General features: G+C 41.2%; 4 protein-coding genes across 8 annotated transcripts; 3 read left to right on the top strand and 1 right to left on the bottom strand.

Annotated features, from left to right (window-relative positions):
- The first annotated feature begins 314 nt into the window (after window positions 1-314).
- Window positions 315-21,545, top strand: NPL (N-acetylneuraminate pyruvate lyase). 3 transcript variants are annotated; one of them, XM_032227037.1, is made up of 13 exons: window positions 323-399; window positions 2,098-2,221; window positions 3,891-3,987; window positions 7,679-7,752; window positions 9,074-9,161; window positions 10,114-10,171; window positions 11,251-11,326; window positions 12,248-12,340; window positions 13,652-13,800; window positions 15,917-15,963; window positions 17,694-17,778; window positions 20,200-20,239; window positions 21,081-21,545. In XM_032227037.1, the coding sequence occupies exons 3-13, from the start codon at window positions 3,923-3,925 to the stop codon at window positions 21,230-21,232; spliced, it is 927 nt and encodes a 308-aa protein (XP_032082928.1). In that variant the 5' UTR covers window positions 323-399; window positions 2,098-2,221; window positions 3,891-3,922; the 3' UTR covers window positions 21,233-21,545. The 3 variants fall into 3 exon arrangements, with proteins under 3 accessions (XP_032082927.1, XP_032082930.1, XP_032082928.1); XM_032227036.1 differs by lacking the exon at window positions 2,098-2,221 and having other exon boundaries at window positions 315-399; XM_032227039.1 differs by lacking the exons at window positions 2,098-2,221; window positions 20,200-20,239 and having other exon boundaries at window positions 315-399; window positions 21,081-21,185.
- Window positions 21,546-26,149: 4,604 nt separating this feature from the next.
- DHX9 (DExH-box helicase 9) lies at window positions 26,150-63,359 on the top strand. 3 transcript variants are annotated; one of them, XM_032227033.1, is made up of 28 exons: window positions 26,150-26,250; window positions 29,052-29,190; window positions 29,990-30,130; window positions 30,742-30,856; window positions 34,020-34,141; window positions 34,834-34,982; window positions 41,958-42,004; window positions 42,555-42,691; window positions 44,942-45,031; window positions 45,123-45,284; window positions 45,444-45,521; window positions 46,854-47,045; window positions 47,581-47,722; window positions 48,314-48,396; window positions 51,250-51,406; window positions 51,867-51,967; window positions 52,489-52,702; window positions 52,952-53,046; window positions 53,580-53,653; window positions 55,650-55,802; window positions 56,151-56,311; window positions 57,672-57,783; window positions 57,993-58,154; window positions 58,264-58,391; window positions 59,546-59,775; window positions 61,061-61,176; window positions 61,578-61,781; window positions 62,307-63,359. In XM_032227033.1, exons 2-28 carry the CDS (start codon window positions 29,080-29,082, stop codon window positions 62,620-62,622), a joined length of 3,792 nt encoding a protein of 1,263 aa, XP_032082924.1. In that variant the 5' UTR covers window positions 26,150-26,250; window positions 29,052-29,079; the 3' UTR covers window positions 62,623-63,359. The 3 variants fall into 3 exon arrangements, with proteins under 3 accessions (XP_032082924.1, XP_032082925.1, XP_032082926.1); XM_032227034.1 differs by lacking the exon at window positions 26,150-26,250 and adding an exon at window positions 26,472-26,697; XM_032227035.1 differs by lacking the exons at window positions 26,150-26,250; window positions 29,052-29,190; window positions 29,990-30,130; ... (1 more) ...; window positions 34,020-34,141; window positions 34,834-34,982 and adding an exon at window positions 37,807-37,904.
- A 3,589-nt stretch (window positions 63,360-66,948) lies between these two features.
- SHCBP1L (SHC binding and spindle associated 1 like) lies at window positions 66,949-85,294 on the bottom strand. The gene is made up of 10 exons (XM_032226962.1): window positions 85,002-85,294; window positions 82,583-82,732; window positions 81,461-81,675; window positions 78,385-78,471; window positions 77,314-77,532; window positions 75,524-75,629; window positions 74,304-74,457; window positions 72,966-73,216; window positions 68,838-68,960; window positions 66,949-67,398 (listed from the first exon to the last, which is right to left on the bottom strand). Exons 1-10 carry the CDS (start codon window positions 85,281-85,283, stop codon window positions 67,165-67,167), a joined length of 1,821 nt encoding a protein of 606 aa, XP_032082853.1. The 5' UTR covers window positions 85,284-85,294; the 3' UTR covers window positions 66,949-67,164.
- A 16,253-nt stretch (window positions 85,295-101,547) lies between these two features.
- LAMC1 (laminin subunit gamma 1) lies at window positions 101,548-281,530 on the top strand. Its single transcript, XM_032226394.1, is given in 33 exon segments — window positions 101,548-102,110; window positions 194,224-194,528; window positions 205,309-205,439; window positions 206,254-206,420; window positions 213,726-213,918; window positions 214,978-215,094; window positions 215,648-215,746; window positions 217,371-217,507; window positions 223,949-224,071; window positions 224,181-224,198; window positions 224,201-224,369; window positions 227,073-227,185; window positions 232,473-232,518; window positions 232,520-232,591; window positions 232,593-232,648; window positions 232,651-232,689; window positions 233,669-233,833; window positions 233,836-233,856; window positions 238,569-238,814; window positions 241,233-241,386; window positions 246,517-246,659; window positions 250,645-250,823; window positions 252,001-252,157; window positions 253,565-253,770; window positions 256,084-256,163; window positions 258,872-259,009; window positions 264,748-264,892; window positions 266,527-266,676; window positions 269,178-269,292; window positions 270,860-271,059; window positions 272,411-272,569; window positions 273,712-273,811; window positions 277,942-281,530. Coding segments are annotated over 33 exon segments (4,791 nt in total). The 5' UTR covers window positions 101,548-101,719; the 3' UTR covers window positions 278,199-281,530.
- The last annotated feature ends 6,828 nt before the right edge of the window (window positions 281,531-288,358 follow it).

Below are 288,358 nucleotides of genomic sequence, written 5' to 3'. Positions count from 1 at the left end.
CGTATGTGTTGTTTTGTTTAAAAAGAATAAAAATATAGATTTTTAAAAAAACATAACTATAGCTTAAACAAGGAGGAGACGAACTTCCTCTCCACCACAAAGCCCTTCGCAGGTTCTGTAGGATATACACGCGTTTGGATTTTACTCCGCTATGAGTCCCTTGATTGATTGACATTTCTACGTTTTGGTTTTTTTGACACTTCCCAGCCTGCAACCTTCCACACTGCGAAGAGTTAATTTTAAGGCAGCGGACTTAAGCATTGCTCCCGCGCATGCTCAGTATTTCCAAAAAGTGGGAGGGGGAAGAGAGAGAGGGGAAGGGGGGGGGGGCGTCTCTTCTGCTTATTATTGTGAGTTTGAAACCGGCGTTGCACCGCATTGATCCCGAATAGCGGAGTGGTAAGTTGATTGTGCATTGCATCTTTGGGGAAGCCTTGGCTTAACTTGGATTGGAAAGGGAGAGTATGAGGATAGAGCCCTCTTTAGGGTGCAAAAGGATCTCAAAACACCCGCAAACACAACATTAAAAACAAGGGGGGAAAATCATGACAAATCAAGACTAGTCACTGGCTAAACATCTACGCTGCAGCTGATATTTTTTTTCTTTTTAAATAGCTTTCTTAAATTTCAAAATTAAATCAAAATACAAACTTAACACAAAAGGAAAACCGGGACAATTTAAAAGTAACATGGAAAAGAAAACATAGCTTTATTAAATTTCAAAATTAAATCAAAATACAAACTTAACACAGAAGGAAAACCGGGACAAGTTAAAAGTAACACGGGGAAAAAACAAACACATCAAACAGCTACATAGTAGTGACTTCCTCCGACTTTTGTTCGATCCTGAGACATAACAATGATGTAAATAAATAATTTATTTTAAATATGTTATTTAAATAATTCAAAGAGCTATTTAAATTAAACGAGTTAAAATTTTGCTATTAAAGTACTTAAAATTATCAGTAATAATGTAAATAATAATAATAAGAGTTTTTAATAATAAATTTTAATAAAGCTTTATGATAAATAATTAAAGTTTTTAATAATAAAATTAAATAAGAGCTATTTAAATTAAATAAATTAAAATTTTGCTATTAAAGTACTTAAAATGATTAATAATGTAAATAATAATAAGAGTTTTTAATAATAAATTTTAATAAAGTTTTATAATAAATAAATAAATAATAAAGTTTTTAATAATTAAATTAAATAAGAGCTATTTAAATTAAATAAATTAAAATTTTGCTATTAAAGTACTTAAAATTATTAGTAATAATGTAAATAATAATAAGTTTTTAATAATAAATTTTAATAAAGTTTTATAATAAATAAATAAATAAATAATAAAGTTTTAATAATAAAATTAAATAAGAGCTATTTAAATTAAATGAAATTAAAAATTTGCTATTAAAGTATTTAAAATTATTAATAATAATGTAAATAATAATAAGAGTTTTTAATAATAAATTTTAATAAAGTTTTATAATAAATAAATAAATAATAAAGTTTTATCATAAATAAATAAATAATAAAGTTTTCAATAATAAAATTAAGAGCTATTTAAATTAAATAAATTAAAAAATTGCTATTAAAGTATTTAAAATTATTAATAATAATGTAAATAATAAGAGTTTTTAATAACGTTTTATAATAAATAAATAAATAATAAAGTTTTTAATAATAAAATTAAATAAGAGCTATTTAAATTAAATAAATTAAAATTCTGCTATTAAAGCATTTAAAAATTAATAATAATAATGTAAATCATAATCATTTAAACTCTTAAGATTAAATACTGGCTTATCTATTTTTTAATGCCCCTTTACAAGAAGCGCGGGAGGCTGAGCCATATGCAAAAGCATTCGTGTTCAGGGAAGGTAGCAGTGGTCTGAAAGTTAGGTTTTGACAAGAGCTTAGAGAAATTTAGGAACTTTTTTTGTGTGTTTTTGCATAAAATGAAGAAGTTTGGCCTCTGCCAAGGAAACTGAGTGTATTTGTGCCCATGTGAAAGATTAATTGGTCCAGTGCCTTTATTTGGATGAAACTTACAAAATATTGGAGTTTGTAATAAGTTTTTTCAAAATCCTTTCTCAGATTGTATGAGATAAAGCTGTGCTGGAATTTCCACCTATCATGTTGTTGCCTGTTCTGAGAAAAGCCTGATTAAATTAGTTTTCTGTAGATAGAAAGCAATGATTCTACTCTGTCTGAAAACAAAGTAAGATTACATTTTGCATTACCTTTGTTCTTTACAATTAACAGGAACACGTAATTCTAGCACTCCTTTGCACAAATATAGTATCTCTATAGTATTAACCAAAATAAATTAGGCAATGAGTCGATGGAAGACAAATGCCAAATCTGATAGTAATATTGGGTAAATGCCCAAAAGAAAACTCTCTGGGCTCTTCATGTGATGGGAGAGGGAAACAAATCTTGCTTTTTAAACTGGAGAAAAAGCGTTGGATATGTTTTGGATTAAGACAAATTAAAGTGTATCAACACCTAACAAAATCCATTGACCTGTTGCACTGAAATTTAGCAGATTTCACATCCCCTTAATGAAGTTGATATTCCTGAAATATATCGGTTTTTAAAATTATTATTAATTCCAATGCTAGTCAGCGAAAGAAATAATTGTGATCTAGGTTGAATTGATGGGCATCTGGACCAGCCCAAAATGAATAAATCTGTTTTCCAAATCCAAATTAAACTAGTATCCAAACTAAAACCTCTGTTTATCGGTAGTAAGACTCTTGAATATCTTCCATTCATCTTAATTTAACAACCCCATAATCCCTTGAGGGGTGGAGTCTGGGCAATTGAATGGAGCTGGTTTCAAGGGCCGGATGCCCTTCCTGTCAGCAATGCGGAGTTTTGTTCAGCAGATAAATTCTCAATATGCCCAGAGAGAGAAAAATATCTGCCTCTACCTAGGATCGAGCTCACATCCTCCTGATTGTGAGACGAGAACTCTACCTCTAGGCCACTGCACCACCCCTCTTGAATATCTTCCATTGCTCTAAGTCAGATCTAGTCAATGTATAACCTCAACATATTGTATTGTTGATGGACTCAACGTATTGCATTCTCCACTAAGCTGTTTGAGTCTAATGTTACTACAGGATTTGTGGCCAGAGCCCTATACCAGAAATAGTAATTTGGCAATTTAATAAATTTATATGCCGCCCAATCCCGTAGGACTCTGGGCGGCTTACAGAAACAAAAATAAAAGTTAAAGTTAAAATAAAGAAGAGATACAATTAAAAAAAACACACACACACCAAACATTCCGTTTAAGTGGGGCTGGACCTTGATCAACAGCCCCAGGCCTGCTGGAACAGCCAGGTTTTTGTGGCTTTTCAGAAGGCCGAGAGAGTGGGAAGGGTCCGGATCTCTACGGGTAGATCATTCCACAGGGCCGGAGCAGCTACAGAGAAGGCTCTCCCCCAGGGGGCTGCCAGGCGGCATTGTCCGGTCGACGGCACCCGGAGAAGGCCCAACCCGTGAGATCTTATGGTCTTTGGGAGGTATGTGGCAGGAGGCGGTCTCTCAGATATCCAGGTCCTAAGCCATGTAGGGCTTTAAAAGTAATGACTAGCACCTTGAAGCGCGTTTGGAGACCAATAGGAAGCCGGTGCAGCTCGCGGAGGATGGGTGTAACATGGGTGTATCTAGGTACACCCGATATCACTCACGCGGCTGCATTCTGGACCAACTGTAGTCTCCGAACACTTTTCAGGGGCAGCCCCACGTAGAGCGCATTACAGTAAGCAATGTTCTTGAAAGATGTTCACATATTTTTGGTCCTGAACTTTGCCTTAAAGTTTTATTATTAACAGAAATCACCCATTGCTCAGTACTAATTTTCTTTCTGCTTATTCCAGTCATTTCGTCTTTATCTGACTCAACTTGTTTCATGGCACTCCAGAAGAAACTACAGGGGCTGGTTGCAGCCACCATCACCCCAATGACTGAGGATGGGTAAGTGTTTTATAAATGCTAAAAGCAATATTAGATCAGTTTGATGGGCTTAGAAATTAATTTAAATGTACCATATTAGAACATCTTCAAATATAGGTGTAGCAGCAGGTTGAGGTTTTATTGATCAATCTACTTACGAAAGACCAGGACTCGAGACCACGAAGCTGCGAGAGAAACAGGTTTATTGATGCATCGAGTTCAGCGTGTTCGCACACCAAAATCTGAACTGCCTTGGCTACGCCCAGGGCAGTGATTTTATACCTTTAATCAAACTTCGTCATTCAGAAGGCGTTACAAGAGGCGTATTCATACAAAACGCCAAAGCCCCCGCCTAGGACAGGGAAGTACATTTTGGAAAAATACAAAAGCAGAAATGGATACAAAAAGCCTTAAAAACAGGAAAGAAAAATGCTGATTTAATGCCCACATTATTCTGTAATTTTGCTATTCTGAGTATCTTACACCCATGTTGATTTCATGTGCCATCCTTCTGCAGTAGCTTGCAACATGTTCCAGTAATATTTGTAATACTTATGAGGAAGTTCGAAGTAAAGTGCACTAAAGCTAAATGTCAATCTAATATGAAGTTATACTTTTCAGCATATTAAAGGCTTCTCAACCTGGCAGACCCCTGGTGGGTTTACCTGTGTACCCCCTCCTGCCTCATAGGGGCAATGGCCTTCCAGATAGCAATAATTAACTAGTGCCTTGAGTCTTAACTATATTTGTTTTTGTGTGTCTTGGAAGTATTTAACATGCTTGAATTGCTTGAAATACCTTTTTCAACTACACAAACGGAATGTATACTTTGCAATTTTCCCTTCCTGGATGTTTGCTAAAATCCATTTTTTCCTCTGCACTTTGCTTTTATCTTCCCTGTATTTAATATTTACTTTGGGAAAGGTTATTGGGGATTACATTGTGCATGTATATGAATCTCTGTGTGTGACACCTATCAATATAGCTGGTTTTCCTGCGAGACCGCCTACTGCCACACTCCTCCCAGCAGCCGGTAAGATCCCACAGGGTTGGCCTCCTTCAGATGCTGTCAGCCAGACAATGTCGACTGGCGGCTCCCCGGAGGAGGGCCTTCTCTGTGGCTGCCCCGACCCTCTGGAACGAAGGGTCCAGAAGTCCGGATCTCACCCACTCTCATGGCCTTCAGAAAAGCTGTCGAGACCTGGCTATTCCGGCAGGCCTGGGGCTGTTGACCTCATCGTGGAGGTCCAGCCCCGACTGGAATGAATGTATCTGTGTTTTTTTTAACTTGTTATTTTATTTTTATTTTTTTATTTTCCTTCTTTCCCCTCTTTGTAGGCCGCCCGGAGTCCTCCGGGATTGGGCGGCCTATAAATAAAATTAAACTTGAAACTTGAGACTTTTCAAATCCTCAGGTGTGCCTGAAGTAGTGGTGGGATTCAAACTTTTTTACTACCCGTTCTGTGGGCATGGCTTGGTGAGCATGGTGTGGCTTGGTGGGCGTGGCTTGGTGGGTGTGGCATGGGAAGGATACTGCAAAATCCCCGTTCCCTCCCAATCAGCTGGGACTCAGGAAGCAGAGAATAGATGGGGGCAGGGCAGAGGTGGTATTTACTCCGAACTACTCCAAAGTTCCGCTACCGGTTCTCCAGAACTGGTCAGAACCTGCTGAATTCCACCTGTCGTCTGAAGTCGTTTTTCAGTTTCTAGTCTATATAGGATCTCTCATTGGATGCGGAAGTTCCCAATGCAGAGTCATGCCACTGCAATGTAGAATAAACCAAGAGCTTTTAGGAAAAAAAATAGCAATAGCAGTTAGACTTATATACCGCTTCATAGGGCTTTCAGCCCTCTCTAAGCAGTTTACAGAGTCAGCATATTGCCCCCAACAACAATCCGGTTCCTCATTTTACCCACCTCGGAAGGATGGAAGGCTGAGTCAACCTTGAGCCGGTGAGATTTGAACAGCCAAACTGCAGGACTGCAGTCAGCTGAAGTAGCCTGCAGTGCTGCATTTAACCACTGCGCCACCTCGGCTCTCAGTATCAGTATCATACTATCAGTATCATTTGGCACTAGTCAATTTGTAGGAAGAAAATGCTGTAACAGACTTGTCTTTTGTTAATATTTTGGAGACATTGTAGGCACATCCAGCTCCCATGCAAAGTCCATAGTACTGGGGAAGGTGGAATGAAACAGAGGAGAATGATCAGCAGCAGACATGATTGCAGTAGCAATGGGTACACACCATTGGATGAGTTGAAGGGCTGGGTTAGGCATTGATTATCCTGGAGAGAAATTCTATGTGGTTGCTGAAAGTTGACATTGACTCGGTGGTACATCAATTTTTTTTTCTATAACAAATAACACCTGTCAGAGACTTTATCCAACTTTATCCATAACTGTTTAATGATGTAGATCACTCAGGAATCTTGTTTGGTAAACTTAAGAGAAGTTAGTGAACTATGAAGCTGCTTCATAGTTCCATGCAAGGATGGAGACACCCAAAATTAGCTTGACTTCCTCAGGCTATTGAAGATAATGTGACGTCAGCTTTGTATATGTGAAGAAGAGTTTTGAGCAAAGCATAGTATTTATTTATTTATTTATTTATTTATTTATTTAATTTGTATGCCGCCCACTCTCAAAGAGACTCAGGGCGGCTTACAAGTAAAAAGGGGGAAGGGAAGGACATACAAAAACAAGACAACATTAAAAGGTCACTACATTCACAATTTAGGATGGGGCTGGACAAATTCAACAGCCCCAGGCCTGCCGGAACAGCCAGGTCTTGGTCGCTTTGCGGAAGGCCGGAAGGGTAGTAAGGGTCTGGATCTCCACGGAGAGATCGTTCCAGAGGGCCGGAGCAGCAACAGAGAAGGCCCTCCCCCGGGGGGTCGCCAGCCAACATTGACCGGCAGATGGAATCCGGAGGAGGCCTAATATGTGCGATCTTATAGGCCTCAGGGAGGTAATTGGCAGGAGGCGGTCTCTCAAGTACCCAGGTCTGATACCATGTAGGGCTTTAAAAGTAACGACTAGCACTTTGAAGCGTGTCCGGAGACCAATGGGAAGCCAGTGCAGCTCGCGGAGGATAGGTGTGATTACCTAATAAATCACCTAGGTACACCCACAATCGCTCGCACGGCTGCATTCTGGACTAACTGGAGTCTTCGAACACTCTTCAAGGGCAGCCCCATGTAGAGCGTGTTACAGTAATCCAGTCTTGAGGTAAATTTGGAATGAGAAAGAATAGCACAGGGAGCAATGCCTTTTGTTACTTTCATATTTCTGGGACAAAATCGGTCTCTAGCTGGGAATATTTGAGTCCTTTTTGTTCTCCATTGATCCTACCTGGATTTTAATAGGAAAGGTGATGATAGAAATGCCTTTCTGCGTGGTCTAAAGTTTGTTCCAAAGCAAACTTTTGAAAATCAAATAAAAATTCAACTCTTAACAGATTCCGTTTTGAACCACTTCCTGCTTCCTTTTATAAACTATTTTTCCCCTTCATAAAATGTACTTTGGGGGAAGTAGTAGAAGCTGCTTATTCAATGTTATTCACTATTTTGTACCAATGACAGAAGAGGGGAGAAAAATCTGAAGCTCCAACTCTTTAAAAACTTTAGTTTGGAAGATGTTACTCGTAAAATATTTTTATAACTGGCTCCATCTTCTCTGTTATGTTCCTTTTATTTCTTTTTCTTTTTAGAAACATCAATCTCTCTCTGATCCGCCAGTATGTGGATTACCTAATAAATCAGCAAGGCGTCAAGAATGTATTTGGTAAGACATAGATTAAACTCGGGCTGAATATTAAGAGCCCTGATGGCAGAGATGCTAAACAGTCCGCCAAGAACAATGATAAACTTTTATCACTGGGTAACTTTCAAATGTACTAAATGTGCAGCAGACTCCTGAACCAGATGATTTCTTCTACCTCATATCTTCCATCATTCCAACTATATATGCTGATTATAAACATTGGATTGTTTAAATGTAATAAGCTGTAATCTTAGTTTCAGATTTCATCTCGGGGGCCCTTTCCCAGCTCATTTACTAAGTGTTACAAAAGTGTTGATCCCTGGCCTGTGCTCACACGTTCTCTGTACTCATACCCAAGTACTGTTGTGGGAAAACCCTGTATAGAAAAGTGTTCTGACCCCCTCCTCCGTCCAGTAACGAATGCCGAGACAAGCTTAACTGGAATGTACTTTATTAGCAAGAGACCAAAACCTCGGTGGCTGAAAGCCAAGCATAACAAACAGATAAGGACCTTGGCAGCAACTCAGACAAGCCTCGGCAGCAATCCAGCCTGCTAAGCTAGTACAAAAGTTCTCCAACTTTTAGTCAATGCGTTGACTTCTGCAAGAGGGGTGTGTGCACAAGCAGTCTTTTTATAGTCTGGAGAGGAGCCTAATGACCACCAGCTGAGTGCAATTACCTCCTGTAACTGCACAACTGTTCCTGACGCCTAGTAGCTCTTCGGTGCTGTGCATCCAGGAACAACTCACTGCCGGCGTCCGGATCACTCTCTCTTGTCTCCTCCCCACCGGTCCAAGGCTCAGGCGCCTCCTGGTGGCCAACGAGCCTCTCTGCGCCCTGTTCGGAGTCGGAACCCTGTCCAGGGTCCTCCACATCCTCCAGAGCCGACTCATAGGGCCCCTCGCTGTCGGAGTCTGGTGGCAGCTCCAACGGCTCCTGCTGGGCCACAACAGAAAAGTGTTTGTTTGTTGTAGGTATTTGGAAAGCTGCTCACTTAAAAGAATGGATTAGCTTTTAGAAATAAATAATTGACTTTAAAGTGTTAAACTGATAAATTGAAATATTTCTCTTTATCTTAGATGGATGATCTCTACTGCCCTTCAAATGTATTGATACTTAAATTCTGAGATGTACCAATAGAGAATATTTATAGCTCAGGGTTGAAATGAAGGGTCTTTCTATGCTTGCTTGTTTTCTTACAGATGTTTCATTACCCTAACTAGGCAGCACCATCAGTGCTAGTAAGGAGGGAATGAAATGTAACACTTCTTTTAACTTTTTTTGGTTAAACACTTTATGTTCTATTTTTTAAATATGTCAAATGTATATATTTTAACAATAGTGAATGGAACAACAGGAGAAGGTCTATCCCTAAGTGTTCAGGAGAGAAAACAGCTGGCAGAGGAATGGGTGACTCAAGGCAAGGATAAGTAAGTAATTTTTGTGGCAAAGGTTGCAGTGCTTTCTGTGAAATTATTGCAAAACCAAGCAAAAAAACACTACATTGTGAAATCTGCGTTCTCTGATTGCTGCTGTTGCTTTGAGATGTGCGTGTTTAAATACCGGTGAGTGAGATTGTTTTCCCAGAATATTTCAGAAGTGGTCATTGATAACAAGTTAATCCTTACTTGCAAATTCTCTGCTTCTTCCTGTTGTTGAATAAAGAGGAAAAATAGGAAGTTATTACTGTGAATCCTCAACCCGATTCATTTCAAAGCTGCTGGATTTTACTGTTTATGGTTCCTGATGGTTTGCTACTCAACTCAATTAAGTTCAACACATCTGGAAGATACCAGATTGGACACATTGAATTAGTTATATCTGCCTTATTTTGTCTCAAGCAGAAGATGGGTAGATACACTGGTTTAACCATCTGTTAGAACCAGTGACGTGTGGTGAGCTTAATGGCTGGTGAGGCGCAATCCCCCCCGTCCCCTCCCTCCGTCCGATCCACATACCTTTCCCAGCTGTGGATTTCAACTCTCCTCTTGTCCGCCCGCCATGATGAAAATGTAAAAAATGTTGATGAAGCTTCTAAGAAGGAAATAAAGGATATCCTCATCCAGTATGATAGGACCTTGTTAGTTGTTGATCCTCGACGTTGTGAGTCCAAGAAGTTTGGGGGACCCGGTGCTCGTGCACGTTACCAAAAATCCTGTTGTTAAAGGAAACTTTTGTCTATTTGAAATAAAGGATAAAATTTAGTTTAAAAAAAATGTGAGCTTATCATGATAGACATTCAGGGTCATATATCACATAAAGCAAGGTAATATTGTGAAATAAGTAATTGTCAGTTTAATTATCACCACCACCATTACTTGGATAATCTCGGCCTGTCATCCAAAAAAAATTTTTTAAGAAAAAAAATTCCTTTCCCTGCAGGCTGGATCATGTAATAATTCATGTTGGATCAATGAGCTTACCTGAATCCAAGGATCTGGTGAGTGTGTCTTTGCACTGTTCTCTTTGTGTCTATCTGTGTTGCTTTTTGCACAGCAGAATACTGAGGGCAAGGAGAAAAAATTTCTAAACAAGGGGTGTTATTCCCAAATATAGCAATAGCAGTTAGACTTATATACCGCTTCATAGGGCTTTCAGCCCTCTCTAAGCAGTTTACAGAGTCAGCATATCGCCCCTACAGTCTGGGTCCTCATTTCACCCACCTCGGAAGGATGGAAGGCTGAGTCAACCTTGAGCCGGTGAGATTTGAACCGCCGAACTGCAGATAACAGTCAGCTGAAGTGGCCTGCAGTGCTGCACTCTACCCACTGCGCCACCTCGGCTCAAATATGGTCTGAGAGATCCAAAAGGGAGCCAATTTCATTATCGCCGTAGTTGTTGGCCTTTCCATGTAAAACGAGATAGGAAACCTGATTAGATGAACTAGTTCTACTTAAGGCTTCATTAATGGAATTTTGCAAGTTTAAAGGCACAATGCTCCCCCATCAGTGGTGGGTTTCAAGTTCTCTGTCCTAATGACCAGGTGTGTAGGTGGGGCTCAGTAGTCATGTGACTGGGTGGGTGTGGCCAACTCAACATCACTCACGTTGATGGGCGCTTTGCTTTAGCTGTTACAATGGTAATAAGGGTTAACCAGAGAGGCAGTTTCTGTAAGCAGGGCAATAAAAATTAAGCTAGAAACAACACCAGAATGTTTCCTTCCTGCCTTCCTTACAGGATTAGCCCTGTAAAGCAGAAAAAAACCAAAAGAAGATTTCTTCCAACAACCAATTCTCTGAAGCTCTTAGAAAGTTAAGAACCGGTTCTCCCGAATAGGTGCGAACTGGCTGAATCCCACCACTGTCCCCCACCATTTTTAACTATGTCATCAATCAGGGTGGGTTCTTCCTACATTATTTCTTCTTGTGACTGTTAAGCCACTGGGGAGATTATCCTGTCTGATATCAGCAGGTCCTGTTGTCATACTAACTGTTTAGCATTTCTCATTTTCAGCATTATTTATTTGACAATAGCCATATCAATATCTCCCTTCAGTTCATTTCCTTTCTTCATTTCCAGGCCAAGCACGCAGCCCAGATAGGAGCGGATGGCATATCTGTCATTTCCCCTTTTTTCTTCAAACAGGTGACTAAAGGTGAATAGTTCGTTACATTTAACCAAATTGTTTTCCCCGCTTGTCGGGGGAAACCTGTCAGCCGGGTTTCATAAATGCATAAGCGTGTAAATTAAAGTAAAGATGGGCAATCTTTTGGTTAGAGGTTTGGGCTCATATTAAAAGATTCTGCAAATGTTTTGAATTGAAAACAGCACCATTATTCCGGTGAAGCTCCAAGCTCTGCAGAGAAAGCTGTTTGGGGAGTCCATAAGCTGCTCACAGCTGTGATAAAATATCGGAAATGGTAGTCGTTTTTACAAAACCAGCTCTTCAGCTGGCTGCTGTTTCCAACCTATAATTTTCCCTCCAGGTTCCTCAAAATGCACACAAGCAGAGCTGTGTGTGTGGGTTTTTTTCGGTGAGTGTGTAGAGAAAAAAAAGATGAATATAGCATTGCATTCAGATGGTATATGAACAGCCCATATCTTGTGAAATCTCAGCCGCCAGATGAGGTTTGCAGAAAAGAAGAAATAGATCTTTGGAGTTCCTTGATGACAAAAGGCAAGATGGGCATGCTGAGTTTCTGCAAATTAAGAGTGATTTGCACAGAAAAGTCCAGCTTTTATCATTCTATCCCTTTCATGTCAAACGGGCTAAAGAAGATTCTATGAGAATCTTTGCTTGGGAAAGAATTACTTTTTTGTTTGAGGCATCTACTAAAGAGCCTGCCAGGATATGAACATTCAAGGAGAAGCTTAAACGTTTTCCGTTCTTATTCATCCTAGACACAGGCCTGAATATTTACAAGCAGTAAAGAGACGTATGGTTTAATTGATAAGTTGAAGGACGCTGTCCTTGATGAAAGCCCAAAGTAATGCTTTTCCTTTTGCTCTCCCCTGTTTTCAGCTGTATATTTACAATTATTCTATGCTCCACATTGATTCCCTTGTCCTTCTTTAGATGAATTGGTTGCCTTCTTCCGGGATGTCGCATCTCAAGCTCCTAATATCCCATTCTATTATTATCACATTCCTCCAATCACTGGCATGAAATGTAAGTGCTACAAATGCAGAAATCCGAGTTTATTTCAAAATAACCTGGGTTATAAGCAGTTCTGTTTTATTTATTCAGTTTACATTTTACATTTCCATAACTCCATTTTCACTGTCTTGAATTTTTAAACCACGTCTAAAAGTAATGTTCCTTTAAGACTGCTATTCTATGCTTCTTTTGTTCCAAAGAAACTTTCTTGGAACATACTAGAATTGATTTATTGGTAAAGGTAGAGAATAAGACACTTCAAAATAATGTACTACAGGTCATCCTTGACTTACAACAGTTCATTTAAGGACTGTTCAAGGTTATAAAGGCACTGAAAAAAAGGGACTTAAGACTGTTTTTCACACTTATGGCTGTTGCGTGATCCCCATAGTAACATGATCAAAATTCAGACGCTTAACAACTGACTCATATTTATGACCGTTGCAGTGTCCCGGGGTCATGTGATCACATTTTGTGACCTTCTGACAAGCAGTTGGGGAAGCAAGATCCGCTCCGGCCCTATGGAATGAGCTGCCCCCAGAGATCCGGGCCCTGCCCACTCTCATGGCCTTTCGCAAAGCCATTAAAACCTGGCTTTTCCGGCAGGCCTGGGGCTGTTGACCCCTTGACTGAGGTCCAGCCCCCTCCTGATTGGGTGTTTGCTGTGTTCCTTTTTTAACTTTGTTGTGTCCCATTCTCTTTTTTTTAAATTCTTTTTAATCTTTCTTTCATTTCTGTAAGCCTCCCGGAGTCCTTCGGGGTTGGGTGGCATAGAAATTCAATAAATGAAATGAAATGAAATGACTTAACAGCCATGTTACTAGCCTAACAACTGCAGAGATTCAGTTGTGGCAAGAAAGATGGTAAAATCGAACAAAACTCTCTTAACAAACGTCTCACTTAACGACAGAACTTTTGGGTTCAATTGAGGACCACCGGTAGTCGAGTCAGGCCCAAATATCTTAACTGGGAGTGGTTTTTTTAAAAAAAATATTGGGAAGATGCCACGTTGCAAAAAGCTGCTCTAGGAAAAGCTTCCCACTTTTAATAACCACTCTTGGCTTTATTGAGTAGAATTGCAACACAGGACACATGTTTGATAAATAAGTTTATTTTTAGTTTATTACAGCAATGATGCAACAGTAATAATGACTCTCACTTGATCAGATGTGAAGTAAGTAAGTTTGTAAGTTTAATTTTATTTATAGGCCGCCCAGTCCCCAAGGACTCCGGGCGGCTTACAGAAGAAAGAAAATAAAAGAAAGTAAAAATAAAATAAGACAAGTTAAACACTTTGTTTACTGCAAATCTCTTTTTGTGCAGTTTGTGCCGAAGAATTAGTAGATTGTATGAAAGAGCAGATCCCCACCTTTAAGGGGGTGAAGTTCAGTGACAGAGACCTTCTGGATTTGAGGCAGTGCCTACAAAAAAGCGAACAAGATAATTTTGTGTTTATGTATGGTGTGGATGAGGTAAGAGTTTTATATATAGAAAGTTGTTGATTTTAGTAGACACCAAGTGGCCTCCTCTGAGAATACAACTAAATAGAGTTGTATTCTGAATATTCCTAGTGCTTTCCTTGAGCAAAATATGATATATTTTAATGAAAATGCATGCTCTACAAAGCGGGAGCCCTCGTGACCCGTCAAAACCGCGGTAGAATAAAGCGCGCCCGACGAAAGCGCGTACGTGACGTCATCAGCAGCGCGACGAAAAAAATTAAAAATAAATTAAAATTAAAATAAAATTAAAGCAAGCCGATTCATATAAAGGTAAGGGTTAGGTTTAGGGTTAGGGTTAGGGTTAGGTTAAGGGTTAGGGTTAGGGTTACGTTAAGCATTAGGATTAGGTTTAGGGTTAGGTTCAGGGTTAGCGTTAGGTTTAGCGTTAGGTTAAGGGTTAGGTTTAGGGTTAGGTTAAGGGTTAGGGTTAGGTTTGGGGGGGTTAGGGTAAGGTTTTCGCTTTGATTTTAAATTTACTGCTCACAGCGCGATGTTTTCGTCGCGCTGTGATGACATCACGTACGCGCTTTCGTCAAGCGCGCTTTATTCCACCGCGGTTTTGTGGTGGAACCGGGAGCCCTTGTCTTTGACTGGTTTGGGTGTAAAAGCTGAAACTGTTGAGTAGAACAATCCCAAGAGAGAATGGAAAATCAATAGAAGGAGGGAATGAATAGCTGCATGGGCTATCCGGGGAAATAGGTGGGGATGGGAAATGATTGCCATCTTGCCAGAGGACCTCTGCATGTCAAAAACAACATGACTATATTATTATTGAGTGTTGTAGGACTATGTCCATTACAACTGGTTTGACTGGAACAAACTAACCCCAAATGAAGATGAAATAATAAGAAAAATTATGGACTGTGCCGGAATGGATAAATTAACGAAAGAAATACAGGGAAAGGAAGAATCAGAATTTTATCGGATATGGGATAATTGGTATAGTTGGATGGAGCAAAGGAGTAAAAAAAAAAGAGCAATGAAAAAAATAGAATAACACTCAAAAATAATAATTATGAGTAAAACAAGGGGGCCAAGATTTGTGAATTCAAATCAGGACGATAGCTGGAAAATAGACTGTAGAATCCTAAAGAAAAAAAGGAAAGGATATGAAACAAAGTTGGGTGTGTGGAATATACCATCCCCAAGAAAACATGAACTGGGATCTGAAAGAGACACCTATAACAATAGAAAAAGGAAGGAAGGGAAGAAGGAAGGAAAGGAGAGGAGGAAGGAAGTAGAGAATGGAGGGACGAAGGAAAGGAAAGGAGTGGAGGGTAGAAGAGAGAGGAAGAGAAGGAGAGATAGTAGGAGAGGAAGAAGAAGTCTGGAGGAGAGGTAAGGGAAGAAGAAAGAGGTAAGGGAAGGTGGGTGGAAGGGAGAGAAAAAGAAGAAGAGGAGGGAGGAAGAGAAAGAAAGAGAAGGAGAGAAGGTAGGAAGGAGAAGAAAAAGGGTAGGAGTAGGGAAGAGGTAAAGGAAGGAAGAAGGGGATGGAGACGAGGAAGGAAGGAAGTAGAGAAGGAAGGGAGGGAGAAAAGAAAGAAAACAAGGTGGTGTCTTAGCAGGTGCGAAGGATGGTAAACAAAGCATTTCAAACTATACCTTATAACCTTTCAAATGGAATAACAATAATATAAGAATGGCAAAGAAAAAGAATAGTTATGTGAATGTATACCTATAACTGTATGTAAGAGAATAAATGACAGTAAAAATATAAAGCATAATATAGGTAAATAATATTTGGTCATAAGTAGCTAAGTTTAAATAAATAAAGAAATGTACATAAAAATGGATAACGAATAAGGAGATTATGAATGAAAGATAGAAGTGTATAGTAGGGAAAACACTAACTGCAAAGAAACCGATTCGGAACTGCGGTATGATATACGATGGAACTTATTGTTCCTATGTTGTTTTTAAGTTATGTGTTTGTTTTTGTTGATGTGCTTACGAGTTTAAAATAAAATAAAAAATTATCAACAACCCCCCCCCCCCAAAAAAAACTGGTTTTACTGGAACCCTTCTGGTGGCTAGAGTGATGCAGTGCAGTAAATAAAACCTACCATTTTTCTTTCTTACTAAGTAGCAACTCCTGAGCGCACTGGTGATAGGAGTAAATGGGGCAGTTGGAAGGTAAGTTGTCTTTTGTACATGACTGAAGGGCCTTTATGAATCGGGTGCTGTAACTTCTGTAGAGGGTCTCCGCAGGCAACTTGTTGAGTCCGACTCTCTGCGGGACAGGAGTTACACTAATATCAAAGAAATGGTGCAACAGAATCATTGAAGAAAGGATGCAAAAGGAGGGACAGAATGAAATGTGAATGGCAAACGTTAAAATATTTTTTTAAATTTATTTTAAATAATTAAATAGAATTTTTAAATGGTCTCACAGCGAGTTAGCCATGGCAAGTTGGCTGTGGCTAGATGTCCCATTCCCTTATGTAGAACAATCGTTCCGAAATGAATGTGTATTAAGGTGGGTTCACCGACAAAAGGGCGAACGACAAAAGCACGCCCGACTAAACCGCGGTGACAAAACGGCGAGTTCTAAAGCGCGCCGACGAATGAGCTCTGAAGCGCAGCGACAACAGCGCAGCGACAGAAGCACACTGTAAACCTAACCCTAAACTTAACCCTAACCCTAAACCTAACCCTAAACCTAACCCTAAACTTAACCCTAAACCTAAACCTAACCCTAAACCTAACTTACCTTAACTTAAATCGTGCTTCTGTCGGCGCACTGTTGTCGCCGTGTTGATGACGTGGTGTTGATGATGTCGCGGTTTTAGCGCCGCGCTTTGTCTGCGCGCTTTTGTCGTGCACGCATTTGTTGGGTCACGATTAAGGTGTGCTTGAACTTTTAACTACTTAAAACTTCCTATCCAAATTTATTCTAATTATCAGCCAGCGTTTTCCCCCAGATCTTTTGAGACATTAACTAAAAGCACCCATCTTGAGAACTGTATTCTCAGAATTGTTTAGCCCTTAAGAATTAAATAGTAAGAAAAGTCCTTCTGAGTCCTATTAGACAAACCCCAAGTCATTGCCATTCTGATACATTTAAGAGCCAATAAATACAACTGATGGTGAATAATATTGCATTGGTGTAATGGTTTGGATCAGGGTATATCCTCACCAGAGGTGGGTTGCTACCAGTTCGCACCTATTCGGTAGAACCGGTTCGTCAAATCTACCGAACCGGTTAGAAGAGGTTCCACCAGTGGACCCGGAAAGCAGGCCACACCTACAGAAGAGGTTCCAAATTTTTTTGAAACCCACCACTGGTCCTTGGATATGATTATTCTACACTATCATGCTCATATTTATAAAACTCAGTGCCTCTGTGAAAGGTAAGGATGACTACTGCGTTTGGGGTGCAATCAGAACATTGCGTGTGTTGAAGTTGTTTTAACGCAAACCAAAGATGCCTTTTAAAAAACAAGTTTACATCCTATTCTTATGCATGCCAGTGCAGTGTGTGAGGTAATTTAAGGTGGTTCTGACAAGTGTCGTCGGCATCTTCATATCCGGTCACATGGGCAGCAAGCCACTCCCATCCAGTCACATGGGTGGCAAGCCACTCCCACAAAGGAGGCCACACCCACAGAGTAGGTTCGAACAATTTTTGGAACCCACCACTGATCCTCACCTAATAGTTAATGGGATTTGGTTAACAACAGTAATGGAGTGCTGAGATTGTGGTCACTAAGCAGTGCAGTCACGTCATGTTGCATTTTATGAGCATAATGCTTAGCAGTGGAAATTCTGGTCTCAAAATACTGTTGTTAACCAACGATTGCCTGGTTGTGTAGACAAGACTTGAATGCTTTAATTTATTTTTATCTCTCTTTTTTTTTTAACAGTACATATAACTACCTGGGTAGAATTCATAACGTAATACTGGAAGCTTTTGCCTCTGGAGATTTGAATACAGCACAAAAATATGAGGTATGACGTTTCTGGCTGAAAAGTAAAGTCTCAAGGTCAAACTTAACCTGATGAATTACATGGACCCATTCATGTTAGTTTTATTTACTAATATGAAAGTGGTTTGCCATTTCTCCCTTCTGGATTTTGGTTGTTGTTACTTTTCACTTTAGCTTAGAACTGGGATCTCCCATTCATGTTCTACCAAAGTAGTAAACTTAACAGATCACATACTTAGATCCCAGTGTGTGTGTGTGTGTGTGTGTGTGTGTGTGTGTGTGTCAGTGGTGGGTTGCTCATCCTGTTCCAACCAGTACGGTTGGAACGGGGCCGGTGGCATCCTTGTGCATGCGTGCAATTGGGCGGGCGGGTGGGTGGGCCCTTCGGCGTTCCCGGAAGTTACTTACATCCGGGTTCACCGACCAACCGGTCCACGCGGATCGCCGCAGACCGGTTGAAACCCACCCCGGGGTGTGTGTGTGTGTGTGTTTCCACGACTAAAGCCAGTTGCAAGTTGCTTGTTGTTTGCTATAATTACCACTGGGAGTCAGGGTTCATGTAAATTTAATAAATGAAACTAAATTAAAAATTAAACCACAGCATGCATTACAGTCCTATGAAAGTATTATGAAATTGAAAGAGTGGGGTTGATTCAGAAATATTATACAGATTACAAGAGAGTGGAACAATGTTTGGATGAATTAATAGAAAGAGATAGACAATAGCAACAGACTTAAACAATTCCTTAAGTTAGATTACTGCTGATGGGAACATATCAGGTTGTGATCCATGAGAAGTCAGAATCTGAAAAGAATAATCTCTCAATGTCCCCCCTTTCTCATTGATAGAAATTAGTGTGAAATGGCATAATGGAATGTAATTCCTTCAGCCCCATTAGTCCTCTGGGATCTAATATATCAATACAGATCTTGGATAATTTTTGCCTGAAGTGAAGATTTAAAAAATTGGAATGTCATCTGTGTAATGATATCTTGCTTAGTATGCTCAAGTAATACTGCTATTACTTTCTGAAATAACATATCCAAACAGGAATTAAAGTGCAATATAATGATTATATGTTCATTATCCTCCTCAGAAGGCTTTTATGACTAATAGCCTCAAAAGCAACTGAAAACTCAAGAATTAACAGTCATATTTGCTCTTGATAAGGTCTTCTAGGAGTGATCCAATCAGTGTCCCTTTCAAAACTGTACCTGTTCTGTCCCCACTTCTCCGCTCGTTAACAAACGGCAGGCAAACAAACTTAAAAGGAACTTTCGTTATCAGTTCTCGGCTCAGACTGGCTTCGAGCCCAAAAATAACATAAATACAGTCTCTGACCAGATAACAGAATACAAAACAAATCTCTCTTATGGCAACACAACTTGAACAAAACGAAAGCAAAGCACTTCTTCCAAAGTCTCTACGAATCAGGGTTACAGAAATCAAAGCACTTCTCCAAGTGTATCTTCTTGAATCAGGGTTACAGAAAACAAAGCACTTTTCCAAGTGTATCTTACATAAACCACGACTGATGATCAATCAATGTTGAACGAACCAAGGAACATTGACTCCTGCAACTAGGGCGTGGCACCATTCATCCTTTTATCCCCAAAACCCCACTAACGAGCCCCAGCTGCATCGTTAATCTTGCATTCTGAAAAGACTCACAGAAGACTGCTGCTGAGTCACAACATGTACCTAAGACCAGATTAAAATAGAATCAGGTAATTACTCTCCTAAAAGAAAATATGAAATATTACCACAGTTCTGTGTAATGAATCATATAAATGTTAGCCTATAAAGGGCTTTTGAATCACAGAATTGTTCTTATATTTTTATCATTCATAGTGGCAACAAAGAAATACGGTACTTTCCCTCTTATGCCCCCCCATTAACACCTTATTCCCCATGAATTATTTTAAAGTAATTTTGACAACTTCCAAGTTGACAGCTATTACTATGATAAGAAAAGTCATAGTAATGACTATAGACTTCAAGTGTACGTTGTGTGAAGAATTTATGTAGCAACTACTCAGTCCAACTGCCTTGTTACAAAAGAATATATGTAAGTAATCTTCAGCTATTACAATAGTTTAGTGGTAGGTTTCGGCGGTTTTGTCGGCGCGCATTTGTCGGGTCACGACCGGTATGGGGATGTGGCCACGCCTCCATGGAACCGGTCCGCAAAAGTACATCAAATTTCTAGAACTGATACGCCCGAAGAGGTGCGAACTGGCAGGAACCCACCACTGCAAGAGTTGCTTCAGAAAACTTTTTTGGGTTGTTTCCATCAAGACAATTGGCACAGACCCACAGCTGTCTATTGGATTTGAATATAATACTGACTGCATTAGATTAATAATAATAATAATAATAATAATAATAATAACAACAACAACAACAACAATAATAATAATAATAATAATTTGTTTCTCTTAGTTTTGTATTCAGGAGTTCTTCGGCTTTCTCTTTTCACTAGGTAAGTACTTCAGTAATTTAACTCATTTGCTAAATAGCTCGCTAACATTGACAGAATGCTTCTCAGTTGTCCCTAAATAGTTTCCATCTCCCAGAAGTTCAGTTCTGTAGAATTCCATTCAAGCATGTTTCATTCATTTCTTTTATAAATTGCCCTTCGTATTTTCTTCTACTGGTGGTCTTCTCTTAATGGTAATTGGGCCTGGCAGCTCCATTGTTAAGTAATGCAGTCTTTAAAGTACAATATCACATAACAGTGCTGCTTAGCAACAATTCCAGCAGTCCCCAATTATTGTTGTAAAGCAAACATTGTTAAGCAAGGACTTCATGTGTCCACATCTTTTGACTTCCTGCTGGCTTCCCCATTGACTTTGCTTGAGAGGTGCTGATAGGGAAGTTCACAAATCGCAATCGCATGACTGGGGGGTGGGCATTGTAAAGGTTAGAAATCTGGGCTGGTTGCTGAGTGCCCAGATCAGGCGTGACCCGACAAATGAGCGCACAACAAAACCGCGGCGACAAAATCATGGGCAGCCCCAAGTAGAGCGCATTACAGTAATCCAGTCTTGAGGTAACGAGGGCGTGAGTGACTGTTTGAAGTGCCTCCCGGTCTAAATAGGGCCGCAACTGGTGCACCAGGCGAACCTGGGCAAAGTCCCCCCTGGTCACAGCCGACAGGTGATGTTCCAAAGTCAGCTGCGGATCCAGGAGGACCCCCAAGTTGCGGACATTAACACATCATTAACACATGTGACATTAGTGAGATTAACAGATCACTAAAAAAAACTTATCAATTGATATGCTATAGTACGTTAACTGAATTATTTTTGCATTTTGGGCAGGCTTTGGTGTGCCACAAATCAAAGCGGTCATGACATTAATTTCCGGGATCCCGATGGGCCCACCGCGACTTCCACTTTCACCTGCCTCTGATGACTTCATTGTGAAAGTAAAAACCAAACTAGAATGGCTGAATAACTGTCTCTCTAGTTAAAACTCACGGTGGTCTTAAAACAACATCCATCTAATTTGATAAACCGGTAACTTGAAATGTAGTATTTGAAATACTTGAGGGTTGCATCATTTTCATGAGGTTTCATGAATCTGGCTTGGACTGCTTCGTATCCAGAATGATCTGGCCTTCTTTGTGCAGAAGGTGATACCTGCTTCTAGTCTGCCAGTGGTGTGAAGTTTTCCAGGAGAAAGAGACTTAACATTGAAAAAAGGAAGATCTTGTTTCCAACAAATAAAAGGAGTCTTATCTCCTGAAATTCTTCTGCAACCTTAAAGAGCAGGGCACAATTTAAGCAACTGATTTATTTCTTATTACTTTCATAATCCTGAAGCGATGAACAATAATGCAGTGTTCAAAGCTCTACATTTATAGAACCCAAACTCTAGAAGTCTTTTACATTTACTCTTGAAATTTGCACACTGTTGAAAACTTGAAATAGGAATATGTCCAATTGGGATAACAAACTGTAATTAACAAGTACCCTGTTTCCCTGAAAATAAGACCTCCCAGATAATAAGCCCAATTGTGCTTTTGAGCGCATGCGCTAAAATAAGCCCTCCCCTGAAAATAAGCTCTCCCCAAAGATATTGCAACATGGCAGCATCAATGAGGTGACCACGCTCGCCACCTCTGCACCTCAAAAATAATAAGACCTCCCCGAAAATAAGGCCAAGTGCTTATTTTGGGGGTCAAAATAAAATAAGACCCTGTCTTATTTTCGGGAAAACACGGTATTTTCTAGATTTTTTTTTTAAAAAAAACAAGCACTATTTTTTTAAATATTGAAAGAGTAACAAAAAAGGGAAAAAAGCTAACTATACACTCCTTGCGTAGAAGGCTGAACAACAAAATATTATTTAAAAAAGAAATAACCTGGGATTTCATTCAATTTATCTAGGATACATGCATTCATCTTTACAAAGAAGTAAATCATGAAATGGAATTTATTCTCACCATGATGTTTTGAGCCTTATGTTTTTGTTCACTACCAAGTTTTCAACCACAGGCAGCCTATGAGATAAGGGTTTGCCAGTGACGTGGAGGCAGGGGAGGCAGAGCCTCACCACTGTCATCATGAAAAGAGAAAAAAATGTAAAAGGAAAAAGGCTGAGCTAGTTGCTGCCAGAGTCACAGTGGATGACTCTGCTTAGTGCTTAACTGTTTAAAAAAGCCTCTAAAAACAGTGCCCTCTACAGGAGGAGGCAGGAGAACCACGTGCCTCATTTAGTCTGACTTTATGATCACTCGAGCAGAGTTAAGCAAGGGTTAAAAGCCGAAAAATTCCTTATGTAGATGAGGCACCTGGTTCTCTTGCCTCCTCCTGTAGAGGGCGTTTTTTGAAGAGGCTTTTTTAAACAGTTAAGCAGAGTCATCCATTGGGGACTCTGGCAGCAGCTAACCCAGCCTGACCTCAGCAGCTCTTGCCTTTTTCCTTTTACATTTTTACATTTTCATCAGGGCAGGCAAGAGCAGAGTTGAAATCTTCTGTGATTGTGAAAGAGCTGGAAAAGGTATGTGAGTCGGAAGGAGGGGAAGGAATTCAAAATTAATGTAAATTGTAAGTAATTGTAAGTAATTTGCGTGTGTGTGTGTGTGTTTTTCTTCACTCAGAGGGAGAGGCAGGGAGGGCAGCCCACCAGCTTTCTTTCTTTGTGTCAGGAAGCCCGCCAGGAGAGGCGGGTCTTTTACCCACCTCTGCTGGCAGGCTGGCACTTTCTTTCTTTCTAGAAAGCGGCTTTTGGCCGCCCCAGCGCTATGTCCGACATAGAGGCAGGATGCCTCTATGTCGGACACAGCCGCAGGGCAGCCAAAAGACGCTTTCTTTTTGCCTCACCAGCCATAAACCTCACCGCACGTCACTGGTGTTTGCCTCAAAGTATATTATAATATTGCAGGAAAAATGAAAGCTCTTTACAAATAATGGTTATGTGTCAAATACATCCTGACTCTTGTATGTTTAGCATACAGGTAATCCTTGGATTATGACAGCAATTGGGATTAAGATTTTATACCCCCGAAAATGTATCTTGAAATGTGTTGAACCTCTTGCCGGTTGCATTAGAAGATGGGAAAGATAATTCTTCATGAGAAATTGTTCAGCTCTTTGTTTCTAAATGAAGACTACCTTTTAAAATTCTTTCTATTATAATCCATTAGTTTTTGGTCTTGTAGAAAACGAGGAGCTTCAAAATCCAATCATATTCTTTATTTATATCTTAGTTATAATGTGCTTTTCAGGTAGGGCTTTAATGAATAATTGCCCACCCATTGTTTATACTTGCTGTTTTTTCTATAACTACCATTAATTTTCTTGCTCCCCAAATTCTGTCAGTGAGAAAAATATACAAGGGCTTCATGATGCCTTTTGATAGTTACAGGTAGGAGTCCTCTGCCTAAAAATACTATTACTACTTGAGTTGGTCGAGTAGGTGCACTTTCAAAGCTAATATAAAATGAATTTCTGCTTCTGTTAATAAATATCGAAATACGTTAAATGTTGACAGAACAGAGGAAAACAAAGAAGAAACCACTGATTGTTTCACGCAGCCGGTTCCCTGCTGATGCCTGATTGCTAACTACTGCTAATTGTTTCCCTAAATGCTATTGATTGAGTAAAGATTGTTTCCCAAGTGACTCTGCAATGTGTCCAATTGGAGTATTGCTTTTGATTACCCTTTTGAGGCAAATGGGAAGTAATTGTTCCATTTTACTCTGCCCTGGTTAGATCCATTTGTAGTACCCTAATTTTAGAACAGGTTGAGAGAGGGTTACTGAAGTGGTAAATGATGTGGAAACCAAATCCTTTGAGGGATAGTTCAATGATTAGAGCAGTGTTTCTCAACCTTGGCAACTTGAAGATGTCCGGAATTCAACTCCCAGAATTCCCCAGCCAGCATTCGCTGGCTGGGGAATTCTGGGAGTTGAATTCCGGACATCTTCAAGTTGCCAAGGTTGAGAAACACTGGATTAGAGTATAGGAAAGTGAAAGTGAAAGGAACATATAGTAGTGTTTTCAAATACTTGAAAAGGGTGGGTTGCAGTGATGGGTTTCAAATTTTTTTAGAGCCTCTTCTGTAAGTGTGGCCTGCTTTGTGGGAGTGGCTTGCTGGCCACGTGACTGGGTGGGTGTGGCTTGCCAGCCATGTGACTGGATGGGCATGGCCAACTTGTAAAATGTGGTGAAATTCACTTAATAACACTCTTGCTTAGCAACCAAAATGTTGGCTCAGAAACTCTGGCATTTGAAGCACGCAAGTCTTAAAGCTGTCAAGTTACAAGACCCTTGCACCCCTAACCCTTTAGGGGGGAAAAAACCCCAGGGGTGTTCAAAGTTGACAGCTTTAAGACTTGTGGACTTCAACTCCCAGAATTCCTCCTCTCGCTCTTCATCTTGATAATGTGCGGACGGGCAGGGGGAGGGAGGGAGCTGGAACCGGTTCTAAACAGCAGTGTAGATTTGTGGAATCTCTTCTAGAGAAGAGGTTAGAACTGGCAGGAACCCACCCCTGGTGGGTTGCCTTATTTTTTATTGACCCAGGGGGCAGAACAGATCCAATGACAGAGGAATTTCCTGACTGTATAAGCTATAAGTCAGCAGAGCCGGCTGCTTTATGAAGGAGTTCTCCTACCACTGACTTCTATGAACAGAACCTGGATGATCACCTGCCAGAAATGCGTTAATGCAGTGACCTCCAACCTTTTGGATACCCAGGACCAGTTCTGTGGAGAGAGGTTTTTTTTCACGGACTGGTGGGAGTGTGATATTCCTGTGCTGCCTGCCTCTGCCCCACATACTTTGCCTCCCACATACACCATGAGCAACATGGCCAAGGAATCCAATATATAGCTGAATTAGACAAATAATTACATCTGGACTTGGGAAAAAGTTAATAGTATTCTATACCCTTGAAGGAGTTAATTTACCAACAGGAGGATTTTATGTTGCCACGTGAAATAATCACTACTCTGCTTTTATATACTGTATGTGCAAGCTAATACACTAAGTCTGCACCCTCAGTTTTCATTATAATTTAAGCTCTCTCTATGGTTCCTATTCCCCAATCGTGTATGAAGCAATTATTTCATGAACCTGTGAAATAGTCTTTGACCCATAAGGCACTATGGGAGTGCAGAGGTGGCGCAGTGGTTAGGGTGCAGTACTGCAGGCCACTTCAGCTGACTGTTATCTGCAGTTCCGCGGTTCAAATCTCACCGGCTCAAGGTTGACTCAGCCTTCCGTCCTTCCGAGGTGGGTGAAATGAGGACCCGGATTGTTGTTGGGGGCGATATGCTGACTCTGTAAACCGCTTAGAGAGGGCTGAAAGCCCTATGAAGCGGTATATAAGTCTAACTGCTATTGCTATTACTACTGTTATTCTTTTAAGGTGCCCCGAGTATTGTGTTTGCTAAATCAAATAAGTTCCCCTCCCGAGATCCCCACTTAAAAGAGTACTGTATTATCAATAGGTTTCTATGATGTCCTCTTAATATATTATCTATCATCTGTTTATTACCCCAAGGACAAGTTCTATGAGCTTTTTCTCATCCTTTTTTTATGTGCTTTCCAAGAACCAACACATTACACCAGTGGTCTCCCAACCTTGCCATCTTTAAGACCTGTGGACTTCAACTCCCAGAGTTCCTCAGCCAGCTGGCTGAGGAACTCTGGGAGTTGAAGTCCACAAGTCTTAAAAGTTGCCAAGCTCGGAGACCACTGCATATTACACAATTCCCATTCAGAAAGCCTGTACGCGCCATTCCCTTATATACCTTGCAATTCTATGCCTTCCCGCGGGAGGCGCTGTACTCATCGCGCTCCCAAAGAGACGTTCTTCGAAACGAAGCCGTTGGTCGCGCAGGTTAGGTCTGCGCAAGCGTAAAGCCGCCGCCATCTTGAGAATGTGCTGAGGACGGGAGTCTGCGAGAGGGGCCTGAGCGGAGCGGACTGCCTTCCGCGTTGCCTCGCCTTCCTCTAGACAAAAAGTTTTCCAGACCAGGTTAGGTTGCGTCTATTTTTTTTTTCTAAAAAAAAAAAAAACATGCGTATGTATTTTTTTGCGCAATGGGCCCGCCGTGCGTTTCCGAATGTAAAACAGACCATATAACATTTAGGGAAGAACTGCGCAGACGCGACGCGCACGCGCGCGCGGGCAGAACCCGCATGCGCGGAGGGAAGCGCGAGAGGGCTAACTGGCGAAGAGCATGCGCAGTATAAAGCTGCTTGGTTGTGAGGGAAACGCAGCCCTTTTTCCCCCTCAGAGGTGGGAATAACGGCAGTTGCCTCAGGCTACAATTTGCGTCGAATTGTGGTGCTGTCAAACCGCTTTTGGGTGGTTCAGCATCTCTGAAATTGGGTGGGAAGAGTCCATTTAATCCATTTTGAGGTTTAACAACCCCCGCTTGCGGCGTTGAAAGAAGAATTAAGAAGGGCTTTCACCACAAAGGTGCGCATCTCCTTTCGGATTGAGCGCAAGATCCGAGTTAAGCAAAGAAGGGGAATAAGGAGGGAGCATTTTCACTCGAATAGGGAAATACTGGTTTTCCTGAGATTGCAAGGACCCCTTTCCTAGCATCTTAAAATAGCAGCTAAACTTGGGTGAGAAATGTAAAATTTATGCAAGCTCAAAACTTCAGAGAGAATTTTTATAAGACGTTTTTTATAGATGGTATTTAGACCCTTGCACCCCTAACCCTTTAGGGGGAAAAAAAAAAACCCCAGGGGTGTTCAAAGTTGACAGCTTTAAGACTTGTGGACTTCAACTCCCAGAATTCCTCCTCTCCCTGTAAAATTTATGCAAGCTCAAAACTTGAGAGAGAATTTTTATAAGACGTTTTTTATAGATGGTATTTAGACCCTTGCAGCCCTAACCCTTTAGGGAAAAAAAAAAAAACCCCAGGGGTGTTCAAAGTTGACAGCTTTAAGACTTGTGGACTTCAACTCCCAGAATTCCTCCTCTCCCTGTAAAATTTATGCAAGCTCAAAACTTGAGAGAGAATTTTTATAAGACGTTTTTTATAGATGGTATTTAGACCCTTGCAGCCCTAACCCTTTAGGGAAAAAAAAAAACCCCCAGGGGTGTTCAAAGTTGACAGCTTTAAGACTTGTGGACTTCAACTCCCAGAATTCCTCCTCTCCCTGTAAAATTTATGCAAGCTCAAAACTTGAGAGAGAATTTTTATAAGACGTTTTTTATAGATGGTATTTAGACCCTTGCAGCCCTAACCCTTTAGGGGAAAAAAAACCCCCCAGGGGTGTTCAAAGTTGACAGCTTTAAGACTTGTGGACTTCAACTCCCAGAATTCCTCCTCTCCCTGTAAAATTTATGCAAGCTCAAAACTTGAGAGAGAATTTTTATAAGACGTTTTTTATAGATGGTATTTAGACCCTTGCAGCCCTAACCCTTTAGGGAAAAAAAAAACCCCCAGGGGTGTTCAAAGTTGACAGCTTTAAGACTTGTGGACTTCAACTCCCAGAATTCCTCCTCTCCCTGTAAAATTTATGCAAGCTCAAAACTTGAGAGAGAATTTTTATAAGACGTTTTTTATAGATGGTATTTAGACCCTTGCAGCCCTAACCCTTTAGGGAAAAAAAAAAAAAACCCCAGGGGTGTTCAAAGTTGACAGCTTTAAGACTTGTGGACTTCAACTCCCAGAATTCCTCCTCTCCCTGTAAAATTTATGCAACCTCAAAACTTGAGAGAGAATTTTTATAAGACGTTTTTATAGATGGTATTTAGATCCTAAAAATTGTATGTTATCCGAATTTACATTCCAAATGTTGGATATGTGATTGTGTTGATGCTACGTATTATCATGTATGGTGGATTTGTAAAAAAAAAAGTTAAAGCATTTTGGCTAAACAATATGGTGGATTATTCAAAACATTCTTTAAAAGAGGATAAAGTTTACTCCTCAGTTGTTTTTGCTAGGCATAATTACAGACTGTACAGTTATAGAGACTAATTTGATTCTGAATTTAATAACGGCAGCAAGATTGCTGGAAGAAGGAAGAATTGCCTATTATTCAAGAATGGGCGTTAAAAGTAGTAAACTTAGCAGTGATGGCTAAAATCTCAGCATATTGGAAAGATTATTCAGATGAGAAATAGAAGTTGGAATGGAGAAGATGGATTGGCTACATTCAAAATAAATACCGGACTAAGAAATTTCAATTAGCTTATGAATGAATGAACAAAGAATGTTACAATTTATCTAAAGTTAGCTTAATAAAAAGGGAATTAAAGTACAAGAAGGAGGTAGAATGTTATAGTTAGTTAGCTTATGTTAGTGTATGATTGTTAAATGTTTATACCCTGTATTTTGCTCTGGAAAGTTGGGGGGGAGGGAGGGGTGCCGGGGTTGGGGGGGAGGGAGGGAAGGAGAAATATTTGTAAAACTTATTAAAACTTTTCAATTAAAAAAATAGCAGCTAACAAAAACAGTGGGAAATGGGCTTGTCTGGTGGGTAATATGTCCTACGGGTAAGGCTTTTTTATTGTTCCATTCCAAAATTATTTCTGATATAAAAGTGAGTTATAAAGTGGTAGAGATATTTGTTGGTAACAGGAAAATATATGATTAATAAATAATACATATAAGAACCAGAAGGCTGATTTCCTATATTTCCTTTTACTTGGAATTGAATGTGTGTGCATGTGAGAGAACGCACAACAAACTATTTTTAAGTACAACTCCTGAATTTGTCCTGTGACCAGATAATTGTTTATTCCATTTGTGCAGAGGCTTGTCTCTGTACAAATACATTGGCAATCTAACACTTTATACTTTGACTCCATAGGTGCTGCCTACCTCAGGCTGCTTCTGCCATGGGGGATGTGAAGAATTTCCTATATGCTTGGTGTGGCAAGCGAAAAATCACCATCGCTTATGAGATCCGTGCTGTGGGCAACAAGAACAGGCAGAAATTTGTGTGTGAGGTGAGCATTGAATGACTGCCAAAAATAATTATTCACCAGCTCCCTTCACAAAGATTTTTCTAAATTTATATTACAGAGAGAACTGCAATATATGGCTTAGCTAAAAATAAAGAGAGCAAGACTTACAGAGTATATTTATTTAGATACAAGCCAGTCCAGGTTAAACCTTTACTTGATTCCTATTTCTCAGGGAGACCTAAGCATGTATTTAACTTCTTAGTTAAATTAATAATGCTAAAAATGATTTACCCACATAAATTTTGCCCTTATTTCTTATTTCAAATCCCATTGCTCCTCAAGGTTGGACCTTCAGGTGGCTTGCAAAATGAAACAAAAATATCTAAAGTATAATAAATCAACTAAAACATTTAAATGATATACCATCTGCTACTTAGAAAAATCTAATTTAGAGGGAAGTTTTATTTTCTATATTTGCATTATGACTGGAACTTGCTGGAAAGAAAGCAGAGGTAGAGACTTGGGTCATAAGGTTTTGATTGAAAAACAATCAAAACCTGTATTGATCATGTGACTAATCCAAACAAAACTGATGATAGAGTGAATTGGGCAAGCATGCAATCATTTCAGGGTAAGAGCAACAGTACATATTGCTGCTACTCTCATTTGAATTGCACTTTCCATGTCAAACAAACAGTGGGAGCTGCAAATACAAATCCTGCTGTAGGATTTGCTATTTGACCAAGGTTGCTTTAAGAAGATTTGCAAAGCTATGTTAACTTTATACAACAGGCATCTATGTTGCTGAAGTTATTTAGCAATATATTTATATTTATAATAGGTTCGTGTGACAGGTTTCAACTATATTGGTATGGGCAATTCCACCAACAAGAAGGATGCTCAGACCAATGCTGCAAGAGACTTCCTTAATTATCTTGTTCGAGTGAATGAAATCAAAAGTGAAGAAATTCCAGCTTTTGGAGTAAGTGATAACTATCACCTGCAGAATATGTTATTTTTTTGCACACTATTTTGTTGTCTGGGGAAGAGAAGCAGTATTTTTTATTAATAACATTACTTGAAACTTTTTTTCAAAATTTGTTTTACGAGAAACCATATTTGGAAGTCACAATTTTTCCCTTTTTGCATCAGTCTATAGAACTTGCTTTATATCCTTCATTTCAGATTCTGAATATTTTGATTTATACAAAATTTATTTTGAAAAGGAAAAGAGAAGACACCATTGGGAGGGAGGGAGGCATTTATTCAGAAATGTTTTTTGTCCAAAATTCTGTGGAATTTATTCATTATATGTGCATTCAGGATTAGAGGGCGAGATTTCTTAAAGCACGTTTTAAACATTTAAAAATGTCAACCTTTTAAAACTCAAGTTAAAGGGTACATTCTATCTTGGGGGGGGGCAATATATTTGTAACACAGTCATGCAGAGAAATGCAGTTATATATGCACCTTTGTTTTGTAGCAGTAAACCTGACTGTTATATAGTAGTTCTACTTGAGGTGCATCTGGCTTGAAAATATACTCTTAGTAGAGTACGAGTTGCAATTTTACAGATTTTTTGATTATGCTTAGGCGGGAGCAGTGGGTGCTCCTACTGAAGGTGCCTCTGGAGCAGATATTGGAGATGGACCTGATGCTCCTTTGGGAGGGCCTATTCCCCCTCATTTGGCTCTCAAATCAGAAATTGGTAAGTCAGTCAACCTCTGCATGCTCAATACATTGTATATTACCAAACAAATTAAAACCGTGCTTATTAGGCAATGGAAGTTCAGTCCCATCTGACAATGATCCAACATAATTAACTGACTTATTTGATTTTTTTTTTATTCTTAATCTGGATTCACCTCAGAATTCCTGACAAAATATTTTTCAGTATTTGTAAAACCTGTGTTTTTCTTCAATAATAACCTGTCAAATATTCTGCGTTTTTTCTTTTTGTTTATTAAATTTATTCGCTATCCATTTCATTGTCACAACTCTGAGCATCTTATAATACATAAAACTAGTATAAAAGATTAAAACAATGAGACAAATAGTTTAAAATTAACAAGAACTGTTGATGGTTTTAGTTTAATTTTATATTATGTTTCTATGGTTTATTCATTTTATTTTTAAGTTGTTTATACCCTGCTTTACATCTCTCAAAATATCAGGAAGTATGGTAAACAAAATTTGTAGAAAAAGCCCCCCAATTTTTTTCATTTTTTTCCTAATCTAAATTCCTAAAATATCTGTTCTTGGAATTAGGAAAAAGCTAGAATTTAAAATTAGAAAATAATCAAAATAAACATCTATTTATACTTAGCATTTATTCTTTCACACTTAAAGCAAGTAATTTCAAAAGTTAGACTTTAATTACATTGGAAATTGAGGCGATGAACCCTCTTTTTCCTTTCCCCAGACCTAAGCTACAATTCCTGTTTGTTCTTGTTTATTAGGAGTCATTAAGATAAACAAAGATTTTTGAGTAATCACTGTCCCCACATCTGTTTTGAATTTGATGTTATAATCAATCTTGAAAGCTGTTCAGAAAGTGAATGTACATTACTTTGTTCACTGATAAGGGTGTGTATTGTCAGTTTCAAATGAAGCTTATTCGGGCAGGACAGAGGCAGTATTTGTGAGGTTCAGACATTTACCGTATTTATCGGCGTATAACACGCAGTTTTAAAACTAAAATTGCAAGCTTAAACCCTGCCTGCGTGTTATACGCCGATACTGCGTGTTATACGCCGGGTCCCAAACTGCCTGCTCCAGCTGATTCACCGGCGCCCATGATACTCATAGAAGTGCAGCATCCATTTCATGGCAGCGTCGGCGGCTCTCCAGCTACCCTGCCTGATATAACCCCTACCTTGCAGCAGTGGCGGCAGCTCTCCAGCCACCTGCTGTTCGCTTTAACCCCATCATTGAACAAGCGGCGGCTGGAGAGCCGCCCGCTGCCTGATTTAACCCCATCCTAGCAGCAGCGGCTCGCAGCGGCCAGAGAGCCGCCCGCTGCCTGTATTTTTTCTCCATCATTGCGGGTGCTTACCTTCCCGCCCGCCTGCTCTCTGGTCCCAAGTGTACGCGCCGGCATTCTCCCAATCAGCTGTGAGTCCGCAGCCGCCCGCGCTGCTGTTACTTCTGCCGTAATTCTGACGAGTGACGTCCCTGACGTTACGCTGAGGACGTTACTCGTCAGCGCAATTAAAGGGGGAAATGAACCGCATGTCTGACGGTAACTTTTATTGTTTAAACAGCCATAGGTAAAATACTGTATATCCCTGATGGGATCAAGACAGAAGCGTTCAGCATATACAGCTGCTTTCAAGTTAAAAGTTGTAGAATATGCCAAGCAACATGGGAATAGGGCTGCAGCAAGGCATTTTGGAGAGCCACCAACAGAATGCACAATACGAGAGTGGCGAAAAAATGTCGAAAAAATCAAGATGTTACCAAAATCAAAATGTGCTTTGCGCAGTGGCATAACGAAATGGCCACAACTAGAAAGTAAAGTGAAGGAATTCGTCCTGAACCAAAGAAAAGCAGGCATTGCTTTATCAACAAAAATGCTGACTTTTGAAGCTGTGAAAATCAGCAAAGAGCTGCAAATCCAGGATTTTAAAGGGACAACGTCATGGTGCCAAAGATTTATGAAGAGGCATGACCTTCGGATGCGAACAAGAACAAGGATTGCCCAGCGTATGCCAGATGATTATGAGGAAAAGATAATACATTTTCATAGATTTATTATCAATGCAAGAAAAAGACAAAATTTTGAAATGGGTCAAATCGGCAACATGGACGAAGTTCCCCTCACTTTCGATGTTCCTTCAAATAAAACTGTGGATTCAAAAGGTACTAAAACAGTAACAATTAAAACTTCAGGGCATGAAAAAAATCGTTACACTCTTGTTCTTGCCTGCACTGCAGATGGAAATAAGCTGCCTCCATTGGTAATTTTTAAAAGAAAAACGTTACCAAAGGAGAGAATTCCTAGTGGCGTACAAGTGCATGTTCATCCAAAAGGATGGATAGATGAAGAAGGCATGAAGCTTTGGATTAAAAATGTGTGGGGGAAGCGCCCAGGTGCTTTGTTAAAGAAGCCATGCTTATTGGTATTGGACGCATTTAGATCTCATCTTACAGAAAGAACAAAGGCGGAGTTTCAAAAGTTCAAAACTGATATAGCAGTTATTCCAGGCGGACTGACCTCACAATTACAGCCATTAGATGTTTGCATTAACAAGCCCTTCAAAGCTTTTATGCGTGAAGAGTGGAATAAATACATGTGTGATGAAACTCAACATGAAGTTACAAATTCTGGGCGAATGAAAAGACCTAGCATTTCAAAAGTGTGTCAGTGGGTGAAAACATCATGGGACGCAGTCAAAGAAGATATTGTTATCAACTCTTTTAAGAAATGTGGCATAAGCAATGCTTTGGATGGGGAAGAAGACGAACTGATCTATGAAGACAGTGAAAGCAGTGAAAGCAGTGCTCAGTTTGATTTTGAGGATACAAGTGAAGATGAGGAAGAGTTTTTTGGTTTTCCAAAAAGCAGTGATTCTGATTAAGTTTTTTTGCTCAAAGAGGTGTTTTTTCATTTCATATTTGCCTTTTAAGAGGAGTTAATGTTATAATTCATGTTCTAATGTTATAAATTTTAATCCAACATTAAGTTCCGAGCTTCCAAGTCATTTATTTTTAATGAAAAAAAATTTTACTCAAATTTTTGTGTTAAAATGGGGGATGCGTGTTATACGCCGGTGCGTGTTATACGCCGATAAATACGGTATATTAAAACTATCTATATCACAGATGTTAGTACTTTTAGTAACCATGCTTTTTTCTCCTCCCATTGCTAGATGCTGGTGCTACTTTTACTGAAACAGCAGTTGGAAATTCTGGCTATGGTGGAGCTCAGTGGGATCGTGGTGCTAACTTGAATGATTATTACTCCCGGAAGGAAGAACAGGAGGTCCAGGCTGTAAGTTTTTTTTTCTTGAAAACTTATTAACCAAGCTCATTTTTCATTATAAATATTTGTTTGTCAACAGAGCTATCATTTTCTTGTTTAAGTAAAACAAGATAATGATGCAAGACTAAAATACTTTAGCACAGATATAATCCTATAGCACAGTGATGTTGAACCTATGGCACGTGTGTCACAGGTGGCTTGCAGAGTTCTCTCTGCGTGCACGTGAGCTGTCGCCCCAGCTCAGTTCTATTGCGCATGTGAGTGTGCCTCCCACTAGCCAGCTGATTTTCGGGTCTCTTGTGCATGCAGGAGACATGCTTTAGCCAACATTAGATTAGCCATCACTGCTATAGTATATATAATGCTATATATAATCATGTTAACATTTTGACAGTTTTACTTTGATTAACAGGTAGTACAAATGTTTAGTTATTCCTTTGCTAACTAAATCTGTAATAATGTATCTGAATTATAATACAATTATGCTGTACATTCTAGGAAATAAGATTCCAAAGGTTCCTATTGTTATCTGTTCAGAGTTCTCCAAGTAAGAGTTTTTGGAGCACTAAATCTTACATTTTCTGAGAATAATCCACTTGGTTATAAGTGTTAAAAGATTTATTTATTTTTTTACAGTAGCATGTAATCAAATTAAGAGTAGTGTTCATAGCAATTTAAAGTTAATTGTTCCTTGCTACTAGACTTTGGAGTCAGAAGAAATTGATTTAAATGCTGGCCTTCATGGAAATTGGACTTTGGAGAATGCTAAAGCCCGTCTGAATCAGTTTTTCCAAAAGGAAAAAATCCAAGGCGAATATAAATACACTCAAGTGGGACCTGATCACAACAGGTTTGGCAGTTTTTTTTTTTCATAAGGCTGATGTTGTTGAAAAACATTTTCCTTGTTAATAGCTGGTTGTGTGCTCTTCATCTCTAAATAGAGATACCTTAATAGTTTAGCAGAGTATTAAGCAAGGGCTGTTCCATTTAAATGGCCTAAATAATGTAACCAATGTTTATTATTTTTTGCCCTCTTTCCTTGAATTTGTAAATAATTTTCAGTCATTTTGTAGTAAAATTTAAAGAATGTTCTTAGTTCTGACTCACAATCTATATAATAGTCATACAGCATCTTATTAAATTTGAAAAGCAGAAAATCCTGGGAACAATATTTGCTAATGTGTTGATGTGTGAAAAAAATCAGTACCATGCCTGTTCTTAAAATCTAAATTACAATTTGAACAAAAACTCATGGAGACTATTACTGGACTCTTAAAGGAATAGGGAAGATAAAAATTGTTACGTGTAGAAAGCTAGTGTATGCACACCAAAAAAGTTTGAATTTGCATTTGTTTCACATGCCTGATGTTTATTTTAATCCCATTTGTTTGGAGATGCAGTACCTTCATGTAATCCCAGAAGAGGTTTATAATATAAAGTGGCTTGCCAGTCAAGCCTTGATTTTTGCAGTGTGTTTGACATTTAATTGCTATTGCAAAGTTCCTTACAATATTAAACAAAGCTGTAGTAGTAAATATATTATTGACTAAATATATAATAGGCTGATAAAGAAATAATTTTCTCTCCTCTGTCTCTGCCTTCAGTTGTCTTCCTGTTCCTACCTGTCCTTCAAACATCCAAAATTAACCAAAGTGAAGCTATTCACCTTCTAATAACTTCATAAATTAGTCTTGGTTTTGTTGGTATCTCAATTGTATTTTTGCATGAACATTACTCTAAAGAAATCTAGTTAAACATTTGCTTTTACATGATATATACCTTCTAAAATGAAATATACAGCTCTCTGAATACTGAACAAGAAAATAGCTGTATATAGCTTTGGATTCAATATTCAAAAAGGAAAAGAAATAAGGGGAAAAGCTACCAAGGCTTCTAATGCCTTCCTAGTTTGACTCCAACAAATAATAGATGATGCCTGATGTAGTTTGATACATAAATTCAGAGGTTTGATTCAATTTCTGATTTGAAATACTTCATGTCATTTCCCTTTCAGCTTCCATAAAAGATAGTTCTTTGTGCAATTGTTGTATACTATCAGGATTATCATATTCATAAATTACCATTTTAGACTTTTTCCTCTATAGCTCTTGAAGTTGTGCTGCTATGTTCTTTTTTCCAAGTACAAGCTTTATTTAACATTTACTTGGTGAAGATGGAGGCATGGATGACAGTATGTTTCTCGGTCTGTTTGCTGTTTTCCCAAGAGCATTCCAGGGTGTAGAATTTGTTACTCCCAGGAAGGCTTGGATGGATTTCTTGCATCTCTAAAGAAGAAAATTATGTTAAAAACATCTAAATAAATAAACACACCATGTTTAGGTATAAATTGGCATAGTTTTAAAAAGAAGAATAATGAATGTACTGCCAGTTATATCAAACCTATGTAATTTTGTCTGGGATAAAAAAACTCTTAGAAGACAAATCCCCATGGAATTGCAGTGTTTAATGTGTCCTGCCAAGTACTGTATCTCCCCCCCCCATTGTCTTTTAAACCTAATGATGTGAGATTTTTAAAATAAGCAAACTGAGAATTTTTTCCCAAAACACTCAGTGTCTTTCCTAGTAGCTTACAGTAGTTGAAATGGGTTCATCTAGATATGGGGGAAAGTGAAGTGGGTGGTACATTGAAATGGTACATTTAAACAAATAAATTTCTTAATTTGGAGATTAGAATGTTTATATTTAAACATTCAGATATAAGAATTCAGTAGCACTGAACCTTTTTAGCTTCAGAACTTAACATTGAAGCTACAAAATTGGCACATATACTTAGGATTAAATTCCACTAAACACACCCACGCTTTATTTTGTTGCTTTTTGATCTAGATTTGATACAACCTTCTTAAGCCTTGGGTCTCTTATGCTTCTTTTCATTTCTTCTGCTCTTTCAGGTGCTAGAGATTGTAGTCTTCTGTTTCCCAGTTAACTAGAAATCTCTGTTATACCCAGAATCAAAGTCTGTTTACCTTAAATTGGTGGCTTTGTGATTCTAAAAAAACAAAATGAATCATTTTTGTGCAGTCCTGTTTTTTCCCCATCAATCACAATTCAAACTGACAGAAATTCACATTAATGAATAACTGGTTAATTGAAAACTGGTAGTTAGTACTTTGAATTTCTTCCTGTATGTATGAGGTGGTAGGAAGAGCATATATGCTCAAGGCTCCAGTAGGTTGGTTGTGCAATAAATATTTAAAAATTTGATTAGTATTGTATTAGTTATTAAGTTACTAATTAGTTTATTTCGTGAAATATGCAGAATTGTTTTGTAGAAATACAATCATGGAGATTTTCCTGTTCCACATAATGGAACAGAATAGGTATTTAATTACATACATAATTATGTTGGTGAATGTGTAAATTCTGTGATTGGAAGCTACTATAAAGGCTATATTTTTTTAAACCTAAACACATTGCCCTGTTGCACAAAATCAATTTTCCATCAGGAAAAGGACTTCAATAGTAATTCAATATAAGTTCTGTGCTGAATGGGGGGGCAACTGCGACACCAGAGATTTTTGCTTGTTCACACATGTGCTGCTGCTTAGGCTGTACTAAGCAATCACATGGGACTCTATTGTAAACTAATTTCTGGTGTCATTGTTCCCCCCCCCAGGTGGAGGAAACGAATTGAGTGCTGAATTTAAGCCTGGCTGAGAAACATACTGACATCGGTGTCATTAATGAAAGGGTGGCTGTTTGTCCCTGAGAGCCAGTGGTCTTCTGATTCATGAAGCCGCTGTGCCTGAAGGTCAGTTCACTGGTGGCTTAGGAAGGAGCTAAGAATAAACTTAGTATCATCTAGTTTGATTTTTTTATCTGCAGTGAAATAACTAATATATCTGGGCAAAGCTTTACATATAACTTACTTTTCCTACAGTATTTTATCTTTAAAAATAATCTGTGGAGATTGTCTCTGCAAGATTTTAAATCCAGTAATCTTTGCAAAATCTGGCTAAATTCATATCACTTTCCAGAAGAAATGCTCAGAAGGATCAGTCTAGCTCCTGTTATATTGAATATCTGATCTCAAACGTCTTTAGCAGTCCTAGAATGTTTAAAATTAATGTAATTCCTTAGAATAACTAATAGCCTGTTTGTATGCATATTTACATAGCTAGAGATATCTGTTGAGTAAATGCTGAGCAAATGATTTAAAAAGCATATGCTGTAAATACTGGGTGCCAGAATGCACCCAAAATGTCAGTTCAGTTTATCTATGGATGGGCTTATGAATGAGTTTATGCAGTAATGCTTTTTAAAAGTATACATTTGATTAATTGATTGGCTTGATTTGATTTCCATGGTCGTCTATCTCAACAAATGGCACTGGGTAGCATAAATATTAAAACAGATTTTGATCAAATTTAAAACAATACAAAAATATATGGCACCAAGTAGAACTATAACTACACATGTTAATACAATCAAGAAATGGGGCCCTTCACAGACTTGAGGCCCCAGGCCTGGGCACACAGCCAAGACTTCATGACCTTACAAAAGGCCAGTCAGGTCTGGGTCTTTCTGCTCTCTGAAGGGAGAAAGTTTCAGAGGGCAGGGGCTATGGTGGAGAAGGCATGTCTCCTGCTCCCTGACAACTTGTATTCATTGGCTGATGAGACCCATAACACACCCAATCTGCCAGAAATGACTGGAAGACGACAGTCCCTTAGGTCAGTGGTCTCCAACCTTGGCAACTTTAAGACTTGTGGACTTCAACTCCCAGAGTTGAACTCTGGGAGTTGAAGTCCACAGGTCTTAAAGTTGCCAAGGTTGGAGACCACTGCCTTAGGTAACCTGCCACGAAGCCATTACACCCAGAAGCATATTGGTGTTACATGTGTTGAATATTTGACACCATATAATACCTGTGCAGGGACACGGTGGCTCAGTGGCTAAGACGCTGAGCTTGCCGATCAGAAGGTCGGCAGTTCAATGGTTCGAATCCCTAGCACTGCGTAACGGGGTGAGCTCCCGTTACTTGTCCCAGCTTCTGCCAACTTAACAGTTTGAAAGCAAGTAGAAAAATAGGGACCACTTTGGTGGGAAGGTAACAGAGCTCCGTGCGCCTTTGGCATTAAGTCATGCCAGCCACATGACCACGGAGATGTCTTCAGACAGCGCTGGGTCTTCGGCTTAGAAATGAAGATGAGCACTGCCCGTAGAGCTGGAAATGACTAGCACGCATGTGTGGGGGAACCTTTACTTTACTACCTGTGCAATTGCATTCTGCATTATTTGAAGCCTCTGAATGCTTTTCAAGAGCAGCCCAATGTAGAACTCATTGCAACAATCCAGATGAGAGGTCGCGAGGGCATGAGTGTGAGCAAAGATTCCCAATCCAGGAATGGGGGCAATTGGCGCACAATTCTAAAATGTGCAAAGGCCCTCCTGGCCATTGCTACCTCCTGATATTATCGCAAGAGCTGGGAGTACAAGAGGACCCCCAGATTATGCACCAGGTCCATCTGGGGCAGTGCCACCCTCTCCAGGACTATCTGTATATCCCATATATAGTCATGGCTAAGCCCATTTGTGGCTAAATAAACCTTTGAATGTTTAACCAACATACCATGAAAAATGTGCTACCCAAAGTTAAGCCATTTATGAAAATTAAAACATTACACAAATTTCAAGGGTTGATTCATCTACAGCTGGCTGATTTTTATGGTATTTTGGTTAAACAATTGGAAATCAGATTATCTGTTTGAACATTAATGCATGTTCAAAATAAGCATATTAGAACCTTGTTCACTAAAACATTTAGGTAAATTATCAAAGTATAAATTTATTTTACCAAATAAGAGTATTCCTAACTGATCAGATCCTAAAACAGACTGAAATAATTACAGCGAGTTATTTGTTTTAATTGTTTTATTGGAGGCAAGTCCCAAAGTTGAGCATATATTCCTTGGATATCTTGTTAATGATGTATAGTCTTTATAGAAAGAAAGGTATGTATCTTGCCAGCCTAATCATAAATTGGCTCCCCTAAGGCAGAGCCAAGCAAAATTCTAGTCAACCATTTGTAATGTGACCTGGGCCTTTAGTGACTTACTGGGTTTTTTAGTTTGCAGAAAGGATCCAATAAATTTCAATCCAAAATACAATTTTATTTTGCATGAAATCTTTAATCCTACTTACATATTCATTTGAGAGTTTCATGTTTCATCTCTTAAACTTTATCATTGCTCCCAAGAAATACAGTTTACAGATTCTAAATTCTTTCAGCATTACGTTAACCCCTAAGGCATGATGGGAATTGTACATGTTTGGAAAAACTACTACCGTGTTTCCCCGAAAATATAACATGTCCTGATAATAACGCCATGCCACATTTTTCGGGTGGGCAAAAATGTAAGCCCACCCCTGAAAATAAGCCCCTTGGACAACCCTCCCCCCTTCCAGCCAGGCAGAGCACCACTCACCGACCTAGCGGTATCCTGAAGGCACCAAACTGCAGAAACGGGGGGGGGGGGGTCGGGTTGCTTGGTGCCTTCGAGATATTGCTAGGGTGATGAGTGGTGCTATGCCCAGCTGGAGAGGGGAGTTGCCGGGCGGCTGCTCTCTTGTGAGCAGGCTCCCGAAGAGCCAGGCACAGCCTTAGGGTCGAATGGCTGTGTTGCGCTATTGCAGCAGCCGAGCAGCTGCCTGGCAAGCCCCCTTTCCAGCCAGGCACAGCACCATTCACTGATCTAGGGGTATCACCAAACCTCATGAGCAATTGTTCGCTGGCCTCCGGCTCCTGCAGCTTGGCACCTTCGGAATGCCCCTAGGTCAGTGAACGGGGCTCTGCATGGCTGGAAAGGGGGGGTTGCGCGAGCGGCTTTTTCCACTCCCCGCTTGCGTGCCTCCCAGCCTCACAATGCCCTTGCCTAACTCTCCCTGCAGAGCCAGGACACCTCCACTGCCGCCGCCACATGGCTTTCTCTGTGGCTTCCAAAGCATGGAGGTAGGATGCTTAGTCTTCTGGAAGTTGCCACTCTGGGAATACGCTCTATGGCTTTACGCTCTGCCGGCAGCCAGCCCACAACCATAGAGTGTACTCCCAGAGTGGCCGCTGCCGGAAGACCCTGCTTTGGATCTCCGGAGTTTGGAAGCCGGAGAATAGGTTATCTCAGAGCGCTGCGGCGCCAGCACCCTGGCCCTGCAGGGAGAGCTAGGCCAGGGCGTGGTGAGGCTGGGAGGCACACGAGCTTGGGATGGAACAGGCACTCACACAACTTCCGTTTCCAGCTGGGCAGAGCGCCATGCACTGACCTAAGGGTATTCCGAATGTGCCAAGTCACGGGAGCAGGGGGCGGAGGGCAGAACACCACACGGCTTAGCGCCTTTGGGATATCACTGGGTTGGTGAGTGGCGCTCTGCCCGGCTGGAAAGGGGGGTTGCCAGGTGGCTGCTCGTGAGCGTGATCACCTCAGGGCTGGTGTGTTGCGCTGCTACAACAGCGCAACACAGCCGTTTCCCCCTGAGGCTGTGCCTGGCTCTTCAGGCACCCGCTTGCAAGAGAGCAGCCACCTGGCAACCGCAAAACAATAACCACCACCACCACCCCCGATAATAAGGCCCAATCAATATTTTGGGGGTCAAAAGAAAATAAGACCCTGTCTTATTTTCGGGGAAACACGGTAACTAGTGTTGCTTCAGGGTAGAATTATTTTAAAATGTGAATTCTAATTCAGTGTGAATATTTGAATATTAATGGGTTTTATCACAGCATTTTGTTAGACAACTATTTTGGAAATCCCTTGTTTGGTTCCTCAGAAGTAAAGCACTAATGCTGCCTTCTTTGAATGTATTGCAGGAGCTTCATTGCAGAAATGACTATTTATGTCAAACAGCTGGGCAGAAGTAAGTCCTTGTCTTACTGGAAATGAACATCTTGACATAATTATATCAATCCAATTTAAAAGAATTCTTTTCCATTTAGAGAAATTAGTCAGCCTGAATTGATTCAGTATACTGGAATGCTTCATGTTGATTAGGAGTTTGCAATCAAAGAACTTTCAGACTGTGAAATACCCTTTCCCCCCATCCCCATTACCTGGAGTTGTCATACACAGCTGACTAAATTTAATTAAAACTACTACAATCTAAATACAACATTCCTAAAAATTTCTGTTATCTGTAAAATTTCAGAGGTCACACAAGGATGATTTTTAGGCAGTTGTGACTATAGTTGTGTTTTAACTTTTTCATTCTAAAGCAGTTTCTTAAGCTTGGCATTTTCTAGATATGTGGACTTCAAATCCCAAAATTTCACGGCCATTGATGACAATTCTGAGAGTTGAAGTCTACACACCTGGAAGTTGCCACAGTTGGGAAACAGATTTCTAAAACAAAGGAATAAAAGGATGGCCTTTGGTTAATCGCTCTCAGAGGTAGCATTCCTCTATTTCAGGAATCTTTGCTCGTGAGCATGGCTCAAATAAAAAGCTGGCAGCACAGTCCTGTGCTCTTTCTTTGGTCAGACAGCTCTATCATTTGAGCATCATTGAGGCTTATTCTGGACAAACCAAGAAGAAGGAAGGTGAATCGGTGAGTTTTGCAGATAATATTCTGTAACTGCTTCATTAGTTCGACTTGTAATTTGGGAATAATGTAGTCCTGGAAAGCAGGATACAAAGAAAAATGGACACAGGTAGTCCTTGGGTTATGGCAGCAATTGGGACTGGAATTGCTGTTCTAAGGGATCTAGTTATAAAGCTCAACGTCATGTGATTGCACTGCTTAGCAATAGCAATCTTGATTGACATCGTCACCCCCCAGGACCATATGGGTCGTTAAGTGGGAAGAAGCAGGAATTTCAAGCAAGGAGAAAGGATGTGCTGTAGGCAGATGTTACGGTGCATGGGTGCACCAACTGAAGCGGGGAGGGAGGAGGGTAGATTACATGCAGATTAAAGAAGATTCTGCATACTACAGAATTGGTGGGCGCCATTGAGTATGAGATCCATTACTCCATAGCAGGTTCCTTGGGAGAAAAAGCAGCAGGAGTAACTTACTATATAACTTTCCCTGCTGGCTTTCCATTGACTTTGCTTGTGGGAAGCTGGCAGAGAAGAAGGGAGAGGAGCATACAATGAACATGCGACTGCCACGGCTGTGTTGTGAGCTGGACACCTACATACCAGTCACATCAGTGGTGGGTTTCAAAAAAATTTAGAACCTATTCTGTAGGTGTGGCCTGTTTTGTGGCAGTGGCTCGGCGGTCATGTGACCGGGTGGGTATGGCCAACTTGGAAAATGTGAAACTCACTTAACAACGCTCTTGCTTAGCAACCGAAATTTTGGGCTCAATTGTGGTCATAAGTCCTTCCTTCCTTTTGTCTCTCTCTCCCTTTTTCTTTCTTTCTTTCATCTCTATCCCACTTTCTTTTTCTTTTCTTTTTTTCTTTCTCTTTCCTTCTTTCTCTTTCTCTTTTTATCTTTGTCTCTCTTTTTCTCTCACCCTTCCTTCCTCTCTTTTTTTCTCTCTCTATCCCCCCGCCTCTCACACACACATCCCTTCCCAATTATATTCATAGATATATTCTATGAACTAAAACCGGTGCCCAATAAAGCCTATAATCACGGCATTCTGTGTCCTACAAGCCAATTCACAGAGCTTCCAATTCAGCCTCTTACCACTCTAGGGGTTAGTCGTCCTGTTATCTCTTAGCCTTGGTTCCCGCCTTTTTAGCAGAGTGGCAGAGAGGGCTAATTTATAAGCGGCTTTTTTTTCCTATCGAAGATTCGGCTGTTGGACAAGCCCACGTGGCACGCGCTGCTCCCTTTTCTTTGACAGCCGCCTCATTTCCAATGAAGGGGGTGGGGAATCCATGCGATTTCCTCCCTCTGCATGGATCCCCACCTCTTCATTGGAAATGAGGCAACTGTCAAAGAGAAGAGAGCAGCGTGCGCCACGTGGGCTTCTCCCAATCCTCCACTCCAGCAAAAGAAGTGGCGAGGCAAGCCTGGTGCAGACGGGGGGGAGTGAGCAAGCAGCAACTGGGGGGGGCGGGCAGGCCAGGGGAGGAAGTACAAGCTATCTGGAAGAATGGGTACAGGAAGGCAGGCTAAATTTCACCAACCAGTACGCCCATACCAATCCGTACCAGCTGAAACCCACCCCATGAGTCACATGACCACTGGTATGCTCCAACAGAACCAGTCATTTTTAGAATGCTGCTGTAATTTCGAATGGTTGCTGAACAAATGGAGAAATAATTCAAGGACTATCTATATATGATTTAGAAATTTGTGGTACTAGATGTAAAGTTTTCCTTACATAAATAGCTATGATACTGCAATGCCCTTCTATTTTCCTGGGGATATAAAAGTATTTCAATAGTGGGATGACTAAGCTAAAGAAAGAATAATTTTAAATTAATGCATATAGTGGACAATAAGATATTCCTAATTGACATCAACCAAGAAGACATTTGGAGAGTGAAGTATTAAAATAAAGTAAATTAACTAGTATATTATAATATATTAGAAGTACTTTCCTGCTATGATGTCCCTTTGCAATACCTAGAAATATGTATATGCTTCCTGTTTCCATTCTTACTATCTCTTGTTTAGATTTTTTTATATGTGTGGATTTAAACATGGTCCATAATAACATTTGTTTTTAAAAATATATGTTGATGGTTTTAGGTGATTGTATTATGGGCCATGAATATTTCATAACTTTTTTCTGTGCAATTTTTTCAGTGTTAGTAAATAATTCAAGATATTTGATTTCTTTTATTGCCTGAGATTAATTTTATATGATTATTTTGGATATTTATTTTAATTCAATAGGTAGAGCCTTATGATATCAATCTCACTTCTAATTTGGAAAACCAGTTGAAGAGAATTGTAGATGATATGTGTCTTGAAGTCATTCCACCAGTGAGTATGTGTTCAAGAAAGCATTGTGTTTCCTTTCCTAGAATTTTGTTAAAAGAGTTTTCATAGCCATTTTTTTTTTTTGACTTGGCAGCCTGAAGATCCCAGTTCACCTGTTCTGCTCAGCATTGGAAAGTTAGCTCACTTTGAACCATCCCAGAAGCAGAATCAAACGGGAGTTGTGCCATGGTCCCCACCTCAGTCAAACTGGAATCCATGGACTAGCAGCAATATTGATGAGGGTCCTCTGTCATATGTAAGTCTACAATTTATAGCTTCTCATAAATCCCTTGCTTATCATCATCATCTATTTTTCCTGTTTATATTTATATAAAAACATCATCTTCACATGCAACATAAATAAAGTGTCTTCAGAAATAGATGAGCTATACATTTAATTATCTTCTGTTTCCAGGCTACACCAGAACAGATCAGTATTGACATAAAGAACAACCTCTTGTATCAGCTGGAAAATGACCAGGAACTAAAGAAAGTAAGTGCAGATACTTGAATTTGTAGGTTCCTTAAGGGTATGCTATATCTTAAAATAGAGAGCCAAACTTAAAATACATATTTATATATCTTTATCCAGTCTTCAGCATTTCTGAAAAGAAGAGTCTATATTTCTGTCAATATGCTTCTAAAACTCTTGTCATAACCTTTAATTGGATGAAACAGTGAACATTATAGGCCAACAGTTTTGAACTAAGGTACCTCAGATGGGCTAATTTACAGAATGTGTCCAAAATCTGGGACATATGAACTCCCAAGAGAATTTGAGAAAGTTGTGGCTGCTTCAGTACTACTGGCTACTATTGGGCTACTGCCCTTGCTCCCTCTCTCCCTCAGCGGCACTCACTTACCTGCTGCTGGAAACAGAAGGAAGGAAGATTTCTTACACCCCCTGCCAGATTTACCCAAGGAAACTCAATTGAGAAGCTGGCAGGAAGTTGAGTCTCTCCTGCTTCCTATCCCCTCCCCCTTCCCCTGTTATTTTGCTTATTTCTCTGCTTAGGTAAGGTAAATATATATATCTCTGAAATGATAACACAAGTGGTCTAGCATCTCATCAGGTTTTCTAACAATATGTTTATGTTTTACATCAATAAGCTGAAGAATCTGTTTAAAGCTCCTTTTAAAATCTCAGTCACAGAACTTGAAGGACAGTGGTTTGCTAAACAGATATACTTGGAGAAGAACTTATAAATGAATAATTACTTAATAGATCAGAGCTGAAAAAGCTTCTTGGTTGAGAAGCGAAATGTCTTCAAAGAAAAACCAGAAAGTTCAGTTGCCTTGTTCTGTCCCCACTACACATGTGCGGCTCAACGTGCAGCTAAACCCACCTATTATCCTCCAATAAAACAGACCATGTGCATAGATCTGAATGTTTTATTTAAATAATAGGATATAGTGAAACGAGGGAAAATATGGATACATACAGTGAGAACTAAATACAAGATAGACAGTATTAAGTTACTGCTGAACATAACAAGTAATAAATACAAGCAATTTAAATGCTCTGCGTGGGATGTGGATTTGTCCTTGGATGACCATATGCTTCTGCCTTCTCCAAATGCTAAAGGAAATTGAGTCTGGCTTCCCAGCATGCACTTGGTTTGAGAGTGCGGGCTGATGGGTAAAATGGGTTGGGTCAGCTTCAAACAGTATACTTGGTATTTGTCTCTGGCCACTAGATCGGGCTAGAGAGCAACAACAGTATAAAAGTTATATGTTGGGGCATGACATGCCTCTTGAAAAAGCACCTTTGGGACATGAATGGATCATAATTGCATAGTACTAACAGTGAACTTTTTCCTGTCAGATTCTTCAAGAGAGGGAAACCCTGCCTGTGAAGAACTTTGAGGGAAGAATCCTGGATGCCATAAATCATAACTCTGTTGTGATCATCCGTGGGGCTACAGGTTGTGGCAAAACCACACAGGTTCCACAGTACATCTTGGATGAATGCATCCACAGTGGAAGAGCTGCAGAATGTAATATTGTTGTCACTCAGGTGAAAAACCTATTCAAGCGAATATTTCCAATCAGTCTACTATTTTACATTAATGGCATTGGAATTGCTTTTTGATAGGAGCTTTTTAGGTCCAAAGCTGAAAAGGTGCTTTATAGGAGACACGAGTGTGTACATCATGCATGGTAACCCCTCATTATAGATGCTGCATTTTTTCTTGAATTCATATAGTAAACAGTCTGAAGTATTTCTTTTTGTATCTAAAGTTCTTCATATCCATAGTTCTTTTTTACATCTTCCAAATGAATTTGGGATAAACTATAAAGACAATACCTGAAGCAGTATTCCATATTGTAAATTCCCAGTAGGAATGTTTAAGCACCTTAATATACAAATAACTGCAAATATTTAGATTTCCAGCAAGTAATATTTTAATTTCAAATTTTCAGGACATCTATAAAAGTCTTGCATGCTTTACGTAACTTCGTTCAGTTCTGTTACTTTTCTTGATGGACTTGTTCCTTTTGATGAGGTGATCTGGGATTCTTACTTAACCTGTGATACCTTTTCTACACAGCCTAGGAGGATCAGTGCTGTCTCTGTCGCAGAAAGAGTTGCTTATGAAAGAGGAGAAGAACCAGGAAGTAGTTGTGGCTACAGTGTTCGCTTTGAATCAATGCTTCCCCGACCACATGCCAGTGTGATGTTCTGCACTGTAGGTGGGTGTTGCCTGTTTAAATATATAGGTCATGATAGAGTGGTTAGTAGACAAAAATAGAGAATCTCTTCTCATACCTCTATTGGACAATATGAAATGGCTGGTGCTAGAAAATTTGTTATGTGTGCTTCCTATTGTCCATGCAGAGGTGATTGAAAACAAGTGTTTTGTGTATTGGGCTGAATAGTAAATAACTGCCAAACAGATAGTAGGATTTGTAATTTGTGGGATGTTTTGTTTCTGCCATTTCTTCTTCTTATACATAATGAATTGAAATCAAGGATGAGATTTAAAAAGGTTTTAATTTAGTTCCTGGGTTGTAAATTGTTTTTGGCTTATGAACTTTCCACAGTTCAAGGTAAGAACTGCTAAAAGGGAAGAAGAAAAATAAATGAGGAATTGGCAGACCTCCGCATGATTACTCTGCTTGTGTATATGATTCAGTTTGACTGGTATTTGACTAGTTTAACAAACCATGATGATATGTACACAATCAGTAACTGTTGCTTTACAGTGTCTTCCCTAATCTGTTCGGTAAAGGAATCATTTATCCTAATTCATCCATCCTCATTGATAAATACCTATTTTTAAGGTGTCCTCCTGAGAAAGCTGGAAGCTGGCATTCGTGGAATCAGTCATGTCATAGTGGATGAAATTCATGAGAGAGACATTAATGTGAGTAAGCTTTTAATTTATCCAAGCAGAGCTTATTTGCCATACATTTTGTAAATGTTCCTGCTGTTGCACCATATGAAAGTGAATACACTTTCGGTCATCATGTAATTGCATTCTACCCAAGTACTGCACACATATTTTTACATTAAAAGTGTTTTTTAAATAGTTGCTTTGCTCACATATAGCTTCTTAGAGTTATCTATGGTAAAAGTTACTCCCTTCTGGGGGAAAAATAGAAGTAAAATAACCGTGTACATCTAGCCAGTTTAACCCCAGTGTAGGGGTTAAAATGCTGGCTTTGAAACTAGGACAATTTCAATTTATTGAGTTTGTATGCTGCCCTATTCCCGAGAGACTCAGGGCGGCTCACAATAAAAAAGGGAGGGGATACAAAAAATAAAATAAAAACAACAATTTAAAATTCTACAACAGCCATAACCTCGGATGGGGCTGGATAGTTCAACAGCCCCCAGGCCTGCCGGAACAGCCAGGTCTTAACAGCTTTGCGGAAGGCCGGAAGGGTAGTAAGGGTCCGGATCTCCACGGGGAGATCGTTCCAGAGGGCCGGAGCAGCTACAGAGAAGGCCTTCCCCCGGGGAGTCGCCAGCCGACATTGGCCGGCAGATGGAATTCGGAGGAGGCCTAGTCTGTGGGATCTGATAGGTCTTTGGGAGGTAATTGGCAGCAGGCGGTCTCTCAAGTACCCAGGTCCGATACCATGTAGGGCTTTAAAAGTAACGACTAGCACCTTGAAGCGTGTCCGGAGACCAATACGCAGCCAGTGCAGCTCGCAGAGGATAGGTGTAACGTGGGTGTACCTGGGTGCACCCACAATCGCTCGCGCGGCTGCATTCTGGACAAGCTGAAGTCTTCGAACACTCTTCAAGGGCAGCCCCATGTAGAGCGCGTTACAGACACTATGAGCTCTAGCCCTGCCTTAGGCATGAAAGCTCTCTGGGTGACTGTGAGTCATTCACTCTCTTTCAGGCCAACCCACCTTACAAGATTGTTGCTGGGAAATAAGAGGTAGGAGTATTATGTTTGCTACCTGGACTTATATATAAAAAAATCAGGATAAAAATCTAATAATCTTGAAAAATCTGAAAAATACCATCTATTGCATCCAGTATCAGTAGTTATTAGAAAAGTACAGATTCAAAGGGGGAAAGATGACTCAGACATATGGATTTACTCAAGTTATACATGCTGACTCCTGCTTAAATTGACCACACCTTGCACAAGCTCCTGCCATCAGGTGTGACTTGAGTGTCCCTGAATCCTTGAAAGCATTTTTTTTCTTTTGAAACAGGATAATTGCACATTTATCATACAATAAATAATTAGAAGTAACAACACAATCTTGGAACTTTGGATTGCACTGCACTCATAATAAGATGGTTAAAAAATAACCCTTATAGGTTACATCTACAAAGCATCATTACTTAGCCTACTTCATAGGAAAAATATTGTGGCATATGGGTTTGTGATCTGGCATGGCAGCTGACTGTTGGCATGACTTAGCCATTGTAGTAAGTAAAAAGGAAAACAACAGCTCAATGCTGATCTTCAAATATAGCTGTACTGTCACTAGGATTGATTAACTGGCTTGGCTACTAGCCAGGGTCGGTGTAGGGAGATTGTGAGACAGGAGTCCAGTCTGGCATATAAGTGTTGGGAACTAGAACTCTGTGAGGGACACCAACCTCCTCAGTTGCTGGGAGACCCACTGCTGATATGATCTAACATCTGAATGAGAGAGATAGAAGGAGAGGAGATAAAATGTATGCGTGTGGAGTGATGGCATAAGAAGTTTAAAAGTGTAGAAGCTTTTTTGGGTTCATCAGAAAGGGAGAAGAAAGGCCTAGGTTGGTTTCCCTGGAAGAAGGGAAGCGAAGACCCAGAGGGATCATAGCTCCAGCCAAGACCCAAGAATGGGAAGGAGGGACCTGATTGGCTATAGATAGTGGCTTCACCCAAGACCTCAGAGTGGAAGGAGGAGACTGGCTGTCAGTACAGCAGCCCTGGTCTCTGGGGAAGGACTGGACAGAAAACCCTGACAGTGGTTCTTCCTCCAATGTAGTAGTAGTAGGTGTTTGGCTGAGCAGTTCCATGCTGAGCATATGGGAGTACATTCCAGTCCATTCTTTTCAGTCTCTTGTGAAGCTCAGAAACAGAGGGACAGGGAGCAGAAGAGAAAGAGTGGGATAGTCTATGAAAGGGAGGCTCAGGAAGAAATTGAACACTGGAAGCAGTATTGTAAATACTTCCTGCAAATAGTGTCACAGTATTTAGTTAAAAAAGCTTTCACTTTCTTGGTTTTTTGTGTGTGTTATCCTTACAAAACAATACAGCTCTAATTCAAGAGTCTCATTACAGTATGACAAATGCATTGAGATTGGCAGAAAATTGTACAAAATGGTTTGAATTATTTGTGTGTATATATACAGAACTCTACTATGCTATGAAAATAGTTCAGATAGTTGGAAAATACTTCAGTTAGTTTACAATAATACAATAGCAGAATTGGAAGGGACCTTGGAGGTCTTCTAGTCCAACCCCCTGCCTAGGCAGGAAACCCTATACCGTTTCAGACAAATGGCTCTCCAACATCTTCTTAAAGACTTCCAGTGTTGGGGCATTCACAGCTTCTGGAGGCAACTTCTGTTCCACTGATTAATTGTTCTAACTATCAGGAAGTTTCTCCTCAGTTCTAAGTTGCTTCTCTCCTTGATTAGTTATATATCACTGAATGCTGATATATAAACTGAGATGAAGTTGATAGCCTTAAATATAATAATTACCTCCATTTTTCAAAACCTATTAAAAGGCAGCCCTTTTTCTTTTGTTTTACAGACTGATTTCCTTTTGGTAGTTCTGCGGGATGTTGTTCAAGCCTATCCTGAAATCCGGGTTATTCTCATGTCGGCTACTATTGATACCAGCATGTTCTGTGAATATTTTTTTAATTGCCCTATTATTGAAGTCTTTGGTAGAACCTATCCAGTTCAAGGTAAACACCCGCCTAGTAGAACATTCAAATAAGTGTTCTGTTTCTTTCTTGGGGAGGGTAATGGAAAAGCTTGAGCTATTTGTGTGATTTTGAGCCTTTTGTGTGATTATGTTACAATTATATTTTGAATGTCAAAAAGCATGGAACAATGAAAAGAATGATTTAATACTGTATATAGAACAAAAGAGGGTTTTTCTTCATTGGTGAAGGAAAAAAATAGACTTAAAAATATTATTTTTATCCTTTTTTAATGTCTCAATGTGTTATGAGCCTTCAACTTGAGAATTTTGAGGGTTATCTATAGACAACTTTGTTGCTGAGGGAGGGGGAGAGTTGATGAAGTACGAAGAAATGCAAAATATAAATCTAGCAAATGAATATGTTTTTTTGAAATCGCAACAGAAACTAGCATTTAGCTGATCAGATGATTTCTACAGTAATTTTACTCTTTTGGTTGTAGAATATTTTCTGGAAGATTGTATTCAAATGACTAAATTTATTCCTCCACCGAAGGATAAGAAAAAGAAAGATAAAGATGAAGAAGGTACTGAAGATGAGGATGTAAGTATGCTGTTAAGGATTTTTAGTCGAAATAAAATTCCAATATTGCTTATAAAAGTTAGAATTATAATGACAACGTATGTGTGGTGATACATCTTTTATAATGGCATAAAATTCCAATATTGCTTATAAAAGCTAGAATTATAATGACAAAGCATGTGTGGTGATACATCTTTTATAATAGCATATGTCTTTGTATAGTACTTTGAGCGTTATTATGTCTTGTTATGCTAATCAATATAAAATATAAACTGTTTCTATTTGAAAATAGGACACTTAATAAGGAACTTAGGATGATTGTTTTGAGTCAATCATTGCAGTCGTTTTGATTTGGAGCGCTCATGAATCTTTCTGCTTTTTCAATCCCAGCAGTGATCTGCATAGTAATACTGTTATTAGTGAGAAGTCTACCATATCTTTATATATAAAATTTTCTAAGAGAAGAGGTATGACTTAGTTGAATGGTGGAACTTGGTTATTTTCATGCAGACATTTCATCCATCATTTCAATTTTCTTCTAGGCAAACTGCAACCTTATCTGTAGTGATGAATATGGCCTAGAAACAAAAAGCCGCATGGCCCAGATGAATGAGAAGGAAACTCCTTTTGAACTCATTGAGGCTTTGTTGAAATACATTGAGACCTTGAATGCCGTAGGAGCAGTTCTTGTCTTCTTGCCTGGCTGGAATCTGATATACACTATGCAGAAATACCTGGAAACGAATCCACACTTCGGTACGAGCAATTTTCAGCTGTATTTTTAAAAAACTTTTTTTCCCCTGAGGTGATCATAAAACTGAATGAGCTTTCTTGTGTATGAATGGAGGAGTGAATTTTATTTATTCATTAAATTTAGGTGCCACCTATCTCACTGTCTAGCTATTCTGGGTGGTTAATTGCTGAAAAGAATTGTAATATTTAAAATAGATGTACAGATGAAATAAGCTTGCTTAAAATGATTTCCTCCCTCTACTCTTACTGTAGGAAGCCAGAGATACCGAGTTCTTCCTCTGCATTCCCAGATACCTCGAGAAGAGCAGCGCAAAGTATTTGATCCAGTGGCCCCTGGAATAACTAAGGTGAACCTCTTGGAATAGGTGTAGCTCAATCATTTCCAGCTTTTCAGGCAGTCCTCAACTTATGACCACAATTGAGTTGTTAAGTGAAACTTTTAAGTGAGTTTTGCCTCATTTTACCATCTTTCTTGTAGCAGTTATTAAGTGAATCACTGCAGTTGATAAGTTAGTAACATAGCTATTAAGTGAATCTGGCTTCCCCATTGAGTTTGCTTGTCAGAAGGTTTGCAAAAGGGATCACGTGACCTTGGGACACAGCAACAGTCATAAATATGAACCATTTGCCAAGCATCTGAATTTTGATCCCATGATGATGGGAATGCTGCAAAGGTTGTTACTGTGAAAACTGGTCATGTCACATTTTTCAGTGCTGTTGTAACTTTGAACAGTCACTAAACAAACTGTTGCAACTCAAGGACTACCTGTACAGCATGGCATTGGTGTAATCCCAGCACATTTAGAGAGAGTGGATGTGAGAGTGCATTTGTGAATACAGCCTTTTTGTATTCAAGCATAGAGTTTGTTTGTCTCTCTAGGTGATCTTATCAACCAACATTGCAGAGACCAGCATAACCATCAATGATGTGGTCTACGTTATTGATTCTTGCAAGTGAGTTGTTCTGAAGCCGCTTCCTATGCTTGTGTTTGCTATCTTCTTTGCATTTAATTGTAATCCCTTTTTTCCCCCTGTGCTGACTGATTTTTGTTACTGGATTTGCATTTCATCAATCTCCTCAGACATCCACGTATCCATATGCTGTATCATCAACACTGTGCAGATAATTGATGTTTCTTTCTCCAGTTTTAAACTCAGTACTTGTTTTCAGTCCAGTTTTGAGTCATTGGGAATCTGGTAGCATATAGATTATATGATGATGATGGTGATGATGATGATGATGATGATAGCTGAATAAGTAGTGAGAGAGTTTGTAGCCTTGTCTGACTCCTTTACCAATTTGAAACCAATCTGTTTCACCATGTTCTCTCCTGGTTGTGGCTTTGTTCCCTGTTTTTAGATTTATCCTTAGAATAATGAGATATTTTGGTCCCCCCATTTTCCTTATGACATTCCACAAGTTGTTGAGGTCAAAACAGTCAAATGCTCTTCTATAAGTTAATGAATGGCATGTTGGCAACCTTTTAGTATTCTCTTGAGTTTCTGAATTATTAAGCATACAGCAGCAATTTTACCCTCACTGCTCCTTAGCCTTTTGTGGAACACACTGGAGAAGTAGATACTTCTGTTTCCTTTCACAGGTATTTAATCAGTGTTGAATGATTTTGAGATTATCTTGCTAGCTTGTGAAATTGCAATAGTTTTCACAGTCTATTAAGGTTCTTTTTTTGGTATTAATATGTAGACTTCTAATTTCTTACTGCTGTGTTGTTTTTCATATTTGTCGGTGTAACGTGGTTAGAGTTTTAAGTGAGTCTTTTATGGGCTGTATTTTTGTAAACAATGTATCACTTCCTGTAGCTTCCCACTTAGTAATGTGCTAATCTGACTTCCTATTCCAATAGTATATTTGTCTGTAAGCAACAGTCTTCAAAAGTATCTTGGAAGCAGGCATTTCTGCCTGCTTTATGGAGTTGGGGTTCTTGTTCTTAACAATTTCCATCATTGAGTCGAACATATTTAATTTCTTGTAATTCTTAGTTTTTTGGCAGTCTCTCTTAACTTGTATCCTTAACATTTAAAAAAATTTAGTCCACAGTTCCTCACCAGTGAGGTTTAGGACTTAAAAGTTGTTCTTGACATCCTCCTTAAAAGTGAAGGAAGGATGTGCTTTGAAGATCATATTTTAGAAGCTGGATAGTTTTCTTCTTTTGTTTTAGCTTGATTTTGAACCTGCACTTGAGCATTGGTACTCTTATAGTTTTCTTACAAGAAAACATTATACAGTAAAAAAAATTGCTTAAGTTTAGACTATGCTAAGTTTCAGGTTCACATTTTTCATATCAACTTTGTTCCCCTCCTTTTTGTTCAGGCTTTTCATTGTATCATTGAACCCCTACTTTCTTCCCACAAGCAAATAAAGGAAACCACAGAAAATGGGACAGGAAATCTTTAGAAAAGTAGCAAATGGACAAAATAGAAGAGTTGGGATTTGGAGGAAATTGTAGCCCTTTAGATGAAGATCAAATAGACTAATTTTAATTTCAGTTTGAAAAGCTCATCCCTCTCAAGTTAAGTTCAACTTCTGATGCCTTTCTAAATAAGTCCATGTCCTTGGCTGCAGTACAGACATGGGTGCCATTGCCAACTTCTGGGGAAGAAATGGATGAATGAATAAGGAAGGGATTCCTATTGTAGCCTTGGAATTCTCTGACTCATCCTAATTGATTTCATCCAAAATCAATTTTACTTAGTTTTTTTCCAACATCTACCACGGTCACCTTGGTGGTGTCACCTGTTAAGGCTAGTAAGGTTCACAAAATTGTGTCTAACATTGATCTTGGCATTCACCGCAGAATATTATCCTGTGCTTTTTTTTTTTTTTTTTTTTTTTACAAATTTGGGGTGCTGCCTCTTGTTTGTGAAAGAGATCTACTTTTTCATCCAAGTGTTCAGGAGTTAATTTAGTATTTTTTTTCCAACCCCACAGACAGAAAGTTAAACTATTCACTGCTCATAACAACATGACCAATTATGCCACTGTGTGGGCCTCAAAAACAAATCTAGAGCAGCGGAAAGGACGGGCTGGTCGCGTCCGTCCTGGATTCTGCTTTCATCTTTGCAGCAGAGCACGTTTTGACAGGTAGGCTCATACTCTGCACTTCTAGATCTTCTGGGGACTGTTAAGTAATTGATGCAGAAAAACAAATCAAAACCTAGGTTACAGAATAGGAATTAAGTATGTGGGATGGGTGTGGGTGTGTGTCTGCATTCATGGGTACTCTGAGCCAACAGCAAATTTCTTACAGCATTAATAACTAATAGTGCAAGGCTGGTTTACATATTTGTTGTATGGTATAGATATATAGTTTTTATGAAGAGTTGTGGAATGAGGAGGTAAATATAAAAAAACAACTTGGATATCATTATTAGCAAGAGATTGTAGCATGCTCTAGAGATGAATATATCCAAAATGTCCCCTCTTTTCCAGACTTGAGACTCATATGACCCCCGAAATGTTTCGAACACCTCTGCATGAAATTGCTTTGAGCATCAAGCTGCTAAGATTAGGCGGGATTGGACAATTTCTGGCCAAAGCTATAGAGCCGCCCCCCTTGGACGCAGTGATTGAAGCAGAGCATACACTCCGAGGTATCTGTTGGATTTTCTTGTCAATGAAAATACGGTGTATATATTCATAACTCCCATTCATTGGTGAAATGGAATCCAGTTTATTTATTTATCCAATTTATATTGCTGACCATCTAGGCAAGAACCTGGGCAGCCAAGAAGAAACACGGGATTCTATTAAACAAGAAACTAAATAAAGCTAAATTGAGGCTCAGTAAAACCAATCACATAGACCTATACTAGAGCCCCCATATTAACATCCCAACATCAATAACTGGAGCAAGAGTCAGGCTTTCTTGGACTTGCAAAAGGTCATTAGAGTATCTATTTCAAGGGGGAGTCTGTTGCATAGGGTAGGGTTAATGTTATATAAGATAGTGAATATGCGCTAGTGTTGTGGTCATGACGTTTAGAAGGGCACTCAATGTTTACCCTGGGCATAAAACTATTAGTTCATATACTAACTAGGAATAGCTTAATGTAGGTAGTTGTTAAGCTTAGCATCTATTTCTGATGTCTAAATGAGTTCCCCCCTAGCAGTTTTATTGCTTTCCATCAAATTGGTGGAGGCTGTTAACTATCTTTGCAAAATCCCAGAACTGATTTAATTCTTTTATTTCTAAAATTTTGCTGCCTTTTGCATTTCCAGGTCCTGTAATTTCTAGGTCCCTTTCTGAAGTGCCATTCACACAGATTTCTTTCAAAAACCTTTTGAGTTGTACTGTTCAGACTGCTTGAGACTTTGCTATTACATAGCACACAGCACTCTGATCTGTTCACAACAATATTCCTACTACTGGATGGTTTTCTTCATCCTAACTAATCTTCTCTTAGGGGTCTGATCAGCTGTGGACCTTCTAATTACCAAAATTGTTATCCAACAATCCAAAAGCACACATTGCATTTTTCTTAATCTGAATCACTTGACTCTGCTTGTACTGGTCTGTTTTGTATTGGTCTGCACAATAAACTGAATTGAAAACGGAAGGAATGAATTACTTGAAGTATAAATTTGAAAACCACTCATTCGTGCTGTTTTATGTCCAGAGTAGCAAAACTAAATGTCTAATCTACTAAATTACATTACAACTTCAGTCAGAGATCAACATTTGAACACAGACAATATGCAAAAAAAGGGTGTTTTCCCAACTGTAAGAATTGTCATTGCAAGGACCAGATAACAGCCTATAAAATCAACCATTATATTTTCAACAGTAATCAGTCCTCCTTCCCTTTTAGAAAATTAATGAGCAGGGCAGCAGCAAATGTATCAGCTCCTCATTTCATTTTCATCTTCATAATTTAAATATTTCACTAAATTGCATTAACTGATGAAAAAAAAATCAGTTGAAAACTATCCTAAGCTCTACTTTTATTTCAGAGCTTGATGCCCTGGATTCCAATGATGAACTGACCCCCCTTGGGAGAATTTTAGCAAGGCTCCCCATTGAACCTCGACTTGGCAAAATGATGATAATGGGGTGCATATTTTAGTAAGTGACCATAACTTCAAAAGTAACTGGAGGGAAAAGGAGGGGGACTCAGGACGAAGAGAATTGCTTTTTTTTAATTGAGGCAAGTTTACCCAGCAGCAATAAAGTGAATCCCACCAGCAGTCTTTGCCTCATTTGTTCCTTCTACTCGATAATGCCGTTTGTTATATTGCAGTGTAGCCCAGCTAATTCTGTGCTTTTTCTTTCAGTGTTGGTGATGCTGTGTGTACTATTTCTGCTGCGACCTGCTTCCCTGAGCCGTTCATCAGTGAGGGTAAAAGGCTGGGTTATGTCCATAGGAATTTTGCTGGGAACAGGTTCTCCGATCATGTGGCCCTGCTCTCAGTCTTCCAAGCCTGGGATAATGCAAGGTAATTTGATTTAGGGCAATGCACAAGACACCTTACTTAAAAAAACCCAAACTCAACATGTTACATTTACATGGAGCGGCTTGACTGGTTTTTACCCGTTTTCTTGCAGAATGGGTGGAGAAAATGCTGAAATTCGTTTCTGTGAGTTTAAGAGACTCAATATGGCAACACTCAGAATGACCTGGGAAGCCAAAGTACAGCTGAAAGAAATTCTGGTTAACTCTGGATTCCCAGAAGGTAAAAATAAAATAAAAACTTTGTATGAATGTAAAGGATGTCACTGTTTACAAACCATTAGTTTTGCAACTGTTCAGAGATATGAAAAAATAACTTGATGGCCCATTTACGATCATTACAGATCTTTACAGGGTCCCTCAATCACGTGATCACTATTACACTCAGTATGTATTGTCCCGTGCTTTGGGGCTTTTTTCTTCTTTCCTCACTTGCAAAATAGAAAGTGTGGAATGTGATTTCAGGAAAGTAAACTGATTGCTCTTCTACACATCAAAAGCAATGCAGTCATGCTAGCAACTGAAGGCTGGGAGCCAGAGGCACACTAGGCAAATACATGACTTTCTCTCCAATCTCTGCTCTGCAAGGGTGATAGGGAGAAAAAAAGGCAAGCGATTTCTGTAGACAGTCTTCTTTGCCTAATCCTTCCACAAATGTGCCCCCCCCCCTTCAGAGAGATTAGAGAGGAAGAAATTGCAAGAGAGTAAGATGTTTGCTGTTCTATACAATTGAGTCAGCAGTAAAGGTCAAGCAAAAGAGGGAATGACTATAGAAATCGTTTACTTTTTTTCTTCCTCTTCTCCCAGAGCAGAAAGAGAGGAGAGGAAGAGATTTCAAGAGAGTAGTGTCAAGAGTAGTAGTGTACAGCACGCCCATGGCTTCCAGTTAATGATGACTTACTTTAGCAGTGGAATTGTTGGTCCCAATTACAGTCATTAAGTGTGGACTACATGTAGCTATTTGTGATAGCACTTTTGTAAATTCTGAACCTGATGGACTAAACTGTATTTCTTATTATGCGTAAGATTATTATTCTTCCTATTTAAGGTTTCTGGATGTGGAGGCTATAGAAAGTATGTGTGTTTGTGTGTCTTTATCTGTGTGTGTATCTCCCCCCCCCAAAAAAACCCCATACAGATAGCCAGATAGTAAATAGTTCTATAACTTGTTCAAAGTCTTGTGATTTCTCTGCAGAAATACTTTTTATCATTTGCTTTCGTGTTATTTTTAATCTCATTTTGAAGTAATTTTCATAAAGACAATCTGGAATTCAAAGAATGGGAAGAATTTATGTTCTCTACATACCTTAGCTGTTACGTAAACTATGTTGTGTTATTTTGGCACTGAGGAAAAAGCCAATGTTTGTCTCTTTTTAGAGAGTTTAACGACTCAGGTGTTCAGCAACACTGGACCAGATAATAACCTGGATGTTGTGATTTCTCTGCTGGCTTTTGGCCTGTATCCCAATGTCTGCTTCCACAAAGAAAAGAGGAAGATTCTCACTACCGAAGGACGTAATGCTCTCATTCACAAATCCTCTGTTAACTGCCCATTCAGCAGCCAGGATATGAAGTATCCTTCTCCTTTCTTTGTTTTTGGAGAAAAGGTAAATTGGGGGGCGGGGCGGACCATCTTGGACTATCAAATGTCCATGTACCCTTTGAATATTGAGACATTAGGTGGCATGCAGAAAGATGTCACTCGTGAATCACTTTGTATGCAGAACAACTGGTTTTGATTTATCAGTGCCTGGCCTAAAATACGCAGGTATTAGACTTTATGAGGAACAAAATTAACCTCTTTTTATGGACTAGACAGGGAAGGCCTGTCCCTGCCTCTCAGACCCATGCACCCCTCTGCATCTCCTTGCCTGGCACATTGCAGTTTAAATGTTGCAGAGCCTCTGCAGTTGTTCGCAAGGGCGAACAATTGCTGTGATGTTGCAAGATTCATCGTTTCGGGACTTGTTTGTAAACACTAGGGGGCTCTTCTTATGTAACTCTGAACGTTAGCTAAGGGATTGTCTGTAACCCAGGGATTACCTGTATATACCAGGTTTACCCCACCTGGATTTTGTTTCATTCAGAACCTAGAACAGCAAGTCAGAATTTTCATTTTGTCAAACAGTGGCTGTTTTGAAATGCATTAGCCGAACCTCTGGAACATACTGGTTTGCTGCAGATTCAAAACAATTTATTTTTCTCAATCATTCACACTCCTGGTAATATACATTTGTTTTTCTAAAAAAACATTCTTATAAAATGTTTCCCTCTGCATGTGAGGATTTTCTGTTTGTTATTAGCATGTACTGTAATTTTCAGTTTGATCAAGCACACATTTTTATTAATAAATAATTATTTTGTAATAATTCCAAATTTGCAAAATGGGCTTTATGGACTTGTGACAATTTCAATTACTCCCCTTCATAGTTACTCTGGGTGATTTACAGATTAAAAATTCAAAGTAAACAAAATTTATCAAGGAAAAAAAAGGACAATGCCTAAAACCTTAAAAGAAACCATCCAAAGAAGCTTGTTGTCTCTGTGTCTCCCCGCCCCCCCCCCCCCGCCTTCTAGCTCAGTGTTTGGGAGAACAACCAGATCTTAAATAGATTATGGAAGAAGAGTGGGAGCAGTACAGCTCTCCCATTCAAATATTAAGCAGATTCAAGCCAACTTAACTTTTTAAAGATCTGTGAAGGTCAGGTGGCTGCCATCATCTGCTGGGACAGCACATTCAAATAAGTTAAAGCATCACATAGATGGTGGTCTTAATTAACACTTGAGGACATCCAATGTATGGGAGTTTAATACCTGTGAGCAGTTGGGTAAATAATAGAAAGTTGTTATATTTCGAATTATACAATTGATTAAGTATGCATCTTTCTGCAGATCCGGACACGCGCTATCTCAGCCAAAGCAATGACCTTAGTGAGCCCTTTACAGCTGCTTCTCTTTGGCTCGAAGAAAGTGGTATCCGATGGAGAAATTATTATGTTAGATGACTGGTATGATCCTTTGGCGGACTTTACATGATAAAGGTGGCATGAGTGGGCAGGGGGGATTGAGAAACTTAGTAGTTGGTTTCATAACTTAAAATAAATTCATAAGGAAAAACATAAGATCAGATTATTGTTGTTTTGAGTGGCATAATACTTTATTTAGTAGTTCTTGTTAAATACATGTATTGCTTGAAAAAGAGATACATACACTACTATGCTCTGGTTTCTTCTCCTTTCTTCATTGCAAATGAAACTATTTATACAGTGTAGTGTGGTTTTTAGAACAAGACCAAGTTCAAGTTGTCTTGTGTAACACATTTTTCAGAGGTCTCTTTTTATAGAAGTCTAAGATACTTAATAGATAGGAAAAGAAAATTTCATTTGCTAAATTGCTTTCTTTGTTTTAGGATCAAACTGAGGATGCCGCACCATGCAGCTTCCTGTATTATTTCTTTACGTGCAGCAATGGAAGCTCTCGTGGTAGAAGTAACAAAAAATCCAGAAATCATCAGTGAGTTAGACAATATGAACAAACAGATGCTGAATGTAATTTGCGAAGTCTCCAAACCTTTGGCTGCTGGAATTAACCTTGCAGTAGGTGGCAACATGAGGTTAGTTTCAAACTTTGAGCTTAGATTCATAATGAAATGCTTATTTTTTTAATAATGTGGTTCTCCTGAGATTTGAAATAAGTCTCCTTTAACCAGGAATTTTACAATATATATTTTATAAGTACATTGCGGGATCCTGCAACTAAACACCATTTATAGCGAGTATAAAATTGAAATAGACAGATACATAATGATTAAACATATGGGATCCATAGGAATCCATATTAGCGAACTACTTTGACAAAGAATAAAGCAATATAACAAAAAGGATTTAAAAATAAGATGGCACCCTTCTTTAGTTTCTCTTTTTAAAACATGAATTTGAACATAGGGTGATTTTGGGACACTATTCAGATACATATATGGATGAAAGTTTATCTTTTATAAAATAACTAGTAGTATAGGCAGTTTTCTCACACTTCTAATTACTTAGGTAAAGTAAGTGTTCCTTGGTATATATACACAATTGTATATTTGGAGGATTGCACTTAGATAAGCATAAACAATTTCAATTTTTACTCCTAGGTTTGGTGATGGACCTCGTCCACCTAAAATGGCTCGATATGACAGTGGAGGTGGCTACAGAGGAAGAAGTGGAGGTGGCTACAGGGGGGGCTACCAAGGCGGATATGGAGGCGGATATCGTGGTGGATATAATTCTTACCGTGGTGGTGGTGGTGGTGGTGGTGGTGGTGGTGGTGGTGGTTCTGGGGGAAGAGGTTATTCAGGAGGGGCTAGAGGTGGATTTCGAGGTAGTGGAGGTTTTCAAGGTTCAGGTGGAGGATACCAAACTGGAAGAAACAGAGGTGGTGGATTTAGAGGAGGATGGAGTGGTTACTGATAAAATGCTAGTGAGGATGTGTTGCACATTGAATCTGAAGCTGAAAAGAAGCTTAAAGAAGTTCAGTCCTTCCTGGGTTCCATGGTAAGCACCTGATCTCTGGAAAATAGGTTTAGGGTCAAGGTGTTGCCAATAGCCTGTTCCACTCTAAAGCATCATTTTGTCTACATTCAAAGCATAGGCATCCTTAAACGTTAGTAATTCCAGAATAAAAGTATGCATGAACTTGTTATATTCCATACATTTCTTTATTTGTAATACAGATCTCTTTCTGATTTATGAGTTCATACTTCAGAATATTAATTTCAAATTATATTTATATGCAGTATTCACATTGCTTTAATTTTGTATGTTTATTTTGATCCCAATGAAGTTGTTAATTTTTAAGGGATTAGTCTTAGGTGTAAGCTTGAATTTTAGGTTGATAGTTGTATCATCAAAAACTGTATGAATTGATTGATGCCTTTGGTACTAGGATTGCCAGTTAGGAGCTTAAAGTTCTTTATCTGTTCAAATGTTTGTCACATACAGCAACTTCTAAAATAAAAAATAGTACAACTCCAAAAATGTCATAAATTACAGTAATGTCATTTTTTGAATGCCATGTAGCTAAATTGCCAACTCAGAATATATGATTATGTACACTTTCCTCAGCCTCAACGACAGACATTTTTTGGCTTAGTGCCATTTGTTCAGCGACTGAAGTTATGATGATAATGAATAAAGGGCGGTTATGACAACCCCTTGGAGTTTGGGCCATTCCAGTAGCCCTGTGGTCAGGTGATTGCAGTGTGGGTGGTTGGCAACCTGTTTGCCCTTATGACTGTTGCCAAGTGCCCTGTGATCCTTTGATTGCCATTGATCACCTCCAGTTTCCCCAGAAAGCCAAAAGGGAAGGCGGCACGGAAGTTCACAAGTCGCTGGGATGTGTCCCCCCACACCTGTACACCCTCCTCTTGCCCTTGTGCGTCTGTACTAACCATTTGTGCAGCCTGCCCAATCCAAGGAGCAGCACCTGCACAGTCTGGTGGTTTCTAACTCGATGCCTTAACCACTCCACCAAACTGGCTTCGTATTCTAATAGGCATGACTTGAAATGTTTATACGTTTTTGGAATATTCATCTCCCGTTTAGTTATATTCTTGCCTAATTCCAGCCATTTGATGGCCAAGATGCAGGCACTGTAATAATTGATTATATTTTTGATTGTTGCCAATAGGATAGAAAGAAAATGGGTCCCAGTTGATTTGCTGCTATTGTGCCCATGGTTAAATAGTGACAAGACACAATGTGAGAACTGTCATGGAATCAGTCTTGTCTGATTGAAAAGGTCCTTGCAGAGATTATCACAACTCTCCTTATAGCCGGTGTGAGAATCCTCAGGAACAGTAGTACTGCTTTAAATCAATCGGTGGCTAGGTGGACCAAAAATTATTTCTACCAGGCAAGTACTTGAGAAACATATACTAATTGCTGAGTGTCTTTGAAAGTGTCCACCAGGATTCCAGATTGTTGTTTAATGTAGTACCGTTAGGCTGGACTAGACAACCGATGCGCCATTGGGGTGTTTCTCCTTTTCTTGGTGTATGGGGGGTTGGGAAGATTGTCTGAAGAGTGTAAGAGGTGCAGTGCAAGTCAGGGATGCTAACGGGTGGGGCAGCGCAGGTCAGGAAGGATGTGATGGTGCCCAGGTTTCATGGGTTGGGGAAAGTGACCAGGAGGGCTGCAAGAGGTGTGAGTCAGGGATGACACAGGGCTGCACAAGTAAAGGATGCATAGGGTGCACAAAAAGTGCCGCATGGATTGGGGGAGGCCCACGGGGATAGCAAGCTGGGAAGTTGGAAAAGCATGGGGGGGCATGGGCCAGGAAAGGCGTATGGAGTTCCTTTCTCCCTGTTCCTCCCTTCCTTCCCTACGGATAGGTGAATGGCTCCTGCTGGGGTGGTGGTGAGGAATGAGGGGCTGCAAGAGTGGCTGTGAAGGTCACGAAACATTTAAAATGAAGAAGATAACCACACTGAAGCAGCCGCCAACTTCCCCAGATTTCATTTCCTCAGGAGTCATAAGTTCCTGGATTTTGTTCGCATTCTGTAATTTATCTTATTTGAGGTATCTTGCTTCAAAAACTGTTGCCCTGTGATGCACCCTTTTAAAGGTTATGGTAAGGAGAGTTTTAGAAGTAGATAGATATCGGGGGGGGGGGGGGAAGCTGGTTATACAGCAGTTCAGTGTGAAGGGGATGAGTTGAACTTCATAGAACTGCTAATTGCAGTTCTGCAGTTTGGCTGTTCAAATCTCACCGGCTCAAGGTTGACTCAGCCTTCCATCCTTCCGAGGTGGGTAAAATGAGGACCGGATTGTTGTTGGGGGCGATATGCTGACTCTGTAAACCGCTTAGAGAGGGCTGAAAGCCCTATGAAGCGGTATATAAGTCTAACTGCTATTGCTATTGCTATATAGATACAGCATCTATCAATGGCATTTTCATAGAGGAATCAACATGAACTGTCAGATGTCCTAAGAGTACAAAGGTATAAAAAAGACCATCACGAGTATATACCATCCCAAATGTCTTCCAGCATTTTGCAACTAGGAGTTCAATCACTCTGCTAAAGATAGTTATCAAATAAATACAGCACATTACATATATGGGAACACTAAATAGTGGTTATTTGAGGAAAATATTGCATTTTTCAGAGAAGATGGAATTATTTTCTCAATAAAATGTTCATTATGAGCATCTGTTTTTCTAAGTTGATGATGGCTTATGTTCACTGGCCTCGGGATAAAGGTCTGAATGTAGGCATATCTGATTTCTATGTGATTGGGCTCATACATCACACTAATCCTCAATGTGGATGACATTTTAAATAAGTGTTTAATTCATTAAAATAATTAAAATTAATTAAATCAGTAAAATGCATTTACTGGATGTTTATTAGGGTTTAGCTTTTAGGACCCTCGGAACCAAATCAAATTTTTTTGATGTAACTTGTGATGGAACAAAGATGATTGAATGTATTGCCATGTGAAGCTCAAAGAACTAGCTGTGTAAGAAGAGTTGGATTTACTGGAATATATATGGTATTTTTCAGAGTATAAGATGCACCTTTTCCCCCAAGAGGGTGAAAATTTGGGCGCATCTTATACACCGAATGTAGTCCCACCCACCCCCACCAGAGGCCAAAAATGTGAGGTATGGATCCCTGCAGCCTGGAACAGCTGATTGGGGGTATTCCAGCAGTCCAATCCATCTGCCAATCAGCTGTGCAGAATTAGGCTGACCTTGCTGGTCAGAGTTTGCAGCAGCAATCACATCCAGAAAGAGGATTCAAAATAATATACATTACCAAAAGCAGGTTTCCCAAGGTAGCAGTAAATACAAGCAAAACACAAGCAGTTTCACTTTCAGTTCTAGGCTAAGCCAGGTTCCTTCCTGTCTCCTTGCTTCATTGGGTGACTTAATTGCTATGCCTATCATTGGTTGAGCTTGTTACCATGTCAGTTGAATACCATGGATGCAGATAGGCAGCGACATAATTTTTTTTATTTTCTACCCCAAAACTAAGGTGCGTCTTATACTCCAGAACAGTGGTTCTCAACCTGTGGGTCAGGACCTTGGGGGGTAAAACTACCCTTTCACAGGAGTCGCCTAAGACCATCGGAAAACACATATTTTTGATGGTCTTAGGAAGCGAGACACCAATTTTATGATTGGGGGTCACCACAACATGAGGAACTGTATTAAAGGGTCGCGGCATTGGGAAGGTTGAGAACCACTGCTCCAGAGCATCTTATACTCCGAAAAATACTGTAATTCTTTTTAATTTTTTAAGAATGAAGACATTAGTTATCCCACTAAATATTGTGTCACCTATAAATCTGTTAAGTATCCTCTTTTCCTTCAAAATAAAATACGATTAAAAATCCCATTCAATTCCTCTCTCCAATTTGGTAAAGAATGACTGATGAGCACTTTTTAAGTCTGATTTTTGAGCCAGCCTTGTATGTACAAGGGATGATATCCTAGTCCGTAATGTAGACAGTCCTTATCGCAGCTTTACAAATTAGGACTATTTCTAAGGATGTAGTTTCTCTCTTACTTTTTAAATTTAATATAATGCTCAAGTTTTAAAAGAAAACTTCTATTTGTCCTGGTATGTAATATTGCTAATTATAATGATGTAAAAATAAAATTGATAAGCATAGTAGATTCAATGATGAATTGTTTTTAATTTTTTCCTAAAGCCAATCTACCTTAATCTTTGAAAGATTACGTTCCTAAGTAACAAGATATATAAATATGATGGAAGGGTACAAATAGAATTCAATCCTTTGATTTATTAAATTGCTGATACAGGAAGTTATTAGATTAAAAAAATAAGCTTAAATGCATTCATACTACTTTTCAGTTTTCTCTTTACCTATGAAATGCTTATAAAGCCACTGTTTTAACAGTATTTATTATACAGCAATGTTTTTAATAATATAAACTTTTCTCTTGTGCCATAAGACATGGCTAAACCATGATATCCTGCAGCTTCAGTTAACTAGGCTGATGCCTTTAATGTCTTCCAGTGTATTTGCATTTATCTGAAGAGTCAGTTCCTGCATTAGTTTAGAAACAGAATCTTCTCCGTCTCCTGCTGCAGCACATTCCATTGTTTCGTCTGCTGTAGTGCCCAGCTGTTCAGAAGGTTTCATAATTGTCACTCCGTAACCATTGTTACTATAAATATGGTTATTTTTCATTTTTAGTTTAGGAGCAGGGAGGACCTGTTAAAGAATTAACATGTTAATAATTTCAATCTTTCTCTATTTAGTTATCTATTTAAACATGGACATCATTTCAAATTTTCCAGTCTCTGTCAGTGATATCTGATGCGGAGTGCAACTGAATTCATAAGCTGGGCTTAGGGGAGGCTATTAGTTTAGTATGTAGTTCGAGTCCAGTCAATTACAAAAAGTAGACCATCACATATGGTTTAGAACAGAAGTGATTTAACTCACAGCTCAAGTGGGGCCTGGAAAATCACTTTACAACTCACGCCTTCCCAAGTAGGCAAGCTCAATCATTTCACTTTTGTTTTAAATTCTTTGACAAAGTACCTAAATTAGTGGATCAGGAAAATGCTGTAGACATAATTTACTTGGATTTCAGTAAGGCTTTGATAACATAGTCCATAACCTACTACTTGGCAAAATAGATAAGTGTTGTGGCCCAGCAGGAGCCGTTGGAGCTGCCTCCAGACTCCGACAGCGAGGGGCCCTATGAGTCAGCTCTGGAGGATGTGGAGGACCCTGGACAGGGTTCCGACTCCGAGCAGGGCAGAGAGACTGGTTGGCCACCAGGAGGCGCCTGAGCCTTGGACCAGTGGGGAGGAGACAAGGGAGAGTGAGCCGGACACCAGTAGTGAGTTGTTCCTGGATGCCCGGCATCGAAGAGCTACTAGGCGTCAAGAACAATTACGCAATTACAGGAGGTAATTACACTCAGCTGGTGGTCATTAGGCTCCTCTCCAGACTATAAAAAGGCTACTTGTGCACATGCCCCTCTTGCAGAAGTCAACACAGAAGCGAATGTCGGAGAACTTTGTATGTGCTTGGCAGGCTGGATTGCTGCCAAGCCTTATCTGTGTTTATTACTCCCCAAACCTATCTGTGCTGGGTTGCTGCCAAGGACCTGTTTGTCTGTTAATTAAATGCCGTAATTTATCTCTGGCTCGGAGTGTGCTTTGGTGTGGAACGAGGGGGGTCAGAACAGATAAGTATGGGTTAGACAGCATCACCACCAGAGGGGTTTGTAACTGATGGAACTTACAGGGGGGGAAGCATGCAGTGGGGTACCCCAAGGTTCTGTTTTAGGCCCAGTACTCTTCAATATCTTCATAAACAATTTAGATGAGGGAATAGAAGAGAAACCTCCAAGGTCCCTTCCAACTCTTATTTTGATTTTTGTGAACTAGGGAGGTGCTAAGGAAGAAAATAGGTACATTAAACCAGCTACCTCACACAAGTCTAAAAATATTGGCTTATTTGTTCTTCACGTTAGCAATGTGCCTGAGGCAGAAAGAGCAACCATTTGAAAAAAACCTTTATTATTGAAATCTGCAAATGAAGTTTAATAAAAAAAGCAAATTGAAAGTTGAAACAATTGGCTGATTCTACTACGTGAGCACCAGTTTGAGTGACAATCCTGTCAGCGATGATTTTACCTTTATGTTAATTCCACCAAGACTTCCCCGTGAAGAATCACTCATTCTGAAGTTATTGCAATGGTGAATTTTGTTATCCTCCAAGGTAGCCACACTTCCTGGATATAACTCAACACCAGCTCCCTGGGTATAAAAACAAATTTTAATGTAGCAGTGATGAATAAAATTTCTAAGTAGTTCATTGCAAAGGAAAATGAGATCTGGTTAGTCAGAAGAAAATGGAGACAAACTTGTCCTTTAATAAAACCCAAAATAGTCATGATCAAAACAAAAAGGAAATCAAAATAGAGTTTTCTTTTTAAAGATGCAATAGCAAAATGTAACTAAATAAATCATAGACGTAAAATGTCCATAACTCATGCTCTTTATCTTTCCTTATATATTTAGTTCAACAAATAACTTTTTGAGAGTTGGTTGAATCGTACTTAAATCATGCTATGTCATAATTAATGATTTACACACCCACAATATACACAAAAACTCATTTTCTATTGTTTAATGCACTCAGGTTTAAGCCCACAGGTGATGAAAATCAATAGCAGTTTCCAATCATGATGTAGTAGCAAACTACAGCTGTGTGAAAAAGTTCTGCAAACTTTACGGTTTACATTTTTTTGGATAGGCCAATTGATTTTATGATATTTTATGCTAACTGCTATACAAATATTGTTATATTTAAATAAATACTGGTGTTTTTAAATGAAAAGCATAAGCTTTTTGCAATTTGGTGCTGCTTGGATGGGGATTGTGAATTATCTTGCATGCTTACAATGACTTTGAAAACAGATTAACTGATGCATACCCAGTGATGGCATACGTGTTGCAATTACTAAGGCCGATGCTAGTGTTTTGTTAACACTTTTATTGTTTGTGGCCCTGAAAAGGACCGTTTAGGTAACCAAACATGGTTACTAATATGAAATTGGCCAGCCCCTATTGCTTATCACCAGGCAGCATCGCTTCGGCATAGACTGTATAAGCCTTTGCACGTGATCTTTGGTGACAATGTGGTGCCAGGCTACAATAATGGATTCAATCAGCTCCTGCTTAGTCTTCGGATGCTTCTTGCTTATTTCGTAACCAAACTTGACCCAAGTTTGGGTTCAAATCCGGGCTCTGAGCTGGCCAATCCAGGAGGCGAACACCATGCCTCTTCATCCACTGCTGGACAGACTTGGCTCGATGACAAGGAGTGTTGTCATCCTGGAAGTAAAAGTCCTTCCCTACAAGTTGCCTAAGCTGAAGGAAGCATGGTCTTTTCCAGGACTTCAACATACTGCTTGGAATTCATGATTCCCTGCACGATTTGTATCCAGCCAATTCCAGAAGCAGCGATACAGCCCCAGATCATCACGTGCAATGGATGCTTCACAGATAGATCCAGGCAGTACGGCCTAAATTCTTCAGCTGGAAATCTTCTGACGTACTTATTGCACTGATTCCCAGTCAAGTAGAAATTGATCTCATCACTGAAGATTACCTTGGCCCACTGTTCGTTGGTCCACTTGGCATACTTACTTCAAGCCCTGCAGCCTTTTGAGTGCTGTGGCAAGCAGTCTGCAACACACTGTGCTTGTGCACACTTTTACATCACATGCTTTACCCCAAATTCTTGTAATCTGAGGTGAGGTGAGTTTCCTGTCAGCCATTGAAATGCGTTGCAGAGCCCGATCTTGCCGTTTTATCGACTTTCTTGATCTTCCAGAGTGGAGCCTGTCATCAACTGAATCAGTCATTTGGTATTTTTCAACCACTCTGCTTACTGTGGTGCGATGGCATTTCACTCTCTCGGCTATTTCTGTACAGGAGTAACTCTTTTCATGAAGTATAATGATGTGATGCCAGTGCTCAGTACTGGTGAAAACAAAGGCCTTCATCCTCGCCCGCAGCCAGAGTTAAATTAAATTTCTTGATGCTTTTCATACCTATTTATAGTCAGAGAGTATGACAACATTGATTGGCTCATAGATTTAGCCTCTGTGCATTTTGATTGGTTAGTCAAAGCTCGCTACTATTGGCTACTTTCGAGCCTAACATTCTCAAAAATTCAAGTTGTTTGTTTTAGCACATAAACTCACTCAAAACCTTAAAAAGACTTTGATTATATTAATAAAAAGTATGCATCTCAATCCGACTACAGAAATTTTCATCGGAGTACTAATTTTGTGTGGTTTCTATGAGTGAAAAGTTGATTAAACATGTAAATAGGGCTTAAAACTGAAAGCGTGTAGGACTTTTTCACACAGCTGTACATACTGTAATCCCTAATGAGTTTTATGTTGCAAATTAAACCTCCAAACCCACCCCCAAATGTCTTAACTGCTGCCAAGTGTGTTATAACTTGTTTATTGCCCAATACTCTTCTCCACAAAAACATTCCCTCCATGGTCATCTGATCACAGTTGTGGCACTTGGAAACCAGCTCACACTTTTGATCAGTTGCAGCATCTTGCAAGTTATACCAGGGGCTCAAACTCACATGCCGTGGGCTGGATGACTCACATGCAGGCCACCCCTACCCCAGCTCCGTGGAGGGGAAATACATCTTGAAACGTCCTGTGATGTGGGGAGTTTGACACCCGTGGGTTATATGATGATGATTTGCAAAACATGGCCACTGGGGAAGCTGGATTCACTTAACAAGAATGGATTTATTTAATGACTGCATTAAAAATTGTTGTAAAATCCAACTTGACTTATAATTGGAGTGATTTATGACAGAAATTTCTGTCTCAATGTTTGCAAGTTAAGGAGTACCCATAATCTTTAAACATTTAGACTGAAAATGTTTTCAATTGGTATACATCCCCTATTCTTAGGGACCACAATCAAGAGCAAATCTATAATAAGGGTTTCTTTAAAGCATCTGCTGCTTCTACTGCATCAAGAGCCAATTGTATGTCTTTCACCTCGCTTAACAGGAGTGGGTGAAATATAACGGCTAACCATCTTTTTAATAATCAATTTCCAAGATCTCCAAGATAAGAAAATCTTAGAAAATGATATAAAATGGAATTTCCCTTTGCTGGGGTGTTGGTAAATCTTTCCTATAAGCTCTAACTGCTCTGCCCAAAAGTATGAATTCAATCACCATTCAATTAATTTTACTGCCTATTGTTCAAATCTATTTATTGGCAATATGGTTGATAAATGACTTGTTTTTAAAAAGGAAAGGGATAAAAAAAATATGTTGCAGCCTAGAGCTGTGATGGAGAACCTATGGCATGTGTGCCCGAAGTGGCAAGCAGAGCCACGTCACCTGGCACACGCGGCGTTGCCCGTCCCTCTTCCAGGTTTCTGATTGGCGCATACGCGTGTGACAATCAGCTGGCCTTCGTGGGCGTGGAAGTGCCAGAAACTGGAAGAACTGGTTTTCCATTTTCCAGTGTGAGCATGCGTGCTGGACAGCTGATCGTCCCACGCACATGTGCCCCAGTAACTGGAAGACTAGCTAGAAACCAGAAGTTCATTTTCCAATGTGTGCATGCCTTCCTGGCATCTCCTCTTTTGGGCTGTGTCCCAGGTGAGCACGAGGTTTCACCATCATTGGCCTAGAGCAGTGTTTCTCAACCTTGGCAACTTGAAGATGTCGCTGGCTGGGGAATTCTGGGAGTTGAAGTCCGGACATCTTCAGGTTGCCAAGGTTGAGAAACACTGGCCTAGAGGAAAAGGAACCTGAAGATGCAGGAAAACTAGGAGGGGAAATTCATAGTTTTTGCTGCCATCTAGTGATGGGTAAAATATTTAATAATTAAGGATCAAGTGACTAGCTTATTGCATTAGAAAACTGGAGGTCAGTCAACAATCAATATTTACATTAAATCTAAAAAAGAGGTATCAATTAAGACTGCCTTTGGAACTTGTCTTGAACCTTGAACCATATTTTTGAAAGGATTTGAGAATGGCCAAGAGATTACATTAAAAATTTGGCTGGAAGGCAACTGAAATCTCAGGGCTACCAGATTGCAACTGCAAAAATGATGGTTATTAGATGGCAACAAAAATTAAATGTTTGCATTGCCCCTATCTCCCTTCTAACGTACAGGTATAGGTTATTGCTCAACCTTAGTAAATGTTTCACATTCATGCATTCATGCTGTATCTTGAATGAACTAAAAGCGAATATACCTGTGCTCCAGTAATTTCACTATTTGTAATTGTCAATGAAGCCCCGACGAGTACACAGATACCAGTTCCTTCACACTTCAATATACAATTCTCCACAATTGTGTGTCCAGATTCAACTACAATAATTCCATCAACAGTCCCTTGCTGAAGCAAGGTAACATTCATGAATTTGACATTTTTAGCCCTAGATACTACAAAACTCTCATTAGCAGGTTCTGAAACTATCACAATTTCCTCTGGTTTTCCAACTCCTGAAGGAGAAAATGATATTAAAAAGCAACTTAGTATTTTAACACATCCAACAGTGAAAGCAAAATTATAATTCAATTTTATTGTTTTCAGAAATATCTTTTATGGTTTTACAGTTTTTATAAGTAAGCCATTGTAGGGTTGCCTTGAGGCAAGATTGGGCAACAAACAAATCTAATGCATCAAAAGAATGGATGGATGGATGGATGGATAGATAAGATATAGATCAGGGCTTTCAAACCTGTGGCCCATGGCCCGATGTGTCACGTGCTGGCCACGCCCCGTTTAGTGAAGGGGGGAAAGTCGAAAAACATCACGTGACACCACTGTGATGACACAGGTTTGTCACCCCTGATATATAGATAGATAGATAGGTAGGTAGGTAGGTAGGTAGGTAGGTAGGTAGGTAGGTAGGTAGGTAGGTAGGTAGGTAGGTAGGTAGGTAGATAGATAGATAGATAGATAGATAGATAGATAGATAGATAGATAGATAGATAGATAGATAGATATGATATAGATTATAGATATGCTATAGATGAAAGAAAAACAGGTAGGAATAAGGACTGTTTCTAAGTTTTTGAAGAACTCTTAACATCGTATTTCATAAATAACAAATATGAAGTTTATAGTAGCGCTAAAGTAGTACAATTTTAAAAAATGCAATCTTATGAGAACATGCACAGACTGATGCAATAGCAATTCCTTGCCTGATTTAACAATCCAGGGTGCACATATGCTAATCAAATATAATCAGCAGCAATAGTCATGATACCTTAAGCTCATTTAAGCCAGACTCAAGGTGGTGGTATTGGGGAAGTTGAGGTGAATCTCAGAATAGTTCCCTCAATAATTTTGGCTATTCAAATGGTTTCAATATATTGTGTATGTATGCAATTACTTTAAGCACGCATTAAGAAGCTTTGACCGAGTAAAATGAGAAATGTTTTCATATTTAAATAAGTCTCTGAAAAATTTACAAACCAAGGCAAATTGTTCTATCCAATGTTTTCTTTCACCTCAACAGAAAATTACAATATTCTTTCAATTAGGCAACTTTAAGTGCAAAAAAGAGAGAAAGTATACTAATGCCTTTAATAATAATATCTTCAGTTAACATGGACAGGTTTGCTGCTTTATATTCTCCAGGGAAAATAAGCACATTATCACCACTATAACAGCGGTCCAAAGCTATGTTTAGGTTCTCATTCTGTTGAACAACTGTATCAGAGGATAATTCTTTAGCCTAGAGATATGAAAGAGGAAAAAAATAACATTTGAGAATTAGTATGTATGTTTCTTCATCCTCCCAAGGTTGGTAAATTGAGGACCCAGATTGTTTGCACCAATATGTTGACTGTAAACCGCTTAGAGCAGGGATGGCGAACCTTTTTCGTCTCAGGTGCCAATAACACATGCGCCCTACTGCATGCGCTTGCATGCCGACACCCATAATTTAATGCCCCCTGTGCTTTGCCCCCTGCGCATGTGTGTGACCTCCCCCCTGCTGCCCCATGCATGGCTTTCTTGGAGCCGGAGAGGGTGAAAATGGCCTCCCCTGCCCCCCAAAGGCTGGAAACGGCCCGTTTTCCGACTACCGGTAGGCCCGATAGGTCTGTTTTTCGCCGTCCCCAGGCTCTAGAGGCTTTCTAGGAGCCTGGAGCGGGCAAAAAACGGCCCAACATGCAAATTCAAAGACTTCCAGTTTCCATGCTGGGTCGTTTTTTGCCCTCCCCGGGCTTCAGGAGGCTTCCCTGCAGGGAGCCTCGATCAGAGGGTGAAAAATGGCCAAAAATCAAGGCCAAAAATCAGCTGGCCAGCGCACTGGAGTTGACAGGGCAACGCCTCACGTGCCCTCAGAAATGGCTCCGCTTGCCCCCTGTGGCACACTTGCCATAGGTTCACCATCTCGGGCTTGGAGAATGCTGTACAGCTCCATGAAGCAATATATAAGTACTATTGTTATTGCTATTTACTCTTTTAGAGTCACCTTAATACTAGTGTTTGCAAAGTTTTATTAAGACAATTCTTCCATGCAAGAACTCTTCTGCTAAGGTTCATGAAGTATCTATATAATAGCATTTAATCCTGTTGTACAGACTTTTGTATAACTACAGCAAGCCTGCAACTATCATCTTTTTATTATGGCACTGAAAAATACATTAAAACAGAGCAAATATCTTCCCAATGACCTGAAAGAATAATCTTAATGCCAAATTATACTTCTTTGTATAATTACACATTATACAAAAGGCTTCTGCTAGTGAATGCAGCATTAAGGAACATCTATCAACCACTTGAACATTTCTTACCACTTCTGCTGTCACTGTTTTTGCAACAATGTAAGTTACAATTTCCCCATCGTGTCTGTGTCCTTTTCTACGCTTCAGGATCCTTGGGGCCAGGGGGCCATGAGCTCTAAAATTAGAAATAAATTCTATCACAATTAACTTTAGATCTGTGGTTCCCCATCAATCATATCCATAATTACAGGTTAGACAAGTAGAATACAGAAAAAGGCTTTAATTAGCTCTTTTAAAAACATCTAATATGTTTTAAATATAAATATGCACCACTTGAGGGGGAAAAAGGCTTTTTGCTTCTGTCATAGTAACCTGAAATTCTTGGATATACTTAAAGTCAGAGAAATCCACTTCAGAAAACACATCTCAGATATATGTGAAGAAATTAAATCCTAACATATTTTCTTTTGAAAAAATAATTGTTTTTAATACTCAAAATTTAAACTGTGGCTTAAATAACATTTGAAAACACTTAACTATTCTAAAAATGATTTAAAATTATTAGCAAGGCTTATTATTTGTGTAAGATATTCTGAAGGGCAAATTATTATTTAAATAGCAGTAGACTTATATACCGCTTCATAGGCCTTTCAGGCCTCTCTAAGCGGTTTACAGAGAGTCAGCATATTGCCCCCAACAATCTGGGTCCTCATTTTACCCACCTCGGAAGGATGGAAGGCTGAGTCAACCTTGAGCCGGTGAGATTTGAACCGCTGACCTGCTGATCTAGCAGTAGCCTGCAGTGCTGCATTTAACCACTGCGCCACCTTGGCTCTTACTGCGCCACCTTGGCTCTAATGGGAAGCTATTAGAATTAATTACTGAACTGGGGATACAATTAGCAAAAGATTTTAGAATGTTTTTTTTCTGTAATCAATTTTACACAATTTATTTAAGTATAAAAAGTTTGCTTTTTAAGAAATATGAAAAACAAAATCTGCTATTAATTTCCAAGTCAAATTAGCTTACATATTTTTAAATGAGTTAATTTTTAAAACGTAGCATGAAATTCAGGGAAATAACATTTATTCGCAAAATACATTGAATTAGGACTGTATAACAGTAAACAGAGTAATTTTTTTAATCTGCAGAACTAAATGTATTTAATTTTTTTATTACTCATATGTTCTAATGCTTAATTTGAGCAAGTAAAGGCAAAAACTCCTGGAACAATATTTTAATAAATTCCATTTAAAATAAATTTGCATTTATCAAAGGATAGTCTATTATTACTTATGAAAATACTACAGTAGTATTTTTAAAATGTATTAACAGATATCATTGTTTCTTAGGAAGTTGCCTCTTTCCAAATTACCAGAACTGGCATTTGAAACATTTATTTATGGGATGGGACTTACTACTCAGATGGACAAAATCAAGCTGACTGGTACTAGCTTGGATTTTTATCAAACAATGAATAGATGCAAATGATTAGAATTTAAAACTGATGTATTATAAACAGAACTAGCATTAGATACATTAGAACTAGCTTATAAAATGATACTCTTAGCATTTCTACAATAAATCATAAGTTCTTCTATTATTGCATTCCTGTTTATCTCAAGCTTGCTTGAGAAAAAAGCCTAAATGTTTGTCTCCCTGATTTTAATGGAAACTTCATTAAATAAATAAAAATTACAATACATTGAATCAATCCTTTATTAGCATAAATGGGAATTATAAACACTGAATTAAATGGAACTTATTTTTGAAAAAAATATGTAAATAGCGTTAAAGAATTCACAAATTTACTAAAAAATAAAATAAAATTGTGTTGACAATTATCAAATAAAAATTACCTTAAACGTAAATCTTCCCATATTTTCAACAGGCCACATAGCATTATTAATTCATAGTATTTTTTCCAACATTCAACAGCTTCTTCTGCTGTGGGCTCTTCCTTGACGTTACTTTGGTACTGAATTAATTCCAAATGCATGCTCTTGTATTTTTCCAAATTTCTTTTAAAGCGATGGGCAATTGGAGCTGGAATAATTCCATTCTGAATATCACACCAACTAAAAAAAAAAAATTAAGACAAACAGAAATTTAACTTTTGAAAACGCATATCAAAAAATCAATTGTATAACTGGTAATAAGGTGATGACTATGGGTTGGAATACTACAGTGCAATCCCCAATCCAACTCTCAAGTGTATGTTTGAATCCTCTATGTCTGCGAGTAAAACTGTATAAATTGCAACTTGAATGTGTGAAGAGGTGGTTGTTCCAGTAGGTCCTGCAGGTTGAGATAGCAATAGCAGTTAGACTTATATACCGCTTCACTGTGCTTTACATCATTCTCTAAGCGGTTTACAGAGTTAGCATGTATGCCCCCAACAATTTGGATCCTCATTTTATTGATCTTGGAAGGATGGAAGCTGAGTTAATCTTGAGCCGGCCGGAATCGAACTCCTAGCAGTGAACAGTGAGTTAGCTTGCAATACTGCATTCCAATTATTGTGTCATCACAGATGCTTAAATGTTCTCTCATGTTTTGGATTATTTGTCAGATATAAATCGGATGATTCCGTGTTTATGTGTACAGGTAGTTTGACTTTGGTATAGTAATATTGTTATATTTTAACCAGATTTATCAATGTTGGATAATTCTAAGTGTTATCAGTGACTGAAGTAACATATAAACTTTGTGAACAAATAAAAATAAATTGAAGATATTCACACAGGCTGCTTTACTATGAAAAAGGTTAATCTTTAATGGGGATGTCAGAGAGTATGTATATTTTGGTAAGGAAACATTTTAATATGAACGCTTCTAGCACTACTCCAACTATGTTAAAATTCTGTCTTAATATTTCATTTCCTGTTGGTGAAAATTAAGTCTACTTAATTCTACTTATGTCTACTTACATTTTAATTCTCTCTTCCATTAATGCAGCATAGGTCTCACTATTTTCATCATCATCCCAATCTCTCCAAAGGAAGTCATAGAAAAATCTAAGTAAAAACCATAGTGATATTACATTTATATTTTAATGTTCTATAAAAAGGGTGCAGGGAGTGAAAAACAGAAAAAGTATTTTAAAATATAGCCTTTGTTGTAATTTTTGTTGTAATATTTTCAGAACAGTATTTATACATTGACCCCTTTCATTTATCTCATTATTTATGCTATAGTATGGTAGATGGTACATATTACGTTGTTCATTTCACAACTGAATCATTTTATTACCAGTTTTTTTTATCTTACAATCTACTTCACCAAATGTGAATCTCTCTATGTGTGTGTGTGTGTGTGTGTGTGTGTGTGTGTGTATGTGTGTATGTATGTATGTGTATGTATGTATGTATGTATTAGATTTCTTTTACAACCCCCGGTATGCCCAAATATGGGAGGAAGATCACCACTTCCACTCTCTGTCCTTCGGCTTGTCACAAGAGACCATCCAGGCAGAAACCCAACATTTTTACTGTTGCCTTTTTGTTACATTTTTGTTGTATTTGTGCTGATAAATAAATATATATATATATATATATGTTTTGTTTTGAGCTATTCTTAAAATATTCTTAATTATTTTAAATTGGGGAATAACATCAACATACTACAGTTTATTTGGACCTCAGCAGAAACTTTTAGAGAGTACCTCATAATGTTTAATAAAATATAAACAAGGTCTAAATAGTTCCATCAGCTGAAAGGCAAAACTGAGTGGATTGCTAAATGGCTCTGTACCAGAGGTGGGTTGCTGACGGTTCGGCCCGGATTGCCCGAACCAGTAGTAGCAGCGGTGGGAGGCTCCACCCACCCACCCGGAAGCACAAGTGGGCACAGGAGCACGTCCGAACCAGTAGTAAAAAAAATAGCAACCCACCTCTGCTCTGTCCTATTCAACTTTGTTTTATCAACACCTTCTTTCAAGAATTTCAGACTTATACAGAATACAGATGACATAAAGTTGAAAGGGGCATTAATACTTTAGATCAGAAAGGATTTTAAAAGATCTAAGCAATAGGATGAAATGAACAGGATGCATTCTAATGGAAAGATAATGCCATGGATGGAGAGAGAGAAAATCCTTAATACCAAAGCAATTAAAGAGGAAATATTGGTTAAATGCAACAATGAAGCAGGTAGACAGAGAATACACATACAGCAATTTATATCAGTTTCAGAAAGGGAATGGGTAAAGCATAAGCAGACTTGCACAATTGTATTACTATAATCAAGCTTTAAAAAAAACATCTTAGCTTGGAAGTATTTCTTGGTGTGATTTACATTTTAGATCTGATATTGAGAGAAACTGCATCTAGGTATGAAAGTGTAAGGCATAGGTATAGGAAAAGAGAAACCAGGCCGGGAAGCAGTACATGTGAAAGGGAGCTGAGTGTCCTAATAAAACCACAAATTAAACATGAACCACAGTGTAATGTAGCTTCTAAATAAGCAAATGGGGTACAATACTAGGATTATGGACTCCAGATCATGAGTAGAAATTATTCCACTATACTCTGCCCTGCTCAGATTTCATTTAGAATACTGTGTATAATTTTATTTATTAAATTTATGCATTACAGTTCAAAAAGGAAGTGACTAGTTCATAGTAGCCATCAATAATACGCAACAATACGCAATTGTATCTGTCCGCCCCGTGCCAACTCAATGAAGCGGTGGACGTGATGAACCGGGGTCTGGAGGCCGTTAAGAACTGGATGAGTGCTAACAAACTGGTACTCAACCCGGACAAGACCGAGTGGCTGTTGTGCTTCCCCCCCAATAATTTGGCTAATATACCAACGCTTAGGCTGGGGGGTCAAATTTTATACCCCTCAGATAGGGTCCGCAACTTAGGAGTCCTCCTGGACCCACAGCTGACTTTTGATCACCAGCTGTCAGCTGTGACCAGGGGGGCATTTGCCCAGGTTCGCCTGGTCCGCCAGTTGCGGCCCTACCTAGACCGGGGGGCTCTCACAACAGTCACTCGAGCCCTTGTGATCTCTAGACTGGAATACTGCAATGGGCTCTACATGGGGTTGCCCTTGAAGTGCATCCGGCGACTGCAGCTAGTCCAGAATGCAGCCGCGCGAGTGATAGTGGGCGCACCGCGGTTCGCCCACGTTACACCTGTCCTCCGCGAGCTGCACTGGCTACCTGTTGGTCTCCGGGTGCGCTTCAGGGTACTGATGACCACCTTTAAAGCACTCCATGGTAGTGGATCTGAGTACTTGAGAGACCGCCTTCTGCCGATTACTTCCCTAAATCGACCAATTAGATCGCACAGACTGGGCCTCCTCCGAATCCCATCTGCCAGTCAATGCCGACTGGCGACCACACGGAGGAGAGCCTTTTCTGTTGCTGCTCCGACCCTGTGGAATGAGCTCCCCATGGAGATCCGTACCCTCACCACTATCCAGACCTTCCGCGCAGCCCTCAAGATCTGGCTCTCCCAGCAGGCCTGGGGATAGGCTTCCAATTCACCCGCCCGAGTGTTTGATTGTTGAATGAAAGTTGTGTTTTACTATCTTTTCTTTGTTCACATATTGTTTTGTTTTTGACCTTGCACCCCCCCCCCCCTGTGGTTGTAAGCCGCCCTGAGTCCCCTCAGGGAAAAGGGCGGCATATAAATCCCAATAAACCTAAACCTAAACCTAACAGAAGCAATATCAACATTTAGTAGAATTAAATCATTAAAAATATTAAGAGCACTGTGTTCCAGTAAAGTATTCTTTTTTATTGTTTATCTATCCATCTCAGTACTGTTGATTGCTAATAAATCTCCAAAATTTAAAATAGATGCTAGGGCCAACTTTATATGCTCTGTGGTGGTTACTGATTTCTTTCCCAACTTTAGGAGTTATGAAATAAATGTTCATAATATCTGAATCTTAATGAAATGTTAGCTTTAAAACCAACATATTAAGTATAAAACAGATTAACATCAACTTAACACCATCCTAATATAATAAGAAACATATTGAAAATTCATACCTCACAATTTCTAAAGCTTTGGCTATATCAAACACTACACTATCCTGTCCCTCAATAGGATATACTTCTAACAGGGGCACACAATAGTCCATTTCTTCTAATATTTCATCAACTAACTGTTTTGGAATATTTGCAATGTTAGAGGAAAAAGGTTCAGCTATAGATATGGAAACATTGAAATTAGCTGAAGGATTGCTGGGCAGTTTACAAGTTACCTAGAATGTAAAACAGAAATGAAACAATTATAAAATATAAGTGACATTGAAACTTCTATACTTACTAAATCTTTTGATTTTTATAATATAGAAACCCAATTCAGGGCAGTCATATATTTGAAGCATATAGTAGTTCTTTCATTATTTTACATGACTGCTAAAGAAATATGAATCTGCCCTGGCCACCTCCCCTTATCCTGGTTGAAGACAATTCAATGTCTGTGGTACACAAGATCATTGTTCAGAGTTTTCAGTGGCTGCTTTCACAAACAAATTTCATTCACCTGTATACAATATTGCCAAAAATATTGTCCACTCAGCATGTAACCGCAGCATATATCAATCTTTAAGGTAGTAGGAATGATTTTCCTAATCTAAGCATAAGTCTTTTGAAAGACTGAAGTCTGAAACATAAGATGATGATGAGATATTCCTTTTAAATATCCCCACATATCACAGTTTGCTATTTATAAAAACCTCTATTAGTATCAATAAATCGGTTTGGATATTGAAATATGAAACCAGAAAGCCCTTTATATCCAATCAACTACTCATCAGAGACGAGTTGGGTTTCTGGGAAGAAAAAGGTAGCAGAGCAGTTGTGAAGCCCCAGAGAACATATCCAACATAGGTGGAAGATCTTATGCCTGGAAAAGCTCTACCTATTGTATTGGTATTCAATAACATGTAAGCCATTCTACACACTAATTATTTAAGCTACAAAAACTTTTAAAATGTGCTATAATCAAAATTCACTATGTCTGATCCAGTCAATATCTATGGATTGGATTAAAAAAAAAGACCATTGTGTCTGGTTGGCAGAAGTTATGCAAGCTATTGACAGTCTTTTTGATGATAGCTGTAGTTTTATTAGAAAGCTGTAAAATATTAAAATATATGTAATTACCTCGACAAGCACCCCAATAAAAGGTATGGGAATTTCTTCAGAATTGACAAAAAAAAGTTCTGGGTTGGTTTTCCAAATTCCAAGCCAATTTTCCTTCATCTTCAGTTTTCCTACAAGATACTTACTCACAGCTCCATTGGCATCTTCTGCCTTTTAAGTAACAGAAACATATACACACATAATATATATATATAATATCCAAATTAGCACTTTCATTCAATGTTAGATCTGTATTTGTCAGATGCCGCGAACTGCAAGATGGGCAGAAAATAAATTTATTAATAAGACCATTGCATTGACAAATTCACCATCAGTCGGTTGAAAAAGGCAGCATATATAAACAAAGAAAAGAAAGGGAGTCTTCACTAATGAATTATTCTCATAATTCTGTTCTTTTTATTCTTATGCTTTTCTTATCTGAGATTTGAGGTATTGTGTAAGAGCTTAGAGAAGAAAGTTGTTGTAATGCATTCAGACCTTCCTCAATCAGTGCCATGACAGGTGAATATTTTTACCATCAGTTGCTGATGCATTGAAACCAACCATTTTGTTTATCAATCACTAAGTATGGAAAGCCAGGACAGCGTCAATAACCAGTGAGTCAGAGCAGAATCAATGTCACCTGGATAAGGACTAGCAAAAGGAGCAGCTCATTTCATGCTTTTGAGTTTATTGCTGTCTAAAGGGTGGGCAGTCAGCACTTCAATGTGGAGAAAATCCTGTGGATAATACATTTTAAACAAGCCTGACTTGTGTTTAGTGTAACTGATTCAATATACTAAAGAGTAGTAGTAGAATTAGAATAGAATAACACAGTTGGAAGGGTCCTTGAAGGTCTTCTAGTCCAACCCCTTTCTTATAAAGTAGGACGTAAAGTGAGATTTGGACATTAAGTGTGAAACCTACTGGGTCAGGCTGGACAGCCTCTCAGGGCCCCTTTACTTCTATATTAAAAGCCCCATAGACAGAGTTGGAGCTTGCAAAAGAACAGGAAGCCAGTGCCTAACCACATGATGTTCTAGCCAACGTCCCTATGTCAAAACCTATGCCAAAAGTCCAAGGTTCAATTAAAGTTCATTAATGACACGTACTCAGTACCTATAACAAAAGTAAGACCCTATCTCCTTATAAGGCTTCCTCCTCAAGGTAACCACTAAGAAAAGAGTTAAGTATTTCCGTGTTACGCTGCCTTTGAGAATGTATAAGAACGCGTGCTTCGATGATGAAGATGGTTCAGAACTTGCAATGCTAGCCATGGGCTAGCTTTCTGAATCTGGCTGCCAAATAAACTTTTCCTGTATCCTGAGAAGTCTAAAGCCTGTCATTTTCTGCAACACTTAGGCAGGAAACCCTAAACCATTTCAGACAAATGGATATCCAACGTCTTAAAAACATCCAGTGTTGGAACATTTACAACTTCTGGAGGCAAGTTGTTCCATTGATTAATTGCAGTGGGACTGCATCTCTTTTTGAGAATCAAATTCAAACATACCCAAAAGGCTTAAGGGATTCTCTGATACAGAACACTTTTTAGCCACCATATAGATATATCTGATATGTCTTATCTGGGGGGGAAGAGGGGAGGAACAGCTTTATCTTTTCGTTAATTTTAAGATTATTGTTAACTTTAATCGAATTTTTAAAATGTTATTGTTTAATCTTAACCAGGTTTGTTTTTTGGATATTCTATTTTTTAAAAAACTTTTGTAATATGTGTTTTTTTTAAATGTTGTACGCCACCCTGAGTCCTTGGGAGAAGGGCGGCATATAAATCCAATAAATCAAACCATCTATAGTGATCCATATTCTAACCCTAACAAACTGTTTTATGTTTTAATATTCAGAAGCCATCATTGCAAAATATGCCGGTGAGAAAATTTACCAGGACTAGGTGGTTCATTTCAAACATGCCAATTAGGGATGCTACCTTCCCACTTAATTTCTGGGATGACATTTCCATGGTGTCACTTTCCTTTTGCCTTCCTATCTAATCTCTCAGCCTCACAACAACCACGTCTCCCTCTTTTTCTCTCTCTCTCTCATGCACCCACTCACAAACGTTCAGAAAATGAACATTTAAAAAAAAAAACACTCCTTGCGTATGTTCCTCTGGAAGAACACAGTTAGAAACAGGCAAGCTCCAACCTTGGCCATTTGAAGGCTTGTGGACTTCAACTCCCAGAATTCCTCAGCCAGCTTCCATTTGAAGACTTGTGGACTTCAACTCCCAGAATTCCTCAGCCAGCAAAGCTGGCTGAGGAATTCTGGGAGTTGAAGTCCACAAGTCTTCAAGTGACCCAAGGTTGGAGATCGCTGGCATATGTACAATCAATGGATCTTTTCGAATAAGTCCAGAAAGTTCCCACCGTCAAACGAGGTGGGGAGCGCAGAGGGGAAGCTTCACCGGCTCCCGACCCACCTTGCAACCCTTCAAGAGGTCGTCGCAATACAGCGCCACCTTCTCCCGGCCGCTCAGCGCTCCCAGGTACGACGGGAATTCTCTCGGCAGGGGCCCGGCTTCTTCCTCGCCCGCGCGGTCTTCCTCCCCGCCGAGACGAAAGAGACGGTGGCCCTTCGCCTTCCGAGGAGGGCTCTCCAATGAGACCGGAGACGTGCCGGCAGCAGCAGCAGCAGCAGCTCCTTCTTCTTCTTCTTCGGCTGCTCTTTGCTTCTGTGGATGGTCCGAAGCGCTCGACGCCATTTCCCCGCCGCCTTCTCGCGCCTTTTTTTTTTTTTTTGGCGCGCGGCCGCCACGAGGACGTCACGCCGTTCGCTCGGCTGGAGCTAATTATTGGGCAACAAACGGCGCGTCGAGGCGCGCCAGCCAATCAGAACAGCGGGGAGGCGCGCGCCAGCCAATCAGAATAGGCGTGAAGGCGCGCGCCCATAGTCACCAAAGTGGCGGTTAGCTGTGCGGCCTTCAAACGGTTACTTTGCTTTCGAAGCGGCTATTTTTATTTTATTTTATTTTTATTTTATTTTTATTTTATTTATTTTTATTTTATTTTTATTTTATTTTTATTTTATTTTTATTTTATTTATTTTTATTTATTTTTTATTTTATTTTTATTTCATTTTTATTTTATTTTTATTTCTATTTTATTTCTATTTTATTTTTTTTTATTTTATTTTTATTTTATTTTTATTTCTATTTTATTTCTATTTTATTTTTATTTCTATTTTATTTCTATTTTATTTTTATTTTATTTTATTTTTATTTTATTTTTATTTTATTTTTATTTTATATTTTTATTTTATTTTTATTTTATTTGAATGTATTCCAAATCCAATAGATTCTGGGCGACTTAACAAAAGTAGAGGGGAAAAAAAAATATCAAGCCACGTTATGAAACCACTAAAAAAGACGGATAGTTTGGACTAAAATAGCTCACCCCGCCTCAGATATTGCGAAATTTAATCCTCCAGGACTAACTACCGAAAACAAAACTGTAGAAACTAACTCTTGGTGCTTATATAAATAGGAAAAAAAAATGGAGCAACTGACTAATATTGCTTCAATTTGGAAAACTTTCTAAGGCCGTAACAACTCTTCTTTGAGCTGACCTATATTTTTTATAACTCTTAATTTTTTAAACAAAAAAGCTAACTAAAAAAGATGACAAGAAAAGACACTTATCTAGTTGTTGGCAAATATTCTACAGTATGTCAGTGCACAAAATCTAGGTTGCTACTTGCAAAATCACCTGAAGGTGATGACATCACACAGCTTTATTATTATTTTTCCTTTCATGCATTTTTTTTCACAAACTAAAGGGAAATTCCAGGGAAATATTCTGAATAATCCACATAAAAATAAGCTCCAGTTAAATGGTTATTTTTATAAATGTGCTTAAGATCAGGCTACATTATTAGAGAATTCAGTCCAGATGTAGCTAATCCCTAGGTGGCAGTGCAGTATCACACTAGAGAGCCTCCCTATTGGCACTGAGATTGGCTCATCAATTGTGTCATCAATACTTCTCTTATGCATCTTCATGTGAGATTTCTAATCTTGCTCCATATGAAAATAATTTCAGAATTTGCTTTGACACTACTTTTCATGGATAACTTTGTTTTGTTGTTCTGATAGTAAAACTAAACAAACACAAATTTTTCAAAAAAATGAAAAATAGAAAAGCAGCACAGGTTCTTTAGGAAAACAAACGGAGGAATAGAATCCAAAGTTTATTATTTTATTTACTTTATATATCTCAAACAGGTGATTCTGGGCGGCAAACAATCAAAAATGAACCAATTAAGAACACAGTACAAAAAGAAAAACATACACGCATGCATATATTAACTGATATTGCAATCCGTAGATGTTCACATAATCAAGAAATGGGGCCCTTCACACACTTGGGGCTTTTCCCCATGGCTTTTCGGATGTAGACTGCTTTTTAATTGGAAACTCCATTAAGCTAGCTAATTAAGCAGGACTGATTGATGCACTCATGATCTGGCCTTTGGAAGCATATTGTCAATGGGTGACCCTACATCCCTGTCTCTCGGGTCAGCTCGCACCATTGTTCCTGCTTAGGTGGAGACACCTTCCTTGTGCTCTATCACAACATTAATCCCTTAACATCAGAATTCGTCTCTTTCTTTATCACTGTTCAGTCGAGTTATGCTTCTCAGAACTGTAGGCAAATTAGCCAATGTGAAGTTATGGCAGAGAAGTGAGAGGTTTCCCAGAAGGCTCCCGTGAAAGGCAGAAAACTTCATGAGAAGGCAGTGCAGGCAAAGATGCTTCAGTAGGAACCGATTCTTAGTGGATCAGAAAAGGTTTGGTCCGTGCTGTATCTCTGAGCAATTGCATTTGAGAAAGGAGAGAGTTCCTTTTGTATAAATCTCTGTGAAGGAGCCATTCCAAGAACTTGAGAGGCCTCCTTTGGGTTCCTGCTGAAGATCGCCTGCTCCATCTTTTCTATATACACCATTGCCAGGAAAATGTCTCTAGGAAGCTACCAAATAAATCACCAAAGCTTCATATTTATCATCTTTTGGCACAGAATGCATAGCTCTTTGGTTGTAGCCTGCCTCTTTATATAGATTTTTATTCTTCTGCCATTCCTCCCTCCAAGCTGGTTAGGTGCAGACACCTTTTTCTGCAGCCTAAAGTATTGTTAGATGGTGCTGAGTTTAAGGAGGGAGGGAGGGGAGGAGAGAGAGAGAGGGAGGGAGGGAGGGGGAGGGAGAAAGAGGGAAGGGAGAGGAAGAGAGAGAGAAGAAAAAGAAGAAGAAGAGAAGAAGAAGAAGAAGAAGAAATTATCTACTTTCTGCCAATGAAAAATCTCTTTTTGCCAATGCTCTATAGCAAGATGCTCTATAGCTTAAAACAGTGGTAGTCAACCTGGTCCCTACCGCCCACTAGTGGGCATTCCAGCTTTCATGGTGGGCGGTAGGGGTTTTTTCCGATACTGAAGCACTTTTTAAAAAAAAATTAATTGACTTTTTTAAAAAAATTCATAGCATTATTTAAAATTTTTCATTAGGTTTTCATAAAATCACCATTACTGTGGAACCGGTGGGTGGTTAGAAAATTTTACTACTAACAGAGATACAAAAGTGGGCGGTAGGTATAAAAAGGTTGACTACCCCTAACTTAAAAATACTGAACCCCAAGTCACACAACCCTCTTTTAACCAAGTTCCAAGTGTTCTGGGATCTGGCTAACAAGGAAGCCAACGTATCAGACTTTTCCATTGGGAAGAAGTCACTGTCCTGGACTGGCTTGGTCAACCTTATTGCATTTCCAGCCAGATAAATGTTGTGTCTCCAAACAGATGTCCTGAAAGTCTCTACTCTTCATTTCTGGCTGTAGATTAAGTATATGAGGCTTTTCAATGACATCCCTACATGGCCAGAAAGATACTACGCTGGATAATATCAAAATTGCATGATTTTCTGCTTCCTTTTTCCAACAACAATGTACTTGACTTCCAACAGAAAACGTATGAGCAGAAAACATTGGAAGGAAGTTTTGATTCTCCTCTTCTCCTTAATTTGGAGAGAGTCTGCTTTTGTCTCTGAAGTCCTGGAAAGAGCAATTGGCATGGGATCCGATCAAGGGTTAACCCTCTTAGAACCACACTAGCGAATCATACGGTCTATATAGCGAGTTTATAGTTACTTTTCAATTTTATTCTCACTAGCGTCTGATACTTGGAGATATGCTATTTCTGTTCAAAGGAAGTTGACTAGGCTTGCATTCCCTTTTCCCTTCAAGACCCCAAGGGAGCTGTCCTATGCATCTCTGTTGTGACTCAGCAGAAGTTTGCTGTGAGTTGAATTGGGATGCAGGAATAACAGTGCAGGTGGGGCTCGTTAGTGTGGTCTTCTGGAGATAAAAGGACTGATGATCCCGCGCCCTGGTTGTTCATCGTTCATGCATGGTTCATCGTTCATCGGTCGTGGTTTGTTTGTGAGAGACACTTGGATAAGTGATTTGCTTTCTGTAACCCTGATTCAAAGAGACACTTGGAGAAGTGATTTGCTTTGTAAGAGATCTTTGTTTTTGCATTCTGTTATCTTCTTGCCAGAGACTTTATTTATGTTTATTTTGGGGCTCGCAGCCAGCGTGAGCTGAGGCTGATAAAGTTCTTTCCTTTTAAGTCTGTCTGACTGTCGTCTGTTAACGAGCGAAGAAGGGGGGACAGAACAGATCTCTATTATCAGGACGGCAAGATAGGCGTCTACTTGGGTACTAAGGTACTGATACATACCTCTCTCCTCTCATTCACTGCCCATTCTGCAGAATCTTGAGGATTGCCTCTTCAATCCCTTTTAGTTCCAGATGTTCTTTGGGGATTCTATCAACAGCCACCTGCTCCACCGTTTTCTGCATACCAGCACTGCAGGAAAATGCCTTTAAGAAGATATAAAACAAATTAGGAAATTACTGGAGCAAAAATTCCCAGTAATAGAATGCTTTCTAAATGTGCAAAGATCACATTAGTTGACAAAATAACATTATTTTTAAAATGTGGGACAATCGGGATGGTGGGTAACAGTTTAGAAAACCTCCCTCAATTGTTAAAAAGCAGAAACATCTCATTATAACAGAAATAAACAATTGGCAATGACATGGTTGACCCAAAACATCTCTGGAAGGACAATGTGCTCTCAGGGGAAATTATGGCTCATATGCACATACATATCCATCATGCTAGATCCTCTTAGGAGGATATAGCATTATTTTATGCAAATAATTGTATGCAAAATTAAGAAGTAAGAAACTGTATGCTGTTAAAAATCTTACTGTACAATTCACAGACTCTATATGCATTTAGTAGCATGTAAGCAATGATCTGAAAAGAAAACAAACAAAGCAAGGAAGGAAATGAAGTCATAGAAAATATGAAGATGCCAAAACTGATTGTTAAAGAATTTGGGAGTGGTGATCTAAAGCTAAATGCCCCTTTCCTCTATACCAAGATGTGCTGGTTGGGCTCCAAGACCAATAAAGAGAATTGACAGATTGAAATATTTCTAAGTTACCTATCTGCAATATGTCCACAAGAGGGCGTAAGATGTCCTGAACTTGGAGTTACGTTATGTTATTATCTTGTTATTTTCCATTTTACTCTATTTCTATTTTATCTTATGTTTTATACAGTGGTGGGTTTCAATTTATTTTAGTACTGGTTCGCTCGTGCGTGCATGCTCGCGCAATGCTTCTGCGCATGGACGGCTGGGCGGAGCCAACCACCGCTGCCACTATCGGTTCGCCCGATCCAGGGCAAAACGGCAGAAAACCACCTCTGGTTTTATACTGGTTTTGGCTGCGTTTTATTCAATTTCTCTGTTTCCCCAGTTTTGGAACATACATTTTTTTTTTAGGTTTTCTACGACTGTTACACAGTGGGGGCTGTATTAGTTGGTTACTTGATCATTGCTTTTAAGCTTTTTCTTTTATTTTAATGGACATTGACCATAATTAAATAGACTTGATTTGACTTGAGAGATTTAGGCTTAGAATTTTGTAGATATGGAACTGTTCTGACCCCCCTCCTCCGTCCAGGAACGAAAGCCGAAACCAACGTAAATGAGAAGGTTTCTTTCAATCAGTCCAGACTCTCGTTGGCTGCAAGCCACATAAACAAAGAGATAAGCACTCTGGCAGCAAGTCCTACAAAACTTGGCAGCAATGCAAACAAACTCTGGCAGCAATCCAGCCTGCCAAGTTTGTTTCTTGTTAGTCCTTAACGTTGACTTCTGCAAGAAGGGCGTGGCACAAGCAGTCTCTTTTATAATCAGGAGAGGATCTTAATAAGCATCAGCTGAGCGTAATCACTTCTTGTAATTACGCCGTTGTTCTTGACGCTGAGTAGCCCTTCGACGGCGTGCATCCCGGAACAACTCACAGGTGTTTTCTGGATCACTCTCCCTTGTCTCCTCCCCACTGATCCAAGGCTCAGACACCACCTGGTGGCCAACCAGTCTCTCCTCGCCCTGCTTGGAATCGGAACCCTGTCCAGGGTCCTCCACCTCCTCCAGGACCGACTCATAAGACCCCTCGCTGTCGGAGACTGGCGGCAGCTCCAACGGCTCCTGCCGGGCCACAACATGAAACCATAGACACAAAATCAAGCAGATCATTTAGGCATTTTCTATCATCTTATAGAAATTCTGTACATCCAACAGCCAGACTGAGCAGGCTTTGATCTGGGATCTTGAGGAAGACGATGCACATCTGATGGTTGTTCCAGTGAGATTGATTTCACACACCCACGTCGTTTACCTTATTGTTCCTGTTATTTTACCAATGTGGCATGTAGTTAACACATGCTTTTTCTGTAGGTGCCTCCCCTACTTTGCTGAAGTCTTTTGTTAAAGTCTTTTTATCTGCTGCTAAGCCTTTCCAGTCATCCTGCCAAGCGGCTTCTCATTCTTGAGAATGAGACATCATAGACTCTTTGTTGCTGTTTCCATTTCTTCCCTTGGTCAGCTTGTTCTTCAGATGTTTTCTATAACATGATTAATGAGCCAGCTTGAACCATCTGAAAAACTAAGCCAGGAATTGAAGGCTGGCCAGGAAGTGAAAATTGTACATCAGTCAGTAAAATCTATCTAGCTAACCCAGTGTTTCTCAACCTTGGCGACTTTAAGTCCTGTGGACTTCAACTCCCAGAATTCCCCAGCCAGCTATGCTGGCTGGGGGATTCTGGGAATTGAAGTCCATAGGACTTAAAGTCGCCAAGGTTGAGAAACACTGAGCTAACCAACAAGCATAAAAACCAAGTGCAGAGTAAAATTGGTCCTGGCACCCTATGAAAAGAGGATTCTACCCTGATTGTTAGCAACTATCTAATTTAGCATATGCGTTATTCTTGTCAACTGTCTGTGGGAAGTTATCACCCGGCCCTCTCCCAGAAAAATGAAATATCCTAGGAAATATTGAAAAGGCAGAATATTTCTCTGGATGTGAAAAGAAAAAAACATGTTTTAAAAGACAGAATAGCTGCCTGTAGCTTCCTGTCCATCCCCACTTTGTCAATGGGCCATTAAGAAGGCCAAGCTAGTCCCTTTACATGATAAAGACTTCTCCACTTCAGCTCCAGGGGGATGGGAGTAAAAGCATGATAATATTGGCCCCAACTGACCACATGGCATCTGAGAACTCAACCAAACCTGGATTCAAAACACAGCCTAGAGAGTTGCCCCTGCATGGCCCCATGGGAATCTGACAACCAATCAGAATACATTTCTTACACAGGAACAGGAAACAGAGAGGTGGGACTAAACAGGGTATAAAGAGCCTAGCAAGCCCCTCCCTCAGCCCTTCTCTTCTTCTCCACCAACATTGAAGCATGTGATCACCTTTTCTGTTCAGGGCTCAAGCCATGTGGCCCTGTCCACCATTAAAACCATCTTTCCAAGCAGCCTCCATGTCTCCAGTGCCTTTTTCCCCACTTGGAGCTGAACCCAGAAGGACATTTCTTCCATCATGTCATTGTGCAGATAATCACCTTTCCATTCAAAACGGGCAAATGGTACAATCTGTTGTTTGGCATATGCTGATATTTACCGAAGAATGAGTGGAATGCTTCTGTGGCAGGGCTGCTATCGATGCTCTTCTGGGAGGATTAAACTGTTATGCATCAGTATTACATGCAAATTCCTCGGAGCAGGACCACCAGTTCACACTGTCTCAGGAAAAAGCAACAGTGGAAATCCTCTAGGCTTGAAATATTGCAAGTTCAACGGATGTATCCCTGAACTATTCCACAACGTTCTAAAATGTGTGTGTGTGTCTGTGTCTGTATGTGTCCTGACTTTTATCTAAAATCCTAAAGGAACGTAATAGCAAACTACTTCTACAGCATTTCCAAAAAAAACCTCCATGGATTCAGTCACAAAGGATTAAGAAAAAATAAAATGCTTCCACACTGATGCCTGAAACACAGCATTGATCAGTGGTGGGTTTCAAAAACCGTTCGAACCTACTCTATGGGTGTGGCCTCCTTTGTGGGAGTGGCTTGCCATCCATGTGACCGGATGGGAGTGGCTTGCCATCCATGTAACCGGATATGAAGATGCCGACGATGCTTGTCAGAACCACCTTAAATTACATCACACACAGCACTGGCATGCATAAGAATAGGATGTAAACTTGTTTTTTAAAAGGCATCTTTGGTTTGCGTTAAAACAACTTCAACACACGCAATGTTCTGATTGCACCACAAACGCAGTAGTCATCCTTACCTTTCACAGAGGCACTGAGTTTTATAAATAGGAGCATAATAGTGTAGAATAATCATATCCAAGGACCAGTGGTGGGTTTCAAAATTTTTTTGGAACCTCTTCTGTAGGTGTGGCCTCCTTTCCAGGTCCACTGGTGGAACCTCTTCTAACCGGTTCGGTAGATTTGACGAATCGATTCTACCGAATAGGTGCGAACCGGTAGGAACCCACCTCTGGCTAAAATGAAAACATATAAATTACCTGCAGTTGGGCTTATATTTAGTTAAGGAAAATCTTAAATTCAGTTTTATACTTCATATCCAACAAATCAAACTGTAAGTCAAATTTGACTTTTCCCCTGCTTTAAACTTAAAAGGATCCCTTGTCAGTTATTTTAAATGAACCAAAAGTGATAAGGGAACTGTAGTTCCTGATTTTGTAGTAAGTAATGTTTTGATGATATGTATTTTTCTAAACATTCACCAGTGACATAAGCACTTCATCTGTTTCAATGTGCCCTTTCAACAGGAGAGAACATTTGTGGGGAACATTGCATATAATGATTTAACCCAAGGCCATTTTTAAAATGATATCAAACTATTTAAGAATTGTGCAAACAAGATTTGACAATATAACTTCAATAGGCAAAATTAGGATCCAGATTACTAGCAGCAATATGTACATTTATAGCAATAGCACTCAGACTTATATACCGCTTCACAGTGCTTTTACAGCCCTCTCTAAGCGGTTTACTGAGTCGGCATATCGCCCCCAACAATCTGGGTTCTCATTTTACCCACCTCGGAAGGATGGAAGGCTGAGTCAACCCTGAGCCTGATGGGATTTGAACTGCCAAATTGTAGGCAGCCGGCAGTCAGCAGAAGTATCCTGCATTACTGCATTCTATATTGCAAGTTGAATTCCTAAAGAAATGTAATTATTTGAAAGTCTGCATCCTTGCCTATTTATTGGGGGGGGGGGGAGGGAACCTAATTCAAATGTTCATAACCAATATGTGAGGAATTTATTCTGCAAATCAAGATGGTTTTGGCCTGATGTGTTAAAGATGCCTAAAAATCACAGAATTCCTAATACAGTAGTGGAAAAATTCCAAGTATCCTAGGCCAGAAGAAAACACAAATTTCTCCCCAAAATATGGCAATAGGGCAAGCCCTAATTATGTGGGTTCAACTTCCAGTTCTTAAGCTGCATTTCCAAGTTAAAGAATTGGAGAATGCATGGCTCTTGAGCAAGATATATCAGTCCAGAGGTCATTTTGACAAACAGCAACAATTATGCTAGTTCTTTTAGCAAACAGGACATTTGCAGGTAACTAATAAAGGTAGAATTTAGCGAAATGATCTAATTTTGTGATCTTATTTAGATTGTGACTAGGCTGGTTACTATGAGGTTCAACCAAAATGTTAAATGAAGAATCTTGTTCTAAGGGTAAATACATCCATTCAATCCTTCTTAATTCTCATAAGGTTAAATAATGCCATGGCTACTGAAATTTTGGATATAACACACACACACACACACACAATCTCTTTCTTAATGGATATTCTTGGTATGGAAATGAACCGTTGATGATTCCAGGCATTATGAATCAAGAGAATCATAATTTCCCAACTGCATTCCAGATTCTTGTTCTCAATCATTGTGATGTGTGACAAGGTGTTGTCTGATTTTTATGTATCACTTGCATTTATGGCAGCCTATTTTTAATGTTTTCTTATGGTTACACAGCCTCCAGCAGCTTTTTGCACACAACATTCTTGTTTTTTTTTTAAAGCAATCAATGATAGATATTGCTGCTGATATCATCAATGTGTCAACATAAGCAACCCAATGATAGGACATTCCCATTTCTCTTCTTCCTGTTTAATTTATCCTAGATATGATCTGATTTAAAATGATAGCATTGTCATCTCTGTAGTATATCGGCCCCGCCGCCAGACAGGGCCGAGGACTAGTTCTGATTTATTGTTCCTAAGTCAGAGACAGTTATCACCATGGCATCTCCAGAGCTCTTTGTAAGATTCAGGAATGCAAACAAAGATTGAATTAGCTGTTGTGTTAAGATGTCTGTTTGCTTTCTAAGGAAGACAGGCTAGGTAGGAAGCCAAGCTGATATCTGTATACCGATTTACTGTAGAACTGAGGTATGAACCGATGGGGAAAGGAATAAAATACAGTTTGTGCCTTGTTTTTAGTTTTCATTACACAGCAACAACCATCACACAATGCATTAATGGCACGGCGGATTTATTAGCTGTAAGGCAGAATAAACATTTCAGAATACGATGCTTTCAGTACATATTTTTACAAGTTTATGAATGTTTAGAAAAGATGGTTGGAGATTTTTACATCAGCCTGAAAATGATTTAGCTAATTGTGACTGCAATTATTTTTTGGACAAATATTTTTTGGTTTTTTTTCTGTCACAAATATGGAGAGTGATGTCCCACTGTTGCTGTTGTTTTAATAAACTGTTGTTGTTGTTGTTAAGTGTGGAATACATTTGATCCATAGAGGAGATTGTGGTTCTTTTCATAAATAAGGGATGCAAGTCAGATATAAATGGACTCATCCGCTGTTCATTGCATGAAAGATTTTTGCCCACACTCTCCTGAATAGACTTGTCACCGTCTCACGAAGGACCTTTGCAGAGATGCACTGTGGCTTTCAATCAGAATGGAATATAGCAGACGTGATATCTGCTGTAAGGGAAGTCCAGGAAAAGGGCATGAACAGAGCAAGACTCTATTCTGTCTTCATTGACCCTGCAAAGGCAGTTAGCAATAGCAGTTAGACTTATATACCGCTTCATAAGGCTTTCAGCCCTCTCTAAGCGGTTTACAGAGTCAGCAAATTGCCCCCACAGTCTGGGTCCTCATTTTACCCACCTCGGAAGGATGGAAGGCTGAGTCAACCTTGAGCCGGTGAGATTAGAACCGCTGAACTGCAGATAGCAGTCAGCTGAAGTGGCCTGCAGTACTGCACTCTGACCACTGCGCCACCTCGGCTCTGTTTGACGCACTGTAAACAGGCGGGCTCTCTGGATCATCCTGAGGCATTATAGATGCTGGAGGAAATTCACAAAGTTGATTTAGCTACTCCACAATGGAACGACAAGTCAAGGTCTTTACAATTGCAGCTACATTTGCCATTTCCAGTGATGGAAAAAAAAAATGGTTTCCTATTCCATCTGTTCTCATTTGCATGTTGTCACAAGCTGTCAGGTACCAACACAAGACATTTTTGAAACCCACCACTGGTGGGTGTGTAACGTCCCGCAGTTATCTAAGCATTAATAATGATCTAGTAATATTTCCTTATACATTTTAGGGACCTTTCCTTACATAATTGGTGTTTTCTTTCATACTTTTGGATTTCTAATTTCTGTTTCCGTGAGTTGGCAATTGCTAAAACCAATCCCACGTGAAAAAGTATGCAAAGCCTTCTTGATTGTAATTGTCAATTTATTTATTCCTGCACATTGTAATATTTATTCATTTACATATCTCTGTTTTTCCACTGTTGTGCAAACACAATTCCAGCAGCTGCTAACATGTGTAAAATTAAATATATATTATACTCCCTTTCAAATAGCCAACAAAATATTTCTGGTTTTAATTCCATATCTTGCTTTACGATTGCTTCTAACCACTAACATCTGAATAGCTACTTGGACCGACCTAAGTACTAATTCATAATTTCATATCCGGTCACATGGGCGGCAAGCCACTCCCAACCTAACCTTTCTCTCTCAGGCCATACCACCTCACAGGGTTGTTGTGGCAAAATACATGATTTATTTATTAGATTTTTTATCTCACCTTTATTACTTTATAAGTTAACTCAAATTAGCAAATGTATCTAATAGTTAGTTCTCCTATTTTGGAGGACTATTAGATACCTTCATTAATTGAGTTACTTATAAAGTAACAAAGGTGAGATAAACATCTAATAAATAGTGTATTTATAATATGCATTATAAATTGTGTATTTATAATATGCATTATAAATTGTGTATTTATAATATGCATTATAAATTGTGTATTTATAATAAGCATTATAAATTGTGTATTTATAATAGGCACCTTGAGCAATTTACATCTCCAAAGACTGAAATGTAAAGATGTATTATGGAGCGTATGTTTGAATAAATGACAGATCACTTCACAGGAACTTTCGTCAACTGAGTATTTCTCTAAACGATTGAATTATGAGTGATTTAAAATATTTTTTAGAGTACTACTGGTTTATGTCAATGCATTTCCCCCCCAAAAGGAGGACTTTTAACATTTAAGAAAGCATGATTAGATTACTGTCCTCAGCCAAGATACTTAGAGTAAGTGTGATTCAACTATTGGCTGTTTCAACTTCAAAGCTTGAAAAGATTGGCGATTATGTACTCATGCTTTTATTTACTCCTACTAGGTAACCAGAGCCCGTTCCTATCTAACAGAGAGCGACTAAATGTAGATATAGATTTGAGGGACATGGGACTGAAATCAAATGGACTCATATCCGAATAAACACATCTTGTTTGCGACTACTTATGCTCAGAGAGCAAATTTAATCCAAACGATTTTCTGCTTTAATTTCTTAATTGGGGTATCTTTTAAATGAAAAAATAAATAAATCAAAATTCAAGTTCACGTCTTCCCAGAGAGCGGCGGTGTCTCTTTCTTCTTCTTTTTCTCCGCCCGTCGAGACGTCCAACTATTTGTTTATTTTTAGTAAAGCCGTTTATAAAACCAACATCAGAGTTGAGAAATCAGAGCCGGCGGAGGTTTTGCAAAGGCATCGTACAGCAGTGTTTCTCAACCTTGGCAACTTGAAGATGTCTGGACTTCAACTCCCAGAATTCCCCAGCCAGCGTTTTTTCTCTTTTAATATGTTGTATTGTTTATTGTTTGTTGTTTCCCCCTCCCTTTTTGAATTGTGAGCCGCCCTGAGTCCCCTTAGGGAAAAGGGCGGCATACAAATAAAGGCAAACTAAACTAAACTAAACTAATGCAATAATAAAATCAATAATAAAAATATAATAAACACATTCATGAACCCAGATTAGGAAGTTGAAGGCGCAGCCACTTTGGATTCCTTTAGAATAAATTAATGCAATAATAAAGTAAATAATAAAAATATAATAAACAAACACATTCATGAACCCAGGTTAGGAAGTTGAAGGCGCAGCCACTTTGGATTCCTTTAGAATAAATTAATGCAATAATAAAGTAAATAATAAAAATATAATAAACAAACACATTCACGAACCCAGGTTAGGAAGTTGAAGGCGCAGCCACTTTGGATTCCTTTAGAATAAATTAATGCAATAATAAAGTAAATAATAAAAATATAATAAACAAACACATTCACGAACCCAGGTTAGGAAGTTGAAGGCGCAGCCACTTTGGATTCCTTTAGAATAAATTAATGCAATAATAAAGTAAATAATAAAAATATAATAAACAAACACATTCACGAACCCAGGTTAGGAAGTTGAAGGCGCAGCCACTTTGGATTCCTTTAGAATAAATTAATGCAATAATAAAATTAATAATAAAAATATAATAAACAAACACATTCACGAACCCAGGTTAGGAAGTTGAAGGCGCAGCCACTTTGGATTCCTTTAGAATAAATTAATGCAATAATAAAGTAAATAATAAAAATATAATAAACAAACACATTCACGAACCCAGGTTAGGAAGTTGAAGGCGCAGCCACTTTGGATTCCTTTAGAATAAATTAATGCAATAATAAAGTAAATAATAAAAATATAATAAACAAACACATTCACGAACCCAGGTTAGGAAGTTGAAGGCGCAGCCACTTTGGATTCCTTTAGAATAAATTAATGCAATAATAAAGTAAATAATAAAAATATAATAAACAAACACATTCACGAACCCAGGTTAGGAAGTTGAAGGCGCAGCCACTTTGGATTCCTTTAGAATAAATTAATGCAATAATAAAGTAAATAATAAAAATATAATAAACAAACACATTCACGAACCCAGGTTAGGAAGTTGAAGGCGCAGCCACTTTGGATTCCTTTAGAATAAATTAATGCAATAATAAAGTAAATAATAAAAATATAATAAACAAACACATTCATGAACCCAGGTTAGGAAGTTGAAGGCGCAGCCACTTTGGATTCCTTTAGAATAAATTAATGCAATAATAAAATTAATAATAAAAATATAATAAACAAACACATTCACGAACCCAGGTTAGGAAGTTGAAGGCGCAGCCACTTTGGATTCCTTTAGAATAAATTAATGCAATAATAAAGTAAATAATAAAAATATAATAAACAAACACATTCATGAACCCAGGTTAGGAAGTTGAAGGCGCAGCCACTTTGGATTCCTTTAGAATAAATTAATGCAATAATAAAGTAAATAATAAAAATATAATAAACAAACACATTCACGAACCCAGGTTAGGAAGTTGAAGGCGCAGCCACTTTGGATTCCTTTAGAATAAATTAATGCAATAATAAAGTAAATAATAAAATATAATAAACAAACACATTCACGAACCCAGGTTAGGAAGTTGAAGGCGCAGCCACTTTGGATTCCTTTAGAATAAATTAATGCAATAATAAAGTAAATAATAAAAATATAATAAACAAACACATTCACGAACCCAGGTTAGGAAGTTGAAGGCGCAGCCACTTTGGATTCCTTTAGAATAAATTAATGCAATAATAAAATTAATAATAAAAATATAATAAACAAACACATTCACGAACCCAGGTTAGGAAGTTGAAGGCGCAGCCACTTTGGATTCCTTTAGAATAAATTAATGCAATAATAAAGTAAATAATAAAAATATAATAAACAAACACATTCATGAACCCAGGTTAGGAAGTTGAAGGCGCAGCCACTTTGGATTCCTTTAGAATAAATTAATGCAATAATAAAGTAAATAATAAAAATATAATAAACAAACACATTCACGAACCCAGGTTAGGAAGTTGAAGGCGCAGCCACTTTGGATTCCTTTAGAATAAATTAATGCAATAATAAAGTAAATAATAAAAATATAATAAACAAACACATTCACGAACCCGGGTTAGGAAGTTGAAGGCGCAGCCACTTTGGATTCCTTTAGAATAAATTAATGCAATAATAAAATTAATAATAAAAATATAATAAACAAACACATTCATGAACCCAGGTTAGGAAGTTGAAGGCGCAGCCACTTTGGATTCCTTTAGAATAAATTAATGCAATAATAAAGTAAATAATAAAAATATAATAAACAAACACATTCACGAACCCAGGTTAGGAAGTTGAAGGCGCAGCCACTTTGGATTCCTTTAGAATAAATTAATGCAATAATAAAGTAAATAATAAAAATATAATAAACAAACACATTCACGAACCCAGGTTAGGAAGTTGAAGGCGCAGCCACTTTGGCTTCCTTTAGAATAAATTAATGCAATAATAAAGTAAATAATAAAAATATAATAAACAAACACATTCATGAACCCAGGTTAGGAAGTTGAAGGCGCAGCCACTTTGGATTCCTTTAGAATAAATTAATGCAATAATAAAATTAATAATAAAAATATAATAAACAAACACATTCATGAACCCAGGTTAGGAAGTTGAAGGCGCAGCCACTTTGGATTCCTTTAGAATAAATTAATGCAATAATAAAATTAATAATAAAAATATAATAAACAAACACATTCACGAACCCAGGTTAGGAAGTTGAAGGCGCAGCCACTTTGGATTCCTTTAGAATAAATTAATGCAATAATAAAGTAAATAATAAAAATATAATAAACAAACACATTCACGAACCCAGGTTAGGAAGTTGAAGGCGCAGCCACTTTGGATTCCTTTAGAATAAATTAATGCAATAATAAAATTAATAATAAAAATATAATAAACAAACACATTCATGAACCCAGGTTAGGAAGTTGAAGGCGCAGCCACTTTGGATTCCTTTAGAATAAATTAATGCAATAATAAAGTAAATAATAAAAAATATAATAAGCAAATTAATGAAGCCAGGTTAGGGAGTTGAAGGCTTTGCTGCTCTTTCTCTTCCCTTTTTCCTCTTTTTCCCCCTGTTTGGCTAAAAAGGTTCCCACGCGGGAATCCTTCCCCATTCAGGACATTCCAAGAGGGGGAGGCGGAGGCGGGAGGGGGGGGAGGACCCTAGTGAAGCCCTCTTCCCCCCCCCCCCACTCCGCCTCCACCCCCCCCTCTGCTGGAGGGTATCCCGGCGTGCAACGCGGCGCCCCCACCCTTTAGCCCAGAGAGTTGCCTGTGTGCGCTCCAACTTTCTATGCGCGCTGGGTGGATGTGAGCGCGGCTGCAGCGAGCCGGGGAGGCCCTCTCTTTTCCTCGGGCAGGCAAGCCAGGCAGACCAGCCGCTTTCGCTCCTGGGCTCCGGAGGAAGGAAGGGAAGCCGCCGGGGATGGACGTCCGCTGGAAGCTGGGGTTGCTGGGGTTGCTGCTGGTGCTGGTGCTGCTGGCCGGGCCGTGCGGCGGCGCCATGGACGAGTGCGCGGAGGTGCCGAGCGGGCGGGCGCAGCGCTGCATGCCCGAGTTCGTCAACGCCGCTTTCAACGTCACCGTGGTGGCCACCAACACGTGCGGCAGCCCGGCCGAGGAGTACTGCGTGCAGACCGGCGTCACGGGGGTGACCAAGTCCTGCCACCTGTGCGACGCCGCCCAGCCTCACCTGCAGCACGGCGCCGCCTTCCTCACCGACTACAACAACCAGGCCGACACCACCTGGTGGCAGAGCCAGACCATGCTGGCCGGGGTCCAGTACCCCAGCACCATTAACCTCACGCTCCATCTGGGTGAGTGGCATCACCAGCCGGGATAAGGGGTGGGGGGGGTGTCGGGCTCGACTAGAGGCTCTCGAAGAACCCCCCTCCTCCTCCTGATCCAGCTGCATTGCAGGCTGCCAAGTTCCACAAGGCATCTGTCCTTTCCCCCCCTTTTTTTCTGGCTCCACACTTGGATTTTTGTAAGCATCTCCTGGGCAGGAATTTGGGAAGGGTTGGGGGAGGGTGTCGGGGTGGACTAGAGGCTCTCGAAGAACCCCTCCTCCTCCTGATCCAGCTGCATTGCAGGCTGCCAAGTTCCACAAGGCATCTGTCCTTTCCCCCCCTTTTTTTCTGGCTCCACACTTGGATTTTTGTAAGCATCTCCTGGGCAGGAATTTGGGAAGGGTTAGGGGTCGACTAGAGGCTCTCGAAGAACCCCTTCCTCCTGATCCAGCCCGCTGCTGCATTGCAGGCTGCCAAGTTCCACAAGGCATCTGTCCTTTCCTCGCCCCCCCCCCTTTTTTTTTTCTGGCTCTCTGGCCACACTTGGATTTTGTAGCATCTCCTGGGCAGGAATTTGGGAAGGGTTAGGGGGGGGGGGGTGTCGGGGTGGACTAGAGGCTCTCGAAGAACCCCTCCTCCTCCTGATCCAGCCGATAGCGCTGCTGCATTGCAGGCTTCCAAGTTCCACAAGGCATCTGTCCTTTCCCCCCCTTTCTTTCTGGCTCCACACTTGGATTTTGTAAGCATCTCCTGGGCAGGAATTTGGGAAGGGTTAGGGGGGGGGGTGTCGGGGTGGACTAGAGGCTCTCGAAGAACCCCTCCTGATCCAGCCGATAGCGCTGCTGCATTGCAGGCTGCCAAGTTCCACAAGGCATCTGTCCTTTCCCCCCCTTTTTTTTTTCTGGCTCTCTGGCCACACTTGGATTTTGTAGCATCTCCTGGGCAGGAATTTGGGAAGGGTTAGGGGGGGGATGTCAGGATGGACTAGAGGCTCTCGAAGAACCCCTCCTCCTCCTGAACCAGCCGATATCCCTGCTGCATTGCAGGTTGCCAAGTTCCACAAGGCATCTCTCCTTTCCCCCCCCCTTTTTTTCTGGCTCCACACTTGGATTTTGTAAGCATCTCCTGGGCAGGAATTTGGGAAGGGTTTTAGGCCTCTGAACAGCCGTCCTCCTCTATGAAACCCTGGGGATGCCGTTGGAAGTTTTTAAATTCAGGATTCTAGTAAGCGGATGTTGGAAGATAGCCTTCCTCTTTTGATCTGCCTGGTGGTGGGTTTCGTTTTTTTCCAGTGGAGTAGGAAATGAGATGAGTTTCTGCTCCCAGTCTTTCAACTTGTGTATACTTGGTGATTTGGGGGGGAGCAGCTTCCGTTGCTTCTTGATATCTAAGCACCAGGAAGTTGTGATGGGATTTTAAGCATGGGAATGGAAAAAAAGACTTTGAATAAATGCAGGATCTCTGTACTGCACCTTGCCCAGGATAATATTGTGGGAAAGAGAGTCAACTGGCGCTATTGGCAGATTCTTCTAACCACGTACATTATGTCTTTTCAGTAGCCTGCCAAAATATATTGAGTTTCTCTCTCTCTCTCCCTACTTTTCCCAGTACAGTTGTAAAAAAAAAATGAATTATGACAAAATTAGGGCTCTGGGTACATTGTGTGTAGAAGTTGTTCGGCATACTTTTCGAATTGCATCTGTTGGGGTGATCTGCACAGCATCTTCCTTGATTTCTTTATGGATTTTACCGAAAGGGAGATGGAAAGAAAGTCTGAATTATTGGCTTTGGTTGTTGCTTACTAAAACAGGTGCCTGGAAGACAAAGAAACTTCATTTTTTTCAAATTGGAGAAATCCAAATGTACTCAAAACAGCAGCCACGCCCAAGATTAAGGGAGGCATAGACTTTCACTTGTTTGGTCCAGTGGTGGCAATTAGCAATGTAAATAGCCGTTGTGTTCCCTGCCAGATCTCGAAAACTACCAGGTATAACCCAGTGGCTATAGTTTACATACTAATTATATAGTTTATAATTAATATACTTTTAAGTTGCAAGATTTCCATGCCTTGGGCAGTAGCAGAGGGAGCCTATGGAAAATCACTTCTGGGTGCCTTTCAGAACGGGAGCAATTATATAATTTGCAGGAGTACCACAAGTAATAGTTACTTATCAAAAGCCATTTGTAGGTGTGTTTTTTTTTAAAGGCATGAAGATGAACATTCTTTACTTTAAAGTTAAAGTGTAATTTCCATTCTTGCTGCTTGTTCAGCAAAGTCTTCTTCAGCCTTACCCTAGCTAGGGAAAAGTACTAGTTGAGGTCCAGAAGTGTGAGGGATACCAAATTTGAGTTTGAGTTTTAATATAGCAATAGCAATAGCAGTAGACTTATATACCGCTTCATAGGGCTTTCAGCCCTCTCTAAGCGGTTTACAGAGAGTCAGCATATTTCCCCCAACAATCTGGGTCCTCATTTTACCCACCTCGGAAGGATGGAAGGCTGAGTCAACCCTGAGCCGGTGAGATTTGAACCGCTGAACTGCTGATCTAGCAGTAGCCTGCAGTGCTGCATTTAACCACTGCGCCACCTTGGCTTAATGAATTTATATGCCGCCCAATCTCGAAGGACTCCGGGCGGCTTACATAAAAGCAATAAAAGGAATACTAAACGTTTAAAAAGTAGAAGACAAGACAAGTTAAAAGAGATAACAACATACACTCAGCCTTCATGGGGCTGGACCTCATTCAAGAGGTCAACAGCCCCAGGCCTGCCGGAAAAGCCAGGTCTTAATGGCTTTGCGGAAGGCCGCGAGAGTTGGGAGGGTCCGGATCTCTGGGGGTAGATCGTTCCATAAGGCCAGGGCAGCCACAGAGAAGGCCCTCCCCCGAGGGTCTTTAGAAGGCCTTCCAAAGTTGGGAAAGTTTGCTTGAAACTGTCGAAAATGAGCCTCACTGGCACATGAGATGACATATTGGGCACACCGTGATGCTTCCCTATTATTCATATTGATGTCATGCTCTTTCCCCGCTGAATTCATGGTCAAATGCATGATGGAGAACTTTCCTACATATCCTTATAACCTGCCAAGAAGGATGGGTTTAGACAGAGCTTGGTTCACAATTTAGCCATGTGGTTTGCGGGATCCAGACCAGAGGTTTCGTCTTCTGAGTTTTCGGATTCGTGCTGGAACCCATCCTCAGGGAACTTCTGTCTACCAGGATGTTTAACAAACTATGGTCTGTTAAATCACAGTTTATAACAGAGGTGGCGCAGTGGTTAAATGCAGCACTGCAGGCTACTTCAGCTGACTGCAGTTCGGCTGTTCAAATCTCACCGGCTCAAGGTTGACTCAGCCTTCCATCCTTCCGAGGTGGGTGAAATGAGGACCCGGATTGTTGTTGGGGGCGATATGCTGACTCTGTAAACCGCTTAGAGAGGGCTGAAAGCCCTATGAAGCGGTATATAAGTCTAACCGCTATTGCTACTGCTATTGGAATACGCTGAGCTAAAAATGAAGCTAGACTATGCTAAGTATGATCCGTGAACCTGGCTCCTGATTTGTCCTTAGCCAGTGAATTTCATGGACAGTCAGCCTTGGTAACTCAGCACCCATTGTTAGAACACCGTTCTGTGATTATTACATTGGCGCTCCACTCTGCTAATCCTAATGAACTTAGTTTAATTCTGTGAACTCTCCCAACCTGCCTTCCTCTGGGTATATTGGATTTAATTGATTTTTAATTAAAAGATTCTGAAAGTAAATAACCTGACATCTAGCCAGGTGTCCCTAGATTTTTGCCTGGGGACTCTTGCTGTGTATCATTAAAGTCGTCCTGAACTCTAACCCTCTTGTCATTTTATCAATTCCTTTCTGGAACTCATCGTCTTTTCTCTTCTTACACTTAGGGACGGGAGGCATTAATGAGCCTCTCTGGTTTTGCATCTTTCTCTGGCTAAAAAGACAAAACTATAGATTTCTTTTGCTGTCTGTATACGTATGTAGCTAGTTGGACTTTACTTGCAAAACTTAAGACATTGTGGATTCCCCTAACAAAACAAGCTTTTTGCCCTCTCATTTGTTATTTCTCACTAACAAGTTTCTTTCACATCAGTCCTGAGCACTTTTGCCCGATAGCAGATTTGTTTAATTATTCTGTGTCTTTTATAAAGAGGCAGTTTTCTCCTTTTCTCATTTCCTGTGCTGGTTGAACACGCATTCTTCATTTTCCTGTACAAGGACTCAATTTCCTTTTCTTAACTCTTTCCGCCACCATTCCTTGCCATTGTGGCAGGAATCTCAACTTTCCCGTCCTTTAACCTAATTCCTTTCTGCTTTCTTCAAAGTACTGGAAAGTTACTTGTACAGTTTGACAAATCAGGGCCTTCCTTGGGAAGATAATTTGGTTTAAGGGTGAGACTTTCGGGTTAAAGATTGACTTGAGGCAGAAACATAAAAGGTAGAATAGTTAAAACAATCACCGCACAAATTCTTGTTGCTTCAGGGAAATTGGTGGAGGGGGAACTCTTCCACGCCACCTTTGTACATCTGGAGAGACTAAATACTTCAAAGCAGTATTCTGTCTCAAAGGTTAAATTGTAGCTTTGCGGTACTCAAATGGAATTTAAAAATAGGTAACAAAGCATTTCCACAGTTTATCCCATCGTAGGCAAAATACAAAGGAAGTGAGTTGTCTGAAAGAAATCATAAATTGTCGAGGCAGCATCTTAGCAGTTTATTCCGTGCCGGATTAATTCTTTCTTGGATTTTCTTTTGAACCATGTGTGTGGTGGAGAGAGATTTTGAAGTCTTGGATATAGGGTTTTTTTTAAAAAAGAACCTTTTTTAAACGGAAGGATGCTTTTGACACTTCCTTACTGCAAACATTCAAATGTTTGCACACCTGTGATGCAGTAAGTGTTCTTGGAAGGACTTTTATTCAAATATTATTAGAAAGAAACAAAAAAGAACAATTGTTCATTTAGCAATTGCCCTGAATTTTGCCAGCCTGCATTTCACGATTCGAAGGAGGATGTTTGGATTTCTTGTTATCTGGATGGTAAACAGGGAGGTGGGGAAATGGAACAGTGACTTATTCATTCGACTATATTGAAAATTATTTTCTGCTCTGTTGCCATTTCTCAGGCCAGGTTTAACAACGGCCCTGGGTTAATTGTAAAACTTGTTTCGAATGTCAATATTACTAAAACGCTCCTAATATTAATAGAGGACTGCTTACTTCCGACTTTCAGAATTTGCAGACACCAAAAGAATTGTGCTCCGGAATGCTACTTAACATGTTTCTCTGAGTTTATCAGTCAGTATAAAACGAACACACAAGTTTAAAATGCTCTAATAAGCTTTAATGATTCCCCTTGTAACTTCAAGTCAGTGTTGGTGGACTGCAAGTTCCTGCAGTTTTCTTGGCAAGATTTCAAATCATTTGTCATTGCCTGTTTCCTCGGGTTCAAAGAAGGTGATTGGCCAAAGGTCACCCAGCTAAACCTGTACATAAGGCAGGACTTGAACTCACAGTTCTTTGGTTGGTAGCCTAATGCTTTAACTGCTACACCAAACTGGCTCTCAGTCAAGGGGGTACAGCAGTGGTGGGATTCAGCCGGTTCGCACCTAGTCGAGAGAACCGGTTGGTAACTTTCTAGGTGGTTCGGAGCACCGGTTGTTGGAAGAAATCTCCTTTTTTTTCCCCCTACTTTACGGGGCTAATCCTGTAAGGAAGGCAGGAAGGAAACATTCTGGTGTTGTTTCTAGCCTCATCTTTATTGCCCCGCTTACAGAAACTGCCTCTCCGGTTAACCCTTATTACCATTGTAACAACTAAGGCGAAGCGCCCATCGACCTGAGTGACATTGACTTGGCCACGCCCACCCAGTCACAAGACCACCAAGCCATGCCTACCCAGCTGGTCATTAGGGCAGAGGACCGGTTGTTAAATTATTTGAATCCCACCACTGGGGTACAAGTATTCCTTGCTTACTGACTGCCTTTAACAACTGTTTCAAGTTACACAATGTAAGTTTCCTGCAGTCATGATTTCCACCTGTGGAATTTGCAACCAACTTGTGACAAGCAGAATTAAAAGAGAAGGTATAAGAAAATGGTGTGTGTGTGTGTGTGTGTGTCACATGATTGGACGCTTAGCAGCTTTGCCAGTTAGCCACCAAGTTGCCGTTCCTAGTTGTTGGGACTAAGCAAGGACTACCTATAAGGAATCTCGCCACCACCACCCTTGAATATTCACATAAACGTTTTCTTGGCAACCATATGGTAGTAATTTGCTATTGCTTTCTTGTGGATCCGACAATCTAGTTCGCAACCTGGAGATGTTCTTATATAGGTAGCCCTAGATTTAAAACTATTTGTTTAGCAACTGTTAAAAGTTATGGCAGTACCAGTGGTGGGTTTCAAAAATTGTTCGAACCGACTCTGTGGGTGTGGCCTCCTTTGTGGGAGTGGCTTGCCACCCCATGTGACCGGATGGGAGTGGCTTGCCGCCCATGTGACTGAATATGAAGATGCCGGTGACACTTATCAGAACCACCTTAAATTACCCCACACACAGCACTGGCATGCATAAGAATAGGATGTAAACTTGTTTTTTAAAAGGCATCTTTGGTTTGCGTTAAAACAACTTCAACACACGCAATGTTCTGAATGCACCACAAACGCAGTAGTCATCCTTACCTTTCACAGAGGCACTGAGTTTTATAAATAGGAGCATGATAGTGTAGAATAATCATATCCAAGGACCAGTGGTGGGTTTCAAAAAATTTTGGAACCTCTTCTGTAGGTGTGGCCTGCTTTCCGGGTCCACTGGTGGAACCTCTTCTAACCGGTTCGGTAGATTTGACGAACCGGTTCTACCGAATAGGTGCGAACTGGTAGGAAGCCACCTCTGGGCAGTACTGAAAAAAGTGTCTTGTAAAACCGATTCATTGCAACATCCCCATGGTCACATTATTGCAATTCTAGTGCTTGGTGATTGGATGTATTTAGCATGGTTGCAACATCCATAGATCACGAGATCTTCTTTTGAAACCTCCCCAGCTGGTTTCTGCCAAGCGATTGTCAATGGGGGAAGCTGGGTTTCCTAAACAGCTGCATGATTCGCATAATGGCCGCCACAAAAAAAAGGTTGTAAAAAGTCATGTGATAACTCATTTAATGGCTGCATTGCTTCGTAAACACCTTCTGGTCCCAGTCGTGATCATAAATCGAGGACTACCTGTAATCTCTTCAAGTGCTCTGCAGGTAATTAAAACGCATGCAGAAGAAGGGAGTGGAGAACTGGTTTGAAATACATACGGTTCCTTTTTTAAATTTCTATTATATTAACAGCGTAGTTGAGCCCACGAATAGTAGTTTGCAGATAGCTTTTGTTAGTACAGATTCTAATTACTGATGTGTTGGCTGGGAATTGTTAGAATTGTTGTTTCATCATATCTGGAAGGCATCAGCTTAAGGAGAGGCCATATTCCAAATTCCATTGGTTTCCATCATTTGTGGCAGTAAAGGTTTGGGCTATCTATTCTTGAGATTTTTACTGATTAAACACAGTTTATGTTCTTAAGTGCATTGATGTCCTTATTTATTACTTTAATTTTTCATTTGTATTTTGCATGTTTTTTTTCTCTGGCCTTTGCATCACCTTTGATGTTGAAAAAGAAAAAGAAAGTTAATATAAATATTCTGCAGTTATGTTTGGAGATCTTGGTATTTTCTATATGCTGTTGGTGAAACAAGGCAAGCTGTATGTATTGAAGATAAAAGAGTATATAAATGAGCGTGACCCGTCAAAACCGCGGTCCACAAAAGCGCGATCGATGAAAGCGCGCATTTGACGTCATCACAGCGCGACGGAAAAAATTAAAAATTGAAATAAAAATAAAATTAAAGCAAGCCGTTTCACATAAAGGTAAGGGTTAGGGTTAGGGTTAGGGTTAGGATTAGGGTTAGGTTAAGGGTTAGGGTTAGGTTTAGAGCGTTAGGGTTACGTTTAGCGTTAGGTTAAGGGTTAGCGTTAGGTTTAGCGTTAGGTTAAGGGTTAGGTTTAGGGTTAGGTTTAGGGTTAGGTTTGGGGGGGTTAGGGTAAGGTTTTCGCTTTATTTTTACATTTTTCGATCACAGCGCGATGTTTTCGTCGCGCTGTGATGACGTCAAATGCGCGCTTTCGTCGTCCGCGATTTTGTCGTCCGCAGTTTTGTGGTGGAACCATAAATGAGGACTGCTTTTAGCAATGAAATAGTATATGTACTGAGCTATTTTTGAATCATATTTGACATATACGGTATTAGCAAACCTTATTCATTTTCTTTAAATGAACAATCAGAGTAAAAATAACACAGCTCTATCTATATCAAATCAATCTTTTTGTGGTAAAAATGCACAAATTAAATTTGCCATAAAATAAGCTTAGCGATGTTTGGAAATAGCTTTCTATCAGTGTAATTATAAAGTCAGATTAGAAAGAAAGACAATTTAAATCACCCAACTACTTCAGGTGTGTTGTTATTAGTTGCAAAGTTGTGTCCGACCCATTGTGACCCCATTGACAAAGTTCCTCCAGGCCTTCCTGTCCTCCACCATATTCTGGAATCCATTTAAGCTCACGCCTTCTGCTTCACGGACTCTAGTAGAGGTGGGTTCCTACCAGTTCGCACCTATTCGGTAGAACCGGTTCGTCAAATCTACCGAACCGGTTAGAAGAGGTTCCACTGGTGGACCCGGAAAGCAGGCCACACCTACAGAAGAGGTTCCAAAATTTTTTGAAACCCACCACTGGTCCTTGGATGTGATTATTCTAAGAAAGAAAACACATGGCCAGCAAGCCGCTCCCACCAGGTCACATGGCCAGCAAGCCACTCCCACCAGGTCACATGGCTGGCAAGCCACTCCCACAAAGGAGGCCTCCAAAAGAGGTTGTCAAGACATTGCTAGAGGAAGCAGTTAAGGAACTGACAAAGACAGTGATTTGTCTGGCTCCTCAGCTAGAAATGCTCCTGCATTTTCGTGACCCGACAAAACCGCGGAGGACAAAATCGCGCTCGACGAAAGCGCGCATGTGACATCATCACAGCGCGATGAAAAAAATTAAAAATTGAAATAAAATTAAAGCAAGCCGATTCACATAAAGGTAAGGGTTAGGTTTAGGGTTAGGGTTAGGGTTAGGTTAAGGGTTAGGGTTAGGTTTAGAGCGTTAGCGTTACGTTTAGCTTTAGGTTAAGGGTTAGCGTTAGGTTTAGCGTTACGTTAACGGTTAGGTTTAGGGTTAGGTTTAGGGTTAGGTTTGGGGGGGTTAGGGTAAGGTTTTCGCTTTATTTTTACATTTTTCGATCACAGCGCGATGTTTTCGTCACGCTGTGATGACGTCAAATGCGCGCTTTCGTCGAGCGCGATTTTGTACTCCGCGGTTTTGTGGTGGAACCCTGCATTTTGAGAGTCATTTGCTAGAGAACATCCAAGCTGAGCAACCTTCATGTCTTGTGCCCAGTAAGTAGATTCCTGATTTGATTTAGAGTTCTACTGCGGTATTTAAATATAAATTTGGCTGAACTCTCTCTCTCTTCTGGTGAGGATAAATCAGATAAATTTACTGCTCTATCAGTAAACAGAGCAGTCATCCAGATATGCAAAGCACTTAAAAGCAATTCACTTTTAAAGTTACTAATTGGTAATCTGGTATTGACATCAGTATTTATGGCACTCAGAAACAGATTTAGTAACTTTGCCTTACAGCTTCTTTGCAAGTTTTTATTCCTATTACTATGGTTCAGAGTAATAATATTGTGATTACTATATTTTTCAGAGTATAAGACGCTCCTTTTTCCCTCAAAAAGGAGACTGAAAATCTGGGTGTGTCTTATACACTGAATACAGCATTTTTTTTGCCTCCCGGATATTCCACCCCCTTCACCAAAATGGCCCTACATATCTTGCAGGAGACTTTCTGAGAGCTCCTAGGGGCTGGGGAGGGCAGAAATGAGCAAAAAATGCCCTCCCAGCCCCCAGGAGCAATCTATAAGCTTCCTAATGCGCTATTTTTGACAAAAAACAGGCCCATTTTTGTGAAACCCCCCCCTCCCCTGGAACACTCTACAAGGCTCCTAAGGGCTATTCATGCCTTTGGGGGGGGGATGGGCTGTTTTTGGGAGGTTTGCAGAGTGCCAAAACCTATTTTAAAAATTTGCATCTTTAAATCCTTGGTGCATCTTATACTCCAGTGCATCTTATACTCCGAAAAATACAGTAAATTTCTGGAGTAGAGCTGAGGGCAGCCTACATAGCTTCTTTCTCATAATTTATCTCTCTTTTTAATGCTTACTCTAAAGTGGTGAATGTCCCTAAATTTCTTATTGACAATTGAATGGTGATTTATCCTGGTTAATTTAGATCAAATTCAGCACATTTGGCCACATTGGGTGGCCTCCATAATTCTCCAGTGTTTCTTTCTGTTATAGATGTGGCTGTTTCTTACTCCGTGGTTATATCACATGGTCCCAATAATGGATACCAGTGCCTAGTTTGGAGGTACTCCTGGAGTCATCATAGCAATAGCAGTTAGACTTACATACCGCTTCATAGGGCTTTCAGCGGTTCTGTAAGCGGTTTACAGAGTCAGCAAAGCGCCCCCACAGTCTGGGTCCTCATTTCACCCACCTCGGAATGGATAGAAGGCTGAGTCAACCTTGAGCCGGTGAGATTCGAACCGCCGAACTGCAGATAGCAGTCAGCTGAAGTGGCCTGCAGTGCTGCACCCTAACCACTGCGCCACCTCGTCTCTCTCTCTCTCTCATTGTCTTTAGAAGACAAGTTGGCATCTTCTGCTAGGAGCATTTCTTCCCAGCTTCACTTTGCATACACATAACAACTGTGTATATTCTTGGACAGGGTTGATTCAGCAACGTTTGTTCATATGTTGATAGTCTCATATTTAAATGATAATAATGTGCTGCATGTAGAACAACCTTCGCACCTCAACCAGATGTTGCAGCTAACGCAGGATGTGTTGGCTGAACGGTTGAGTAGAGTACCTTACTTGGACATGTAGTTGAAGTAACTATCCTGATACAAACCAGGGATACTTACACCCAGATTGAGTTACTAGATACAAGGAAGGCCTTGACCAATTTGCGATCAGGATAACAGTCAAATAATCTTTGCCATTATAGACATGGCTGGTCGTGAGGACAACAAGGAGGTCCTTCTCCATGTATTGAGATCTGAGATAATGCTTCTGGCGTCTATGGCATGACAACTATGTGAACTTCAGATCACTTCTCCCTTCTTGCTTAGTGTTAAGAGAATCAAAACAAACTTAAGGTAGGTTATAAGGTTTGGTGAAAAGATTGGAAGAAGCAGTTCTTGCTTACACAGCCAAATCTTAGCCAAAAAATTCAGTCCGTAAGCAAGGCTCCCATTGTTGGAGCTCCCAATTTGCTAGTCCATTTTAAGTTGTATTGTGAAGATTAGCCGAGGTGGCGCAGTGGTTAGAGTGTAGTACTGCAGGCCACTTCAGCTGACTGCTATCTGCAGTTCGGCGGTTCAAATCTCACTGGCTCAAGGTTGACTCAGCCTTCCATCCTTCCGAGGTGGGTGAAATGAGGACCCAGACTGTGGGGGCGATATGCTGACTCTGTAAAACCGCTTAGAGAGGGCTGAAAGCCCTATGAAGCGGTATATAAGTCTAACTGCTATTGCTATGATGACTCCAGGAGTACCTCCAAACTAGGCACTGGTATCCATTATTGGGACCATGTGATATAACCACGGAGTAAGAAACAGCCACATCTATAACAGAAAGGAACACTGGAGAATTATTGAGGCCACCCAGTGTGGCCAAATGTGCTGAATTTGATCTAAATTAACCAGGATAAATCAGCATTCAATTGTCAATAAGAAATTTAAGGACATTCACCGCTTAGAGAGGGCTGAAAGCCCTATGAAGCGCTATATAAGTCTAACTGCTATTGCTATATAGTTATGTTATTTTTTAATTCCCAAGTTATTTTATAAAGGTGGGATTTCATTGTGTTCCATTTGCACAAATCTCTCCTGTTTAAATTTGAAGGGAAAGAAGTAAATCAGGATTCATAATGTTGTGTACATATCCAGCCTCCTTTTAGAAGTTATCCTCCTTGAATTGCAGAACTAGCAAGAGTTTTTTTTTTTTATAAATTATACTTCAGTTTCCATCTTAAATGTAACATAGTGGAACAAGAGTGAAAATAACTTTAAATTGGATTGCAGCCTATTAACTGTTAACTGCTTTACTGTACACAGTATGTGTCTCTTTTGAACTGCATGGGAACGTATTTTTGTTTCCTGCATTGAAAATAAACCACAGGCTTGCAGCCAAAGATTTGGCTTGTTTTTTTTCCAATCTGTGAACTTTAGTTTTCATCATTTCTTTAGGTTCTGATTATCCACCCACATATTCTCTCCCTCTCTGTCTGTTTCCTCTCTTTAGCCTCTTTTGATGATCTTCCAATCACTAGATCTTCCATTGGAGAATTCCTCCTCTTCCTCTGCCACAGTTCAATTGCTAACATTAGTTTTTCAGCTATACATTTGTTTCAATTGGGCTACATCCAGTGGTGGGTTTCAAAAATTGTTTGAACCTACTCTGTGGGTGTGGCCTCCTTTGTGGGAGTGGCTTGCCACCCATGTGACCGGATGGGAGTGGCTTGCCACCCATGTGACCGGATATGAAGATGCCGACGACACTTGTCAGAACCACCTTAAATTACCTCGCACATAGCACTGGCATGCATAAGAATAGGATGTCAACGTGTTTTTTAAAAGGCATCTTTGGTTTGCGTTAAAACAACTTCAACACACGCAATGTTCTGATTGCACCACAAACACAGTAGTCATCCTTACCTTTCACAGAGGCACCGAGTTTTATAAATAAGAGCATGATAGTGTAGAATAATCATATCCAAGGACCAGTGGTGGGTTTCAAAAATTTTTGGAGCCTCTTCTGTAGGTGTGGCCTGCTTTCCGGGTCCACTGGTGGAACCTCTTCTAACTGGTTCGGTAGATTTGACGAACCGGTTCTACCGAATAGGTGCGAACTGGTAGGAACCCACCTCTGGCTATAGCATAGTTGGGGGAAGAAAGAAGAAGAGGCAGACTTGGATGAATAATTTAAGAGAGAATATCGGTGGAATTCCCAAGTGAAGAACAAATGAACCACCCTTGGTACGCCAACCTATATACATTTATCCATGGCGATTATTTTGAAAGTTGCACCTAACTTTGCTATTAAAAAAATGATCAAAGTTTAATGAATTTATATGCCGCCCAATCCCGAAGGACTCTGGGCGGCTTACATAAAAACAATTTAAAAGAATACTAAAAAAGTTTAAAATAGAGAGATAAAGCAAGTTAAAAGACACAACATGCACTCAACCTTAGTGGGGCTGGACCTCATTCAAGAGGTCAACAGCCCCAGGCCTGCCGGAATAGCCAGGTCTTAGTAGACTTTCGGAAGGCTGAGAGAGTGGGGAGGGTCCGGATCTCTGGGGGTAGATCGTCCCATAGGGCCGGGGCAGCTACAGAGAAGGCCCTCCCCCGAGGAGCCACCAGACGACATTATCTAGTCGACGGCACCCGGAGAAGGCCCATCCTGTGTGATCAGTCCTCTTTAACTGTTCTGTATCGTAGTGATAGAACATCCCCAGTGGTGGGTTTCAAAATTTGTTGGAACCTCTTCTGTAGGTGTGGCCTGCTTTCCGTGTCCATTGGTGGAACCTCTTCTAACCGGTTCGGTAGATTTGATGCACCGGTTCTATCGAACTGGTGCGAACTGGTAGGAACCCACCTCTGAACATCCCAGTAAAGCATCAGATTGTATACTGGATAAATTGAAGTGAGATTCCTAGTCTCTAATCAAAGAGAAGATTGAAGAGAGAGGACTTGTTCCTGAATATTGTCTTTAGAGTGTCATCTTAGCTGAAACATCAGTTCTGTGCTTATTTAATCTTTCTTAGAATATGTACATAATTTGGAAGAAATCTGAGAACTCTCTCGTAACTGTACTTTTTGTCGGGAAATCTTTTGGAGACTTTGTGAAGATCTGGGAATAGCTCTAGTGATTTCACTGAGGTATTTTTGGAGCCCTGAGGGGACACTATTTTAGTTAGGCTCACAAAGTCTTGATTTACACATGGCGAGTTTCAACTTGAGTGCTTAAGGGTTTTTTTTTTTTTTAAAAAAGGACAGCAGTTGTTCAGTTCAGTTATATAAAGTCGCTGTACAGCTCTTGCTCTCTGCCCTGAACCTCAATTTCATTTTCTCCTCCAAACCTCTATCCCTTCATCCTCACACCATTGGTGCCTTTGAGACACCAAGAGACACTTGATAATACTAAGCACGGCTGAGAATTTATTTTCGGGAATAGAATGAGTGGGAAATTATTTAAGGAGAAGGAGGTGACTGTGTGGCATTTTGCTATACAAAATAGTTGCTATTTGTGGTCCCGGGACAGACTTGTGACAGAGGGATTTATCGCTAGTGCAGGCACTTCTAGCTGTCCCCTGGCATTTTTTAATCTTACCTTTTATCTACTCTTAATACATTTGCGCTTACGTTAAAGGGTTTGTGAAGATGTCCTTTAAATAGTATGAATGTCCATGCCTCGGCCATTATTTTGTGTCGTTGCTACCATTGGTATCTGAGAGACCGTCTCCTGCTACACACCTCCCAACGTCCGATAAGAACCCACAGGCTAGGCCTCCTCCGGGTGCCGTCGACCGGACAATGCCGGCTGGCGACCACTCGGGGGAGAGCCTTTTCTGTAGCTGCTCCGGCTCTGTGGGACGAGCTACCAGTAGAGATCCGGACCCTTCCCACCCTCGTGGCCTTCCAAAAAGCCACCAAAACCTGGCTGTCCCGACAGGCCTGGGGTTGCTGATTTTTAAATCAGGTCCAACCTCCAGTTAAGCCAAATGTATGTTGTGTTTTTTAAATTGTTTGTATTCTTTCCCCTATGTGTTGTTTTATTTTTATTTCGTATTTGTAAGCCGCCCGGAGTCCTCCGGGATTGGGCGGCATATAAACTCATTAAATTGCGAAAATTGTGAATTGGTAGTTTGCAAAAAGCATGTAGTGACTGACTGGAAGCCATGATATATCAATTCAAACATCAGACCACATTGTAGTTAAATTTAATCATTTAACGGGGTATTTAGAGAAGCCACAGTGATGATTCCTTCTTTATAGTTAAGAGATTTATGCTGGTTTATGGCTGTAATAGTTTTGATTTGATAGTTAAAAGATTGTATTTTCTTTGTCCAACATCTCTTTCCGTTGATTATATTCATTTCATTTCATTTCATTTATTGAATTTCTATGCCGCCCAATCCCGAAGGACTCCGGGCGGCTTACAGAAATGAAAAAAAAGTTAAAAAGAAATTTTAAAACAATGGGACACAACAAAGTTAAAAAAAGAACACAACAAACACCCAATTGGGGGGGGGGGCTGGACCGCAATCAAGGGGTCAACAGCCCCAGGCCTGCCGGAAAAGCCAGGTTTTAATGGCTTTGCGAAAGGCCATGAGAGTGGGCAGGGCCCGGATCTCTGGGGGCAGCTCGTTCCATATGGCCAGAGCAGCAACAGAGAAGGCCCTACTCCTAGGCACCGCCAGCCGGCATTGTCCTGCTGAAGGCACCCGGAGAAGGCCCATCCTGTGCGATCTTATTGGTCTAAGGGAGGTATGTGGCAGAAGACGGTCTCGAAGGTACCCGGGTCCTAGGCCATGCAGGGCTTTAAAGGTGATAACCAGCGCCTTGAATCGTGATCAGAGACCAATGGGCAGCCAGTGCAGCTCGCGGAGGATAGGTGTGGCACACCCAGTATCGCTCGCGCGGCTGCATTCTGGACTAATTGCAGTCTCAGAACACTTTTCAGGGGCAGCCCCAATAGAGCGCATTACAGTAATCCAGTCTTGATTATACTATAGTTAAAGTATAGTTAAAATGTATGTGAGGACAGTATTTACTAGGCTCTTCAAAACACTTTCTTATGGTTGGCTTATAAATCCAGAAACGTTTCTAGCGCATAAATATATTTTTTCTAGCCTGCTTATTTACACACGCCCATACTAGTCATTTCTATGTATTGGTACCCTAAATAGGATCGGAATGAGGTCTTATAACTCTTTTCGCGTTTATAAAACATTCACTCGCTGTTTGTAAGAGTTGTTATTTGTTAGAGATGAGTTGCTGTTGGTAGCATGAGAAGTAAGAAATTGAAAAATGCTTGTTTATGTAATTGGAACATAACACACTTAATACAAAGATGCCGAGTTGGATAGATGGGCTGTTTGTGTGGAATGGAGGAAGATGAAAAATGTACTTCCTTGGTATTATGCTGAAATAGTGATGAAATGTTACTTAGAAGCCTGTAGTGTAAGCAGCAAAAGGCTTGGCTTGTGTTACTATGGCGTTTGTTATACCACAGTCCTAAAAACTGAATTTTGCAATGCAGCCCAATTTCTCTTTTCGGTTTATCTTTACTGTGCATACAATACTATAAATAGAAGATGGAAATGTTTTAGCGAGGCCAGGATACATCACAGTATGCATTATTTCAGCAATCCTGAAATCACCATGGAGGTATTTAAAACGATTATCTCTAGGTCCCAGAAATAGGCAGTATTTATTTATTTTTTTGTGACGAATGAAGGCAAATATAGGTGCCCCCATGATAATGTTGCAAGATCCAATCTGGGTTGGTCACTGGGACCAGAAGTTTAGTCTTCAAAAGCTTTGCTGGAGACTATCCTTAGGGAATTTCTCTTGGTTCACCGACAAATGCATGCCCGACAAATGTGCGCCGACAAAACCGCCGCGACAAGACGGCGAAATCGAAAGCGCGCCCACTAAAGCACGTCCACAAATGCGTGCCGACAAAAGCGTGCCATCGAAAATAACGGTAACAACGTTAGCAACCCTAAACCTAACCCTAACCTAAAAACCCTAATCGCGCTTTAGTGGGCGTGCTTTCGACCTCGCCGTTTTGTTGGCGCACATGTGTTGGGCGCGCATTTGTCGGGTCACGCTTCTCTCTACCAAAATATGTGTTTTGGGCTATTCTGTGCTTCGTATTTATATGGTGCCTTCCTTTTGGTTCATATTGTGTTGGTGGCCAGCAATTGGCTGTCGTTCCCTTGTGCTGCCAAGTCCTCAGATCCTGTCAGTAGTGGGTTGCAGGCGGTATACCCCAGTATGGGCGTACCGGAGTCTGCCTGGAGCACCGTTCCGGTACGGTACTCCAGAGGGCCCTCTTGAGATCCTTACCTGTCCTTTAAGCCTTTGGCACTTCCGCACATGCACATGGCGCATACAGTGCCTGCGCGACGCTCTGCTGAGCAGCTGGCTTGCAGAGGCGTCGCAGGCAAGTACAATGCATGCGCGCACTGCGTGTGCACATATCCATGTGGGTGACGACATGGGCGGATCCTGAACCCACCACTGTCCTAAGTACTTGATAACCTGGTGGTAAATCAGCACTCCTACTGATTGACAAGGGGCCCGTTTCTCAGGCTTCAATCATTTCCTTGGTTATCTTTGTACCTACATGATCAACAATCTTAATAGGTGCAAAATTGAATTTTGTTCATTGCAATGTGAGGCTACCAATAAGTTTGGGTTTCCTTGTCTGACTGCTCCCGTGGCTAGCTTCCATTCCCGTGTCTGTCGTACAGAGTTGCAGGGGAAAAATCCCTGCGGGGGATCTTGCAGGTTACCTCCAAGAGATCTTGGCGGTGCATGATTTGTCCTTGCCCGGCGACCTCTGGGTGGTGTGCAGTGCCGACTTGCAGATGTATCTTTTGCCTGGAAAACATGGATTTAATGCAATCCTTCTTTTCCACTTTCAAGGACTTCAGGAAAGTTTGATGCTGATTCTAGAGCCGAGGTGGCGCAGTGGTTAGGGTGCAGTACTGCAGGCCACTTCAGCTGACTGTTATCTGCAGTTCAGTGGTTCTAATCTCACCGCCTCAAGGTTGACTCAGCCTTCCATCCTTCCGAGGTGGATGAAATGAGGACCCAAACTGTGGGGGGGGGCGATATGCTGATTCTGTAAACCGCTTAGAGAGGGCTGAAAGCCCTATGAAGCGATATATAAGTCTAAGTGCTATTGCTATTCTCTAAAGGGGCAAGATGGATTTTTTTTTTACTTTTTTATTTGGGGGGGGAGGTGGAATACATTCAGAAGAGATACAGGAAGCTTAAATGTTCCTTCACCCAGGAAGTCTTCAACTTATAACCAAAATCGGGGCTGGAATTTTAGGCACAAATTTTAGCTGTTTCAATGTAATCAGAGTTATCCGGAGAGGCAGTTTCTGTAAGCAGGGCAATAAAGATGAGGCTAGAAACACCAGAATAGTTTCCTTCCTGCCTTCCTTACAGGATTAGCCCTGTAAAGTGGGGAAAAACAAAAGGAGTTTTTATCCAACAACCAGTTCTCCGAACTGCTTAGAAAGTTAACAGCCGGTTCTCCCAAATAGGTGCGAACTGGCTGAATCCCACCACTGGTTGTAAGTCCATTCAGCACCATCCTACCTTTGAATGGTCACCGAATGAATAAGTCCAGGATTTCCTGTATTTTAGCAATTTATTTTTAGGTTTTTTTTTTTTTTTTAAAGAACAACTGTGTGTCTGGAAATGAAAGATTTTATCACAGGATATGATTTCATGGTGCTACTTTCTCGGTAGTGCAGTGTTTCTTACCCTTGGCAACTTAGGTTGTGTGAACTTTATAGCAATAGCAGTTAGACTTATATACCGCTTCATAGGGCTTTCAACCCTCTCTAAGCGGTTTACAGAGTCAGCATATCGCCCCCACAGTCTGGGTCCTCATTTCACCCACCTTGGAAGGATGGAAGGCTGAGTCAACCTTGAGCCGGTGAGATTTGAACCGCTGAACTGCAGATAACAGTCAGTATGCTGCCCTGTGTCTGCCTGCATCTAATATATGCTGATTTTGAGCCACTTCATCCCACACTACATGCATTCAGTTGGCTCGGTGCAGGCATGGACTGAGGGCGACTCAGTAGCAATAGCAATAGCACTTAGACTTATATACCGCTTCATAGGGCTTTCAGCCCTCTCTAAGCGGTTTACAGAGTCAGCATATCGCCCCCACAGTCTGGGTCCTCATTTCACCCACCTTGGAAGGATGGAAGGCTGAGTCAACCTTGAGCCGGTGAGATTTGAACCGCTGAACTGCAGATAACAGTCAGTATGCTGCCCTGTGTCTGCCTGCATCTAATATATGCTGATTTTGAGCCACTTCATCCCACACTACATGCATTCAGTTGGCTCGGTGCAGGCATGGACTGAGGGCGACTCAGTAGCAATAGCAATAGCACTTAGACTTATATACCGCTTCATAGGGCTTTCAGCCCTCTCTAAGCGGTTTACAGAGTCAGCATATTGCCCCCAACAACAATCCGGGTCCTCATTTTACCCACCTCGGAAGGATGGAAGGCTGAGTCAACCCTGAGCCGGTGAGATTTGAACAGCCGAACTGCAGAACTGCAGTCAGCTAAAGTAGCCTGCAGTGCTGCATTTAACCACTGCGCCACCTCGACTTTGACTCCCAGACTTCCCCAGCCAGCGTGGGAATTCTGGGAGTTGAAGTCCACACATCTTAAAAAAGTTGCCAAAGTTGAGGAACACTTCCCTGAAGGGCAATTAAGGGCACCAGGTTAGAGACCAGGAGATTTGCGAATTGTAATCCTGCCTTTGACACAAAGCCATTTAGGTGGCTCTGGGCCAGTCATTCTCTTTCAGATGTGGGAGGAAGGCAAGTAGTAAACCACATCCGAAAATCTTTGCCAACTGCAGGGACTCGTCCAGGCACAATTGTCAGGAGACTCTCGACAGCAGCAAAAAAAAAAGCTCTTTAACTTAAAAAAAAATCCCAAATACAGTATTCTTCCTAGGAATGGCTTGGAATCGTTTTGAAGGCAGGCCCCCACAGGCACAATTTTTCCTCCTCCTGTTTCAATAATGATGGTCCTCAGATGCACTGATTTATTCTGCAGGGTTCCCTTCCGCGGGGTGTTTGTTGTGCTAATAAAACACAGTGAGAAGAACAAAGGGATTTAAGCCCTTGTACAGAATCCTAGCAGTAAATAAAGTCACTACTTATCAAGTCAATCAGGAATAATGGGGCAGGGCAGTTCTGGCATCCCGCATGTTGCATCTGTGGGGAGGAAGTATAAATTGCGTCCGCTTCTCACTGACCAATTACTTGTCTTCAGATGACTGTCACTTAGATAAGTTTGCAATATATGTGCATGATGACTTTTCTTTTTGCTGAAGTTGTAATCTGATTATGATTTATTTGAGCAGGTTTGCAAGCAATTAGGAAGTAAGAAGGTGTTATTATTTCTGAAAGGGTTTTCTGAAATGCACGCAGTCAACACAACATTTAGGTGAAAGGGAAGGGGTTAGTAATTCAGATGGATATTTAAAAGTGTATTGCATGCATTTTAATCCTAATTAGTCAATAGCTAATTAATTGTTTTAACGAGTTAATTAAATACTTGTATGTGCATATAACTGTATTGAGTTTTTGAATCAAATAAAAGGGATAATGCAAGAAATGCAAGTAATAAAGTTGATCAGTTTTCTTTCAAAAGTTATATATCTAAAAAAAAGATGCAAACTTAATACAAAACAAAATGTGTACATAAATTGCAAGCTTTTTAAACTAGTTAATTAAACATAGCTTAGTTCTTGCTTAGCCCGCATATACTGTTTGTTATCAGAAAGGATATAAAAATCCTGGCAACAGGAAGGACAACAGGAAATCTTGTGTACTGTTTGACTTCAAAGATTCATATGGCATTGCCAACAATACTCTTGAGATTTTTCTTTGGTCACAAAACTAGAAATCTTTCTGTGCTCATTATATTATTTGGGGTTTGTTCTATGCTTTCAGAAATTGTGGAATAGGTGGAATAGCCCAGCCTATTGATAGTGTCCTTTGAAAGTTAGGTGAAAATGCATTAAGGACATTGCCAAATGTGAAACCCCAAAGAAAAATATTAAATAATATTTAATGTTTTTTTTCCTTGAAGGAAAACATACTAAATAGTGAAATAATACATCTTTAGCTAACATACATTATTTTAAACTATATATACATATACATATACATACATACATACATACATACATACATACATACATACATATGATTTTTACAACCCCTGGTAAGCCCCAATTATGGGAGGAAGCTAACTGCTTCCATCATCTGTCAATTGGCTCGTCACAAGAGTCCATCACGACAGAAACCCAATATTTTTACTGTTGCCTTTGTTATATTTGTGGTTTTTTAAAAAAATTTGTGCTGATAAATAAATAAAGGGAGACTAGTATAGATCTATTTCAAGCTAAAGCTAGCTTGAAATAGATCTATACTAGTCTCCCCTTATTTATTTATCAGCACAAATTAAAAAAAAACCATATATATGGTTTTGTGTATATATATACACATACACACACACATACATACATACATACATACATACATATAAAAAAATGACGCTCAAGTGGAATTGTATGTGACGAGTTGAGCTTACAGTAGTTGTTATACAGCAAACAGATTTCTGGCTTAAACTTGTTCTCAAAAATGCGTTTTGCTCCATAAGTCCAGAAATTTATTTGCATCATTTGAAAGTCATCTTCAGCAGTAATCATAGATATCCCATGAATAGCCAAGGAATACACAATGGAAAATCTGCATTTGCCATGGTTTGTTGGTTCCCATCCCTGCCCAGCTGCTATCCTAACAACCTTTTGCAGTGTCTGGTATCTTGAACTTTGAAATGGAAAAAGCAGATCCACCGTGCTCCGTCAGATATCAGAGTCATTACATACCAAGGTAGGGAAGGATAATCCTCTCTTCATTTCCTTTGTTTTGACAACCCTCCCCCCCCCATCACTAGTTTATGTAACAGCAAAAGGAGAGAGTAGGGGTACGCTTGAAATTTGCCATGTTTTGCTGGAAGACTAATAGCCGCTTCACCCTATTCACACATGATTCAGGTAAGCCAAGAACAAAGAATGCTTTGTTCAAGGGTGTGTAAATGTTCCAAGTATCCAATTGGTTCTACTTTGTGGATCTTGGTGTTCTAATTAAAAGAACGCAGTTGTATAAATCTGGCCTAACCATCTAATTGTACAATATATATCAGATCAGAATACACTCGATTCCAGCCCTTTTTATTCACATTGATCACCACTCAGCCTTACGCAGCTCCTAAAATCACATACATGTTTAGTCTAATCTGGGAGCAAAGACTCCCTGATTCATATTGATGTTGTTAATTCCACAACAGTCAAGTGTCCACTTATTTCAGTAGAGCATTATTTTGGTATGCTATTAAGAAGACAGACCCTTCAACAGGAAAAGCAGAAATAAGACTTTTATGTCAGATCAAATCCCTCTAGAGGTTTTCAGGGTTTTCTGGAACCCAAGTATCCAAGTATCATGTAGAATTAAATCAGAGTCCAAGGCAAAACGATCCTTAAAGTTCCAATTTAATAAAGCAGACATCTTAGCACATCTGTATTAATCCCAATTCTGGAAATATTAATTTTTGAGAGATTAGATAGTTGGCATCTTTTGCAGGCAGGGCAAGTTCTCTGTTGTACAGAGGTGGGTTCCTACCAGTTCACATCTATTCAGTAGAACCGGTTCGTCAAATCTACCGAACCGGTTAGAAGAGGTTCCACCAGTGGACCCGAAAGCAGGCCACACCTACAGAAGAGGTTCCAAAATTTTTTGAAACCCACCATTGGTGGGTGTGTAATGTCCCCCAGTTATCTACGCATTAATAATGATCTAGTAATATTTCCTTATACATTTTGGGGACCTTTCCTTACATAATTGGTGTTTTTTTTTTCATACTTTTGGATTTCTAATTTCTGTTTCCATTAGTTGGCAATTGCTAAAACCAATCCCACATGAAAAAGTATTCAAAGCCTTCTTGATTTTAATTGTCAATTTATTTATTCCTGCACATTGTAATATTTATTCATTTACATATCTCTGTTTTTCCACTGTTGTGCAAACACAATTCCAGCAGCTGCTAACATGTGTAAAATTAAATATATATTATACTCAAATAGCCAACAAAATATTTCTGGTTTTAATTCCATATCTTGCTTTACGATTGCTTCTAACCACTAACTTCTGAATAGCTACTTGGACCGACCTAAGTACTAATTCATAATTTCATATCCGGTCACATGAGCGGCAAGCCACTCCCATCCAGTCACATGGGCAGCAAGCCACTCCCATCCAGTCACAAGGGTGGCAAGCCACTCCCACAAAAGAGGCCACACCCACAGAGTAGGTTCCAACAATTTTTGAAACCCACCACTGCTGTTGTCCCAAAATATGCTTCAGTATTCGCTATTCAGCATTAGGGAGGACTCTAAAAAAAAGTTGGGTGGAATTTAGATGGGAATCATTTGCTTAATTTCTGGGGGAAATTTGCAGAATGACACAAAGGGTTCTAATTCCTCATTTAACTAATGCCGGCAGCATTTCCTCCCTGCTTGAAATGAAGAGAATTTAAGTAAATCTCAGCAAAGGGATTAGAAATATTATGTACTTTGATCCTAACTCCTGATTTAGGGTTTGTGGCAGGGGTGGGTTTCTCGCCCCGTTCCAACCGGTTCGGTTGGAACGGGGCCGGCAGCGTCCTTGTGCACGCGCGCGGTGCACGCATGTGTACTAGCGTCTGCGCGATGCTCCAGCTGCTCCTGGACGATCGCGCAGGCGCTGTATGTGTCCTGCGCATGCGTGGAATCACAGAACTCGTCAAAACCGGGTAAGGACCGCGGGCGGGCGCGCCCTTCGCCGTTCCCGGAAGTTACTTACTTCCGGGTTTGGCGACCAACTGGTTCGCAGGGACCGCCGCGAACCGGTTGAAACCCACCCCTGGTTTGTGGGGTCTATTATTTTTATTCGTCTTAAGCAAATCTATGTAAAGCTGGTTGCCTTTTTAACATTGCCACTTTTTATCAGGAGGAATGTAAAGGAAGGAAGGAAGGAAATCAATGCTGTGTTTTTTGAGAGATTATGGCGGATGACCATACATAGGGCTGGGAATTTTAGAAGAGTTTCTTTTCTCCCACTCCCTCTTAATGTTCCCTCCAGGCAGGAGTTAACTGATTAAATTGCATTACACGACTCACTGCTCCTCTGCTTTTTAAGCAGCCTAGTTATACATACATCTGCACATACAGATAGTTTCTCACATCCTGGATTTTTCTTTCTCTATTTATGGCCTCAACTATCTCCTTTGCTTTTTCCTCTTGGAAGAAAACATTGACAGTTAGCATATAGGTTTTCTTCTGCTGGGTTAAATAATCTGGGATCTTCAAATTAACTATGTAGGAAATAGATTCTTACTTTCTTCAAACTATATAGTATGTAATCCATGTACCTTTTTCAATAGTCACCCTAACTGTGTGAGACATCGTGGCTTGTTTGTACTGCCTTAATATATGGTTATATGTTAAAGTTTGGCTAATGCAAAATAAAACCACTTGTAATCTACCCTCCTATTCCCCCTCCTCCTTTTTCCATCCACACGCTTAGCAGAATTCTTGGCAGATCGAATGCCTCTTCACTCCTACAGTCCCTCGCAGATCTGAAATTTGCTTTTGAAATTTGAGGAACCCTCTGAAGCAGGTTTCAGGGGAAAGGGCTTCAAAGGGAGGTAAGGGGATTTTTTTTTTTTTTGGCAAAATCATTGGGTTTCTTTCATGTGCCGATGCAGTGTTACAGAAGCAATTTTACAGAAATTTTAAAAGAGAGTTCCTTCAGCTTTGAAGATTTGAAGAGAAGTGTCTCATCTCAGCTTCTTATCTCAAAATAGCAATAGCAGTAGCAACAGCAGTTAGACTTATATACCGCTTCATAGGGCTTTCAGCCCTCTCCAAGCGGTTTACAGAATCAGCATATCACCCCCCCACAGTCTGGGTCCTCATTTCACCCACCTCGGAAGGATGGAAGGCTGCGTCAACCTTGAGCTGGTGAGATTTGAACCGCTGAACTGCAGATAACAGTCAGCTGAAGTGGCCTGCAGTACTGCACCCTAACCACTGCGCCACCTCGGCTTGCTCCTAATTGTTCGCTGATATTTTATGCTGACCGGGTGGCTCAGCGTTGGGAAAACAGCAGCTCTCACCAGCCCCCCCATGAAGGAGGGGGTGCTGGTGATTTCTTTTGAAGAGAGAATTGGGATAATGTCAGCGTTCCAAGTATCACGTAGAATTAAATCAAAGTCCAAGGCAAAACGATCCTTAAAGTTCCAATTTAATAAATTTGACATCTTAGCACATCTGTGGAATCCCGATTCTGGAAATGACATCAGAATCCCACCCAGTTAAAAGTTCATGATCTTGTCCCCACACCCACAATCCATCACATGGTCCAATCTTCTTCTTCCACGCTGGCGTCTCCACCCAGCTGCTTCCGGTCAGATGTAAAAGCGTGGAGACAAAAGATGACTTTGGCTTCTAGTAAAGAATGATAACAATACATTCCACAATCCTACTCCTGTCTATTCCCCCCTCCCATCAACTATACTAATGAAACAGCATAATGAAATAAGAGAAAGTGTGGCAGACAAAAATTCTATAATTGCAGGCCTGAGAGGCACAGCATCAGTGCTTCCATTTTTATTTTACCATGTACTTGGCAGGTAGCCTTAGTATGTGTAGAAATATTAATCAGAAGAATTGTTGAAAACTTTCTTGCTTTTCCAAAAGGCCCTGAAGATACGGTTTTGCCAGCAGGCCTGGGGACCATGAATGGAGTGATTAAATGGTTGATTTGATTGTACATCATTGCTTCTGCTTGAGTAATGACGGTTTGATGGCTTTTATGTTACCAATTTTTAAATCTGCCCAGAGTCACCTATGTTTGAGTTGGGCGGTCATATAAATTTGTTTAATTAATAAACAAAAATAAATCTGGGTCCAGCATGTTTTATACATATAGTATACCATTATGGTGGTGTGGACTGTTTTGAGATATTCAGAAAGATTACATGAAAAGGAAAGAGTAAGTTAAAAATGGAGTTCATTTTGAGAGATCAGTTGACTTAACGCCGTGGAATTTAGCCTAGAGTTTTCCATATGATGACTAATTTAATAATAAATCGAATATCCCAAAATAAATGGTGAGTTGTGAACAGGTGTGGGGGTTAAGTTCATTCTGTACCAAACTTAGTTCATCTTGCTAGGGTGCAAGTGGAGGAGAAAGACCCAGTAACCTTGGTGCTCTGGAGGTTTGTGCTTGATATTCTGCACAGATTCACAGGGCAATTAACCATTGTCGGAAGAAGGACCACACAAATACTCCTTCACCAGCTGAAGCTTTTATTGGGGGCAAAGAGAGTTCAGGGCAGGTACTGGTGATGTGTAGCGTCAGTGAACAATCACTTAGAAAGAGAGGATGAGATTCCAGGCTAGGGTAGGCTTGTCCATTTAGAGCAGAAAGGTTGGGCACAGTACGGGTAGTCCTCAGCGTCAGGCCTGCAATTATATTCCTTTTAGAATTTTGGCCTGACACACTTTCTCTTATTTCATTATGCTGTTTCATTAGTATAGTTGATGGGAGGGGGGAATAGACAGGAGTAGGATTGTGGAATGTATTGTTTTCATTCTTTACTAGAAGCCAAAGTCATCTTTTGTCTCCACACTTTTACACCTGACCGGAAGCAGCTGAGTGGAGATGCCAGCGTGGAAGAAGACCATGTGATGGATTGCGGGTGTGGGGACAAGATCATGAACTTTTAACTGGGTGGGATTCCGATGTCATTTCCAGAATTGGGATTAACCCAGATGTGCCTAAGATGTCTGCTTTATTAAATTGGAACTTTAAGGATCGTTTTGCCTTGGACTCTGATTTAATTCTACATGATACTTGGAACGCTGACACTCAGCTTGCAACCACAATTGAGCCCAAATTTTCTGTGGCTAAGTGAGTCATTTGTTAAGTGAGTTCTGCCCCATCTTATGACCTTTCTTGTCACAGTTGTTAAGTGAATCACTGCAGTTGTCCCAGAGGTACTTTTTCTGGAGGCAACTGGACTTCCTTGTTTTTTCTTTGAAGACGTTTCTCTTCTCATCCAAGAAGGTTCTTCAGCTCTGACAGGATAATGGGGCTATCAGAGCTGAAGAAGCTTCTTGGATGAGAAACGAAACGCCTTCAAAGAAAAAACAAGGAAGTCCAGTTGTTTCCTGAAAAAGCACCTCTGGGGACAACCGTGAGGTGGATGACTGAGAATCTCTACAGACAATCACAGCAGTTGTTAAGTTAATAATACGATTGTTAAGTAAATTTGGCTTTCCCATCGACTTTGCTCCCCAGAAAGTCTCAAAAGGTGACCCCATGCGTGGCACGACAAAACCGCGCTTGACTAAAGCGCGCCCGATTAAATCGCATCGCTGATGTCATCAACAGGGCGACAACAGCCAGCGCGGAGAAAGAAGGGCGCTTTAAATAGTGCTTTAAAAGCAAGCCGATTCAAGTTAAGGTAAGGGTTAGGTTTAGGGTTAGGTTAAGGGTTAGGGTTAGGTTAAGGGTTAGGGTTAGTTTTAGGGTTAGGTTAAGGGTTAGGGTTAGTTTTAGGGTTAGGTTAAGGATTAGGGTTAGTTTTAGGGTTAGGGTTAGTTTTAGGGTTAGATTAAGGGTTAGGTTAAGGATTAGGGTTAGTTTTAGGGTTAGGGTTAGTTTTAGGGTTAGGTTAAGGATTAGGGTTAGTTTTAGGGTTAGGTTAAGGATTAGGGTTAGTTTTAGGGTTAGGGTTAGTTTTAGGGTTAGGTTAAGGGTTAGGTTAAGGATTAGGGTTAGTTTTAGGGTTAGGGTTAGTTTTAGGATTAGGTTAAGGGTTAGGTTTAGGATCAGGTTTAGGGGGGTTAGGTTTAGGGGTTAATTTTAGGTTTAGCGTTTACAACGTGCTTCTGTCTCCGCGCTGTTGTCGCCCTGTGATGACGTCAGCTACGCGGTTTCGTCGAGCGCGCTTTAGTCGAATGCGGTTTTGTGGTGGAACCGACCCCATGACCCTGGGAGACTGCAACCGTCATAAATATGGACCATTTGCCAGGTGTCTGAATTTTGATCACTTGACCATAAGGATGCCACAAATGGTTGTGTGAAAAATAGTCATCAGTCACTTTTTTCAATGCCGTTGTAACTTTGAATGCCACTAAACAAACTGTTGTAAGTCAAGGACCACCTGTACCTTCTTCACAAGTTGATAACTTGCAAGGGAATATTTAATTGAATATTTAATCTTCATTGAAAAGGTAAACTTCTCTGTTTAATATTGCAGATAGAGAGGCTTATGTGATGGATCCATCAAATCCTTCCACTTAGAAATTATTGATTACTGTTAATTTTAATTTTTTTTTAAGTGTCATTGACAATTTTAATTGGGTTTGGGATATCCTGTTTAATTTCTTCTTAACTTTTGTATTATATGTTTCTTTTAATGTTGCACGCTGGCCTGAGTCCTTGGGAGAAGGGCGGCATATAAATCGAATAAACCTAAACCTAGAAAATTGAAATGACTGAGAAAACTACATTATAATTCTTTTGCTTGCCATTGGAAAATTCTCTGGTGGTTTATGAATGGATTTGTACTCTATTCACAAACTCAAACTAAGAATTACCACACCCATTACAATGTGGGGAAAAGCTGATAAGCATGAGTATTATTACTTTATTGAAAGTTATCTTGGCAGAGGCTGAAAAATAGAGGAGATTTTTAGTGGAACATATTTGAATGCTACCTGATCCTGTATTTAAAAATCCTTTGTAGTTGAATGTATTGAGTGCTACCCAATCCTGTGTTTCAAACAGGATAATTTCTGTGTTACAGTTTTGGAAACGCATAGAAAAAGAGGAAGAAATATGCATTGATTACGTCATTTACTCAGTTTATACCCCAATATTTTTTCCAGAAGGCACAAGGTGATGAGCATAGATTGTAGGATTTTGAGAATCTAACAGTTTCCTTTGAAGTGTAGAGAGTGAGTTTCTAGGAATCACTTGATTTGAATGACATGAAATAATGAATCCCATATTATGGACTTGAGTGTTTTTATATCTTTTTATTCCTTTGTATAGGTGATTATAAAATTGAACAGTTTTATTTAAGCAGACCTAAATCACTCGCCAGGGGTGTTTTGTAAATCATTTTCTGCACTTGGTGGGAATTTCAGTAAATGGTTTTTGATATCGCCTTCTAATATTTTTCTTTTTCTGATTTGATTCTTCTTGAAAGGAATGGTGGAATCATTCATAATTTGCATGAGTTTCTTGGTGAATCAGTTGCAAAAGTACCCACCCATTTATTTTTCTTGGTGAAGACGCTTCTTATGATAGAGAAATATATTAAGCCACAAAAATGATTTTGTGTAAAAACAGTGGCAAAAAGCAGTTTCTGCAAAGCTATTTTCTTGCTTTTTTTTATAGCAGCTATGCTGTTTCAAGTTATAATAGTATGTTGGAAAAGAGCTGCTGGAATATTAAATTTATTAGAGTGTTTCTTCCTATTTGCACCGAGTAGAATAACACAACAGTTAGTGATTTTGCCACTGTATTCCAATAATTTACCAAATCATAAAGCTGTCAGCTGCTTTTTAATAGAGAGGGTTGTGAATGTGTTTAGTTTATGGCTCACTGTATTGTTTAAAACGAGAATATTAGGCTGGATAAACTGTTAACAGTGGGTAAAGGTATGCACACAGTTTATTTGTAATTTCCAAAATTGTGTTTTATGTTTACACGGTCATATCCCAGCGTTGTAGCGAAGGAGCAGTTAATCACTAATGTCTATACTTTCTTTTGATTGATTGATTTCTCTGGCAATCTTGTTGAAAAGAAGGCTATCAAATTCAGCGGATGAACAGGAAGGAGGCTGGGATTTACCTGCGCTGTGCAATTTACAAGATCCTTTTTTTTTTTTGGTTTGGAGGAAATTTGTGTTCTTGTTTATAACACATCGGGATTAACAGAAGAATCTCAAAATAATGTTTGGACCAGCTGTGCTGCAGCTGCAGGAGGATTTGTTTATGGCCTTGCAATTGCTGTTGGAAACTTCGTGTTTGTTTACAAGTCTTTCGGAGGTATTGTGCAAGTTGTCGCTGGCTCATTGGTGCAGATCTGAAAGATTGCAAGAGGATATTGACAGAATGTATCTGCGTTAATCATCTTTATTCTGGTTGAATGCATTTGCCCTTAAAATACCCCGTGTGTTTCTTTAATGATGTCAGTCATATGGGGCAGCTGGAATGCCATTTCTATCATCAAACTTGTAATTAAGGTTCCCCCCTCCCTTGATCCCTGTCGCTAACGTGTGTGACTGTGTATGCATTTAGAGTTTTATCATTAATTGTATACCTTCAATGCATCCATGATTTTCCTTAAAGTAATTAGGGAAACGTATGTTATTCAGTTGTGTACATCTGAAAATAATTCCAAACATTCTAATATACATTCCTATGTAATATTTTGCATTTATTTGGATACTTTTTTTGGGGGGGGGGGAGGCAGGACAAGTCTATAATATCTACTATTTAGCAATAGCAATAGCAGTTAGACTTATATACCGCTTCATAGGGCTTTCAGCCCTCTCTAAGCGGTTTACAGAGTCAGCATATCGCCCCCAACATCAATCCGGGTCCTCATTTTACCCACCTTGGAAGGCTGAGTCAACCCTGAGCCGGTGAGATTTGAACAGCCGAACTGCAGAACTGCAGTCAGCTGAAGTGGCCTGCAGTTTCTCCCCGCAGTTTCGTCAGCACACTTTTGTCGAGCGCGCATTTGTCGGTGAGCCCTGAAAAACTGTAGTCGTTTAATGAAAACATCTCAGGAAGTTTATCCGATGCTCCTGTTTTCTTGATAAGCTTCCACAAAGCTTTCTACAAGCCATACGATGACTCTCATGTGATTTTATGTTTCAGGGTTGATTGGAAAGGGAGAAGACTAGACTTTGGTCTCTCTCTTGAAATTTTCTAAATGTACATTACAGTGTTATGGATCTTAATCTCATTTGAAGCCTTCTAACTGCTGCTGAGTGGCAGACAAGAGGTAATAAATTCAAATCTGTCACATTGGAATTCAAGTACTGCCTGGCTTCTGTTGAGGATTATATAAACAGTTGCTACTAAATTGCTTGAATGGCTTCTAAGACTGCTTTTCCCATTCTGGACCTTTCTATAGTTGGTTTCCCCCCCCCCCCCCCATACAACTCATGTCAGTCCCAGCAATGATGGGAAATCTGCAAAACATCTGGGCAATTTGTGGCTTTAATACAATCTGAACCACTGTAGCTAATTTAACAAGTTATAGTCAAAATAATCTTTAATACAAGACATCGCTAAGCATGATGTACAGTAAATCTAACACCTATATTGTGCTAGTATTCTGTTTTTTTAAAGAAGCTTGTTGAAATCGTTAATTGTACTCTTAAATAGAATGTATGTTATACAAAAGCATAAGGTTAGAGCCGAGGTGGCGCAGTGGTTGAATGCAGCACTGCAGGCTACTTCAGCTGACTGCAGTTCTGCAGTTCGGCTGTTCAAATCTCACCGGCTCAGGGTTGACTCAGCCTTCCATCCTTCCGAGGTGGGTAAAATGAGGACCCGGATTGTTGTTGGGGACGATATGCTGACTCTGTAAACCGCTTAGAGAGGGCTGAAAGCCCTATGAAGCGGTATATAAGTCTAACTGCTATTGCTACTGCTATTGCTATCACTTAAACTATATTAATCAAGCCATTTAAAATATTAAGATTTTTTCCCCAAAAATTTGGATAAGAGGAAACTCAAGTTTGAAGATTACTGGTAGTAAAAAAAAAGGGGCAGTTTTTCAAAATGAGATAATGGACTCGCAAGGCATCAAGCGTAATGGATAAGGATTGATTTGTAGAACCTTATAATAACTGAGAAACTAACAATAAATAATAAGTAATAATAAATGAAGAGCCGAGGTGGCGCAGTGGTTAGGGTCCAGTACTGCAGGCCACTTCAGCTGACTGTTATCTGCAGTTCAGCGGTTCTAATCTCACCGGCTCAAGGTTGACTCAGCCTTCCATCCTTCCGAGATGGGTGAAAAGAGGACCCAGACTGTGGGGGGCGATATGCTGACTCTGTAAACCGCTTAGAGAGGGCTGAAAGCCCTATGAAGCGGTATATAAGTCTAACTGCTATTGCTATTGCTAAATGAAAAAGTGATTTTGTTGGGGGCTGTCTTACGCATACAGTTAAGTAGTTTCTCGTAAATGTAAGTTAAAGTGGAAAGTACCTGAAACCCTGGTGTAATATTTATATTTTTGTATAAAAAGTCTTGAGAAATTTGGCCTCTTTGCAAAGCCCTTGTTGTCCTTTTATTGTGGTAGCTGTTGCTGTGTTTAGTAGGAAATAGAGGAATGTACTTTCTTATCTAATCTCTGCGTGATTCATTGCTCTGGCTGTAACTTCTTCCAGTCAACCTCTTTAGGGAATAGGTAAGCATGACATATCTTGGTGACTCTTAATTCCACTGGACTTGATTCAATTGGAAGCCCCCATGGAATTTATCTGCCTTGCTTGCCCATTATCTTGGTCAATGTGTCACCTGATTAGACTTGCTTCCTTTTCATGGGCAACATGCCCAAAATCATGATTCATTCAAAAATCATAAATTACCTTTTAAAATACAACACTGAAATTATCTCCACTTTGAGTTGGTTATAGAGCTGAGGTGGCGCAGTGGTTAAATGCAGCACTGCAGGCTACTTCAGCTGACTGCAGTTCTGCAGTTCAGCTGTTCAAATCTCACTGGCTCAGACATTATTCCTAATAGAAAAAACTTCAGGTTTCCATTCTATTTTAACCCCTGTTATTGCCTTCAGCCAATTTTTGATCCTTTTCCAAAAATTTGTAGCCTCCTCACAGGTCCACCATAAATGGTAATATGTTCCGTGTATGGATTCGCATTTCCAGCATTTTGGGGAGGTATTTGTTAAAATTTTAGCTAACCTTGTTGGTGCCAGGTGCCATCTGTAAAACATTTCGTACTGGTTTTCCTTGTATGGAACTGATAGTGTCATTTTTAAATTTATTCCCCCAAATTTTTCCCATTTGCCTAATTCAATATTATAGCCAAAGTGCCCATTTTATCATTTGCTCTTTCACAACTTCCTCTCCCATTTTATACTTCAGGAGGAATTTATATATTCTCCCTATCATCAGTTTTATTTTTAGATTTACACAAGTTATTTTCTTCTGGGTGAGAATTTTGTTTGAGTTGTCCATTTGTAACAGTTTGAATATTCACATTACATTCTAATAAAACGTACTTTTTATTCTCTCTCTGTTTCATAAGCTTTAGGAATAGTTTGAAGGAGTTTGTGAACCATCCATTGGTTGCTCTGAGAAACAGGTAAAATATAACTAAGGCCACAAGATACTTGGGAGGCAGGTATCTTGTATAGTTTTATATTGTTTGGCTTTGTGAAGAAGGAATCTTTCAAGGGTGGATGGAATATGGATCATAAATTGAAGGGAGTGGGGAATTCTTGGTTTGAGTTATGAGAGTTAGGCAGTCATGAGATTCATTTTCCTGAAAGAGATCACATGCTGCTTACTGAAACAGAAATTTGCTCCTTTCATGAAATTACCACCGCAATGCAAATATCAGCAAAGAAATCTGGCATAAATAATGTCCATCTCTTTGGCAGGATATTAAGCTGCACTTTAACATATCATGAATAAAGTTATTATGAGGAATCTGCAAAAGTATAGATGTAGCTTTTACATGCTGCTGTATATACGGCAAAGTATGGAACCATTGCATTAAATTTTTCAGCAAAATGTCGAGAGTTCCGTGACTTTAAATATGGGAAATTTTATGATCTAATAGTAAGGGATTACTTAGGAAAAACACTTATTTTTAAATGGTTGCTGGAATCTTTTTCTCTGTCAGAATATACATCAGAGGTGAGGTCCTACCGGTTCGCACCGGTTCGGTAGAACCGGTTCGTCAAATCTACCGAACCGGTTAGAAGAGGTTCCACCAGTGGACCCGGAAAGCAGGCCACACCTACAGAAGAGGCTCCAAAAATTTTTGAAACCCACCACTGATATAGATTATTAAATATTGCATGTGTTCACCTCTATAAACATTAAATTAAGTAGCTTTGTGTGGAACTTAACTATTCCAGAACTAAGCCTTTATTTTCTTATGGATTCATCACCTGCCTTTTGTTCTGGAGCTAAAGGTGACATTTATAATCCAGTTTTTGCCCACAAAAACAAGCCTATGAAGTAGGTTGGACTTAGAGGGAGAGTGACAGACCCAAAGAGCTTCCCGTAGTTGAAGGTAAACTAGAACCTGGGTCTCCCTAATGCCAGGGTTTGCTGGTTATTGTGATTTGCTTGAACCCCAATTTGTTTAACAAGCATAGTAACATAATTAACACAAGGGATATAGGTTCATGCGTTGTCCTAAGCTGTAAGTAAATGAACCACACTAAGCTATGTGTTGCTTGTTCACACACTGGCACTAAAAATAATGTGGCTAGTGTTCCATGGTTTAAGATTAAGCACTGTGTGTGACTCTAGCCAACAAGGTTGTTTCTCAGTATACTGAGTATTGTTTGCTTTGATTCTGTTTCTGAATATGTTTATCCCTTGAGAAACCCCATATGGAATATGTTTGACTATACCTGCCTGGTTTTGCTGTGTTTTAGTGAGATGCTGTATGAGATCTGTGAATCTGAATATCATCCTCTTCTCCGTAGTGAGGGGGGAGGAGTATCCAGAATCGGTTGACCTTGTCCTCTCATGATTGGATGCGTGACCCGACAAAAGCGCGAACGTCATAAGCACGCCGACAAAACCGCGGCGCTAAAACCGCGCCGACAACAGCGCGCCGACAGAAGCGTGATTTAAGTTAAGGTTAGGTTTAGGGTTAGGTGTAGGGTTACGTTACAGCGTGCTTCTGTCGGTGCGCTTTTGTCGGCGCGCTTTAGGGCTAATTCATCGCTCATTCGTCGCGCGGTTTTGTCACCGCGGTTTAGTCACCGCGGTTTAGTCAGGCGCGCTTTTGTTGTGCGCGCATTTGTGGTGGAACCGATTGGATGAGTCAGATAAGCTCTTTGGGCTACGCCCCCTGGCCACCAGGTATTCCCCATTATTTGACTCATCCACTCACTGGAAAGGTTGCACCACTCTGGACCTCCAGTAATTTACAAAGGATTAAGGAAAATAAGCTTGGACCTGGCGAATCCTGCCTCCCTACATCGTGCACAGCCTCCTCCTGCAAGGACTGGACTGCCACAAGCCCCCTGGGGCGGCACGCTGCCCTGGCCACTGAGTGAGACGGAGTCACTCAGTGAGGACCTTTGCCAGGCAAGCAGGAGGACAGGGCACAAGCCTCCTGGAGGAAAGCCCTTGCTGCAGAGGCTTCTCAGGTGCAGGAGCGCTCCCCCGCTCCCCTCAGGGGTTGAGCCACAAACCACGGCTTGTTAAAACGCCCCGGAGAGCCTACGCCTCTTCCACAACCACCTGTATGACTTAGCAGTGATGCAGAATCTAGATATAGTTTTCATGTATGCAGCTCTGTGGATGGCAATATACAGTATTCACCCATTGAAATGTAATGTTCAAATCTTTAAAATAGGTTCTTGAAACTTACCCACTCGGCCAGTAAGGATCTTAACAATGACAAAAGATTCCTGATCCAGGCTGACTGTAATGATTAATGGTTCCACCACAAAACCGCGGTAGACTAAAGCGCGCTCGCCGAAAGCGCGTACGTGACGTCATCACAGCGCGACGAAAACAGCACGCTGTGAGCGGTAAACTTAAAATTAATGCGTAAATCTAAACCTAACCCCCCCAAACCTAACCCTAAACCTAACCCTAAACCTAACCCTTAACCTAACGCTAAACCTAACACTAACCCTTAACCTAACCCTAAACCTAACCCTAACGCTTAACGTAACCCTAACCCTTAACCTAACCCTAAACCTAAACCTAACCCTTACCTTTATGTGAATTGGCTTGCTTTAAAAGCACTTTTTAAAGCGCCCTTTTTTCTCCATGGTCGTATTTGTCGCGCTGCTGATGATGTCAGGTACGCGCTTTAATCGGGCGCGCTTTAGTGGACCGCGGTTTTGTCGTGCCACGATGATTAATAACCACATTCCTCAGGTTGTAGACCAAGTGCTGCTTCACTGTATTTCGCTTGGAACCAACACCAAATACAGTGATAGAGGATGTAAGTAAAATCTTTATTACGGTCAAAGACCAGCAATACACATTAGTTTTTACACTATATCAAAAAATACTAACATTAAAATATAATTAAAAAAGTATTGACATTAAAAGTGGATAATAACATAATGGTCCGGAGATTGTTAGAGGTATGTCCAGATAATTGGTACAAGATGACAACTATACTTCTGTAGACAATTTTTTTTTCTTATGGACATTGCAGCAGCACAGAACTTTGCCACTGCATACGTGGTAACCGGGTTAGTGTCCTGGAGGAGGAAGCCTAGATAAAAATGGTCTGCCCTCCCTGGCAATCTCTCTAATAAGGGGAGAATATATGCAGACCTACAAGCTCTGTATAGCTCGCAGTGTAATAGAACGTGTGAATTATCTTCCACTTCTCCTTTGCCACATATACAATCCCGTTCTGCTATAGGTGTTCTCTTATACAGGGCGGGGCATAACCTTTTCCTAGGGGGTCACAGCAACACTTGTAATAACAACTCAAATAATTCATACACCATTCGAAAGCCCATCAAAAACTGAGTTTATTGACACGATTTAATAGTCAGTATGACCACCATTAGCCCTTCGAACAGCATTCAAACGAGGTGGATAAGAACACAACAAATCTTCAAACAGTTCCGTTCGATTTTCCAGTTTTTTCAACACAGTTTCCAAATTCATTCTCAAAGTTTCAACCGAATATCGATTTTGACCTTGCTCCTGAATCATCAGAGCTTCCACTTCATCCTTAATTATGGCCCCAATGTTCTCTGCCGGATTGAGATCTGGCGAATTTCCCGGCCAGACGTCATTGCCCCAAAATTCGACATTGTTGTCCTTTAACAATTGCTGAGTCGCATTTGCACGCATGCAAGGAGCTTTGTCATGAAGAAAGACAGCCTCACCAACCACCAAGACATTGTCTGGATCACTGAGAAATGGAATGACATTCTCCAAGAAAATTTTCTCACGGAAATAACTGCCATCCCAGGATTCCCCTTTATCCTTCAAAACCCAATGCAGTTTCTTGGCTGTGAAAATGACGAAAATCCCGATGCAAGTCGGATTGCGAACGATTTGTCGATATCGTTCATGTTTGGCGATGTCGTCGACGTCTTTAGCCCAAATTCGATCGTTCTGGAAATTCGGTTTTCGAATGGCATAAACGAAGAATTCGTCAGATGGCGCCAAATGAAGAAAATCTTCCTCGGTCCATTCAGACAACCAATCGCACAACCAAAGCCGATCTTGAACATGTGTTTGAGTTTTCAATGGTTTGCAAATGACGTGGAATGGCTTCAAACCTTCTCGTTCTCGATATCGGCCGATTGTCCTTTGATCAACTCGTTTTCCACGAATTTGAAGGATTTCTTGGGCCACTTTTCGGTTTCCTTTTCGTTGTTTGCGACTGCCAGTTGCAATGATGGCTTTGCTTTCTTGGGACAGTTGCAGAGGACGCCCTTCTCCAAATTTTGTGAAACATTTTTGGGCTGTTTTGTTCCAATTATCAGTAACCCAATCCGGATGACGTTTCAATTTGTTTGCAATCCATTTTCGATTGATAAACGTCGCTCCAGCATCGCGAGCCTCTCGAAAGGCAATGCATTTTATTCTGTCAATGATCCTTTGTTCTTCCGAATCGAATTTTCCAGCCATTCTTAAAGCAAATTTAACATTTAATAGCTCATTCAATTCAGTTTTTTATGGGCTTTAAAATGAGGTGTCGCGGAAGTTGTAAACTGCTGTCGATCTTGCTGTGACCCCCTAGGAAAAGGTTATGCCCCGCCCTGTACCTGCCCTGGAGGAGTGCTGAAGGAAGAAGGTTAAATCTGGCTCCGAAGAAAGCTATTCATAGTTAGCTTGCAACCAGCACCAAATATAGTGATAGAAAGACAGTTACATTCTTCCTCGCAAGCAACCGACAGAAACAAAAAATGTATTTTAAGAGAGAGAGAGAGAAAGAGAGAGAAAGAGAGAGAGAGAATGGGCTGAATTAATTTCTGTTTTGCTGGGGAAATAAAGCTGTGCGAATGGATTTAAGGGTAAAGAAATCCTTATCCAACACTGGCATTTCTCTTCTCACATCTTAAGATTGTAGAAAACCCAAATGAACTGATATCAAGTTATCAAAATATATACAATAAAAACTCTGGTGTTGATATAAACATTAGAATGCCATTGTGGTTGCATGCACAGCTTGTTTGGCTGGAGCAACAATATCTTTGGAAAACGTGTGAGGGTTTTGTGTGTGTTTACAATTGAATAGGGCAGGCAAATCAAATTTAGTAATAAATAAAAACACCAAGTTGCCTCCTGTCATACTGAGCCGAGGTGGCGCAGTGGTTAAATGCAGCACTGCAGGCTACTTCAGCTGACTGCAGTTCTGCAGTTCGGCTGTTCAAATCTCACCGGCTCAGGGTTGACTCAGCCTTCCATCCTTCCGAGGTGGGTAAAATGAGGACCCGGATTGTTGTTGGGGGCGATATGCTGACTCTGTGAACCGCTTAGAGAGGGCTGAAAGCCCTATGAAGCGGTATATAAGTCTAACTGCTATTGCTATTGCTATATTCCTGCAAACTAAAAGAAAGTATGTTTTCTTGGTGGGATGGGATCTTCTATCTCTAGCAGCTCTTCGCCAGTCCTCAAGATTTCCTCTGAAATAGATTTTGAGATTGCTTAGGGCTATGCTTCTCATATCTGGGTAAATTTACCCCAAAGTGGTAAAAAGTAGTTTTTCTTTGGATAAGAACACACAAACCCATTATCCGATCACAATAAGAGACATTTAAATAAGGATTGGCAATGAAGGAAAAACTTCGGGAAGCATTGGCTTAGGGGGAATCGCACGAGAAGGTCCCATTATTTCGGCACCTTCCTCATGATATTGCTCAAAAAGTTTTTGAGAAAGGTATTTTCCGGAGCGAGGGGCAGGAGGCTCCAGTGGATGGTATTGACACGCCCATTTGGCCACGAGACTGGGATGAAGCTGAAGACACGCCTCTGTGCTCCACCCTTCCTTCTCCAGTTCATCTCAGTCCGGTCAAATAGCGAGTCATATTTTAAACTTCTCCTGCGATTTCTATCTCTACTGGAACCTCCTTGCCTCTGCAGCCTCTGAATCTAGCTCTCTGCTCTAGCCTGTAAGTAGCTCTACGTGGTTTTCCTTCCTAACCACCAGGGAGAGATACTTTGTGTCCCAGGGATCGGAGAGAGCACTGAGGTCGCGGCGGCCATTTCCAAACACATGGCGCCGATCCCTGGGTCTTTCTTGCGATCGGAAGGCTAGAGGCTAGGGATTCCCAGTCCAGAGCCCCCCCCCCCCCAATCGCTCCAATCAACTTTTAAACAGCTTCGGCGGCTGGTTTCGAGCCGCAGTGAGTACGGAATGCTGAGAAGAGCGCAAAGAAGTTTTTTTCAAACCGCGATCCTCCCAGGCGAAGGCCCGATCCATCTCACCCAACTACCCGTTGTGAAAAGGTTTCTTCGGGGGGGTGTGTGTGTGTGTGTCTCCAACTTGCACCCCCCAGTGGTGTATAGATTCCCCATGTGGCATCTTCCCACCGTGCTACGGGCTCTCATGGAGGAGCCCTTTGAGCCGTTAGCTTGAAGCACCAAACCCTTAAGGTGGTATTCCTAGTCGCTATCACGTCGGCTAGAAGGGTGTCAGAGCTAGGAGCACTTTCCTCCAGGGAGGACTTGTGCATGTTCCACAACAACAGGGTTATATTGAGGTTAGACCCAGCCTTCCTTCCTAAAGTGTATTCCATCTTCCACCATTCCCAGGAACTTGTTCTCTCGGATTACTGCCCATATCCGGCTAGGGAACGGGAACAGCAGTGGCACCAGTTGGACGTACGATGGGCCCTGTGCATTTACTTGAAGCGGACGGCCTCCTTCCGGAGGTCAGAGTCACTCTTCCTATCCTGCCAACCTTTGTCTCTGGGTAAGAGGGTAACGCCTTCCGCCATTAGCCAGTGGATCCGCTTAGCCATCTCCCTAGCATATGAATCCCAGAGGTTGCCGGTGCCGGCCACCATCACGGCGCACTCAAAGAGGAGCGCTGCCACCTCGGCGGCTTGGGGCCCCGATACACAACATTTGCAGAGTGGCTACATGGGCATCCCCATCGACGTTTATCCGACATTACAGGTTGGACCCGTTCGCATCAGCTGATGCGACGTTTGGGCACAGGGTGCTACAGCAGGTTATTGCAGAGCATGAGTTCCCCGCCCATGGGACTTAGCTTTGGTAGGTCCCATCCACTGGAGCCTCCTGTCCCTCGCTCCAGAAAATGGCGAGTTGGTCTTACCTGAACTGCTATTTTCGAGGCTCGGACAGGAGGCTCCAGTTCCCATCCTAGGTAGTAGGATAGCTCGGGTGGTGGGAGTTCTCCTTTGTGCCTTGTTTTCAGGTCTGGCGGGAGCTCACTTCGATGAAGTGGAGAAGGAAGGGTGGAGTACAGAGGCGTGTCTTCAGCTTCATCCCAGTCTCGTGGCCAAATGGGCGTGTCAATACCATCCACTCAAGCCTCCTGTCCAAGGCTCAATTGAATGTACAGCAAAACTGAACAAATCCATTGAAAGAGATGCTTTGGGACATATGGGGGGGGGGGAATGAAGTGGGATGGATGTGCATGAGCATATTTTTGATGAAACTACACAAATTGGGGGGGGGGGCGGGAATTGCTGCTTTAATGTTTGAAAAAAGGCATGGCCAATTTAGCTTCTTTAACAGTATCCAACTCATTCTGTATTATTTCAGAATGGAGGTAAAAGCTACTATCCTTAAATGCTCTTCAAGCATTTAACTAGCCTGAGTCAGAAGAAATAATTCAATTTCGGCGAGTAGGCATTTAAAAAGATTAAGTGCTCTAAATCCATGCTTGAATGGGAATCATTATCGTGCAAAATGATACTGTACTCTTTCTACCCAGTGAACCCAAACCTAAAACTAGGCCACATCAGTGGAAAAACAAATTGCTGTGCAGTAGGCCAGAGACCTGTTTGTAATGCCACCTTTTTAAGGCGCAATGTAGTAGAACATTGATTGAGGAAGATTAAGTCTGAATATGAATGAACAAATAAACAACAGGTAAGATATATAGAACAGACCAGGTTCCCCAACTTCCAGGCTGTGGCCCACTACCAAGCTGTAACCTGTTCAGAACCAGGCTGCGCGAGCGGCGGGCGAGTGCATGCACTCATGTGCAACGCTCCCATCACAAAAGCAGTGGCCATCTTGCACTTCCCTCAGTGGTGGGATTCAAATAATTTAACAACCGGTTCTAGCTGGGTGGGCGTGGCTCAGTGGTCATGGGACCGGGTGGGCATGGCCAACTCAATGTCACTCACGTCAATGGGCGCTTTGCCTTAGCTGTTACAATGTAGTAAGGGTTAACCGGAGAGGCATCTTCTGTAAGCAGGGCAATAAAGATTAGGCTAGAAACAACACCAGAATGTTTCCTTCCTGCCTTCCTTACAGGATTAGCCCTGTAAAGTGGGGGGGAAAAAATCAGATTTCTTCCAACAACCGGTTCTCCGAACTGCTTAGAACAGTTCTCCCGGATAGGTGCGAACTGGCTGAATCTCACCACTGGCTTCCCTGCTTGCCAGTAGCAAGACACTATCCCTTCTCCCTCTCCACCAGGCCGCCAAGCCCAAAAAGCTAGGGACCGCTGGAATCTTCATCCGATTTTTTTAAAGTTAAGGGTATTTTTCTGTATTGACTGGAATGTTTGTGCTGTAACACCAATGATTAAGGACTAGCATTGTGTGTGAACTTCCAGAGCTTGCCAACAGCGGGATGAAGTCTGCTGTACCAAGAAGAAGAACATTTCTTTTGGGGCATACCCTTCCTTTGTAACTTAATGAGCGTTCAGATGTGGTGATCAACGTGCGTTCCTTTGGTCCCCTGCTCCTGGGTTTAGCATCATGGGTTATATATTTGGCAGTGTAACATCGCAACCAAAATGTTCATCTGAAGCAGCGGCTTGAAATACTTAAAGCATGTGTGAGGGCGGGTAACATTACAGGAGCGATGTCATTCACTTTAAGTAAATACAGTATTAGGAACAAAGAATTTCTAAAAATTGCTTGCTAATTTTGTCCTGTTTCTGTGGGCCTTCTCTAAATCACAGTGTCAGTTGGCCACACGCCACGACGCTCCAAGTACTATCACAACATATTTGTTAATCATGTTAACCTTTTATTGTTTAGCTTTAGGTCAAAATCAGTGGTGGGATTCAAATAATTTAACAACCGGTTCTCTGCCCTAATGGCCAGCTGGGTAGGTGGGGCTGAGTGGTCACGTGACTGGGTGGGTGTGGCCAACTCAACGTCACTCAACGTTGATGGGTACTTTGCCTTAGTTCTTACAATGTAATCAGGGTTAACCGGAGAGGCAGTTTCTGTCGTGGCATGACAAAACCGCGCTGGTCAAAATCGCGGCAATAAAATCGTGGCGCTAAAGCCGCGATGTCATCACCGTGCGTCATCACCGCCACGACAACAGCACGGCAACATAAGGGCGCTTTAAAACGGCGCCGCGGCAGAAAGCCGACTTTATTTAAGGTAAGCGTTAGGATTAGGTTTAGGGGTTAGGTTTAGGGTTAGGTTTAGGGTTAGGTTTAGTGTTAGGTTTAGCGTTAGGGTTAGGTTTAGGGTTAGGTTTAGGGTAGTGAGTGCTTGGGAATGTGCGATTTTGACCTCCGCGATTATGTCATCGCGGTAGGGTCGCGTTTTTCCCTAGCGCTTAGAACGGCACGATTTAGTCTTCGCGCTTATGTCTCCGCGCAGAAGGGCTTCGCGGATTTGTGGTGGAACCATTTCTCTAAGTAGATCAACAAAGATGAGGCTAGAAACAACACCAGAATGTTTCCTTCCTGCCTTCCTGACAAGATTAGCCTTGTAAAGTGGGGGAGAAACAAAAGGAGATTTCTTCCAACAACCGGTTCTCCGAACTGCCTGGGAAATTACCAACCGGTTCTCCTGAATAGGTACGAACCAGCTGAATCTCACCACTGGTCAAAATGAACTTTTAGCATTTTACTCATAGACATGGATTGCTATATAAGTGCCCCAAGAGGCAAAAGTTAGTGATTCCATTACTTTTCCAGCTCTCCATTTCTACCCGCATTTACTTTTGATTCTGTGTTCATTCAGTAATTGAAGGTAAATAAGTAATTCATAGCTCTTCCAAGGACATCCTTTGATCTCATCCACTCTTCTTATCCATTGTTTCCCGCTTCCTTCAGTCTTGCTAAACATACTGTACTCCTTTTCTCTGTTACATTATCTGGAAGGTTATACGCTTGCATTTGGTGTCTAAAGTAGGAATTTCTGTTTACTAAGCAAACGAGAAAAAGAAAATCAGCCTTGATTTGACCCAGGGCTCACAAATTAGCCTTTTTTTGAAGCCCCTAATGCTTATAGTTATTCAAATCTGTAATTTGACAGCATCTGTCTTATTTCAAGTGTTTTTGTTTTTTTTTAGTGGCCAGCTTTCCCGGCCATACATTACTGAGAAAATATTGAATTAAGTGTTTGGATTTTTTACTGACAGGGAAATAGCCTTACCCCCCCTATGATCCTAAGTACCGGTATATGTTATTGCTTTCCTTCCAAGGCTTAATTTCTTGATTAAGTTCTCTTGTTTTAATTGTTGTTAAAACCAAGAGAACAAAATGATCTTCCATTTCCTTTTCTTCTCCATCAAGTAAGGAAAGATATTATTTTTGAGTTCTTAAATATTGTGCTTAATGTTTATTTTTTCCCTCTCCAGTTTGGCTTCATAACAAGCTCTTCTAAGTCTTCCGTCTTGGCTTGAAAAGTGCTGTTGTGCGCATATCTCACATGGTTAGAGATTTCACCTCCACTTTTCTTTTGATGTCATCTCTTCCAGCCCTGCAGTTCTTAACGCTGTGTTCATTCCGGATGTAAACAGGCACCAGGACAACCCAATCTCACTCTTTTCCCCTACCCTATTTCTCTAATAACAAAATCATAAAGTTTTGTCCTAAGAAGTCCAGGAGTGCCTTTGCAGACTAACAGATTTTTGTTAAAAAGATTTCATGAACTGCATAAAAAAATTATGCCTTTTCGGAAAATACGTTGGTCTGAAAAATCGCTTCCAAACTCCTCCTGGTTGTTAGCTACCACAGATTAGTATGGTCCTCCTCCTACAACGTCCCCGAAGCAGCAGCAATTATGAATAGTTTTTTGGCACTCGGTTTTCCTATTATGGAGTTTGTATGAGAAAGAGATAGCAAAGAATTAAAAACTCTTGGCAGAATTAGATCCGGCATGTTTAAAAAAAAAAAAAAAGAACCCCGATAAAATAAATATTTATTCAAATAGTAACTGAGAAAATCAAACAGACTTCAATTACTTCCAGAATTCCATTCTCTCCTTTTCACAGAAAATTGGCACAGTGAGTAACAGCTTGTGAGGAATGATTAGAGGAGAAGAAACGGCAGGTCTAAACTGACTGAAGAGAGCCCGTTTGGCGTTATGATTAGAAATGGGGAGGCCATCAACTCCAGTCCTGCCTTAGACACAAAGTCAGCTGAGTGACCTTGGGTCAGTCATTCTCGTTCACCGACAAATGTGTGCTCGATAAAACCGCGGAGACAAAAGCGCAAGTTCAAAAGCGCGCCGAAGAATGAGGACAGAAGCGCGCCGACAACAACGCGCCGACAGAAGCGCGTTCTTAACCTAACCCTAAAGGTAACCCTAAACGTTAACCTAACCCTAACCCTAACCCTGAACCTAACCCTAAACCTAACCCTAAACCCAACCCTGAACCTAACCCTGAACCTAATCCTGAACCTAACCCTGAACCTAAACCTAACCCTTAACCTAATCCTAACCTAACCCTAAACCTAACCCTGAACCTAACCCTGAACCTAACCCTAAACCTAACCCTTAACCTAATCCTAACCTAACCCTAAACCTAACCCTGAACCTAACTCTAAGCCTAACCCTAAGCCTAACCCTAAACCTTACCTTAACCATAATGGTGCTTTTGTCGGCGCGCCTTTGTGGGTGCGCTATCGACGTCACAATTTTAGCGACGCGGTTTTGTCGGCGCGCTATTGTCTGGTCACGCGTCACTCTCATACCTAGGAAGAAGGCAAAGGCAAATCACTTATGAAATGCGGCCAATAAAACTGTGTGCATTGGGCCATACAGTCGCCAGAGGTCAACCCTGATTCAGAGGTACTCCTAACCCCCCCCCCCCGGAAAAAACCCACAGAAAGCACTGCCCGAAAGTTGATGAAGGTTGACATTTCCCAGTATTTGTGTCTTGAACTCATGTAAAATTGCACCAAAGTCCTGCTACTGCTATCCCATTGCACCAGGGATGCTTTGAGGATGCATTTTCTTGTTTCTGGATCATAGGAAGGGGAAAATGAAAGCCTCCATAGGTAGTTCTCACTTAACGATCACAATTGGGTCCGGCAACTCTATTGTGAAGTAGCAATAGCAATTAGACTTATATACCGCTTCATAGGGCTTTCAGCCCTCTCTAAGAGGTTTACAGAGTCAGCATGTTGCCCCCACAGTCTGGGTCCTCATTTCACCCATCTCGGAAGGATGGAAGGCTGAGTCAACCTTGAGCCAGTGAGATTAGAACCGCTGAACTGCAGATAACAATAGCAATAGCAATAGGAGTTAGACTTATATACCGCTTCATAGGGCTTTCAGCCCTCTCTAAGCGGTTTACAGAGTCAGCATATTGCCCCCACAGTCTGGGTCCTCATTTCACCCATCTCGGAAGGATGGAAGGCTGAGTCAACCTTGAGCCAGTGAGATTTGAACCGCTGAACTGCAGATAACAATAGCAATAGCAATAGGAGTTAGACTTATATACCGCTTCATAGGGCTTTCAGCCCTCTCTAAGCGGTTTACAGAGTCAGCATATCGCCCCCACAGTCTGGGTCCTCATTTTACCCACCTCGGAAGGATGGAAGGCTGAGTCAACCCTGAGCCGGTGAGATTAGAACCGCTGAACTGCAGATAACAGTCAGCTGAAGTGGCCTGCAGTACTGCACCCTAACCACTACACCACCTCGGCTCTTTAGTGACGCAGTTGTTAAACAAAACATCATGTTACTATGTTGGACTCATGGACTCACTTTTTTATTTATTTATTTATTTCCAACACTTATTTGAGGTGCCTTTATAGATTCTTGACAATTTGTTTGGTATCAGATACCAAGAGTGCATCATCTTACAAAAGTTTTCTTTTGAATTATATATTTTTTAAAGATTTTTATTAACAAACATGTAAAATACACACACAAAAAAAAATTAGACCACATTTATACAATACGGTGCGAACAGGAATTTCCTGTTTTTTATATTAGCAATCATCTATCGATATTGCTCACTTTATATTATTTCCCCTTCTATCATATTTCATTTAGATTTCACCATTCTTAACCCTCTTATTTTACTCATAACTATTATTTTTGAGTGTTGTTATATTCTTTCATTGATTTTTGTTTCTTTCCTCTATCCACCTATATCATTTATCCCATATCTGGTAGAATTCTGATTCTTCCTTTCCCTGGATTTCTTTAGTTAGTTTATCCATTTCGGCACAGTCCATAATCTTTCTTATTATTTCATCTTCATTTGGGGTTATTTTTTTTTCCCCATTTCTGGGCAAAGGCACTCCTCACCACTGTAAGTATATGTAGTATTAAATATTGGATTTCTTTTTTGTATTTCACCGACATAATTCCTAATAAAAAAAACTTCAGGTTTCCGTTCTATTTTAACCCTTGTTGTTGCCTCCACCATGGACTCACTTGTGCTGTGGTCGTTGAGTAAATCACCAACAGCCATTAAAAATGATGTCACATGATTGCAACTTGCAGTTGTTCTGCTGACTCCTCAGTTGCTTCTGCTTGTTCTGAAGCCTCCTTCACTACTTGTGAAGTGTGCAAATAGTGATCACATAACCATAGAATGCTGTGACAGCCATAAATGCCCATTGGTTGCAAATCCCACATGGCTGTGGGACTTTGTGACAGTCATAAGTGCGAGGACCTGTTGCAAAATTACTTTTACAGCGTCATTTAGCAATTTTGGTTGCTAAGCAGGGAAGTAAATTATACCTGTATAGAGAACTGCACTCTCCAGTCCGTCCAAGTGGTCAGTTTCAGAGAAAGAGGACTGGCCGCTAGATGGGCTGGAGAGCAAGTGGCTTCATCTCCTGCATTGCAGGGTTTTATTTTTAATAAATTTTTATTTTAAACACATAAGCACATCAACAGAAACAAACACATGACTTAAAAACAACATAGGAACAATAAGTTCCATTGTATATCATACCGGAGTTCCGAATCGGTTTCTTTGCAGTTAGTGTTTTCCCTTCTATACATTTCTATCTTGCGTTCGTAATCTCGTTACTCATTATCCATTTTTATATACAATTCTTTATTTATTTATACTTAGCTACTTATGATCAAGTATTATTTACCTATATTGTGCTTTATATATTTACTGTCATCTATTCTCTTACATGCATTCACATAGTTATTCTTTTTCTTTGCCATTCTTATATTATTATTCCATTTAAAAGGTTATAACAGGGGTGGGTTTCAGGCGGTTCGCGGCGGTCCCCGCGAACCGGTTGGTCGGCGAACCCGGAAGTAAGTAACTTCCGGGAACGCCGAAGGATCCACCCGCCCGCCCGCGTTTCTTACCTGGTTTTGACGAGTTCTGTGCTTCCACGCATGCGCAGGACGCATACAGCGCCTGCACGATCCTCCAGGAGCAGCTGGAGCATCGCACAGGCGCTAGTACGCATGCGTGCACTGCGCGCGTGCACGAGGACGCCGCCGGCCCCGTTCCAACCGGTTCGGTTGGAACGGGGCGAGAAACTCACCCCTGGGTTATAAGGTATAGTTTGGAATGCTTTGTTTACTATCCTTCGCACCTGCTATGACACCACCTTATTTTCTCTTTCTTTTCTCCCTCCTTTCCTTCTCTACTTCCTTCCTCCTCTCCTTCCCCTTCTTCCTTCCCTTACCTCTCCCCTCCTCCGACCCTCTTTCTTCTCCTTCTTACCCTCTCTCCTTCTCTTTCTCTCTCTTCCTCCCTCCTCTCCTTACCTCTTTCTTCTTCCCCTACCTCTCCTCCACACTTCTTCTTCCTCTCCTACTATCTCTCCTCCTCTTTCTCTCTCCCTGTTGCTAAACAGGGAAGTAAATTATACCCGTATAGAGAACTACACTCTCCAGTCCATCCAAGTGGTCAGCCTCAGAGAGAGAGGACTGGCCGCTAGATGGGCTGGGGAGCAAGTGGCTTCATCTCCTGCATTGCAGTTTGAAAGGTCAGCTGTTGCATCTCTAAAAATATTTTAAACTTCAACGGGGAGTTGATAAATTTGGCACACAGTCAGATAATCTGGGCTGTTGCTCAAGTGCTTTAGGAAAGAAAGACTAAAGCATTTAAATTTGCTTCATTAAACTTGTTCAGTACATTTACAGAAATCTGGGTTTTGTTACTTCCCTCAACCCCAATGATGGGGCTGACCCTTCCACTTAAATTTGCTCCGCTTCAGGGCTGGATAGATCCTGCCCAAATATCATCTTGCCACTCGTTTTAAATGCAGTGGCGTTTTTGCTCTTGCTCAAGGCACTTTCCCATAACGTTCTGCTGAGTAGTGAGAAAGTGATCGTGAGATAGTTTTGCATCTTATATACATCCTAACTTAATGGTTAGTCGGTGAATGTGCCTGTTTATCTTTCAAATGAATCCAGAACCGTTTGTTTTGGAAATGTCTGCTAAAGGATGCTTAAAAGATGTTCTTTGCGTCAGTCTGAATGCCACAAATTGCTTAATAAAGTGACTTTATTCATTGTTTAAATATAACCATTATGACTAATTAAGAAAAAAAAAGAGACTCTGCTAGCACTTGTGATAATCCGTAGTTACCAGCACAGGATGATAGTATCTTCCACTAGATCTACATCCAGAGGCAGATGCTCCTAAAATTACATTTCTTGGTGAACTGTTTCAGTTGCTTCTGTTAGAATGGCAGTGTTCATTATGTGGTACATGAATTGTGTTATGCAATCTGTTGAACATTGCCTTGTGGTTTTGTGGCCTGCATAATGAATATACTTATGGTTTGGGAAGAAAGGGGAAACTGAAAGGAAGAGATCCTAACTGGGAAGTAAAGCAGATGGTTAGAATGATTTTTGATTTGATTTTGATTTTATTTCATTTATATGCCGCCCTTTTCCCCAAGGGGACTCAGGGCGGCTCACAATTCAAATCAGGGAAGGGGGGGTACAGACAGAAAATAAAAAGACGAAACATAACAATACATAATTTAAAAACACACAACAGTCATACCATTTGAGACGGGGGCAACAGCTCTTTAGCCCCAGGTCTGTCGGAATAGCCAGGTTTTAAGGTCTTTGCGGAAGGCCTGGAGGGTGGTGAGGGTTCGAATCTCCACGGGGAGTTCGTTCCAGAGGGTCGGAGCAGCCACAGAGAAGGCTCTCCTCTGGGTAGTTGCCAGTCGGCATTGGCCGGCAGATGGAATTCGGAGGAGGCCCAATGCAGATTCTAAGTCCTTTTGCCTGTTCATGAAAGCGATGCTAAGTATCAGGATTGCAGAATGATCTCTCCTGGACTTACTGCAGAGCAAATATTGCTGATCTCTCAGTGACATCCCACAGGAAACAGAAAGCTGCTGAACATGGATGTCAGACATATAGCTATGGTGAGGAGAAAGACTGGGATCTTGTAAGAAAGCTTCCAGAGTCAAGAATAGGGAACATATTGGCATAGCAATAGCAATAGCAGTTTAGACTTATATACCGCTTCATAGGGCTTTCAGCCCTCTCTAAGTGGTTTACAGAGTCAGCATATTGCCCCCAACAATCTGGGTCCTCATTTTACCCACCTCGGAAGGATGGAAGATAGTAGAAATACACCGAAGGGAGGAGTAGAGGGATAGAAGAAAGAGGGGTAGAGAGGGTGGGAGAGAGGACTGGAGGGAGGGGGAGAAGGAAGGGAGGGAGTGTATCGGGAGAGAGGAGTGGTAGAGGGGGAGGGGAAGTAGGGTAGAGGAGAATGATGGAGGGAAGATGGAAAGTTGGAGGGGGGGGGGCGAAAGAAAGGGTGTATGGAGGCTCGAAGAGGTACATTGGGTTTCTATTTTTGGGGGTATTATTGACAAGAGGAATGGCTGTGTTTATTGTTTAATGTTATATGGCCCCGGTTATGCACAGTATATTTGTGACTGTCCGAAAATGAAAATGGAAAATAAAAACACATTTACAGGAAGGATGGAAGGCTGAGTCAATCCTGAGCCGGTGAGATTTGAACAGCCGAACTGCAGAACTGCAGTCAGCTGCATTTAACCACTGCGCCACCTCGGCTCTATTGGAAGAGACCCTTAAAATGGATCAGTGACTCAGCACCCTCTTCTAATAGTGGGCAGTCCAAATAAATGGCTGGAGTAAAGTTTGATTAAGCTTCATATTAAAGTAAACACGTTTAGGTCTGTCGGGGTAACAGACGCAACAGGATGAGCTGTTGTGACATTGCTCATTCCCGAGGGGAAGATCATCCTTACTTTGAGGCTGGTTCTCAGTGACGGTTGCTGGCACATAAGGTTTACATCTAGTCTGCCTTTTTTTGGTCTTTGTTTAGAGCAAGACCCAATTCTGTTTTATTTGTGGTTCTCTATGGCTTTCTGCTTGCGAAAATATTAGTCCTGGACAAACTATTCTGCAGCTGGATGTGTATTCACATTCTTAATTGTTTCAAATCGTGACCCGACAAAAGGGCGAACGACAAAACCGCGCCCGACTAAACCGCATCGCTAAAACTGCGACGTCATCAACGCGGCGACAACAGCGCGGAGACAGAAGGGCGCTTTACAACAGCGCATCGATAGAAAGCCGATTTAACTTAAGGGTTAGGGTTAGGGTTACATTTAGGGTTACGTTTAGGGTTAGGGTTAGGGTTAGGTTTAGTTTTACAGCGCGCTTCTGTCGCTGCACTGTTGTTGGCGCGATTCAGCGCTCATTCATCGGAGCGCTTTAGAACATACGGTTTTGTCACCGGAGTTTAGTCGGGCGCGGTTTTGTCGTTCGCCCTTTTGTTGGTGAACCGTTTCAAATTATCCTTTAATTGCTCGTAACGTATCTCAATTTTTACCCCTTATATTTTTGTTCTTTAGGGTATCCGCAAAGACTACAGTGATGCTTTAGCTGCAATTTTAAGTATGTTTAATCATATACCGTATATACTCGAGTATAGGCCGACCCGAATATAAGCCGAGGCACCTAATTTTACCACAAAAAACTGGAAAAGTTATTGACTCGAGTATAAGCCTCGGGTGGGAAATGCAGCAGCTACCGGTAAATTTCAAAAATAAAAATAGATACCAATAATGTTTTTCAAAGCCATTGTAAAAATTTGCTCTGGATAACAAATTATTATCACACAATACCGGTGTATTCAATGAAATACTTCACTCACCTCATGATGCTGATGTCCCGCTGTGATGATGATGTCCCGTGCAGCCGCGGGAGCGATGTCCCGCCTCCTATGACACACGGCACAGTGATTCCTATCATTGGATCACTGTACCAGAGGAGGTGGGACATCGCTATGTGGCTGCTTGCCATAACAAGGAGGAGGTGGGACATCGTTGCAGAGCGGCAGGAGGGGGAGGAAGGGGAATCGTAAGACAGCCCTGCATTACATTAGAACGTGAGGAGGGGGGATGGTGCGGTGCGCGCTGCGCGGCAAACTGACACAGAGGGAGGGGAAACTCACAGGGGCACTGGGCCATTCACGAGCGTCACCCAGCGGCATGGCCCCGCCCCTTTTTCTCCTCCATTTCGGGCAAATTTTTCACTGACTCGAGTATAAGCTGAGGCGGCTTTTTTCAGCCCAAAAAGTACGGTAAATTAAATGGAGCTTCTTATAATACGTATGTGTAATTTAAGTATTTGTTTAGAAAGTTGTACAACTGGGATAAAAACTAGGCATCCTACCTCATTCTCCATGCCTAAACTGAATTTGCTTAAACTTTAAAGCACATAACACAAGGTAGCAATTTTTGAAATGTTTTTTTTTAAAAAAAAAACTGTTAGGTGTTTGTTTAGATGGACAGATGTTTTCCTTGCCTTGAAAATGGCCTGCTGACTTTGGAATCTGAATTAATACCTCCATGCCAAGAGGTAGCTTCCTCTTCCCTTCCCTTCCCTGCAGTGTTCCTTGGGAGTTCAGATCTCCTTTGATTTAGGATAAATCAAACACTCCTTTGAGTTCAGGACTAGGGATCGGTGCTGTTTTGCAACATGGACATGTGGCCATTTATTTGAGTTACGGAGGACAATGATCCATACTTTCCATGGTGTTCTGCAGCCCAGTTGCCCATTGGGATTTCTACAGAGAGATTGTTTTTTAGCTGCAGCTGTGGTATTCTAAAAAACAGGAAAATAAACCACACCAAAGAAGCAAAGTAAAATCACAGGACAAGATGTGCTTTGTCAGTTGTTTAGACACTGGGCCAGTGAACAGATTTAGCAGATCTACTAAACGCATGAAGTTGGCAGTCCCTCTTGGTGACTATTCCCACCTGCAAAGATTGAATTGAATTGAATTTACTTTATTTGTATGCCGCCCTTTTCCCTGAAAGGGACTCAGGGCGGCTCACAATTCAAGGGAGGGGAAAACAAACAAAGTTACAAAATATAAAGACCATACACAGTTAAAAAACACAACAATCACACCATTCGAAGTGGGGCTGCAAGTCTTTAGCCCCAGGCCTGTCGGAACAGCCAGGTTTTAAGGGCTTTGCGGAAGGCCTGGAGGGTGGTGAGGGTACGAATCCCCACGGGGAGTTCGTTCCAGGGGGTCGGAGCAGCCACAGAGAAGGCCCTCCTCCGGGTAGTCGCCAGTCGACACTGGCCGGCGGATGGAATTTGGAGGAGGCCAAGTCTGTGGGATCTTATTGGTCTAGTGGAGGTAATTGGCAGTAGGCGGTCTCTCTTGCTAAGGATGTATCTTTTTCAAGATCGTCGTTCAAAGAAACCATATGGAATTTCTCCTTTAACTTTGCAAACCCCCTTCGTTATCTTGAATATTTTGAATTAGAAAAGCTTTCCTTTTCAGCCTTACTAAAATTTGTAGCTTTAATTGAGATGGGAAAGGGTTGGCATAAACTGTCCATCTGAATGGGGTTACTTCTTGAACTAGGTATAATGTTGACGAAAGTGGGAACAAGCCAGAAGCTTCCTTTGAGATATCCATGTTCGAATTCGGGATTGCATTAAGTAATAAGCATTTGGTTAACTCTCACTTTGATTTTTATCCTCAAGGGTGAATTCTACTTAGGAGCATCATTAATGGAGAAAGTTAGAGGATTTGTGATGCTCCCCAGATGCTTCAGGGGTTGAATTTAAGAGGGTTATTTGAGTTGGGTGCCTTATAAATGTGATAGATAGCCCAGTCTTGAAGGATTTGAATTAACAAATCTACCGCCCACTAGTGGGCGTTCCAGCTTTCATGGTGGGCGGTGGGGGTTTGCTATAACTCTGCTTTATAAATTTTATAAAGTAAAGTTACTTCCCTACTTTATAAATCACCATTAAAATGGAACCTGTGGGCGGATAGAAAGTTTTACTACTAACAGAGATACAAAAGTGGGCGGTAGGTATAAAAAGGTTGACTAGCCCTGAGCTACAGCATATTTTCAAAATATATTTAAACTCATTCAAATTGTTAGGATTATTTCTTTCATATATCATCATCATCATTGTCCCACCCAGGGCCGGATTTAGATGAAAAGAGGCCCTAGGCTATTCCACTTATGAGGCCCTTTCACCTCCCATTTTTAAGTTTGTAAATTACATGAGAGGCAATAAAATACATCATTACTGTGATATATATCAATATATATCAATATATATAGCTGGCCTCCCGACGGAGGGCGGCTCTGCTCTGCGGCAAAGGCAGCGAGGCCAGCCGCCTCCCCTGCTGCGCTCAGCTGCCTGGCTCGGGCCCCTTGCCCTCACCTGCCTGGCCGCTGGTGGGCTCCGCGTCGACGGGGCGGCTACTGGGAGCGGCCGGGCCTCTCGCCCGACCGCCGGTGCCGGGAACGTGGGCGGGCTCCCCAACTGCCGCGGCGCTGGAACGATCTTAACCAATACATTTTTATGTTTGTTTATTAGTCATATGCGTAGAATTTCTCCTTATTTTCGGTTCAGTGTTTTAGTGTTCACTGTTTTTAGAATAGTGTAATTTTAATTTTGCTAACAATTTGAATGTAGGCCCCTCTTGATCTTGAGGCCCTAGGCTGAAGCCTAGTTAGCCTATAGGAAAATCCGGCCCTGGTCCCACCGCCATCATCCCACCCCCACCAAAAAACTCCCACTCTAACCTAGCCATTGGCCAGGGTTCACAAACATTGCTTACTGCCCAGATTCTTTGTGTTCCTCAAACAAATTTCTTCAACTCTCTTGACACATTTATGGGGGCTAGGAAAAACCAGGTTTTCTAATTTGTACAATCTGTCCTGCTATTTTTAACCTCCTCCAAAGTTAAGAACAAGCAATGTGAATTTCACTAAAGGCCAAGAGTGTTTGCTCCTTGCAAGCTGGTGATTATTTGGATGCCTGCCAGTGAATCTGGTGTAGTGACTGAGTAACCAGAGTGTAGATTAAGTAGGGAGACTTTTCTTTTAAAAAGTCATCAGAGCTAAGCATCAGTTATAAAGAGGGAATTGCTTGCCAAGAACATAATATAGAAGATTCTTGGATATTTTGTCCAGCGCAACATTTCGTCTTGGGAAAAGAATAACACATTTTTAAAAAACGGTCTTGGATGAAAATGGCTATAATTCATATTTTTGCATGGAAAAAGCATAATATCACATCAGCTGCATGACATTACAAGCTGTTATTTCATTGGCAGAATTCTGATTGCACAATTCCTTTAAGTCACTTAAATTGTTAAAATTGTTTATCAGTTGTGGTTGACAAATGCTTGTGGTTGTCCAGATGTTGAACCGTTGATGTGATTAGAATCAGGGTTTTTTTTGTTTTACAGTATCTCTTGTACTAGGAATTATCTGCTCTTGGCATTATAGCTCAGATTGATAAATTGAATAGCCTTTTTAAAGGCTATTTAGCAGGTATATGCATCTAGCATCTAGGGAAATAATTTACTGAATATTTGTACCTAAGATAATATTGTTGATATCACAGTGTGATTAAATTTGTGGCCAAGAACAATGCAAAAGAAACAGTTTTGTAAGCTGGAGCCTGGGGTAGGCAAAAAAAGCATTCAAAAAATGGGGGGGGGAGCACCTCTCATGAGGGCATGCGCACTATAGGTGTCACAATGCATTATGGGTGCAGCGCACCCACACATGGCCCCCTGCGCTCCCCCCCTTATGGCACGCGAGCCAAAATAAGGTTCGCCGTCGCTGCTGTAAAGCATGGATGGCAAACAGCTCATCTTCAAACTGGCTATCAAACCAAAGAGCAATTTTAGCAATTCTCTCAGTTTTAATCCAAGCCAAGGTGGCGCAGTGGTTAAATGCAGCACTGCAGGCTACTGCTAGATCAGCAGTTCAGCGGTTCAAATCTCACCGGCTCAGGGTTGACTCAGCCTTCCATCCTTCCGAGGTGGGTAAATGAGGACCCGGATTGTTGGGGGCGATATGCTGACTCTGTAAACCGCTTAGAGAGGGCTGAAAGCCCTATGAAGCGGTATATAAGTCTACTGCTATTGCTATTGCTAATCAATGATTGTAAAAATGTCTGTAGACAATCTGACATGTGTATAATCTCTTGGCCCTTGGTTGAATACACATGCATTCCTTAATGTATTCTACGTGGAATCCTATGGTTCACTGACAAATGCGCGCACGACAAAACTGCGCACCGACAAAACTGCAGCGAGAAAACCACAATGTCAAAATCGTGCCCACAACAGCGCGCCAACAACAGCGGGCCGACAAAAGCGCGCCTTCAGCAAACATTACGAAAACAACATAATAACCCTAAACCTAACCCTGAACCTAACCATAACCCTTACCTTAACCCTAATCTTGCTTTTGTGGGTGGGTTTTGTCGGTGCGCTGTTGTGGGCGTGATTTCGATGTCACGGTTTTGTCGGCGCGCTTTTTGTCGTGCGCGCATTTGTCGGGTCACGGAATCCTCTGAATTGGAGAGGATCGGTTTTTCTGGGCAATCCTCGGAAAAAATTATCGGTCTTGGGTAACCCCATACAATGTGAATGATTCAGGATGTTTGATTTTGGCCCCCTTTATTTAGACAGCGTGTGGAAAACATTTGAAGCATTCAGTGGAAGGTTTTGCACAATTATTTAATAAAACATGGGTTTTCTGTTGACTGCTTACTACCCTGATTAAGTGAGTAAGAGAGGAAGATGGCAACTACAGCTAAAGTTATTGAATTGGTTGATTTTCTGTTTTCTGGTAAATGCTTATATACTCCAGATTTTAAACATAGAGATTTTTGGACTTTTGAACGGCAAAGGACACTTATTAGTATAAATATCATCTGTTTCTGAAACTGCAGTACTGCTGTGACTCATATTTGCCAAAATGGTGCAGCAACTCTTCTCATTTTAGCAGAAGTTATTCTAGAACAGTCATAGACTTTTCCCAGGTGACATATTAGGATGGGGTCATTTCAGTGCACTGTGTTGTGGCTGCTATCCAACAACTCCGTCAGGAGTTCGAAGAGTGTAAAGATGTGGCAGCTTTGAGACATACAAGCTCTCTCTAAATTCAGGCAAGATAGCATAGCCCTTTTACCTGCCTCTCCAGAGGCAAACTCTAAGAGTTTAAAATAAAAAGAAGTGCCTGTGGGTTGCTGGTCTTCAGCTTTAATTCAGGATTTGTAGCCAAGGGTGTTTTCTTTTTCTTTTTTTAATATATTTTTATTCTTTTTAAACAAAACAACACATACGAAACAAAGCAAGAGAAGAACAAAGAGTTTGGTTACAAGTTTGTGTCCATCAATTCTTAAGTTTAGGATTAACATCACTAGTTTTGCATTAAACATAACTGGATATTTTGCTGTCATTGAGCATTATGTGTTCAAATTACCATTAATATTCTTTCCTTTGTAACCATCCTTGTTTCTTTAAATTCATAATTATCTGTCAAACACCAATGAGTCCTTAAAGTATTATAGTATCACCTATCTCTAGGGAGTAAAAGCGAAGATTAGAACAAAGAGTTTCCATTAGTTTATAATATTCATTCATATTTTCAATTGACCATAATGTCACCAATCATCCAGAGTTCCAAGAATAGTTTTCCATTATTAATTATTAATCCATATAGTGGTTAAGTATTTCAATTCTCGTATGTATGTATGTATGTATGTATGTATGTATGTATGTATGTATGTATTTATTTATTTATTTAGAGTTAAAACCCTTGGTATGCCCAAATATGGGAGGAAGTTTACTGTTTCCATTCTCTGTCTATCGGCTCATCATACCTACCTATTTCCCTGGCTCAGCTGATAAGGAGAAGAACCTTGTGGCTTAATGGTTAACACATCTGCCTAAGATGCAATACAGCACAGGTTCGAATCCCAGTAAGGGTATGGCTAGCTGATGAGAGCTAAATAGCTTGAAATAGATCTATACTAGTCTCCCTTTATTTATTTATCAGCACAAATACAACACATACATACATATATACATATACATATACATACACATACACATACACACACACACACACACACACACATTGTTTATTACATCATCATTGATCTGTTTAATATACCATAGTCTTTCTAATATAAAATGGTCACTACATACAATTATAGCAAAGTATTCAAATCATCCCACTCCTATACATGAAAATCATTATTGCCGTTTATATATCCTGGGTGTTTTCTAACCTTATCATTTCCAATAACACTGTTTTTATTTCAGGTGTGGCAATCAACCAAGTAGGGGGCCTTTCAACTAAATCTCATTGTGTTTGCATTAGAATAGCATAACTGTTTCCTTATCTTTTCAGGAAAAGTTTACCTTGAATTGCAGCAGTCTCCAGCTTCATTAAACATGGCTTGGATAATGTAAATGCCACCAGTGCTGGGAAACCCATCAAAGAAAAGGATTGCAATATTTGTTTCCCTGCTCGCTGAAAAATCAGTGATGAATAGGCTGGCTGATTAAAGTTTGCATCTACTTTTCAAAAGTCACAGGGCTCTCTCGCCATCTGCAATGTTTGGCTTTGCAGGAGCCTGATAACGTGTCTTGTAATTGATAAAAATTAGTAGTTTAAGATGGATTTGTTCTTAAGTGGTGTTGTCCCCAGCTGAAATTATGATCCTTTCATTATTGAAGTGTTCATCTGATACCATATACTCCATGTTTCTTTCAGGAATTGCCCTCATGATATGTTCACGGGTAGTCCTCGACCAGTGGTGGGTTTCAAATTTGTTTGGAACCTCTTCTGTACGTGTGGCCTGCTTTCCGGGTCCACTGGTGGAACCTCTTCTAACCGGTTCGGTAGATTTGACAAACCGGTTCTACCGAATAGGTGCGAAACTGGTAGGAACACACCTCTGGGTTCAGGGTAGCCTAGACCCTGAGTTTCTGCGTGGCCCGACAAAACCGCGCTCGTCAAAATAGCGGCAACAAATAAGCGCCGACAAGTACGCGTCATCATTAGCGCGCCCACATTACTGCGTCGATATCAGTAGCGACGACGAAAGCACGAAGGAAGAAAGGTTTTTGTATTTTGAATGTTTTGAAACAGTGAAATGTAAATAAAAGTTAGGGTTAGGGGTTAGGGTTAGGTTTAGGGGTTAGGGTTAGGGTTAGGGTTAGGTTTAGGGGTTAGGGTTTAGGTTTAGGGGTTAGGGTTAGGGTTAGGTTTAGGGGTTTGGTTTAGGGTTAGGTTTAGGGTTAGGTTTAGGGGTTAGGGTTAGGGTTAGGGTTAGGGATTTGGTTTAGGGTTAGGTTTAGGGTCGCATTTTGCTGATTGCTTGGGAAGGCGCGGATTTGCCCTCCGCGCTTATGTCGGCACGGTAGGGTCGCATTTCATTTAGCGCTTCCGATGGCGCGGATTAGCCCTCCGCGCTTATGTCGGCGCGGATAAGGGCTTCGCAGTATTGTCGGTGAACCGAGTTTCTGTACCATCACACTGGCTTTTAATGTTGGATGTAAAAATAAAACATCTTCAATGAAATCAGAAAGTATCCTTATTAAATAGACAGAACATCAGACGGGAAATGACAAGGCAGCTTCACACAGGCATTTGTTCTTTGAGTTCCAAGCAATTGTCTGGGGATGATTTTATGCTGCATTTGATTTACGGCATTATTTTTCTCTTTGACTTTCTTTTCTCTTGCAAGTAGCTTTACTATTATTGAGTGGCATGTAACATTTATTTCTGGTCTGATTGTTTTAAGTTGTAAGCAAGAGGGCTGCGCAGCACTTCGGATTCAAAGGCAAAAAATGTGTTTCAAGAGCTGAATGGAAATAATCCCTGTTTGAAACTCCTTAAATGGATCGTTAGATAGATAGATAGATAGATAGATAGATAGATAGATAGATAGATAGATAGATAGATAGATAGATAGAGATAGATAGATAGATAGATAGATAGATAGATAGATAGATAGATAGATATAGTAGATACTTGAGAGACCGCCTACTGCCAATTACCTCCACTAGGCCAATAAGATCCCATAGATTAGGCCTCCTCCGAATTCCATCAGCCGGCCAATGTCGACTGGCAACTACCCGGAGGAGAGCCTTCTCGGTGGCTGCTCCAACCCTATGGAACGAACTCCCCGTGGAGATTCGTACCCTCACCACCCTCCAGACCTTCCACATAGCCCTTAAAACCTGGCTGTCCCGACAAGCCTGGGGCTAAGATTTCAACCCCACCCGAATAGTATGACTGTTGCGTTTTTTTTTTAACGATGTACTGTTTTATGTGTGTATTTTTGTCTTGTACTCCCCTCCCCCTTGGATTGTGAGCAGCCCTGAGTCCCCCCAGGGAAAAGGGTGGCATATAAATAAATAAATAAAGTAATTCAGTAGATCAGTGGTAGTCAACCTGGTCCCCACCGCCCACTAGTGGGCGTTCCAGCTTTCATGGTGGGCGGTGGGGGGTTTGCTGTAACTCTGCTTTATAAATTTTATAAAGTAAAGTTACTTCCCTACTTTATAAATCACCATGACTGTGGAACCGGTGGGCGGTTAGAAAATTTTACTACTAACAGAGATACAAAAGTGGGCGGTAGGTATAAAAAGGTTGACTACCCCTGGTTTATTCTCTCCTCTCTTTTCCCCCCACCACAGCCCATATTCCAGATTTCTGATTGATTTCCTTCAAGTTATAGGCCCAATAACTTATGGACCCCTGTTTATTAAGAATATTCTGTGTTGCTTTCCTAAGCATGCGTGGCTTGTAGTTTCCTCTCCTCTGAATTGGATTTTAAGATTTTTAGAAATAGAATGCGCAAGGAATTTTTTGGGGAACTTTCTGCTTTTTAAATACCACTGTTGTGTCCGCGTATGTGAGAAAGAAAGCGTGCGTGCGTGTGTGAAAGAGAGGGAGAGAGAACACTTTTCTCTGAATGAACCAAGGCAAAAGGCAGCTGCGTCCTAGCGTAACAGAGCGAGCAGCAATTATAAGAAAAATTGACTTGAATCAAGAGCTCAGTCTTACACCAGATTGTCACAGAATAATGTGTTAGTTTCCAGCTCTATGCTGTCTCGGGCCGCCTACATGCCAAACTCAATGGTCTCTTTGTTCCAGGCCACATTAAAAGAATGCATGAGCTAATGGGGTGGTGGGAGTTTCAATGTAGTTTAGCATCCTGAAGGTCTTGCTAAATTTCCCAGCGGGTCCCACTATTTCCTGTATCCCTTCCTGCTTAAAGATGGGACTTTGTAGATAGCACAGATTGGTTTCCAAGTGGCAAGAATGGCCTTGTTTAAATGAATGGGATTCTATTCCCCCTTCCACCTTCTTTACCGCATCACAACAGCAAGCTTTGGTCTTTAAAGCTGGGTGACAATATTGTCCTACACAGTGGACGTTGTGCTGGAAATGCTTCAAACGTTACTAGCATCTAGAACGCTAAATTAACAATAATGACAACAGGTTTTTCCTCTCCCCCACTTCCTTCCCCCCCAACTAAAAAGCTTTTAGGTCACCAGCATTTAAAAAGTTTGTGGAAGAATGCAATAATGAATTTGCAACAGCAGCTGGTGATTGCTGCCAGGAATTAAAATCCAAAACACCCGGAGAGCCCACAGTTGTCTATCTGCGATGTACAGAAACAAAAGAAAAGTTTGTGTGGCATTGAAAAAAAAAACATCACTGTTGACATCAAGTGAGCTGCCCTGGAGAGACGGAGCAGTGATCCTTCCTTTTAAGGGTGGGACAACACCATCAAAAGGTCTTAAAGGCAGACCCCCTCCTGTGGCTTCTGAAAAAGAAGGGAGGGAGAGGGAGCCTCAAAGAGGGGTTTAATCCTGGATGAGCATGGGCCTGACTCACAAGAAACCGTGGTGAGAAGTCAATCTTTGCTAAGCCTTGCCCGTTCAGGTGCTCCACAAAATAACAGGGAAACTTGGTGTGTGTGTTCGCGTGCATGCATGTGCAGGCATGCACATAGATGTGTTGAGGGGTAGAATTACAGTGGTACACTTTGTGTTCCTAGCTAGGTACTACATTGTACATGGTCTTCCAGGTTTGAATATTGCATTTGAAAATAGGTACAAGGGCAGAATTGAAGTTCATTGCCAAAGTATGTTAACATTAAAAGAAACACATAATGCAAAAGTTAAGAAGAAATTAAACAGGATAATCCCAAACCCAATTAAAATTGACAATGACACTTTTTTTAAAAAAAGAATTAAAATTAAAATTAACAGTAATCAATAATTTGATTTGTTTTGTTCAGGCCAGGCTGGCTTGCTGGAAAAGCCAACTTTTTAGGGTGCGTCGGAAGGACCGGAGGTCGGGGATTATACGAAGCTCCGGGGGCAGCTCATTCCAGAGGGAAGGGGCTCCCACCGAGAAGGCTCTCCCCCTGGGGGTCGCTAGCCGACACTGTCTGGCCGACGGCACCCTGAGAAGACCAACTCTGTGGGATCGCACTGGACGATGGGTGTGAAGTACCCGTGGTTCGCTCATGAGGCCAATGTTGAGAAAAGACACGGACACGAGCTTTCTCGGGATGAGGCGGCCCAGATTGGGGTCTGGAAGCCCCTTTTATTGAGATAGGACAAAGGCAGGAGGAGCAATCAGCATGTGATTTAAGACAGCCTGTCAAACTACAATTGCTAATCTACTGCTGAGGGAAGTTCTGTCTATATATGGTCAAATCCTGTTCAGGATGTTTTATCTTTTGGGACTTGTTTTTTCCTGTGTGGTTCAGCGTGGCTGCGCATGCCCTGTTATGCACTGGGCCATGGGTGACCGCCACACCTACACAAGGAGTTATATGACAACAGATGGGAGGCTACGGGTGGCAGTAGGTGGTCTCGCTTAGGTATGTTATGTGTTCCATCAGCTTGATATTTGCTCATTTCATACCTTAGATCAGTGTTTCTCAACCTTGGAGACTTGAAGTCCTGTGGACTTCAACTCCCAGAATTCCCCAGCCAGCTGTGCTGTGCTGGCTGGGGGATTCTGGGAGTTGAGAAACACTGCCTTAGATTTAGCTTCTGCTGAAAAGGAAAGTTTATTATCTTCTCAATCAAATAATTGGTCTTTGATTCAGTAGTTTATCCTTTTGAATTATTTGATATTATTTACAAATTCACAGATGTCTGTATGGTCTCTTTTTCCATAACTATATACGTGCTGCTATGACACGTGCTTTCTTTTAAAAAGCTCAGCTTTATTTTTTTTTCTTCACAACTTTGGTTTATTGGCAGACTTTGCTGATTACTTCTATATATTCCTTTAATTATGTTATAGTATTTTGAAAATAACAAATCGGTATCAGTTTTGTGAAATGTAGTGGTAGATGCCAGGCTAATCTCCAAGACAACATTAGATGATTTTTTTTAAAAAAAATTAATATTTAAAATAATCTTTATTTTGAACCTGAGGGGGCTAATCCTAGTAGATGTGTGGATAGTGTGTGTGTGTATGCGTGTGTGTGTGTGTATTATTTAATAATATATTAAAGGGGTTTGTGACATATAGGAGAACAGTTAGAAAAAGTTGAAGCTACTTTTTATATACCATATTTTTCGGAGTATAAGACGCACCAAGGTTTTGAAGAGGCATTTTTTTTAAAAAAAAGTAGGTAGGTAGATAGAGCAAGAGAAATACAATAGGGAGGGAGGGAGAGAGAGAGAGTAGGGAGGGAGGGGGATAGAGAGAGAGAGAAATACAGTAGGTAGGTAGGGAGAGAGAGTAGGTAAGTAGGGAGAGAGAGTAAGTAGGTAGGTAGGTAGGGAGAGAGAGAGAGAGAGAGAGAGAGAGAGAGAGAGAGAGAGAAATACAGTGGGTAGGTAGGGATAGAGAGTGGGTAGGTAGGTAGGTAGATAGAGGGATAGAGAGAGATAGAGAAATACAGTAGATAGGTAGGGAGAGTAGGTAGATAAGAGAGAGAGAGAGAGAGAGAGAGAGAGAAATACAGTAGGTAGGTAGGGAGAGAGAGAGTAGGTAGGTAGGTAGGTAGGTGGATAGAGAGAGAGAAATACAGTAGATAAGTAGGGAGAGAGAGAGTGTAGGTAGGTAGATAGGGAGATGTTTCCAGGTGTATTTATCCATGTGCTGGAGAAGGAAATCGCTGACAACCTGCAGCACCTAAGACTTGTTTCTGCTGGCACAGCACTTGATCAATGTAATTCTCATCAATCACTCTAATTAAAGTGCTTTCCAAAAGGGGGGGGGGAGTTTTTGCACTGCAAACCTCCCAAAAACGGCCCTTTTTTTTTTCAAATAAAAGGCATGAATAGCCTTTGGGGGGGGGCTTGCAGAGTGCTCCTGGGGGTCTGTGGATGCCAAAAATGAGCAAAAAATGGCCCGTTTTTTGCAAAAAAAATTTGCATGCATAGCTTTATGGAGGCTTATAGAGTGCTGCTGGGGGATGGGGGGGGAAACGGCCCATTTTTTGCTCATTTCTGCCCTCCCCAGCCCCCAGGAGCTCTCTGAAAGCCTCCATCTGGTTATGCACAGCCATTTTTGTGAAGGGGGCAGGGCTTCAGGAGGCAAAAAATGATATATTCGATGTATAAGACGCACCCAGATTTTCAGCCTCTTTTTTGAGGAAAAATGTGCGTCTTATACTCCGAAAAATACAGTCGCCTGGAGTGAAAAGGTAACTTATCCAATCTTGAAATTGATAGTGCATAAACTGAGTCAGTTTATGGGGGTTCCAGTGACACCGGTCAGCTAAGGACGTGCTCAAAAGTGAAGGCTGGGGGTGAGGAGTAATGTTAAGCTTAAGCATATTACCCTAAGCCAAGAAAAACATCAAGGAAAAAAGCAAATAATGCAAAAACGTAGAAGTAAAATAAGGTGAAATTTTAAAGATAGAGAGAAAAAAAGATCTGAAGAATGAGAATAAAAGTAACCACTTTAAGTTATAATATAAAACGAAATGATTTGCAAGAGAAGGGAGACGGATGCTACAAATGAGATAGAAAAAGACGGAGATCAGAAATTAGGGAGATCCAGAGAAACGCTAGAGTTACCAGCATGAAAAGCGCTAAGGCACCAGTGTGTGTATCATACTTACTAATGGGGTATCTCCCTCTCTCCTTGCTTCTGCATATTATGTGTAATCATTGCTCCAATTCTGTAATGCTGGAAGAGGGGGTGAATCTAGGCTTATGGGAGTAGTGCCTTACCTCTGACTACTGGGTATGTTAATAGCAAATTCAGAGGAAAGCTATTAGCCACTAGGATACATTAGACCATGTAAACTTTAGAGAAGTTGTATTAATGATTAAAATGTGTTCATGCGTCATTCATTCTTGCTTTTGAAACCTGAAGGAAGATTTACAAATTCTTGCTACTGGATGTAATTGTATATCAGTAGTTGTGACTCTTAAGTGTACTGTCAGTGTTCCAAATACCATGTAGAATTAAATCAGAGTCCAAGGCAAAACTATGCTTAAAGTTCCAATTTAATAAAGCAGGCATGTTGGCACATAGCTGTGGGGATTCCAACTCTGGAAGTTACATCAGAATCCCACCCAGTTAAAAGTTCATGATCTTGTCCCCACACCCACAATCCATCACATGGTCCAATCTCCTTCCACGCTGGCGTCCATAACCAGCTTCTTCCAGTCAGGTGTACTGGTGTGGAGAATAAAGGATGACCTTGCTTCTAGTAAAGAATGAAAAACAATACATTCCACAATTCTACTCCTTCTATTCCCCCCTCGCATTGACTATACTTAAAGAAACAGCATAATGAAATAAGAGAAAGTGTGGCAGGCCAAAATTCTAAAAGGAATATAAATGCAGGCCTGACATGTACATAGTTGTGTATGGCTTAAAAAACCCACTCTTCTTTCTGAACCATGCTACTCTTGTGTTGTTCTTCATTTCCCAAACGTCTCCAACTTCCAAAGGGATTCCTGCAAGCATGGATGAATCCTTTAGGGCTGTTAGCAGAAGACGAAAAGAAAAGAGGAAAAATAGTTTCAGAAAATAAGGATAGAAAAAGTAAAACACTTTCTATAGCCATGGTCAAGTATAAAAAAATGTTCATGAGGACTGTTAGAAGTAGGGACAATTCTCTTGGTTGAAAAGGGTATGGCTGTGACTTCTGAATCCACTCATACTGGAGTTAATAGTGTTATAGTCAAACATCATGGCAGTGTTGCAAAACATTTCCAGAAAATAGCTACCACCACCTCCTCTCCTCATCTGAGATTTATATTTTTCTGCCCACTCCCCCTGTTCTGCTTCCTCTCTTCGACCACATCTGGAGAACTGGCACTAAAATCTTAGAAAGCTCTTGTTTTCAGGCTCAAAACAAGGAGAATGGATAAAATGAAACCACATGGATCTTGGTGGCAAATGTATGTTTTCTCAGTAGAGTAAGCCAAAAGAATAGGGTGGGTGGGGAGAAGTCTGATTTCATGTGGAAAAGTGAGAAAGGGTTTAAACCTCCTTCCTGCCTATGCCAAATTGCCTTCTCCGCTATTATTTCCCCCAATTTTGTTCCGAGATAAGGGGGAAAAAAATAGGAGTAAAAGAGTTTTAGGACTTCCGTTGTTTACCTCTTGCCTTAAACATCCTCACTCACTTGGCATGATCAACATACTAACAGGTAAGTTGTGTTTTCATTTAGGCTTTCTAAGGACGAATCGAAATTGATGGGGGTTTTTTTGTAAAGATTTATGCAGGAATTACACTCCCCAGGACATTTTTAAATTGGTTCAATCGTGGCACGACAAAACCGCGCTCCACTAAAGTGCGCCCGATTAAACCGCGTCACTGACGTCATCAGCAGGGCGACAACAGCAACCGCGGAGAAAAAAGGGCACTTTAAATATCGCTTTGAAAGCAAGCCGATTCAAGTTAAGGTAAGGGTTGGGGTTAGGGTTAGGGTTAGGGTTAGGTTAAGGGTTAGGGTTAAGTTTAAGGTTAGGGTTAAGGGTTAGGGCTAGGTTTAGGGTTAGGTTAAGGGTTAGGGTTAGGGTTAGGATTAGGTTTAGCGTTAGGTTAAGGGTTAGGTTAAGGGTTAGGTTTAGGGTTAGGTTTAGGATAAGGTTTAGGGGGGTTAGGTTTAGGGGTTAATTTTAGCTTTAGCGTTTACAGCATGCTTTTTTCTCCGCGCTGTTGTCGCGCTGTGATGACATCAGCTACGCGGTTTTGTCGAGTGTGCTTTAGTCGAACGCGGTTTTGTGGTGGAACCTGGTTCAATAACTTCACTAGGACTTCTGTAAGAAGATTCAGTATGCCAGCAACTCTCTGTTGGACTTGGCTGGGAGCCATTGCTCCCATGGGTGTTAAAGATGTTGCACAGATAAAGAAGTTTCCGTTGTGCTTAATCTGAAAGGGCCAAATGGAACAGAATACCCCATGTGTGGTCATAGCCCTGTGTTCAAGCTGCACGCCAAACTTCTTATGTCTCACTCTGTACTTTGAAAGAGCTAGCAGCTAAAAACAAAATGAGGTTTTGGGTGACTGGTTGAGAAACCTTTATTTTTCCTTTTATTCCAAGGGGAAAAATACAGCTTTCTGGCTACTGTTTCCTAAATTAGGATTGTGTGTTCCCTTGTTATCGTGGGCCTTTTTTTTTGATATGGAAATCTACAGATGCTCTTCTTCCTCATTGCAGATGAGTTTCTGTCTACAAGGGTAGAGAGGCAAACTTTTGGGAGTATAGATTTGTGTGTCTGAATGGAAGTTGGGGAGAGATTATTTTAGGGTATTAAGCGTGCGCAGACCCTCCAATAGTTACAAAATGAAATCAGACTGCAATTCAAATTAGTTCTTAGTACTGCTGATAATCAGGACAAGAGATTGGAATATAGATAATGAAAATTATATGGCTGATTATTTTATTTTTTTAATTTGAATTTCGAATTTCCTTTATTTGTATGCCGCCCTTTTCCCTGGGGGGACTCAGGGCGGCTCACAATTCAAAAAGGGAGGGGGGGAAAGACAAACAGTATTCCAATATGGAAACAATACAACATATTAAAAGAGAGCACAACAGTCACACAATTCGGGTGGGGTTGAAATCTTAACCCCAGGCCAGCCGGGACAGCCAGATCTTTAAAGCAGCGCGGAAGGATTGAAGGGTGGTGAGGGTCCGAATCTCCACGGGGAGTTCGTTCCAGAGGGTCGGAGCAGCCACCGAGAAGGCTCTCCTCCGGGTAGTTGCCAGTTTTGGTATCTGTTGACAAGAGAGAATTTGTGGCTGTTTCCAGAAGATTTTTATTGTGGGTTGTGGGAGTACATCTTGGCAGCAACAAGCTCTCCCATGGCTGTTTTCTCGTTCAAGTAGCATTTTCTCCCCACACACACAAATACATACATTTCCCCAAATTTCCTTAGATGAGCTTTTGGCCCCAGAGTCAGATTAAGTAGTGTTATTTGGGCTGGGTATTGGGAAATAGTGCCAAAAATTCAAACAACATAGAAAAGAACATAAAGACTAGGAGAATTTCAATTCATGCTTATCTTATGAAGGCAATCCTCACAATCTGTCATTTGTAGTAGGCATGCCAGCTGGCAGGGATAGCTTGCGATATAAATTATCCATCCGTTCCGAAGAGCAAGGGAACAAGAGAGCTTTGTGCTTTGAAGACACGAAAGGGGGCCTTCTTCCTTTATTCGCTTAACATGGCATCTTTACTTACTTTTTCCTTGCTCTGTGTTAATAATAGATTCCAAGGCTCCAGCACTTCCTTTAATGTTTGTGTAAAGGCATGAATCTGCCTTGAAACCTCTCTCTCCCCCTCTGGAAGACATTTCCGTCTATCAGCCTTTGGTGGTCTTTAATATTATTTTAGACAATCAAACAGTGGTGGGATTTAGCCGGTTCGCACCTATTCGGGAGAACCGGTTGGTAACTTTCTAAGCAGCTCGGAGAACCGGTTGTTAACTTTCTAAGCAGTTCGGAGAACCGGTTGTTAACTTTCTAAGCAGTTCGGAGAACTGGTTGTTAACTTTCTAAGCAGTTCGGAGAACCGGTTGTTAACTTTCCAAGCAGTTCGGAGAACCGGTTGTTGGAAGAAATCTCATTTTGTTTTTTTCCCACTTTACAGGGCTAATCCTAATCTAGCCTAATCTTTATTGACTTGCTTACAGAAACTGCCTCTCCGGGTTAACCCTTATTATCATTGTAACAGCTAAGGCGAAGCCCCCATCGACTTGGGGAACGTTGAGTTGGCCACGCTCACACAGTCACATGACCACCGAACCCCCCCCCCATCTACCCAGCTGGTCATTAGGGCAGAGAACCGGTTGTGAAATTATTTGAATCCCACCACTGCCCCCACCCCCACCCTCCAAGCTGTCCATTTCATAAACAAGTATGTCCGGGTGACTTACAACAAATAGCTCTTTTTTATCAAGATCTTGACCTAACTTATGAAGCATGATAAAAAAACAAATGCCAGTTCAGTTCAGTTCAGTTTATTTCATTTATATGCTGCCCTTTTCCCCCGGAGGGGACTCAGGGCGGCTCACAACTCAACCAGGGAAGGGGAATACAGACAAAAAGAATTTAAAAAAAAACAAAGCATAACAATACATAATTTAAAAACACACAACAGTCATACCATTCAAGACGGGGGCAACAGCTCTTTAGCCCCAGGCCTGTCAGAACAGCCAGGTTTTAAGGGCCTTGCGGAAGGCCTGGAGGGTGGTGAGGGTTCGAATCTCCACGGGGAGTTCGTTCCAGAGGGTTGGAGCAGCCACAGAGAAGGCTCTCCTCCTAGTAGTCGCCAGTCGACACTGGCCGGCGGATGGAATTTGGAGGAGGCCTAATCTGTGGGATCTAATCGGTCTAATGGAGGTAATTGGCAGCAGGCGGTCTCTCAAGTACCCAGGTCCAATACCATGAAGGGCTTTATACGTGACGACTAGCGCCTTGAAGCGTATCTGGAGACCAATAGGCAGCCAGTGCAGCTCGCGGAGGATAGGTGTGACGTGGGTGAACTGAGGTACACCCACGATCGCTCGCGTGGCTGCATTCTGGACAAGCTGAAGTCTCCGAATACTCTTCAAGGGCTGCCCCATGTAGAGCACGTTGCAGTAGTCCAGTCTAGAGGTCACAAGGGCGCGAGTTCAGATTTATTTCTAAGCCAATTTTGGTTTAGTGGCTACAAACCAGGAACTTGTGAGTTCAAATTCTATCTTGGACATAAAACCGGCCAGACGACTTTGAGCTAGTCACTCTCTCTCTCTCTCTCAACCCTAGGAGGAAGGCAACGCCAAACCTCTGAAATGTTGCCAGGAAAACTATAAGAACATGTCCCGGCAGTTGTCAGGAGTCAACACTGACTCAAAAGCAGAGAGAACAGAGAGAGGGAGTTGCTTCGAAAGTGCTTAATGTTGTATCCAAACTTAGTTTTTCATTGCATTTATATAGTACCGTATATATATTTTTTGCCCAATCAGTAGAATTCAACTGAGCACAGAAGTTACAGGCAAACATAGGTTTGGTGTAGGCAACTTTTTAAAAGGTTTCTTAAATTTGCTTCAGTTCTGGGCTTACGTGTCCAAAGGAGTCTTGTCTTGGTCTGTAACTGATTTAGTCAGAGACCTAACCTGAAAATATCAGAGCCTCAAGGCCTATCCTTCAAGAGATAGGATTATAGCAATTGTGCCTTCCGCTTCCCTTTCTACATGGACCAGATTTCATCCAGGGGCTGCCTGGGGTCATCACTTGCCATTGACCACAAGGTGCAATGGGTTAAGTATCACTTACGATAGAAATTTTTTTTTATTTTCCATTTTCATAGCATATAATCACATGTATGCTCTTACATAGTCAATATCATGTTGTATTATTAAGTAATTACATCAATTCATCTTACCATCAACTACCAAAGGGGGAAAAAGGAACCAGTTATTGGCTCTTCTGCTCTCCATACACCATATTTATGCCTTATATGACATTTTCTTCCCCCTCTCTCCTCCCCCTTTCTACATCCTTTCCTCCCTCCATCATTTTCTACTCTACTTCCCCTTCCTTTCTCCTTCTCCTCTCTCCCCTTACCACTCCTCCTTATAGACCTCATCTTCCCCCTTCACCCTCTCTCCTGTCCCTCTCTTCCTATCTTTCTTCTCTGCTTCCCACTCTTCTACATCCTGTCTTCCCTTCATCATTTTCTACTCTACTTCCCCTTCCTTTCTTCTTCTCCTCTCTCCCCTTACCACTCCTCCTTATAGACCTCATCTTCCCCCCTCACCCTCTCTCCTGTCCCTCTCTTCCTATCTTTCTTCTCTGCTTCCCACTCTTCTACATCCTGTCTTCCCTTCATCATTTTCTACTCTACTTCCCCTTCCTTTCTTCTTCTCCTCTCTCCCCTTACCACTCCTCCTTGTACACCTCATCTTCCCCCCCCTCACCCTCTCTCCTGTCCCTCTCTTCCTATCTTTCTTCTCTCCTCTGCTTCCCACTCTTCTACATCCTGTCTTCCCTCCATCATTTTCTACTCTACTTCCCCTTCCTTTCTCCTTCTCCTCTCTCCCCTTACCACTCCTACTTGTACACCTCATCTTCCCCCCCCCTCACCCTCTCTCCTGTCCCTCTCTTCCTATCTTTCTTCTCTCCTCTGCTTCCCACTCTTCTACATCCTTTCTTCCCTCCATCATTTTCTACTCTACTTCCCCTTCCTTTCTCCTTCTCCTCTCTCCCCTTACCACTCCTCCTTGTACACCTCATCTTCCCCCCCCTCACCCTCTCTCCTGTCCCTCTCTTCCTATCTTTCTTCTCTCCTCTGCTTCCCACTCTTCTACATCCTTTCCTCCCTCCATCATTTTCTACTCTACTTCCCCTTCCTTTCTCCTTCTCCTCTCTCCCCTTACCACTCCTCCTTGTACACCTCATCTTCCCCCCTCACCCTCTCTCCTGTCCCTCTCTTCCTATCTTTCTTCTCTCCTCTGCTTCCCACTCTTCCTCTCATTCACTTGGTGTATTTCAGCTTCTGAGCAAACTCCCTTTTGTGTTGATGGTATTTATAATTCCATTTCAATATACATGGAAAAGAAAAAAATAGCAGTATACATGTACAATCATAATACCTTAAAGTCCAACACCCGGGTTACCACAGAGCCTACAATTCTGTAGTTGCAGGAAGAAAGGGTAATTTTTCTCCCATTTGAGGGATAGCAGATATTCTCTCCTCTCTTCTAAGTGTTTGGTTGGGAAGACTTTGGAAAGCTGCTCCACCTTCATAAGGTGAATTACAGGAACTTTATTAAAGACTATGACTAGACTTAATCCTCATTTAGCAAACTGTTCACATTTAGAGTAGTGATTTTTTTTTTAAAGAAACTTTACAACTAATCCTCTCATTTGTGGTCTTTGCAAGTCTGTAAAAGAAAAGGAAAGTTGAAGTAAACTAGTCAGAGTTACGGCTTCACTTAATAACAGCTTTGTTTAACAACCAAAATGACGGCTACCTGTAGTGTTGAGACTGCTGTAGCTGGACTGTTTTCAGGTATTTTTGTGCAATCTTTATAAGTGATGATGAATGTCCACTGTGGAAAACATTTGAAGTGCTACTTCTACTGTTCAGTGTGTGTATATTTGCGAAATAAAATATTCAAGGTATTAACTAGGGAGGCTAAATACCTTTTAATGAAATGTAAACGTAAATGTAAATGTAAGGAGCCGAGGTGGCGCAGTGGTTAAGAGTGCACTACTGCAGGCCACTTTAGATGAGTGCTAACTGCAGTTCGACGGTTCAAATCTCACCGGCTCAAGGTTGACTCAGCCTTCCATCCTTCCGAGGTGTGTAAAACGAAGACCCAGATTGTTGGGGGCGATATGCTGACTCTGGAAACCGCTTAGAGAGGGCTCAAAGCCCTATGAAGCAGTATATAAGTCGAACTGCTATTGCTATTGCTATTGCTAAACTACAGCACATCCACTCGTGTTGGATGAAGTTAATCCTTTTTGCTTCGGAAAGCACTATTTTCATTTTTAGCAAAAAAAAAAAAAGCCCATCCTTTATCCATCCTTAATATTTTTGGCATCTGAATAAAGGCAAAAATTGGGATTGGCCCAACAGTCAATTGGTGTAAAGGCTTCTCACAGGCTGGAGTGATTGAAGAGCTGTTTGTTTTCTCTTTCAAATGCATCCAGTCAGATCCAGGTTTACTTCCCCATGAATTTGTAGTTAAAGTCACCAGCTTGGAGGCCAAGGAGTAGTGAGAGATTTCCCTAGGAAGAACATTAGCTAGTGGTTAAAGGGACTGAAACGAAGTTATCCAGCGTGTCTGAGAAAAATCAAAAGATGGGTCACTGGTCTCTCTGAGCTTGCTTGTTTCCTTCCAGATATTTCATTACCCAAACTAGGACTAGCACTGATGATGTAACCTAGTTTGGGTAATGAAAAGTTTACAAGAAAGCAACCAAGCGCAGAGACCACCAAGGACCCCTCATTTCAGCCCTGAACTACTAATATTCTTCTTATCAAAAGAATTCTGAAATGCAGTGGAGTCTCCATTTGTTCCCCCCTACACTGTTGGAATTGTGAATCCTTTATTATTATTATTATTATTTGCAACAACAAAATTGTATCACAGCGGCCAGTTGTTTCGCCGGATTTGGCATTGGTTACTAGTCGGGCCCCACCCAGGGGCCTAGGACGTCATAACGTATTTTCGTAATATGCGTGCAGATCCAAGCAGTGCGGCTTTTTGCATTTGACTGATAGCGATTTTGTCAATTTTTAACTGTTTTAAATGTAATTCCAGTGCTTTTGGAATAGCACCAAGTGTGCCAATTACCACTGGAATTACCACTGCTGGTTTGTGCCATAAGCGTTGAATTTCGATTTTTAAGTCCTGGTGTTTCTCAATTTTTTCATTTTATATATATATATGTATGTATGTATGTATGTATGTGTGTGTGTGTATGTATGTGTATGTATATATATGTATATATATATATGTGTGTGTGTGTGTGTGTGTGTGTGTGTGTATGTATGTATGTATGTATATATATATATTAGATTTTTTACAACCCCTGGTAAGCCCCAATTATGGGAGGAAGCCAACTGCTTCCATCATCTGTCAATCGGCTCGTCACAAGAGTCCATCACGACAGAAACCCAATATTTTTACTGTTGCCTTTGTTATATTTGTGTGTGTTTTTTTTTAATTTGTGCTGATAAATAAATAAAGGGAGACTAGTATAGATCTATTTCAAGCTATTTAGCTCTCATCAGCTAGCCATACCCTTACTGGGATTTGAACCTGGGCTATATTATATATTAGGCAGACATCTTAGCCATTAGGGCTATGTGTGTGTGTGTGTGTGTGTGTGTGTGTGTATATATATATATATTTATATTTCATTATTATTATTATTATTTCCCTCCTACAACACCTTACAGTCATTACATCAACATTGTTATGTCATCATACCTGTACATGTATATAATATTTCGCTTCTATATTTACACACCTTTATACACAGTTCTATATGTATTTATATACAGTTTTTTGGCTTAATTAATTTTATTCTTGTTTTGCAACCATTTGTACCAATTGTTCCAAATTTCATAATATTCCGACCCTTCTTTATCTTTTAATTTCAGTGTTAATTTGTCCATCTCTGCACAATCCAAAGTTTTTTTAATCACTAATTCATCCGAGGGGGTATTATTTTGTTTCCAGCATTGGGCAAATGCTATTCTAGCTGTAGTTAGCAGATGTGTTAATATGTACTTAATTTTCTTTGTATATTTCTCTTTGATTATTCCCAGTAGAAAGATTTCCGGTTTGTATTTTATCTGTTCTCCTGTAATTTCTTGCACCCATTTCCAAATTTTTGTCCAATATTTTTGTGTTTCCGGGCAGGTCCACCATATGTGATAAGTCCATTGAATTGTGAATCATAGAAAGCAAACATCAGATTTCATTGAGAGTGGAATCCACGAGGAAATACTATTTGAGTGATCAGGCCCTTCCATTTGCCACAAAGAAGGGAACCAAAATACGTTTTGAGTTAATAACATTGAAGGTTAGATTTATAGATAGCAGAAGTGATTTGAAATCAAATTAAGCGACGACTATTTTTAGATCGTACAACTTTGGATTTCAGCCATGCTTCTCATATAATTCCTAGAGGTATTATCAACATTACATTTCCCACTTTATTTTTCAGGGCACAGTAGTAAAGTTTCAAAGATATAATCCAGTTATGGAAATGGGGTTCTATTAAAGTCAAATGTATATTAGAACCAAATTTAATGATCTGTGTAATTTTACACTCTTTATATAGTTAAACATAATTTAAACATAATTTTACAGGGCATTGCCCACACTGATTTGCCAAGCAGTGTTCTTTATATTTGGCAAAAAAGTCCAAATTCAGATTTTGCTCATTGTTTCTATGGTCCATTGAATGTGGATTCATAAACTTAAGATTTCGATGCCATGCAATACATTACAATATAAATAAGACTCAGTTCAAGCTGAAGCATTTAATCAAGTAGCACCTGATGTCCCCAGTTCTGTAATCTATAAAGATACTAAGCGTTCAAACCTTTGGAAGTTGTAATTGGATAATGGGGGGAAAATTAAACATACGTGCAGGTATTCAGTACTTTTACTTCCATACCACTCACTTAAGTGCACCCTTGATATATTTATTGAAATATTGTGCAATTCTACTTATAAGACCTTCATTGTGTTCTTTGGAAGTTCACCAGAGGTGGGTTCCTACCAGTTCGCACCTATTCGGTAGAACCGGTTCATCAAATCTACCGAACCGTTTAGAAGAAGTTTTTTTTTTTATTAACATTTGTACACCAGTGGACCCAGAAAGCAGGCCACACCTACAGAAGAGGCTCCAAAAATTTTTGAAACCCATCACTGGTCCTTAGATGTGATTATTCTACACTATCATGCTCCTATTTATAAAACTCAGGGCCTCTGTGAAAGGTAAGGATGACTACTGCGTTTGTGGTGCGATCAGAACATTGCGTGTGTTGAAGTTGTTTTAACGCAAACCAAAGATGCCTTTTAAAAAACAAGTTTACATCCTATTCTTATGCATGCCAGTGCTGTGTGCGAGGTAATTTAAGGTGGTTCTGACAAGTGTCGTCGGCATCTTCATATCCGGTCACATGGGCGCCAAGCCACTCCCATCCGGTCACATGGGCGGCAAGCCACTCCCACAAAGGAGGCCACACCCACAGAGTAGGTTCGAACGATTTTTGAAACCCACCACTGAAGTTCACATATACTTCTATAAATTTGCATACCTTTATAGTAGTCCTGCCTTCGGCATAGTATCCATGACTAGGCACATCTTCTGCTTAATCTGTCGTTTTGGACCATCACATTGAAAGTATGTTAGTTCTCAGAAATGTGACTATTATTTGAAAGTCTTACTTTCTCCACTTTGTTCTGTTTAACTTAGTTTCAATCTACTTTGTGTGCATAATATTCCGTTACTTGACTTACTTCCTATGTGGCATGTGGAGGGAAATTGGGGGCAGGTTACCCTTGTCCAACCCTTCTGGCTTTGAAAGCCCCATTCTATAATCACAGCACTACAGTAACACATTTCTTTTCTCAAAACTTTAATCTCTTGTGATTTGAGGAAGCTCACACAATAGACCGTCTTAAGCATTGGCAGGCATTTATCAAACAAGTTTGATGCAATGGTTCTTCTCTTTTACAGGTCACTATGCGTCTTATACTCCCAAAAATAATTTTCAGAGCTGCAGAAATTTATCCTCGCGTGAAGTTCCTAGCTTTTATCTTCACCCCAAAGTTTTTTTCTGGGTCATAAAAGTTGATAGGAGCCTTGTTTCAACCACGTTTCGGCTTCTAATCTGGTACCGAGGAAATCGCTTACCCACCCCAAATCTTCTGAAAGAAACCCCCCCCCCTCATAATCAGTTCTAATCAGAAGAAAAAGAGACACAAGGGTGTTTCTCAGAACCCAATCTCCCCAATTCTGCAGTTGCTGATGTGTCACCATAGAAATTGTTCCCATCTTTGATTCTACCAGTAAGGCTGCTGTTGGATTTGGGCTACATATTCTTATTTGAAGCTCCTCAAACTTGAGACTCAGTTTTAGAGAGGAGAACACATAATAGATTGTTCTCCTTACTCTCCCTCTGCGCTAAGGATTGTGATTATTGGACCAAAACAAGCTTCCCTAGCAACCATTCTGCCTTTGGAGAATGCCTCTCTCTTTGGTTTCCTTCCATTCTTCATCCTCATATGAGCCATAAATCTTTTCTAAGGTTTGAATAATGAGCCTCTTGTCATCAGTCTTTTCATGGTCTGGATAATTCCCCTATGCTCCCAAAATTGCACATGATGCATAATACTGACTATTACCGTATATACTCGAGTATAGGCCGACCCGAATATAAGCCGAGGCACCTAATTTTACCACAAAAAACTGGAAAAGTTATTGACTCGAGTATAAGCCTAGGGTGGGAAATGCAGCAGCTACCGGTAAATTTCAAAAATAAAAATAGATACCAATAATGTTTTTGAATATTTATTTCAAAGAAAAACAGTAAACTAGCGGTGTATTCAATGAAATACTTCACTCACCTCATGATGCTGATGTCCCGCTGTGATGATGATGTCCCGTGCAGCCGCGGGAGCGATGTCCCGCCTCCTATGACACACGGCACAGTGATTCCTATCATTGGATCACTGTACCAGAGGAGGTGGGACATAGCTATGTGGCTGCTTGCCATAACAAGGAGGAGGTGGGACATCGTTGCAGAGCGGCAGGAGGGGGAGGAAGGGGAATCGTAAGACAGCCCTGCATTACATTAGAACGTGAGGAGGGGGGATGGTGCGGTGCGCGCTGCGCGGCAAACTGACACAGAGGGAGGGGAAACTCACAGGGGCACTGGGCCATTCACGAGTGTCACCCAGCGGCATGGCCCCGCCCCTTTTTCTCCTCCATTTCGGGCAAATTTTTCACTGACTCGAGTATAAGCCGAGGCGGCTTTTTTCAGCCCAAAAAGTGGGCTGAAAAACTAGGCTTATACTCGAGTATATACAGTATGTCCTTTGATCATCGGTTTCATGTATTCTTTTTCATCCTCTTCCATTTAAGCATCATAGTTATCTACTATGTCATTCATTGGGATGACTGATAAGCCTATACGACACCATAGTTAAACCACAATACCTGGTCTACTTCCTTCCCTCTGTAATCTTGCGGTGCAGACTTTAGTCCTGCATGCCCTTCAATCTTGTATGAAGATGCCTCCTTTTTTGCCATAAGAGACACAGAGTGTATCTTTGAATATTCCTTTAGTCTAGTCTTCCAGGTGCTTTATATTCCAACTTCCGTCCCATTCTCTAATACGCAGTGAATTGACTTTATCACAGGATATCAAGAATGTACAATATTCACTAGTTCGGGAAAGTAAGGTTCCCGAGGGCTCCGAAATATTCTGCTCCTCCATTGAAACTTATTATTTCTCTTCCAGGTCCTGCATTTCAGGGGATTATTCTGTGGTTTCTAAAGAAAATGTTCTGCTTCACGGTTCACCGACAAATGCACGCTCGGCAAAAGCGCGCCGACGAAACCGCGGCGAGAAAACCGCAAGGTCGAAATCACGCCGACAAATTAGCGCAGAAGCACACCGACAACAGCGCACCAACAAAAGCACTCCTTCAACAAAGAACTAATAACAACCTAATATCCCTAACCCTAACTCTAAACCTAAATCTAACCCTAAACCTAATCCTGAACCTAACCCTAATCCTTACCTTAACTTAAATCACGCTTTTGTGGGCGCGGTTATGTCGGTGCGTTATTGTGGGTGCGTTTATGATGTCGTGGTTTTCTCGCCGCAGTTTCGTCGGCGCGCTTTTGTTGTGCGCGCACTTGTCGGGTCACGCTGCTTCACTATATACCAGGGATGGTTCAAGATATTCAAGGGATAATGCCTAAATAGAAATTTTCCATGTGGAAAATGCTGTCTTTGGACAACTGAAACCATAATATTCTGGCATTCTCTAGTATATTTCATAAATCGGAGTTTTGCACATGCCTAGAATGTACCTTATCACTGATTCATCCTGGCTTCTCCATCTATTTTGCTACCTAATGTATATGTTGATGAATAGTTACCAAGATCCTTGGATCCTTTTGTGGAAAGGATCTTTTCCTATAGCAAGTAAAATATTTTTCATATAGGAGATTGTCTTTGCCCAGAAGCTCAGCGATCATCAATTTGCTGATTAGTATAAGATGTCATAAGAGACGCGGTGACTTAGTGGCTAAGATGCTGAGCTTGTTGATCAGAAAGGTCGGCAGTTCGGTGGTTCGAATCCCTAGTGCCGCGTAACGGAGTGAGCTCCCATTACTTGTCCCAGCTTCCGGCAACCTAGCACTTCGAAAGCATGTAAAAATGCAAGTAGAAAAATAGGGACCACTTTGGTGGGAAGGTAACAGTGTTCCATGCACATTCGGCATTTAGTCATGCTGACCACATGACATGGAGACGCCTGGCTTTTTGGCTTTGAAACGGAGATGAGCACTGCTCCCTGGAATTGGGAACGATTAGCACATAGGTGCGAGGGGAACCTTTACCTTTATAAGATGTCAACATCTCTTCAGATCTAATACCTGTGCTTCCAGTTTTGCTGACTCTTTTGAAACCAATTTCTTGCTTTGTAAAAAAATTTGTATAAACTGAAAAGGGGTAGGTGTTGATTGTTTTAGCACCTATTCGTTGTATAATAGAGGGACATCTGAGTCAGGTCCTTGCTGCCAGCAACATTCTGTACTTGCACATACTGTACATAGGCAGGAAATTAGCCTGGCCTTAAAGTTTCATTATTCAAGGGCATTCTCCCTCCCCACATAACTAACTGTCAAGCATGCACAGTGAAGCATGGATGACAAATGTCAAGTTAGGTTTTCCAGGTAGAAGCAGTGTTTCTTGGCAAAATCATATATATATATATATATATATTAGATTTTTACAACCCCTGGTAAGCCCCAATTATGGGAGGAAGCTAACTGCTTCCATCATCTGTCAATTGGCTCGTCACAAGAGTCCATCACAACAGAAACCCAATATTTTTACTGTTGCCTTTGTTATATATATATATGTGTGTGTGTGTGTGTGTGTGTATGTGTATGTATGTATGTATGTATGTATGTATGTATGTATGTATGTGTATATATATATATATATATATATATATATATATATATATATATATATATATATATATATATATATATATATATATATATGCTGATAAATAAATAAAGGGAGACTAGTATAGATCTATTTCAAGCTATTTAGCTCTCATCAGCTAGCCATACCCTTACCGGGATTTGAACCTGGGCTATATCACATACTAGGCAGACTTCTTAGCCATTAGGCTTGTTTGTTAAAAAACAAACAAACACACAAATATAACAAAGGCAACAGTAAAAAACATTGGGTTTCTGTCGTGATGGACTCTTGTGACGAGCCGATTGACAGATGATGGAAGCAGTTAGCTTCCTCCCATAATTGGGGCTTACCAGAGGTTGTAAAAATCTAATATCTATCTATCTATCTATCTATCTATCTATCTATCTATCTATCTATCTATCTATCTATCTATCTATCTATATATATATATATATATATATATATATATATATATATGCTGATAAATAAATAAAGGGAGACTATTTCAAGCTATTTAGCTCTCATCAGCTAGCCATACCCTTACTGGGATTTGAACCTGGGCTATATTACATACTAGGCAGAGATCTTAGCCAGAGATCTTAGCCAAAAATCTAATAGATACCTTTCACCCTGGCTTCGCTGATAACGGATAAGAGCCTGTGGCCTAATGGCTAAGATCTCTGCCTAGTATGTAATGTAGCCCAGGTTCAAATCCCAGTAAGGTTATGGCTAGCTGATGAGAGCTAAATAGCTTGAAATAAATCTATACTAGTCTCCCTTTATTTATTTATCAGCACAAAAAAAACTATATGTGTATGTATGTATGTATGTATGTATGTATATATATATATATATATATATATATATATATATATATATATACATACATACATACATACATATACATATATACACACACACACACACACACACACACATATATATATGCATGTATATGTATGTATGCATGCATGCATGTATGTGTGTGTGTGTGTGTGTTTGTGTAGTGAAGACCTGCAGCCTGTAATGAGGTTGACTCTGGTTTCCTGCTTTAAAAAATCTTCCCAAAAGACCTATTAGAGAGCTTCTGGATGAATCTTTTCTCCCGCGGGTTGTATTAAGGTTAACTAAGTTAACCTTAGTTAACCTCACAATTTGGCAATGACCCACCGTGGGGTGGCTCAAATGAAAATAGTTTTCTTTGGCACTTAAAGCACGGAAGCAATTAATTTTAGAACATTGAATAGGAATTCATTTTACTGAAGGATCAGTTATTTGGATAAAACTTTCCCCAGTTTTTAGGCTCCTGGTTACAGTACTGAGCAATGAATTCCAAGCCAATCTGGAGTGATAACCAATTAATAATAGCCGATCAATTTGTAGATATATATACTTATATCCAGGATTATGTCTGTTCTGTACCAAAGGAATAGAAATATTTAATGAATGAACATTCTTTTCAGAAGATGATCTATAAGGAAAGTATATTTTCTATATAACCCACTAGCGGAGATGTCTTGGTCAAATTCTTACTTTTGCCTCCCTCTATTTGACTGCCCCTCTTCTTTTTTTTATTATTTATAAATGTGTTTTTATTTTCCATTTTCATTTTCGTACAGTCACATATATACTGTGCATAACCGGGGCCATATAACATTAAACAATAAACACAGCCATTCCTCTTATCAGCAGTACCCCCCAAAATAGAAACCCAACGTACCTCTTCGACCCTTCATACACCCTTTCTTTCGCCCCCCTCCAACTTTCCATCTTCCCTCCATCATTCCCCTCTACCCTCCTTCCCCTCCCCTTCTACCACTCCTCTCTCCCGATACACTCCCTCCCTTCCTTCTCCCCCTCGCTCCCGTCATCTCTCCCACCCTCTCTACCCCTCTTTCTTCTATCCCTCTACTCCTCCCTTCGGTGTATTTCTACTATCTATTAATATATTCAGCTTGTCCTATTTTTACAGTGGAATTAAAGAGCAACAGTATACAAGTGCAGTCGCGTTACTTTAAAGTCTAACACATACTATGTATCCCCGTCTCCCCCCTAACACCCCACCTCCCTTCCCCCCCCGACTTCCCAGAGCCCGTAAACGGTATAGATTTTTAACAAACACAGTCTAAAATATATTAAGACAAAGGAAATTTTAAAAAAAGAAGTTAATAACATCTCTGCATTGAACTCAGCTTCTTCCTGTTGCACTAGCTATGAACAGTTTAGATTATTCCTAATCTTAAGCATAGGCTATCTGTAATTTCTTAGTCCCATATTTGTTTTGCATATAATCAATCCATTTTTTCCAGTCTCGTTTATATCCCTCATTTGAGTGATCTTTAAGATATGCCGATATTTTTGCCATCTCGGCTAAGTTTGTAACTTTCAATGTCCATTCTTGAGTTGCAGGCAAGTCTTCCTTCTTCCAGTATTGCGCCACCAACAGTCTTGCCGCCGTTATTAGGTGCAGAACCAAGTTAGTCTCTACCATTGTAAAGTCAGTACATGCCCCTCTTCTATCTTCCCTCCTTTTTTGAATTGTGCGAGATTTGGGTGGGAGTGCAAAGCAGGCTCTTGTCATCAGTGATGGCTGAGGAGCAGACTTCAAAGCATTCTAGCATCATTAATTTTGTTCACTTTTTCCCAAGGTCCCGTTGTGCATATCGGAAAAGAAAATCGCTTTCTCAATGATCCTTCCCTGCAGTCTTTCAGCAACATAGCACAGCTGGGAGCATTCGTGTTACTCCGGCTTCCATAGTTGACATACAAAACAATAGTGTGTCAGGGTGATTTTTAAGATAACTTTGCAAATCTTTCCATGCTTTTTACTTTTAACCATGGGAAATGTCTATGCTTAACAGGTCATTTAAATTTCATGTTATGGTGAACAGTTTTGCAGAATAATAGCAGTAGACTTATATACCGCTTCATAGGCCTTTCAGGCCTCTCTAAGCGGTTTACAGAGAGTCAGCATATTGCCCCCAACAATCTGGGTCCTCATTTTACCCACCTCGGAAGGATGGAAGGCTGAGTCAACCCTGAGCCGGTGAGATTTGAACCGCTGACCTGCTGATCTAGCAGTAGCCTGCAGTGCTGCATTTAACCACTGCGCCACCTTGGCTCTTAGAATGAAATAAGCATGGTTGGTATTCAGATTGTTTTTGGTAACATCAATCATAGTTAGCATATTTCAAGAATAAGGTGTTTGTATTTCAAGGAGCTTACAATGTACAAATAAGAGAGAAAGTGAAGGAAGGGATAAAGCAGGCATTCATTCATACATACATACATGCATGCATGCATGCATACACACACAAACACACGGATTGTAACCCGCCCGAATGGTATGAATGTTGTGTTCTTAAAATTGTATTGTTCTATATGTCCAAAGTTTGTTTCTCCCCCTTCCCTTTTTAAGTTGTAAGCCGCCCTGAGTCCCCCCAGGGAAAAGGGCGGCATATAAATTTAATAAAATACAAATACAAATACAAATACAAATACACACACAAACATCCAAAATCACTTTTATCAGGGCTTCATGGAAATGGTAATATTTGAAGAGGGATTGGAGAAAAATAGCATTCACTGAACAAAGGGGTTGCAGAGAAGAACTCAACTAGAGCCGAGGTGTTGCAGTGGTTAGGGTGCAGTACTGCAGGCCACTTTAGCTGACTGTGATCTGCAGTTCAGCGGTTCAAATCTCACCGGCTCAAGGTTGACTCAGCCTTCCATCCTTCCGAGGTGGGTGAAATGAGGACCCGGACTATGGGGGCAATGTTCTGACTCTGTAAACCGCTTAGAGAGGGCTGAAAGCCCTATGAAGCGGTATATAAGTCTAACTGCTATTGCTATTTCTATTGTTATTTGCAGTTCAGTGGTTCTAATCTCACCGGCTCAAGGTCGACTCAGTCTTCCATCCTTCCGAGGTGGGTGAAATGAGGACCCGGACTGTGGGGGCGATATGCTGACTCTGTAAACCGCTTAGAGAGGGCTGAAAGTCCTATAAAGCGGTATATAAGTCTAACTGCTATTGCTATTGCTATTGTTATCTGCAGTTCAGTGGTTCTAATCTCACCGGCTCAAGGTTGACTCAGCCTTCCATCCTTCCAAAGTGGGTGAAATGAGGACCTGGACTGTGGGGGCAAGTTGCTGACTCAATTTGCTAAAAAATTTGTAAACCGCTTAGAGAGGGCTGAAAGCCCTATGAAGCAGTATATAAGTCTAATAAATAAATAAATAAATTTTTATCAATCTCATTTATTACTTTTACTGCTTTGTATAAAAACAAAGACTGAATTCTCTCCTTGTTCCTGATATCAAAATTCCCATTTCTCTTACTTCTTTTTGCTTAAGGGGCATCAACTTTATCCTGATCAAGGAGAGGAGAAGGCATAAAGAGGTTCTTATTATTAATCCGATTTCTTTTCTCTACTCTTGCAACTTCCAGTGGGTTTCATAGTTTGCTTACTTGTTTATTTATTTTTGGGGGGATTCTGATGTTCTCTTCCTCTGGAGGCCAGCCAGTCTTTGGGGGCAGGTTTTTTTAGAGGCTACTATTGGAAAAAGAGGCAGGGAAATCTTCTATGAATTCTTAGATTCTTAATTAATTTTAGTAAACTGTTGTGAATTGTGCTCAGTTCGGTTGGCATCGCACCAACTTTTCAAATGTTTTATATTTTTTTATTTATTTTTCAGATCAAAAAGTAGGTATTTTTGCTTTTGGACATAGTTTCCTCTAGCTAGTTTGCACTCTACATGGGGCTGCCCTTGAAGAGTGTTCGGAGACTGCAGTTGGTCCAGAATGCAACCACGCGAGCGATAATGAGTGTACCTAGATACGCCCATGTTACACCTATCCTCCGCGAGCTGCACTGGCTCCCAGTGATTATGTTGTGATTGAAGATGGAGTTTGTGAACACAAGCCTTTCTTATTTTCTGGTCTTTATGTTTTTTCTTTCTTTCTTTGTGTCTAGTTCTTGTTTGTGCATGTTGTTTAATTTTGTGGTACAATTGTTATCTGCCCAGGGCCTTCAGGAATTGGCAGCATAACAATGAAGTAAATAAAAATAAATAATGCAGTGTTTGATTTGATGATCCTATGCCTGTTATAAGCCTTAAGCCACAGTCTTCTGTCTTCCTTTCGCAGAGAGGTGGTTTGGTATGGTGATTAAATAGCAATAGCAGTTAGACTTATATACCGCTTCATAGGGCTTTCAGCCCTCTCTAAGCGGTTTACAGAGTCAGCATATCTCCCCCAACAACAATCCGGGTCCTCATTTTACCCATTACTATATGTAATTCCTATCTCCTACACATTGTGGTATATCTTACACAAAGAGGTTAATCTAGAATGAGTAATTTGCTCTTACACGTAGTCCACACATAACAACTGTGTACTTTTGTATAAGAAAACAACTGACCGAGAGTATGAATATAATTTGTATGCATACCCTGGTTATTGTGTCACGGTATTTGAAGTGACAGCTTATTTTGCTGCCATTGTAAAGGGAGGGGAAGGGAGATATGTGTAAAATCGACTTTCTTCTGCGTATTGTATTACTGGTAAACTGTCAGGAAGCTCAGAACATTGCAAACGGGTTAGTGAAGTTTGCGTTAATTATTATATCCTGCTACAAGATCCTAGGGTGAACCCAAAATACCTGTAGATACAGTTACAGGTGAAAAACTACAGTATTTCTTCTCTTTCTCCGTTGCAAATCTGTATGCTAAGTAACAAGGCAGTGCTGGCAGGTAATTCTGGGAATGGCCTTCTTTGGATGGATCTCCCATCATGCTAGGAAATGCTGTATCACACTTCCTGCAAAGCGCAGCTCTGTGTGAATTGGGGTTTTGCATCTGAACGCTTGCTGTGGTAGTTCTTTTGAAAGGAATCCTTGGTCTTTTGCTAAAACCCTTTTTGGGAAAAACAAATTCTTGTTAATATCAGGGGTGCTCAAAAGTGATCAAGGGATACGTGCGTTGCATACTTGAATTGTTATGTCGGTGTGCCAGCATCACTGCGTAAATAGGGAAAGATGCCACTTGTGGGATAATATTGCAATGCACAAATAAATCGTTTCATGATTTATGAAATACCTCTGTTAGGGAAGGGATGGCTCCATTGCGTGGGATATGTTAAAATGTTGACTTAAAACAGCTATCTCTCATAGATCCTTCAATTAATTAGAATTCCTGTTCTGGGTCTGGAGTTGGATTTATTGGTTGATCCTAGTTTGAACATTTGTGTTATTAAAATCAGGCATGATTGGTAGTTCTGTAACGTATGGATAGTATATACATATATACACTATGGCTTAAGATGCAGGACGGTCTCTGTCTGTCTGTCTGTGTCTGTCTGTCTGTCTGTCTGTCTGTCTCTTGAAATATACTTTTTTATTTTCCATTTTCATAACATACAATCACATGTATACTATTACATAGCCAATATCCTATTGTATTAAGTAGTAATTACATCAGTTCCTCTTGTCATCAACGCCCAGAAAGATAAAAACCCATTATTAGCTCTTCTGCTCTCCATACACCTCTTTCTTCTACCTCTCTCCTCCCTCCTTTCTTCCCTCCATCATCCTTTTCTGCTCTACTTCCCCTTCCTTTCTCCTTCTCCTCTCTCTACATTCCACTCCTCCTCATCCTCCTCATCTTCCCCCCTTGCCCTCTCTCCTATCCCTCTCTTCCTATCTTTCTTCTCTCTTCTGTTTCCCACTCTTCCTCTCATTGGTGTATTTCTGCTTCTGAGCAAACTCCATTCTGTGTTGATGGTATTTATGCTTCCATATCAATATACTTAACATATCTTAGTTTTAAAGAAAAAATAAGAGAAGATAGTATACATGTGCAATCATATTACATTAAAATCTCGTGGCACGACAAAACCGCGAAGCCCTTATCCGCGGAGACATAAGCGCGTCGCTAAAGCCGCGACGTCATCACCGCGCATCATCACCGCTGCGACAACAGCGCGGCAACAGAAGGGCGCTTTAAAACGGCGACGCAGCAGAAAGCCGATTTCAATTAAGGTAAGAGTTAGGATTAGGTTTAGGGGTTTGTTTTAGGGTTAGGTTTAGGGTTAGGGTTAGGTTTAGGGTACTGAGTGCTTGGGAATGCGCCGATTTGTCCTCCGCGATTATGTCATCGCGGTAGGGTCGCGTTTTTCCTTAGCGCTTAGAACGGTGCGAATTAGTCTTTGCGTTTATGTCTCCGTGGATAAGGGCTTCGTGGATTTGTGGTGGAACCTTAAAATCTTACACCCCCCCCCCCGTCAAGCCTAATATACATCCCTCCCTCCCCCCCTTCACCCCAAGTCTGTCTGTCTGTCTCTCTCTCTCTCTCTCTCTCTCTCTCTCTCCCTCCCTCCCTCTCCCACCCCTACTCTCTGTTGCTTGATTGCAGAAGTCCTTGGTTGGATATGAGTGTGTGTATGCGGGCATGCATGCATGCATTCTTCCCTGTACGATGTGAAACAGTAACAGCTGGTGTGCAGCTGGTATACCTTGTTCTGGGAAATTTTTCTCCCAGCCAAGGAAGATTGAGATGGAAGGTGGATTTTCTGAAGCACTTTTATTACTCTTCCCACTGTTGTAATTCTCGTTAAACATTTCTGACTCCCCGGGGGTTCCTTCTCCCCGTTGTTCTTAACTGCTTTTACAAGTTCATTTTCCCTTATGTTCCTAGGATTCAGGCCATGCTGGAGTGGATGGCTACCGGATTGTGAATAGCTAGACGCCTTTTGTCTTGATTGACTAAAAATGTTTCCTAGTTGCAGCCAGCCGAGCTTTCCATCATGGCAAAGCTTGCAAACAATAAGCACAGTCCTTTCTCACTATTACTATGTAATAAGAAGGCTGTCAGGGCATTGCTGAGAATTTCTGAAAGTGTTTCTTTAACAGACGTGCCAGTCTTCTTGAACAGCAAAGCTGAGGAATGCTCGTTTTATTTACAGTTTAGAAAAGGGTGGGTCTTGTCTGTGTGTGGTTTTCTTTCCCTTGGGTTTCTTAAACTTCCTTTTAAAGGGGGGGGGGATGCTTTTGTGCGTAGATCCTTAAGCTGCAAAAATCTTCATGCTATATCAGTGGACTTTTGTAGAATTAGTGACACTGGTTTTATCTGCTTAAAGTGAATGCTGGATTCCTTCTCCTCATCGCTGTACCCAAATTTTGTTCCTTCTGCACTGTATGTTTCTTATAGCTGAGAAGAGACCTCGTTGGAGTGAGAATTCACTCCAAAGTGTGTTGCAAATTCAGCTTGGCTCTTGAATAGCAATAGCAGTTAGACTTATATACCGCTTCATAGGGCTTTCAGCCCTCTCTAAGCGGTTTACAGAGTCAGCATATTGCCCCCAACAACAATCCGGGTCCTCATTTCACCCACCTCGGAAGGATGGAAGGCTGAATCAACCCTGAGCCGGTGAGATTTGAACCGCCGAACTGCAGAACTGCAGTCAGCTGAAGTAGCCTGCAGTGCTGCACTCTTAACCACTGCGCCACCTCGGAATAAGTAGTACTCTTATCTTTTGTTGGTTTTCTTGCTGAAGAATCTCTTGGAATAATAAAAGTAAAAAAAGGTTCCCCCTACACTTGGCTAGGTTGGCAGAAGCTGGGACAAGTAGCGGGAGCTCCCTCCATTACACGGCACTAGGGATTCGAACTGCCGAACCTTCTGATTGACAAGCTCAGCTTCTTAGCCATATCTCTTGGAACATCCACACAAAATTTATTAAGAGGCAATTCTCCTCAGCTTCTTCCTTACAATATTTTCCATTGTCACGGAGAGTTTCCAGTAGGGGCTGAAATGGGAAATGGGTTTTGGAGAGGGGCTCAAAATAAACACAGAAATGGTTCACAGTTTTCTTTTGAACTGTTTAGGGGTGGTGATGGTTCAGTGGAGCGGAAACTCAATGTTTAAGGTAGTTGCATGGTTGGGGAAAACAAAATAGGAAGATCTGACAGAACAAGCTGGCCAGGCTGATGTGTTTCATTCCCTTCTCCCTTCCGCCTCACACCTGCATTGGTTATACACCAATCTTCCCAATATCTTCTTTTTCTATTCCTGCCTGCTCGTAAGTTCTACTCCTGGTGCACAGCACATTCAAGCCAGTCCCCTCCCGATATTTCCAAGACATTGGGCTTGTTAAGTAGAAGGTTGACAGTTCGAGACCCAAGCGCTACGTGACGGGGTGATTACTGCCACAACTTGCTCCAGCTCCTGCGCACCTAACTGTTTGAAAGCGTGCAAATGCAAGTAGATAAATAGGTACCACTTCCGTGGGAAGGTAACAGTGTTTTGTGCATATAACACCACCCCCACCCAAAAAAATATTTGACACAACGATCTTAAGGTGCCCCTTAAGATATAAAAAGATGAGGACCCTTTTACAAACATTCTCAGTTTATGTGGGTGAGAATTGTACATCAAGGTAGCATTTGTGCTTTAATGGGCTTTAAAAAGAGCTTTTCTATTGATTTCTTAAATTAGGTAAGAATCGTCTACATTTGTTCAAGTAAGAGTTTTTTTAAAAAAAATACAAAACAGTAGGTGGAAATTTCAGACAACTTTTAAACTCTGGAGTAATAGTTGCAATTTTGGAGGCTTGCAAGAATTTCCCAAAAACTTAGATTAGAAGACTGGAATGCAGATACTTGGGAGTGCAATTCTCATTTGTACTAGCTGGTTTTTGCTAATGATCATGATTACAGGAGCTGTAAATCTCAAAACAGCTGAGGAATGCGAGGTTACTTCTTGGATAATCTTCATAGTTCCGGGATTTGCTACACAATATACAGAAAAGTTTATCAGAAGGAGAACATTGAACAAACCCGTTTGATAAAAGAGAAGTTTTGAAGTGACGCACGTTCCCTGGAAAGAGACTCCCTCGTAATAGTTTATGTGACATTTATTAGCTATATTTGGAGATACGCCAGCCACTGAAAAAATCCAGAGTGGTGGCAATGGAATTTTTTTTTTACATCACTATGGGAAAGGAGTGGGGTGCATACTCATATTTTATGTCTTAATAAGGCTTGTAAACCCCGTGCCATTATTTATTTCATTATCCACGAAGACATAATGTCAAAGAAGCTTCCTCTGCTTTTTCCTTCCTAGGATGGTTAGGTTTTAGCTTGTTAAAATATTTCCTTGATCCCTTCAATACAATGAAATGAGGAAGTGACTGAGATGCCAATTGTAACACCAGGTGGCTGATTGCACCATTTCTCTGGCTCAGCTTCAGCATTTTTCATATCATCTGTGGGCTGTGGGGAAAGTGAAAGAGAAGGGAGTACAGTATATTTATCTCCTATGGAAGGATATACATTAGAGAAGAGTAGACTTTATTCTTCTAATGTCAGCAGCATTGAGTTCAACTGTACATCGCTGTTCCCTCTAAGGTGCGCACCTGCGCGGCCGCGCACATAACATGAAAACACCGCGCAGCAGTTTACAACCGTCACGCAGTGAAAAAGAGCCGAGGTGGCGCAGTGGTTAGGGTGCAGTACTGCAGGCCACTTCAGCTGACTGTTATCTGCAGTTCAGCGGTTCTAATCTCACCGGCTCAAGGTTGACTCATCCTTCCATCCTTCTGAGGTGGGTGAAATGAGGACCCAGACTGTGGGGGCGATATGCTGGCTCTGTAAACTGCTTAGAGAGGGCTGAAAGCCCTATGAAGCAGTATATAAGTCTAACTGCTATTGCTATTTTCAATGTCATGCTTCCCGTTAGATGAGAGGCCACTCTCTGCTCCCGGCGCTAATTTTTGCACTCCTGGGCTTTCTTTGCATAATGGCTGGAGATCCCTCTTCGGGGGATCCAGGGGATCCCCTATACAAGTATTTTAATATTGCAGACTTGCAGTATTAGAAGTGATACTGATATTATATAACACTTTTTAAATTAAGCGGGTCCCTTGAATAAACATAACTTTGAGTTTCAAATAACACTGATTTTGTTGTTGTCTTAGGTGACATCTGTGAAAAAAATTCAGGTGCTCAGGCATGAAAATATGCCGCTCAAACACTATACTTTTCCGCTCACACTGCAAATTTTTTTAGAGGGAACATTGTTGTACATGAGTTGAGTTTGTGGGAATCTTCTCCCCCCCCCCCCCCCTTATAGTAAACTGGGAAAAAAAGTAGCATTTAAATAAAATAGTCAAAGTGTTCACAAATATTATCTTGACAGTTTTTTTTTTACAGTACCTGCTTTAAATAAATAAATGTCAAGCCCACGAGATATACAGATATAAAACTGATAGATTAGTCAGACTTTTCGGGCAACATACAACTTAAGATTGAAATGAAGCTTGAACAAGGATTTCCAGGTGATGTTCTCCCGGTTCACCGACAAAAGGGCGACCGACAAAAGCGCGCCCGACTAAACCGTGGTGACAAAACCGCGAGTTCTAAAACACACCAACGAATGAGCGCTGAATCACGCCGATAACAGCGCGCCAACAAGCACGCTGTAAACCTGAACCTAAAACGAACCCTAACCCTAAACCTAACCCTTACCTTAACTTAAATTGCGCTTCTGTCAATGTGCTGTTGTCAGCGCGCTGTTGTCGGCGTGTTGTTGTCGGTGCGTTGATGACGTCGCGGTTTTAGCGTCGCGGTTTTGTCGGCAGGCTTTTGTTGTGCACGCTTTTGTCGTGTCACGGGTTCTCCCAGGCCGTATGCCTACCAAAAGTTTTTTAAAAAATCCAGTGCAAAAATAACCACTCTTATCTAGGTACTACAACATTTGTGCTTGCCTACATGCTTTATTTTCAAAATGTTCATATTTCTTCTTTGCCAGTAAGGCTTCCAAGATAATAACAATAAACAAAGGAGGGCAAATTAACAATAGTCATATTTACCACAAAACCACATATTACGATCAAGCAAAAATAACTTTGAACGGCTTTGACTGCGTTGCCAATATCTTTTTTTTCTTTTCTTCTTTGTAGGAAAGTCCTTCGATATCACCTACGTACGCCTCAAGTTCCATACCAGCCGCCCAGAGAGCTTTGCCCTTTACAAGCGCACTCGGGAAGATGGCCCGTGGGTGCCCTACCAATATTACAGCGGCTCCTGTGAGAAAACATACCACAAGGTCAATCGAGGTTTTGTCAAGAGTTGGGAAGATGAACAGCAGGCCGTTTGTACAGACGAGTTCAGCGACATCTCACCACTCACCGGTGGCAATGTGGCCTTCTCAACACTGGAGGGAAGGCCCAGCGCTTATAACTTTGATAACAGTCCTGTCTTGCAGGTAAGAAAACTTGGAATCGGATCAAAGATTAAGACGGATGCGTTTTATTTCTTAATTTCCATGTCATGCCAAAAATCTCATCATTCTCTTTTTTTCTTAGGAAACATGACACCTTTCATTCTTTCAGAGTGGGTCCTATATAGCAGTGTTTTTCAACCACTGTGCTGCGGCGCACTAGTGTGCCGTGACATAGTGTAAGGTGTGCCGTGGGAAAATTACTTTATATATAGTCAATATAGGCACAGAGTTAAATTTTTTTAACATTTTCTAATGGTGGTGTGCCTCGTGATTTTTTTCATGAAAAAAGTGTGCCTTTGCACAAAAAAGGTTGAAAAACACTGCTATATAGACTATTAACATGCTTAGTTAATACATGGTCAGCCAGGGGATAATATCAAGAGATTTTCAGTGGCCCCCACAAACTCATTTTCTCCCCATTTTTTTCCCACCTGATTAGGAATGCAAGGAGAGGGATCATACTTTCTTGCCATCCCTTCCTATAAATCTTTTCCCAAAATGTACTTGACATGGTTGCCAAAGGTAATATGTGACAAAGTGACGAAATTAGTGGACCAGAGGAATGCCGTCGATATAATTTACTTGGACTTCAGCAAGGCATTTGATAAGGTAGACCATAACCTACTACTAGATAAAGGAGAAGAATGTGGGTTGGACAGCATCACCACCAGATGGATTCGTAACTGGCTGACCAACTGCACTCAACGTGTAGTCCTCAATGGAACTGCATCTACATGGAGGGAGGTATGCAGTGGAGTAGCCCAAGGCTCTGTTTTAGGCCCAGTACTCTTCAACATCAATGATCTGGATGAGGGGATAAATGGGGAACTCATCAAATTTTCAGATGCATCAAGATGGCAGAATAGCCAACACTCCAGAAGATAGGCTCAAGATACAGAAGGATCTTGACAAACTTGAACATTGGGCAGTATCTAACAAAATGATATTCAATGGTGAAAAAGTAAGGTTCTACATTTAGGCAAGAAAAACAAAATGCACAAGTACAGTATAGGTGGTACCTGCTCAATAGTAGTAACTGTGAGAGGGATCTTGGAATCCTAGTGGACAACCATTTAAATATGAGCCAGCAGTGTGCAGGAGCTGCCAAAAAAGCAACACAGTTCTAGGCTGCATAAATAGAGGGATAGAATCAAGATCACGTGAAGTGTTAATGCCACTTTATAATGCCTTGGAAAGGCCACACTTGGAATCCTGCATTCAGTTTTGGTCACCACGATGTAAAAAAGATGTGGAGACTTTAGAAAGAATGCAGAGAAAAACAACAAAGAAGATTAGGGGACTGGAGGCTAAAACATATGAGGAATGATTGCAGGAACTGGGTATGTCTAGTTTAATGAAAAGAAGGACTAGGGGAGACATGATAGCAGTCTTCCAATATCTCAGGGGTTGCCCCAAAGAAGAGGGAGTCAAACTATTCTCCAGGGCACCTGATGACAGAACAAGAAGCATGAGTGGAAACTAATTAAGAAGAGAAGCAACTTAGAACTGAGGAGAAATTTCCTGACAGTCAGACAATTATCAGTGGAACAGAAGTTGCCCTCCAGAAGCTGTGAATGCCCAACACTGGAAGTCTTTAAGAAGATGTTGGATAGCCATTTGTCTGAAACGGTAATAGGGTTTCCTGCCTAGGCAAGGGGTTGGACTAGAAGACCTCCAAGGTCCCTTCCAACTCTGCTATGTATTATTGTATAATATACATAGGGAACAGGGGTGGGATCCTACCGGTTTAACAACAAGTTTACTGACGCGCACTGACATGCATGACGCACGCTGTGAATGCATGCACAAGTTCACAGGAAAACAGCTGAGGAGCGGCAAGCCACTCTGCCGCGCCTATCAGCTGGGCTTCCAAAACGGAAATATAGGTGAGTATAGTGCAGGGGCGGGCAAGTAGGCCCAGCTGAAAGTCGGAGCAAACCGGTTCGCCCTCAGCTGATAGTCGGAGCTACCGGTTCGCCTGAACCAGTAGAATCCCACCCCCAATAGGGAGGAAATCAAGATGGAGGAGGAAGCGTTAACTTCCTTCTCTCTGTGTGCAGGTTCCTATTTATTCAGTCAGGTCCTCAATTTACAAGAGGCGCCACCGAAAAGGTACTTATAACCCCAGATTTGAAGTTCCAGTGGCCTCCCCCCCAATCTTTATGTAGTCACATGACCACATTTTGGACACTCAAGCAACCAATCCGTATTTACGGCCATTTGCAGCAGCTCACAATCTGTGATTGCAATTTATTGATATGTACCTCTGCTCTCCCAACAAAAGTGCCCCAGAACAAATTATGTGTTCACTTAATGACTTCAGCATCTGCTGTATGACATACATTCATGTAAGGATGTGTGTACGAAGAGTGGAGAGGCTATATGCATGCATATGCAGGAAGACAACTTTTGTTATCTTCAGGGGCTGCCCCTGAAGAGTGTTCGAAGACTACAGCTGGTCCAGAACGCAGGCCGAGCGAGCGATATGGGGTGTATCTAGATACACCCATATTACACCTATCCTCTGCGAGCTGCACTGGCTTCCTATTGGTCTCCGGACGCACTTCAAGTGCTAGTCGTTACTTTTAAAGCCCTTCATGGTTTAGGACCTGGCTACCCGCTTCCTGCCACTTACCTCCCAATGACCAGCAAGATCGCACAGGTTGGGCCTCTCCGGGTGCCGTCAACCGGACAATGCGGCTGGCGACTCCCCGGGGGAGGGCCTTCTCTGTTGCTGCGCCGGCCCTGTGGAATGATCTACCTGCAGAGATCTGGACCCTCCCCACTCTCCCGGCCTTCTGTAAAGCCGTCAAGACCTGGCTGTTCCGGCAGGCCTGGGGCTGTTGATTGATATCCAGCCCCGCTTAGATGAAATGGGTGATGTGAATTTTAATACTGTATTTTTTTCTATTATTTTTTAATTTTAAATGTTTCTTGTCTGTTGTGCGCCGCCCAGAGTCCCTATGGCATACAAGCGGCATACAAATTCTAATAAACTTGAAACTTGAAACAAGAAAAGTATAACAAATGCTGCCTTCAGAAGGTTCTGTAAGCTACTTTTAACATTGAACAAAAGATTTTAGATTAAGAACATACCAGTCTGGGCTAGAGGTCACAATTCTTTACTTGTACTAGATAGTGAGTGCATATATTTAAGTGAATTCAGAACAAGACTAGGAGTAAAACTAGGAGAATGTTTTGATTGCTCCTCTGGTCCATAGTCCAGCTTCTAGCATTTTTGTAGGAGAAAACCAGTGCCAACTTTAGCTAGTTAAATTTATAATGATTCACACCTCTAATGAGGAAACCAGAGTTTCCCTTTTAAGGGAAAAAAAGTTTTGCACTGAATTGTTATGATGTTTGTTTTCTCTCATGGGATCCCTTAACTTCCATTTTAAGTTATTGTTAACATAGTTTTAAATCTATTCTACATGAAGTGAACAGGAAGAGTGTGAGAGACTGTGAACACAAATGCTGTTATGCAGTGATTGTTCGGTTTTACTAAAAGCATGTTAGTTGTTTTTTGTTCTGAGAAACAGCAGAAATTCAAGCTGGACATCTATCGTATTTTTTGGAGTATAAGATGCACCGGAGTATAAGATGCACCAAGGTTTTGAAGAGGCAATTTTTTTTTAAAAAAGTAGGTAGGTGGATTAGAGGGATAGAGAGGGAGAGAAAGAGATACAAATACAGTAGGGAGGGAGGGAGGGAGAGGGTAGGTAGGTAGATAAAGGGATAGAGAGAGAAATAGAGAGAGAGAGAATGCAGTAGGTAGGTAGGAGAGACAGAGAATGTAGGTAGGTAAGTAGGTAAGTAGAGGTTTAGGTTTAGGTTTTATTCAACTTGTATGCCGCCCTATACCCCAGGGCTCAGGGCGGCGAACAAACCGGAAGGGAGGGGAACAATACAAAGGAAAGAAAAACAAGACAAACAACAATACAGAGCCAGTTTAAAGGTTTCAACAAACACACCAATCGAGTGGGGATGGAACTCAACAGCCCCAGGCCTGCCGGAACAGCCAGGTCTTAATGGCTTTACGGAAAGCCTGAAGGGTAGGGAGGGTCCGAATCTCCACGGGGAGATCGTTCCAGAGGGCCGGAGCAGCCACAGAGAAGGCCCTCCTCCGTGTGGTCGACAATCGGCATTGGACGGCAGATGGAATTCGGAGGAGGCCTAGTTTGTGGGATCTAATAGGTCTTTGGGAGGTGATTGGCAGGAGGCGGTCTCTCAAGTACCCAGGTCCAATACCATGTAGGGCTTTATAAGTGACGACTAGCACCTTGAAGCGTATCCGGAGACCAATAGGCAGCCAGTGCAGCTCGCGGAGGATAGGTGTAACATGGGTGTACCGTGGTGCACCCACAATCGCTCGCGCGGCTGCATTCTAGACAAGTTGGAGTCTACGAATGCTCTTCAAGGGCTGCCCCATGTAGAGCGCATTGCAGTAGTCCAGTCTTGAGGTCACAAGGGCATGAGTGGGGGGGAGGGAGGGAGAGAAATACAGTAGATAGGTAGGGAAAGAGGAGAGATAGGTAGGTTGGTAGGGAGAGGGAGAAAGAGAGAGAAATACAGTAGATAGGGTAGGGAGAGAGAGAAGGTAGTTAGGTAATATAGGGAGAGAGGGAGAGAAATACAATAGGTAGGTAAATGTTTCCAGGTGTATTTATCCATATGCTGGAGAAGAAAATCACTGACAATCTGCAGCAACCTAAGACTTTGTTTCTGCTGGCACAGCACTTGATCAGTGTAATTCTCATCAATCAGTTAAAGAGAAAAGGGGGGGGGAGTTTTTGCACTCTGCAAACCTCCCAAAAATGGCCCATTTTTCGCAAAAACAGGCCCGTCTCTCCCCCCAAAAAAGGAATGAATAGCCTTGGGTGGGCTTGCAGAGTGCTCCTGGGGGGCCCAAGAACAAGCAAAAAACAGCCTGTTTTTTGTGAAAACTGCCCCGTTTTTTTGTGAAGGTAAATTGCATACACAGCTTTATGGAGGCTTAGAGAGTGCTCCTGGGGGCTAGGAGGGGGCAAAATTGAACAAATTTTTTGCTCATTTCTGCCCTCCCCAGCCCCCAGGACCTCTCTGAAAGCCTCAATAAGGCTACACACAGCCATGTTGGTGAAGAGGGCAGGACTTGGGGAGGCAAAAAATGCTGTATTCAGTGTATAAGACGCACCCAGATTTTCATCCTCTTTTTTGAGGGAAAAGGGTGACGACAATGGGACACTGAAAGTTTGACACCCCTATTTTAGAGGGTCGTTGAAGCACTTGGAGGTTTATCTATGTCCTCAGGATCTCCTGGTTCCTGTAGTCTGCAATTTTTCCTACCCCCACGCCATTCAAAGATGTTTATCCCAAATTGTAGACCCAAAAGTCTAGAGATTCTCAGTCATCCAGGCCATGGTTCTCCCAAAGGACAACCATGACCTGGATGACAGCATCTCTACAGACTTCACTCATTCCTCATTAAACCCAAAGCAGATCTCTGAACCACTGTAACGGTATGTAGGAAACAGGGGTGTGTTTCAACCGGTTCGCGGCGGTCCCCACGAACCGGTTGGTCGGCGAACCCGGAAGTAAGTAACTTCCGGGAACGGCGAAGGGCCCACCCGCCCGCCCGCGCTCCTTACCCGGTTTTGACAAGTTTTGCGTTTCCACGCATGCGCAGGAAGCATACAGCGCCTGCGCGATCCTCCAGGAGCAGCTGGAGCATCGCACATACGCTAGTACGCATGCGTGCACTGCGCGCGTGCACGAGGACGCCGCCGGCCCCGTTCCAACCGAACCACTTGGAACGGGGCGAGAAACCCACCCCTGGTAGAGAAAGATGTTGGGAGACAGGAGGGAGAGATGTAGATTGGACAAGTGGCATGTAAAAGTTAACTTACAGAAGGAGACAGGATGTGGAATACAACCCTCACTAGGTTTAATGGGAGAGGAGTAGGGAGATCTTGCAAAATTCTGTTAATCTAATCTTATAAGAAAGGTAGAGTTTGTACTCCGGGCTGTCCTTCTCTGGACTACCTCGTTGAGTTAATAACCGTAAATGACTCAGAGCAAACTGGACTGAATTACAGAAAAGCTCATCCAAGTCATACTAACCAGGTCATTTCCAACCCACCATCCATAGGGGGCATAAGAATAATAGCATAGCAGTTAGACTTATATACCGCTTCATAGGCTTTCAGCCCTCTCTAAGCGTTACAGAGTCAGCATATCGCCCCCAACAATCCGGGTCCTCATTTCACACCACCTCGGAAGGATGGAAGGCTGAGTCAACCTTGAGCCGGTGAGATTAGAACCGCTGAACTGCAAATAACAGTCAGCTGAAGTGGCCTGCAGTACTGCACCCTAACCACTGCGCCATCTCGGCTCTTACATAAGAATAATGACTATCTCACCCTCCCTATATGCAGAGGCTAAGGAATTTGCCTACCTAAGTCCCACATTGCATCAATCTTGTGAGGTCCAAAGTCTAGCTCAATGGATTATGCCGGTAGAGTTTAACAGCCATTTTAGTCCTTGGCACCTCCAGAGTAAAAGTCAATCGTTTCTTCTGCCCTCACCCTAAAATCTAACTAGAAAAAAAAATTGGTCCAAACACAACATCATTCAAGCCCAATATCTACTGAAAGATAACGTGGAAGTTTTGAATCTTAGACTGTCTCCTAGGAGCCGAGGTGGCGCAGTGGTTAGGGTGCAGTACTGCAGGCCACTTCAGCTGACTGCTATCTGCAGTTCAGCAGTTCTAATCTCACCGGCTCAAGGTGACTCAGCCTTCCATCCTTCCGAGGTGGTGAAATGAGGACCCAGACTGTGGGGGCGATATGCTGACTCTGTAAACCGCTTAGAGACGGCTGAAAGCCCTATGAAGCGGTATATAAGTCTAACTGCTATTGCTATTGCTATTGCTAGTTCCTTTTTATAGCATCGTTTGGGCTGCAAAGCCTTTCCATTCATTTCCAGCCACCAGGATGATTAAGGCCTGTATTTATTCAAGAGACAGAAAATAATCATGCTCCATGGGGAAATTTGTCCTGTTCCACTAGAAACCCAACCATCACTGTCTCTTTTAGCAGACTCTGGGTAACACCTGTCACATGGCCCTCAATTTGTCCCTTATTAAACTGTACCACTTAGTTATAGCAATAGCAGTTAGACTTATATACCGCTTCATAGGGCTTTCAGCCCTCTCTAAGCGGTTTACAGAGTCAGCATATCGCCCCAACAACAATTCGGGTCCTCATTTCACCCACCTCGGAAGGATGGAAGGCTGAGTCAACCCTGAGCCGGTGAGATTTGAACAGCCGAACTGCAGATAGCAGTCAGCTGAAGTAGCCTGCAGTGCTGCATTTAACCACTGCGCCACCTCGGCTCTGCACCTCCACTGAAGCATCTTTCAACAATGCAGATAATAGTTCCTAACAAGAATTAAAGTATCTTCGGATGTAAGCCCCTCTTCAAAAATATCTTTGGAATGTTCACTGTCACTGCTATAAAATATGTGCCTTCATGGAACTTCCAGGAAAATTCATTCTGCACAGAATGAAAAAAAAAAAGTGAATAACACTGAACAGGATGAACCTGGGTTTTTCTCTTCATATGTCCCAGTTAGTCTGAAGTCCACATTATAGGATGTGAGATCCCATATTCAAATAATCCAGTGTTCACAAGCTTCAGATTTGCATGAAAATGGTTCCACCACAAAACCGTGTTCGACTAAAGCGCGCTCGACGAAACCGCTAGCTGACGTCATCACAGCGCGACGAAAAAAGCACGCTGTAAACGCTAAAGCTAAAATTAAAAAACCTAAAAACAAAAAAACTAAAAAAAATCAAAAAAAAAAAAAACCCCCCTCCCTAAAAACGCTAAACCTAACCCCAAACCTAATCCTAAACCTAACCCTAAACCTAACCCTTAACCTAACTCTAAACCTAACCCTAAACCTAACCTAAACCTAACGCTAAACCTAATCCTAACCCTTACCTAACCCTAAACCTAACCCTAACCCTTAACCTAAACCTAACTCTAACCCTTAACCTAACCCTAAAGCTAACCCTAAACCTAACCCTTACCTTAACTTGAATCGGCTTGCTTTCAAAGCGCTATTTAAAGCACCCTTTTTTCTCCGCGGTCGCTGTTGTCGCCCTGCTGATGACGTCAGCGACGCGGTTTAATCGGGCGCGCTTTAGTGGAGCGCGGTTTTGTCGTGCCACGCATGAAAATAATATCAACATACTTAAATTGGAGATCCACTTTTCACTTTATGTCAATGCAAGTAAGAGGAAAGTTTTGATGCGTGAATCACCTAAATTTGAAGATTCTGCTTGTTGAGCTGGGCAATTACTTCTAAGTAATTGTTTGGAGCGCAGAGTATCTGTGTCCGAGGCTTACTGAAATCCAGCTTGTAAATTATAAAAATTAACACTGCACAAGCTAATAATTTCTTCCTTTTATTTCATGCTCTGTGTCCCTTGTTTGATTTTTTTTGGCCCAGAAAGCAAAAAGTGGACAAAATTGGGCTTTGAGCATAGAAAATTCAGTATATACATACTTTCACAATCACGTTTTCAAAATTGATAGCAAGTTAACTTTTCAAGATGTTCTAATATTCCAAATATGTAGAGGTTCCCATTTTGTTATGGAGCCCAATTGATCTTTCTGCTGCTAATCCTTTAAAGTCCAGATAATATCACAAATCTTCACTGAAAATAATTTTTCCAAAAATGTGTAGACACGTTTCCTCCCACACACATAGCATGCATTTCTGATGAATTAATTCATGTTACATGATATTTCAAAACAGCAGTTTTAGGCTGGGGGTTCCTCTGCCTCTGTATGTCTGTGTGTATATAGAAACATTTCATTTAGTAAACAGAATAGTTGTTGGCTGACAGCACTAAGTTCTTTAGATCCCCTTGGAGTAATAGTAATACAGGGAAAGAGGCATCATATTCTTTACAAAATTTGCAAATGGCTATTAAAAACAATTATTAGAATGTACTGAACAAGATATTCAAAAATTTAAGGACGCTTGGAGTATTGTATGTCAGTGGAAGTACAGATTCTGATATCTATGTGCTGTACTTGTGTGGATTTAAAATTATTGAGTATTTACAGCGCATTGTATATTTATGCAACTTGTACTAATAAAGGAGAATATTTGTAGCTCAGGGTTGAACTTGTATTAAAGAATTGATGGTCTGGATGATAGTTGGAGATCTGATATACATTGCTGCAAAGGTTTGAATAATGACTTTCTTTTGAACAAACTTAATTTCATATACAATATTAGCTTTATTTTGTAAACTGCACTGTTATTGAAGATGCTCAATTGTGCAACAGAGATTTGGAAACCACAGGAAGACAATAAAATAGCCCATTGCTGGCTTGTATGATCTCACACAGACACAAAAAAGTGTTATCTGTTTTTGTTAGTTATATCATCGGTCAGAAGAGATGATACTTCTTTATTTGGTTCACTGACAAATGCGCGCTCGACAAAAGCGCGCCGACGAAACCGCGGCGAGAAAACCACGAGGTCGAAATCACGCCAACAAATCAGCACAGAAGCGCGCCAACAACAGCGCACCGACAAAAGCGTGCCTTCAACAAACAACTAATAACAACCTAATAATCCTAACCCTGAACCTAACCCTTGCCTTAACTTAAATCACGCTTTTGTGGGCACGGTTTTGTTGGTGCGTTGTTGTGGGCGCGTTTATGATGTAGCAGTGTTCTCGCCGCGTTTTTGTCGGCGCGTTTTTGTCGTGCGCGCATTTGTCAGGTCACGCTTTATTTAAGTAGCCGTTTAACCCAAGAGCCCTATTAGAAAAACTGACGAGAACCATGGACTATGTATGTTGGATTATGAACTTAATTTGGCGTTGTTTCCTAGTTGAGTAAACTCAAACATGTTAAATTATACAATATGGTACATCAAAAGCAAAGCATCTGCTCTAGGGACTATAAAATAAAGAACGTTGCGTGCTATTTGCTTATATCAGTTTCAACATATTTCATGATAAATTGGGATTCTTTGGGGAAAAGATACCAGTACCTTCTGGCTATAGGTGATGTCACGTAATGTTTGGGTCTTCAATAGTATCTTTTACTAAAAGGGAATTAATCTAGTATTGTTATTGTATTCAAAAGATATTTCTCTGTTTTGTCTTTAGTAAGTGTCCTTTTCTTCCTCATTCTAACCCAGATCTTAGTTCCTTTTCCATCTCGACCCCATTTTTGTGGCTCTTAATTTTCTTTCCTCCCATTTCCTTTCAGTGTTTCTTAGCCTTGGCAACTTTAAAATGTATGTGTATCAGGTTCGGTTGGAACGGGGCCGGCGGCGTCCTCGTGCACGCACGCAGTGCACACATGCGTACTAGTGTCTGTGATGCTCCAGCTGCTCCTGGAGGATCGCGCAGGCGCTGTATGCGTCCTGCGCATGCATGGAAGCGCAGAACTCGTCAAAACCGGGTAAGAAACGTGGGCGGGCGAAGTGGGCCCTTCGGCGTGCCCGGAAGTTACTTACTTCCGGGTTCGACACCAACCGGTTCGCGGGACTGCCGCGACCACCTGAACCCACCCCTGGAGTGTATGCACAATTCAAAAGTTGCTAAGGTTGAGAAATAATGATTTAAATCACCTCGGTTTCTTCATGTTTGGAAAGCAAGTGGCTTTTGTGGTGTATTAAGCTTTTTTCCTGTGGTTTTCTTGGTCAGAACCGATTCAGATGATGTGGTTTAACTTCCGTTTTCTCTTGTAGGAGTGGGTTACAGCGACAGATATCAGAGTAAGCCTCAATCGCCTGAATACCTTTGGAGACGAAGTATTTAACGACCCCAAGGTTCTCAAATCCTATTATTATGCCATTTCTGATTTTGCTGTGGGTGGCCGGTAAGTAGTAATGCCAAGTGATTCTCTTTCTAAAAGCTTAAATAATTGCTTGCTTAAGGGCAGTCTTTCTCAAATTTCATGCAGGATGGGGTTTTTCTGGGAGTTAAAATCCACACGTTTTAAAACTGATTACTGTTAATTTTAATTTAATTTTTTTTAAAAAAAATGTGTCATTGTCAATTTTAATTGGGTTTGGGATTATCCTATTTTATTTCTTTTTAACTTTTGTATTATATGTTTCTTTAAATGTTGTACGCCGCCCTGAGTCCTTGGGAGAAGCGTGGCATAAATCGAATAACCTAAACCTATTTTTTTTAAAGTAATTACAATCTTGGTTTGGTATGGGCAATCATTTGACAAAACTAAGGTTATCCTCCCAGCCCTTTCATTAAGAAGTTTGCACTGTAGCAAGATCTTCTCTCTTCCGGTGGGAACATTCAAGTCTTGCAGTCTCTCTGATACGAGTCAGTTTTTGCTTATGGGAAGACCAGATTGCTAGAGAATAAACTGTGTAGTTTTCCGTGACCCGACAAATGCGCGAACGTCAAAAGCGCGCCGACAAAACCGCGGTGCTAAAAACCGCGATGTCAAAAGCGCGGCGACAACAGCGTGCCAACAAAAGCGCGCCGACACAAGCGCGATTTAAGTTAAGGTAAGGGTTAGGGTTACAGCGCGCTTCTGTTGGTGCTGTTATCGGCGTGCTTCAGCGCTCATCGGCGCGGTTTTGTCAGGCGCGCTTTTGTCGTTCGCGCTTTTTTCGTTCGCGCATTGTGGTGGAACCGTCGTTTTCCTAAAATCTGTTTCTGCCTTACAGATGTAAATGCAACGGGCATGCAAGCGAGTGTGTGAAGAACGAATATGGAAAGCTTGCTTGCAGTTGCAAACACAATACTTTCGGGGTCGACTGTGAGAAATGCCTTCCTTTCTACAATGACCGGCCTTGGCGAAGAGCGACAGCTGAGAGTGCCAATGAATGTTTACGTAAGTGTGCATTGGGGTTGTTTTTTTTTAATAATCTGGTTTTATCCCAAGAAGCCAAATCTTTCTGCCAAATTATTTCACCACTTCCTACTATCAAGCGGGTGGCAGCCAACTTTAAGGGCCTTCAATAAGTTTCTTCCTTTTTCCTCTGGGCAAATTGTAGTACTTCCTGTCCTGGCTATTCTGTATCAACCCAGAAGCTATTTTTAACTCTACCCCAGATGTCTTTGTTCATGTTATCTCTTGGTGTCTGATAAAAGTATCTTGGGAATTGCAGAATGTTAGGTAATTTTCCTGCTGGTATCTCAAAACTAGATCACATTAACTTAACCGCTGGCTTGTTTTTTCTTTCTTGCTTTTTAGCAAATCCAACTGTTGTGAAATAAGTTCAGTTCTTGTTGATATAGTGTTGATTTAATATGGACCTCTGGGCTCAACCAGTTATAACCGAAGCCATTGTTCAGTGTGCCAAAATAAATAGATAAGATGACCCAGATTTTTATCTCAAGAATAGGGAAGTATTTAAATTAAGCCGATAAACAGCTGGTTCTCAAACTACATTCTGTTGATGCTAATAGTATTAAAAAGTATCAATAGTATGCTAATAGTATTAAAAAGTATCAAGATACCATGAAATATGTTTGAACCTGGTCTCCTGATCACTTGAAATTATATTTTGAAATATATTTGCAGCTTCTATGACTTCCATAGATATTTTTTATTGAAAATTTTAGAAAAAAAAAACTTTTACAAATGTTTACCTCCTCTCCCCCACTTCCCCCCCCAACCTCCCCCCCCCCGACTTCCCAGAACCAATACAGGGTATAATCTTTAACAAAGATGTTCTAAAATAAACTTTAAAAAAAGTTAGTATCATCTTTCATTTGAGCTTTAACCTCCTTGCTAGGCTAACTCTAAACACAGATTATGTCATTCCTTGTTTCTTCAGTCATAAACTATCTGGAATTTCTTAGTCCCATATTATTTTGGTATAGTCAATCCATCCTCTCCACTCCAGTTTATATCTCTCATTTGAGTGGTCCTTGAGATAATGCTGATATTTTAGCCATCTCTGCTAGGTTTGTTACTTTTAATGTCCATTCTTGAATAGTAGGCAAATCTTCCTTCTTCCAGTATTGTGCCACCAACAATCTTGCTGCGTTATTAAATGCAAAATCAAGTTAATCTCTATAACTGTACAATCAGTAATTATACCTAACAAGAATAACTGGGGTAAACTTTATCCTTTTTTAAAGAATATTTTGCATAATCCACCATATTTTTATCCAAAATGCTTTTACCTTTTTACAAGTCCACCTATATGAATATGTAGCATCGAGACAATCACATCTCCAGCATTTAGGTTGTAAATTTGGATACATACAGGCAAGTTTTTTTTTAGGATCTAAATGCCATCTATAAAACATCTTGTAAAAGTTTTCTCTCAAATTTGAGCTTGTGTAAATTTTACATTTCTTACCCATAACTTTTCCCATGTGTCCAACATTATTGGTTCTTCAAAATTTTGAGCCCACTTTATCATACAGTCTTTAACTAAATCTGTTTCCGAGTCCATTTCTGTTAATACATTATATAATCTCTTTTTATGCATTGGACTTTGATCCCTAATTTGTTTTAATAAATTATCCTCATTTTGCGTAAAACCAATTTTTTGATCTTTTTTCCATCTGGCCTGTAACTGCCCATACTGAAACCATGTTTGAATTACCTTTTCCTCTTTTAGTACATTCAAGATAGATATTTTATCTCCATCCAGGATGTCCCAATGTGGGGAGTAAAAAGGGTTAAGATGGAAATACTTAGGTGTGATCAAAGCTCTGATTCTTTGTTACACACAGCCTTTGATCACACAGCCAAACCCTCCACCTTAGCATTTATGACCCCTTCGTTCACAGATGCCCTTGTTCACATCCATGAACTTTCCGAGACATCATAAACTCTTTGGTTGAAAGGTAACAGTGGTGATGGTTTTCTCAAAGCTGGAAAAAAACAAACACCTCCATTGATTTTGGAATTCCTGCAGAATTGGTCAAACACACAATTAAAATGTAGGAATTCAGTGTAAGATGCTGAATTCAACATAATAAAAAAAATGATTGTTTGAAAATTAACAGTTGATTGCTAGAAAGTCAGTTTACAGTCAACCGGGTAGAGTGAAGTGATTTGTGCTTGTTAAAATTAATCCTGAAACCTACAATTTTCAGCACAAGCAAAAAGTTTCAGGTGACTGCTACTCATGTTAATATTCATAGAAATTTGGTGGTATCAAAAAGAATTTTAGAGCAGGCTTAAAATAGTTTGTTGTAAGTGTACAGCTGAGGAGTGACATAATGATACCTGAACATCTGTTATAAGGTGACCGTAACAGCATATCCTCTGGCAAATATCCCTTTTTCCTTCCATAACTTCCTCAGGAATGAAATTTGTGATCTATTTATACGAAAAGGCTTTCAAAATAAGAAATAAAAGCACTTGACAGAGTGACTTCTTTCACTTGTCTGCTGGCATATAGTTCTGTCTTTCTGCTTTGGTTTTGATTTTGTTCTGCAAAGATTTATTTGGTCTGGACATTGAAAAGATAAAATTTAGAAACTTTTTTTTTTAGCATTTTGGTTGAAATTCAGATGAAGAACATCCTATTTTTGGTGAGAAATGTTGTTATTAAAAACAGTCCTGTTTTAAGCTCTACTTCTCCCGTAGAATAGAGCACAACTTATGGAATCTGACAATGATAGGAGAGCTCTTTCTTACTGTGTTGGACAAAGCATCAAAAATAAAAAATAAAAGTAGAATGGTGTGGACATGAGACAAGGTAGGAAAGGAATATTTAAGAAAAGGCTGCTTTCCTGGACCACAGATCGGTATTTCTTATAACATGCAGTGTTGATCTTAAGGCACTGAAGATTTCTTAGACCAGGGACTGATTTGGCATGTAGTAGCATCAGTTTCTGAGATGTTGGGAACAATCCAGTGGTGGGATTCAGCCAGTTCACACCTATTTGGGAGAACCGGTTGGTAATTTTCTAAGCAGTTCGGAGAACCGGTTGTTGGAAGAAATCTCCTTTTGTTTTTTTCCACTTTACAGGGCTAATCCTGTAAGGAAGGCAGGAAGGAAACATTCTGGTGTGGTTTCTAGCCTAATCTTTATTGCCCTGCTTACAGAAACTGCCTCTCTGGTTAACCCTTATGACATTGTTATAGCTAAGGTGAAGCGCCCATCAACGTGAGTGACATTGAGTTGACCACACCCACCCAGCCACACGACCACCCAGCCACACCTATCTAGCTGGTCATTAGGGCAGAGAACCTGTTGTTAAATTATGTGAATCCCACCACTGGAACAATCCACTACTCTTTGTTCCTAAAAACTACTCAGTGAGCTGAAAATAACTTAGTTCAACATCTGTTCTCGGAAGTCAACACCTCTAACAGTGATTGGGAGGGAAAGGGGCAGAGTTTTTCTGCTAAACCAAATTGTAATACAGGTAGTCCTTGAATTATGACCCCAAATGGACCCAAAACTCTGCTGTTAAGCAAGGCAGTTGTTAAGTAAGTTTTGCTCTACTTTACAACCTTCATTGCCACGGTTGTTAATCAAATAACTGCAGTTGTTAAGTGAATCTAACTTCCCCATTGACTTTGCTTGTCAGAAACTGGCTGGAAAGGTTACAAATAGTGATCACATGACCCCAGGACATTGCAACCGTCATAAGTACATGCCAGTTGCAAAGCACTTGAATTTTGATATAATTTTTTTTCATAAGTTATTTTTCAGTGCCCCTGTAATTTTGAATGGTCACTAAACAGATGGTTGCAAGCTTAAGGTATTCACCCTGATCCAGATTATCATTTGCAGTTGCAATATGCCCACTGTTGTAGCTTTTTGTCACTCATTTGCCAAACACAGGCTGGAATAGGGAGTTAGTTAGTTAGTTAATTAGTTAGTTAGTTAGTTAGTTAGTTATTAGTTTTGTATGCCGCCCACTCCCGGAGGACTCCGGGTGGCTTACAATAAAAAGGGAGGGGGGATAAATAAGACAGCAGAACAGTTTAGAATTACACAACATTCATAATTGAAGTGGGGCTGGATAATTCAACAGCCCAAGGCCTGCCGAAACAGCCAGGTCTTAATGGCTTTATGGAAGGCCGGGAGGGTAGTAAGGGTCCGGATCTCAACGGGGAGATGGATCCCGGAAAGAATTAAGAAAACATTTGAAGCTCAAAAACAAATGCTGCTTCGAGTTCAGCCTTGCTTAAAAATTGATAAATTTTTCAACGAAAGACTTTTAAGATAAGTTGCATTGTTAGGCTAAATCCTTTTAGTAACAAATCAAAGTATTGGGACTTTTGATAACCTCTGATCTAGAGCAATGAGTAATGGGCAGGTATCCTCCTGGGAATTATAGAATGATCCAGGTGATAGCTCAACATATAGCACTTCCTTGTCCAACCAGGCACGGAATGAGTTAGTGCTATAGCTTCCAGCCTAGAATGCCAGCGTTTATCCTTGGTCCGTGACCTGTCAAAACCGCGGTCCACTAAAGCGCGCCCGATTAAAGCGCGTACCTGACATCATCAGCAGCGCGAAATACGACCACGGAGAAAAAAGGGCACTTTAAAAAGCACTTTTAAAGCAAGCCGATTCACATAAAGGTTAGGGTTAGGGTTAGGGTTAGGGTTAGGTTAAGGGTTAGGGTTAGGTTTAGGGTTGCGTTAAGCGTTAGGGTTAGGGTTAGGTTAAGGGTTAGCGTTAGGAACGGTTAGGTTAAGGGTTAGCGTTAGGTTTAGCATTAGGTTAAGGGTTAGGTATAGGGTTAGGTTTAGGGTTAGGTTAAGGGTTAGGCTTAGGTTTAGGTTTAGGGTTAGGTTTGGGGGGGTTAGGTTTAGATTTACGCGTTAATTTTAAGTTTACCGCTCACAGCGTGCTGTTTTCATCGCGCTGTGATGACATCACGTACGTGCTTTCGTCGAGCGCGCTTTAGTCTACCGCGGTTTTGTGGTGGAACCCCTTGGTCATGGGTTGAAATTACTCTCCACTCTGAAGTAGATAAACTCCAGAATCACTTAGATTTTGAAAATACAGCATTCTTTTTTTTCTTGTTATAAGAAATGCACTCTAATCCACGGGTTTGAAAACTCAATAGTAAAGCTTGGGGAAATTAAAAGAACATTTTCAGAATGATGCCTTGCTTCCCAACTTCCATTCCAGCGGTCCATGTTAATCTGTGACTTCAGCTGAAAGCGTAATAAAGCCAATGGTTAATAGCTCTTATTCTGCTTCCCATCCTAGAGAGCAGTTACATCTGCTCTGTACTAAAGAAAGCAGAAGTATATATATTATTTTCTCACAGGATGCAGCTGGGGGGGGGGGGGGAGTCTGGTCTCATTGTTATCTTTCCCTGAAGTTTGCATGCCAGAGAGCAGAGTAACTGTGTGGGAGGGCTGTGGGAAGGGTAGATAGAAAGTGTAGCACAGCTGGGAAGACAGCTTGGTGGAAACTCCAGGGCAATCAGCAACATCTCCCAAGCCCAACATTCAGTCGGTGTGCTAGTCACTTTGCAGTGAGCAATCAAGTCAACCACACCAATTGGAAACAGTGTAGTTGTACCATAATGGCACTTATTACAGAATATACGCCCCTTCTCTCCCCTTGGAGGTTCCACCACAAATGCGCGTACGACAAAAGCGCGTGGGACTAAAGCGCGGTGACAAAACCGCGCCATCAAAATCGCGGAGACGAATGAGCGCTGAAGCGCGCCGACAACAACGCGCCGACAGAAGCACGCTGTAACATAACCCTAAAAATAACCCTAAACCTAACCCTAAACCTAACCCTAACCCTAAACCTTACCTTAACTTAAATCACACTTCTGTCGGCGCGCTGTTGTCGGCGCGCTTTTGACATCGCGGTTTTAGCGCCGCGGTTTTGTCGGCGCGCTTTTGACGTTCGCGGTTATGTCGTGCCACGCCCCTTGGGTGCCTATTTAGCTGTAAAAAAGAGATATCTAGTATTAGTGGGTTGGCAGCCTGAATTCTATTTTTCTCTTTGGACATGGTTTTAGTCCGTATTCCCAATTATACAGATGTGCAAATCGATCCGCCTGGGCCATTTTCTGCTTGCAAGCCAAGGTTTAGCAAAAATTCATGCCGTTCAGAGTTCCCCACTGAAGCATCTTCAGTGCAGATATCTTGATTTGCACTCAGGATTTGGGAGAAATTAACTTGAGTTATGAAAGAAAAAGACTATTTTTTTTTTCATATTGGGAGGGTGTGTAGTAGGGAATCCAATCACCTGGCCCTTCTGTGTTAATTCAGAGTAGTGTAACCAGAGGCCATTCTGGCTCTGAATGAATGGGAAATAAATTATGAGAATTCAAGTCCAACACATCTGGATGTTGGGAAGATTTAACATAACTTTTTTTCCCCCCTTTCTCGTTCAAAACCAATTTAAGGTCTTCTGCTGTAGTCAGAGTTTCAGCTTTCCAATCCAGGAGCTTCACTGATACTCTCTCGCTGTAGTATTTGTGGTATCCCTGTGAGGTAGAAAAAGAGAAACCACAGTAATGTGGTATTGTTTTTTTTTTAAAAGCAGCCTAAATCTAAAGAGCAATGAAAGAGGTGATGTTTTCAACATGATAAAAATAGAATTTTGATTGAGGAAAACGATTATAGTAGAATAATTTGGTTATCCATCCTCTGCCTGTCACTTTTCATTCTAATTCCCCTGAATTGAGCAACTTTTTACAAGGGAACTTGAGTTCCCAGGTCATATTAATCGTCAGCAATATTGTAGTGGTAAGTTGACAATTTGGAAAGGAGTTTTAACCCCTCCCCCCCAGAGGTGGGTTCCTACCAGTTCACACCGGTTCGGTAGAACCGTTTCGTCAAATCTACCGAACCGGTTAGAAGAGGTTCCACCAGAAAGCAGGCCACACCTACAGAAAAGGTTCCAAAAATTTTTGAAACCCACCACTGACACACACAGACTCACACAGAGAGAAAGAGAAAGAAAGGAAAAAAGAAAAAAGAAAGAAAAAGTGAGAGAGAATGAAAGAAAAAAGGAAAAAGGGATAGAGAGACAAAAGGAAGGAGAGAGAGAGAGAGAGAGAGAGAGAACACATGGCTGTCAAGCCACTCCCACCAGGTCACATGGCTGGCAAGCCACTCCCACAAAGGAGGCCACACCCACAGAGTAGGTTCGAAACTTTTTTGAAACCCACCACTGCCTCCCCCCCACTTCACAGCCTTTTAAACTAACCCGGGTTTGTGCTCTCCGACATACAGGCTGTAACTGCAATGGACGGTCACAGGAGTGTTACTTTGATTCTGAGCTGTACCGAGCCACCGGCCATGGTGGCCACTGCTCGGGCTGTTTTGGTAACACGGATGGACCAAACTGTGAAAGATGTCGAGAGAACTTCTACCGCCTGGGGAGTGAAGAGAACTGTCTGCCGTGTAATTGTAGTCCTGTAGGTAAGTATTAAGGAGACGGCTTTTCTGCATTTTCACTTTATCTCCAATGTTTTCCGTAACATTTAAACAAGGGAGTTCGTAGCATACGTCCAGTTTTACAATTCCATTAAAGTGGAAGGGAAGGGAGAAGAGGGTGGAAGGGAGAGAAAGAGAAGGAGAGATAGTAGGAAAGGAAGAGGAAGGTGGAGGAGAGGTAAGGGAAGAAGAAAGGTAAGGAGAGGTGGGTAGAAGGAAGGAAAGAGAGGAAGGTGGAAGGGAGAGAAAGAGAAGGAGAGAGGGCAGGAAGGGGAAGAGAGGGGGTATGAGTAGGGGAGAGGTAAGGGAAGAAGGAAGGGGAAGGAGAGGAGGGTGGAAGGGAGAGAAAGAGAAGGAGAGATAGTAGGAAGGGAAGAGGAAGAGTGGAGGAGAGGTAAGGGAAGAAGAAAGAGGTAAGGAGAGGTGGGTGGAAGGAAGAGAAAGAGATTAATGTAACACCAAAGACTTTCGATTATTTGTATGTACAACTTTCTTCAAATATATAGACTCCATTTTTTAAGCTTCAAATGGAACAGACTGGGAATAGAACTTACACCGATTGGGAATAGAATTTCTGAATATAGATTATTTTTCTATTTAAGGTTGCATATATAATGGGAATATTGGTGTTCCCATCTTTAATTTTTCCCTCCTTCCCTCCCTCATTTTTTCCCAGGTAAAAATTTTTGAATGAATTTATTATTTAAAAATAACGGTGACAGGAAGAAAAACTTCTAAATTTAGCAAAAGGAATTATTAAGAGAAAACTAAAAGTGGATTTTTGTGGGGAAAGGACTTCCTCTAAGCATACTTCTTGCACTCATTTAAAATACTTGGGCTAAACATATACTCTATTTAAGTATCTAAATTTTAAAAGTTTACCCACTTGCAAAATTATACTTTTTTCTGGCTTCAGCTTATGGTCCGTAGCATTTCATAATAATAATATAAAAGGGGAATAAAAACGTACGATGTTTTTCTAGAACTTTGCTTGAAGAGGAATAAATCGCTACGAGGGAGTACTCTTCACTGCATTTTGTTTTCACAGGCTCCTCAGCACACAGTGTGACAATTATGGACGCTGCAGTTGTAAACTTGGTGTGATGGGTGACAAGTGTGACCGGTGTCAGCCCGGCTTCCATTCTCTTACAGAGGCTGGATGCAGGTAAAAATGACCTTGTCCTATAAGTAAAGGTGAAGACGGAAAAATGGGTGACTTGATGTGTGCAAAATATTCTATTAGAAGATGAAAGATTTAAGATTTAATTTATTTGTATGCCTCCCTTCTCCGGGAGGGACTCAGGGTGGCGAACAACTCAAAAGGGGGAAAAGGGGATACAAACACAATACACGTAATTAAAATACACAAGAGTCATACGGCCATACAAGTCGAGAGGGGAGGGGAACTCATCAACCCCAGGCCTGCCGGCACAGCCAGGTTTTGACGGCTTTCCGGAAGGCCTGGAGAGGGGTGAGGGTCCGAATCTCCGCGGGGAGTTCATTCCAAAGGGCCGGAGCTGCAACAGAGAAGGCCCTCCCCCAGGTGGTAGCCAGATGGCATTGGCTGGTAGACGGAACCCGGAGGAGGCCGACCCTGTGCGAAACAATCCATATGTGCACATCTCTGGTTCCTTCATTCTTCCGAGTGTTCCAATTAGACTCTTTTCTTCTTCTTCTCTTCTTCTTCTTCTTCTTTCTTCTTCTCTCTTCTTCTTCAGGCGCTGCTCGTGCAATCCAGCTGGTAGCAGAGATGAGTGCAATATGGAAACCGGACGCTGCACTTGTAAAGACAATGTGGAAGGGTTCAACTGTGAAAGGTAAAGCCATTTCTCGTAGGTGGAATCAAATGCTGAATTGATTGTCTTCTGTCCTCCTCAGAAGGAATTCAGGGCAACCTCCGTGCAGATTATTCAGAAGTTTTTGTTCGCAAATCCCGAGGTTGCTCAAGCTAAACTGGATAGATCTACCTGGAAGCATCGAAAATCAAGATCCTCATCGACACTTGTTCCAGATTGCGGAGAAGGGAAATTTTGAACTGGAATTATTTTGGCTATTTGGAAATTTACTTTTATTGGGGAAGCCACTGTTGGCAGCCCAGCTGCCTAGATTTTTGCTACCCAACTTGCAGAAGTGTAGCCCATCCAGAACTATTACTTCACCTGTTGTTTCTCGGAAAAATAACTTCTGTAGCAGTAGCATTTACTATAATTTAATTTAATTTAATCTATTAGATTTATAGGCCGCCCAATCCCCGAGGACTCCGGGCGGTTTACACAGAGCAGGAAAGAAAACAAACAAAAAAATAAAATAAAGATTAAAATTCTCCAACACGCATACATTCAAATTGGGGCTGGACCCTACATAATAAGGTCAACAGCCCCAGGCCTGCCGGAACAGCCAGGTTTTAACAGCTTTTTTGAAGGCCATGAGAGTGGGCGAGGTCTGGACCTCGGGGGGTAGCTGATTCCACAGGGTCGGAGCGGCCACAGAGAAGGCCCTCCTCCGAGGCCCCGCCAGCTGACACTGTCCGGCTGACGGCGCCCTAAGGAGGCCCACCCTGTGGGATCTTATCGGCCGTTGGGAGGTATACGGCAGTAGGCGGTCTCGCAAATACGCTGGTCCTGAGCCACGTGGGGCTTTAAAGGTAGCATTACCATAATATGATAATACTGTTGTAGAAAACATGGAATGGATTTAATTGACCACGACAGATTCAGCTCATTAAACATCCCTGTACTTGAGCATATCTTTCCTTCAATGCACAGATTTAGTCAAAGCAATGATACATTCACCGTAGGTACAGCTCTACACTCCAAACTCCTTTTGCTTGGTGGACAGAATGTCAGTGTAAATTCTTCCTTCTTCTGTTTTCATCTCACAACATTTTCTCAAGGTGCTGGCTGGGATTCTAAATGAAGGGAAATGCTATAACATTTTAGCATGAAGGTCTGTTATGGGTGTATACCAGGTGGGATTCAAATAATTTAACAACCGGTTCTCTGCCCTAATGACCAACTGGGTAGATGGGGGTTCAGTGGTCATGTGACTGGGTGGGCATGGCCAACTCAACGTTCCTCAAGTCGATGGGCGCTTCGCCTTAGCTGTTACAAAGGGTTAACCGGAGAGGCATCTTCTGTAAGCAGGGCAATAAAGATTAGGCTAGAAACAACACCAGAATGTTTCCTTCCTGCCTTCCTTACAGGATTAGCCCTGTAAAGTAGAAAAAAACAAAATGAGATTTCTTCCAACAACCAGTTCTCCGAATTCCTTAGAAAGTTCAGAACCGGTTCTCCCGAATAGGTGCGAACTGGCTGAATCCCACCACTGGTGTATACTGGTCTATAGATATGGCTTTTAGCCAGCTTAAAGCCTTCGCTTAATGTTTGAATGTAGAAACAGAAAAGACAGGTTATGAATTTCAGTGTTTTCTTTTACTTTTAGATGTAAGCCTGGCTTTTTTAATCTGGATTCTGACAATCCTAGGGGATGTATTCCCTGTTTCTGTTTTGGCCATTCCTCTGTCTGTACCAATGCTCCCGGATACGTTACCTCCAAAATTACATCCACTTTCCAAACAGGTAAGTTTAAACCTCAATTTTTCTTGATTAGGTTTAACATGCCATGTAAGACATAATGCGTTGAACACATTCATCAGTTTATTCCTTTTGAGCAGAAGTATTGGCGCATTCACAATATAACATAATATAACGTTCTTTGTGTCCCAGTAATAAAAATCAAGACTTGTAATCAGTAAAATAAAATAGGGCAAATAGTCAATTTGTTAAAACAGTTAGGAGAATGAAACATGTAATTATACCTTAACAAGCTATAATCTTTTAAGTAGGTGTTATATAATCAATGGTATTGTGCAATTTCTAACTTTCAGCTTCAGTTGCTTCATAGCTTGACTGGGTGTGGCCGAGAACAGCTTTTTTAAAAAAACTTTGCAATTCTAGATTTTTCTTTTAATCAAAGCATAATAGCAAGTTTTGTCATTGTTTTTTCAGTTATTCAGTTGCTTCCAACTCTTTAATTGTCCAATGGGTATCAGTTCATCAGGACAGTTAGCAATTCTTGTTTGAATTCTCCAAAGCCTGTTATGTAACACTCTTGCCATATTTTCTAATTGCCTTTCGTTTTTCCAAGCATTGGGATCTTATCCAGGGGACTTTTGTTTTCAAATATTTTCAAACTATTTAAACTTAGCTTTATTATTCTTTGTGTGTGTGTGTGTGTGTGTGAGCAGTCTAGTTACGTCCGCTAATATTGAGTAATTTGTTCTTTTTGCAATCTAAGGTATTCTCAATTTTTTTTTCTCCAGAGCAATAATCCAGTTCAGGAGCATCTGTTTTTCTTCAGTCTGCCTTTTTTTTTTTTTTTCAGATAGAAAATTTGTTTATTTTCCATTTTCATAATCACATGTATACTATTACATAGTCAATATCATGTTGTATTATTAAGTAATTACATCGATTCATCTTACCATCAACTACCAAAGGGAAAAAAACCCCAATTATTGGTTCTTCTGCTCTCCATACATCATATTTATAGCTTATACGACACTTTCTTCCCCCTCTCTCCTCCCCCTTTCTACATCCTTTCCTCCCTCCATCATTTTCTACTCTACTTCACCTTCCTTTCTCCTTCTCCTCTCTCCCTTTACCACTCCTTGTACCCCTCATCTTCCCCCCTCACCCTCTCTCCTGTCCCTCTCTTCCTATCTTTCTTCTCTGCTTCCCCCTCTTCTACATCCTGTCTTCCCTCCATCATTTTCTACTCTACTTCCCCTTCCTTTTCCTCCTCCTCTCTCCCCTTACCACTCCTCCTTATGCACCTCATCTTCCCCGTCACCCTCTCTCCTGTCCCTCTCTTCCTATCTTTCTTCTCTCCTCTGCTTCCCCCTCTTCCTCTCATTCGCTTGGTGTATTTCAGCTTCTGAGCAAACTCCCTTTTGTGTTGATGGTATTTATAATTCCATTTCAATATACATAAAAAAGAAAAAATAGCAGTATACATGTACAATCATAATACCTTAAAGTCCAACACCTCTCCTCCAACTTAGTAAACTCCGCTCTCCCCACAACCTTCCCCCCCCCCCCGACTTCCCAGAACCAATACAAGGTATAAATCTTTAACAAATACAGTTTAAAATATACTTAAAGAGAAAGTATAAAATTAATAACATCTTCAGTATTCCTTCTTGATGGTTCACCTTTCACAGCCATGGTTACAACTAGGGAAACCATAGCCTTGACAATATTTACCTTTGTTGCCAGTGCGATTTCTTCGCACGTTAATCTTATGATGTTTAATTCTGTCAAAGCCTTTTTCTGAAAGCCCTTGTCTTTCTTCCACCATTCCTATGAATTTGTGAGCTTGTGGAGTTCAGATCTGCAAATTACCTCAGCTTCTTTTTGCCTATTTCCATTGTGTTATCATTGCCATTAACATCATCCAAAGGGTTTGTGTGTGTATATTTTCATTTTAAATCGAGTAGCTTTGTTCTTCTTTCCTCTTCTGAGCCGAGGTGGCGCAGTGGTTAGGGTGCAGTACTGCAGGCCACTTCAGCTGACTGTTATCTGCAGTTCAGCGGTTCTAATCTCACCGGCTCAAGGTTGACTCAGCCTTCCATCCTTCCGAGGTGGGTGAAATGAGGACCCAGACTGTGGGGGCGATATGCTGACTCTGTAAACCGCTTAGAGAGGGCTGAAAGCCCTATGAAGCGGTATATAAGTCTAACTGCTATTGCTATTGCTACTCTTCAGCAAGAGTTACTTGGGCCTCCTCGTTTTCAGCTATTAAAAGGATAATTGATGTTTTTTCTAATCAAATATGTCTCGTGATCTCTATACAAGTTAAACAAGATTGACAATCTGCAACCTTGGCACACTGTTTTGTCAATGTTGAACTACTTAATCATTCCATATTTCGTTCTAATGATTCCTTTCTGGAATTCTTCAACCAATTCTTCAACAGCAGACGAGGTGGCCTGCTATCCCCCCTGAACCATGTGTTGTGATTTACATAGACAACAGCCTTAATGTAATTAGTAAAGCATCTTAACACATAATTTTTAAAATTCTTTTGTCCTTTTCCTTATCCTTCACATGTCGCAATGTGATCTTGGCTGCTTCCATTAAACCCCTCTTATCCATGTGGCAATTTTCATTTTACAAATTGGTTTAAGTCTGGGCTGTAGCATTTTGAGCATGTAAGATAAAGTGCAATTGTTGGGAACATTCTTTAGTAATGCTCTTTTATTTTTAGAACATAAATTTTTATCTTTTCCAGCCACGCGGTTCGCTTGTAGAGTTTTCCATATCTGCTTATAAACTAGCATAATTTTTGTCAGATTTTAAACATTCTGCTGTTATCTCGTCACCTCCTGAAACTTCCTTGCTAGCAATATTTTCTCCGTGATTTCACTTTCCATATGTCAGCGTTCAAACCTTTGTACATAGCATCGTTTGGGAGATCTTTTACGCAGCTCTTCCACTGCCTCATCTCGCATTGTATCTTTCAAGTAATAGTAAAGTTCTTTCTATTTTGTAGGCAGTGGTAACCAAAGAAAGAGCCAATTTGATATAGTGGTTAAAGTATCAGACTAGAAACTGTAAGACCAGCTCTAGCCCTGCCTTAGACCTTGAGGAGATAAATATTTCTTCAAGTAGTAACAAGAGAACATCAAATAGCTTAAATTATTTTCAGAATTCCACTCTCGTCTTTTCAAAGAAAATTGATACACTGAATAGCAGCTTGTGAAGAATGATTAGAGAGGGAGAAGTGACAGGTCTATATTGACTGAAGAGAGACAGTTTGATGTAGCGGCTGAAACATCAGGGTAGAGAGGTTGTGAGTTCTAGTCCCACCTTAGGCACCACTGAGTGAGATTAGGTCAGCTATTCTCTCTCAGTTGTATAAGGAGGCATTGGCAAATTATTTTTGAAATCCTGCCAAGAAAACTGCAGGCATTTTTCCAGACAATCCCCAGGAGTAAGACTGACTTTAAGGCATACACACATTCAAAAGTATTCATGTAAACCAGTGTATTTCTTTATATCTATTGTAAGTACTGAATAGGGGAAAGTATATGATCATTTGATATATTTGTTTGTTGTTTGTTGGTAATACTTTTTTTATTTTTTATTTTTTGTCACTTACGTAATCTTTTTTATATATTATTTTATTTTCATTTTCATACACTCACATGTATACACCATACAGTATTAAACAATAATTGCATCAATTCCCCTTGTCGACAATGCCCCAGAAAATAAAAGCCCAATATACCTCTTCCATTCTCCATACACCTCTTTCTTCCACCACCCTCCAACTTTCTATTCCCTCCATCATCCCCCTCTACCCTACTTCCCTCGCCCTCTACCACTCCTCTCTCCAGATCCACTCCCTCTTCCTTCTCACCTTCCCTCCCACCCTCTCTCCCATCCCTCTCTACCCATCTTTCTTCTTCCCTACGCCTCCTCCCCTTGGTGTATTTCCACTATATGTTAATGTATTTGGCTTATCCTATTTTTTAAAAAAAATTAGAGAAAAACAGTAGACATGTGAAGTCACATTGCATTGAGATAACACATCGTGTCTAGCCTAATATTATCCCTCCCTCCCTCCACCTTCCCCCCGACCCCCCTCCTCCTCCCCTCCCCGACTTCCCAGAACCCGTACACGGTATAGATTTTTAACAAGCACAGTCTAAAATCTATTGAGAAAAAAGAAATAAGAAATTAATAACATCTCTAAGAGCCAAGGTGGCGCGGTGGTTAAATGCAGCACTGCAGGCTGACTGCTAGATCAGCAGTTCAGCGGTTCAAATCTCACCGGCTCAGGGTTGACTCAGCCTTCCATCCTTCCGAGGTGGGTAAATGAGGACCCGGATTGTTGTTGGGGGCAATATGCTGACTCTGTAAACCGCTTAGAGAGGGCTGAAAGCCCTATGAAGCGGTATATAAGTCTACTGTTATTGCTATTGCTATTGCTCTACTTGATCTTAGTTTCTTCTTGCTAAGCTAACTTTAAACAATTTGAATCATTCCTGATCTTAAGCATAGGCTAACTGGAATTTCTTGGTCCCGTATTTATTTTGTATATAGTCAATCCATTTTTTTCCAGTCTCGTTTATATCTCTCATTTGAGTGATCTTTAAGATATGCCGATATTTTATCATATGCCGATCATTTGATATTTTGACGGGATCTGTGGTTTTAGTCCTTACCCATCATGTCCTTAGGCATGCATTCTTCATTCCACTTAGCATTATATGCTGCTTAATTAGGCAACTTTATTATAGTCAGCCGCCTTTGAAAATATTATTTAGTTCTTCCCTGAGATTATATTGTGGCCTTGAGGTCACAAACATTGACTCACCTTAGCTTTGCAGTTGTTCCAACAGTTGTAATAGTTGTTGCATGTTTATAATGTGAAAATTTGTTCAAGACATTGTGATAACCATCCATTACAACAGCGGTTTTTAACTTTTTTTTTTTTTTTTGGCCGTAGAAGCTGTTAATTTAAAAATCGTCCTGGAAACCCTTGATCAAGAAGCAAATTCTAATGATTGAAAATCATATTTATTTCTTTTTTCAGCCCTAACGTTCCATGAAACACAGTTTGAAAAACTCTGTGTTAAGCCACATACCTCTCTCTCACAAACTATTCCAAGTTACACGAACAGATAAACCCCCAAATGCTATGTGTTTGCTATGTCAAACTCTATTTGAGTTGCTGCTCCCAGATTAGCCTAGGGTTAGTTATTGGCTTGTGAATTTTTGCTGTCTGGTAAAACTTCTGATTTCGGAGTGGTTTATCTGCTGTAGGTAAGAAGCAAAGTAAGAGAGGGTGAATTGCATGAAATAATATAGTGAACATGTGTAACCAATATGGATACGCCAATAGTTTTGCTCATGATAACTTGCAAATGATGTGACTGGAAAAGATGAAAAGTGTAGCTACTTCAGTGGTGGGTTTCAAAAATTGTTCGAACCTACTCTGTGGGTGTGGCCTCCTTTGTGGGAGTGGCTTGCCACCCATGTAACCGGATAAGAAGATGCCGACGACACTTGTCAGAACCACCTTAAATTACCTCACACACAGCACTGGCATGCATAAGAATATGATGTAAACTTGTTTTTTAAAAGGCATCTTTGGTTTGCGTTAAAACAACTTCAACACACGCAACGTTCTGATTGCACCACAAATGCAGTAGTCATCCTTACCTTTCACAGAGGCACTGAGTTTTATAAATATGAGCATGATAGTGTAGAATAATCATATCCAAGGACCAGTGGTGGGTTTCAAAATATTTTGGAAGCTCTTCTGTAGGTGTGGGCTGCTTTCCAGGTCCACTGGTGGAACCTCTTCTAACCGGTTTGGTAGATTTGACAACCGGTTCTACCGAATAGGTGCGAACTGGTAGGAACCCACCTCTGAGCTACTTCATTGTACATATATAAACTGTGGTTGATCAAATGATAAATAAAAGTCCATTGACTAGAAAGGTTGACATTTTCTTTTCACTGCTCCTTTGTGAGCAGAGTTAATCTCAACATTTGTGAAGGAGGCTAAGTACCAGATGGCTGAATTAGGTCTATTCTGTTCCAGGTTACACTTAATAACACACAATTCTCAGCTTTTTACTTATTTATTCATTCATTTATCAGATTTAAAGCCCACCCATCTCACTCACAAAGCAACTCTGGGCAAGTCTCTAAAACTGATAAATAAACTCTTGTGGCTAAGATCAAGTCTACTATCTATTCTTACCAATTTAGTAACACACGCAGTGGAAATTTCTACAATCCCTAAAGCAGGATTTTCTCCCTACATGGTTTGTGTAACAGTTTTCTTAAACCACAACAGACTCTTTTCAATCAGCGTTGAAATCTGTTTCCTTTTCATGATAGAATTCACAAAGCAGTTGAAGAATAATTCAAGTTAATTCTTCGTGCATTAAGTAGAGCGAATTCAACTTTTAACATGAGGTGGTTTCTTCTTGTGGCTCTCAGGAAAGGAACATTGGCACGCGGAACAGAGAGATGGCTCTGAAATCTCCATTCGTTGGATACCTGAAACTGAAGAAATATCTGTAATCTCAGATACACCTTTCCCCATCTACTTCAGCACACCAGGTACCAAGGAAGAATGACTATTTATACATAGATCATATAAGCATGTTTGCCAATAAACTTACTACCTTTCACCTTTACTTGAATGTGGATTCTGTTGCTTTTGTCTCAGGCAAATTCCTTGGAAATCAATGCTAAGTTACGGTCAAAACCTGTCATTCTCTTTTCGGGTCGATAAGCGAGACACTCGACTTTCAGCGGAGGACATAGTCCTTGAAGGTGCTGGGCTAAGAGTATCTGTCCCTTTGATCGCTCAAGCCAACTCCTATCCCAGCGAGAACACTCTGAAATATTCATTCAGGTAAAGATGTCTTGTATTTTCTAATATGGAAATGTCAGGAGGTAAAGGCTCTGCTTAAAGCTCTTTATTTGCATAGCTTAAAATATTAAAACAAATTGCTATAAATGGAATATTTCTTTACCTTAGATTGTAAACGAATAGCGCGAAATGAATGATTTTGATACATCCTTGGGGAATTAGAAATTACTAAAAACTGTTATTTGGGGGGGGGGGGGAATACTAAATTGTAGTTTTTTAACTGCAGTTTTAAAGGATACAACTGTGTTGGTGGCATCAACTTTTGCTCTGTGATAGTGATAATTTGGCAGAATACACTATACTGAAATATTTATTGTCTCCTATACTCGAGAGGGCAGCTGGTAATGCTTTTATGATGGGTTTAGTAGTTATGTAAGGTTTATTTTTAATAATACTTGGGGCAAAACACCGTGTGGCCCCCCCCCCAATCAATTAATTATCTACAGCAGGGAGTGGAAAATGCTACAATCCAGCCAAATCTAAACACTTTGCAACCTCATTAACTTTAATAGAGGAGAAATAATATTTGTTGTTACTTTTCTGGTTTTAAAGCCATGTAGCTCTAAGCATTTAACTATTGCTGAGTTCCCAGCTGAACGTTCCATTAAAATCTTGAGTTCAGTAATTCAGCATTTCTTTTTAAGTTGGTTGAAGCTTCCAATCGGAAAGGTAAGATGGGTGGAAGTTGTACGGTTGAGCGATACGGTTGAAAGCAGCAGTTGCAAATTGAGATGTAGGAAGCAGCCTTCATCTTGATTTTGCTCATTCTTGCTCCCCTTCCCTCACACATTTTATGTGCTGATGTCCCATCTAGGGAGTTTATATCAGAGGTGGGTTCCTACCAGTTCGCACCTATTCGGTAGAACCGGTTCGTCAAATCTACCGAACCGGTTAGAAGAGGTTCCACCAGTGGACCCGGAAAGCAGGCCACACCTACAGAAGAGGTTCCAAAATTTTTTGAACCACCACTGCCCCTCCACACATACACACAGACAGACTGACAGAGAGAGAGAGAGAGAGAGAGGAAGGAAGGAAGGAAGGAAGGAAGGAAGGAAGGAAGGGGAAGAAAGGAAGAAAGGAAGAAAGAGAGAGTGAGATGAAAGAAAAAAAGAAAAAAGGGACAGAGAGACAAAAGGAAGGAGAGAGAGAGAGAGAGAGAGAGAGAACATGGCCGGCAAGCCACTCCCACCAGGTCATATGGCCTGCAAGCCACTCCCACAAAGGAGGCCACACCCACAGAGTAGGTTCCAAAAACTTTTGAAACCCACCACTGGTTTATATGAAAAAATACAGCTTGGTTTCAAAATAAACTCAACCAGCTTTCTCTGGTTAGTCTCTTCCCTCTTCCCAATTTTCTGTCCTATCCTGTCTTGGACATTGGAATGATTTTAGGTGGTCTTGCTGGAAAGCATGGTCCCCAAGGCAGGTTTTGCAGACTGCAAGGAAACTATTAAAACAGGAGTAGACAACTCCAGAGCCCAGAGCTCCATGTGTCCTCAAACTTCATGCTTATTTTAAAGTTTCCTTCATGCAGAATTGCTAAAAATCGAAATTCCCGTCCCTTGGAGTAAAAAATTAATGTGGCAGTAATGTTTTTAATTTCACCCAACCCGCAACAAGAAAAAAGAAATCAGAAAAAGCTGGTGCTGCTTATGTCTGTGATGTGGCCTCACCTACTTTGCATTTCTGCTACCCCTATTATGGTCCCCATTCTTAATTTCCACTCCAAAAGGTTAAGAGTGGTTGATCGGGCTTGCATTTAAAATGTCTTTTTAAGTGAGGAAGTGAGGAGCAAGAGATACTCGGTAAATGCAGAAGTCTTGTTCAGCCTTGAATGTACCTTTCTCTGTTTCCTCACCAGCAGAGAAGAAAATTGTTTTTAGTTGATGGGTTAGGATGTGGAGCAAAGTTTCTCTGCCCTTACCAAGAATATATCCATAGTCTACAATAGGGTTGTTATGACCATGTTGTTGGGTAGGTGATGAATCCTCTGTCCAGGTGACTAACTAGTAATGGCTGTTTGGCCCAGTGGTGGGTTTCAAAAAAATTTCGAACCTACTCTGGGGTGTGGCCTCCTTTGTGGGAGTGGCTTCAACTCCCAGAATGTGACCTGGTGGGAGTGGCTTGCCGGCCATGTGTTCGTTCTCTCTCTCTCTCTCTCTCTCTCTCCTTCCTTTTGTCTCTCTGTCCCTTTTTCCTTTTTTTCTTTCATCTCTCTCACTTTTTCTTTCTTTTTTTCTTTTTTTCTTTCTTCCTTTCTTTCTCTTTCTGTATGTGGTGTGTGTGTGTTTCAAAAATTTTTGGAACCTCCTCTGTAGGTGTAGCCTGCTTTCCGGATCCACTGGTGGAACCTCTTCTAACCGGTTCGGTAGATTTGACGAACCGGTTCTACCGAACTGGTGCGAACCCACCTCTGCTGTTTCCTAACTTTTAACTCGGGTTAGTCTGAAGTGCAAATGCAGGGAGTAATTGGGAAGGTGTGAACGTGCCTATTTACTTGCCCAAGGACAGTGGAAGAGACAAGGCAAGGCAAATGCATATGAACTTTTCGTTTATCGAACACTAGCAGAAGGGAGAGAGGCTGCTACCCAATAATATCAGACGAATCCTATTTGAAAGCAACATGTCCACCAGTCAGGTTAATTCTTTGGCATTTAGAACTCTTTCAATGCTACTTCCTTTTAGGCTCCACGAAGCAACAGATTACCCCTGGAGGCCTTCTCTCACTCCCTTTGAATTCCAAAAGTTGCTCCATAACTTAACCGCGATCAAGATTCGTGGAACCTACAGCGAGAGGAGTAAGTTTGGTGGTAATTGCTGATGATCAAACTGAGTGAAGGTCAAGAAATAACTTTCTTTTGCAGTTGCACCTACCTTACAGAATTCTTGGGATGTTTGTAGTATTTCTTCCAATGTTTTGTTGCATGGCAAAACCATTTCGTTCAAACAAGTCTTTGCTTTAATCAGAAAGATGGATCTTAATTAGCCTGTTTTATGTTCCATGCCTGTTTCTTTTCTTTAAAAAAATATATTGCAGTGTTAGCTATTTTACTGCATAAATGGTGGCCCCACTCATTTATGGTATGGTTTTTCAACATGCAAAGCCCAACAGAGTCATTAGACCTAGAGAATGGACATCCCTATCTGTTGTGGCCCAGCAGGAGCCGTTGGAGCTGCCACCAGACTCCGATAGCGAGGGGCCCTGTGAGTTGGCTTTGGAGGATGTGGAGGACCCTGGACAGGGATCTGACTCTGAGCAGGGTGCAGCGAGGCTGGTTGGCCACCAGGAGGCGCCTGAGCCATGGACCAGGGGGAGGAGACAAGGGAGTGTGATCCGGATGTCAGCGCTGGGGAGGAGCCAAGGGAGTTGTTCCTAGATGCCGGGCACCGGAGAGCTAATAGGCGTAAGGAACAATTAGGAGGTAATTGCACTCAGCTGGTGGTCATTAGGCTCCTCTCCAGACTATAAAAGGACTGCTTGGGCACACGCCCCTTTTGCAGAAGTCAACGCATTAACTAATGTTGGAGAACAGTATTGTGAGCTTGGCAGGCTGGATTGCAGCCAAGGCTTATCTGTGCCGGTTTGCTGCCAAGGACCTGTCTGTCTGTGAATAAATTCCGTAAAGTATCTTTGGCTTGGAGTGCTTTGGTGTGGAACGAGGTGGGTCAGAACACCTATCTTAGAGCATTCCTTGATTATTATTACAAGCCTTCTACCTGTTTCATAAAATTGGTCATAGTAATAACTCCACATTGAAGATTTGGGATATTGGAATTCTTCACTTTTTTTTTCCTTACGATGCTGTCCGCCACATCCCTGAAAGGTTGCAATTGGAATGAACTCAACATACACACTAGCTTGCCACCTACACCCAAAATACAAAAGTTGATCAGGGCTTCTTAAATCAGGATGACGAAGAGGTTGCCAAAAATATAGCAATAGCAATAGCAGTTAGACTTATATACCTCTTCCTAGGACTTTCAGCCGTCTCTAAGCGGTTTACAGAGTCAGCATATCGCCCCCCACAGTCTGGGTCCTCATTTCACCCACCTCGGAAGGATGGAAGGCTGAGTCAACCTTGAGCCGGTGAGATTAGAACCGCTGAACTGCAGTTAGCAGTCAGCTGAAGTGGCCTGCAGTACTGCAACCCTAACCACTGCGCCACCTCATCTCCTATAGCACATACACATGTAGTTGCATTAAAAGGATCCACCTACCTAAGGAGGAAATGACTTCACTCAAGGGAAAAAACACAGAGAAATCCTGATATGATTTACATTCTTCTATTGTTAATGTGCAGGATCACCTGGGTTGCGGCTGGAACGGTAGCCCCAAATATACAAACAGCTTTACGTCAACAGCCAGCCCCATAGATGTTGTGGAGTACGTGAGGCAGAGCTGTTCTTAAAGCTGTTCTGAAGCACCAGTTGTAGGGCGAGCCCAGTTTTGAAGAGGAATCCCAGCACTGGTTGGGTTGAATGTTAAGAGGGGGGGGAATGAAATGCTCCTTTCTCTAGAATGCCTGGTATTGCTGAACTCCCTCAAAGTGAAACATTATTCAGCTCTGAAACACCACTCTATCTGTCAATCTGCAAAGGTGGGAGTTGTTCCAGGTTCTTTTTTTTCCCCCTGAGGATATATGCAGAAGGAATGGTGTGTGTAAATAAATTTCTTGCATTCCTTACCCACCCATGCTTTTACAGGGAGAATGTTTGGCTGGTTGCCACATCTGTGTGCTTCTCGGCCCTTACTGTACAAAGGCAAGATATCTGACCACAGTGGCATCTTGACATTGTGCTCTTAAAGTAACACTGACCCCTTGAACACCTTGCTTGCAAATTAGGAACCAGTCAAATAATTGGATTATGGGTTGGCAAAAGGCTGTAATCCTTGGTTTTTATTGTATGCCACCCAGAGTCACTTCAGGTAAGATGGGCAGCTTCTTACAAATAAAAGAAAATGTGCCCTATGGGGTTCACCGGCAAATGCGCGAAAGACTTCCGCGCCGACAGAACCGGGGGGGCAATTTCCGTGCCGTCTTAACCGCTAATCGTTATGCGACAGTAGCGCGCCGACACGTGCGCGCCGACACAATCGCGCTGTGCCTTTAAAATCAAAACGCAGTCAACACTCGTTAAAACGTTAAAACGCCGACACAATTGCACGCTGTGGAAAGTAGAAAAGAAAAAGAAAAAACCTGTATAATAAACTTTCCTCTTATTGCATCAAAACTTCTTCTTCTTCTAATCCTGACTAATCATCAGCACTCGTTAAAACGTTAAAACGCCAACACAATCGCGCGCTGTGGAAAGTAGAAAGATTCCATACACAAAAAGCAAAGCTAGCAACGTTCTCTTTTTGATTCAACAAAATAAACCTTTCCTTCATCGCGGTTTCGTCGGCGCGCTTATATCAACGCAAAGTTGTGGGCGCGCTTATGACGTTGCGTTGTTGTCGGCGCTGTTTTGACGATCGCTGTTTTGTCGGGCCACGGCCCTATATCCTTAACTAATAACTCTCTTTCCTTTCTAATTATAATTGAAATGTGATTTTAAAAAAAATTAATAATCTTTGATTGAAAATATTGAGGTGCATTGATAAGCCTTGATTGATGAGGGGAGCCAGCATCATAATTTCCCTGTTGTTGCCATCTAAGGCAAAACCATGATTAAAGCAAAGGAAGGGCTATCTTCTTTAACCTGGCTCCAGACCAAGAAGTAATTATAACATGTGGTTCATTTGTTAGAAAATAACCTTTGCCTGGGTGTTACTGCTCAAACATTAACAAGCTCACAAAATGTCTTGGATGGAAGTATACCATTATGTTGAAGGGGATCTCCTCAAATCCTTTTTCTAAAGAAAAAGAGATTACTCTGGTTAACCATGTTGAAGCAGCACATTAAAGTGGCACACTTGGCATAGTCAAGCACGACCTGTAAATCCAATGTTTTAACAATCAAAAGGACCACCCCCCCAATGATTTTTTTATATTTTGCCATGCAACTTTAAAAAAAAAATTAAACGTTTTTAATTTATTTTTTAAAAAAATATAAACATTCCATCTTTTCTTAAACAGTGGGTACAAATATCTCTGTGCAATAACCATCAGAATTTGCAACATCACTCACTACATTGATATTAATTCTCTAATCTAACAATTATAGCATATTAAACAGTTGAGCATTTTTCCCTCTTAACGTATCTTCTAATGAGAATTAATAATGACATTAAGCGTAATAATCCTCATCAACAAATACTGACAATTAACATATTGCTTACATCTCTAGCTTAGCATATCTTCTCTCTCCTTTATCTCCTTTTATTTTCAACTTCCATTTTATTCCCTAACCTTTGATAAATAATTCCCATATCGTATAACTTTTTGATCAGTGCAGAAGATACATTTTGATATGCAACCTCAGTCATCTCCAATTCTGACACAAAGAACAAAGCAGCCAAATTATTAAGAACACACAATTATTCCTCCGTGTCTTGTAAGCAAGTATGCTTGATGCTAGATAAATTTACATGATGCTTAAATTATGATGACAGGGATGTTGTTCTATAATTCTATTTATTGTGTGTGTGTGTGTGCACATGTGTGTGTTTAAATGCTCTGTTTATGTTGTTAAGATTATAAATCACTGGGAATCTTGAATTCTTAATGAAAATTTTGAAAAAAAACTTTTACAGATATTTACTTCCCTCCCCCACCCTCCCCCCCAGCCCCCCCCACCCTCCCTCCCAAGCCCCCCCCAACCTCTCCCCCCCCCAAACTTCCCAGAACCAATACAGGGTATAAATCTTTTAACAAAAACATTCTAAAATAAACTTTAAAAAAAAGTTAATATCCTCTTTCATTTGAGCTTTAACTCCTCCTTGCTAGGCTAACTCTAAACAGATTATATCATTCCTAGTTTCTTTAGTCATAAACTATCTGGAATTTCTTAGTCCCATATTTATTTTGAGTATAGTCAATCCATCTTCTCCACTCCAGTTTATCTCTCTCGTTTGAGTGGTCCTTGAGATATGCAGATATTTTAGCCATCTCAGCTAAGTTTGTTACTTTCAGTGTCCATTCTTGAATAGTAGGCGAATCTTCCTTCTTCCAGTATTGCGCCACCAACAGTCTAGCTGCGGTTATTAAATGCAAAATCTGAATTCTTGAGCCATAGACATGAGATGTACCGTATATCTCATAGAAATCAGATCCAACAACAATTGGGGATTTATGTCAAGTCGGAACCCACAAGACAGACTTTCTGCTCTCCTCCCAAATATCAATTTAAAAATAGGGAGAAAATGTTGTGAATAGCAACAGAAGACCAAGGTTATTGGGGATGCTTGAGATGTTGGTTCATGGAAATCTTTTCTCTCCCACATCAGCCAGAAGCAATGCTAATAGAATAGAATAGAATAGAATTTATTATTTTTGCCGCCCTTCTCCGGGAGGACTCAGGGCGGTGAACAATTCAAGGGGGAAAAAGGGGAACATAAAAAACAAAATACAATAATAAAAGTAAACAACAGTCGCACAACCATACATGTCGAGAGGGGAGGGAACTCATCAACCCCAGGCCTGCCGGCAAAGCCAGGTTTTTGACAGCTTTCCGGAAGGCCTGGAGAGAGGTGAGGGTCAGAATCCTGTGGGGGGTTCATTCCAGAGGGCTGGAGCTACCACGGAGAAGGCCCTCCCCAGGGTAATAGCCAGGTGCATTGGCTGGTAGATGGCACCCGGAGGAGGCCAACCCTGTGAGATCTAATGGATCTGTGGGAGGTAATTGCAGCAGCGCGGTCTCTCAAGTACCCAGATCCAATACCATGAAGGGCTTTATAGCACCTGAAGTGTATCCGGAGACTGATTGGTAACCAGTGCAGCTCGCGGAGGATAGGTTGTACCGTGGGTGATGAAAAAAAGCTGGGAGAAAGAATAACTTTTTACGACTCTGATGTGGCTACGGTTGGAAACTATAAAGAAATCTCAGCTCTGTTAATGTTTGTGACTTGCTTGGAGGCATTGGAGCTCCTTTACTGGGTTTATGGAGACTGTCAATAACTTCTATACATCTTGGTTTTTTCTTCAGGTGCTGGATATTTGGACGATGTTACTATCGTGAGCGCTAATCTGGGTCGGGATACCGGCGACATGGGTGGAGAATTGTATGTGTCCAGCAGGATACTTGGGACAGTTCTGTGAAACCTGTGCCAAGGATACAGAAGGGAGAATCCAATCTTGGACCGTACAGTCCTTGTGTGCCATGTTCTGCAACGGGCACAGTGAAAACTGCAACCCTGAATCTGGTAAAGAGAATCACGGGGGATATTGTTGGTGTTAGGTTTTTGTTTGCATTTTGATATATCCTGGATGTGATGATTATCTAGACCAGTGGTTCCCAAACTGGCAACTTTAAGACTTGTGGACTTCAACTCCCAGAATTCTCCAGCCAGCAGAACTGGCTGGAGAATTCGGGAGTTGAAGTCCACAACTCTTAAAGTTGCCAAGTTTGGGAACCACTGGTCTAGACCAGCATTACTCAACTTTGATAATTTAAAGATGAATGGACTTCAACCGGTGGGGCAGAGGTGGATTCCTACCAGTTCGCACCTATTCGGTAGAACCGGTTCATCAAATCTACCGAACCGGTTAGAAGAGGTTCCACCAGTGGACCCGGAAAGCAGGCCACAACCACAGAAGAGATTCCAAAAAATTTTGAAACCCACCATTGACACACACACACAGACTCACACAGAGAGAGAAAGAGGAAGGAAGGAAGGAAGGAAGGAAGGAGGAAGGAGGAAGGAAGAAAAAGAAAGAAAGAAAGAAAGAAAGAAAAGAGAGAGAGATGAAAGAAAAAAAGGAAAAAGAGACAGAGACAAAAGGAGGAAAGAGAGAGAGAGAGAGAAAGAAGAAAAACACATGGCCGGCAAGCCACTCCCACAAAGGAGGCCACACCCACAGAGTAGATTCTAAAAATTTTGAAACCCACCACTGCGGTGGGGGAATTCTGGGGGTTGAAGTCCACACACCTTCACGGTGCCATGGTTGAGAAACATGACCTGGATTATCACCTTGAATGAATGCCCTACTAATCTAATACTCTTCGTTTAGTTTTCAAATGTCCTACCATTCTTTTTTATGTATAAAAGCATGTTGCTTTGTCTACTCCTTTTGTCTGCATCTAAAACAGGTATTGTGCCACATCAGGAGAATTTCCTGTGAGATAGCTGCTGGAAGTTTAAGCTTCTGGATGATAAGCTTTTCCTCTCTTTACCCCCCCAGGAGCATGTGACTGCAGAGATAACACTGCAGGTCCTCACTGTGAGAAGTGCATTGATGGTTATTATGGCGATGCCACCACAGGAACCTCTTCAGATTGCCAACCATGTCCATGTCCCGGGAGTTCAAGCTGTGCTGTCGTTCCCAAGACGAAGGAAGTGGTCTGTACAGTTGTCCAGCTGGAACCACAGGTATGCTGTTGTTAATTTGTTAGTTTGTTAGTTTTAGTTTAGTTTGTAGTTTTAATTTATTGTATGCCGCCCTTTTCCCTGAAGGGACTCAGGGTGGCTCACAACTCAAAGGGAGGGGAAAACAAACAGAATTACAAAAAACATAAAAAAACCATACATAGTTAAAACACAACAATCATACCATTCGAAGTGGGGCAGCAAGTCTTTAGCCCCAGGCCTGTCGGAACAGCCAGGATTTAAGGGCTTTGCGGAAGGCCTGGAGGGTGGTGAGGGTTTGAATCTCCACGGGGAGTTCGTTCCAGAGGGTCGGAGCAGCCACAGAGAAGGCTCTCCTCCGGGTAGTCGCCAGTCGACACTGGCCGGCTGATGGGCCAGTTGTTGGATTGTCATTATGAAGACACAGCTTTGGCAGGCTCTGTTTCACTGCTGGGTAGAAGAGTAATGAATAGACTTGGAGTTGTTCTGTTTTTTTTTTCAGCCAAGATAGATATTTCCAAAGTTCACTTATATTGAATCTCATTATTATGCAACAAAACGAGCAAAGGAGAATTATTTGAGAAAGGATGGAAATGCCCATTTCTGTATCAATCATTCTGGAAATGCAATTTCTATGACAGCCCTGGAGCCTGGATCAAAAATACAAATGTAGGAGCTTTGCCTATTTAGGCACCTCCTACAGAGGTGGGTTCCTACTGGTTCGCCACCAGTTCGGTAGAACCGGTTCATCAAATCTACCGAACCGGTTAGAAGAGGTTCCACCAGAAAGCAGGCCACACGTACAGAAGAGGTTCCAAAAATTTTTGAAACCCACCACGACACAAACACACACACACACACACACACACACACATACACACACACACACCGAAAGAGAGAGAGAGAGACGAGAGAGAGAGAAAGAAAGAAAGAAAGAAAGAAGATAGAAAAGGAAAGAAAGAAAGAAAAGAAAGGAAGAAAGAAAGAAAGAAACAAAGAAAGAAAGATCAAGAAAAAGGAAAGAAAGAAAAAAGAAAGAAAACACATGGCGGCAAGCCACTCCCACCAGGTGTCACATGACTGGCAAGCCACTCCCACAAAGGAGGCCACACCCACAGCGTAGGTTTGAAATTTTTTTGAAACCCACCACTGCACTCCTAATTCAAATTATGGATGATCACAGTAGCACTTAGCACTTAGACGTATATACTGCTTCACAGTGCTTTTACAGCCTTTTCTAAGCAGTTCACAGAGTCAGCATATGCCCCCGACCATTTGGGTCCTCATTATCGATCTTGGAAGGATGGAAGGCGATGTCACCTTGAGCCAGTGAGAATTGAACTGCTGAACTGCAGGCAGCCGACAGTCAGCAGAATTAGCCTGCAGTGCTGATTCCAATCACTGCACCACCACAACTCATTAATTATCCATGATAGTAATTAATAACTCCTTCCTTCCTTCCTTCCTTCCTCGAAGGATTTATTTCCCCAGTAGTACTTGTACTTGATGCCTCTTCACCCATCGTGGGTATAGGCGACTTCCATGGAATTTGACGCCACTGTTTTCGGTCCTGGGCTATACGGCGATCCATGAAGCTGTTTCGGCTGGATATACCCAAGGGGACGCCAGTCCCAGGGGTCGACAGAGCCCGATTGGTGGAAACGGGGGGCACCACGTGAAGGCTGGGTTGTCGTTTGATAGTTGAGAGGCTTTGATATTTTGCGCATCAACTATCCTTGCCCGCCCCCAGTAGAAATTCATCCATTGACCCTGGTTATCCGTTCAGTGGAGAAATCGACTTTGCAGCCCATTAAAATGGAAAAGCTGTTTCAAAAAACACGTATGGCAAATTTCCAGGGAAGCATAAGAAAAATAGCCTTTAAAAAGGGGCTCAGTAAATGCTTGGACCCATCCACTACTACAGCTGGTGGAAGAAATCACACTCCTTTTTTTTTCCTTTTTTATGACTGAACAATGTTAGAGTTGGCCCCAAGGAATAAAGAAATTGGCCAATCTTGGCAAATGTGTCACTCGTAGAGGAGGCAGCTTTCAGATCGTTGCACAGAGTGTCTGTCCAAGACCCAACTTGTCTGACTCGTAAAACTAAACAAAAACAACTTTGCTGTGCATTTCTGAATGCTGGATTTATTGAGGGTGTGTAGTGTCCTTAATTTTTTCCCTCCTTATCGGTCTGAACAGTTGTGCTTCAGGCCGAGATCCTGATTTCTCTGAAAGTCCTTTGCTTCTAACTCTTCATGTTCTCTCCTGTCAATCGATTGCTAGATAACCATTGCCATAACCTGCCTAGAGGCTATGGGTTTTACAGAAATGTGGCATCCAGAGCTTAGTGCATGAGCCAAGGTGGTGCAATGGTTAGGGTGCAGCACTGCAGGCCACTGTTATCTGCAGTTCAGCGGTTCAAATCTCAGTTTAGAGAAGTTCCTTTAAAACCTTACTGCACTATGTTGTTAACCTCCGGTTTCCATTTAGCCTTTGATCTTCTAATGTTACTTCTTGTAAGATGATGGTTTATGTACCTTTTGCCTTTTCTTTGTTTTTCCTCTGCTTCTTTAACTCTGGAATTTGTTACCAGCTATAGCTTGGTCAAAGTAAGTACAATCCTATTTTCAAAAAGCGGTGAATTTATTGGTGGTTCTATGCAGCTTCTGCATGTCACATGAAGTCCATATTGCACGTCAGTCTGACATGATTTCCCCTCCCCTCCTCTCTCCTTCCCTTCATCAATAAGTAACTGTTTTATTATTCAGCATTTCCTTCTATTTCTTTTTGCCACCATCATCACACCAATAAGCACGGATACAAAACTTAAAATACAGGGAAACCAAACTTGAAACAATTAACAATGAAAGGAGGATGCCAACTAATTTCTGCAAGCCATAGCTACTGCCAAAAACTTGGCAACTTTTCTAACGGCTGCCCAAGTTAAGTCTTGTTAAAAGAGGTTGCAACGTAATCATCTCATGAAACTACAGAAGGGAGATTTTTATGCCTGGACTGCCTCAAGGGTCATTTTCGGTGCTTTTCAGTGGGTGTTTTAATAATTGGAGCATTATTTCCAAAGGGTCTGATTAAAATACTGGATTTTATGAATGGAAATGCAATCCTTATTCCTAAGTGCTTTCATTGGCTTTGGAGAAGCTTCTGTCTTATCTTCCTTTTTGTTGTTGTTATAACTGGTCTGTTACCGGTAAGCCAAATTGTGATTCTGTCGCTGTACAAAAAGATCTGAATAACAAACAAGCAGGTATCGGGAAAGTTTCCTTCAGAGTTCTAGTCATTCAAGGAATATAGAATCATGGGGCTGGAAGGGTCTTCGAAGGTCTTCTAATCCAGCTGACATTACATCTGTGTCAGGGCCTTGTCACTTTTTGACACAGTACATATGCTTCTTAAGGATGCTGAGTCCTCATTGATCTGTATCAGGGGTGGGTTCCTGCCAGTTCTAACCCCTTCTATAGAAGAGGTTCCACAAATCTACAGTGCTGTTTAGAACCGATTCCAGATCTCTTCCCCCGCCTGTCCGCACATCATCAAGATGAAGAGCGAGAGGAGGAATTCTGGGAGTTGAAGTCCACAAGTCTTAAAGCTGTCAAGTTTGAACACCCCTGGTTTTTTTTTTTCTAAAGGGTTAGTAGGGGTGCAAGGGTCTTGTAACTTGACAGCGTTAAGACTTGCACACTTCAATGCCAGAGTTCCTGAGCCAACATGACTGGAGGAGGAATTCTGGGAGTTGAAGTCCACAAGTCTTAAAGCTGTCAAGTTTGACACCCCCCCCCTTTGAGGGTTTTTTCCTAAAGGGTTAGGGGTGCGAGGATCTTGTAACGTGACAGCTTTGAGACTTGTGTGCTTCAAATGCCAGAGTTTCTGAGCCAACATTTTGGTTGCTAAGCAAGAGCGTTGTTAAGTGAGTTTCACCACATTTTACAAGTTGTGTAAAGTCACATGGTCAGTCACATGGTTGCCAAGCCACTCCCATTTGGCCACATGACTCGCAAGCCACTCCCACCCGGTCACATGGATGGCAAGCCACTCCCACAAAGCAGGCCACACCTCCAGAAGAGGTTCTAAAAAAAATTGAAACCCACCACTGATCTGTATTGATTTGATTTATTGGGTTTTTTCAATTGCAGGTTGTCCTCGGCTTATAACAGTTCATCCAGTGATTGTTTGAAGTTACAGCGGCACTGATAAAAGGGACATATGACCATTTCCCACACTTACGAACACTGCCCCATCCCTAGGGTCGCATGATTTATATTTGGATGCTTGGCAACAGTCTCACACTTAGGACAGCTGCAGTGATCCCTTTTTGCGACCTTCTGACGAGCGAAGTCAATGCGGGTAGCCCGATTCACTTAACAATCACATTGCCACCTTAACAGCTGCAGTGATTCATTCAACAACTGGGGCAAGAAAGGTTATAAAATGGGGCAAAACTCACTTAACAACTTAGCATAAATTTGGGGGTTCAATTGTGGTCGTAAGTCAAGGACAACCTGAACCGTTTCTGGAAGCCTCAGCATTCCTTAAAGTCTGTGCTTTTCAGCGAGCCCATATTGGCTACAGTTCCGTTAGCGTTTCACTGTTGAGACTGAAAAGTGGAAGCTTTCCATAATTCCGCAGCTACTTTTCTACCTTACTCGTTTTTTGCATGGATTACAGTATTTGGTTTTTTGGTCTGTTCTAATATACCTGTTCCCCTGGGCCTACTACAGGTAAAAGGTGTGAGCTGTGTGATGATGGTTATTTTGGAGATCCTCTTGGCCAAAATGGCCCCAACAGGGCCTGTCGCCTCTGCCAGTGCAGTGACAACATCGACCCCAATGCAGTCGGGAATTGCAACCGCTTGACGGGAGAATGTTTGAAGTGCATTTATAACACAGCGGGCTTCTACTGCGACCGGTGCAAAGATGGCTTCTTCGGGAACCCCTTAGCTCAGAATCCAGAGGATAAGTGCAAAGGTAGGTGGGGTTTTTTTGTGTGTGCAGTTAATAATGCTTTTGTCACAGTCCAATTCTAGGACATTAGTATTGATACAGCATGGGTTGCACAGGTAAACCCACCAGTGGCTGGCCAGGTTAGGTTGTCCTAATAGAATGGACCTTATAGCCTCTCATTATCAAGACAACCCCTGCCTTCTCGAGGTGCCCACCGTTTTCCAACAGAAGGGGCTCTGTCGACTCTTGGGCCCGGCGAGCTCAAGTAGTACTCAGCCTAGAATCATGGATCCCGTTGATTCGGGATGCATGCGACTCTACAGCGAAGGGACTGGCGATGCTGTACCGACGCTAAAGACTTAAGTCAAGTAAGTCAATGGACCTTATAAATTCATTTTAGTTTGGCTTTTCATTCTAGTGCCCTGGAGTCCCAAAGTTGACTTTTAGCTGGAGTGAACCTTCTCCCCAAACTTCCTCATAAGTATTACAAATAGGGCTGAACAGTGTGGCAAGACCCTGTAAAAGAGGGGCACAGGAAGTGAGAGATAGAACAGAGGTAAAAGCTGCTGACAGCTTAAGATGAAATAGGAACTTCTCTTTTTTGTATTTCTCCTATGTACTTCTCTGTAACATTCCAAAATGAACTTCCCCTTTTGAAATGTCATGCTTGTCTCGTGTATGGAAACGCCTTGAGAATGTACCGTGTGGAACACGGCATAAAAGTAGGATCCTGGGCAGAGCTCAGTTCAGTTCAGATTTTGGTGTGTGTGTGAAGACGCTGAACTCGATGCATCCAATAAACCTGTTTCTCTCACTTTCGTGGTCTCAAGTCCTGCTCTTTCGTAAGTAGATTACAAACCACAATCTGCTGCAACAGTATGACCCTTTCATCAGGAGGAAAGCTCTTCCCCCCCTCCCCCCCGCCACTCCAAAAAAATATTTGGCCAGAGGTTCAGCTGGGAGATACTTCCCAGTACTTTCAGCAGCTGTTGTTTCTTCTGCCTCTGTAACAGAAGATTTGGCAAGTGCTTTCTTGCCTTAGAACCATTATGTTATGAGCAAGCAAAGACCTTCCTTCCTTCAGAAACTGCGCTCATAGAACTATGCTTACAGAAATTGTCTAGCACATATGTAAAATTGGCACAGAAGCTTTGCTGGAATCTTGAGTCTGCTGAATGAAAGATAGCTCCTTTACCCTTCCTCATAGAACTTGGTTTCCTCGCCATCTGGGTAGCTTTTCTCTAAACTAATTAGTATTAGAGTCTGATGTTCATGTAAAGGAGCAAATCTAATAGAATAGAGTACAATCCTCTTAACTTTTCTTTGGAAGAATCTTTCAATATTTGAAATAGGCCCCACACAAAAAATTGACCGCTGGTAAGATGTCTCAGTTACGTCCCTGAAAGTAGTCTAAAGTCCTCATCCGCCCATCGATCCATGGCTGCAGAAATTTGTGGAACCTGGGGAAGAGTGGAGGATTCAGTTGTTCCATCCAAATGAGGGATTATGTTTTCCAACTTGTGTATTTATGGATTGTTTGTTAAAGTAAGAATTTTTTTTTAGTTTAAGCCAAAAGAAAAAGTTAAGGTAGTAGAAAAAAAAAATAGAGGAAAAAAGATCAGTCCATAGACTTCAAGCGGGGAAACAGGAAAGGTTGCAATTACTTCAATCCACAAAACATCGTTACAAACAAGAGCAGAAAATTTTCTAAGGCAGTCCAATAAGGATTAAATTTGCCGCTTTATTCTTACTTTGAGGACGAATTATTATTTTTTTTTAAAAAAAAGTTTCTTAGAGCAATCTTCTGAAAGTAAAAAGAAAAACCTCACCAGATGGAACGCTTTCACTTCTTCTTTTCCTTTGGGAGCCGTCTCCGACTATGTCAGCCTGGGGGCTGCCTGTTTGCCTTCGGTTGGAAGCGCTACCCTTAGGTCAATCAATGACTTTGCGGCGTCCCTGTGACCAGCAAGGTTTTGTCTTCCCAGTCACCGTCTCTTCGGGATGGTTTAGGTCCTACCGGACCGTCCAAGGGCAAAAGTGTCATCGGCAGACTCAGACTATCGAGTCCGCGCGATGTACCATCGCGACATTGGCTCCCCCTTCCCCATTTATGGATTGTTTGTGATGTGGTCAGAAGAAGCGGTTACCCCACCCCATCCCTGGCGGAACACTTTGTTTATAAATTGCACCAAGTATTCTTTCTCACCTATCCCACTGAGATGCATTGCAATATGTAGGCACATATTTGATGAGCAAAGAGACTAAATACTAAACTGGAGCTTCTGCATTTCCTTTGCCCTAACGGCCCTCTTGTACTCAAAAGTACTCGAAGTATGAAAATGGGACTCACTGTGCCCCCCTAAGCTTCCTGCAACTGCCTTCTGAATTACGTCTGGTTGGAAAACCCCATCCTGATGCCTTTTTATGCTTTCATTCTTGTAGCTTGCAATTGTAATCCTTACGGCACAGCAAATTTGCAGAGAAGCTGCAATCAAGTAACAGGCCAGTGCGAATGCCTTCCGCACGTCACAGAGAGGGACTGCAGCTCCTGCGAACCGGGCTTCTACAACCTGCAAAGTGGGCGTGGCTGTGAAAGGTGAGCTCTTCTTCTTTCCTGATGCAGGAATTGAACATCGGTGGCCTGGATGGATGGGACATCATCTGAGAGGTTTCCCAAGCTTTTGTTAAAATCAGCTGTTAAAATTTACAAATTGACTTTGAAAGATTCGATTTTATTGTATTTCTATGCCGCCCTATTCTCAGAGGGATTCAGGGCGGCTCACAACCAAGTCGGGGGGGGGGGGTACAAACAGAAAGAAAAAGAAAAACAACGGACAACACAACACCACAATTTTAAAAGCAATCAACAGCCACACCTTTCGAGCGGGGACAGGAACTCATCAGCCCCAGGCCTGTCGGAACAGCCAGGTTTTTAAGGCTTTGCGGAAAGCCTGGAGGGTGGTGAGGGTCCGTATCTCCACGGGGAGCTCGTTCCAGAGGGCCGGAGCAGCCACAGAGAAGGCCCTCCTCCGGGTGGTAGCCAATCGGCATTGGCCAGTGGATGGAATTCGGAGGAGGCCTAATCTGTGGGATCTAATCGGTCTGTTGGAGGTAATTGGCAGCAGGCAGTCTCTCAAGTAAGAAAGAAAGCCATCTGCAGCAGGCTGTCTCTCGGTCTCCCCTGTGATCATTTATGCTTCCTAAAAAAAAACCTCATATTCCCCTCCCTTTCCTGAAATGAAGCCTCAATACATGAAATTACACATGGTCCAATCTTCTTCTTCCACGCTGGCATCTCCACCCAGCTGCTTCCGGTCAGGTGTGAAAGTGCAGAGGCAAAGGATGACCTTGGCTTCTAGTAAAGAATGAAAATAACACATTCCACAATCCTACTCCTGTCTATTCCCCCCTCCCATCAACTCTACCAATGAAACAGCATAATGAAATAAGAGAAAGTGTGGCAGGCCAAAATTCTAAAAGGAATATAATATAATCCCCTCCCTTCCCTGAAATGAAGCCTCAATACATGAAATTACACACGGTCCAATCTTCTTCTTCCACATGTACACTTCCTTGCTCAGTCACTTCTGCTTCTCCTGCCACTGGTGCGTTTTAACCTGCTAACACTAGAAAGCAGAGACCTCCTCATTGTTATTCTGTGTGGCACTTTCAACTCAACAGTATACAAACCAGTGGTGGGATTCAAATAATTTAACAATCGGTTCTCTGCCCTAATGACTATCTGGGTAGGTGGGGCTTGGTGGTCATGTGACTGGGTGGGCTTGGCCAACTCAACATCACTCACGTTGATGGGCGCTTCACCTTAGCTGTTAAAATGTAATAAGGGTTAACCGGAGAGGCAGTTTCTGTAAGCAGGGCAATAAAGATTAGGCTAGAAACAACACCAGAATGTTTCCTTCCTGCCTTCCTTACAGGATTAGCCCTGTAAAGTGGAAAAAAACAAAAGATTTCTTCCAACAACCGGTTCTCCGAACTGCTTAGAAAGTTACCAAACGGTTCTCCCGAATAGGTGCGAACTGGCTGAATCCCACCACTGATACAAACATACAAGATTGTTGCTGTGGTCGTTGACTATTGATTTATTTTTGTTGTTGGGTCTTCCCATTAGTCTGCAGCAGATGGCAGCACCTGGCCAACCTTGATGTTCTCCAAAAGCTGAGCAGGGTTCAGCGTGGTTAATACTTGAATGGGAAGCCAGAGAGAATAGCAAGAGGGTAGGATGGGCCAGGAGGTGAAAAAAACATCCCGGGTCACAGTAGGAAAACCCTTTCCCGAGAAAACTACACGGACATCATCTGGTATTCCCCAGAAGTTGGATTCTGCTTGAAGAGTCTTCACCTTTACCTAACTTTAAGACAATGCAAATCATTAGAAAGGAAAAGAATAGAAAGCAAACTCTAAAGACACAAAACAATAAAATGCGGGCAGAGGAACTGATTTGAGAATCTAGCTTCTTTGAAACTACTACTTTTCAATATTTATTTATTTTTATTGAAAGTTTTAAAAAAAGTTTTACAAATATATACCTTCCCTCCCCCCCCAAAAACCCAACTCTCCCCACCAACCCCCTCCCACCAACCTCCCAGAGCAAATACAGGGTATAAACATTAACATCCATATTTTAAAATAAGCTAACAGACTTTAGCATCATCCCTCACTTGTACTTTAACTCCCCTTTTTGTGAAGCTAACTTTAAGCAAGTTGTATCATTCCTTGCTCATTCACTCATAAGCTATCTGCAGTTTCTTAGTCCCATATTTATTCTGAATATAATCAATCCATCTTCTCCATTCCAGCTTGTATTTCTCATCTGAATGGTCCTTAAGATATGCTGATATTTTAGCCATCTCTGCTAAGTTTGTGACTTTTAACGTCCATTCTTGAATAGTAGGCAATTTTTCCTTCTTCCAGTATTGCGCCACCAACAATCCAGCTGCAGTTATTAAGTGCAAAATCAAATTAATCTCTAGAACTGTACAATCAGTAATTATACCTTACAAAAATAACTGAGGGGTAAACTTTATCCTTTTTTAAAGAACATTTTGCATAATCCACCATATTTTTTATCCAAAATGCTTTAACCTTTTTGCAAGTCCACCATACGTGAAAATATGTAGCGTCCACACAATCACATCTCCAACATTTAGGTTGTAAATTCGGATACATAGAAGCCATTTTTTTAGGATCTAAATGCCATCTATAAAACATCTTATAAAAGTTTTCTCTCAAGGCCTCACTTTTCTGAAGCCAGCATTTAAATATTGAAATGCTACGTATTACCATATATGGTGGACTTGTAAAAAGGTTAAAGCATTTTGCATAAAAATATGGTGGATTATGCAAAATATTCTTAAAAAGAGGATAAAGTTAAATTCCAGATAGCTTATGATTAGAGACCAGGAATTATAAATTGTCTAGAGCTAGTCCAGCAAGGAGGAGCTAAAGCTCAATTGAAAGATGTTCTTAACTATCTTTTTTTTTCTAAGTGTATTTTAGATTGTTTTTGTTAAAGATTTATACCCTATATTGGGAAGTCGGGGAGGGGTGGAGGTTGGGGGTGGGTGGGAGGGGAGGGGGAGGGGAGGGAAGTAAATATTTGTAAAGTTTGTTTTTCAAAATTCTCATTTAAAAAAAAAAAGTGAGTCCTTTGGGGATCTGGCAATCTGTCCTCACTCCCTGATGTCTTTCCCAACCGCCATCTAATCTAACCATCCCTGGAGCCCATGCATCTGGCTTTGTCCAAAAAGAGAGTGGAAATAGCAACAAACATCAGGCTCTCTCATTTATTCAGTGTGTGGTGTTGGTGGCGCAACTGCTTTAATTTCATTGCAGCTGCGGAGGTCAGGCTGTCCTCTTTGCAAAGGAACCAGAGCCAAAAAGGACTCTCCGATTTTATTATCTAGCTGGGAAAAGTTACATTATCTGTGTCAGTTTTCATGTTTAGAGGAAGATAATGTCTCCAAGGGGTTGTACACGGAGCAAAAAACCTTGGGCTAAAATGAAGGCTAGGAAAATCCATCAGGTTTCATTCCAAACAAGCTTTCAAATTTCCGTCAAGGCTGAGGAGATAACTAAGAGTTCAAATTCAGGTAATCTTCGATTTACAACCATAAATCATGACATCATAAATCAAGGAATTCACGCGGCTGGATCTGATTTTATGACTGATTTTTGCACTGGTTATATCATTGGACATAAGATGGTCACGTGACTGATGAATATTGCAACTGGCCAGAGGTGGGTTCCTACCAGTTTGCACCAGTTCGGTAGAACCGGTTGGTCAAATCTACCGAACCGGTTAGAAGAGGTTCCACCAGTGGACCCGGAAAGCAGGCCACACCTACAGAAGAGGTTCCAAACTTTTTTGAAACCCACCACTGACACACACACACACACACAGACTCACCCAGAGAGAAAGAGAAAGAAAGGAAGGAAGAAATAAAGAAAAAAATGAAAAAAAAGAAAGAAAAAGTGGGAGATGAAAGAAAAAAAGGAAAAAGGGACAGAGAGACAAAAGGAAGGAGAGAGAGAGAGAGAGAGAACACATGGCCAGCAAGCCACTCCCACCAGGTCACATGGCCGGCAAGCCACTCCCACAAAGGAGGCCACACCCACAGAATAGGTTCGAAATTTTTTTGAAACCCACCACTTCAACTGGCCATAAAGGTGAGGTTTTCCAATGAGGTAAAGATGCATTTAATAGTTGACCATTAGGGTGTATGCAACCAGGCCATAAGTAGCTGTTTTGAATTGGAGTGGGGGGATCCGTTGTGACTTCAAAAGGTCACTGAGCCTTTATATGGTGTATACATGTGAGTGTATGAAAATGAAAATAAAATATACTAAAAGTGGGGGAAAAAAAAGGTCACTGAGCGAGGATTACCTGTATATTGTTCTTATTTCATTTTGTAAATGGCCCTTTGTGTTAAAACCATTTGATTGAATATTAAATGTAAATGTAAACAGTCTTCATCGTTCCTCAAACACTGCATTATTGAACTGGTTTAATTTAGAGAAAGTCGATATATTCTCATTGGGGCTTTACGGTGAATGCCGCATTTCCTTTGACCAATTGTGTAGGCCAGGAGTAGTCAACCTTTTTATACCTACCACCCACTTTTGTATCTCTGTTAGTAGTAAAATTTTCTAACCGCCCACCGGTTCCACAGTGATGGTGATTTATAAAGTAGGGAAACAACTTTACTTTATAAAATTTATAAAGCAGAGTTACAGCAAACCCCCACCGCCCACCATGAAAGCTGGAACGCCCACTAGTGGGCGGTAGGGACCAGGTTGACTACCACAGGTGTAGGCAAATGACATCTGTCTTTCATCCCATATTTACAACATGGGGTTTTTTTTTTAATGACATGTTTAGTCAAATTCAGAAGATGGCAAGCATAATACGCACTCTTGCTTCCTTACCTAGAGCCGAGGTGGCGCAGTGGTTAGGGTGCAGTATTGCAGGCCACTTCAGCTGACTGTTATCTGCAGTTCAGCGGTTCTAATCTCACCGGCTCAAGGTTGACTCAGCCTTCCATCCTTCCGAGGTGGGTGAAATGAGGACCCAGACTGTGGGGGCGATATGCTGACTCTGTAAACCGCTTAGAGAGGGCTGAAAGCCCTATGAAGCGGTATATAAGTCTATCTGCTATTGCTATTGCTACCTGTGTTCATTGATGTTGAGATGTTCTTCCTCTCCTAGATGTAACTGCCATCCTCTGGGCTCCACTAATGGCCACTGTGACATTCAGACCGGGCAATGCGAATGCCAGCCAGGCGTTACCAGCCAGCGTTGTGAGAGGTGTGAAGCCAACCATTTTGGATTTGGTCCTGAAGGCTGCAAACGTAAGGGGAGTTGGGAAGACCGTATTTCCTGTCCCAACCCTTCCTCATCCAATTCATTTCCCATCTCTGTTGCTCTGTATGGAGAATTTGTTCGTTGCTACTAATGTGTCCTTAGACTTGGGACATCACAAGAGGTTTAATTCTCTCCCCCCCTCCTTTTGTCTGCCTCTTGCATGTTTTCTCGTTTCAAGTCCAGCAAGGATGTTTTTGCAATTATATATGAGTCTCGCGCTCTGTCTCTAGGGCATTCAGATTGCATATTCTGGTAGACCATCTGCTGCTCCTTGTGAATAAACACTTGCCCTGAATTTTGTCCCAGAACTGACCTGGTTTTTGGCTCTTACACTCCTACGCTGTTGCTGCGGAATGTGGCCTTTAAGCAGCTAACTCAGATTGAGGACATGGAAAGTGTAAAATCTAGGACATACATTCCTCTTTATTTAATCCTCCCGTTTCCTTACTTTTTTTTAACAAAAAATTAAATTAGTCTTGGATGAATAGATTTGGATATGGTGATCCACGGCGTTTATAACACTATATAAGCAAAGGAGGACTTGTAGAGCTGGCTTTGGGAATGCCAAGTGCATTCTCTTCTGTCGTCTTCAAGGTAAATTCCCTTCCTTCCTTCTTCTCCTTTTGAGGAATTGCCATTATCGTGTATCATAACCATATTGATGCCAGTTTGAAATGTTGTTGGGATACAGCTTTAATGCAAAATGGGAAGAGGAAAAGTAATTCTTGAAGCGTATTATTTTGAGTCTAGTTTCTAATTCATATACCCTGGTTTGTAAGTGGAGCTGGCATTTGGACCACTAATACAAATTACAGCAATAACAAATATAACTTTGCAACTTTAATAAGATTTGTATGCCGCCCACTCCCTAGGGACTCTGGGCGGCTCACAACAAAAGTAAAAACATAAAATATTAAAAATACAATTATTTAAAATAAGATGTCATCCATTCAATCAAGTGGGGCTGGATTTTAATCAACAGCCAGATCTTGGTTGCTTTACAGAAGGCCGGGGGAGTGGTGAGGGTCTGGATCTCTACGGGTAGATCGTTCCACAGGACCGGTGCAGCTACAGAGAAGGCTCTCCCCCGGGGAGCCGCCAGCCAGCATTGTCCAGTCGACGGCACCCGGAGGAGGCCCAACCTGTGCGATCTTATTGGTCGTTGGGAGGTGAATGGCAGGAGGCGGTCTCTCAGGTAGCCAGGTCCAATACCATGTAGGGCTTTAAAAGTCCCTACATGGTATTTAAAAGTTATATTCAATATAACTTTGAATGTGAACATATCTTATACAACAGAAATGTACAGCAAACATAGACTTTTGTCACATTATACAGGTAATCCTTGACTTACGACCATAATTGAGTCCAACATTTCCTTGGCTTAGCAAGGCAGTTGCTAAATGAGTTTTTGGGTTGGTTTGGTTTGGTTTGGTTTATTGGATTTATATGCCGCCCTTCTCCCAAGGACTCAGGGCGGCGTACAATATTAAAAAAAATACATATTACAAAAGTTAAAACAATTAGATAGAGTATCCAAAAAACAAACCCAATTAAGATTAATAATACCATTTTAAAAAATTCAATTAAAATTAACAGTAATCAATAATTTGATTTGTTTTGTTCAGGCCAGGCTGGCTTGCTGGAAAAGCCAACTTTTTAGGGCGCGTCGGAAGGACCGGAGGTCGGGGATTATGCGAAGCTCCGGGGGCAGCTCATTCCAGAGGGAAGGGGCTCCCACCGAGAAGGCTCTCCCCCTGGGGGTCGCTAGCTGACACTGTCTGGCTGACGGCACCCTGAGGAGGCTAATCTAGGATATACATTCCTCTTTATTTAAGCCTCCCGTTTCCCCTTTTGCCCTATTTTATGACCTTTTTGGCATAGTTGTTAAGCAGATCACTGCAGTTGTTAAATTAATCCTGCCAATGGCTTTGCTTGTCAGAATCCGGCTGGGAAGGTTTACAAAGAGTGGGTCACATGATCCCTTGGCACAGAGGTGGGTTCCTCCCAGTTCGCACCAGTTTGGTAGAACCGGTTCGTCAAATCTACCGAACCGGTTAGAAGAGGTTCCACCAGTGGACCCGGAAAGCAGGCCACACCTACAGAAGAGGTTCCAAAAATTTTTGAAACCCACCACTGCCACACATACACACACAGAGAGACAGACAGACAGACAGACTGACACACAGAGATAGAGAAAGAAAGGAAGAAATAAATAAAGAAAAAAAGAAAAAAGAAAGAAAAAGAGTGAGAGAGAGATGAAAGAAAAAAAGAAAAAAGGGACAGAGGGACAAAAGGAAGGAGAGAGAGAGAGAGAACACATGGCCGGCAAGCCACTCCCACCAGATCACATGGCCGGCAAGCCACTCCCACAAAGGAGGCCACACCCACAGAGTAGGTTCCAAATTTTTTTGAAACCCACCACTGCCTTGGCATTGCAACTCATAAATCATGCCGGGTGGCAAGTGTCCAAATTTTGGTCACGTGACCCCGGAATGCTACAATGGTTGCTAAGTGGGAAAACTTTGAACGGTAACTGTGTATATTTGGAAATCCCTGAGAGGCATGCCCTAACGGAGGCAAGGAGGGACAGGTATGACGCATCGAGTCAGACTATATACAGATACATTTGCTGCATCATTGTTTTTTTTTTTAATGGTAAAATAATACATGGTAAGTCTATATTCATGACAGCAGAGTGAATCAGAGAGGGTAAAAAAATGAGCCAGAAGAGCTAGACAGAATCCCTCACTGCTCTTATTTTCTTGGCATGTCAATAATCTTCAACTGTTCATCTGCCAGATGTTGTAGGACAGCAACCGCTAAAAAGTCCAAACTAGCAAACTAGTCTTGGGGAGTTCCAAAATTTGGCAACTGATCAGGGGTGGGTTTCACGCCCCGTTCCAACCGGTTCGGTTGGAACGGGGCCGGCGGCGTCTTCGTGCACGCGCGCGGTGCACGCATGCGTAGTAGCGTCTGTGCGATGCTCCAGCTGCTCCTGGAGGATCGCGCAGGCGCTGTATGCGTCCTGCGCATGCGTGGAAGCGCAGAACTCGTCAAAACCGGGTAAGGACCGCGGGCGGGCGGGTGGGCCCTTCGCCGTTCCAGGAAGTTACTTACTTCTGGGTTCGCCGACCAACCGGTTCGCAGGGACCGCCACAAACCGGTTGAAACCCACCCCTGCAACTGATTCATACTTACGACCGTTGCTGTGCCCCAAGGTCATGGGATTACTTTTTGCAACATTTTGACAAGCAAAATCAATGGGGAAGCCAGATTCACTTAACCAACTGCGTTACTAACTTATCAACTGCGGTGATTTATTTATTTATTTATTTATTTATTTATTTATTTATTTATTTATTTATTTGACTTATATGCCGCTTCATAGGGCTTTCAGCTCTCTCTAAGCGGTTTACAAATTTTTTAGCAAATTGAGTCAGCAACTTGCCCCCACAGTCCGGGTCCTCATTTCACCCACCTCGGAAGGATGGAAGGCTGAGTCGACCTTTTGGGTGCATGTTGTGTCTTTTTAAATTTGTGGTGTTTTATCTGTTTTTAATTTCTCTTAATTTCTGTTTCTGTAAGCCGCCCGGAGTCCTCCGGGATTGGGCGGCCTATAAATTTAATAAACAGTTAAACAGGTTGACTACCACTGACGTAAATTGAGTATTACCTGTATTGTATGTACAATTTCTTGCTTCATTTAACAGGTGAAAGTCAGAAATGCCTGGTTTTCTTAGTAGCTAAAGGCCACTTAGTCGCACCAATCAACTGACATTTGAAAAGGGTTTTAATTCATTGGTCTTCTAGATCAGTGTTTCTCAACCTTGGCAACTTGAAGTCCAGACATCTTCAAGTTGCCAAGGTTGAGAAACAATGTTCTAGATATCCCAAGATGAAAGATTTTTCAGATGGTTCTTTTTTCAGTGGCCACTTCCCCGTTCAATACTTAAATGCCTTGTGTTTCCTCAGCTTGTGACTGCAACTCTGAAGGTTCCCGCTCTCTTCAGTGCAGAGAAGACGGACGTTGTGAGTGCAAAGAAGGGTTTGTGGGAATCCGCTGTGACCAGTGTGAAGAAAACTACTTCTACAACCGTTCCTGGCCTGGTTGTCAAGAATGTCCTGCGTGTTACAGATTGGTGAAAGATAAGGTCATACCGACCACAATTTTTGTTGGTTTTAGTTAATTTAGAGCAGTGGTTAGAGTGCAGTACTGCAGGCTACTTCTGCTGACGGCTGATTGCCTGAAATTTGGCAGTTCAAATCTCACCAGGCTCAAGGTTGACTCAGCCTTCCATCCTTCTGGGGTGGGTAAAATGGGTTCCACCACAAAACCGCGCCCAACTAAACCGCGTCGCTGACGTCATCAACAGGACGACAACAGCGCGGAGACAGAAGGACGCTGTAAACCCTAAACCTAAAATTAACCCCTAAACCTAAACCTAACCCTCCTAAGCCTAACCCTTAAGCTAAACCTAAACCTAACCCTTAACCTAACCCTAAACCTAAACCTAACCCTTAACCTAACCCTAAACCTAAACCTAACCCTAAAGCTAACCCTTACCTTAAGTTGAATCGGCTTGCTTTCAAAGCGCTATTTAAAGCGCCCTTCTTTCTCCGCACTGGCTTTTGTCGCCCTGTTAATGACGTCAGCGACGCAGTTTAATCGGGCGCGGCTTAGTCAAGCACGGTTTTGACGGGTCACGGGTAAAATGAGGACCCAAATTGTTGGGGGCAATAGGCTGACTCTGTAAACCGCTTAGAGAGGGCTGTAAAAGCACGGTAAAGCACGATATAAATCTAAATGCTATTGCTAATTTTGCCAATTTAGAGCTTACGTATTTTTATAATGGGGAAAATTAATAGGATACACATTTGTGCTTGGTCCAAAAACGTTACACTGGGAAAAATATAATGTTACATACTTAAAAAGCAAAAGCAGCAACAGGAATAATACAAAAGCTACATCAGCCTTCATTGTAACGGTTCCAAGAATCTGCATTTTGCGTGGCCCGACAAATGCGCGCCCGACAAATGTGCGCCGAAAAAACCACGCCGCGACGGAAAAAAAGCAACATAGTGGGACGCAAAAACAACGTTAGGGGTTAGGGTTATGACGTTTTCGCGTCGCGGAATCTTGTTTGTTTCGTCACGGCGCGGTTCCATCGGCGCGGTTTCATCGGCGTGCATTGGTCAAGCGCGCATTTGTCGGCGAACTGCATTTTGCATATTTTCAGCATCTTTTTCTTTATCCTTTTTATCTGGAGCCTTCAAAACCTATGTGGTTGTCTTACTGATTTGTTGTTCTTTGGTGTCTCGATTGTTCAGGTTGAGGAGCAACGGGGGAGGCTGCGTGATCTGGAGAATCTTATAGCTAACATAGGAACAGGAGATGACGTCATCACTGACCAGGCTTTTGAAGATAGGCTGAAAGAAGCTGAACGAGAAGTCATGGACTTACTTCAAGATGCCCAAAGTATCAAAGGTAGCTGGCTATCATCAGTTAATTAAGAGCCAAGGTGGCGCAGTGGTTAAATGCAGCACTGCAGGCTGACTGCTAGATCAGCAGTTCAGCGGTTCAAATCTCACCGGCTCAGGGTTGACTCAGCCTTCCATCCTTCCGAGGTGGGTAAAATGAGGACCCGGATTGTTGTTGGGGGCAATATGCTGACTCTGTAAACCGCTTAGAGAGGCCTGAAAGGCATATGAAGCGGTATATAAGTCTACTGTTTTTGCTATAATTTGAGTTAGACCATTTGGCAGCCTATAATTTATTTCAGAATCAATCAGTTCATATATGTATATGTGTTCTGACCGCCCCCCCCCCCCTCATCCCACACCAATACACACTCCGAGCCAAAGATAAGTTACGGCATTTAATTAACAGACAGACAGGTCCTTGGCAGCAAACCGGCACAGATAAGCCCTGGCAGCAAACCAGCCTGCCAAGCTCACAATAATGTTCTCCGACATTAGTTCCTGCGTTGACTTCTGCAAAAGGGGCGTGTGCACAAGCAGTCCTTTTACAGTCTGGAGAGGAGCCTAATGACCGCCAGCTGAGTGCAATTACCTCCTGTAACTGCGTAATTGTTCCTTACGCCTATTAGCTCTCTGGTGCTGGGCATCTAGGAACAACTCCCTTGGCTCCTCCCCACTGCTGACACCCGGATCACTCTCCCTTGTCTCCTCCCCACTAGTCTAAGGCTTAGGTGCCTCCTGGTGGCCAACCAGCCTCTCTGCGCCCTGCTCGGAGTCGGAACCCTGTCCAGGGTCCTCCACATCCTCCAGAGCCAACTCATAGGGCCCCTCGCTATGAGGGGGGGGGATAGTGCGTGCATGCGTGGGGGATGGGGCAGGGGCAGCATGCACATATGCACAGAGGGGATTGAATTATGGGTGTGGGCACACGCGCTTTTGGCACCCAAGCCAAAAAGGTTTAGCCATCCTGGCATAGGTCATGTATGTTAGCAGATACATTTAACTCAATTTGTGTTAGAGATAAGTGAAAAACTTTACAGAAGAGATCATTTGGAGGGGAAAAAAAACAGTAGGCGATTCCTTACTGAATTATCTGGTCTACTGTGTTTGGTCCTAGTGGAGAATTCTCTTCTCTGAAGACATACAAAACTCCCACTGTTCTAGGGTGAAAGGTGATTTTGTGAATCCTATATAAAAATCTATGCTCAGTATTTCATCTTCTCTATTGTCGTGATTTTGGCAAATACCAACAAACCTTAAAAAGAAATTCATAATTTCCTTTCATTGTTGTATTTACTCATTGAATTTATTTTCTGTTCTCTCATTTCATAAAAACCAATTAGTGATAAAGAAACGTGATAATCAACTTCTAATTTGCCAGTTCTGTGACTCACTGCTACTTTGCTGATTCCAGATGTCGACCAGGGTTTGATGGATCGTCTGCAGGAAATTAACAGAACCCTTTCAAGTCAACTTGGTCGGTTGAGGAACATCCAGAATACAGTTAGTCAGACAGAAAACCTGGCTGAACAAGCCGAAGCTCAGGTGGAAAACACAGAATGGCTGATTGACAGAGCTTCAAATGTGCTCCATAAGGCCAGGATGGCTATTGCCAATGTGGTGAGTTCCATTTGCATTCTCTTTACATTTCACACCCCGCGATGGAATTAATCAGGGTTTTATGAGTGCGAGAATGATGCTTTTGAAAAACGAATATTGCTCAATCAAATCTTTATTACAGGCATTGTCTTGCACAATAAGTGTGCCTTGTTTTTTCCCCCAAATGTCTAACCCTTTTTTTTTTTTTTTGGTTATGGAATCATGCTGGGAAATGATGAATGCTGAGCAATACCTGGTAACATTGTAAGGTGGACTTAAAATGAGATTCTCAAATGAATTAAAGATGCAAAATAAATAGCAATAGCAGTTAGACTTATCTACCGCTTCAAAGGGCTTTCAGCCCTCTCTAAGTGGTTTACAGAGTCAGCATATTGCCCCCAACAACAATCTAGGTCCTCGTTTTACCCACCTCGGAAGGATGGAAGGCTGAGTCAACCTTGAGCCGGTGAGATTTGAACAGCCGAACTGCAGAACTGCAGTCAGCTGAAGTAGCCTGCAGTGCTGCATTTAACCACTGCGCCACCTCGGCTCTAAAGATGCAGTATATTTTTACTAAGTAAGAGACGTTACACAAGATTGTCCAATGTGTAGAATTTGATGGTTCCCAGTACAGATCAAAATATGGCCCTGCTGAAGAACATTTTCAAGCATTGTTGGGGTGGGCATGTGCAAAGTCTTGAACTCTTGGCCTTCATCAAGACTTTGACCAAATACTCCTTCAGTGTAGCTTGACAAAACATGGGCCCCCTCATTTGTGTATCAGAATGATTCTACCACATCATTTGGAACAGAGGTGGGGTCCTACCAGTTCGCATCTATTCAGTAGAACCGGTTCGTCAAATCTACCGAACCGGTTAGAAGATATTCCACCAGTGGACCCGGAAAGCAGGCCACACCTACAGAAGAGGTTCCAAAATTTTTTGAAACCCACCATTGGTCCTTGGATATGATTATTCTACACTATCATGCTCCTATTTATAAAACTCAGTGCCTCTGTGAAAGGTAAGGATGGCTACTGCGTTTGTGGTGCAATCAGAACATTGCGTGTGTTGAAGTTGTTTTAACGCAAACCAAAGATGCCTTGTAAAAAAACAAGTTTACATCCTATTCTTATGCATGCCAGTGCTGCATGTGAGGTAATTTAAGGTGGTTCTGACAAGTGTCGTCGGCATCTTCATATCCGGTCACATGGGCAGCAAGCCACTCCCATTCGGTCACATGGGTGGCAAGCCACTCCCACAAAGGAGGCCACACCCACAGAGTAGGTTCGAACAATTTTTGAAACCCACCACTGATTTGGAAGCACCTGCTGGACTGGCTTTAATAGTCTTCTGTGGAAGATGCTTTGAAATAATGCAGTTGAAGGAGATCATTTCAGTACTTCATGTAGAAGCCTTGAGAGGAAGACCCTAATTTCTCCTTTCTATATCCCCTCTTCAGAGATTGGGATGGAGTCATCTCCATCAGTGTCCCCGTCCCCGTCGCCCCCCTCCTCCACATTGCCCTTGGCTGAATATAAAGCATTCTCTTTGCAAAGACACCAAGATTGGCATTCATAAGGAAACCTTGAAATCATTTGTACTCTCATACAAATGAGCATGGCTGTACATCATGAAGATGTGCTTTTCTTCCCCTGCACATTTTTTTCTCTATCAATAAACTGTTTAAGAACAATCATGTTTTACTTTATTTTTAACAAGTACATTGAATCGCCAGAAAAACCATTGCCTTCTCCTTGCCTTTCCGAATGTTTTGTGTTTTTGAAACAGCTTCATGAATATCAAAGTGACCGATTCAATTTTTTTTCAATTTTGTGTTTTTGAAACAGCTTCATGGATATCAAAGTGACCGATTCAATTTTTTTTCAATTTTGTGTTTTTGAAACAGCTTCATGGATATCAAAGTGACCGATTCAATTTTTTTTCAATCGTTGCTTCGCGAATGGGGCTATGTAGAAAAATAATATGCAATCCCTATATTTCACCATTGATTTACAAACCGCTATCTAGTAGGGAAGGACGCAGAAAAAGCATAACTTGAGTTTCATCCGCTTTGTTGATTTTTTTTAATTTTTTTCCATTTTAAACTTGTGGTCATTAATCTAGGATTAATGTCCTGCATGTGGTGGAAGGTTGCAGGAAATGATATCTATGATTCAGTCTGGAGGGCCCAGAGATAATAGAGGAACAATACTAGATTGCCAGATTTAGCAACACCTCTGTTTCTCATCTCTAATACAAACGACTGTTATCTGCTTATAGTATTGTAAAATGCAAGAGATGGCTTTCGAAAGTATTGTGATTCCTCTTTCAGTCTATCACTCCGCCAGAATCAACCAGGGACCCCAATAACATGACTATCCTGGCAGAAGAAGCTCGGCAATTGGCTGCACGGTGAGAGATGCCCCCTTTATCTTTTTCCCCCTGGGTAATCTTAACCATGCCTCTACTTGGCAGATTGTTGAGGAACCCAAAGCTACCATCTCCCTTCTTTGTTTAATAGCAATAGCAATAGCAGTTAGACTTATATACCGCTTCATAGGGCTTTCAGCCCTCTCTAAGCGGTTTACAGAGTCAGCATATTGCCCCCAACAACAATCCGGGTCCTCATTTCACCCACCTCGGAAGGATGGAAGGCTGAGTCAACCTTGAGCCGGTGAGATTTGAACAGCCGAACTGCAGAACTGCAGTCAGCTGAAGTAGCCTGCAGTGCTGCATTTAACCACTGCGCCACCTCAGCTCCTTAATCTTTTCTCCAAGTCCATCATTGCATTAAATGGTAACTTGTCTACCTCACCTTCAGCTTAAGATCTCCTCCTCAACCCTGTGGAGGAAGTGTTCCCTGCTTCCATATTCTTTCTATCCCCAAATCTCATTCCTTAAAAAAAAACCAAAAAAACATTCCCTTCTCTTTTCTGCTCTGAAAAGAACAGATTGAAAGAAACCAGGGGTGAAATTCAGCAGGTTCTGACAGGTTCTGGAGAACCAGTAGCGGAAATTTTGAGTAGTTCGGAGAACTGGCAAATACCACTTCTGGCTGGCCCCAGAGTGGGGTGGGAATGGAGATTTTCCAGTATCCTTCCCCTGCCAAGCCCACAAAGCCACACCCGCAGGACTGGTAGTAAAAAAAAAAATTGAATTTCACCACTGAAAGAAACCCATAATAGCAGTAGCAATAGCAGTTAGACTTATATATCGCTTCACAGGGCTTTCAGCCCTCTCTAAGCGGTTTACAGAGTCAGCAAATCGCCCCCACAGTCTGGGTCCTCATTTCACCCACCTCGGAAGGATGGAAGGCTGAGTCAACCTTGAGCCGGTGAGATTAGAACCACTGAACTGCAGATAGCAGTCAGCTGAAGTGGCCTGCAGTACTGCACCCTAACCACTGCGCCACCTCGGCTCTTCTATGGGGCAGTTATACACTATTACTCTTTTATTGTATAAGTACGCATACATGCATACATACATATATACTGCATTACTTGTAAAAGGCATAAACTATATGCAACTTTTCTCTGCAAAGTTTATATGTGACAAGTATTAGCTTGGAAAGAATGGGTTGTCGACTTGTTTTTATTTAAAACGAAGCAATCCCATGATTCCCCCACTCATGGAGAACATGGGCCGCACTTGTATTTTTACATTTTAACATGATTCTAATTCTTAATAGATTCATTCTGATTTTAAATAGAAGGGATTTTTTAAGAAGGGAAGTCGGAGAGATTGAAAAATCCTACTTCTAGTTTACAGTGTATCTCTAGTGCAGTGTTTCTCAACCTTGGCAACTTGAAGATGTCTGGACTTCAACTCCCAGAATTCCCCAGCCAGCATTCGCATTCGCTGGCTGGGGAATTCTGGGAGTTGAAGTCCAGACATCTTCAAGTAGCCAAGGTTGAGAAACACTGCTCTAGTGTGATTATGGTATTCTGCGACTCAGTTGTTCAAACTGACTACAGCATCAGCCAGGCATTTTTCTCCATCTTCTTGGTTTGAGGACCCTGACATGTTCTAGCAAACTGAGTTCCAATCTATTGTCACGGCATGCCCCTCTTTCCCCCCCCCCTCCACCACTACGCATTACTCATTTCCTGTTTGAGCAATACTGTTGAACAATGGGGATGAGGTAATCTGCCACAAGATTTAGAACAGAATCTTTGTGGTAATCTTTTCCAGCAGATGGGAAGGCAGGCATTCGGTCAATGCAGAGTGAGGTCAAAGGTGGAAACCAGAGGAGATGGAAGCATGGACCTGGGATACTCTGGAATAAAGACTGCACCACTGCTTGATCTCCAGGAGACGATGCTAGGCCAGAAATCAGCCCACTCTCAAAATTTCCACGATGGTGCATTTGGATTGGATTTGGATTGGATTTAATGAATTTAAGGGCCGCCCAATCCTGAAGGACTCCGGGCGGCTTACAGAAATTTTAAAAAGTGAAGAATTAAAAATGGAGGAAGAACAAATTAAAAAAACCACATCTAATCGGGGCTGGACCTCAGCCATGAGGTCAACAGCCCCAGGCCTGCTGGAATAGCCAGGTTTTAATAGCCTTTCGGAAGGCCATGAGAGTGGGTTAGGGTCCGGATCTCTGGGGGTAGATCATTCCATAGGGTCGGAGCGGCTACAGAGAAGGCCCTCCCCCGGGGAGCCGCCAGCCGACATTGTCTGGTTGACAGCACCTGGAGAAGGCCCACCCTGTGCGATCTTATCGGTCGTTGGGAGGTATGTGGCAGAAGATGGTCTCGCAGATATCCGGGTCCTAGGCCATGTAGGGCTTTAAAGGTAATAACCAGCACCTTGAATCGCGCTCTGAGACCGATAGGGAGCCAGTGCAGCTCGCGGAGGATAGGTGTAATGTGGGTGTACCTTGGTACACCCAGTATCGCTCGCGCGGCTGCATTCTGGACTAATTGTAGTCTCGGAACACTTTTCAGGGGCAGCCCCATTTGCCACGCAAACGGGTTCTTGTTCAACTTGGATTGAGTTAGTTATCAACAGAATTCAATTCAATTCAATCATGCGTGATGATGATGATGCTTGGAGAGCAAAATACAAATAGTAGCATATTTCAAATCATGTTTTCCATTTTTTTTTTGTCCCAGACATAAAGCAGAAGCAGATAATATTGAGAAAATAGCTAAGGAAGCAAACGATACGTCATCACAAGCATATAAGTTACTCTTGGACACACTAGCAGGAGAGAATGAAACAACTAATGACATCGATGATCTAAATCGAAAGTAAGTCTAACAAGGAAATGCTTACGGTTGTTTTGTTTTAAATATATGAATTGCTTTTCAGAGTTAAACCTAATGGTTTAAAGAATTGTGAAGAGGAGCTGTTTCTCTTTTTATTTCTTAATCCCTGTCTCAGTCTGAAGAATTCAAAGAGGGATCTCTATGAACTACAGGAGTATTGAAGTGCACTTTAATAGTATTTTACAGGACAAGAACTTTATTTTGTCTCTCTATTATATGTTTGTTGTTGAGTTCTCTTATTGACATGAAACATAGCAAGAGTTTAATACAGAGATGTTATTAACTTCTTTTTTATTTCCTTTGTCTTAATATATTTTAGACTATATTTGTTAAAAACCTATACCGTGTACGGGCTCTGGGAAGTCGGGGGGGAAGGGAGGGGGGTGTTAGGGGGGAGGGGGGATATATAGTATGTGTTAGATTTTAAAGTAACGCGACTGCACTTGTATACTGTTGCTCTTTAATTTCACTGTAAAAATAGGACAAGCTGAATATATTAATAGATAGTAGAAATACACCGAAGGGAGGAGTAGAGGGATAGAAGAAAGAGGGGTAGAGAGGGTGGGAGAGAGGACGGGAGGGAGGGTGAGAAGGAAGGGAGGGAGTGTACCGGGAGAGAGGAGTGGTAGAGGGGGAGGGGAAGTAGGGTAGAGGGGAATGTTGGAGGGAAGATGGAAAGTTGGAGGGGGGCGAAAGAAAGGGTGTATGGAGGGTCGAAGAGGTACATTGGGTTTATATTTGGGGGGGTATTGTTGACAAGAGGAATGGCTGTGTTTATTGTTTAATGTTATATGGCCCCGGTTATGCACAGTATATATGTGACGGTACGAAATGAAAATGGAAAATAAAAACACATTTACAGCGAAATGAAACATAGCAAGCTAACTATTTCTTAACCAAACATATTAAATAGAAACAGGCAGACCCTTTTTATTCATCACTTAATTTTGAATTGTAATTGAAATACAGCAAAGGCATTTGTATGACAGAATATTTGGTCTGTAGGTTTCCCAAGCCAGTGTTTAAAGAATCAGCCATCCTTTAAATATCTTTTTCAGTGTCCCACTTCAATGATGGCCAACCAATTAATAAAATTATCAAATAAACATCAGCTGGCAAATAACAATAAAGAATAGAGGGAGAGAAAATAGATTATTAATGGATGGGAAAAGCAAGAAGAAAAAGGATAGGCCAAAGTGGGGAGGATTTGGTTGGAGAAAACGTTTCTGAGATCCTTTGTCAGTTGCTCCATGCAAACATAGATCCCTGTTCTGACCTCCCCCCTCGTCGCCATCCAGGAACGAAAGCCACAAGCAAACGTAAATCAGAATACTTTTAATCAGTCCAGACTCTCGTTGGCTGCAAGCCACATAAACAAAGAGATAAGCACTCTGGCAGCAAGTCCTACAAAACTTGGCAGCAATGCAAACAAACTCTGGCAGCAATCCAGCCTGCCAAGTTTGTTTCTTGTTAGTCCTTAACGTTGACTTCTACAAGAAGGGTGTGGCACAAGCAGTCTCTTTTATAATCAGGAGAGGATCTTAATCAGCATCAGCTAAGCGCAATCATCTCCTACAATTACGCAATTGTTCCTTCCGTCGAGTAGCCCTTCGACGGCGTGCATCCTGAAACAACTCCCGAATGTTTTCCCGAACACTCCCTCTGATCCAATGCTCTGCCGCCACCTGGTGGCCAACCAGTCTCTCCTCGCCCTGCTCGGAGTCGACACCCTGTCCAGGGTCCTCCACCTCCTCCAGGGCTGACTCATAAGACCCCTCGCTGTCGGAGTCTGGCGGCAGCTCCAACGGCTCCTGCCGGGCCACAACAGATCCCATATACTGACTACTTCTTGCTTATACTAGTAACAAGATGGAAGATAGCAACTACAATAATAATAGCAATCCCCAGGGGGAACACCTGACCACAAGCATTGCTCTATATGACAGCATTCTTGTGACTCTTAACATGGTTTCCCCTGTCTATGAGCACAATCTTGCTCAAGAGCGGTTAGGATAAATGATAAGCAGGTGAATTTTTGTTAAATAAATAATTGTTCAGATTTCCCACAAATTGTGACCAATCAGCATTACTCACAACCCACGATTTCCTTCTTAGGCGGCTTACTACCTGCAGAAAGATGGCCACTAGGCAATGTATATCAAGCAAGAAATATGTTCGAGCTTGCTATAAAACAGCTGCCCTGGATACATTCCATTAGATTGTTCAGAGTAGACTGTTTTCTGAAAGAGACAAAACTTTGAAGTATTTCCAGGATTCCAGTCACAGGAAACAATGAGACTCCTTGCTCTGAAACCAATATATGTAGGAATCCATATTTGAAACTACACCAAAGTCTTTTCCCTGAAAGAAAAATATTAATATTTACTAATATTAATATTATTAATAATATTTACTAATATTAGCAGGCTCAAGAGCATGTACAGAGCATATCTTCCCCCAAATTCCCTACCAAGAGCCCTAAGAGTCTCTTAGTAAACACCTTGTAATAGCAGTGCTACACGCTGCTTATGAAACTCATCCCAAGACATGAAGGCTACCTGTACTTTCCACTGATATCAAATGGATTTAAATTACAACAATTTTATTGTTATAGCTACCATCATCACAGTGTAGCTAGTACTGCATTCAGTAACCATTAGGCAGTGATGAACTTTTGCTTAAAAAAAAGCCTTTTGCTTAAAAAAAAAAAACTACTTGAGTTTTTCATCCAATTGTCTATCGGCTCAAATATGTCAGAGGTGGGTTCCTACCAGTTCGCACCTATTCGGTAGAACCGGTTCGTCAAATCTCCCGAACCGGTTAGAAGAGGTTACACCAGTGGACCCGGAAAGCAGGCCACACCTACAGAAGAGGTTCCAAAACTTTTTGAAACCCACCACTGCCCCCCCCACACACACACACGCAGAGACTGACACAGAGAGAGAGAGAGAAAGAGAAAGGAAGAAATAAATACATACATACATACATACATACATACATACATACATACATACATGAAAAAAGAAAGAAAAAGTGTGAGAGAGAGATGAAAGAAAAAAAGAAAAAAGTGAATCATAGAATTGGTTTTTTTTGCAATCTGTTTTTTTATTTTTAAACATAAGAAAAAACAATATTAAAAAAAAAAAAGATCTCATCCATTACATACAGCATGTCGTTTGGTTCCAAGTGTTTTTGCATCCATGTTCTCAATTACATTTACAATCACAGATTTTTCATCTAATATAACTAAATACCTCACTTTCATTGTACAATGTATATTCAATTACAATTAATTTTTTTTTCAATAAGCCTAGTTCCCTTACATTCTTGATTGTCTGTTTAATAGCAATATACCTTTATATAATCACAGATCCCGATATGAAAGAGATTTACCAGCCATTTATATTTTTATATCACTGTTTTCAATTATGCATAATCCCACCAATCAACTATCGAGTATCCTTATGTTCATTATTGTCCTTGTACATCATACATTCAAACAAAGATGTTATTGCTTCATTTTTCAACAAGGTATTCTAAATAGTCACTTCATATATGTACCAATTTTTAATTACTACCTTATTAAAATTATTTATCAACAAGATATTTTTATAATATATTCTTAGGGTTATACATTATATCACCAATCCTCTATCAAGTATACATGAATTCATTGTTATCCTTATCCATTTTAAAACCAAAAAGTTCTATTCAATTCATTCATTCATTCATTCATTCATGTATGTGTGTGTGTATATATATGTATGTAAAAATCTAATAGATACCTTTCACCCTGGCTTTGCTGATAACGGATAAGAGCCTGTGGCCTAATGGCTAAGATGTCTGCCTAGTATGTAATGTAGCCCAGGTTCAAATCCCAGTAAGGGTATGGCTAGCTGATGAGAGCTAAATAGTTTGAAATAGATCTATATTAGTCTCCCTTTATTTATTTATCAGCACAAATAAAACACACACACACACACACATATATATATATACACACACACACATATACATATATACATACACACACACACACATACATATATAATCAGTCTTTCATTGTATCATTGATAATCTATTTCACAGCATAATTCTATTATCACTTAGCTCCTTCAGTTGAAACATAAGTAAAACATTTTTCATTTCCAGGTTTTTTCCCCCATATCTTATAAAATTGCTCGTCTTCTTGTTCTCGAGTGAATCATATAATTGTTAAGGGAGTCCAATTTTCCTCATTGTCCTTGTTTGTCAGAAGCTGTCTCCTAAGGTCATAAATGGTCATTACATGACCCTGGAGCAGCCTCACTATTATAAATACACGGCTATTGCCACATGTCCGAATTTTGATCACGTAACCATGGGGTTGCTGTAATGGTGGTAAGTGTAAAGAAATGGTCGTTAGTCGCTTTTTTAGTGCTATTGTGACAGTCGCTAAACTAACGGTTGTAATTCAAGGACTACCTGTAAAGATATCACAGAATATGCTATATTTTTGCTCTCAAGGTTCAATTTTGTCTCATCTCATCTCCAGAGGTCGAACTAGAACGGAGGAAAGCCTTTTTCTCTCTCTTCTAACAGAGGATAGGAGGGTTTTAATGAAGACTTACTTGCAGCGAAATCGGTTTCGGTTTCGTTTTATTTATATGCCGCCCTATTCCCAGCGGGACTCAGGGCGGCGCACAAACCCAAGGAGGGAAAGGGAAACACAAAAAAACCTACAAATACAGGCATTTAAAAACAACCAACAGCCACACAAATCGAGAGGGGAAGGGAGCTCATCAACCCCAGGCCTGCCGACACAGCCAGGTTCTAACGGCTTTTCGGAAGGCCTGGAGAGAGATGAGGGTCCGAATCTCTGCCGGGAGTTCGTTCCAAAGGGCCGGAGCTGCCACAGAGAAGGCCCTCCCCCGGGTAGTAGCCAGGTGACATTGGCTGGTAGACGGAACCCGGAGGAGGCCAGCCCTGTGTGATCTAATGGGTCTTTGGGAGGTAATTGGCAGCAGGCGGTCTCTCAAGTAAAATATTTGTTCCCTGCCATTGAACGCCTCTTTCCATTTGAGTTACAGCTTCTCTTGGCAAAAGTTGAATGCCAAGATGAAAGAAAAAAATAATAATATTCTTAAATCAAAGCTGGGGAGTCTTCAGGCCCTGCTTTCGTGTGACACATGATCCTATCCATGTTGCAAATCTCAACATCCCCCCAAAATAGCCAAGAATGATCATCGGCTACAAAGACTTTGCTCGCACCAGCCCAGTGGTGGGTTTCAAAAAACTTTCGAACCTACTCTGTGGGTGTGGCCTCCTTTGTGGGAGTGGCTTGCCGGCCATGTGACCTGGTGGGAGTGGCTTGCCAGCCATGTGTTCTCTCTCTCTCTCTCTCTCTTTCCTTCCTTTTGTCTCTCTGTCCCTTTTTCCTTTTTTTCTTTCATCTCTCTCTCACACTTTTTCTTTCTTTTTCTTTTTTTCTTTCTTCCTTTCTTTCTCTTTCTCTGTGTGTTTGTGTGTGTGTGTGTGTGTGTGTGTTTCAAAAAATTTTGGAACCTCTTCTGTAGGTGTGACCTGCTTTCCGGGTCCACTGGTGGAACTTCTTCTAACCGGTTTGGTAGATTTGACAAACCGGTTCTACCGAATAGGTGCGAACTGGTAGGAACCCACCTCTGCACCAGCCTTAGGCCGTTAGCTACACAGAGCACTAATGGAATGCTTTTATTTCTTAGGTATAACCAAGCAAAGAATATTGCCCGAGACCTAGAAAAACAAGCCAATAAGGTTTCTGCGGAAGCAAAAGAAGCTGGGGAAAAAGCATTACAGATCTACGCAAATCTCACCACTCTGCCATCTATAGACACTGCAGGCCTCGAGGTATTTTGAGATGGGCTCCTTGTTGAAGTCACTTAGACATTATGGTTAGCAAATCTTGAAAACTGTACTGGAGTATCGTAGATGACAACACTTGAAGTTTAACTTCGGCTGAGGAATTACCTATGAAATGCCTTTTAAAACAAATCATGTAAAAGGCAGAATCACCCCAAGTTGAGATCAAAGTATATAGAATATTTCAAAGCTATCTAACATGCGTACAGTTTGGCAAGTAGGTAAAGTTTTTCTCCCGTGCATCCAGCCTCCTAATGATTATGCAGACACATCCGTGTCCTTTTCGTTGTCATTTTCTTCTGGGTATATCAGCGTTCTTGGATTTGGGAAATGGAAACATTTTCAAAACAGAATAAATGAGGACCCGAAGGATCATTACTATTTTTTCAGATTTAACTCTTAAACAAGACATCTCTCTATTAGGAACTCTGTGAAAAGAAGGATTTGATAGCTCAAGATTTCTCTGTCTTAATGTCCTAACCACTAAAACACTATAAGCCAACCCTTTTTTTCTTAGCATTAAATCCGATTTAAAATTCACTGTGTGAATTTAGCTTCCATGGTCATGTGCTGAGGACTTGATTCTAGAGTATTTTTTTTCACTTCCCAGTCTAGGATTTCCAGGATCTAAAGATCTTCTTTCCACTTACTAATCAGGTTCAACCATGACTTAGTTTTTTTTTTTTTTTTTTTTTTTTTTTTTTTTTTGAGGTCTCTACTCCTAAGACTTCCTAGGACCAACTATATAGGACCTGCTATATTTTGGTTACTCATGCTTAACACCAGCACCCAAGCTATTTATTTATTATTTATTATTTATTTATTTATTTGTCTTGTATGCCGCCCACTCCCGGAGGACTCCGGGCGGCTCACAAAAGACAAGGGAAAGGGGGAAAACGAGACAAAGACAACATATTAAAAACAAAACCAACATTCACAATTTCCGTGGAGGTAAATGTTTCTCAGCGCCCCCCCCCCCCCCCCAGCCTGCGGGAACAGCCAGGACTTGTTGGCTTTGCGGAAGGCCGGGAGGGTAGTAAGGGTCCGGATCTCAACAGGGAGCTCGTTCCAGAGGGCCGGAGCTGCAACAGAGAAGGCTCTCCCCCGGGGAGTCGCCAGCCGACATTGGCTGGCAGATGGAATCCGGAGGAGACCCAACCTGTGCGATCTAATTGGTCTGAGAGAGGTAATCGGCAGGAGGCGGTCTCTCAGGTATCTATATCTTGAGGCCTTATTAAAACATTGCAAAACCCTCACTTTCATCTTAATACATTAGGGGGGGGGGGGGGGGTTGAAGGAGGCGACCTGCACAGTGGCAAATGCCCAGTCCATTTATTTTGTGCAACATTTCAAAAAAAAAAATATATGGAAAAAGATTATGATTCTGGAGTATTCCTGAAGACACCATCTTCTTCAGCACTCCCTTCATCAAAGATGTTGCTACAGAGAGCACAAGGGGATCTGTGTCAGGTCTGGAATCTCTTTAAGGGGTGTGTTTGATCCAATTCATCAGCTCATAGTTCTCTAAGAACATTCTCTTGAATCTGTAGGATGATATATCCATTTAGGTTTCTTAAATTCACTGAAGCTGTTTTTCCTTCCTGCCTTTTTTCCATATTCAGAATGAGGCAAAGAACATCAAGGAGGAAGCCCAGGAGTTAGAACTGCTCATTAAAGACAAACTAAAGAATTATGAAGACCTGAGAGAAGATATGAGAGAGAAAGAATTGGAAGTTCAGAATCTTTTGGAGAAAGGCAAGACAGAGCAGCAGGTGAGTTATAACTAGCATCAGTCCTTGTCCTGATATGTGTGTGTGTGTGTGTGTGTGTGTATTCCACTCTCATAATTACCACACACATTGCAAAACTGGAACGGTTATTCATCAGTGGTGGGTTTGAAATTTTTTTAGAAACCTATTCTGTAGGTGTGGCCTGTTTTGTGGGAGTGGCTTGGCAGTCATGTGACCGGGTGGGAGTGGCCAGCTTGATGTCACTCATCAGGAGATGTCATGGATTGGGTAAAATGTGGTGAAGCTCACTTTAACAACGCTCTTGCTTAGCAACCACAATTTTGGCCTCAATTGTAGTCAAAAGTCAAGGACTATCCCTACCTTCCTCTGCATGGCAGCCTTCTCCTGGTAAACTGTTTCTCCTTTCTGGCAATTTTCCTCTCTGTTAGAGAGGAATCCATTCAATGTAAGGTTTTCTGCTGCAGCAGGGGGTTGGACTAGATGACCTCCTAGTAGGCTTCTAGCCCTAAATTGCTGTGCTGTTTTTCTTTCTTTCTGCTAACAAAGAAACCTGCCTGAGGCTCATTCCACATACCTGCCAGATAGAGAAAATGACCCTAGAGAAAGTTTGGTTCCATTCACAAGCAGGGAATCATCCAAACCCTTTTAGAAACACAATGCTCATATTGCACAAACCCCAAAACTTCAAAAACATAAAATCATATAACATACCACCATATAATTATATAACCAATTTGTTCTTTCCTGCATCTTTTCAATTTAAAGTTATTAAGACTTGTGGACTTCAACTCCCAGAATTACACAGCCAGGCATGCTCAGTTCTTATTTAAAGCGACAGCATTTGTTTTTCTCCTTTGCGAAAGAAACTTCCTTCTTTCTTTTTCTTCTCCCTTCCCCTCCTTCCTCCCTCTCTCCCTCCCTCTTCTCTCAAACACACACACACACACAGAAGTTGGATCGGATTATCTCTCCTACCTCCTTCCCTCTCTCTCTCTCTCACTCACTCTCAAACAAACAAACACACATACACACACAGAGAGAGAGAGAAAAGTTGAATTGGATATCTTTTCCAATGGCTTGAAAGCAGCTCCTCTGCCATCCCCCCCATTCCCCCGCTGCCTTCCCCAAACACCTCCCCCATTGCAAAGGCAGCCTGCTGTCTGGGTGGGAAATGCCTGGAATGCAATAAAACCCACCCACTCACCACCTTCTGGCAGGCTGGGGTGAGAGGAGAGGCAGAGAAGCCAGAGGGGAGCAGATCCAAGCCTTCCGAAAGAAAGGGGCTGGGGGAAAGTGTGTATGCTACAGCATGGCTCTTTGCCTGGCTTCCTGCCTCCTCCTGTGGTCTCCTCAGGGCTCACTTGTGCTCTCCCTCCCCAAGTGTAGTTTGATTGCAGGCGGAGCCACGTTGCCTTTTCAAACTTGTAATCAGTGAAGCTGGGCTGGATTTTTACATAGCTTTATTCAGCTGTGTGTGTGTGGGAGAAACGGATGGGGGCCTGGGGAGGAACTCACTACACTTGGGCCGGAAGAGCATGAGCAAGCACTGAGAAGACCACAGGAGGAGGCAGGAAGCCAGGCAAAGAACCATGCTGTAGCACACACACTTTCCCCGGATCGGCTATGTAAAAATCCAGCCCAGCTTCACTGATTACAGATTTGAAAAGGCAACGTGGCTCCGCCTGCAATCAAACTACACTTGGGGAGGGAGAGCACGAGCGAGCCAAGTCCTTCCCCCCAGCCTTTGGCCAAAGCCCCACACAGCACCAGGAGAATGAAGGTTGAATTCCTCCCCCTCCCTCTGACCCACACGTACCTTTTCCAGCTGCTTCAGAGAGGGCTTCAATGCTGCTCTTGCCTCGGGTCCTCTGAAGAAGCCCCGCCCTTCCTTCCTTCCTTTCACAGCTGGAACGGGTTCTAACCGGCACGATAGATTTGTGGAACCGCTTCTACCGAACCGGTTAGAACCGGCAGGAACCCACCCCTGTACTCTTTTATCATTTTCTTGAAGCCATAGAGTCTGTCAACATAAAGTTTGCATTGTGTGGTACATTAGCACTTGTTTTTAAACACAGTTTTATTTCCATTTTATAACTACTAGATTGATACCACGTAATTCTGCATTTTTTCATATGATAATAATTGGCTAGAGCTCTGGGTTTAGAGACCTTATCCTTTATTGCTTCTAGTTATACTTTCTTGAAAAACCCTTCCCTTTTTATCCAAGTCTTAGTCTTTTTTTAAAAAAATAAAGGATAATAAAAGTTTACCTTTTAGACTTACCTCTGCAGGTGAAAATTAAGTTGAGGAAGGAAGGGCGATATCAGTAAATTACAATTTGCAAGTCTTTATCCCTGCCCCATTTCGATGGTATGGGATGCATATAGTATAGAAATAAATCTAGAAAATGACCTTGCATTTTTGAACAGACTTCTTTTCTCATGCTTGCACCATTTGAGCATTAGAATTTGAGCAGATACGTCAGAAGGGAGCATATGACAACTCATTGTGTGTTTGCGTAGACTGCTGATCAGCTTTTGGCTCGAGCAGATGCCGCCAAAGCTTTGGCTGAAGAAGCTGCCAAGAAAGGAAGCAACACACTCCGGGAGGCCAATGAGATCCTGAACAATTTGAAAGGTAGGCAGCCTAACTTCCCGAGGAACCACGTGGCAGAAGGGCAGGATGCCCTGCCAGAATAGGATTCTCATTGCACAGAAATCAAGGTGTTGTCTCGCCAAGTCTATTATTCCGGTTCTTACCATCTCTACCTCTATGATAGAATGTGTTCTGTTGAAAAGGCAGTGTCAAGGCTGCTTCGTTTAACAACCAAGAAAGAAACCACTCAACTCCATTTTTGCAGAATTAAGAGAACTTTTACTGATTATAAATAAATAGAAGCTAAGCAAAGCTGGATCTGAGCAAAAACGCGCGCAAAGCAGTAGATATCAATACATGACCCATTCTTCTCCCCTTGGTAACCCCAGTCCATAGCCCAATCCAATATCTCCACAGCTGTCAGCAATAGCAATAGCAATAGCAGTAGACTTATATACCGCTCCATAGGGCTTTCAGCCCTCTCTAAGCGGTTTACAGAGAGTCAGCATATTGCCCCCAACAATCTGGGTCCTCATTTTACCCACCTCGGAAGGATGGAAGGCTGAGTCAACCCTGAGCCGGTGAGATTTGAACCGCACAGATTATTTCCCATTCCCAAATACCATGCCCTCCCTCCCCGTTTTAATGGCAGCCGAAAAGCAAGCAGCAAAACAGAGGCTGACAGGCAGTTTTGTTTCACTTTGTGGGAAAGGCAGGATTCAATTTCATGGGAATTGACCATTTAATGGGAAGTAAGGCTAGGAACTAGTGATTGAAATCAGCAATCAGAAAAGGGCAGAGGTTGCTAAATCCTTTAAGACTTTCTACTTGGACTATATTGCAAGCTTTGTGATACTCTTGCAAAACACAGGCCATAGTGAGTACAGCCAATTATAAAACATGGACTTTCCCCCCCCCAAAAAAACCAATAGGCTAAAAGGAAAATAACTTCTCTCCAAGCCAAATGTCAGGAAGATGTAGGATCTAATCTCTAGATCCTAAGACTGTGTTTTTAATTTTTTAAAAAGTCATTATTTGTTTGCTATAAAACCTATTTTATGAAAGGATCAGTGAGACGCAGAAACAAGGACTTGACCAAGGACTTGAACACAAGTAACAAATAGGGATGATTGGAACATCCTGGGTGTCAGCGTTCCAAGTATCATGTAGAATTAAATCAGAGTCCAAGGCAAAACGATCCTTAAAGTTCCAATTTAATAAAGCAGACATCTTAGCACATCTGGGTTAATCCCAATTCTGGAAATGACTTCAGAATCCCACCCAGTTAAAAGTTCATGACCTTGGCTTCTAGAAAAGAACGATAACAATACATTCCACAATCCTACTCCTGTCTATTCCCCCCTCCCATCAACTATACTAATGAAACAGAACAATGAAATAAGAGAAAGTGTGGCAGGCCAAAATTCTAAAAGGAATATAATTGCAGGCCTGACACTGGGACTAATCATAAATAATACTATGATTTTCATCTTGGCTTTTGCAAACTGCCAGTGGGGTTAATCTGACGGCCATTGGGCTGAAAAGTTGGACTCAACAGATTTTTGTGTGGTCTACTGTAGCTGCACTTCTCTTTTCCCCTTGGTTTCAGACTTCGATAAACGTGTGAATGATAACAAGACTGCTGCTGAGGAAGCTCTCAGGAAAATTCCTGCCATTACCCAGACCATTATGGATGCAAACAGTAAGACCCGCCAAGCAGAACTGACCCTAGGCAATGCGGCTGCAGATGCCAGAGAAGCCAAAAACAAAGCCGATGATGCCGAGAGAATTGCTACGTCTGTAAATAATGTAAGTCGTGGGAAAATATATATATTTGTTGTGGCCCAGCAGGAGCCGTTGGAGCTGCCACCAGACTCCGACAGCGAGGGGCCCTATGAGTCGGCTCTGGAGGATGTGGAGGACCCTGGAGAGGGTTCCGACTCCGAACAGGGTGCAGAGAGGCTGGTTGGCCACCAGGAGGCGCCTGAGGCTTGGACCAGTGGGGAGGAGACAAGGGAGTGTGATCCAGACGTCAGCAGTGGGGAGGAGACAAGGGAGTTGTTCCTAGATGCCCGGCACCGGAGAGCTAATAGGCATAAAGAACAGTTACACAGTTACAGGAGGTAATTGCACTCAGCTGGTGGTGATTAGGCTCCTCTCCAGACTATAAAAGGAATGCTTGTGCACATGCCCCTTTTGCAGAAGTCAACGCATTAACGAATGTTGGAGAATTGTGGTGTTAGCTTGGCAGGCTGGATTGCTGCCAAGGCTTATCTGTGCCGGTTTGCTGCCAAGGACCTGTCTGTCTGTGAATAAATTCCGTAAAGTATCTTTGGCTCAGAGTGCTTTGGTGTGGGCCGAGGGGTGGGGGGGTCAGAACATATATTAGTAGGAGATTTCTGAGTCATTCAAAAAACAGTGTCTTCCTCAATCCTGGGCAAAACTGTGTTGTCTATGAACCCAGGCCTCTACAGTTCTCTTGGAGAATGCAAAGCCTATGAGCAAGGCTGTTGCCTAGCCTCTTCTAGGAGATAGGAAGGGAACAACATATGTAGCCCAGCCATATCACCTGAGCAATTAAGAAAATTTCAGTAGCCTGTAGGTCTTAAGGCCAAGATTACTGCAAGATGCTCTGACCCGATACTTTCAAGAGCCGAGGTGGCGCAGTGGTTAGGGTGCAGTACTGCAGGCCACTTCAGCTGACTGTTATCTGCAGTTCAGTGGTTCAAATCTCACCGGCTCAAGGTTGACTCAGCCTTCCATCCTTCCGAGGTGGGTTAAATGAGGACGCAGATTGTTGTTGGGGGCGATATGCTGACTCTGTAAACTGCTTAGAGAGGGCTGAAAGCCCTATGAAGCGGTATATAAGTCTAACTGCTATTGCTATATTCACCAATGGGACAAGAGGATTGTTGTGATGAAATGTCACAGTTGCTGGCAATTTTGGATTGCCTGGACTAAAGAGCTTGAGATCTTTCATAAATGTTCTCGTGGCATTAATAAGACTGTTAAATTAAGGAAACCCATTAAATGCAAATGCACAGGGATCTCTGTTGAAATAAGTAAACAGCCCTCTGTGTTGCTTGGCCTTTGGTGTCTAATTTTCTAACGTTGGAATGTCTTCCAATATCTTCAAGAATATGATTTCTGCCAATTCTAGAATGCTAGTGCCACAAAGGAGATTGCAGACAACACCTTTAAGACGGTCACCGACTTGGACAAAGAAGTTGATGACATGCTAAAACAATTGACAGAAGCAGAGAAAGAGTTAAACAAGAAGCAGCAAAGTGCCGATCAAGATATGATGATGGCAGGAATGGTAAGTAATTATGATTGCTTTAAAAAAACCCATTTGGTTGTTTAAGATTCTCATCCATTATAGAGATCAGCGTGTGCTATTCCCAATCTTTTTAACTAAGTAAAAGTACATACTGTATGTTTCTTTTTATATATATATATATATATATATATATAAATTTTTATTTTTATTACAAAGACAACACATACAGACAACAATAAAAAATAAAAAAGCATCACATACAGCATGTCGTTTGGTTACAGGTGTTTTAACATCCATATTCTCAAATAACATTTACCATCACAGATTTTTCATCTAGTATAACTAAATGCCTCACTTTCATTGTACAGTATATGTTCAATTACAATTAGTATTATTTTTTTTCCAATAAATCATAGTTCCCTTACATTCTTGATTATCTATTTGATAGCAGTATACCTTTATATAATCCCCATGTGAAAGAAAAGATTTTTTTTACCAACCATTTATATTTATATATCACTATTTTCCATTATACATAATTCCACCAATCAACTATCAGGTATGCTTATGTTCATTGTTATCCTTGTACCTCACACCTTCAAACAGAAATCTTATTCCTTCATTTTTCAACAAAATATTCTAAATAGTCGCTACATATATATATATATACCAATTTTTAATTATTCCCTTATTAAAATTATTTATCAACAACAAGATATCATTGTAATATGTTCTTAAGATTATACATTATATCACCAATCCTCTATCAAGTATACATAAAATCGTTGTTATCCTTATCCTTTTTAAAGCAAAAAATTCTAAAGTATTCAATTCATAGATGTATCAGTTTTTCGTTGTTAAATCTATTTCACAGCATACTGTATGTTTCTTGTCATAAGGTTGCAAAACTCTTCTTACCACTGAAATCACATAATATTCCTCCTCTGACTACCTTGTTCCTGATGACATCTGCCATCCTATGGAAATGACATGACGTCAAGTATCAATGAAAGAAAATTGATATTGGTGTGATCATTATTTCAGTGATTTTAACAGGGCATTTGTAGAAGTGGACATCCCAATTCGATCTCTTAAGTTTGGTAGTAGGACATGGCATCATTCCACATGTGTTCACCCATGAGTCACTGGATAAAATGCATAATTTACATTTAATGTTACAGGCTACACAAGCGGCTCAGGAAGCAGAAGATAATGCAAAGAAGGCGAAGAGTTCTGTAAACAATTTGCTGAATATGATCAACGAACTTCTTGAAAAATTAGGTATATTTCTACATATGTATATGTATATGTATATATATGTGTGTGGTTTTTTTTTAATTTGTGCTGATAAATAAATAAAGGGAGACTAGTATAGATCTATTTCAAGCTATTTAGCTCTCATCAGCTAGCCATACCCTTACTGGGATTCGAACCTGTGCTGTATTGCAACTTAGGCAAACGTCTTAGCCATTAAGCCACAGGTCTCCTCCTTATCAGCTGAAGCCAGGGAAGAAGGTATATATTTAGTGTCACAATCCTTGGTAAGCCCCAATTATGGGAGGAAGCTAACTGCTTCTATCGTCTGTCAATCGGCTTGTCACAAGAGTACATCACGACAGAAACCCAATATTTTTACTGTTGCCTTTGTTATATTTGTGGTTTTTTTTAAATTTGTGCTGATAAATAAATAAAGGGAGACTAGTATAGATCTATTTCAAGCTATTTAGCTCTCATCAGCTAGCCATATTCGAACCTGTGCTGTATTGCATCTTAGGCAAACGTCTTAGCCATTAAGCCACAGGTCTCCTCCTTATCAGCTGAAGCCAGGGAAGAAGGTATATATTTAGTGTCACAACCTCTGGTGTGTGTGTGTGTGTGTGTGTGTGTGTGTGTGTGTGTGTGTGTGTGTGTGTATATATTTGTGTGTGTGTGTTTTTATTTGTGCTGATAAATAAAAATAATAATAATAAAATCATATATATATATATATATGTATGTATGTATGTATGTATGTATGTATGTAAGTATGTATGTATGTATGTATGTATGTATGTATGTATGTATCCTTTCAGCTGATGATTTGCTAGAAAATCCTGCCCTAAATGAGTCAGGTTATTGCCTTTGGCTATTCTTCAAGGTGTTTTGATCCTCAACCTAATGAATCTTAGCTAGAGAGGCTATGTGGCAAACAGTGTTTGAAATCATAGCCTAAATATTTGGAGGATATATTGTTTGTGAAAGATGGATGATAGGTATTTCTCAACAGAGGATTATCTCTGCTCTTTCAGCAGTAACATTGGGATGTATTCGTGGCTATATTAATCTTGGAAGTAGCTGAGAAAGTTGATCTAAACATCTTGTGGACTTATTTGAAATGCTAACGTACACAGATCTAGAATGGGTTGTAGTGATTTTAAATGAAGATACATAAATAGGCAACTCCAGAACTATCAAGTAGACACTATGTCAATTTGCAATCTAAATTTCTGATTAATTAAAATACAAGTAACAGTCTTCATATATTCAATTATCATATTCGGAAAGGAGGCTATATCGGCTAATGAAAAAAAATTAAAAAATGATGTGAGTAGTAGACCTATAGTAATGTCCATAAAATTGACACTATACTTGATGCTGGCATATTAATTTCTTAGATGAAATACAGAAGCACTTTTGATGGCCACTGCTGAATCATTCATGTAATTTGGCTTTTTAAATATTTGTGCTTATTTTTTGTCTTTCTACATTGGCATCTGGTGGGATTCAGCCGGTTCGCACCTATTCGGGAGAACCGGTTGGTAATTTTCTAAGTAGTTCAGAGAACCGGTTGTTGGAAGAAATCTCCTCTTGTTTTTTCCCCACTTTACAGGGCTAATCCTGTAAGGAAGGCAGGAAGGAAACATTCTGGTGTTGTTTCTAGCCTAATCTTTATTGCCCTGCTTACAGAAACTGCCTCTCCCGTTAACCCTTATGACATTGTAACAGCTAAGGCAAAGCGCCCATCGACCTGAGTGACCTTGAGTTGGCCACACCCACCCAGTCACATGACCACCGAGCCCCACCTACCCAGATGGTCATTAGGGCAGAGAACTGGTTGTTAAATTATTTAAATCCCACCACTGATTGGCATGTAAATCAAACGTTACTTGTGGATGTCCTCTACTCATATGTTGATAGTCCACACCTCCCCCCCTCCAGCTTTCAATTTCATTGAGTTTTCTCTGGCCAGAATCCAGAAAACACAAAACTTTTTTATGAGCCGAGGAGAACTTTCATTTGCTTTTCTTTACATAGCAACTCTTCACAGAACAATCTAGCAGTCTAGTTTTGTGAAACTCTGGGCCATATATTTGATTTATTATATATTTTGATCTGCATTTCTAGAGAGGAAAAAAATAAGTTTTATTTGAGTATCACAAGCTTTCTAGAACTCTTTAAATTTTTAAAATCCTAAACAGAACAGACTATTTCTCCAAAATTTCAAACATCCTACGATAGAATCTAAAAGGTCAGAGCAATAAAATGTAGGATTGGATAGAGAAATTCCTCCCAAGTATCTCAAGGTAATACAGAGAAGGTAATACAATAGTATAGTTTGTTGCATAGCTTCCGATATTCTGCAAATGTCTGTGATCTTAGGTGGTTCAGCTTGGACTGATGGATGTTGTGCAAAATTAAAGTATAATATGGGAGAGAAACTTTAGGGAGTGGCACAGTGGCCTAGAGGTGGAGCTGTCTCCTCACAATCAGGAGGCTGTGAGTTCAATCCTAAGTAGAAACAGATATTTCTCTCTCCGGGCTCAGTGAGCTATTATCTGCTGCGAACTCCACATAGGCGTCAGGAAGGGCATCCAGCCAGTAAATGCTCAGCTCCATTCAGTCAACCCAACTCCACTCCAATGCAAGGGATTATAGGATGGTTAAAAGAAAAAAATGAGAGAGAAACCTGTTCTGACCCCCTCCTCCGTCCAGTAACGAATGCCGAGACAAGCTTAACTGGAATGTACTTTAATAGCAAGACAACAAAACCTCAGTGGCTGAAAACCAAGCAGAACAAACAGATAAGGACCTTGGCAGCAACTCAGACAAACTCAGGCAGCAGTAAACACAGATAAGGCCTGGCAGCAATCCAGCCTGCCAAGCTCACAGTAATGTCCTCCGACATTCAATTTTTATAGTCTGGAGAGGAGCCTAATGACCACCAGCTGAGTACAATCACCTCCTGTAATTGTGTAATTGTTCCTGACACCTAGTAGCTCTTTGATGGCGTGCATCCAGGAACAACTCACTGCTGGCGTCCAGCTCACTCTCCCTTGTCTCCTCCCCACTGGTCCAAGGCTCAGGCACCTCCTGGTGGCCAACCAGCCTCTCTGCGCCCTGCTCGGAGTCGGAACCCTGTCCAGGGTCCTCCACATCCTCCGGAGCTGACTCATAGGGCCCCTCGCTGTCGGAGTCTGGTGGTAGCTCCAACGGCTCCTGCTGGGCCACAACAGAAACCTTAATGGTGAAATAAGCATAAGTTCATGTAATAAGAAAAATGTACATACACACATAGTTAGAAAAGGATATGCTAAAGCACAAATTAAATAAACATCAGTGGGTAATATAAATATTCACAATATCTTTAAAAAATTAAATTTCTGAGGAGACATTTTAAAAAAAAGCTTTGAATTGAGTGAGTTTGTGGCCCAGTACAAATATCACTATATTTTGATTCACAGTTTAGTTTAGTTAGTTTAGTTTAGTTTATTTGTATGCCGCCCTTTTCCCTGAGGGGACTCAGGGCGGCTCACAATTCAAGGGAGGGGGGAAAACAAACAAAGTTACAGAACAAAAAGACCATACACAGCTAAAAACACAACAGTCATACCATTCGAGACGGGGGCAACAGCTCTTTAGCCCCAGGCCTGTCGGAACAGCCAGGTTTTAAGGGCCTTGCGGAAGGCCTGGAGGGTGGTGAGGGTTGGAATCTCCATGGGGAGCTCGTTCCAGAGGGTCGGAGCAGCCACAGAGAAGGCTCTCCTCCGGGTAGTTGCCAGTCGATACAGATGGAATTCGGAGGAGGCCTAGTCTGTGGGATCTTATTGGTCTAGTGGAGGTAATTGGCAGCAGGCGGTCTCTCAAGTATTTTCCCCCCAGCTCACAGATTTCCCCCCCAGCTGAGAATTTCACAATTGGAATGCAAAGTTAAATAAAACGTTCCCTTCTAATGTGGCTTAGCAAGCTAGAGTGATCTTAATTCTTTGTTCTAAAAAACACAACAACAACAGCAAGCTTAGCAAAAGGCCATTCGATGTTATACAGTCATTAGAGATTCAGTCTTTTTTTCTCCAATCTGGTAGTCAGAAATAACTTTTTGTAGTAGATTGATGGGGGCTTCCTAACTTTTTTTTACTTTTCTATCTCTGTAGCACGAGTGGAAGCTGTGGACCAGAGTCAACTTAGCACCATTGAAGATACTTTAAATGCTGCCAAAAATCAGATGAAGGATAGCGATCTAGACCGGAAAGTATCTGAACTAGAGAAAGCAGCTGAAAAACAAGCTAGTGCCATCAATGAATACAACAGGGACATCAACACCATTTTGAAAGACATTAGCAATCTAGAGGACATCAAGAAAACCTTGCCAAGTGGCTGTTTCAATACCCCATCCATTGAAAAACCCTAAGGGTGTGCCAAGGGCAGGGGGTGGGGGTGGGGGCATTCCCTCAATGACTGGTGAAACAGTTTTGGCTGTGGGGTGCCTTAATTCCTAGATGATGTTCTTCAGGACCTTGGCCTCATCTCCCCACACAGTTTGGTTGTTCATTCTTTCCTACTTTGGGGGGTTGGGATGGGGAAATGCAAGTTTATATGAACTAAAAGCAATTTAATCACCAGCCTTGGGGGCCATCAGAAAGTTATCAAAGACATACACTCTATACGCTACTTTGCTCAAACACTACATTCTTTTTTCTCAGAAATTTTAATTTACAGCACGATGGACTTTGTACCGAGAACTGAAGTAAGGGAGGGCACAAACACAGGCTCTCTTCTCTTTTTTTTTCCATTCCCTTTTTCCATTCCTGTTATCTCCTGCCCTCCTGCAAATCGCTGTTGATCTATGAAGGAAATGGTTTGGCTACCAAAGTATTAAATAGCAATGGCCAGGATAACCACCCATTCCGAGAAGGTGCAGGTGGGTTTCAGAATCTGCATTCTCCCCAAAGAAGGGAGAAAGGGCTTATTCTTAAAACTAGTAGCCACTCAACCCTCTTTGGTAGCCAGCTGCCAGCTTTTAACCTTTCTAGTGTGCAATATGTGTATATGTGTATCTTGTTTCTGAGACAGTTCTCAGAAATGCTTTTTAAAGAGTCAGGAGGAAGGAGTGGTATATTTAGTTTTTCATGGTGCTAAAAGCTTGGCATGCTAAAATGTCTGTCCTGTTTAGAAGTTTTGCCCCTTTTTCACTTTGGGAAAGCTTTGTAGGTGGAAGGTGGTTTTCTCCATAAGGATAAAGTCAGGTGCTTCAGTTTTAATTGGGGAAAAAAAATTGTTCCTGTCCCTGAATTAAGACGGACAGATTTTTTTTCCTCTCTCTCTCTCTCTCTCTCTCTTAAAAATGAAAAAGAGATTTTAACATTTTCTATTTGCTTTTGGGGGAAGCAATTTTATTCAGAAAGAACTTTTACCTGCTATGTTCCCCTCCGAAATATGAAGTTTGTTATAACTTTTTATCTGGTCAAAACAAACCCAGAGGATTTTGGCAGCTCTTCTCTCAAGAGATGATTTTGCCATGAAGAGTATGTCTTTTGCCTGAAAGTACCGAATCCCAATAAAGTTTAGGCTCCTTCTTTTTTTCCCTTGGCAAAACGAGAAAAATGACCCAGCCTCATTCTAGGGACAAATGTTTAGAAATTGCAGTATTGACCAGCTGAGTTACTTGCAACTCAGCGTGAATGTCTGTCCTGTTTAGAAGTTTTGCCCCTTTTTCACTTTGGGAAAGCTTTGTAGGTGGAAGGTGGTTTTCCCCATAACCTCTGATACATCATCTTAAAACGAGAGGAAATTGTGTCGGCCTCCATTGTTTCCTCCTTAGTGTGGTTTGATGCTTCCACCCACTCCATCCCATCCCCGCCTTCTCAGAACTGTGTGTACCAAGCCTTCAACACTATGCAACTGTGTACGTTTGCGTAGAGGGGAAGAAATGTTATTATCTGACACACACTGGTGCTATTAATTATTTCAAAGTTATATTTTTGTGTGAACGGGGGGTGTTTTTTTGTGTGTCTTTGTTTCAAATCATGGCTATTTGTGTGAGGACGTCTGTTTCTCTCCCCTCTTCCCCCGTGTAAATATAATTGGTCTTGTTTCTAAAGAGGAACAGTTCCCTTCACTTCTTCAATAATTAACACCCTACTTACACCCTTCCTCTTGTGGTGGCAGTGATGAAGCATTTCCTGTCCAGACCTGCCCCATTGCATTCCCATACTGGCCTTTAATACCTTCTGTGATACTAACTTCAGATATATACATATATATATTTGCCCTTTATATTCCCTGGAGGGCCAACTTCTTGCCCATCTCTTCTAAAACCAGCACTGATGCCCAAAGGATTTGGGGCCCTACCAGTCATGAAACGCTAATTTGGGGCCCTTTTAGTGGATACTTTGTCCGCTGAGATACTACATGGTGCAAAATAGGAAGCAGATCTGGATTTGTCTCCCCTTTTTATAGCGGGAGCAAAATATCACTTGAATTCCAAAGCTTCTCTGGATCGTCTTGTTGGTTTCTATTAACGATTTGAGTTGATTCCTGTTGTTATGGCTATGAGCTTCTTGCTAGGCTTCTGTAGAAAATATAATATTGCTCGCCTTTTCACAGATAAATCTCCCCCCAATGAAGACAGTCATGTCAGGGAACAGGTTGAACTCTAGATCCCTTCCTCCCAGGCACACAGAAGGAAATAAAGAATGCTTTATAAGCACATGAGCTCTTTGTATATTTCTCGAACTGGTATCAGGTATACACAGTCACACCACTATATTGAGGATGGGATTATTGCTGTAGGCCCACTAGCAAATCTTGAGCTCAGTTTTCAACATGTACCTTTGTGTAGAAAAATCAAAATTTATGTTTCCTTAGTGCCTTCAATTCTAACAGTCATCCAAGTTCTACTTGTATACTCCTTTCATTCATACATGAAGCAGTTAATCGAAAAGTGACACCAGTGGTTTCCATTTGACCAAGCCATTTATATGGCTGCATTCTAACAGTATCACCTGCCAAAAAGAGAAATATATATATATATATATGTATATATATATCTTTAGTTATTTGGGTTTTCTCCCGCGTAAAATTGGAGGTGTCTTGGCGACGTTTCGACGAAGTCTCATTCGTCATCTTCAGGCTTCGTGCTTCTAGGAGCAATTGCGGGAGAAATTGCGGGAGAAAACCCAAATAACTAAAGACCTACATACTAACACCCGCGAAAACCTCAGAAAACATATATATATTAAAGTAAGTAACAAAATGGAATTAAAATTGTGTGATTCTGGCCTTTTCTAGCATTTCCCCCCCCTTTTTTTTTCCTGAAAAAAAACAAACTGGGTTTAAGTAACAGATTTTGTTTTATTTTTTAAATAAATGAGACTTTATATGGAATCTCTTAATTACAAATACTGTGTTAATAATAGCCATTATCACATTTGTATAGGTCCAAGTTATTACTTTGCATAACAAAATAATGCAACAGCTACTCACAGAAACATGCAAATAGGTGCCACAGGAAACACCACCTGAAGATTTCCCCTCATTTAAAACACACACACACACACACACACAGCTGTGAGCACCTCTGTATGTGCCTTCACTTCCCCCCCCTTTTTTTTTTTGCTTTCAACCTCTGGTCTTGCTGCTTAGGAGCAGTGAACAAAAACAACAAAGATGCAACACTTGGCAGTTTTTGTATAAAACAGTATTTCTTATTTATAATAAAGTCTGAATATTTGTAACCCCTCATATTCTGGATTCTTGAGTGTTCATTGGGGAAGCCAATTTTTACACATGCATTGGTGGTTGATCACTGTCGACAGAACAGATTCTCTATAGGACGCAGTGGTGGGTTTCAAAAATTTTTTAGAACCTCTTCTGTAGGTGTGGCCTGCTTTGTGGGAGTGGCTTGCCAGCCATGTGACCGAGTGGGAGTGGCTTGTCAGCCATGAGACTGGGTGGGCGTGGCCAACTTGTAAAACGTGGTGAAACTCACTTAACAACGCTCTTGCTTAGCAACCAAAATGTTGGCTCAGAAACTCTGGCATTTGAATCACGTGAATCTTAAAACTGTCAAGTTACAAGACCCTTGCACCCCTAACCCTTTAGGAAAAAACTCCCAGGGGTGTTCAAACTTGACAGCTTTAAGACTTGTGAACTTCAACTCCCAGAATTCCTTCTCCAGTCATGTTGGCTCAGGAACTCTGCCATTGAAGTGTGCAAGTCTTAAAGCTGTCAAGTTACAAGACCCTTGCACCCCTAACCCTTTAGAAAAAAAAACCAGGGGTGTTCAAACTTGACAGTTTTAAGACTTGTGGACTTCAACTCCCAGAATTCCTCCTCTTGCTTTTCATCTTGATGATGTCCGGACGGGCGGGGGGGAGAGAGCTGGAGCCGGTTCTAAACGCCACTGTAGATTTGTGGAACCTCTTCTATAGAAGAGGTTAGAACTGGCAGGAACCCAGCCATGATAGGAGATGAATAGAGCTCTCCTAGCGCTTTCTTCTTAAGTCCTTGGTTGTTTCTGCTTTTGGTAATCAGTGTCCTGGTGAAGATCAGCTAGGGATTTGACTGTATCACACTTGCTGTGATTTGCCCTGATATTCCATCCAGAGATGGTATTCAGCAGGTTCTGACCAGTTCTGGAGAACCGATAACAGAAATTTTCAGTAGTTTGGAAAACTGGTAAATACCACCTCTGACTGGCCCCACCCCTCTATTTTCTGCCTCCCAAATGGATTTTGCAGTGACCTTCCCCTGGAGTGGGGAGGGAATGGGGATTTTGCAGTATCCTTCCCCTGCCACGCCCACCAAGCCACGACCACAGAACCAGTAGTAAAAAACAAAATTTGAATCCCACCACTGATTCCATCCCAACTCCTGACCCAAATTGACCTCTCCATCGATGAGGGATATGTTTTGCTTTTTTCCTTCCTTCCAGTATGGAAAATTTAATTCAACAACACCTCCAGGAAGAGGAAAAGCAGATTATGTTGGCTTTGTGGGAAGTTTTCCACAAGGGCTTCCTACGCATACATGTTTTGCTCTGTGTCTTTTTCAAAATGAAACTGAGTGCTGAGTGTTGTTATTTGCCCAGAGACTTTCTGTCAGGTTTGAGGTCAACCTACTTGAGTCAAGACATATTACTTTCTCCCAACTTCTCTGTATCAGGTTTTCTGGGATCAGTGGTGGGATTCAGCCGGTTCGCACTTATTCAGGAGAACCGGTTGGTAACGTTCTAAGCAGTTCAGATAATCGATTGTTGGAAGAAATCTCCTTTTGTTTTTTCCCTACTTTACAGGGCTAATCCTGTAAGGAAGGCAGGAAGGAAACATTCTGGTGTTGCAAGAGCCGAGGTGGCACAGTGGTTAGGGTGCAGTACTGCAGGCCACTTTAGCTGACTGTTATCTGCAGTTCAGCGGTTCAAATCTCACCGGCTCAAGGTTGACTCAGCCTTCCATCCTTCCGAGGTGGGTGAAATGAGGACCCAGACTGTGGGGGCGATATGCTGACTCTGTAAACCACTGAGAGAGGGCTGAAAGCCCTAGGAAGCGGTATGTAAGTCTAACTGCTATTGCTATTGCTGTTTCTAGCCTAACCTTTATTACCCTGCTTACAGAAACTGCCTCTCCAGTTAACCCTTATTACCATTGTAACAACTAAGGCGAAGTGCCCATCGACCTGAGTGACATTGACTTGGCCACACCCACATGATCACATGACCACCGAGCCCCGCCTACCCAGCTGGTCATTAGGGCAGAGAACCGGTTGGTAAATTATTTGAATCCTACCACTGTCTGGGATGTCTGTCTTGCTGTCACTTTTCTATTCAAACTGTTCAGCTCTATATTTCTGGGACTAGTGTTTATTCCTGGCCATCAAGACCCATTGATGGAATGTCGTTTCCCTTGTATTGCTCCAAATGGATTGTGACCACCAGTGGTGGGATACTGCCGGTTTAATAACCGGTTCAATGAGCTTGCACTTTGCATGCATGCAGCAAAATGGAACAATTAGTAGCTCAGCTGCTTACTTTCCAAGTCAGCAACGGTAAATAAAACAGCTGCGCCACACAATTGAGATGAGCTAGAAAGCAGGAAATAAAGACAGGATAGAGCAGGGGAGGATGGGCGAGGTCAGCTGATAGAGCTACTGGTTCGCCTGAACCGGTCCAATCCGGCTGAATGCTACCTCTGGTGCCCATCATTCAACTGTGATCCGAGCTTGCTAAAGAGCCTTGTCCTCTTCTGTTCTCCGCTCTCTTCGCACAAGAGAGATGGCAACGTCGTGAGCTCGCTTTTCCAAGTATTTTTCTACTACTATTAATTCCGAAGCTCCAGCTGGCCTGTCCTCTTTTTGTCACTTTACATTGAACCAACTTTCTCAAAGTAAGAAGCAAGTGATTTATTCATTCATCACAATATATAAATGCATTTCATTCATTTTCATTGATTTTATTGGGTTTGTATGCCGCCCACTCTCGAGAGACTCAGGGCGTCTACTAAATGGTTACTATCGTGGCACGACAAAACCGCGCTCGACTAAAGCGCGCCCGATTAAACCGCGTCGCTGACATCATCAGCAGGGCGACAACAGCGAGCGCGGAGAAAGAAGGGCACTTTAAATAGTGCTTTGAAAGCAAGCCGATTCAAGTTAAGGTAAGGGTTAGGTTTAGGGTTAGCTTTAGGGTTAGGTTTAGGGTTAGGTTAAAGATTAGGGTTAGGTTTAGGGTTAGGTTAAGGGTTAGGGTTAGGGTTAGGGTTAGGTTTAGGTTTAGGTTTAGGTTTAGGGTTAGGTTAAGGGTTAGGTTTAGGATTAGGTTTAGGGGCGTTAGGTTTAGGGGTTAATTTTAGGTTTAGCATTTACAGTGTGCTTTTTTCTCCGCGCTGTTGTCGTGCTGTGATGAAACCGCTATGCGGTTTCGTCGAGCGCCCTTTAGTCGAATGCGGTTTTGTGGTGGAACCGGTTACTATAACTGCAGTCCTTTGGTCGTTTGTGAATTCATAACCCACCCGCCCATTTTGCTGGGTCTTGTGACCTCACTGATGCTTTCGATCCATTGTGTTAATTTTAGGAACTGAAAGGGTTTGGAATGAATCATTCCTAGTAACATCATATACAGGGGAATCAAGCACCTGCCATATAATTCTATAAGCTTTAGGAAGCTCTGATTGAGACTCAGCGCAATTAATAATCTTTATCTGTGAATTCATAGTTGATGACTCAAATGACTGATTATTAGGCAACTAATTAAAGAAACTGTCAGCAACTTAAGAGTTGGCAGAATTGTCAAATCTCTGGGAATTGCTAGAATGTCGTTAAAGGAATTTCCCCTGGTGGAATTTGGTTTCCACTGATGGAAAATGCTGGAAAGTTCAGTGTTTCATGTTTAATATGCTTTCAATGACCAGAAGGCAATGGACACATATTAGCAATAGCAATAGCAGTTAGACTTATATACCGCTTCATAGGGCTTTCAGCCCTCTCTAAGCGGTTTACAGAGTCAGCATATCGCCCCCAACAACAATCCGGGTCCTCATTTCACCCACCTCGGAAGGATGGAAGGCTGAGTCAACCTTGAGCCGGTGAGATTTGAACAGCCGAACTGCAGAACTGCAGTCAGCTTGAAGTAGCCTGTACTCTAACCACTGCGCCACCTCGGCTCTTATTGATGTTGGAAGGTATGGAGGCTTCATTGTATTGTCTTTCTTTCATTAGTGGACTAAACGAGGCAATTACTTAAAAAATAAATAACCGCAACAATAATCTGCTAAACTAGTTAGAGAAAGTTTTAATGCTTCCTATTTCCAAATGGCAAAAGGTAATAGTTTTGATTTTGAGCATCTGTGCTTCAGACATCTTGCAGACTTAGGCAATCAAATTGCTCACTCCCACTTAACAGCATGTGATGCATCCAGCCTACGGCCTTGTTCTAGAGGTTAAAGCACCAGGCTAGAAACCAGGAGATTGTGAATTCTAAATCCTGCCTTAGACCTAATAAGGTGGCGCAGTGGTTAGAGTGCTGTACTGCAGGCCACTTCAGCTGACTGTTATCTGCAGTTCAGCGGTTCTAATCTCACCGGCTCAAGGTTGACTCAGCCTTCCATCCTTCCGAGGTGGGTGAAATGAGGACCCGGATTGTTGTTGGGGGCAATATGCTGACTCTGTAAACCGTTTAGAGAGGGCTGAAAGCCCTATGAAGCGGTATATAAGTTTAACTGCTATTGCTATTGCTAAATGGTGGATTGACTTTGGGCCAGTCATTCTCTCAGCTCAGAACATTAGGCTCGGGTGCAGTGGTGGGTTTCAAGAAATTTTCGTACCTACTCTGTGGGTGTGGCCTCCTTTGTGGGAATGGCTTGCCAGCCATGTGACCTGGTGGGAGTGGCTTGCTGGCCATGTGTTTTCTTTCTCTGTCTGTCTGCCTGTCTCTCTCTCTCTCTCTCTCTCTCTCTCTCTCTCTCTCTCTTTCCTTCGTTTTGTCTCTCTGTCCCTTTTTCCTTTTTTTCTTTCATCTCTCACTTTTTCTTTCTTTTTTTCTTTTTTTATTTCTTCCTTTCTTTCTCTTTCTCTTTCTCTCTCTGTGTGAGTCTGTGTGTGTGTGTGTGTGTGTGTTTCTGTGTGTGTGTGTCAGTGGTGGGTTTCAAATAAATTTTGAACCTACTCTGTAGGTGTGGCCTCCTTTGTGGAAGTGGCTTGCCAGCCATGTGACCTGGTGGGAGTGGCTTGCTGGCCATATGTTTTCTTTCTTTCTTTCTTTCTTTCTTTCTTTCTTTCTTTCTTTCTTTCTTTCTCTCTCTCTCTCTCTCTCTCTCTCTCTCTCTCTCTCCTTCCTTTTGTCTCTCATCCCTTTTTCCTTTTTTTCTTTCATCTCCCTCACTTTTTATTTCTTCTTTCTTTCTTTCTTTCTTTCTTTCTTTCTTTCTTTCTTTCTTTCTTCCTTCCTTCCTTCCTTACTTCCTTCCTTTCTCTTTCTGTGTGTGTGTGTGTGTGTGTGTGTGTCAGTGATGGGTTTCAAAAATTTTTGGAACCTCTTCTGTAGGTGTGGCCTGCTTTCCGGGTCCACTGGTGGAACCTCTTCTAACCGGTTCGGTAGATTTGACCAACCGGTTCTACCAAACCGGTGCAAACCGGTAGGAACCCACCTCTGCTTGGGTGACAAGCCAGTCAGTCAATTTCTAATCACAGCCAAAGGATCAACACTTGGTTGATCTGAAAAAAAAAAGAGCACCCTGCATTTGCGGGGAAAGCATTAGAAAGAAAAAGAATTATACAGACAGTTTACACAAGGAGTTTTGACCCTCGCGGGGGAGAGTGCTTCTCTAGAGAGGAAGTAGACAGGGCAAGGCCAAATCAGACTTTACTTTCCTGCCTTCCTTGACAACTCAGCCTCAGTCTCGCCAAGGATGTTTCATATTGCTTGCCAAGGATGTTTCATATCACTGGAAGGGAGCAGCAAGGTGTGTCTTCCCTTTTATCTGCCACAGCCCTGCAGCAATAGAATTTTACTTCAGCCTAAGCTTAAGAAGGGAATCCCTGAGGCTAATTTATATGAGTGGAGAGGTAGTCATTGATGCCTAGATAATGTCACCGGGGGAATGTATTTTAGCAATGCTTGCAAATCGTTCCAATTTAGCAATAGCAATAGCAGTTAGACTTATATACCGCTTCATAGGGCTTTCAGCCCTCTCTAAGCGGTTTACAGAGTCAGCATATCGCCCCCACAATCTGGGTCCTCATTTTACCCACCTCGGAAGGATGGAAGGCTGAGTCAACCTTGAGCCGGTGAGATTTGAACCGCCGAACTGCAGAACTGCAGTCAGCTGAAGTAGCCTGCAGTGCTGCATTTAACCACTGCGCCACCTCGGCTCATACAATTTGCCATAGTGATAATAATTCAATGTTTAATATTGTTGGAGACATCCACCTTGGTTAATCATCTTAAACACAAGCAGCTATACTTTCATTTGCTTAAACAGTTTTTGGTGGAGGGGGGGAGGGAGTATGTGCAGCCTGCCTCAGTTCAAGTATGGCATGGCCTGACTAAGGGGGGGGGGTCTTACCTGTCATTACAATATTGAATTTTGAGACAGAGCCGGGCGGGGGGTTCACATCTTTTTATCATCTAGAGACAAAAACATAGTTATAAATCACATTCGCACACCATTCAAAGGAGACAATTAAAAAGCTAAGAAGAAAACCAGAAGCACTCCCTCCCCAGTAGGCAACACCCAGATAAGCAGGAATTAACACCAGACAAATAAGCAAGAAACAATAACCTAATGAAAATACTATCAGGAACAACACACCTCCACCCACATAAATGAGGAAAGTTACTGTATATAAACAGGAAGTAAACCCAACACTCACCAGCCCTGATGATATTACCTAGTTGACTAATGAAAATCTGTAAGCAAACAATGGAGCTCAGAGGACTTCAGAGTTAGCAATAGCAGTTAGACTTATATACCGCTTAATAGGGCTTTCAGCCTTCTCTAAGTGGTTTACAGAGTCAGCATATTGCCCCCAACAACAATCCGGGTCCTCATTTTACCCACCTCGGAAGGATGTAAGGCT

The sequence above is a fragment of the Thamnophis elegans genome, chromosome 11, assembly GCF_009769535.1.
Source record: "Thamnophis elegans isolate rThaEle1 chromosome 11, rThaEle1.pri, whole genome shotgun sequence".
Lineage (NCBI taxonomy): Eukaryota > Metazoa > Chordata > Lepidosauria > Squamata > Colubridae > Thamnophis > Thamnophis elegans.
This window is presented reverse-complemented; position numbering and strand designations above follow the sequence as displayed.

Excerpts from the sequence above, each read along its gene's own strand:
- NPL (XM_032227036.1), top strand. The coding sequence starts at position 3,923 with ATGGCACTCCAGAAGAAACTACAGGGGCTGGTTGCAGCCACCATCACC. Across the intron at positions 10,172-11,250 it reads TACCTGAATCCAAGGATCTG|GCCAAGCACGCAGCCCAGAT; the intron begins GTGAGTGTGTCT and ends CTTCATTTCCAG. Across the intron at positions 13,801-15,916 it reads TTATGTATGGTGTGGATGAG|CAACTCCTGAGCGCACTGGT; the intron begins GTAAGAGTTTTA and ends CTTACTAAGTAG.
- DHX9 (XM_032227033.1), top strand. The coding sequence starts at position 29,080 with ATGGGGGATGTGAAGAATTTCCTATATGCTTGGTGTGGCAAGCGAAAA. Across the intron at positions 55,803-56,150 it reads AGCAGAGCACGTTTTGACAG|ACTTGAGACTCATATGACCC; the intron begins GTAGGCTCATAC and ends CCTCTTTTCCAG. Across the intron at positions 57,784-57,992 it reads ATAATGGGGTGCATATTTTA|TGTTGGTGATGCTGTGTGTA; the intron begins GTAAGTGACCAT and ends TTTTTCTTTCAG.
- SHCBP1L (XM_032226962.1), bottom strand. The coding sequence starts at position 85,283 with ATGGCGTCGAGCGCTTCGGACCATCCACAGAAGCAAAGAGCAGCCGAA. Across the intron at positions 77,533-78,384 it reads ATGGAAGAGAGAATTAAAAT|TTGGTGTGATATTCAGAATG; the intron begins GTAAGTAGACAT and ends TTTTTTTTTTAG. Across the intron at positions 68,961-72,965 it reads GTGAAATTACTGGAGCACAG|GGAGCTGGTGTTGAGTTATA; the intron begins GTATATTCGCTT and ends TTTTATACCCAG.